The sequence below is a fragment of the Chiloscyllium plagiosum genome, unplaced genomic scaffold (assembly GCF_037043375.1).
Source record: "Chiloscyllium plagiosum isolate Xiang-an unplaced genomic scaffold, Cpla_swu_hap1 HiC_scaffold_27, whole genome shotgun sequence".
Lineage (NCBI taxonomy): Eukaryota > Metazoa > Chordata > Chondrichthyes > Orectolobiformes > Hemiscylliidae > Chiloscyllium > Chiloscyllium plagiosum.
In genome coordinates this window covers 42,419,486-42,707,843 of record NW_028270165.1, presented here as the reverse complement: position 1 = coordinate 42,707,843, position 288,358 = coordinate 42,419,486, and the positions used below count along the sequence as shown (strand labels likewise).

The 288,358-nt window shown below is 46.1% G+C and overlaps 1 protein-coding gene, 2 long non-coding RNA genes and 7 other non-coding genes across 12 annotated transcripts; 7 read left to right on the top strand and 3 right to left on the bottom strand.

Moving 5' to 3' along the window:
- The first annotated feature begins 23,064 nt into the window (after window positions 1–23,064).
- Window positions 23,065–23,136, top strand: trnaw-cca (transfer RNA tryptophan (anticodon CCA)). Its single transcript has one exon. It is a non-coding gene; the product is annotated as a tRNA-Trp (tRNA).
- Window positions 23,137–87,038: 63,902 nt separating this feature from the next.
- Window positions 87,039–87,110, bottom strand: trnae-cuc (transfer RNA glutamic acid (anticodon CUC)). The gene has a single exon. It is a non-coding gene; the product is annotated as a tRNA-Glu (tRNA).
- Window positions 87,111–100,537: 13,427 nt separating this feature from the next.
- LOC148143774 (uncharacterized) lies at window positions 100,538–268,113 on the top strand. Its single transcript, XM_087975265.1, has 6 exons — window positions 100,538–100,631; window positions 141,711–141,789; window positions 145,609–146,073; window positions 203,096–203,615; window positions 203,700–204,238; window positions 266,771–268,113. Exons 1-6 carry the CDS (start codon window positions 100,538–100,540, stop codon window positions 267,627–267,629), a joined length of 2,556 nt encoding a protein of 851 aa, XP_087831391.1. The 3' UTR covers window positions 267,630–268,113.
- On the bottom strand, window positions 106,541–106,612 carry trnae-uuc (transfer RNA glutamic acid (anticodon UUC)). Its single transcript has one exon. It is a non-coding gene; the product is annotated as a tRNA-Glu (tRNA).
- On the top strand, window positions 165,486–165,557 carry trnae-cuc (transfer RNA glutamic acid (anticodon CUC)). Its single transcript has one exon. It is a non-coding gene; the product is annotated as a tRNA-Glu (tRNA).
- On the top strand, window positions 176,572–176,644 carry trnae-uuc (transfer RNA glutamic acid (anticodon UUC)). Its single transcript has one exon. It is a non-coding gene; the product is annotated as a tRNA-Glu (tRNA).
- trnan-guu (transfer RNA asparagine (anticodon GUU)) lies at window positions 179,088–179,161 on the top strand. The gene has a single exon. It is a non-coding gene; the product is annotated as a tRNA-Asn (tRNA).
- On the top strand, window positions 181,623–181,694 carry trnae-uuc (transfer RNA glutamic acid (anticodon UUC)). The gene has a single exon. It is a non-coding gene; the product is annotated as a tRNA-Glu (tRNA).
- Window positions 208,733–238,484, bottom strand: LOC148143775 (uncharacterized). The gene is made up of 3 exons (XR_015751315.1): window positions 238,218–238,484; window positions 229,593–229,697; window positions 208,733–209,999 (listed from the first exon to the last, which is right to left on the bottom strand). It is a non-coding gene; the product is annotated as an uncharacterized LOC148143775 (long non-coding RNA).
- A 2,723-nt stretch (window positions 268,114–270,836) lies between the features above and the next one.
- On the top strand, window positions 270,837–285,643 carry LOC148143773 (uncharacterized). 3 transcript variants are annotated; one of them, XR_015751314.1, is made up of 3 exons: window positions 270,837–271,064; window positions 277,327–277,431; window positions 284,852–285,643. It is a non-coding gene; the product is annotated as an uncharacterized LOC148143773 (long non-coding RNA). The 3 variants fall into 3 exon arrangements; XR_015751312.1 differs by lacking the exon at window positions 284,852–285,643 and adding an exon at window positions 280,944–281,048; XR_015751311.1 differs by lacking the exon at window positions 284,852–285,643 and adding an exon at window positions 278,910–279,036.
- Window positions 285,644–288,358: the final 2,715 nt, after the last annotated feature.

Genomic DNA, 288,358 nt, shown 5'->3' with positions numbered 1-288,358 from the left:
CACCGCGGTCAGATGGATTCCCAAGTGAATTCTATAAGGAATTCATAAATGTGTTGGTGGAGCCACCTCTGGGGATGTATAGCTATTCATTTGTACAGGATTAGGGAGGCTAGTATCTCCCTCATTTTAAAGAAGGGGAAAGAGCCCGAAGAATGTGCTTCATACAGACCCATTTCACTGTTGAATGTAGATTGTAAAATTCTACCCAAGACGCTGGCCCTGAGGTTGTCAAAGGTGTTGTCCTGTATTGTGAAAGAAAATCAGATGGGTTTTGTTAAAGGCCGTAGCTCCTCCAACAATATCAGGAGGGTACTGAACATGGTGCCAGCAAAGGTTGATCCTGGGTTCGGTGGCCTCCCTTGATGCAGAAAAGGCATTTGACCAGATAGAATGGCTGTACCTGTTTGTGATCCTCAAGCGCTTTGGTCTGGGGGCAACCTTTGCTAGATGGGTGGTGGTGTTGTATAATGATCCTAAGGCAGCAGTCATCACAAATGGCACTAAGGCAGATAACTTTAATACTGGGAGAGGTAGTCGACAGGGATGTCCTCTTTCACCGCCGGTATTTACCTTGGCAATTGAGCCATTAGCTGAGGCTATCAGGAGGGATCCTGAAATAGTGGCGCCAGGAGTGGGAATGGGGGAACATAAGATTATCCCATATGCTGATGACGTCCTTTTGTTCTTGGCCAACCTGGAGGAGCTCGTTCCTCGATTGATTCAAACAATTAATTTGGCAGTTTTTCGGGCTGCACAATCAACTTTACAAACTCAGAAGCCATACTGATGGTGGGTGGCGGGTGGGAGAATTAGTGGAGGTGCCTGATCTGAAGGATGGAATGCAGTTCCTGTTTCGATGGTCGTCAAAAGGGTTTTTGTATTTGGGAATTTATATTACCACTGCCTTCCACCAGCTGTATAAAGCTAACTATGTACAATTACTGGAGAGGATAAAGCAGGATTTGCAGCAGTGGGACGGATTACCATTATCATGGTTAGGCCGAATAGCTCTGATTAAAATGAATGTTCTTCCTCGCCTGTTGTACCCCATGAGAATGCTCCTGTTGTTGCGACCCAGATGAGTATTACTGAGGCTCAATGGTTGGCTAGGTTCTTTTATTTGGTGTCGCAGCCGCCCCCTAATTAAGTTTACCAAATTGCAGCTCTCACAGGGTGAGGAGGAGTGGACCTTTTGGACTTGAAGAGATATCAAATAAGCGCTTTCTTAGCATATGTGTGTGAATGGGCACGAGAGGACTCGGGTCGATTTTGCTTGACGTTGAAGCATTGCAGTCGAGATGTCCCCTAGTTAATCTATTATTTATTCATAAGATGAAATCTGAGACTGAGCAGTGTAAGAGTACAATCATTCAAAATCCAGTGAAAGCCTGGAGGATAATGAGGCAAGACAAGGGCAATTGGCTGATGACCTCACTGATTACCCCACTGGTGGCAGCCCAAGGATTTGAACCTGGGGCAATGGACTCCGGCTTTAAGTCATGGGAGAATAAGGGAATCTCCTGTTCGGGAGATTTATTCGAGGGTTAGGTCTTGATATCATTTAGCCGGCTAAGTCAGAAATATGCATTGTCTAATCGGAACCTTTTCCGGTACTTTCAGCCAAGGGATTATATACAGAGGAATACCACGCTCCTGGCTCAGCATTACAGGTCAAATGTGGAGTAAAGAGTACTCTGGTGTACAGGTGCTCTTTCAGTTAGTACGTTGTATCATTTACAGAAGGGACGTACCTTAGGGGATGTGGAGGGACTCTCTAGGATGTGGAATCGGGAGCTAGGATAGGTTATTTCATTAGAAGCATGGCAAGATATATGGGAAAATGTAAGGAAAATTTCAATATGTAACAAAGCACAGGGCATGCAATTGAAGATTTTACATAGGGCTCACGTGATGCCAGAGAGACTAGCTAAGTTCAAGATAGGCTCATCACCAGGATGTCCCAAATGTAAAATTAGTATAGGCACTCACACACTGCTATTGGTCATGTTGTAAGATCCAGAGATACTGGAGTGCTATAGTAAGGGAACTGAAGGACATCCTGGGAGATTAAAGTCAAAGTGAATCCGGTATTTCTTCTTCTGGGGTTGCCAAATTTGCCTTCTCTCGGAGAACACAGGAACAGACTGTAACATTCTTATGCACTGTGCAAGGAAGAACACTTTAATTAATTGGACGTTGGAAAACCCCCCAGGGCTTATGGGGTGGCATATGCTGGTGATGGAGCATCCCCCCCAAGATGACCTCACAAATATGGTGCACCATAAAACAGTAGTTTTACAAGACGTGGCAGCCCTTTCTAAATTATATTGAAGCAGACTGATCAGCAATATTAATTCGAGCCGTGGTATAGCTGTGGGAATCAGTCTGGGCGCTCATGGGGCCCTGGGAGGGCAAGGCTGGGTGAAAAGAATACGGGTGCAATAACTGGTGCTCCCATGGATGGGAGCCTTAATGGAGGTGTGGTGAGTGAAATAGAATAAAGTAATGTGATAGAATTCAAATTAACTTAAGTTATGTTTAATTTTATTTTTATTCAAATTGATTGTAGTTTAGTTTAAGCTAAGTTTATTCCAGTAGAATAATAGGTAGCTCATTATTAATAGTATCATAATATGACATTGTTGTACTGCTATGTTTTTGTATTTTGGTATTGTTCTTTTTTGTATATGGAGGTGTTGTGAGAGATTTGAAAAAGTTTCTAATAAAAATATATATTTTTTTAATTTCTTGCCTTCCCCCATAACTATTTTTGACATTCAAAAGTCAGATGAACTCAGCTTTGAATATATTCAATATCTCCCTAACTGCAGGAAGGCATCCCCACTTTGAACTCAATTCCTCTTGCTAATATACCACTTGCCTTGCTGATTGCTTGCTGCACCTATGTGACAACTGGCATTGACTGGAGTAGAAAGAGCAGAAGGTAGCTGAGGCACGTTTGTACATCCACACATCATTCCTGGTGAAGGGCTTTTGCTCAAAACGTGAACTGTTCTGCACCTCGGATGCTGTCTGACCAGCTGTGCTTTTCCAGCGCCACATTTTTCGACTCTGATTTCCGTTGTCTGCAGTCCTCACTTTCTCCACATCCCAATATATCACCATTTAAACAATGTACCTCCTTTTTGTTTTTATTTCAGAGGAAAGGCTATAATTTCACACTGCGTTACTACATTTACCATGTGCTTGCCAATTAAGACACATACCTGAACCAACTTTGCTGCAAGTCAAGAACTGAACACCAGAGTGAAAAAATAAAATGGAAAAGGGGGTGAGAAGAGCGTGTTGTACTCACAGACGTTGGACAGAGGAAAGAAGTTGCAGTCTGGGATGAAGTCCAATCTTCATTCATAGAAAGAGGAGCAGCAACACCTTCAAAAGCGCATGGTCCAACTTCCGCATTCCGACAATAGTGGGGAGGCTCTCAATGGCAGGAGGACCACACTCCTTCCGGTCCTTCAGGGCTTCCCATTGGTCGATCAAGAATGTTGCGTGCCGTTTCCGCTGACAGCAAAGAGCATGCGTAGTATTTTGCTGACACCAGCGTACATGTGCAATGCTTCCTGACATCGAGAAGCATGCGCAGTATGCCCAGTGGAGATGCTGGTCCAACTGCCAATCAGAGAGAGAAAAAAGCTGGAGTCAGACTTGTTTGTTTTCCGGGGGCTCAACAGTTTATTCCTTTTGCTTTTTGTCTGGCTGCTCAATTTTTGAATGTGTTTTCCCCAGGGTAGAGGAAAGCCAAAACTGGAGGGGCATAGGTTTAGGGTGAGAGGGGGTTTAAATGGGACCGAACTGGTAACATTTTCATGCAGAGCGTGGTATATGTATGGAATGAGCTGCCAGAGACAGTGGTCGAGGCTGGAACAATTACGACATTTAAAAGGCATCTGGATGGGTATATGAATAGGAAGGGTTGAGAGAGATATGGGCCAAATGGTGGCAAATGGATCACCAGATTAATTTAGAATATGTGGCTGGCATGCACCGAAAGGTTTGTTTCCCTGCTCTGCAACTCTATGACTCTATTTCTAATTAATCTAAACCAACTTCGCAAGACGAGGAATTGACCATTCCATCCTTACTGCCTGTCCTCAACTGGGGGCTAATTGCACAGATTTCAATGCAAGTTTCAGAAAAATGCAGCTTTTAAAAAAAATTGAATTTGCTTTCAAACTTTACTTATGTTTTTGAAAATATGATTTTAGCGATTCTCAATGTTAAAGATCAGCCTTTCTCACACCACACCCTCCCATCTCCCAGGTAGAGTCATCACCATCCACGCTCTCTCTATCCTTAGAAGGGCTGATACAGTGATCAAAGAGGGCTCGACGCACAAGAAAGGATGAGAATGGAGTGCAGGTAGAAACATTGGACGGGAAACAGAGGCTGGGGGTAGAGAGAGAGAGAAATCGACCCGGGGACAGAGCATTGGAGTTAGAGAAACACAGGGGGTGCATAGGGTGGGGGCAGAGCGTTTGACAGAGAGAGAGAATGGGGGTGCAGAGTGTGGGGAGAGAGAATGGACGTGGGTCAGTGCGTGGGGAAAGAATGCAAGGGGGCAGAGGGTGGGGGAGAAAGAGAGCAACAATGAATGTTAGGAGAGGGTGGGGGAAGAGAGAGGGAATGGATGGAGAGCAGAGGGTGGGGAAAGAGAGAGAATGGAGGGGAGCAGAGAGTGGGAGGAGAGAGAGAATTAGTGTGGGGAGAGGGACTGGATGGAGGATGGCAGAGGGTGGACGAGAGACTGGACTAGACAGGGGGAAGAGGGTATGGAGATTGAATGGACGGAGAGGATGGCATGTGTGTGAGAGGGGGGAAGCTAGGGATAGCGAGAGAGAATAGACAGGGGGCGCTGTGGGCATGATTGGATCTTGATTGAAAGGGGAGTTGGTGAATGCGTCCCACCCACTCCCAGAATCCCCTTCTTTGCACATGTGCAGTGCAGATTTTTGTGAATGACGCAAGAGAGAATCTGGAGCGTGAGTGCAATTACCCTCAGATCCTGGCGTCAGCAAATCACTGCCTTTCTGTTTTAAAAACAAAATAACGATGTGGGCAATATACTGGGAATGGCAAGAAGTGACTAAGAAACTGAACCGAGAGTCAACGCTTTCCGATGAGGGGAGCTGGGGAAAAACAGGAGGATGGATGGATGAATTCGAGTTGGAATCCATTGAAAGGTGGAGGAAATGGGAGACATAGATTTCGGATAGGAGATAGGGAAGGCTGTTCGGTACAAACTAGAATTCTCTTATCCTATCTCCTGCCCTGCACTGACAGCAATGATCTGTTTTCTCAAGGTATTAGCAGAGGAGGATTTGCTGTTCAGGCGTGCACAAGAAATTTACTCAGGGCCTGAATGTCAGCAGCGTTTAAATCCAGGAGGTGAAGTTATTTCAAACATCAACGTGACTTGAGAAGCCCCGTGATTACACGCAGCCTGCGTGGGAGTGTTCCAGGGTTCTGACTGTGCAGAGAACTTTAACTCTGTAGCGAAATGTGGACTAGTGTTCTCGCTGTAGACGAGCCCTTCTTTGGATCGTCGAAGCTGCTGAGACGCAATGACCCCTGCACCGTGGAAACTGTGTGGAAGCAAATTCAATTCCCCAAACGGGCTGGAGTGTCACCAGGACTGGAATGAAGCCAATCGATTCCTTCAATCCTGGAATGAAGTCAATCGATTCCTTCAATCCAAGACTGTGGGCGGTGTGGCAGCAGCTCAGTGGTTAGTGCCGCTGCCTCACAGTGCCAGGGACTTGAGTTCGATCCCACCCTCATGGTGATTGTGTGGAGTTTGCACTTTTCTACCCTCCCCCCTCCCATCTCTGGGTGCTCTGGTTTCCTCCCAAGGTCCCAAGATGTGCAGCTTAGAGTGGATTGGGCGTTCTAAATTCAGGGATTAGCTGTGGAGGTTATTGGGTGGGATGCTCCAACGGGGGTCAGTGTGGATTGTTGGGCCAAAGGGCCTGTTTCCACAGTGTAGGGGGTTTGATGATTCCCCCAACGTGTCTGCAGCCTGGCTTCCAGCTGCATCTCTTTGAGCCGAAGGTCCTCCAGCATGTGTTTTCCCTAGTTTCCAGCACCCAGAACCTCCCACCTTCTGCAAATCGAAAGACAAATCCCACCCTGCCCTCTCCAATGTGTGCTATGTAACTGCTTATTCAGTTTTAGTGGCCCAGCAGAGGCTGGTAAAAAAAGTTCAGAACACATGAGGATGGCCTCAACCAGGATCTTGGGTTCATGTCACATGACAGGTAACCCCACTTCACTGTCACGCTCTCTCACACCCACACAAAGCATACACTCTCACACACGCTCACATTCACACAGATCACTCTCTCAGACACACACACATATACACCCTCTCACAGGCTGATACTCTATCACTCACACACTTACATATAAGTCTTTTGTGTGATTTTGAATTTGCAGAATTATATTTGCAGATACATTGTGCGCTTTTTGAGCAAAATACAATCTACAGGCAGTCAATCTATGTGAGATTTTATAAATTCCTACTTTGGAAATAGAACCAGTCTCAATCAAGATTGGGATCCAGACCTTAAGTTGTCTCGAGAATGTGTCTTCAAACAAGTTCTGGGATTTACATATTAATGAACCAAAACCTGCAACCCATTCTAAAAGACGAAAGACTTCATAACAATCTATGTTTGTTCTATATCATTTCTGTTGCATGAAACTGCGATCTTTTGCTATAAATTCTCCTATGACCCTGCTCCACAAACACCTGATGAAGGAGCAGTGTTCCGAAAGTTAGTGCTTCCAAATTAACATGTTGGACTATAACCTGGTGTTGTATGATTTTTAACTTTGTTTCTCATGAATACATCCCACACCTCCCGGTGCTGCCAGTAAACGTTACAATGTCGATGAAATGATGCAATACCTGCAGAGATGAAAAATTTACAATTTCTAACGATATTCGCTACTCATTCACTGCTCCTTCTGATACATGATATTGGAAACTTAGTCCAAGAGGTTGAAAGGAATGAGCAGCTTTAAAACAAAAGCCTATTGGATCTCATAGCTTTCATTGACAGTCTGAGACTGGGGTTAAGTTCAAGTAACCTTAATTGCAACCCAACTTTGTTACAGCTTCAGATCTCCCCAGCAAAAAAAAGTGTATGAAAAGAAGCTTTTTTTTAAAACAGCTCAAAGCTCACACACTCCTCCCAACTCCACTTCCTTTACTGTTGGTCAGCGCCGAGTTGTCTCTTTATAATTGGATCCTTGGTACAGCCTTAAGCTAAAGGAAGTATTGCCTCACTCAGCAATTTCAACCCGCACACTGTATCCATTTAAGTTACTCCCACTCATTTCACATGGGTAGAGCAGTCAAGAGTCAACCATGCTGCTGTGGGTCTAGAGTCAGGTGTAGGTCAGACCGGATAAAGAATGCAGTTGAGATGACTGAGTGAACCCTTTCCCACAATGACAGTTTCCTTTCCTAAAAGGGACATGAGTGAATTAGATGGCAGTTTGTCCCGCCAAAAATGGTTTCATTATTAGATTCAGAACTCCAAATTTCTGACCGAATTCCAATCCCACCAACTGCCTCGGCGGGATTCAAACCCCGGGAATCCCCCGAACTGGGTTGATAGTCCAGTCGATAATGGCACTCGGCCCTCGCTCCTTCAATCCCCCTGCAATGGCACATGAACTCAATAGACAATAGGTGCAGGAGTAGTCCTCTCTGCCCTTCGAGCCTGCACCACCATTCGTTATGATCATGGCTAATCATCCTCAATCAGTATCCTGTTCCTGCCTTATCTCCATACCCCTTGATTCCACTATCCTTGAGAGCTCTATCCAACTCTTTCTTAAACGAATCCAGAGACTGGGCCTCCACTGCCTTCTGGAACACAGCATTCCACACACCCACCACTCTCTGGATGAAGAAATTTCTCCTCATCTCTGTCCTAAATGGTCTCCCCCTTATTTTTAAGCTGCGTCATCTGGTTCGGGACTCACCCATCAGCGGAAACATGTTTCCTGCCTCCATAGTGTCCAATCCTTTCATAATCGTATATGTCTCAATCAGATCTCCTCTCGGTCTTCTAAACTCAAGGATATACAAGCCCAGTCGCTCCAATCTTTCAACATAAGATAGTCCTGCCATTCAAGGAATTGACCTCGTGAACCTACGCTGCACTCCCTCAATAGGCAGAATCTCTTTCCTCAAATTTGGAGACCAGATCTGCACACAATATTCCAGTTGCGGTCTCACCAGGGCCCTGTTCAGCTGCAGAAGAAACTCTGCTTCTATACTCAATCCCTCTTGTTATGAAGGCCAGCATGCTATTAGCTTTCTTGTACCTGCTGTACCTGCATGCTTGCCTTCATTGACTGGTGTACAAGAACACCCAGATTTCTTTGTACTGTCCCTTTACCTAACTTGACTCCATTTAGGTAGTAATCTGCCTTCCTGTTCTTGCCACCAAAGTGGATAACCATACATTAAACTGCATCTGCCATGCATCTGTCCACTCACCTAACCTGTCCAGGTCACCCTGTAATCTCCTAACATCCTCCTGACATTTCACCCTGCCACCCAGCTTTGTATCATCAGCAAATTTGCTAATGTGACTATTAATACCATTTTCTATATCATTAATATATATTGTAAAAAGCTGCAGTCCCAGCACTGATCCCTGCAGTAGCCCACTGGTCACCGCCTGCCGTTCTGAAAGGGAGCCGTTTATCACTAGTTTTTGTTTCCTGTCAGCCAACTAATTTTCAATCCAAGTCAGTAGTTTGCCCCCAATACCATGCGCCCTAATTTTGCTCACTAACCTCCTATGTGGGAGTTTATCAAAGGCTTTCTGAAAGTCCAGGTACACTACATCCACTGGATCTCCCTTGTCCATCTTCAGAGTTACATCCTCAAAAAATTCCAGAACTCGCTGGTGGCTCTGCAGGTGGGAGGAGCGGGTGAAGCCCTTTCCACACTGAGAGCAGATTAACGCCCTCTCCAAGAGATGGACCCTTTGGTAGATTACAGTATAGATGTCTGAGTGAACCCCTTCCCGCACACAGAGCATGTGAACGGCCTCTCCGATGTGGACCTGCTGGTGGGTCAGCAGGGTGTAAGAATCGACAAATCCCTTCCTGCACTCAGAGCAGGTGAACGGTCTCTCCCTCAGGTGAACCCGCTGGTGTTTCAGGACGTGGGATGCATCGATGAATCGCTGCCCACACAGAGAGCAGGAGATCCACCTCTCCCTACTGTGAACCTGCTGGTGTGTCTGCAGGTGGGACGACTGAATGAATCATCTCCCACAATGGTGGCAGATGAACGGCCTCTCCCTGGTGTGAACTCGCTGGTGTGTCTGCAGGCTGCACAGCCAACTGAATCCCTTCCCACACACTGAGCAGGAGAACGGCGTCTCCCCAGTGAGAACGCGTCTGTAGCCCCAATGGGGAAGGGAACCCTTTCCCACAGTCCCCACATTTCTATGGTTTCACCATGAGGGGAGCATTCTTTGTGTCGCGCTGAGTTTGAAATTCAAAACAGAATGGATACATATTCTCTCCCCACTGTGAGGGGTGAGATTTTGATCCCCCAAGCTGAGTAAATTGTTTGACGCATTTTTCACAGACAGCATACTGAATCTCCCTCACTCGGGTGTCTCAGTATTATTCCTGCCATACCAGTGTTCAAAATCTCTCACACAGACAAAAGCAAACATTTCTTCTCGAATTGAATGGCTGCTGATATTCAAGGCCCATTGATTCAAGTGGCTCTGTCAGAAGATGATGTATCATTTGTTTTCAGATTTCTTTCTGCATGTCTTCCTTCAAAAAAAATCACAAATTGAGTGATCACTGTCAGTACTGTTAAATGAACATAACATCGGTGGCAATTCCTATAGATTTCTAGATGAGTGCCGACCATATATTATGCAGAAAACCCTCATGCAACAAGATAGCCTTTAGTGTGTATGGAGGAAAACGTAATTTAGATCGCAATAACCTGGAACAAGCTGTTGACAAAGGTGCTGGAAATGGAGCTGAATCACGAATATGATAATGAAATGTCAAGACTGCTTCGGAAACTAAAGCCAGCGAAGTTACTGCATGATTTCCTGCTGTCCTAGTAAATAAAAAAGAGACAAGAGATACAGAACGTAACTCTATTACTGCATTAGAAGGTGAAAAATCATAGCCACAAAGTTTTTATAACAGCCAACAATATCAGATATACACCATATGAAGCAACAGATGTCTACATTTGAAATCAATGTGCCAATCCCTTAAATACTGCTCAGTTCCATGAGAAACTACCCTTATAATTCTGAACATGAGGAAAGAAGTAAACCTTTTCCAGGGTGCAAACTCTATACGTGCCAAACTGAGGGAATACACAAGGAAAATATCTTTGAGAGGGACAAAGAGCATCTGAGCACCTTTGGAGAGCCTGCTCCCTCCATGGAGTCACTCCAGTTGCGACAAGTGAACAGTGTCCACCCCCAGCACACCCCGCCACGCCTCTCTCTCCCCCCTCCCAGGATGAGGAATGGAAAGGGGGAGACATTGCTTTGCTCCCAGATGTTACCCAGAGGGAGGGAGTTTCACTCTGAAATTGACAGGGCTACCTCCACATTGTGACATCTACAATGGGGTGGGGGAGCGCACTGCGCCTGCGCTGCCCTGCAGCTGAGGCACATGGGGAGGGGAGGACACTTTGCAAACTCCTTTCACTCTTCTCCACGTCAATGCGGTTTGAGTTCAAGCAAAGCATGGGGTTAAATTTTAGCTTTACAGTCTCAGAAGACGCCCACCTCTGTGAATCCAACACTTTACTCCCCCCTCCACTCCATGGAAATACCAATTTGAGAGACTCCAGAGTTGGAGTTGCTACCATACCTGCTGTAGGGGGTTTGGTAGAAGCTGTTTGTTTTAATGAACCATTTCAATTCAACCTCATGCTTACCATTCAAATACTAATTTTACACAGAGGGTGGTTGATGTGTGGAATGAACCACCTCAGGAAGCTGTGGATGCGGGTACAATAAAAAGACATTTGTTTTGGTACATAAATAGGAAAGGTTTGGAGGGATACAGGCCAACAGCAGGCAGGAGAGACTGATTTAGTTTGGGATTATGGTTGGCATGGACTGGTTGGATCAAAGGTCCATGACCATGCTGTATGACTCGATGAAAAGTTCATAGTTCCTTGAAAGGGGAAACTATGTTCATAGACAGCATATTGAAGAAGGTGTTTGATATGCCTGCCTTTATTGGTCAGTGCACTGAGTGCAGGAGTCGGGAAGTCATGTTGGGACTGTAGAAGACATTGGTTAGGCTACGTTTGGATTATTGCATGCAATTCTGGTACCAGCAATCCCACCCTGACACACCATAAACCAGAGATAGTGACTGAAATTGACTCTGATACAAAATCAAATCATTAAATTGCTGCCGTGCAGAAAGAGGCCATTTGTCTCATTGAATGCATTGGGTATAGCAGTTGGGAGGTCATGTTGTAGCTGTACAGCACATTGGTTCGGCCACTTTTGGATTATTGCATTCGATTCTGGTCTCCCTACTATAGGATAGGAACGATGTTGTGAAACTTGAAAGTGTGCAGAAAAGATTGATAAGGATGTCGCCAGGGTTGGAGGGTTTGTGGTATAAGGAGAGCCTGAATAGGATGGGGCTGCTTCCCTGGAGTGTCGGAGGCTGAGGGGTGATCTTATGGACATTTATAAAATCATGAGGGGCACGGATAGAGTAAATAGGCTAGAGGAAGTGGTGGAGGCTGGTACAATTCCAACATTTAAAAGGCATCTGGATGGATGTGTGAATAGGAAAGGTTTGGAGGGATATGGGCTAAATGCTGGCAAATGGGACACTAGATTTATATCGGACATCTTGTCAGCATGGATGTGTTGGATCAAAAAGTCTATTTCCGTGCTATATATCTCTATGTCTATTTGATAACCGATGCTTTATTGCTGTTGATGTAAATATTGTTAGGGAGAGAGAATTCCTCAAGTAGGGGATGATAAGAATCCTGGGACACCCCTAATTCTGGTTTACTATCTAATGAACACACTTTAAGCACCAAATGTGCATTTATGTCTAATTTTGTTTCATTTTTCTTGTTTTATTCCCTGCTCCGATGACTCTCTCAGTCTGGATGGTTGTCAGGCTGAGAATATTGTGGATTGGGCCTTGATCGACTGAATGTTTTATTGCTCTGGAAGGTGTAAAAGGGGCTCAAAGTTTCAGCAGAAAACCAGCTGAGCTGAGAACAAACAACATCTTTCTCTGGGAACAGGGAGAAGAGGACAGAGAAATCAGGACCTGAAATTCGAGCTGACACCAGAGTACCATGTTATTAGTGCTTTGATTAGCAGAGCCCACCCTCTACCTTTACCTCGCTTCCTATTCAACTTGAATGCCACGTACCCCCTCAATATTCAGATCCAATCCTTGTCATCCTGAAGCCATGTCCCTGTAAGCAGTCTCAGATTATAATTATTCTCTTCAATGTGTGCAGCCAATTCATTCAGTTTTGTTACATTGCAGCACACTTTCAGCCATACAGTCTTCAGTTTCAATTCTTGTGTTCTGTAGAATCCAGTTTTGATTGATTAGATTCGATTCCCTACAGTGTGGAAACAGGCCCTTCGGCCCAACAAGTCCACATCGACACCCTGAAGAGTAACCCACCCAGACCCATTTCTTTCTGATTAATGAACCTAACACTAGGGAAAAATTAGCATGGTCATTTGACCTGACCTGCACATCTTTGGACTTTTACTTTCCGTGTCCCTTTCTATCATTCTCTGATGTTCATTTCCACATCACTACATTGCTCACCTGCCTTGATACGGATTGGCCATGAAAAATGCATGTTCATACATTCGCAGTAATAGAAGCAGGAGTAGGCCATTTGGTCCATTGAGCTACTCCACCATTCATTAAGATCATGGCTCATCTATCCATCGTCTCAGCTCCTCTTACCTGCATTATTCTGACTATCCTAAATTCACCTACCATACAAAATCTCATCGAACTATGTCTTGAATATGGCTGCTTCTACTGCTTCCTTGGGCAGAGAATTCCATAGATTCACCACTCTCTGGGAAAAGCAGTTCCTTCTCCTCTGTCTTAAACCTACGCCACCAAATCTTGTGACCTAGTCTCACTCACCGGCAGAAACGACTAGATAGGGTGGGTCTGGGTGGCATGCTCATTGGATGGGTCAGTGTGGACTTGATGGGATCAATGGCCTGCTTCCACGCTGTAGTGATTCTATGATTTACCGCAGTTGTGTTTGCCATGGACCGCAGCACCAGTACCTCCCACCTTCTGCAAATCGAAAGACAAGTCCCACCCTGCCCTCTTGTACGTGTGTTATCTAACTGCTTAATCATTTCTAGTGAATCCCAGCCCACAACTCCCGCTGCTGCCAGTAACCTTTACAAAGCTAATGAGACAATGCTATACCTGCAGTACTGAAAATCGTAAGGCTTCTAACGATACCAGTTACTGATTCACCACTCCCACTGATGGACAGCATTGGAAATACAATGTTGGAGGCTGAAAGAAATGAGCAGTTTAAAACAAAAACTCATCTAACCCTTCACTAGGCTCCCTGCTCAGCACACTTTACTTAAATCACTTCAACTCCACATTGCAACAAATTCCCACTTTCCACCAATATCCTGAATGTCCTCACTCACTCAGTCGCTGTCTCACAAATGAAATATTTCATTGTAGCTGCTGCTCCCAGTAAGGACAAAACTGCTTTGAAAACTGCTCTGAAAGTCCAGTCTTCACAATGACACTTCTGCTTTCCTTCAGTCCAAATTGTCCATGCTGACCAGATGTCTCAAATTAACATAGTCTCATTTGTCAGCACATAACCCATACCCCTCTCAATTCTCCCTATTACCAGATGCCTTTTAAAATGCTTTAATTATACCAGCCTCCACCACTTTCTCTGGCAGCTCATTCCATACACACAACACCCTCTGCGTGAGAAAGGTGCCTGTAAAGTTTCTTTTAAATATTTCCCCTCTCACCTCAGACCTATGACCACTAGTTTTTGACTCCCCTACTCTGGGGAAAAGATTTTGGCTATTCACCCTATCCATGCTCCTTATGAATTTGTATAAAGTCACCCCTCAGCCCCCAATGATCCAGAGAAAACAGCCGCAGCCTATTCAGCCTCTCCAGAAAGATCAAACCCTCCAACTCTGGCAATAGCCTTGTAAATCTTTTCCAAATCCTTACAAAGGTTTGTAACACTTTTCCTGTAGCAGGGAAACCAGAACCGAATACAGTATTCCAAAAGTGGCCTAATCAATGTCCGGTACAGCCGCAACATGACCTCCCAACATCTGTATTGAAATGCACTGACCGATAAAAGCAAATATACCAAACACCTTCTTTGCTATCCTGTCAACCCGCGACTCCACTATGAACCAGCACTCAATGGTATGTTTATTCAACAACACTCCCCATTAAATGTGCAGATCCTTCCCTGATCTGCCTTTCAAAAATCCATATTTCAAAATGGGGTCAAGAAACGTATAAGCCGTGATTGAATGGTGGAGCAGATCTGATGGGCTAAATGGCTTAATTTCTGCGCCTATGTCGTTTGGTCTCTTGCTGTCCTGGACACAGTGAGAGAATTTGAAGCAGGAATAGGTCATTTGTCTTTCCAGCTGGCACCAGTATTGAACAGTTCATAACTGGATATAAATATACCTGCATCTAGATGGATAGCTAGGATTTTTTTCACTGGAGCATCAGAGGTTGAGAGGTGACCTTAGAGAGGATTATAAAATCATGAGAGGTATAGATGAGGTGAACGGCAGGTATTCTTTCCCTAGTGTGGGTGGTTCAAGATGAGGGAGCAAATTTTGAAGGTGAAGAAAGAAATATTTTAAAAAGACATGAGGGGCACCTTTTTTTTTAAGATAAAGAGTAGTTTGTGTGAGGAATCAATGTCCAGAGGAGTTGCTGGATGCAGGTACAGTTACAATGTTTAAAAGACATTTGGATAAGTACATGAATAGGAAAGGTTCGGAGGGATATAGGCCAATCATTGGCAGGTGGGACCAGTTTACTTTCAGAACACCGCCAGCATGGACTAGTTCGACTGAATGGTCTGTTTCTGTGCTGTACGACTCTGTAACTGTTCTGTACTGGTTTTAAAACCATTTTCTTGCCTTCTCCCATAACTTATTTGTTCTTCAAAGTCACATGAACTCAGCCTTGAATACATTCAATAACCGACCTAACTGCAGGAAGACATCCCCACTTCTGAACTTAATTCCTCTTGCTGATATACCATTTGCTTTGTTCATTGCTTGCTGCACTTTCTGACAACTGGCAGTGACTGGTGTAGAAGGACACTGAGGGCCTTTGTCTATCCACACATCACTCCTGATGAAGTGCTCGTGCCCGAAACGTCGACTCTCCTCCTCCTCAGTTGCTGCCTGACCGATTGTGGTTTTCCAGCGCCACAATATTCAACTCTGAACTCCAGCATCTCACTTTCGCCACATCTCAACATATCACCATTTAAATAATGCACCTCCTTTCTGCTATTTTGTTTACACTGCAAAGGCTAGAACTTCACATTGTGGTACTGCATTTGCCATGTGTTTGCAAGTTGACACACAGACCTGGATCAACTTTTCCAGAGTCTGGCCCCTCCCTCGGTTCACTCTTGAACCCCAGAATGAAAACGTGGTGAGAAAAACACTGTTGTGCTCACAAATGTTAGACAGAGGAAGGAAGTTACAGTCTGGGGTGAAGTTTAACCTTTTGCAGGGAGAAAAGAGCAGCAGCAGCTTCAGAGCTCATGGTCCAACCTCTGCATTTCCACAATGGCCGGCTCTGATTGGCAGGAGGACCAGACTCCTTCCGGTCCTCCAAGGTTCTCCACTGCTCCATGGAAAGCAGCTCGCGCGCCATTTCTGCAGACACCCAAGAGTATGCGCAGTGCTTTGCTGACACTGGCGGTTATGCACAGTGCTTGCTGACACCGCGGAGCATGCTCAGTGTGCAGGAATTTGTAACAAATTTTAAAGTTAAAAATCACAAAGCACCTGGTGATAGTCCAACAGACTTATTTGGAAGAACTAGCTTTCGGAGCCCTGCTCCTTCATCAGCTGATTGTAGAGTATAACATCGTAAGACACAGAATTTATGATCTTACGATCTGATATTCCACAACCACCTGATGAAGGAGCGGCGCTCCGAAAGCGAGTGCTTCCAAACAAGACTATTGGACTGTAACCTGGTGTTGTGTGATTTTTAACTTCGTACACCTTAGTCCAACACGGGCACCTCCCGATCATGACAAATATTAAGCGTCCAAATGCGAATACGAGAGAAAAATGCCGAAGCTATTTTATTTTGCCGATTTTTTCCCCCTGTGCCTCCACATTTTATTTCTTTTGCATTTTGTCAGGCTGCTCAACGTTTCTGTCTTTTCCCCAGGGTAGAGGTATTCCAAAACTAGATGATAAAGGTTTAGGATGTGGGGGAAAGATTTTAAAAGATATAAAAGACTAGGAATAGAACATTCACCCTTTACTGGGCGGAAGTGAGGACTGCAGATGCTGGAGATTAGGGTCGAGAGTGTGGTGCTGGAAAAGCACAGCAGGTCAGGGAGCATCCGAGGAGCAGGAGACTCGACGTTTCGGACAAAACCCTTCGTCAGGAAATAGCCATGGGGAACTGCAGGGCTGGAGCGTAAACGAGTGAGTCTAAGTGGAATGCTGTTGAGAAAGTCGGTGTGAATGGCCTGTAGGGATGATATGGTTCCACTGCCTTAGCCACGCGTATATTGAGAAATGTGAGAGGAGTGGGTTCCAGTTCGTTGGACACTGACACGAGTCCTGGAGAAGGTGGCATTTGTGCTGTCTCTCTCTTCACATTCTGGCCCCCTATCCATTTTCTCCCCATCCACTGCCCCCTGCCTATTCTCTCTCCTCACACTGCACCCTCTATTCTCTCCCCCAACCCTCTGAAGCCCAGTCTGTTCCCCTGTCCATTTCCCTCCCTTCTCCACCACCACCAGCGACCCCTTCACCCCCTCCACCCCCACAATCGTCCTTTCTCGTGCCTCAGCCCTCTTTGATCGCTGTATGAAGTCTTTCTCAGGGAAGAGAGAGAATGGATGGTGATGTCTTTACCTGGGAAACACGGCATGTGAGAAATAGCTGATTTTTAAAATTGAGAATAACTAAAATCAAATATTCAGAAACTTCGTTACAGTCGGGAAGAATGTTATTTTTTTCAAAACAAAAGCTGCACAAATCTTTCTGAAACTTGCATTGATGTATGTGCAGTTAGGCCACAACAAAGGACAGGCTGTAAGGAGTGAATGAGTGAATAAAAGACAAGTCCAACCTTGCCCTCGAGGAGAAAATGAAAAATGCAGATGCTGGAAATCAGAGTCGAGAGTGTGGTGTTGGAAAAGCACAGCAGGTCCGGCAGCATCCAAGGAGCAGGAGAATCGACGTTTCGTGCATCGACACTTGGCACTCGGCCATCGCTCCTTCAATCCTCCTGTGATGGCGCGTGAACTCGCTGGTGCCTCCGCAGGTGTGAGGAGCAGGTGAATCCCTTCCGGCACATACAGCAGGTGAATGGCCTCTCTCCAGGGTGGACCCGCTGGTGGGTCAGCAGTGCAGCTGACTGAGTGAGACCCCTCCCGCACATGGGGCACGTGAATGGCTTCTCTCCCTTGTGGACTCACTCATGCGTCTGCAGATGGCTGATCCGACTGAAGCCCTTCCCACACACTGAGCAGGTGAATGGCCTCTCCCGGTGTGAATGCGTCTGTGGGTTTCCAGCAGGGATGGGGAAGGGAATCCTTTCCCAAAGACCCCACATTTCCAAGGCTTCTCCTTTGGAGGGAGCTTTCCTTGTGTTGTTCTGGGATTGAAATTACAAACAGAACGGGTACATAGCCTTTCCCACCTTGAGGGATGAGACTTTGTTTCCCCCAAGCTGAGTAAATGGTTTGAAGCACTTTTCACAGTCAGCGCACTGAATCTCCCTCACTCGATGTCTCAGTATTCTTCCTGCCACAGGACTGTCCAAAATCTCTCAAACAAACAAAAGCAAACAGACCTTCTTGATTGGAATGGCTGCTGATATTCAAGTCCCAATGAATCAAGTGGCTCTGTCAGAAGTTGATGTATCATTTGTTTTCAGATTTCTTTCTGCACGTCTTCTTGCAAAGAAAAATCACAAAACTGTCAGTACAGTTAATGAACATAACATTGGTGGCAATTCCTGTAGGTTGCGAGATGTCTGCTGATCACATATTATCCAGGCCACAGAAACCTGACAACCCTCATGCAGCCAGATAGGCTTAGCTGTGCATGGAGGAAAACTTCATTTCAGTGACAATAACATGGAACAAACTGCTTACAAAGATGCTGGAAATGGAGCTGAATCAAGGATATGAAAATGAAATGTTAAGGCTGCTTGAGAAAAGGAAGGCAGTAAAATTGCTGAATGACTTCCTGCTGACCTATTAAATAAAAAATTATGACAAAAAAAGGACGTAACTCCATTACTACATCAGAAGGTGAATAATAATTACGAAGAAACTTTTACAACAGTCAACAATATCAGATATACACCATATAGAACAAAGAAAGTTTACAGCTCAGGAACAGGCCCTTCAAGCTTGAGCCGATCCAAATATACTGTCTAAACCTGTCGGTCAATTCCTAAGCATCTGTATCCCTCTACTCCCCACCCACTCATGCATTTACCCAGACGCATTTTAAATGAATCTACCGTGCCTGCCACGACTACGTCTGCTGGCAACGCGTTCCAAACGCCCACCACCCTCTGTGTGAAGTAAAGCACGTATTCTCTTTGAATAAGTGCTGCCCTTGCCGCGTTCATAAGCTGCGTTTTGAGAGTATTGACTGGCCATTTTTGCACAAGGCAGAGTAAGAAGCAAGGGCTCGTCCGGGATTTAAACCCGGGATCTCTCGCATGCCCACGCACCAGAAGGCCCGAAGCGAGAATCATACCCCTAGACCAATGAGCCACTGGCCCAGGGCGTCCTCCATTTTTTGAGCAATGTGCCAATCCCTTAAATGCTGCTCAGTTCCTTGAGAATCTAACCTTTTAGTTGTGAACATGAGGAAAGGAGCAATCCTTTTCTAGGGTGCAAACTGTATACGTGCCAAACTGAGGGAATACACAAGGAAAATAGCTTTAAGAGAGATAGAAAGTATTTGAGCACCTTTGGAGTGTCTGCTCCCTCCCAGGATTCACTCCAGTTGCTACAAGTGAACAGTGTTTCACCCACCCCTACCTCCCCTTCCCCCTCGCTGCTGGAGGATGGTATATGGAAAGGGGGAGACATTGCTTTACTCCCAGATGTTGCCCAGAGGGAGGGAGTTTCACTCTGAAACTGACAGGGCTGCATCCGCATTGTGACGTCAACAATGGAGGGCGGGCCGGACAGCTGTCCTGCAGTTAAGGCACGTGTGGAGGGGCGGGCACTTTGCAAATCCCACTCTCCTCCAAGTCTATGCAGATTGAGTTCAAGCAAAGCAAGGGGTTTAAATATACTATAGAAAACCTCCTTGTGCCGTGGGAAAACTCCGGCCGCGGGAAATGCAGTGTTACAGATTCAAAGTAACAGAAGCAGGAGTAGACCATTTGGTCAAGCCTGCTCCGTCATTCATTAAGATCACAGCTCCACCAACCTGGATTATCCCGACTACCCTTAATTCCCCTACCATGCAAAAACCCATCCAACTGCGTCTTCAATAAACTTCATGAAGCTGTCTCAACTGCTCTCTTGGGCAGAGAATCCCATGGAGTCTCACAGAGTGACACAGATGTACAGCACGGAAACAGACCCTTCGGTCCAGCTCATCCATGCAGCCCAGATATCCTAACCTAATCTAGTCCCATTTGCTAGCACTTGGCCCAAATCCCCATAAAACCTTCCTACCCTCCAATCTCCAACCCTGGCAACATCCCTGTAAATCTTTTCTACACCTTTTCTAGTGTCACAACATCTTTCCGATAGGAAGCAGACCAAAATTACATGCAATATTCCAAACGTGGCCTGACCAATGTTCTGTACATTGGCAACATGAGCTCCCAACATCTATCCTCGATGCTCTGACCAACAAAGGAAAGCACACCAAACGCCTTCTTTACTATCCAATCTGCCTGCGTCTCTACTTCTAAGGAACTATCAACCTGAACTCCAAGGTCTCTTTGTTCAGCAACACTTCCAAGGAACTTACCATTAAGTGTAAAAGTCCTGCTCTGATTTGATTTTCCAAAATGCAGCACCTCATATTTATCTACATTAACCTCCAACTGCCATTCCTCAGCCCATTGGACTAACTGATCAAGGTCCCGTTGTGATCTGAGGTAACCTTCTTTACTGTCCACTCCACCTCCAATTTTGGTGTCATCTACAAACTTGCTAACTATACCTCCTCCATTTACATACAAATAATTTATATAAATGACAAAAAGTAGCGGGCCCAGCATCAATCCTTGTGACACACCATTGGTCACAGGCCTTCAGTCTGAAAAGCAACCTCCATCACCACCCTCTGTCTTCTGCCTTCTAGCCAGTTCTGTATCCAAATGGCTAGTTGTCCCTGCATGCCATGAGATTAAACCTTGCTCACCAGTCTCCCATGAGGAACCTTGATGATCGCCTTTCTGAAGTCCATATAGATCACGTCCATCGCTCTGCCCTCATCAATCCACTTTGTTACTTCTTCAAAAAACCCAATCATGTTCATGAGACATGATTTCCCAAGCATAAAGCCATGCTGACTATCCCTAATCAATTCTTGCCTTTCCAAATACATGTAAATCCTGTCTCTTAGGATTCTCTCCAAAACCTTGCCCATCACGGATGTCAGGTTCACTGGTCTATAGTTCCCTGGCTTTTCCTTACCACCTTTCTTAAATAGTGGCACCATGTTAGCCACCCTCTAGCCTTCCGGCACCTCGCCTGTGACTATTGATGATACAAATATCTCAGTAAGAGGCCCAGCAATCACTTCCCCAGTTTCCCATAGAGTTCTAGGGTACTCCTGATCAGGTCCTTGGGATTTATCCACTTTTATGCATTTCAAGATATCCAGCAATTTCTCATCTGTAATATGGGCATTTTTTCAACATGTCACCATCTACTTTCTCACATTCTAGATCTTCCATGCCCTTCGCCACAGTAAACACTGATGCACAATATCCGTTCAGTATCTCGCCACCCCCCCCCCCCCCCCCCCACCCGCCCCCCATCTACTGCAGTTCCACACAAAGGCCGCCTTGCTGATCTTTGAGGGGCCCTATTCTCTCCCTTGTTATCCTTTTGTCCTTAATGTATTTATAAAAATCCTTTGGGTTATCCATGACTATTTGCCAAAGCTATCTCATGTCCCCTTTTTTGCCCTCATGATTTCCCTCTTAAGTGTGCTCGTACTGCCTTTATACTCTAAGGATTCACTCGATCTCTCTGCCGATACCTGATATATACATCCTTCTTTATCTTAACCAAAATCTCATTTTCTCTAGTCATCCAGCATTCCCCAACCTACCAGCCTTTCCTTTCACCCGAACAGGAATATACTCAGATGAAGGAGCGTCGCTCAGAAAGCTAGTGTGCTTCCAAGTAAACCTGTTGGACTATAACCTGGTGTGGTGTGATTTTTTAACTTTGTACTCCCCAGTCCAACACCGGCATTTCCGAATCAGGAATATACTGTGTCTGAACTCTTGTTATCTCATATTTGAAGGCTTCCCATTTTCCAGCAGTCCTTTAACCTGCGAACATCTGCCCCCAATCAGCTTTTGAAAGATCTTGCCTAATACCTGAGTCTTCCTCCAATTTAGAACTACAACTTTTAGATCTGATACATTATTTTCAATCACTGTTCTAAAGTTAATAGAATTATGGTTTACCCTTAGGTTTTGCACCCTCGCCAGTATGTACATCCACATTGTGAATTAGAAAATGTCCTTGTACACACTTAACAAATTCCTCTATTTGGCAGATAGGAAAATGGGCAGGAGTTATACCTTGGGTCCACTCTTCCTTCATTCCCACCAAGCCTAACCCCATTCCCACCCCAATAGTCCAACGGCACTTTCCCCTGCAACTGCCGAATGTGTGACACCAGCCCATTTACCTGCTCCCTCCTCTCTATCCAAGGGTCCAAACTTACCTTCCAGGTGAAGCAGCACTTGACCTGCACTTCCCACAACCCAGTCGACTGCAGTTGCTGCTCATAATGTGGTCTCATCTACATTGGGGAAAACGAAGCATAAACTGGGTGACTGCTGTACAGAACATCTACGTTCTACCTGCAAAAAAGACCCTGAGCTTCCAGTTGCCTGCCAATTCCACACCTCACCCTGTTCCCTGGCCAACATCTCTGTCTCAGGTTTGCTGTAGGGTTCCAGCGAAGCTCAGCACCAGCAGAACGAAAAGCACCGAATATTACACTTGGGAGCATACATCCCGGTCCCAATATCGAATTCAATAATTCTCGGGCCTGAAATGCATAGTATCCTCGTCCCTTCCACACACACCAAGCCTTGTTATCACAGAGTCTGTCATTACACACTACCTATTCTTAGCCACGAACAGTCTCCATTCACCCTCCCACGCAGATCGTTATCAACTCCCTTTCCTGTCTAACAGTTCTTCCCTCGCTTTGGGCTCTGCCCTGATCTATCATTTACTGCATCCGCCTTCCTCCCACAATATCTCCTGCATATAAACCAACGTTTTCCCAATCACCATCAGTTCTGTGGAAGGGTCACCGGCAACTCCTGTTTTTTGTTTCAGATATGCAGCATCCACAGTTCTTTCAGCTTTTTATTGAGGTAGAGTTGGAAATTACTTCGAGAGACAGAAGGAGAGGGGGCAGAGACAGAACAGACATGAACTGTTGATCTCCGTTGTTACTCATAACGTAAAATCATTGCACTGCGATCACTTCCCTTAAGCATGAATAGACGTCACTGGTGATCTGTGAGTTTGTGGCGCAACGGTAGCGCGTCTGACTCCAGATCAGAAGGTTGCGTGTTCGAATCACGTCAGGCTCACTGACGTCATCTTCTTACATTTCAAATCAAGAAAGGAGTAATTCTCTCCGGATATCTGTTGAGCCAAATCTTCTTTACGGAAATTTTCGATCACACGTGAAGCTTCGCTGTCAGTTTGATTTGTGAACACTGTGTCAGGGAGGTGGTGTGCCCATTGTTTGGGTAAATGCTCAGCTCCCCCAGTTCATCACGGGATTTAAACACAACCGTCTCCCTCTGGTCTTCGTTCAGTTGGTGACAGCGCGGTGTGAATAACGTAATACCGATATTTTTACAACATAATCCAGAGACTCCCAGCTTTATGTTTCAATCTATCAGGAGAGTGTTAGCGAGTTCAGATAGAAATGTTTCCCACCAACAGCAAATCCTTTCCTCTCACTGGACACAGTTAAAATTATCTTTATTCAACAGGAGAAGCAGAAACTCTAGTCTGACGGCCTCTCTCCACATTAACGGTGAGCCTGAATTTTATAAACGGTGTCAGTAAAATCCAGTGGCGGACACTGATTTGGTTCAATCGATTTTTTTGCCAAGAGTAATTCACCGAGAGGATGCTGCTGTGTGAAACAGCGTGGGGAATTACTGCAGGGCCTCCTGCACATGGAACACACCGCAACTGATGTGTTTCACCTTCACCAGGCTCAACACAATATGTAAATAAGTGTCTCATTTTGTCGCCTTCTCCCTGTAAATCTGCATATTGTCACATTGAACATGCCCCACCGAATTCCCTTTTGTGTCCATTGAATCTGCCTCTTTGTCACTGTCAGACTGCGACTTTCTGACCCCACTCCCTGTGCGAAAACGGTCTTCCTAATGTCACTTTTACTTATTTTCCTGATGACTTTAAATCCCTGCCAAATCATTCTCGATCCTTTCAGGCCTGGGAGCATTTTCACTGCATTATTTCCTCTGTCTAAAACCCTCATGACGTGGAAAACTTCAATCAGACCAGCTTTCAGCCCTCTGTTCTCCAAAGAGAGCTGCCCCAAACTTTCCAATCTCCCTTCATTGCTGACATTCCTCAGGACGGTAACTTGTTCAGAGCTGTCTGTAATCACTTCACTTCCCCGCTTCCTGAAGTGTCGCCCTCAGAATTGAGCGTAATACAGGTGGAGGATTCATTCAGACTCGGATTGCGCGGGCGAAAAATCTGCAATACTTGTTTTCACTTTGAACAAGTGTTTCCCTTCGCCGTGTTCACTGCAATGGCAGCTCTGCGCCGTCCCTAATTCCGGCAGTCCGATCTTATTTAACGAAGCGGCTTTTTGAGAAAAATCATCAGGTATTTTTGCTCAGGTCAATTTAAGGAATGATGGTTCGCCTGGGATTGGAACCCGGGAATTCTCACACGGCTGCATATGCTCGAAGACCCAAAGCTAGAATCATATCCCAGACTAACGAGCCACCAGCCATGGGTGCAGCCACCTCCGGAAGCAGCTGAGACTTGCTCAGTACGAAATACATTGTGCATTGCTCACAGAATTGCAAGTAAGGAAGAGTTTCAAGAACATCTGCTTCTCAATCTGTCTCCCTGCTCCTAGGACGCTGCTGTTTGTCCCGTCCCCAGGGACCGGGCTCTCTCCACTGGTGGATAATTGAACCATTTCGTTTCTACTTGCAAGCTGTGCTGGTGGAAGGCAGAGCCCATTCACTCTTCTGCTCTCTCTCACTATTACGTGATGCAGGATAAGTCAGTTACAGATATGCATAGGAAATGGGCAACTTTGAACTTGTTCCAAAGGCCTTGTTAACGGAGAGATAGAAAGATGCTATGCTGTCGGGACAGAGAGAAATGGACACCGGAGACTCTTCCCTCAGGTAAATTGATATGAGTGCATTTTTGTGCAGCCTGCTTGGTGTTCAGAATTTGTCTTGACACAGCAATCCTGCAGAAAGTCTTTTATTACACGGCTGTTGGTTTCTTTACTGCAGGAAATGGACAAAAACAGCAAGTCATGTGTTTCAACTTCAACGGTTCATTGCCATCTGAGAGAAGAGGTTTCACACGAGATCAGGACACACCGACAGAGAACACGACAAGAGAACTCAGAGCTCCACAAGGGTGCCAGCGCAACTGTGTTTGACTTGTGTTTCGATGTGACATATCCAGCTCAGATACTCTAAGTTTTGGGAAGCAAATGACATGGCAAGGAAAAGAATAGAGCGCCAGGAGAGACATACAGGAAGTCGTTTGAAAGGAAAGATGCTGGACAGGATACCATCACAAATGAAAGTCGCTCCAGGAGACACTGAACAATAGCAGAGGATGGCTTCGATCCATCGACCTCGGAGTTATGGGCCCAGCACGCTCCCGCTGCATGACTCGGCTCCCAAGCACAGCATCGTTTTCCACAGCCCCCCTCAGCCTTTCGTTTGGCGCGTGGCATGCACGTTCGAGACTGATGTCAAAGATCTCCACTGCTGTCGCCTTATATGGTGTTGCGCAGACGTATGGAGGCTGTGTAAATATAAACTTTTTCTAACTTCCAACATTCTGTTGGCCGAACTGTGATTTCACTCTGAACAGACGCCGTGCGGCCCAGCTTCGCTCTGCTTGGGTCGACACAGTAAGTAAACGTGGGTCTCTATTCGTATCATTATCTTGCTTTCCCCATGTAATTCTGCACATTGTTACTTTAGACATGACCACCGAATTCCCGTTCGCGTCTAATGAATCTGCCTCTTTGTCAGTTAGGGATTTACTGACCCCAACCGCGTTCTTCCTAATGTCACTTTTGGTTTATTTCCTCATGACTTTAAAACTCTGCCGAAACTTTCAGGCGTGGGAGCATTTTGACTACATTACTTTCTCTGTCTCGACTTCGCAAGCTTCAATCGGGCCAGATTTCAAACTTCTGTTCTCCGAAGAGAGCTGTCCCAAATTTCCAATCGACCCTCATCGCTGACAGCCCTCAAACACCGCACCACTCACGTCAACCTATTCAACGGTATCTCCAATCATTTCACTTCGCTGCTTTCTGTCCCATTGGTACGCCAGGGAGCTCAACCTCGTTTAACGAAGGTGCTTTTTGAGAAAATTAAGCGGCCACTTTTCCACGAACCACGAAACGCGGGCTCGTCCGGGATTTGAACGCGGGATCTCTCGCACGTCTGCGTCGACGAAGACCCAAAGCGAGAATCATACCCCTAGACCAACGAGCCACACCGCCGAGCTACCTGCGGCCCCGCTCTACCTCTTGAACCAGCTGAGTCTTGCTCAGAGTGAAGTATAGTTGACATTGAACAGGCTGGGGCTGTTTTCTGCAACGTCGGAGGCTGAAGGGTGACTTTATGGAGGTTTACAAAATTATGAGGGGTATGGATAGGATAAATAGGCAAAGTATTTTCCCTGGGGTCGGAGAGTCAAGAACTAGAGGGCATCGATTTCGGGTGAGAGGGAAAAGATATAAAAGAGACCTAAGGAGCAACTTTTTCACGCAGAGGGTGGTGCGTGCATGGAATGAGCTGCCAGAGAACGTGGCGGAGGCTGGTACAATTGCAACATTTAAGAGGTGTTTGGATGGATATATGAATAGGAAGGGTTTGGAGGGATATGGGTGCTGGCTGGCGGGACTAGATTGGGGTGGGATATCTGATCGGCATGGATGGGTTGGACCGAAGGGTCTGTTTCCATGCTGTACATCTCTATGACTCTATGAACAGCTGCTTCTCATTCTGTCTCTCTGCTGCCGTTTGCCAGTCCCCAGGAACCGGGCCCTCTCTACTGGCAGAAAATTAAACCGTTTTCTTTCTAAACTTTTCTCTGACACCGGAGTGACCAGTGACAAGCATTGCCCTCCTCAACATAGGGTACAGAGAACAGGAGACGACCCTGCAGACCTCCACGAGTGTGTCATCTCAACTGTGCACATTGGGCCTGTGCATCAATGTGAAATATTTACGTCGAAGTTTTTTGGGAAGCAGATGAGAATGCGAGATGCACAACAGTGCGCCGTTATACGGGAAAGCTGCTAAAGACGACATTGAGTGAATAGGAAAGATGGTTTCCCTTCTGGGTTATGCTCCCATCACGCACCGGCAGACATATCGCCGACAAGCAAATATCAACTCTGTCTGAATTGCCACATTCTGTTTTTACGAACCGTGACTTCACTCAGAAGCACAATTTACCCGCTCCCTCCTGAATATCCTTCCAGGCTCGAACATACCTTCCAGGTGAAGCAGCACTTTATCTGCACATTTGCCGCAACCTCGTCTACTGCATTCGCTCGTCCTCGTGACTTTAAAGCTCTGCCGAATCACTATAGATCCTTTCAGGCATGGGAGCATTTTCACAGCATTATTTCCTGTTTCTAGGCCCCTACTGACTTGGAAAAGTTCGGTTCTCCGAGGAGAGCTCGCCCAATTTTTCAATCTGCCTTTATTGCTGACATTCCTCAAACACCGCACCACTTACGTCAACCTGTTCAACGCGATCTCCAACCATTTCACTTCCCTGTTTTCTGCCCCATTCGTACTCCAGGCAGCCCAACCTCGTTTCACGAAGGTACTTTTTGAGAAAGTTGTGCGTCTCTTAACTTGCACAAATCAAGTTAAGAGACGCAGCCTCGTCTGGGATTTGAATCCAGGACCACGCACAAGTCTGCACAGTTAAAGACTCTACCTGAGAGTCACGCGCCTCGACCAACAAGCCAAACAGCGGCTATTGCCCCACCCACCACACACCTCTTGAGCCAGCTGAGACTTGCTTAGTGTGAAATACATTTGACATTGCTCTCAGAATTGCAAGTGACGAAGAGTTTCCAGAACAGCTGCTTCTCATTCTGTCTCCCTGCTGCTGTTTGTCCCGTCCACTGTTTCGAAACTTATCTCTGACAGCCGAGTGGCCACTGACACGCATTGCCTTCCTCAACATAGGATACAGAGAACAGGAGACCACTCAGAGGTTATACGGGAAGGCTGCGAAAGACGACATTGAGTGAATAGGAAAGATGGTTTCCCTTCTGGGTTATGCTCCCATCATGCACCGGCAGACATATCGCCGACAAGCAAATATTAACTGGGCCTGTGTATCAATGTGAAATATTTACGTCGAAGTTTTTTGGGAAGCAGATGAGAAGGCGAGGTGCACAACAGTGCGCGGTTATACGGGAAAGCTGCTAAAGACGACATTGAGTGAATAGGAGACAATGGTTTCTCTTTTGGGTTATGGTCCCAACACGCACGCGTTGTGCCATTCTCCCGCATTGCTCGGCAGTTTTTCCAGAGAAGTATTCAGCTTTTCATCTGGCGTGTGGCAGGCACGTTTGAGAATGACGTCAAAAGACCTTCACTGCTGTCGTGTCATATGCTGTTGTGCAGACATATCGTCTATGTGCAAAAATAAACTCTGTCTAAATTCCCACATTCTGTTTTTCGATCTGTGATTTCGCTCAGAATCACTAATTTTCAAAACTCGCAATATTCAAACTTTAACAAAGTGCTCATAGAAATGATTAGTGAACACCTGGAAGAAATTCTTCCAAACTTACCTGGGGAATTTAGTTTTGAGGGGTCTTGAACTTTAAGTGGAAGGAAGGAAAGTTTGCCTCGAGGCTGTTTAATGTAGAGATGTATTCTCCATGTAAACTGGTCGTAGTTGACCATCCCAGTGCTTCCCGATGCAGGGCTGCCTGACCCCCAGGGAGGTTTACTTGTAGCAACTGGAGTGAATCCAGAGAGGGAACAGATTCTGCAAAGGTGCTCAAATACTTTCTATCTCTCTTTTAGGTATTTTCCTTGTGTATTCCCTCAGTTTGGCACGTATGCAGTTTGCACCCTGGAAAATGATTGCCTTTTTCCTCATGTTCACAATTAAAAGTATAGTTTCTCATGGAACTGAGCCGCATTGAAAGGATTGGCATATTGATTTAAATGTGTACACGTATTTAGTTTTAGATTAGATTAGATTAGATTTGAATGAAGTTTTCCTCTAAACACACCTAAGCCTATCTGGCTGCATGAGGGATTTCAGGTTTCTGTGTGCTGGGTATTATGTGATCAGCAGGCATCTGGCAAACTACGGGAACTGCCACCTATGTTATGTTCGTTTAGGTGTACTGCCAATGATCACTTATTTTGTGAGGTTTTTTTTTGCAGGAAGACGTGCCGAAAGAAATCTGAAAACAAATGATACATCAACTTCTGACAGATCCACTTGATTCACTGGGACTTGAATATCAGCAGCCATTCCAATCAAGAAGACAATGTTTGCTTTTGTTTGCTTGAAAGATTTTGGACACTGGTGCGGCAGGAAGAATACTGAGACACCGAGTGAGGGAGATTCAGTGCGCTGACTGTGAAAAGTGCTTCATACCATTTACTCAGCTTGGGGGAATCAAAGTCTCATTCCTCACGGTGGGGATAGACAATGTCCCCGTTCTGATTGTAATTTCAAACCCAGGCCAACACAAGGAAAGCTCTCCCAATGGGGAAACTGTGGAAATGTGGGGACTGAGGGAAAGGATTCCCTTCCCCATCCCTGCTGGAAACCCACAGACGCATTCACACCGGGAGAGGCCATTCACCTGCTCGGTGTGCAGGAAGGTCTTCAGTCGGATCAGCCATCTGTAGACGCACGAGTGGGTCCACAAGGGAGAGAAGCCATTCACTGCCCCATGTACGGGAGGGCGTTCACTCAGTCAGCTGCACTGCTGATCCACCAGTGGGTCCACACCGGAGAGAGGCCATTCACCTGCTGTCAGTGCCGGAAGGGCTTCACCTGCTCCTCCCACCTGGGGAGGCACCAGCGCGTTCACGTGCCATCGCAGGGGGGTGGAAGGAGCGATGGCCGGGCGCCGCTAACAACCCCGCTCTGGGGACTCTCAGGTTCGAATCGCGTCGCGGCAGATGGCAGAATTGGGATTCGGTCAGTAGTCTGGACTTCAGAATCTAAGGATGAAACCATTTTCAGAGGGCAAAAACCCATCTGATTCACTCATGTCCTTTTCAGTGATGGAAACTGCCGTTGCGGGTAAGGATTCACTCAGTCGTCCCAGCTGCATGCTTTACCCGGCTGTACGAAGGATCCAATTACAAAGGGACAACTCAACTGACCAATAATAAAGAAAGTGTGGTGGGTGGAGTGGGGGGGGGGGGGGGGGGGGGGGAGTGCGTGCACTTTGAGCTTGAGGTGTTTTTTTTAAAGAAAAGCTACTTTTTGTACGCCTTGTGATGTGGAGATCTGAAGCTGTAACAAAGTTGGGTCGCAGTAAAGGTTACCTGAACTCACCGTCAGGCTTAAACTCTCATTGAAAGCTGTGAGATCCAACAGCTTCTCATTTCTTTCAGCCACCAGCACCGAGTTTCCAATGTCATGTCTCAGAAGGAGCAGTGAATGAGTAGCTAGTATTGTTCGAAATTGTAATTTTTTCAGGACTGCAGGTTTATTGTTTCATTGGAATTGCAAAGTTTACTGGCAACAGTGGGAGGTGTGGGCTGTATTCACTGGAAACAAAGTTTTAAAATGACACAAACACCAGGGTATAGTCTAACAGGTTTATTTGGAAGCACTAGGTTTTGGAGCGCTGTTCCTTCATCAGGTAGCTGTTGAGTAGGATGGTAAGACACAGAATGTATAGCAAAAGATTATAGTGTCATGCAACATAAATGATATATTGAAGAAACCTGTTAAGTCTTTCATCTTTTAAAATGGGTTGCAGATTTCGGTTCATTAATCTGTAAATCCCAGAACTTTTTTTTAGTAAAATTCTCCAGGTAACTTTATGTTTTATAAAGGGAGGTGACACCTCAGGTCAGACAACGCATGAGAGCTGTGAGGTTAGAGTCTTTCTGTATCCCAGTCCTGAGTCAGACTGGTTCAATTTCCAAATATATAATCATGCAAATGCAATTCACCCCAAAGACTTCTATGTGCGAGTGAATGCATGAGACAGAGCGTCTGTGTGTGTGCGTGTGCATGCTGGGTAAAGTGTGCGTGTGATGGAGTATAATTGTGTGAGAAGGTGTGTGCATGGATGTGAGTGTGAGGAGTGTATCAATGTGTGTCTGAGAGAGAGCCTATCAGAGAGAGTCTGCACGACCGTGTGAGTACTTGAGTATGTGTGTGTGTGTGTGTGTGTGTGTGTGTGTGTGTATGTGTGTGTGTGTGTGTGTATGTGAGAGAGAGAGAGAGAGAGAGAGAGAGAGTTTGTGTGTGTATTGTGTAGCTGGGTCTCCTGTAGTGAGACATGAATCCAAGGTCTCAGTTGAGGTCATTCTCGTGTGTTTCAACCTTGTTATCAGCCTCTGCTCGGCCACTAGAAATGATTAAGCAGTTTCACAACACACACTGGAGAGGACAAGGTGAAGGGCTTATGTCTGAAACGTTGATTCTCCTGCTCCTTGGATGCTGCCTGACCTGCTGTGCTTTTTCAACACCACACTCTCGACTCTGATCTCCAGCATCTGCAGTTCTCACTTTCTCCTCATGGGCGAGGTGGGACTTGTCTTTTATTCACTCATTCACTCCTACAGCCTGTCCTTGGTTGTGGCCGAACTGTGCATATATCAATGCAAGTTTCAGAAAGGTTTCTACAGCTTGTTTTTTTTTAAGAAAAGAACATTCTTCCAGACTTTAACAACGTTTCTGAATATACGATTTTAGCTATTCTCAATTTTAAAAATCAGTCATTTCTCGCACACCCTGTTTCCCAGGTAGAATCGTCACCACCCATTCTCTCTCTCTCCTTAAAAGGGTTTGATACAGCGATCAAAGAGGGCTGAGGCACCAGAAAGGAGGGGGAGGGGCGCTGGTGGGTGTGGAGAAGGGAGAGAAATGGAGAGGGGGACAGAGGTTGGGGGGTAGAGAAGGACTGGTGTTCAGAGGGTTATGTGGAGAGAATGGGGGTGCAGTGTGGGGAGAGAGAATGGTCAGGGGGCAGTGGGTGGGGAGAAAATGGACGGGGGGGGGGCGCAGAGTGTGAAGAGAGAGACAGCACAATCCTACCTTCCCCAGAACTGGTATCAGTGTCCCACGAACGAACCCATTCCTCCCACAGCAGACTCGGGGCAATCATTTCTCAATATACGCGTGGCTAAGGCAGAGGAATCATATCATCCCTACAGGCCATTCACACCGACCTTCCCAGCAGCATCCCATGCAGACCCACTCGATTATGCTCCAGCTGTGCAATTCCACATAGCTATTTCCTGATGAAGAGTTTTGCCGGAAACGTCGATTCTCCTGCACCTCGCACGCTGCCTGACCTGCTGTGGTTTTTCAGCACACACTCTCGACCCTAATCTCCAGCATCTACAGTCGTCACTTTCGCCCTGTCGGGGGTGAATGTTCTATGAGGAGAAAGTGAGGTCTGCAGATGCTGGAGCAGAGCTGAAAACGTGTTGCTGGAAAAGCGCAGCAGGTCAGGCAGCATCCAGGGAACAGGAGAATCGACGTTTCGGGCATAAGCCCTTCTTCAGGAATGAGGAAAGTTTGTCCAGAAGGCTAAGATAAAAGGTAGGGAGAAGGGACTTGGGGGAGGGGCGTCGGAAATGTGATAGGTGGAAAGAGGTCAAGGTGAGGGTGAATGTTCTATGCCGAGTCTTTTGAATCTCTTCAAATCTTTCCTCCTCACCCTAAACCTATACCCTCTAGTTTTGGAATACCTCTACCCTGGGGTAAAGGCAGGAACGTTGAGCAGCCAGACAAAATGCAAAAGGAACAAAACGTTGAGGCACAGGGAAAAAATGGTGTTGGCATTTTTCTCTCGTATTCGCATTTGGACACTTGAAATTTGTCATGATCTGGAGGTGCCCGTGTTGGACTGGGGTGTACAAAGTTAAAAATCACACAACACCAGGTTACAGTCCAATCGGCTTGTTTAGAAACACTTAGCTTTCGGAGCGTGGCTCCTTCATCAGGCGGTTGTGGAGTATAAGATCAGACGATCATAAATTCTGTGTTACCATGTTATACTCCACAACCACCTGATGAAGGAGCAGCGCTCCAAAAGCCCGTGCTTCCAAATAAGCCAGATGTTTTGTGATTTTTAACTCTAAAATTTATCAGTAATACCAGCATCGTGACAGAGCATACTGAGCATGGGTGTCAGAAAGCACTGCGCATGGCTGCCGGTGTCAGCACTGTACTGCGCATACTCCTGGGTGTCCGCAGAAAAGGCGCACGAGCTCCTTTCCATTGACCAATGGAGAACCTTAGAAGATCCGAAGGAGTCTGGTCCTTCTGCCAATCAGAGTCGGCCGTTGTCGAAATGCGGATGTTGGACCGTGAGCTCTTTTGTCACTGAATGAAGATTAAATCTCACCCCAGACTATAAATTCCTTCCTCTGTCTAAAATTTGTGAGTACAATAGTGTTTTTGTCACCACGTTTTCCATTTTCTTTTCATTCTGGGATTCAATTATTGATTTGTAGCAACTGAAAGGAAAGAGTGAATCGAGGGAGGGGACAGACTCTGGAAAATTTGATCCAGGTCTGTGTCTCACTTTGCAAACGGAGTGCCACAGTGTGAAGGTATAGCCTTTGATGTATGTAAAATAAAAAGCAGAAAGGAGGTGCATTGTTTATGTAGTGATATATTGAGATGTGGCGAAAGTGAGATGCTGGAGATCAGAGTTGAAAAGTGTGGCGCTGGCAAACCACAGCAGGTAAGGCAGCAACTGAGGAGGAGAGTCGACGTTTCGGGCACGAGCTCTTCATCAGGAAAGATGTGTGGATGGACAAAGGGGCCTCGGCGTCCTTCGAAACCAGATACTGCCAGTTGTCAGACAGGTGCAGCAAGCAATGAGCAAAGCAAGTGATATATTAGTAAGAGGAATTGAGTTCAGAAGTGTAGATGTCTTTCAGCAGTTAGGCCGGTCATTGAATGTATTTAAGGCTGAGTTCATTTGACTTTGATGAACAAAGAAGTGGATGGTTTATGGGGAAGGCAAGAAAATGGTTTTAAGACCAGTACAGAACATTTACAGAGTCGGACAGCACAGAAACAGACCCTTCAGTCCAACTAGTCCATGCTGACTATATTCACAAACTAAACTAGTCCCACCTGTCAATGTTTGGCCCATATCTTTCTGAAACTTTTCTATTTGTGCACTTATTCAAATTTATTTTAAATGTTGTTACTGTACCTGCATTCACTACTTCCTCTGGGCATTCATTTGACACACACTCCACGCTCTTAAACGAAAAATGTGCTCCTCATGTCTTTTTAAAATTTTTCTCCTCTCACCTTAAAAAGATTGCTCCCTATTCTTGAAACAATAGCTGATATTGACCTCATCTATGCCCCTCGTGATTTTATAAACCTCAATAAGGTCACCTCCTATGTTCCAGTGAAAAAGTTCCAGCCTATTCACCTAGATGTAAGTAGATCCATATTCAGTTATGATCTGTGCAATGCTTGTGCAGGCTCGAAAGACCAAATGGCCAACTCCTGCTCCCAATTCTCTCACTGTTACCAGGACAGCAAGAGACCATAAGACATAGGAGCAAAAATTAGGCCATTCAGCCCATCAGGTCTGTTCATACCATTCAATCATGGCTGATAGATTTCTCAACCCCGCTCTCCCTGGAACTCTCCATCCCCATGATACTCAGGAACCTATCTACCTCAGTCTTTAAATATCCTCTGTGACCTGGCCTCTACAACCTTCTGTAGAAATGAATTCCACAGATTCACCACTCTTTCACTGAAGACGTATCTCCTTACCTGCGTTCTAAAACACCCTCCCTTTTCTCGAAGGCTGTGCCCTCTGGTCCTAGTCTCTCCTACCAATGGAAACATCCTCTGAAACTCAACTCTGTCCAGGCCATTCAGTATTCTGTATATTTCCATTAGATCCCCCTGAGTGTGGGCCTGTTAATCAGCATGAAACAGACCCTTCAGGATGAGGTACAGCAGGGATTAGGTTCAGCAATGAGAGAATGGAGGGAGAGTATGTGGGACAGAGATTTTCAGCTTCGAGGGAATAAGAGAGGAAAGAGAGTTTAGCATAAATTAGAATTGATCGGATGGGCCAAGGAGTGGCAGATGGGGTTTAATTCAGAGAAATGTGAGATGTTGCATTTTGGTCCAGCAATCCAGGCTGGACTGACAGTTAAGGGGAGTGTCGCAGAACAAAGAGACCGTGGAGTGCAGGTTCATAGTTACTTGAAGGTGGAGTCTTACATGGACAGTATAGTGAACAAGGTGTTTGGTATGCTTTCCTTTATTGGCCAGAGCATTCAGTATAGGAACTGGGAGATCATTTTGCTGCTGTACAGGACATTGGTTAGGCCACTTTTGGAATACTGCATTCAATTCTGGTCTCTCTGATGTAGGAAAGATGTTATGAAACTTTGAGAGGGGTCAGAAAATATTAAGAAGTCTGTTGCCAGATTTGGAGGGTTTGAGCTGCAGGAAGAGGCTGAATAGGCCAGGGAGATATTTTCTTTGGAGCATCAGAGGCTGAGTGGTAACCTTTAAAGAAGTTGATAAGGGGCATGGATAGGGTGAATACCCAAGGTCTTTTCTCCATGGTCAGGGAGTCCAGAACTAAAGAGGCAGAAGTTTAAGGTGAGCAGGGAAAGGGACCTGAGGGGCAACATATTTTCAGACAGAGGATGGAACGTGTATAGAACGAACTGCCAGAGGAAGTGGTAAGGCTGGTACAACGACAACATTTAAAAGCCAGTGGATGGGTACTTGAATAGGAAGGATTTAGAGGGATGAGTCAAATGCTGGCAAATGGGACTAGATTAGTTTGTGATATATAGTTGGCACGGATAAGTTGGGCCAAAGGGTCTGTTTCTGTGCTGTATGACTTTAATCATCTTCAGTGAAAGCAGAAGTGATGTTGTGAAGACTGGACTTTCAGAGCAGCTTTCAAAAATGTTTTGCCCTTACTCAGAGCAGAAGAAGTTACAATGAAATCTTTCATTTGTGAGACAGCAACTGAGTGAGTGAGTACATCTGGGATTTGGTGGAAAGTGGGAATTCATTGCACTGTGGGGATGAAACCCTACCCTATCCAGTCATTTCTGCTGGTAGATGAGACTAGGCCCCAAGATTAAGGGAAGTAGATTTAGGACAGAGATGATGAGGAACTGCTTTTCCTGGAGAGTAGTGAAACTATGGAAGTCTCTGCCCAAGGAAGCAGAGAAGGCAGCTTCGTTAAGTATATTCAAGACACAATTAGATGGGTTTCTGCATAATTGGGGAATTAAGGATAGTTGGGACACTGCAGGGAGGAGGAGCTGAGATGATGGATAGATCAGCCATAACCTTAATGAATGGCAGAGCAGGCAGGACAGGCCAAATGGCTGACTCCTGCTTCTATTACTGTGAACCTATAACCCTGCATTTCCCAAGGCTAACCCAAATAACCTGCACATCCCTGAACACTATGGGCAATTTAGCCTGGCAAATCCAAATCAAGGCTGGTGAGCAATGTCGTGATGTGGAAATGAACATCAGAGAATGATAGAAAGGGACAAGGAGAGTAAATATACCAGCAATCAAAACTGGATTCAGAAGATCACAAAAACTGAAACTATAAACTGAATGTGTGCTGCATTGTAACAGAAGTGAATGAATTGACTGAACACATTGAAGAGAATAATTATGATCTGAGACTCCTTACAGGGACATGGCTTCAGGATCGCAAGGACTGGATCCTGAATATTGAGGGGGTAGTCAAATGGGAAGCTCAGTAAAGGTAGAGGGTTGGTGCTGCTCATCAAAGCACTGATCACAGGGTAGTCTGGTGTCAGCTTGGATTTCAGGTCCGGATTTCTCTGTCCTCTGTTGATCTCCCTGTTCCCACAGAGTAAGATGTTGGTCTGTTCTCAGCTCTGCTGGATTTCTGCTGAAGCTCTTATACCCCTTTTACGTTTTCGGGAAAAATAAAATATTTAGTCAATCGAGACCCAATCCATAATCTCCCAGACTGTCAACCAGTCCAAATTAAATCTGAAGTAGGGGTCTCCCAGGATTCTGATAGTGCTCTCCCTGAGGAATTCTTTCTCCCTTACATCTAACTATTAATATCCAGCTATGATTTACAACCATACTTGCACCAACAGAAATAAAGCATCTGTTATCAAATAGACAGATAGATATACAGCATGGAAACAGGGTTTCTCTATTACACACATAGAACCACACTCTCCATGGGGATGAATTTGTATTTGCATCATTATATTTGCAGATACATTCTATTTTGCTCAAAAATTCTAAATTGGAGGAAGGACAAATTTGACGGTATTAGGCAAGAACTTTCAAAAGCTGATTGTGCACCAATGTTTGCAGGTAAAGGGATGGCTGGAAAATGGGAAGCCTTCAGAACTGTGATAACTAGAATCCAGAGAAAGTATATTATTGTTTGGGTGAAAGGAAATGCTGGTAGGTATAGGGAATGCTGGATGACTGGAGACATTGAGGCTTTGGTTCAGAAAATGAAGGAAGCATATGTCAGGTATAGACAGGATAGATCGAGTGAAGCCTTACAGTATAAAGGCAGTAGGAGTATACTTAAGAGAGAAATCAGGAGGGGAAAACAGTGGACATGAGATAGCTTTGGCAACTAGAGTTAAGGAGAATCCAAAGGGTTTTTACAAATACATTAAGGACAAAAGAATAAGTAGGGAGAGAATAGGGCCCCTCAAAGATCAGCAAGGTGGCCTTTGTGTGGAACCACTGGAGATGGGGGAAGATACTAAACTGGTATTTTCCATCAGAGTTTACTGTGGAAAAGGACATGGAAGATATAGAATGTAGAGAAATAGATAGTGACATCTTGAAAAATGTCCATATTACAGAGGAGCAAGTGCTGGCTGCCTTGTAATGAATAAAGGTGGATAAATCCCCAGGACCTGAAAAAGTGTACCCTAGAACTCTGTGGGAATCTAGAGAAGTGATTGCTGGGCCTCTTGCTGAGATATTTGTATCATTGATAGTCACAGGTTAGGTGTCGGAAGACTGGAGGTTGATTAACGTTGTGCCACTGTTAAAGAAAGTTGGTAAAGACAAGTCACAGAACTATAGCCAGATGTCGGTGTTGTTGGAGAGAATCCAACTGAGGGAGAAGATGTACCTGTATTGGAAAGGCTAGGACTGATTAGGGATAGTCAACATGGCTTTACGCGTGGGAAATCATGTCTCACAAACTTGAATGAGTTTTTTTGAAGAACTAACGAAGGGAACTGATGAGGGCAGAGAATACATGTGATCTATATGGACTTCAGTAAGGTGTTCAACAAGGTTCCCCATGGGAGACTGGTGAGCAAGGTTAGATCTCATGGAATACAGGGAGAACTTGCCATTTGGATACAGAACTGGCTCAAAGATAGAAGGTGGTGGTGGAGGGTTGTTTTTCTGACAGGAGGCCTGTGACCAGTGGAGTGCCACAAGGATCTGTGCTGAGTCCACTACTTTTCATCATTTATATAAATGATTTGGATGTGAGCATAAGAGGTATAGCTATAAGTTTGCTAATGACACTAAAATTGGAGGTGTAGTGGACAGCGAAGAAGGTTACCTCAGATTACAACGAGATCTTGATCAGATGGGCCAATGGGCTGGGAAGTGGCAGATGGAGTTTAATTCAAATAAATGTGAGGTGCTGCATTTTGGGAAAGCAAATCTAGGCAGTACTTATACACTTAATGGTAAGGTCCTAGAGAGTGTTGCTGAACAAAGAGGTCTTGGAGTGCAGTTTCATAGCTACTTGAAAGTGGACTCGCAGGTAGTGAAGAAAAGGATAGTGATTGGATAGTGAAGAAGGCATTTGGTCTGCTTTCCTTGAATGGTCAGAGTATTGAGTACAGGAATTGGGAGGTCATGGTGTGGCTGCACAGGACATTGGTTAGGCCAATGTTGGAATATTACGTGCAATTCTGGTCTCCTTCCTATCGGAAAGATGTTGTGAAACCTGAAAGGGTTCAGAAAATATTTACAAGGATGTTACTATGATTGGAAGATTTGAACTATAGGGAGAGGTTGAATAGGCTAGGGCTGTTTTCCCTGGAGCGTCAGAGGCTAAGGGGTGATCTTACAGAGATTTATAAAATGATGAGGGGCTTGGATAGGATAAATGGACAAAGTCTTTCCCCTGGGGTGGGGGAGTCCAGAACTAGAGGGCATTGGTTTCGGGTGAAAGGGACCTAAAGAGGCAACTTCTTCACTCAGGGGGTGGTATGTGTATGGAATGAGCCGCCAGAGGAAGTGGTGGAGGCTAGTCTGGATGGGCATGTGAATAAGAAGAGTTTGGAGGGATATGGGCAAGTTGCTGGCAGGTGGGACTTGACTGGGTTGGGATATCTGGTCGTCATGGATGAGTTGGACTGAAGGGTCTGTTTCCATGCTGTCCATCTATGACTGTATAACTCTAAGTGCACAATGTGCTGGCAGTCAATGCAGGCAGCCAATTCATGTAATATTTTGTAAATTCCACTTTGCAAATCGAAGCGGGCTGACTCAAGATTGGGATACAGACAGACTCTGACCTCACTCCTTTCATGCATTATCTGAGCTGAGATGTCACCTTTTCTTATAAAACCTGAAGTTATCTCGAGAAGGAGTCTGACAGGAAGTTCTGGGACTTGCATATTATTGATACCTGCAACCCATTCTAAAAGATGAAAGACTTAACAATCCAGGTTTGTTCAGTATATAATTTCAGTGGCAGGACACTGTAATGTTTTTCCATAAATTCTGTGTCTTATGATATTGTACTCCACAACCAACTGAATAAGATGCAGCACTCCGAAAGCCGGTGCTTCGAAATAACTTGTTAGACTATAACCTGGTATTGTGTTATATGTAACTTTGTCCATGTTGGGGTGGATTCGCCATGTTAAATGACCCATAGTGTTCTGTTTTGGACGGGTTCAGGTGGATTGGCAATGTTCTGTTCCCCATATCGTCGAGGAATGCGCAGGTTAGAGTGGATTGGCTGTGCTAACTTAACCTACACACCCCTGGGCACTGTGGGTAAGATGGATTCACTGTGGTAAATTCACTCTGTCATTAAGAGAGTGGTGCGTGTAAGGAATGAGCTGCCAGAGGAAATGGTGGATGCTTGTACAATTATGACATTTGAAAGGCATCTGGATGGAAATATAAAATGGAAGGGTTTAGACGGATGTGGGCCAAATGCTGGCAAATGGGTCTAGATTAATTTAGAATATCTGGTTGGTATCGACGAGTTGGACTGTTTCCATGTTGTATATCTCTGACTCTGGCATGCCACATCTGTATGTTCAGCTTCTTTCTGGTGTCGGTATTAATGCTTTTGATGTCTCATTTTGCTCTCTCCTTTCCAGGGATGTTAACCACTTCATGTCTGGTTGTTCCTCAAGAACTTGCATTGCAGGTTCACCCTGAACTGACACTATTTTTTGAGCTTCCCAAAATCAGACCTGCTCACTCTCAGCAGTGGAGTTATCGAAAATTCAGAAAGATGTCAGCCTTGAAGTTTTTGCTGTTCTGCCCCTGTAAGATACTGAATCAACACCTTGAGGAGAATTAGTTAGAGCGGTGTGAGAACAGAGGGGAAGAGAGAGTGGGATGGTGCTTTCAATTTTCAGTGTGGAATAACAAAAGAAAAGAATGTTCTGCAGAAAGTAGAATTGCTTGTTCTGAATTTCTACCTTGCACTGACAGTCATGACTTTTGTAATCTCTTTTTACAAAGCATTTGATGATCTGAAGATGGAAGTTTCAAAATCAACAGATGAAGGGCTGATGCCCGAAACATTAACTTTCCTGCTCCTCGGATGCTGCCGGACCTGTTAAAATATTGAGACCCAGGTTACCTCCGGATTGGAGAGGGATATGTGCAATTGTATAATTGGCAATTCCATTTACCCTGGCATTTGAGAAGGAAAAGATAGTAGGGAATAAGAGAAGGGGTAAGAGATTACTGTTCGACACTGCTTTTGATGACAGGATTTATCTCGATTCGATAGGAGTCCCTAGGGAAGTACCTGATGAATTCAAGGCTCGTAACCAGATTGCAGCAGGCTTTGAGTCACTCTCTTTTGGTGGGTAACAATTAATAAAAATGTAGATTGGATAAATTACATTTTCTATAATCAACAGCGATTTATAAATTATACAAGAAATGCAGTTAAAGGAATATCAGAACAGCTTGATGCGACAAGTAGGATGGCATGGGAAAACAGAATGGCCTTTGATATGATTTTAGCAGAAAAAGGATGTGTGTGTGTGATGTTAGGAGGAATCTGTTGTACTTTTATTCCCAATAACACTGTACCTGATGGTTCAATTACTCAGGCCTTAAGGGGATTGACTACCTTAGCAGAGGAACTGGCGGAGAATTCAGGAGGAGACACATCTCTCACGGGATGGCTTGAATCATGGTTTGGAAAATGGAAGGGGGTGGTGGTTTCTATTCTTACTTCCTTGATAGTAGTAGTCGGGGTATTGGTGGCCATTGGCTGTTGTATCATACCCTGTATACAAGGGCTCACCCAAAGACTGATTGAAACAGCCTTGATGAAACAGATGCCCCTAAAAGGGAATCAGGCAGAGGAACTTTATCGACTAAATAATGAGGGGATGAGTGAGACCAAGATGGATGAAATCTCCGGAATGATGCTTGCGAATTTCGGGGGCATGCTTAAAAGAAAAATTGCAGAAGATAACAAATGGTAATTAAAGAAAAAGGGGAAACTGTGGGATGTGGGAAAAATAGTGTTACTTCTGCAATTCCATTTACTTATACAAAGTAAATGAACTCACACCAGTGTGTAATTGTTTTGGCCAAGAGCTGAGTCAACAAGAATGGAAACTATGTGGAGGAAATACATAATTGTTTTTGTATTAGCTAAAATTGTATGCCAGAATGAAACGTGACTGCAAAACAATGGTAGATATTACAGGCGAATAGATAAGATGCTGTGAGGGGAGAAAGTTAAGCTGGATACGCCTGTAAAAACAGTAGGTATAAACATCTGTTTCCCACTTTTACAGAAAGACAGGAACAAACCCCAATTAAAAGGGTCATAAGGATCAGGGGAAGGTACAGATGAAGGGAGTAGATAATGGTGAAGAAAGAACATGCCTAACAATGACCTACAGCGGGATGAAGTCAAACGGCCTTGTGAGGCCATAAATAAGCATTTTGTCACAGACAAGGCCGGATAAGGCAAGAGATAAACAGGGGTTTAAAATGGGGTCAGTCTTAGGGAAGTGGAAGATGTAAACAGGGGAGGAGCAATGTAAAACAAAAGAAATCAAATTATATAAATGTTGTGTATTAATTGAATTTGGGGTGTGTATGTCCCTTGCCTTATAGAAATTATGTTTGTTTTAGGAATGGGAGTGATTGTGGCTCCAGGCTAATGGCGATCCGCCTTATCCCCCGGGTTCCCCCTCAGCCCAGCCCGGTACCTGGTAGAGTGAAGCCGCGGGTAGCTCCAGGCTCACGGTCCAGCACAGCACCGAGTGCAGCCTCTCCTCCAGCTTGTGTTCCGCCGGACTTTACCCCCCGCCGCCGCTCCTCCACCTCCCGCCGCCGAAGAAGCCGCGGGCGCCGGCTCTCTCTCCTCCACCGCCGACATTTTTAATTTGTTTTCTCGTTCACCCGGTAACCGTCACCTTCCCCTTCCCGGGCCCCGGGAATTATACACAAATAAACAATAAACCCCACCGGGGACTGTCTCCTTTTCTTCACAACTTTTCTTTGAAAAGTTCCGGCTTTAATTTGAAATGTATTTTCTGAGGTAAACGGTGCCTGTCTGCCGCCCTCCCTCCGTCAGAAACCGCCCACTGAGTCGATGAGCAAACCGCAGCCTCGCGCCGCCATCTTTGTTTTTTTCTTCTTTCCGTCTCCTCCTTCAGTGACGCGCGTCATCCACGCCCCGCCCAATCAGAGCGCACCTTACTCCACCTGCCAATGGCGACCCGCGCTGGTTGTTACTGACAGAGTTTGTGTCCAATTGCCAATGTGGGATAAAAAAGGCGGGAGCAACAATTTGTTTCCCTGCGACTGCACATTTCATTCCTTTTGCCTGTCTCTCCCGCAGGGAAGGGGGAATCCCAAACTAGAGGGCAAAGGTTTAAGGTGAGAGGGGAAAAATTTAAAAGGAACCCGAGGATTAAAAAAAAGTGTGAAAGTTAATTCGCCTCAAGAAAAGCCCCCTCTTACAACCTGAACAAAATAGATTCTTCACAGCCTATTACTCACTAAACAAGAAGGATGTTGTGAGACTTAAAAGAGTTCAGCAATTGTTTATAAGAATGTTGCTAAGGTTGGAGGTTTTGAGCTTCAGGGAGAGGCTGAATTGGCTGGGACTATTTTCCCTGGAGCATTGGAGGCTGAGGGGTGATCTTATGGAGGTTTATAAGATCTTGACAGGTATGGATATGAGAAAAAGATAAGGTGTTCCCTGGGGTGGGGGAGTGCAGTACAAGAGGGCATTAGTTTTTGGGTGAAAGGGGAAAGATTTAAAACGGCCCCATGGGCAATTTTTTCACATATAGGTTGGTGCGTGAACTGAATGAACTGCCAGGAAAAATGGTGGAGGCTGGTACAAATACAACATTTAAAAGGCAGCTGGATAAGTACATGAATAGGACGTTTTAAAGGGATCTGGACAAAGTACTGGCAAATGGGACGAGATTAATTTAAGCTATCTAGTCGGCACATACCGAAGGATTGTTTTTTGTGCTCCACAACTGAATGCTCTATTTCCACAGAGCCAGAACCAATTTCAAAAGGCTAGGAATAGGCCATTCGCCCCTTACACACCGTCCTCAACTGTGGCCTAACTGAGCATATTTCAATTCTTAGTGCTGTGTAATGAGCCAAACTTTATCAAATCTTAAAGCAAATGAACATTTAGGAGGCAGCGATTATAATATGGTAGAGATCCGTGTGCAGTTTGAAAGAAAGAAGGCAAAATTAGATGTAATGGTGTTACAATTAAATAAAGGGCAATAAGAGAGGAACTGTCAAAAATTGAATGGAAGCAGAGCCTAGTGGGGAAGACAGTAGAGTAACACTGGCAGGAATTTCTGGGTGGAATTGAGGACACAGTGCAGAGGTTCATCCCCCCAAAAAAGAAAGATTATCGGGGGGCGGTGAAAGGAGGAGAAGACTGCCATGGCTGACAAAGGAAGTCAGGAAATGTATCAATGAGAAAGAGAGCCTATAAAGTGGCCAAGACCACTGGGAAATCAGAAACTTGGGAAGACTACAAAAACAAACAGAAGATAACAAAGAGAGAAATAAGGAAGGAGAGGATCAAATATGAAGCTAAGCGGACCAGTAATGTTAGAAATGATAGTAAAAGTTTTTTGCAATACATAAGAAACAAACGAGAGGCAAAAGTAGAAATTGGGCTGCTCCAAATTGATGCAGGAAGGTTAGTGATGGGAGATAAGAAAATAGCTGAAGAACTTAATAAATACTTTGTGTCAGTTTTCACAGTGGAAGACATGAGTAATATCCTAACAATTAAGGAGAGTTAAGGGGCAGAGATAAGTATGGTAGCCATTACAAAAAAGAAATTGCTAGAAAAGCTAATAGGTCTAAAGATTGAGAACTCACCTGGCCCTGATGGCTACAGCCTAGCGTTCTGAGGGAGGTAGTTGAAGAATTAGCAGAGATGTTGGTTGTAATCTTTCAAAAATCACTGGAGTCAGGGAAAGTCCCAGATGATTGGAAATTCACTGTTGGAAGTCCTTTGTTCAAGAAAGGATCAAGACAAAAGCTGGAAAATTATATGCCGATTAGCCTAACCTTAATTGGAGATAAAATTCTAAAATCTATCGTTAAGGATGAGATTTCTAAGTTCTTGGAAGTGCATGGTTGGATTAAAATAAGTCAGCATGGATTTAGTAAGGGGAAGAGTTAACAAGTAGGTTAGACTTGGGAAACCCAGAGGATGTCATCTATCTAGATTTCCAAAAGGTCTTTGATAAGGTGCCTCATAGGAGGCTGCTGAGTAAAGCGAGGGTCCATGGTATTCGAGTTGAGCTACTGGCATGGATTGAGGATAGGCTGCCTGAGAGAAGGCAGAGAGTTGGGATAAAGGGTTCTTTTTCGGAATGGCAGCTGGTGACAAGTGGTGTCCCGCAGGGCTGAGTGTTGGGGCTGCAGCTGTTCACTTTATATATTAATGATCTGGATCAAGGGACTGGGGGCATTCCCACGAAGTTCGCTGATGATACAAAGTTAGGCAGACAGGCAGGTAGTTCTGAGGAGGTGGGGAAGCTGCAGAAATATTTGGACAGTTTAGGAATGTGGTCCAGGAATTGGCTGATGAAATTCAATGTAAGCAAATGTGAGGTCTTGCACTTTGGAAAAAAGAATACAGGCATGGACTATTTTCTAAACAGTGAGAAAATTCATAAAGCCAAAGTACAAAAGGGATCTGGGACTGGTTGTCCAGGATTCTCTAAAGGTTGACTTGCAGGTTGAATCCGTGCTTAAGAAAGCAAATATAATGTTGTTATTTATCTCAAGAGAGTTGGAATGTAAAAGCAGTGATGTGCTACTGAGACTTTATAAAGCTCTGGTTAGGCTCCATTTAGAATATTCTGTCCATATTTGGGCCCCACACGTCAGTAAGGATATAGTGGCACTGGAGCGTGTCCAGCGGAGATTCACGCGATGATCGCTGGTATCATAGGCCTAACAGACGATGAACAGCTGAGGATCCTGGAATTATATTCATTAGAGTTTAGAAGGTTGAGGGGAGATCTAATAGAAACTTATAAGATAGTGCATGGCTTAAAAAGCGTGGATGCAGATAAGTGTTTTGCATTAGGCAGGGAGACTAGGACCCATGGGCACAGCCTGATAATTAGAGGGGGTCAATTTAGAATGGAAATGAGGAGACATTACTTAAGCCAGAGAGTGGTGGGCCTGTGCATTTCATTGCCATGGAGCGCAGTGGAGACTGGGACATTAAATGTCTTCAAGGCAGAGATTGATAAATTCTTGGTATCGCAAGGAATTAAGAGCTATGGGTGGAGTATGGGTAAGTGGAGTTGAAATGCCCGTCAGCCATGATTAAATGGCGGAGTGGACTTATGACCTTACTTCCACTCCTATGTCTAATGGTCCGAAGGAAGAGCTCTTTGCTATTCACTTTACCTCCACTTCTAATGATTTTATAAATCTTAGTAAGGTCACCACTCAATCCCCTACACTCCAATGAAGACAGTCCCAACCTTTCCTTATAACCTAATCCCTCCAGTCCTGGCAACATCCTGGTAAATCTTTCCGGAACCCTCTCTAATAGTATTCTTCCTATTACAGAGCCACCAAAACTGTACTCAGTACCCAGAAAGTGGCCTCACCAACATCCTGTACAACCTCACATGATGTCCCAACTTCTACACTCAATGGGGTGGACAGTGAAGGCAATGGTGCGAAATGCCTCCTTTACCACCTGTCTACCAGTGATGCAACTTTCAAAGAACTGTATACCTGAACCCCGTAACTACCCCCCGCTCCACCCCCCCCCGACCCTGCCGAAGTGTCTCCGTTCTACAATACAACACAGGGACATACCATTAACTGTACATAGCAATGCTGAAAATTCCTGCATTCTTCACCTGAAGCCCACTGAAGACGTTACCTAGTAGGTAACAAAACGTCTGGAAATGAACCTTGCAGCTCAGCAAGCAAATCTACATCCAAAACCTCAACCTGAGCTACAAATCTTCTCAAAACTCACTATGTCCAGCCCTTCCTTGTTTAGCAAAATGCAACCTCTCACTTTTATTCATACCTCTCTCATAGACACACACACACACACCCCACAACACACTCACAGGCTTAAACTCCATCACACTCAGACTTCACTCTTGCGCACGCACTCAAACACAAACTCTCTCACACACGCACACAAAACTCTATGGGGTGAATTTGTATTGGCAGAATTATATTTGCAGATACTTTCAATTTTGCTCAAAAAGCACACAATTTGCAGGCAGTCAATCCATGCAATATTTTATACATTCCTACTTTGGAAATAGAACCAGTCTGATTCAAGATCTTTAATGCATTGTCTGAGCTGAGATGTCACTTTTCTTTTTGAAAAACATTAAGTCATCTCAAGAACGTGACTTTAAAGATGTTCTGGGATTTACATATTAATGAATCAAAACCTGCAACCCATTCTAAAAGATGAAACACATAACAACAATCTAGGTTTGTTCAATATATGACATTGTGATCTTTTGTATTATTCCCCGGCCAACAGCTACCCGATGAAGGAGCAGCACTCTGAAAGCTAGTGCTTCCGAATAAACCTGTTGGATTATAACCTGCTGTTGTATGATTTTTAACTTTATCTACCCCAGTCCAACACCGGCACCTCTACACCGTTTCCAGTGAACGCAGCCCACATCTCCCGCTGCTGCCAATAAACTTTACAATGCTGATGAAACGGTGCAGTACCTGCACTTCTGAAAAACTTCTAACGATATTAGCTACTCATTCACTGCTCCATCTGATACATGACATTGGAAACTTAGTGCAGGAGGCTAAAATGAAATGAGCAGCTTTAAAACAAAAACCTCTTGGGGCTCAAAGCCTTCAATGAGAGTCTGAGCCCGGCGATAAGTTCAAGTAACCTTTATTGTGACCTAACATTTTACAGCTTCAGATGCCCCCCCCAGCAAAAAGGTGTAGAAAAAGTAGCTGCTTTTTAAATAGCTTAAGGTCAAAGCGTGCACCCCCACCCCACACCGCCCACCTGCTTTACTATGGTCGCCACCGAGTTGTAGTTTGTAATTGGATCCTTGGTACAGCCTTAACTATAGGAAGTATTGCTTCACTCAGCAATTTCAACCCATACCCTGTAAACAAGTAAGTCTTTCCCCACTCAATGACTGGTGACAGTGGTGGGCAATGAAGAGTCAATCATGCTATTGTGGGTCTGGAGTTACGTGTAGGCAAGACCGGGTAAAGGATGCAGCTGGGACAACTGAGTGAATCCTTCCCCACAACAGCAGTTTCCTTCCCTAAAAAGGGATGTGAGTGAATCAGATGGGTGATGTCCCCCAAACAATCATTTCTTCATGAGGTTCTGAACTCCAGATTTCTGACCGAAATCCAATTCCACCATCTGCCACGGCGGGATTCAAACCTGGCAGTCCCCGGAACTGGGTTGATAGTCCAGTCAATAAGGCAATTGGCTATCCCTCCTTTAATCCCCCTGCGATGGCACATGAACTCGCTGGTGCCTCCGCAGATGGGAAGTGCGAGTAAAGCCCTTCTCACACTGAGAGCAGGTGAACTGCCTCTCCCCAGTGTGCACCTGCCGGTGGGCCAGCAGGATGGAAGAATTGCTGAAGGCCTTCCCACACTCAGTACAGAAGAACGGCCTCTCTCCGGTGTGACCCTGCCTGTGCGCCAGCAGGGTGGAGGCCTGGGTAAAGCCCTTCACACACTCGACGCAGCTGAAGGGCCTCTCCCCTGAGTGGACCTGCTGGTGCCTCACCAGGTCAGAGAATTTGCTGAAGGCCTTCCCGCATTCGGGGCAGCTGAAGGGCCTCTCTCTGGTGTGGACCCGCTGGTGCCTCACCAGGTCAGAGGCATAGCTGAAGCCCTTTCCGCACTCAGAGCAGGTGAATGGCCTCTCCCCGGTATGACTGCGCTGATGAGTCTGATGAGGTTAGAAGGGACACGGAAGCCTTTTCCGCAGTCGCCACACTTCCACGGTTTCTGCACGGGATGGGATCCATTGGGTTTCTCCATGGCTGAAGTTTCAGCTGCACACAAACGCATGTACAGCCCCTCCCTGCCGTGAATTCCTCTTTCCAGGCCATATAACTGCTTCAGGTTCCACAATCAGTGCGCTGCAACAGTAGGGTCTCTCATTCAGTCCCATTGATGCTGAAGACGTGCTCCAACAGGAACCAAAAGGCTTTGCTCCTTCTCACAGAATCACAGTCAGAAATTGTTGCAGTCCTGATGGATTGAGTGACTGTCGGACATTGACGTCGAAGTGAGGACAGCAGAAGCTGGAGAGTCAGAGTTGAACAGTGCGGCGCTGGAAAAGTACAACTGGTCCGGCAGCATCCGAGGAGCAGGAAAGTTGATGTTTCGGGCATCAGCCCTCCATCTGTTGATTTTGAAACTTCCATCTTCAGATCTTCAAATGCTTTGTAAAAAGAGATTACAAAAGTCATGACTGTCAGTGCAAGGTAGAAATTCAGAACAAGCAATTCTACTTTCTGCAGAACATTCTTTTCTTTTGTTATTCCACACTGAAAATTGAAAGCACCATCCCACTCTCTCTCTCCCCCTCTGTTCTCACTCCGCTCTAACTAATTCTCCTGAAGGTGTTGATTCAGGATCTTACAGGGCAGAACAGCAAAAACTTCAAGACTGACATCTCTCTTAAATTTTGGATAACTCCACTGCTGAGAGTAAGCAGGTCTGATTTTGGGAAGCTCAAAAAATAGTGTCAGTTCAGGGTGAACCTGCAATGCAAGTTCTTGAGGAACAACCAGACATGAAGTGGTTAACATCCCTGGAAAGGAGAGAGCAAAATGAGACATCAAAGGCATTAACACCGACACCAGGGAGAAACTGAACATACAGATGTGGCAAGCCAGAGTCAGAGATATACAGCATTGAAACAGTCCAACTCGTCGATGCCAACCAGATATTCTAAATTAATCTAGACCCATTTGCCAGCATTTGGCCCATATCCCTCTAAACCCTTCCATTTTATATTTCTATCCAGATGCCTTTCAAATGTCATAATTGTACAAGCATCCACCATTTCCTCTGGCAGCTCATTCCTGACACGCACCACTCTCTTAATGACAGAGTGAATTTAGCACAGTGAATCCATCTTACCCATAGTGCCCAGGGGTGTGTAGGTTAAGTTAGCACGGCCAATCCATGCTAATCTGCACATCCCTAGGCGCTATGGGTAAGTTAGCACAGCCAATCCACCCTAACCTGCACATCCCTCGACGATATGGGTAACTGAATATTGCCAATCCACCTGAACCCATCCAAAATAGAACACTATGGGTCATTTAACACGGTGAATCCACCCCAACCTGGACAAAGTTACATATAACACAATACCAGGTTACAGTTCAACAAGTTTATTTCAAAGCACCGGCTTTCGGAGTGCTGCATCTTATTCAGTTGGTTGTGGAGTACAAGATCATAAGACACAGAATTTATGAAAAAACATTGCAGTGTCCTGCCACTGAAATTATATACTGAACAAACCTGGATTGTTAAGTCTTTCATCTTTTAGAATGGGTTGCAGGTATCAATAATATGCATGTCCCAGAACTTCCTGTCAGGCTCCTTCAAGATAACTTAAGGTTTTATAAGAAAAGGTGACATCTCAGTCAGATAATGCATGAAAGGAATGAGGTCAGAGTCTGTCTGTATCCCAATCTTGAGTCAGCCCGCTTCGATTTGCAAAGTGGAATTTACAAAATATTACATGCATTGACTGGCAGCACATTGACTGTATAACACTAAATGCACATAGATGGACAGCATGGAAACAGACCCTTCAGTCCAATTCATCCATGACGACCAGATATCCCAACCCAAACAAGTCTCTCATGCTAGCAACTTGCCCATATCCTTCCAAACTCTTCCTATTCATATGCCCATCCAGACTACTCTCCACCACTTCCTCTGGCGGCTCTTTCCATACACATACCACCCCCGAGTGAAGAAGTTGCCTCTTCGGTCCCTTTCACACTAAACCTATGCCCTCTAGTTCTGGACTTCCCCACCCCAGGGGAAAGACTTTGTCCATTTATCCTATCCAAGCCCCTCATGATTTTATAAATCTCTGTAAGATCACCCCTTAGCCTCTGACGCTCCAGGGAAAACAGCCCTAGCCTATTCAACCTCTCCCTATAGCTCAAATCTTCCAATCCTAGCAACATCCTTGTAAATCATTTCTGAACCCTTTCAAGTTTCACAATATCTTTCCGATAGGAGGGAGACCAGAATTGCATGTAATATTCCAACAGAGGCCTAACCAATGTCCTGTGCAGCCACAACATGACCTCCCAATTCCTGTACTCAATACTCTGACTATTAAAGGAAAGCAGACCAAATGCCTTCTTCACTATCCAATCACTATCCTATTCTTCACTACCTGCGACTCCACTTTCAAGGAGCTATGAAACTGCACTCCAAGACCTCTTTGTTCAGCAACACTCTCTAGGACCTTACCATTAAGTGTATAAGTACTGCTAAGATTTGCTTTCCCAAAATGCTGCACCTCACATTTATCTGAATTAAACTCCATCTGCCACTTCTCAGCCAATTGGCCATCTGATCAAGATTTCGTTGTAATCTGAGGTAACCTTCTTCGCTGTCCACTATACCTCCAATTTTAGTGTCATCAGCAAACTTACAGCTATACCTCTTGTGCTCACATCCAAATCATTTATATAAATGATGAAAAGTAGTGGAACCCAGCACAGATCCTTGTGGCACGCCACTGGTCACAGGCCTCCTGTCTGAAAAAACAACCCTCCACCACCACCACCTTCTACCTTTGAGCCAGTCCTGTATCCAAATGGCAAATTCTCCCTGTATTCCATGAGATCTATCCTTGCTCACCAGTCTCCCATGAGGAACCTTGTCGAACACCTTACTGAAGTCCATACAGATCACATCTATTCTCTGCTCTCATCAGTTCCCTTCATTAGTTCTACAAAAAAACTCATTCAAGTTTGTGAGACATGATTTCCCCACACGTAAAGCCACGTTGACTATGCCTAATCAGTCCTTGCTTTTTCAATACATGTACATCTTGTCCCTCAGTTGGATTCCCTCCAACAACACCGACGTCTGGCTCACTGGTCTATAGTTCCGTGGCTTGTCTTTACCACCTTTCTTTAACAGTGGCACAACATTAATCAACCTCCAGTCTTCCGACACCTCACCTGGGACTATCAATGATCCAAATATTTCAGCAAGAGGCCCAGCAATCACTTCTCTAGATTCCCACAGAGTTCTAGGTTACACTTGATCAGGTCCTGGGGATTTATCCACTTCTATTCATTTCATGGCATCCAGCACTTGCTCCTCTGTAATATGGGCATTTTTCAAGATGTCACCATCTATTTCCCTACATTCTATATCTTCCATGTCCTTTTCCACAGTCAACTCTGATGCAAAATACCCGTTTAGTATCTCCCCCATCTCCAGCAGTTCCACACAAAGACCACCTTGCTGATCTTTGAGGGGCCCTATTCTCTCCCTACTTATTCTTTTGTCCTTAATGTATTTGTAAAAACCGTTTGGATTCTCCTTAACTCTAGTTGCCAAAGCTATCTCATGTCCCCTGTTTTCACCTCCTGATTTCTCTCTTAAGTATACTCCTACTGCCTTTATACTGTAAGGCTTCACTCGATCTATCCTGTCTATACATGACATATGCTTCCTTCATTTTCTGAACCAAACCCTCAATTTCTCCAGTCATCCAGCATTCCCTATACCTACCAGCCTTTCCTTTCACCCTAACAAGAATATACTTTCTCTGGACTCTAGTTATCACAGTTCTGAAGGGTTCCCATTTTCCAGCCGTCCCTTTACTTGCAAACATTGGTTCACAATCAGCTTTTAAAAGTTCTTGCCTAATATTGTCCTTCCTCCAATTTAGAATTTTTGAGCAATATAGAATGCATCTGCAAATGTAATGATGCAAATAATAATTCATACCCATGGAGAGTGTGGTTCTATGTGTGTAATAGAGAAACCCTGTTTCCATGCTGTATATATATATGTCTATTTGATAACAGATGCTTTATTTCTGTTGGTGCAAGTATGGTTGTAAATCATAGCTGGATATTAATAGTTAGATGTAGGGGAGAGAGAGAATTCCTTAGGTAGAGCACTATCAGAATCCTGGGAGACCCCTACTTCAGATTTACTTGGACTGGTTGACAGTCTGGGAGATTATGGATTGGGTCTCGAATGAATAAATGTTTTATTTTTCCAGAACGTGTAAAAGGGGGCGTTAAAGCTTCAGCAGAAATCCAGCACAGCTGAGAACAGATCAACATCTTACTCCGTGGGAACAGGAAGATCAACGAGGACAGAGAAATCCGGACCTGAAATGCAAGCTGACACCAGACTACCCTGTGATCAGTGCTTTGATGAGCAGCACCAACCCTCTCCCTTTACTGAGCTTCCCATTTGACTACCCCATCGATATTCAGGATCCAGTCCTTGCCATCCTGAAGCCATGTCCCTGTAAGGAGTCTCAGATCATAATTATTCTCTTCAATGTGTTCAGTCAATTCATTCACTTCTGTTACAATGCAGCTCACATTCAGTTTTTAGTTTCAGTTTTTGTGATCTTCTGAATCCAGTTTTGATTGCTGGTATATTTACTCTCCTTGTCCCTTTCTATCATTCTCTGATGTTTATTTCCACATTACGACATTGCTCACCATCCTTGATTTGGATGGCCAGGCTAAATTGCCCACAGTGTCCAGGGATGTGCAGGTTAGTTAGGTTAGCCATGGGAAATGCAGGGTTATAGGTTCATCGTAATAGAAGCAGGAGTCAACCATTTGGCCCGTCCTGCCTGCTCTGCCATTCATTAAGATTATGGCTGATCTATCCATCACCTCAGCTCCTCCTCTCTGCAGTGTCCCAACTATCCTTAATTCCCCAATTATGCAGAAACCCATCTAATTGTGTCTTGAATATACTTAACGAAGCTGCCTTCTCTGCTTCCTTGGCCAGAGACTTCCATCGTTACACTACTCTCCAGGAAAAGCAGTTCCTCCTCATCTCTCTCTCCTAAATCTACTTCCCTAATCTTGGGGCCTAGTTTCATCTATCAGCAGAAATGACTGGATAGGGTAGGGTTTCATCCCCACAGTGCAATGAATTCCCACTTTTCACCAAATCCCAGATGTACTTACTCACTCAGTTGCTGTCTCACAAATGATAGATTTCATTGTAACTTCTTCTGCTCTGAGTAAGGGCAAAACATTTTTGAAAGCTGCTTTGAAAGTCCAGTCTTCACAACAACACCACTTCTGCTTTCACTGATGATTAAAGTCATACAGCACAGAAACAGACCCTTTGGCCCAACTCATCCATGCCAACTATATATCACAAACTAGTCTAGTCCCATTTGCCAACATTTGACTCATCCCTCTAAATCCTTCCTGTTCAAGTACCCATCCAGTAGCATTTAAATGTTGTCATTGTACCAGCCTCCCCACTTTCTCTGGCAGTTCTTTCCATACACGTTCCACCCTCTGTCTGAAAGTATATTGCCCCTCAGGTCCCTTTCCCTACTCACCTTAAACTTCTGCCCCTTTAGTTCTGGACTCCCCTACCATGGAGAGAAGACCTTGGGTATTCACCCTATCCATGCCCCTTATAAACTTCTTTAAAGGTTACCACTCAGCCTCTGATGCTCCAAAGAAAATATCTCCCTGGCCTATTCAGCCTCTTCCTGCAGCTCAAACCCTCCAAATCTGGCAACAGCCTTCTCAATATTTTCTGACCCCTCTCAAAGTTTCATAACATCTTTCCTACATCAGAGAGACCAGAATTGAATGCAGTATTCCAAAAGTGGCCTAACCAATGTCCTGTACAGCCGCAAAATGATCTCCCAGTTCCTATACTGAATGCTCTGGCCAATAAAGGAAAGCATACCCAACACCTTGTTCACTATACTGTCTATGTAAGACTCCACCTTCAAGGAACTATGAACCTGCACTCCAAGGTCTCTTTGTTCTGCGACACTCCCCTTAATTGTGTCAGTCCTGCCTGGATTGCTGGTCCAAAATGCAACATCTCACATTTCTCTGAATTAAACCCCATCTGCCACTCCTTAGCTCATCCGATCAATTCTAATTTATGCTAAACTGTCTTTCCTCTCTTATTCCCTAGAAGCTGAAAATCTCTGTCCCTCCATTCTCTCTTTGCTGAACCTAACCCCTGCTGTACCTCATCCGGAAGGGTCTGTTTCATGCTGATTAACAGGCCCACACTCAGGGGGATCTAATGGAAACATACAGAATACTGAATGGCCTGGACAGAGTCAACTTTCAGAGGATGTTTCCATTGGTAGGAGAGACTAGGACCTGAGGGCACAGCCTTCGAGTAAAGGGAAGGCGTTTTAGAACACAGATAAGGAGATACGTCTTCAGTGAAAGAGTGGTGAATCTATGGAATTCATGTCTACAGAAGGTTGTAGAGGCCAGGTCACTGAGGATATTTAAGACTGAGGTAGATCGGTTCCTGAGTATCATGGGGATGGAGAGTTCCAGGGAGAACACGGGAGAATGGGGTTGAGAAACCTATCAGCCGCGATTGAATGGTATGAACAGACCTGATGGGCTGAATGGCCTAATTTCTGCTCCTATGTCTTGTGGTCTCTTGCTGTCCTGGCCACAGTGAGAGAATTGGGAGCAGGAGTTGGCCATTTGGTCTTTCGAGCCTGCACAATCATTGAACAGATCATAACTGAATATGGATCGACTTACATCCAGGTGAATAGGCTGGAACGTTTTCACTGGAACATAGGAGGTTGAGAGGTGACCTTATTGTGGTGTATAAAATCACGAGGGACATAGATGAGGTCAACATCAGCTGTTGTTTCAAGAATAGGGAGCAATCTTTTTAAGGAGAGAGGAGAAAAATTTTAAAAAGACATGAGGAGCACATTTTTCGTTTAAGAGAGTGGAGTGTGTGTCAAATGAATGTCCAGAGGAAGTAGTGAATGCAGGTACAGTAACAACATTTAAAATAAATTTAAATAAGTGCACAAATAGAAAAGTTTCAGAACGATATGGGCCAAACATTGGCAGGTGGGACTAGTTTAGTTTGTGAATATAGTCAGCATGGACTAGTTGGACTGAAGGGTCTGTTTCTGTGCTGTATGACTCTGTAACTGTTCTATACTGGTCTTAAAACCATTTTCTTGCCTTCCTCCAAAACCATCCACTTCTTTGTTCATCAAAGTCAAATTAACTCAGCCTTGAATACATTCAATGACCTGCCTAACTGCTGAAAGACATCCACACTTCTGAACTCAATTCCTCTTACTAATATATCACTTGCTTTGCTCATTGCTTGCTGCACCTGTCTGACAACTGGCAGTAACTGGTTTCGAAGGACGCTGAGGCCCCTTTGTCCATCCACACATCTTTCCTGATGAAGAGCTCCTGCCCGAAACGTCGACTCTCCTCCTCAGTTGCTGCCTTACCTGCTGTGGTTTGCCAGCGCCACACTTTTCAACTCTGATCTCCAGCATCTCACTTTCGCCACATCTCAACATATCACTTCATAAACAATGCATCTCCTTTCTGCTTTTTTTTTACATACATCAAAGGCTATACCTTCACATTGTGGCACTGCGTTTGCAAAGTGAGACACAGACCTGGATCAACTTTTCCAGAGTCTGCCCCCTCCTTCGATTCACTCTTTCCTTTCAGTTGCTACAAATCAATAATTGAACCCCAGAATGAAAAGAAAATGGAAAACGTGGTGGCAAAAACTGTATTATACTCACAAATTTTAGACAGAGGAAGGAATTTATAGTCTGGGGTGATGTTTAATCTTCATTCAGTGACAAAAGAGCAGCATCAGCTGCTTCAGAGCTCACGGTCCAACTTCCGCATTTCGACAACGGCCGACTCTGATTGGCAGGAGGACCAGCCTCCTTCGGATTCTCCATTGGTCGATGGAAAGGAGCTCGTGCGCCTTTTCTGCGGACACCCAGGTGGATGCGCAGTACTTTGCTGACACCGGCAGACATGCGCAGTGCTTACTGACACCGCGGAGCATGCTCAGTATGCTCTGTCACGATGCTGGTGTGACTGACAAATTTTAGAGTTAAAAATCACAAAACATCTGGTTATAGTCCAACAGACTTATTTGGAAGCACGGGCTTTTGGAGCGCTGCTCCTTCATCAGGTGGTTGTGGAGTATAACATGGTAACACTGAATTTATGATCTTCTGATCTTATACTCCACAACCGCCTGATGAAGGAGCAGCGCTCCGAAAGCCAAGTGTTTCTAAACAAGCCGATTGGACTGTTACCTGGTGTTGTGTGATTTTTAACTTTGTACACCCCAGTCCAACACGGGCACCTCCAGATCATGACAAATTTCAAGTGTCCAAATGCGAATATGAGAGAAAAATGCCAACGCCTTTTCTTTTTGCCGAAATGTTTTTTCCCATGTGCCTCGAAGTTTTATTCCTTTTGCATTTTGTCTGGCTGCTCAACGTTCCTGCCTTTACCCCAGGGTAGAGGTATTCCAAAACTAGAGGGTATAGGTTTAGGATGAGGAGGAAAGATTTGAAGAGATTCAAAAGACTCGGCATAGAACATTCACCCCCTACAGGGCGAAAGTGACGACTGCTGGATATTAGGGTCGAGAGTGTGGAGCTGGAAAAGCACAGCAGGTCAGGCAGCGTGCGAGGAGCAGGAGAATCGACGTTTCCGGCAAAACCCTTCATCAGGATATAGCTATGTGGAATTGCAGAGCTGAAGCATATTCTGGATTAGTGGTGCTGGAAGAGCACAGCAGTTCAGGCAGCATCCGAGGACAGGCAAAATCGACGTTTCAGGCAAAAGCCCTTCATCAGGAATAAAGGCAGAGAGCCTGAAGCGTGGAGAGATAAGCTAGAGGAGGGTGGGGATGGGGAGACAGTAGCATAGAGTACAATAGGTCAGTGGGGGAGGAGATGAAGGTGATAGGTGAGGGAGGAGAGGGTGGAGTGGATAGGTGGAAAAGGAGCTGGGCAGGTCGGACAAGACAGGGGACAGTGTTGAGCTGGAGGTTAGAAACTAGGATGAGGTGGGGGAAGGGGAAATGAAGAAGCTGTTGAAGTCCACATTGATGCCCTGGGGTTGAAGCGTTCCGAGATCAATGTGGACTTCAACAGCTTCATCATTTCCCCCACCTCATCCTAGTTTCAAACCTCCAGTTCAACACTGTCCCCTTGTCTTGTTCGGACTTATGCTACTCTCTCCCCACCCCCACCCTCCTCTAGCTTATCTCTCCACGCTTCAGGCTCTCTGCCTTTATTCCTGATGAAGGGCTTTTGCCCGAAACGTCGATTTTGCCTGTCCTCGGATGCTGCCTGAACTGCTGTGCTCTTCCAGCACCACTAATCCAGAATCTAGTTTCCAGCATCTGCAGTCATTGTTTTTACCAGAGCTGAAGCATAGTCGAGTGGGTGTGGATGGGATGCTGTTGGGAAGGTCGGTGTGAATGGCCTGTAGGGATGATATGATTCCACTGCCTTAGCCACGCGTATATTGAGAAATGATTGCCCCAAGTCTGCTGTGGGAGGAGTGTGTTCGTTCGTGGGACATTGATATCAGTTCTGGGGAAGGGAGGATTGTGCTGTCTCTCTCTTCACACTCTCCCGCCCCCCCGTCCATTTTCTCCCCACCTACTGCACCCTGCCCATTCTCTCTCCTCACACTACACCATTCTCTCCCCATAACCCTCTGAACCCCAGTCCTTCTCTACCCCCCAACCTCTGTCCCCCCCTCCATTTCTCTCCCTTCCCCGCCCCCACCAGCGATCCTCCCCGTCCTTTCTGGTTCCTCAGCCATCTTTGATCGCTGTATCATGCCCTTTTAAGGAGAGAGAGAGAATGGGTGGTGACGATTCTACCTGGGAAACAGGGTGTGCGAGAAATGACTGATTTTTAAAATTGAGAATAGCTAAAATCATATATTCAGAAACGTTGTTAAAGTCTGGAAGAATGTTCCTCTTTTAAAAAAACAAGCTGTAGAAATCTTTCTGAAAATTGCATTGATATATGCATAGTTCGGCCACAACCAAGAACAGGCTGTAAGAGTGAATGAGTGAATAAAAGACAAGTCCCACCTCGCCCATGGGGAGAAAGTAAGAACTGCAGATGCTGGAGATCAGAATCGAGAGTGTGGTGTTGAAAAAGCACAGCAGGTCAGGCAGCATCAAAGGAGCAGGAGAATCAACGTTTCAGACATAAGCCCTTCACCTTGCCCTCTCCAGTGTGTGTTGTGAAACTGCTTAACTGCTTCATCATTTCTAGTGGCCGAGCAGAGGCTGATAACAAGTTTGGAACACACGAGAATGACCTCAGCTGAGACCTTGGATTCATGTCTCACGACAGGAGACCCAGCAACACAATACACACACAAACTCTCTCTCTCTCTCTCTCTCTCTCTCTCACACACACACACACACACACACTCAAGTAATCACACGGTCGTGCAGACCCTCTCTGATAGACAAGCTCTCTCTCAGACACACATTAATACACCCCTCACACTCACATCCATGCACACACCTTCTCACACAATTATACTCCAGCACGCGCACACTTTACCCAGCATGCACACGCGCACACACAGACACACTGTCTCATGCATGCACTCACACATAGAAGTCTTTGGGGTGAATTGCATTTGCAGGATTATATATTTGGAAATAGAACCAGTCTGACTCAAGACTCGGATACAGAAAGACTAACCTCACAGCTCTCATGCGTTGTCTAACCTGAGGTGTCACCTCCCTTTATAAAATATTAAGTTACCTGGAGAATGTTACTAAAATGAAATTCTGGGTTTTATAGATTAATGAACCGAAATCTGCAACCCATTTTAAAAGATGAAAGACTTAACAGGTTTCTTCAATATATCATTTATGTTACATGACACTATAATCTTTTGTTATATATTCTGTGTCTTACCATCCTACTCAACAGATACCTGATGAAGGAACAGCGCTCCAAAACCTAGTGCTTCCAAATAAACCTGTTGGACTATACCCTGGTGTTTGTGTCATTTTAAAACTTTGTTTCCAGTGAATACAGCCTACACCTCCCACTGTTGCCAGTAAACTTTGCAATGCCAATGAAACAATAAACCTGCAGTCCTAAAAAATTTACAATTTCGAACAATACTAGCTACTCATTCACTGCTCCTTCTGAGACACGACATTGGAAGCTCGGTGCTGGTGGCTGAAAGAAATGAGAAGCTGTTGGATATCACAGCTTTCAATGAGAGTTCAAGCCTGACGGTAAGTTCAGGTAACCTTTACTGCGACCCAACTTTGTTGCAGCTTCAGATCTCCACATCACAAGGCGTATAAAAAGTAGCTTTTCTTCAAAAAAAGCACCTCAACCTCAAGGTGCACACACTCCCCCCCCAATCCCCCCACCACACTTTCTTTATTATTGGTCAGTTGAGTTGTCCCTTTGTAACTGGATCCTTCGTACAGCCTGGTAAAGCATACAGCTGGGACGACTGAGTGAATCCTTTCCCGTAACGGCAGTTTCCATCACTGAAAAGGACATGAGTGAATCAGATGGGTTTTTGCCATCTGAAAATGGTTTCATCCTTAGATTCTGAAGTTCAGATTACTGACCGAATCCCAATTCTGCCATCTGCCGCGACGGGATTCGAACCTGAGAGTCCCCAGAGCGGGGTTGTTAGCGGCGCTCGGCCATCGCTGCTTCCCTCCCCCTGCGATGGCACGTGAACGCGCTGGTGCCTCCCCAGGTGGGAGGAGCAGGTGAAGTCCTTCCGGCACTGACAGCAGGTGAACGGCCTCTCTCCGGTGTGGACCCACTGGTGGGTCAGCAGTGCAGCTGACTGAGTGAACCCTCTCCCGTACATGGGGCACGTGAATGGCTTCTCTCCCTTGTGGACCCACTCGTGCGTCTCCAGATGGCTGATCCGACTGAACCCCTTCCTGCACAACGAGCAGGTGAATGGCCTCTCCCCGCTGTGAATACGTCTGTGGGTTTCCAGCACGGATGGGGAAGGGAATCCTTTCCACGGTTTCCCCATTGGGGGAGCTTTCCTTGTGTTGGTCTGGGTTTGAAATTACAACCAGAACGGGGACATAGTCTACCCCACCGTGAGGGGTGAGATTTTGATTCCTCCAAGCTGAGTAAATGGTGTGAAGCACTTTTCACAGTAAGCGCACTGAATCTCCCACACTCGGTGTCTCAGTATTCTTCCTGCCGCACCAGTTTCCAAAATCTTTCAAGCAATCAAAAGCAAACATGCCTTCTTGATTGGAATGGCTGCTGATATTCAAGTCCGAATGAATCAAGTGGCTCTGTCAGAAGTTGATGTATCATTTGTTTTCAGATTTCTTTCGGCACGTCTTCCTGCAAAAAAAAATCACAAAATAAGTGATCACTGGCAGTACACTTAAACGAACATAACATAGGTGGCAGTTCCTGTAGTTTGCCAGATGCCTGCTGATCAAATAATACCCCGCACACAGAAACCTGAAATCCCTCATGCAGCCAGATAGGCTTAGGTGTGTTCAGAGGAAAACTTCATTCAAATCTAATCTACTCTAATCTTAAACTAAATGCGTGTACATATATATATATATATATATATATATATATATATATATATCAATATGCCAATCCTTTCAATGCGGCTCAGTTCCATGAGAAACTATACTTTTAATTGTGAACATGAGGAAAAAAGCAATCATTTTCCAGGGGGCAAACTGCATACGTGCCAAACTGAGGGAATACACGAGGAAAATACTCAAAAGAGAGATAGAAAGTATTTGAGCACCTTTGCAGAATCTGCTTCCTCTCTGGATTCACTCCAGTTGCTACAAGTAAACCTCCCTGGGGGTCAGGCAGCCCTGCATCGGGAAGCATTGGGATGGTCAACTACGACCAGTTTACATGGAGAACACATCTCCACATTAAACAGCCTCGAGGCAAACTTCCCTTTCTTCCACTTAAAGTTCAAGACCCCTCAAAGCGAAATTCCCCAGGTAAGTTCGGAAGACTTTCTTCCAGGTGTTCACTAATCATTTCTATGAGCACTTTGTTAAAGTTTGAATATTGCGAGTTTTGAAAATTAGTGATTCTGAGCGAAATCACAGTTCGAAAAACAGAATGTGGGAATTTAGACAGAGTTCATTTTTGCACATATGACACGACAGCAGTGAAGATCTTTTGACGTCATTCTCAAACATGCCTGCCACACGCCACATGAAAAGCGGAATACGTCTCTGGAAAAACAGCCGAGCAATGCGGGAGAATGGCACAACGCGTGCGTGTTGGGACCATAACCCAAAAGAGAAACCATTGTCTCCTATTCATTCAACGTCGTCTTTAGCAGCTTTCCTGTATACCGGCGCTCTGTTCTGCACCTTGCCTTCTCTTCCGCTCCCAAAAAAGCTTCGACATAAATATTTCACAATGATATACTAGCCCAATGTGCACAGTTGAGGTGACAACCTCTGAGTGGTCTCCTGTTCTCTGTATCCTATGTTGAGGAGGGCAATGCTTGTCACTGTCCACTCGGGTGTCAGAGAAAAGTTTCGAAACAGTGGAGGGAGCCCGGTTCCTGGGGACGGGACAAACAGCAGCAGGGAGACAGAATGAGAAGCAGCTGTTTAGATTACATTACAGTGTGGAAACAGTCCACACCGACCCGCCGAAGCGAAACCCACCCATACATTTACCCCTTACCTAACACTACGGGCAATTTAGCATGGCCAATTCACCTGGCCCTGCACATCTTTGTGACTGTGGGAGGAAACCGGAGCACCCGGAGGAAACCCACGCAGACACGGGGAGAACGTGCAAACTCCACACAGTCAGTCGCCTGAGGTGGGAATAGAACCCAGGTCTCTGGCGCTGTGAGGCAGCAGTGCTAACCACTGTGCCACCGTGCCGTCCGTGTTCTGGAAACTCTTCGTCACTTGCAATTCTTAGAGCAATGTCAAATGTATTTCACACTAAGCAAGTCTCAGCTGGCTCAAGAGGTGTGTGGTGGGTGGGGAAATAGCCGCTGTTTGGCTTTTTGGTCTCATGGCATGACTCTCTAGGTAGAGTGTTTAACTGTGCAGACTTGTGCGCGGTCCTGGATTCAAATCCGAGACCAGACTGCGTCTCTTAACTTGATTTGAGTAAAAATGCCCCATTAATTTTCTCAAAAAGCACCTTCGGGAAATGAGGTTGGGCTGCCTGGAGTACGAATGAGGCAGAAAACAGGGAAGTGAAATGATTGAAGATCGCGTTGAACAGGTTGACGTGAGTGGTGCGGTGTTTGAGGAATGTCAGCGAGAAAGGTAGATTGAAAAATTGGGACAATTCTCTTCGGAGAACAGAAGTTTGAAATCTGGCCCGATTGAAGCTTTCCAAGTCATGCGAAGTCTAGACAGAGAAAGTAATGTCATCAAAATGCTCCCACGCCTGAAAGGATCGGCAACGATTCTGCAGACTTTTAAAGTCATGAGGAAAAGAACCAAAAGTGACATTAGGAAGAATGCTTTCGTACAGGGAGTGGTTGGGATCAGTAAATCCCTAACTGACACTGACAAAGAAGCAGATTCATGAGATGCAAACGGGAATGGTGGTCATGTTTAAGGTTACAATGTGCAGAATTACATGGAGAAGGCAAGAGAATGATACGAATAGAGACCCACGTTCACTTACTGTGTCGACCCAGCAGAGTGAAGGTGGGCCGCATGGCGTCTATTCAGTGTGAAATCACAGTTCGACCAACAGAATGTGGGAAGTTAGAAAACGTTTATATTTACACAGCCTCCATACGTCTGCGCAACACCATATAAGACGACAGCAGTGGAGATCTTTGACAACAGTCTCGAACGTGCATGCCACGCGCCAGACGAAAGACTGAAGGGACCTGTGGGAAAAGTTGCTGCGCATAGAAGCATTGTGGCGCAGCGGGAGCGTGCTGGGTCCATAACCCAGAGGTCGATGGATCGAAATCGTTCTCTGCTATTGCTCAATGTCGCCTTGAGCGACTTTACTTTGTGATGGTACTCTGTTCAGCCTATTCCCTTTCAAACGACTTCCTGAGTGTCTAAGTGCCCCGTATCTCAGACCAATACTCTCGAGAAACGCACACAGTTCAAGCAGCTTGATTTTCGAGGTCTGAGTGGTCTTCTCCTGTTCTTCGTCGGTTTCCTATGAACTGAATTGCAGAACCATTTCTCTGAGATGCCAATGAGCCGATAAAGTTGAAACGCATACCTTGTGGTTTCGTGCATTCCCTGCAGTAATTCGCCACGCCGACGTGAATGACAAGACGATCCGCATGTCAGAAACCGCATCCCAGGGACAGAATGACAAGCAGATGTTTTGGAAACTCTTTGCTGCTGGCAATTCTTGGAGCAAAGTGGAATGTATTTCACACTGAGCAAGTTTCAGCTGGCTCAGAGTCTCCAGTGTACATTGCTCTGTTTCCTACCAGCTCAGAGAGAGAACAATAGGAGGGACAAAGGAGTGAATAACGATCCGTGAGGGAGGGTGAATAACTGTTAATGGAGACCGTTAGTGGCTAACAATAAGTAGTCTGTCGTAGCAGACTATGTGATAACAAGGGCTCGTATGTGTGTGGTGGGGGTCAAGGACATGGGGGATTTCAGGCCCTAAAGTCATGCAACTCGATCTTGAAGACCGGAGGGCTGTAGGGTTTTGAAGTGGAATATGAGGCGTTGTTCTTCCATCTGGAGCTGAGCTTTGCTCGAACACTGCTGCAAGCCTGAGACAGAGATGTTGGCCAGGGAACAGGGTGGCGTGTTAAAGTGGCAGGAAAACAGAAGCTCAGGGCCTTTTTTTGCGGGCAGAACTGAGATGTTCTGCGAAGCAGTCATCCAGTTTATACTTCATGCTCCGTTGGGGAAACGACACTGAGCAGCGAATGCAGTAGACGAGGCTGCGGCAAATGTGCAGGTAAAGTGCTGCTTCACCTGGAAGGTATGTTCGAGCCTGGAAGGATATTCAGGAGGGAGCACGTCAATTGTGCGTCTGTGTGAAGTCACGGATCATAAAAACAGAATGTGGCAATTTAGACAGAGTTAATATTTGCTTGCCGGCGATATGTCTGCCGGGGCGTGATGGGAGCATAACCCAGAAGGGAAACCATCTTTCCTATTCACTCAATGTCGTCTTTAGCAGCTTTCCCGTACAACGGCGCACTGTTGTGCACCTCGCCTTCTCATTTGCTTCCCAAAAAACTTCGACGTAAATATTTCACATTGATGCACAGGCCCAATGTGCACAGTTGAGATGACACACTCGTGGAGGTCTGCGGGGTCTTCTCCTGTTCTCTGTACCCTATGTTGAGGAGGGCAATGCTTGTCACTGGTCACTCCGGTGTCAGAGAAAAGTTTAGAAAGAAAACGGTTTAATTTTCTGCCAATAGAGAGGGCCCGGTTCCTGGGGACGGGCAAATGGCAGCAGAGATACAGAATGAGAAGCAGCTGTTCATAGAGTCATAGAGATGTCCAGCGTGGAAACAGACCCTTCGGTCCAACCCGTCCATGCTGATCAGATATCCCACCCCAATCTAGTCCCACCTGCCAGCACCCGGCCCATATCCCTCCAAACCCTTCCTATTCATATATCCATCCAAAAGCCTCTGAAATGTTGCAATTGTACCAGCTTCCGCCACTTTCTCTGGCAGCTCATTCCATGCACGCACCACCCTCTGCGTGAAAATGTTGCCCCTTAGGTCTCTTTTATATCTTTCCCCTCTCACCCTAAATCTATGCCCTCTAGTTCTTGACTCCCCGACCCCAGGGAAAAGACTTTGCCTATTTATCCTATCCATGCCCCTCATAATTTTGGAAACCTCCTTAAAGTCACCCTTCAGCCTCCGACGTTCCCGAGAAAATAGCCCAAGCCTGTTCAATGTCAACTATACTTCACTCTGAGCAAGACTCAGCTGGTTCAAGAGGAAGAGCGGGGGCGCAGGAAGGCATTCTGTTTGGCTTGTTGGTCTAGGGGTGTGATTCAACCTTTGGGTTTGCATCGACGCAGACATGCGAGACCTCCGGGTTTAAATGCCCGACGGGCCCGCGTTTCATGACTTGTGCAAAAGTGCCTGTTTAATTTTCTCAGAAAAGCACCTTCGTTAAACGAGGTTGGGTTCCCTGGCGTACCAATGGGACAGAAAGCAGCGAAGCGAAATGATTGGAGATAGCGTTGAAGAGGTTGAATGGTGCGGTGTTTGATGGATGTCAGCGATGAGGGTCGATTGGAAATTTAGAACAGCTCTCCTGGGAGAACAGAAGTTTGAAATCTGGCCCGATTGAAGCTTTCCAAGTCATGCGAAGTCGAGACAGAGAAAGTAATGTAGTCAAAATGTCCCACGCCTGAAAGCATCGGCAACGATTCGGCAGAGTTTTAAAGTCATGGGGAAAAGAACCAAAAGTGACATTAGGAAGAATGCTTTCGTACAGGGAGTGGTTGGGGTCAGTCAATCCCTAACTGACACTGACAAAGAGGCAGATTCATTAGACGCAAACGGGAATCCGGTGGTCATGCTTAAAGTAACAATGTGCAGAACTACATGGAGAAGGCAAGAGAATGAAACGAATAGAGACCCACATTTTCTTACTGTGTCGACCCAGCAGAGCGAAGGTGGGCCGCATGGCATCTATTCAGAGTGAAATCACAGTTCGACCAACACAATGTGGGAAGTTAGAAAAAGTTTATATTTGCACAGCCTCCATACGTCTGCGCAACACCATATAAGACGACAGCAGTGGAGATCTTTGACATCAGTCTCGAACGTGCATGCCACGCGCCAGACGAACGGCTGAAGGGACCTGTGGAAAACGGCACTGTATGCAGGAGCAGGGTGGCGCAGCGGGAGCGTGCTGTGCCCATAACCCAGAGGTCGTTGGTTCGGAACCATCCTCTCTTTTTGTTCAATGTCTCCTGGAGCGACTTTCCAGAGTGATGGTACTCCGTTCAGCATCTTGCCTTTCAACGACTTCCTGTGTGTCTGAATGCCCCGAATCATACCGATACTCTCGCGAAACTCACACCGTTCAAGTAACTTGCTTTTGGAGGCCTGAGTGGTCTTCTCCTGTTCTTCGTCGGTTTCCTCTGAATTGAATCGCAAAACCACTTCTCTGAGATGCCAATGAGCTGAGACGCATACCTTGTGCTTTCGTGCCTTGCCTGCCATAATTCGCCTCGCCGGTTCGGACGTGGATGACAAGACGATCAGCATGTCAGAAACTGTATCACCACTCAGACACAGTCCCTTAGTATTCGGACAGATATCACCGATTGTGAATCATTTCAGAGAGAGCAAAGTGGCAGAGAGTCGTCGTGGACACGATGGACTGGACCGCCTCTCTCGGCGGGAGAATGATGCTACGTGTTTATGCCGTCCCACTGCCTGTCTCTGGGACAGAGAGGCTGAGGGAGCAACAATGGTTCATTTTTAATCATCCCTTCCGTGTTGAACTGTCTGCAGTTCCGCAGCTCAAGGCCGTGGGATGACTCTCAGTGAGTGAAGGTTTCACTCGGATTCTTTTCATCTGAGGCACTTGGGGCTCAGATGTTAAATGCTGCGTGGTCGCAGCGATGAAAGCGATGTCCACTTTGCAATAGACTTTCCGTAAGATTGCTGCTTGAAGACAAATTCTGAACACCAAGCAGGCTGCACAACAATGTGCTCATATGAATTTACTTCAGGGAAGAGTCTTCGATGTCCATTTCTCTCTGCCCCGTCAGCACAGCATCTTTGGAGGAAATTCACAATCAAAGTTACTCACTTCCCACGCATTAGTGTAAGTGACACCTCTCACCCTAAAGGATTGGGAGATAAAGAGCAGAAGTGCGAATGGACTCTACCCTCCCTCCAGAAAAGCGTACGAGTAGAAACAAATTGGTTTAATTATCCGCCAGCGGAGACATATCACTTCCTGGGGATGAGACAAACATCAGCGCCCCGGGGACAGAATGACAAGCAGATGCTCTGGAAACTCTTTGCTGCTTGAAATTCTTGGAGAAAACTGGAATGTATTTCGCACTGAGCAAGTTTCAGCTGGCTCAGAGTCTCCAGTGTACATTACTCTCTGAGTTTATATTTGCCGTGTGAGAGTTCCCGTGTTCCCAACCCAGGCGAACCATCATTCCTTAAATTGACCTGAGCAAAAATGCCCGACGAATTTTCTCAAAAAGCCGCTTCGTTAAATAAGATCGGACTGCCTGGATTAGGGACGGCGCAGAGCTGCCATTGCAGTGAACATGGCGAAGGGAAACATTTGTTGAAAGTGAAAACAAGTATTGCAGATTTTTCGCCCGCGCAATCCGAGTCTGAATGAATCCTCCACCTGTATTACACTCAATTCTGAGGGTGATACTTCAGGAAGCGCTGAACAGGTTAACGTGAATGTTACCGTCCTGAGGAATGTCAGCAATGAAGGGAGATTGGAAAGTTTGTGGCAGCTCTCTTTGGAGAACAGAGGGCTGAAAGCTGGCCTGATTGAAGTTTTCCACGTCATGAGGGTTTTAGACAGAGGAAATAATGCAGTGAAAATGCTCCCAGGCCTGAAAGGATCGAGAATGATTTGGCAGAGATTTAAAGTCATCAGGAAAATAAGTAAAAGTGACATTAGGAAGACCGTTTTCACACAGGGAGTGGGGTCAGTAAGTCTTTGTCTGACAGTTACGAAGAGGCAGATTCAATGGACACAAAAGGGAATTCGGTGGGCATGTTCAATGCAACAATATGCAGATTTACAGGGAGAAGGCGACAGAATGAGACACTTAATTACATATTGTTTTAAACCAGCAGAGCAAAGGTGGGCTGCGTAGCCTCAGTCTGCGCTGTCCCACATTTCATGATTCTCAGTGAAATCAGAATTGGACCAACAGAACGTAGGAAATTTGACAACAGATATATTCTGCCCAACAGGATACTCCATCACAGCAATGAAGGTGTGTTGACGTCATTCTCGAAGGTCCATTCCACAATGCAGATTCAAAACCGAGTATTCCTTTGAATCACTGAGTAATTTGTTTACAGTTATTCAGTTGAGGTGAGCGGAGTTGCGCATTGTGAGCCACTCCAGTTGATAGGTCGAAGCCGTTTTCTCCTGCGTGATAGTCCCACCAGCACTCCAATTTGCTGTGCTTCCTGTCAGTAGATGCAGATTACTATCCCATACTGATACACGGGCCACGATGACCCAGCTGTGGAGACAAGCTTGTGAAGGTCTGCGTGCTCTTCTCCTGTTTTCTGTCGGCCTGCTATGATCCGAATCATCAAACCTCTCTTCTCCGAGATAGGAATAAACTGGTGAAGGTGAAACACATCAGTTGCGGTGTGTCCCATGCGCAGGAGCCCCTGCATTAATTCCCCACGCTGTTTCACACAGCAGCATCCTCTCGGTGAATTACGCTTGGGAAAAAAACAGATTGAACCAAATCAGTGTCCGCCACTGGATTTTACTGACACCGTTTATGAAATTCAGGCTCACCGTTAATATGGAGAGGGGCCGTCAGACTGTAGTTTCCGCTCCTTCTGTTGAATAAAGATAATTTTAACTGTGTCCAGTGAGAGGAAAGGTTTTGCTGTTGGTGGGAAACATTTCTATCTGAACTCGCTGTCACTCTGCTATGACAGAAGGAGCTGGGACCTCCTGATAGATGGAAACACAAAGTTAGCAATTTCTAGATTTTATTGTAAAAATATCGGTATAATGTTATTCACACCGCGCGGTCACCAACTGAGCGAAGCGGCTGTGTGTTTAAATCCCGTGATGAACAGTTTGTGTTTTATTTCTCACATTGGGGGAGCTGAGCATTTACCCAAACAATGGGCACACCACCTCCCTGACACAGTGTTCACAAATCAAACTGACAGCAAAGCTTCACGTGTGATCGAAAGTTTCCGCAAAGAAGATTTGGCTGAAGAGATGCACGGAGTGAAAGTGTTCCTTTCTTGATTTGGAATGTAAGAAGTTGATTTAAGTGAGCCTGCCGTGATTTGAACAAGGAACCTTCTGATCTGGTGTCAGACGTGTTACTGCTGCGCAACCAGCTCACGGATGCGCCGTGACCTCCATTCATGCTGAAGGGAAGTGATAGCACTACAATGATTTTCCGTTATGAGTAAGAATGGAGATCAACAGTTCATATCTGGTCTGTCTCTCACCCCTCTCTTTCTGTCTCTCGAAAAAATTTCCAACTCTCTCTCAATAAAAAGCTGAAAGAACTGTGGATGCTGTATATCAGAAACAAAAAACAGGAGTTGCCGGTGACCCTTCCACAGAACTGATGGTGATTGGGAAAATGTCGGTTTATATGCAGGAGATATTGTGGGAGGAAGGCGGAGATCAGGACAGAGCCCAAAGCGAGGGAAGAACTGTTGGACAGAAAAAGGAGTTGATAACGATCTGCGTGGGAGGGTGAATGACTGTTAATGGTGACTGTTCGTGGCTAAGTAGTGTGGAATGACAGACTGTGTGATAACAAGGCTTGGTGTGTGTGGTAGGGACGAGGATACTATGGGGTTCAGGCCCTAGAATTATTGAATTCGATATTGGGACCGGAGGGATGTATGGTACCCAAGTGTCATATTCGGTGCTCTTCGTTCTACTGCTGAGCATCGCTGGGACAATACAGCAAACCTGAGACAGAGATGTTGGCCAGGGACAGGGTGGGGTGTGGAATTGGAAGGTCAGGGTCTTTTTTGCGGGCAGAACGTAGATGTTCTGCGAAGTAGTCACCCAGTTTATGCTTGGTTTTCCCCAATGTCGATGAGCCCATATTGTGAGCAGCAAATGCAGTACACTGGGTTGTGGGTAGTGCAGGTAAAGTGCCGCTTCACCTGGAAGGTAAGTTTGGCCCCTTGTATAGCGAGGAGGGAATAGATAAATGGACTGGTGTCACACATTCGCCAGTTGCAGGGGTAAATGCCATTGGACTATTGGGGTGGGATTGGGGGTTGGGTGATGGGAATGAAGGAAGAGTGGACCCAAGGCATAACTCCTGCCCATTTACCTATCTGCCAAATAGAGGAATTTGTTAAGTGTGTACAAGGAATTTTTCTAATTCACAATGAGGATGTACATACTGGAGAGGGTGCAAAACCTAAGGGCCAACAACCCCAATTCTATTAACATTAAAATAGTGATTGAAAATAATATATCAGACCTAAAAGTTGAAGTTCTAAATTGGAGGAAGATTCAGGTATTAAGCAAAATCTTTCAAAAGCTGATTGGCGGCAGATGTTCGCAGGTTAAGGGACTGCTGGAAAATGGGAAGCCTTCAGACATGAGATAACAAGAGTCCAGACACAGTTTATTCCAATTAGGGTGAAAGGAAAAGCGAGTAGGTTGGGGAATGCTGGATGACTAGAGAAAATAAGATTTTGGTTAAGAAAAACAAGGAAGCATACGTCAGAGAGATTGAGTGAATCCTTAGAGTATATAGGCAGTACGAGCATACTTAAGAGAGAAATCATGAGGGCAAAAAAGGGACATGAGATAGCTTTGGCAAATAGAGTTAAGGAGAATCCAGTGTTCTTAAAAATACATTAAGGACAAAAAGGTAATAAGGGAGAGAATATTGTCCCTTAAAGATCAGCAAGGCGGCTTATATGTGGAACTGCAGTAGATGGAGGAGATGCTGAATGATTATTTTGCATTTGTGTTTACCGTGGAGAAGGGCATGGAAGATATAGACTGTGGGGAAATAGACTGTGACATGTTGGAAAATGTTCATATTACAGAGGAGGAGGTCTTGAAATGCATAAAAATGGATAAATCCCCAGGACCTGATCAGGTGTACCCTAGAACTCTGTGGGAAGCCAGGGAAATCATTGCTCGGCCTCTTACTGAGATATTTGTATCATCGATAGTAACAGGTGAGGTGTCAGAGGACTGGAGGGTGGCTAATGTGGTGCCACTATTTAAGAAAGTGGTAATGAAAAGCCAGGGAACGCAAGACCAGAAAGCCTAACATCCGTGGGAGACAAGTTGTTGGAGAGAATCCTGGCAGATAGGATTACATGCATTTGGAAAAGCAAGAATTGATTAGCGATTGTCAGCATGGTTTTGTCCGTGGGAAATCATGTCTGACAAACTTGATTGAGTTTTCTGAAGAAGGAGTTTGATTCAGATAAATGCGAGGTGCTGCATGTTGGGATAGCAAATCTTAGCAGAACTTATACACTTAATGGTAAGGTCCTAAGGAGTGTTGCTGAACAAAGAGAGCTTGGAGTGCAGGTTCATAGCTCCTTGAAAGTGGAGTCACAGGTTGATAGGATAGTGAAGAAGGCGTTTGGTATGCTTTCGTTTATTGGTCAGAGTATTGAGTACAGGAGTTGGGCGGTCATGTTGCGGCTGTACAGGACATTGGTTAGGCCACTGTTGGAATATTGCGTGCAATTCTGGTCTCCTTCCTATCGGAAAGATGTGAAACTTGAAAGGGTTCAGAAAAGATTTACAAGGATGTGCCAGGGTTGGAGGATCTGAGCTACAGGAAGATGCTGAACAGGCTGGGGCTGTTTTCCCTGGAGCGTCGGAGGCTGAGGGGTGACCTTATAGAGGTTTAACATAATTATGAGGGGCATGGATCGGACAAATAGACAAAGGCTTTTCTCTGGGATGGTGGAGTCCAGGACTAGAGGGCATAGGTTTAGAGTGAGAGAGGCAAGATATAAAAGGGCTCTAAGGAGCATCTTTTTCACGCAGAGGATGATATGTGTATGGAATGAGCTGCTAGAAGAAGTGGTGGAGGCTGGTACAATTGCAACATTTAAGAAGCATTTGGATGGGTATATGAATAGGAAGGATTTGGAGGAATATGGGCTGGGTGCTGGCAGGTGGGATTAGATTGGATTGGGACATCAGTACGGCATGGACGGGTTGGACAGAAGGGTCTGTTTACATGCTCTACATCTCTATGACTCTCAGTAAGAAAGTGGATTGATGAAGGCAGAGCGGTGGACGTGATCTATATTAACTTCAGGAAGGCAGTCAACAAGGTTCCTCATGGGAGACAGGTGAGCAAGGTTTTATCTCATGGAATATAGGGAGAACTAGCCATTTGGATACAGAACTGGCTCGAAGGCAGAAGACAGAGGGTGGTGATGAAGGGTTGCTTATCAGACTGGAGGCCTGTGACCAGTGGTGCATAATACGGATCGGTGCTGGGTCCACTACTTTTTGTCATTTATACAAATGATTTGGATCTAAACATTGGAGGTATAGTTACCAAGTTTGTAGATGACACCAAAATTGGAGGTGTAGTGGATGCAAAGAAGATTACCTCAGATTACAACGGGATTTTGATCAGATGGGCCAATGAGCTGAGTGGCAGATTGAGGTTAATGTAGATAAATGTGGGGTGCTGCATTTTGGAAAAGCAAATCAGTACAGGTCTTTTACACTTATTGGTAAAGTCACTTACTGAGAGTCATAGAGATGCAGATAGGATAGTGAAGTAGGAGTTTGTTATGCTTTGCTTTATTGTTCAGAGTATCGAGTAAAAACATTGAGAGCTCATGTTGCCACTGTACAGAACATTGGTCAGGCCACTTTTGGAATATTGCATGTAATTTTGGTCTGCTTCCTATCGGAAAGATGTTGTGAAACTGGAAATGGTTCCAAAATGATTTACAAGGATGTTGCCAGGGTTGGAGGATTTGGCCTAAATGGCCGACTCCTCCTGTTACTATGAATCTGTAAACCTGCATTCCCCATGGGAGGAGGGTTCCCATGGCACAGAGGAGGTTTTCTAGCCTAAAATTAAAGCCATTGCTTGAACTCAAACTGCTTGACTTCGAGGAGAGTAGGAGTTTGCAAAGTTTACTACCCTCCACACGTGCCTCAACTGCAGGGCAGCTGTCCGGCACGCCCTCCATTGTTGACGTCACAACGGGGATCAGCCCTGTCAGTTTCAGAGTGAAACTCCCTCTCTCTGGGCAACATCTTGGAGCAAAGCAATGTCACCCCCTTTCCATTCCCCATCCTCCGAGAGTGGGACAGGGGGAGGGAGGGGGAGATGGGGTGGATGAAACACTGTTCACTTGTAGCAACTGGATTGAATCCAGGGAGGGAGCAGAGTCTCCAAAGGTGCTCAGCTACTCTTTTTTTCTCGTAAGAGCGTTTTCCTAGTGTATTCCTTCAGTTTGGCAGGTTTACAGTTTGCACCCGAGAAAAGGATTGCTTCTTTCCTCATGTTCACAGTTAAAAGGGTAATTTCTTATGGAACTGAGCAGCCTTTAAGGGATGAGGGCATTGATATAAAATGTAGACGTATGATGCTTCATTTGGTGTATATCTGATATTGTTGGCTGTTGTAAAAGTTTCTTTGCAATTATTATTCACCTTCTAATGTAGTAATGGGGTCACGTCCTTTTTTGTCATCATTTTTTTATTTACTCCGACAGCAGGAAGTCATTCAGTAACTAACTGGCTTTCTTTTCTCAAGCAGCCTTGACATTTCATTTTCATATCCTTGATTCAGCTCCATTTCCAGCACCTTTTTAGGCACTTTATTCCATGCTATTGTCACTGAAATGAAGTTTTCCTCCAAACACACTTAAGGCTATCTGGTTGCATAAGTGTTTTCAGGTTTCTGTGTGCTGGATAATGTGTGATCAGCAGGCATCTGGAAATCGACCGAAATTGCCACCTTTGTTATGTTCATTTAACTGTACTGACCATGATCACTTATTTTGTGATTTATTTTGCAGGAAGATGTGCAGAAAGAAATCTGAAAGCAAATGATCCATCAACTTCTGACAGAGCCATTTGATTGATTGGGACTTGAATATCAGCAGCCATTCAAATCAAGAAGGCATGATTGCTTTTGTTTGCTTGAAAGATTTTGGACACTGGTGCGGCAGGAAGAATACTGAGACACCGAATAAGGGAGATTCAGTGCGCTGACTGTGAAAAGTGCTTCAAACCATTTACTCAGCTTGGAGGAATCAAAATCTCACCCCTCACGGTGGGAAAGACTATGTCCCCGTTCTGTTTGTAATTTCAAATCCAAAGCAACACAAGGAAAGCTCCCCCAACGGGGAAACCGTGGAAATGTGGGGACAGTGTGAAGGGATTCCCTTCCCCATCCCTGCTGGAAACCCACAGATGCATTCACACCGGGGAGAGGCCATTCACCTGCTCAGTGTGCAGGAAGGGGTTCAGTCGGATCTGCCATCTGCAGACGCACGAGTGGGTCCACAAGGGAGAGAAGCTATTTACGTGCCCCATGTGCAGGAGAGGGTTCACTCAGTCAGTTGCATTGCTGACCCACCAGCGGGTCCACACTGGAGAGAGGCCATTCACCTGCTGTAAATGCCAGAAGGGCTTCACCTGCTCCTCCCACCTGCGGAGGCACCAGTGAGTTCACGTGCCATCGCAGGGGGAATTGAACGAGTCATGGCTGAATGCCACTGGGGGCTCCCAGGTTCGAATCCTGCCGCGGCAGATGGCAGAATTGGAATTCAGTGAGTAATCTGGACTTCAGATTCTAAGGATGAAACCAGTTTCAGGGGAAAACTCCCCATCTGATTCACTCATGTCCTTTTTAGGGAAGGAGCCTGCTGTTGTGGGAAAGGGTTCACTCAGTCGTCCCAGCTGCATGCTTTACCCGGCTGTACCAGGGATCCAGTTCCAAAGCAACATCTCAGCTGACCAATAATAAAGAGAGTGGGGGTGGGGGGAGTTGGGGGAGTGTGTGCACTTTGAGCTTGATCTTTTTTTTAAAAACTACTTTTTGTGCACCTTTTTGCTGGGAGATTTGAAGCTGTAACAAAATTGGGGAGATGTAGAAATTACCTGAACTTACTGCTAGGCTTAAATGCTTGTTGAAAGCCGTGAGATCCAACAGGTTTTTGTTTTAAAGTTGCTCATTGATTTCAGCTTCCAGCACTAAGTTTCCAATGCCATATCTCAGAAGGAGCAGTGAATGAGTAGCTAATAATGTTAGAAATTGTCAAATTTTCAGTACTGCAGGTTCATTGTTTCCTTGGCATTGCAACGTTTACTGGCAACAGTGGGAAGTGTGGGCTGTATTCACTGGAAACAAAGTTTAAAAATCACACAAACACCAGGGTATAGTTCAACAGGTCTATTTGGAAGCACTGGGTTTCGGAACGCTGCTGCTTCATCAGGTAGCTGCGGAATAGGATCATAAGACACAGAATATATCGCAAAAATTATAGTGCCATGCAACATAAATGATATATTGAAGAAATCTAGATTGCTGTTAAGTCTTTCACCTTTTAAAATCGGTTACAGATTTCGGTTCATTAATATGTAAATTCCAGAACTTCTTTTCAGTCACATTCTCCAGGTAACATAATGTTTTATAAAAGGAGGTGACACCTCAGGTCAGACAACACATGAAAGCTGAGAGGTTATAGTATGTCTGTAACCCAATCTTGAGTCAGACGGGTTCTACTTCCAAATATATAATCCTGCAAATGCAAATTCACCCCAAAGACCGCTGTGTGTAAGTGCATGCATAAGAGAGAGCGTGTGTGCGCGCGTGTGTGTGCTGGGTAAAGTGTGTGTGTGATGGAATATAACATGTGAGAGGGTGTATGCGTGGCCGTGAGTGTGTGGGGTGTATTTGTGTATGTCTAAGGGAGAGCGTGTCTGTTAGGGAGGGTGTGCGCGAGCGTGCCAGTGTGTAAGAGTGTGTGTGTGAGAGAGAGTGTGTGTGTATCGTGTAGCTGGGTCTCCTGTCGTGTGACATGAAATCAAGGTCTCGGCTGAGGCCATCCTCATGTGTTCCAAACTTGCCTATAAGCCTCTGCTCAGCCACTAGAAATGATTAAGCAGTTACACAACCCACATTGGAGAGGACAAGGTGAAGGGCTTATGCCGGAAACGTCGATTCTCCTGCTCCTCGGATGCTTCCTGACCTGCTGTGCTTTACCAGCACCGCGCTCTAATCTCCAGCATCTGCAGTCATTACTTTCGCCCTGGAAGCGGCGAATATTCTATTCCTAGTATTTTAAATATTTTCAAATCTTCCCACTCCCCTCACCCTAAACCTATTACCTCCAGCTTTGGAATACCTCTACCCTGGGGTAAATACAGAAACGTTGAGCAGCCAGACAAAATCCAAAAAGAATAAAATGCACAGGCACAGGGAAAAGACATTTCAGCAAAAAAAAAATGGCTTCGGCAATTTTCTCTCGTTTTCGCATTTGGACACTTAAAAGTTTGTCATGATTTAGAGGTGTCAGTGTTGGGCTGGAGTGTATAAAGTTAATAATCACACAATACCAGGTTGTACTCCAAAAGACTTGTTCGGAAGCTCGAGCTTTCTCCTTAAGGTCATAAATTCTGTCTTGTGATCTTATACTCCACAACTGCCTGACACAGGAGCAGCACTCCGACAGCTAGCGCTTTCAAAAAAGTTTGTTGGACTAGAACCAGGTATTGTGAGATTTTTAACTTTAAAATTTGTCATTAACAGCAGCATCGCGACAGAGCATACTGAGCATGCTCCGCAGTGTCAGCAAGCACTGCGCATGTCCGCTGGTGTCAGCAAAGCATTGCGCATACTCCTGGTTGACTGCAGAAATGGTGCGCGAGCTCCTTTCCATGGACCAATGGAGAATCTTGGAGGACCGGAAGGAGTTTGGTCGTCCAGGCAATTAGTCATTGTCGAAATGTGGAAGTTGGACCGTGAGCTCTGAAGCTGCTGCTGTTCCTTTCTCTCTTAATAATATTAAACCTCACCACAGACTGTAACTTCCTTCCTCTGTCTAACATTTGTGAGTATAACTGTCGTTCTCACCACTTTTCCCATTTCTTTTTCATTCTGGTGTTCGATAGTTGACTTGCAGCAACTGAAAGGAATGAGTGAATCGAGGGAGGAGGCGGACTGTGGAAAGGTTGATCCAGGTCTGTTTCTCAATTTGCAAACACATGGCAAATGCAGTGCCACAATGTGAAGTTACGGCCTTCGATGTGTAAAAAAAAAACAGATATGAGGTGCATTATTTAAATGGTGATATTTTGAGATGTGGTGAAATGAGGAATGTAGATGCGAGAGATCAGAGTTGAAACGTGTGGCGCTAAAAAACACAGCAGGTCAAGCAGCAACTGATGAGGAGAGTCGACGTTTTGTGCACGAGCTCTTCATCAGGAATGATGTGTGGATGGATAAAGGGGCCTCAGCGTCCTTCGAAACAAGTCAATGCCAGTTGTTACGGGCGCAGCAAGCAATGAGCAAAGCAAGTGATATATTAGCCAGAGGAATTGAGTGCAGAAGTGGGGATGTCTTCTTGCAGTTCTGTCGGTCGTTGAATGTACTCAAGGCTGAGATCATTTGACTTTGAAGAACAATGAAGTGGATGGTTATGGGGGAAGGCAAGAAAATGGTTGTAAGACCAGTATAGAACAGTTACAGAGTCATACAGCACAGAAACAGACCATTCAGTGCAACTAGTCCATGCTGACTGTGTTCTGAAACTAAACTAGTCTCACCTTCCAGTGATTGGTACATATCCTTCCGAACCTTTCCTATTCATGTGCTTATCCAAATGACTTTTAAACATTGTAATTTTAACGACATCCACCAGCTCCTCTGGGCATGATTCCACACACGAACCACTGTTTGTCTTAAAATAAAATGATGCCCGTCATGTTTTTTAAAAATATTTCTCCTCTCATCTTCAAAATTTGTTCCCTATTCTTGAAACGCCCGCCCTAGGGAAAGAATACGTGCCGTTCACCTCATCTATACCCCTCATGATTCTATAATCCTCTCCAAGGTCACCTCTCAACCTCTGATGCTCCAGTGGTAAAAAGTTCCAGCTTATCTACCGAGATTCGGGCATATTCATATCCAGCTATGAACTGCTCAGTGCTGGTGCCAGCTGGAAAGACCAAATGACCTATTCCACTCCCAACTCTCACACTCTGTGTGTCGGACAGCAAGAGAACATACGACATTGGTGCAGAAAGTCGGCAATTCAGCCCATCAGGTCTGTCCCACTATTCAATTACGGCTGATACATTTCTCAACCCCATTTTGAAATTTGGGTTTTGGAAAGGCAAATCAAGGCAGTATCTGCAGTTCATGGGAATTGTTCAATAAAGATACCTTGGAGTGCAAGTTCACAGTTTCCTCAAAATGGAGTTGCAGGTAGACAGGATAGCGAAGAAGGTGTTTGGTATGCTTGCCTTTATAGGTCAGTGCATTTCAGTACAGAAATTGGGAGGTCATGTTGAGGCTGTAAAGGACATTGATTAGGCCACTTTTGGAATATTGCGTTCAGTTCTGGTTTCGCTGCTACAGGAAAAGTGTTGTGAACCTCTGAAAGATTTTGGAAAAGATTTACAAAGCTATTGCCAGAGTTGGAGGGTTTGAGCGATTATGGAGAGGCTGAATAGGCTGGGGCTGTTTTCCCTGGAACATTGGAGGCTGAGGAGTGACTTTATAGAAGTTCATAAGGAGCATGGATAGGGTGAATAGCCAAAATCTTTTCCAGAGAGTAGGGGAGTCCAAAACTGGAGGGTATAGGTTTGAGGTGAGAGGGGAAAGATTTAAAAGGAACCTTATGGGCAACTTTCTCACGTAGAGTGTGCTGAGTGTATGGAATGAGCTGCCAGATAATAGTGGAGGCTGGTGTAATTACAGCATTTTAAAAGGCATCTGGTAGTAGGGAGAATTGAGAGGGATATGGGCGAAGTGCTGGCAAATGGGACTGTGTTAATTTAGGATATCTGGTCAGCACAGACAATTTGGACTGAAGGAAAGCAGTGAGTGTCAGAAAGTGTCATTGTGAAGACTGGACTTTCAGAACAGCTTTCAAAGATGTTCTATCCTTACTGGGATCATGATGGGATTTTAATTTGTGTTCTCATAAGACCTCGATCTCTGGGTTACTTAACCATTATCACTAAATCACAATCTTCACTTCATTGACAATTTTCTGCTGAATATTTTCCTTTATTCATTCATGGGATGTGGCACTTTATCTCCCAGAAAAACCAAGTGCCATTTCAGAGGGCAGTTACGAGTTAACCACATTATTGTGGATCAAGAGTGACACAATCGCCAAACTGGGTAAGGACTAAAGATTTCCTTCCTTAACAAGATAGGTCCTTATATCAATTGCTAAGATCACCAAAGCTGCGATAAGCTTTATATTCCAGATATATTAATTGATTTCAAAGTGCATCGGGGACATAGCTGTATCATTTGAAACTCCAGATGTTAAATCCAGTAATAATGCCAAAATGCCACCAACTCCGTACAATCTCTAATTTTCCAACACTGACTGGCCTGTAGTTGCCAGTTGTACCCTTTTCCCCTTTATTACTTACTATTCAATTCAACCCATTGAATCAATTCTGCCATTTATTCACATCACGTTTGCTCTGGTAAACATCAACTCCAATTCCCTGCATTTCCCCATAATCCTCAATTCCCTCACTGGTTTAAAAAATCTGACAGCCTTGAATGTACTTAACGACCAAAGCTCAACAACACTCTGTAGTAACATGTTCCACAGATTTGCTGCCCTCTGGAACAATTCCTATCTGTCTTCAACATGCAATCCCTCATTTGCAGGTTATTCCCTCTTGTGCTAGACTCACCCACAAAGGTAAACTTTTCCACATCAACCCCGTCAAGTATCCTCAGAATCTTGTATGTGAAAATAAGGTTACCTCTAAACCTTCTAACTTCGAATAAGTACAGGCCCAACCTATTCACTTCTCTTCATATGATATTCTTTCCATCCCTGATATCATCCTGGTCAACCTTCTCTGGACTGCCTCCAAAGCCAGTATATCTTTCCTCCCAGTGCTCAGTTGTGGCTTGACTGGTGCCTGACATAGGTTCACTATAACCTCCCTACGTTTATACTCTATTTAAAGGCCAACCTCCCATTTGCCTTCCCTATTATTCACTGAACTTGGCTGAAGAGATGCATGGATATGGGCTTCCAAATCCCTCTCTTCAACAGCTTTCTCCATTTAACATTCAACACTTTTCCTCCTGCCAAAGTGCACAACCTCATTTCCCCACATTCTATTCCATCTGCTAAGGGTTTGCTCATTTGCTTAACTTGTCTATATCCCTCTCCAGATATTTCATGTCATTCTCACCACCTGCCTTCCCATCAACCATCTTTTCTGCAATCTTGGCAATAGTGCATTCACTTTACTTCTCCAAGGAATTCATTTACATTTTGTAAATAATTTTGGCCCCAGCACTAATTCCTGTGGCAGACTACTAGTTACAATTTGCTATCCTGAACATGCCCCTTATCCCAATTGAATCATTGATTAGCCAATCCTCTGTCCATGCCTCTTTGCTTATTATTTCATGAGATGTGAATATCATTGGCTCTGCCAACAACCCTTCCCAAACTGTCCTTGAAAAAGTGATGCTGAACTGCCTCTTAAATTGCTTCACAATTATGATTTGGTCTGCAATAATGTTCAGGAGCGAATTCCAGGATTTTTATCAATAACAAAGAAGCAATGCGATATATTTCACAGTTGGAATGCTGTGTTCACACTTACCTGCTCTTGGTGGTTAAGGTGGTGGTTGGAAGGTGCTTTTGAAGAGCCACCACTTAATCAAGCCAGACTGATAGATTGTGGCCAGAGATTCTGCTTTTTGACTTTCTTCATCAATCTACATTCTTTCCAGGCACGTTTTTAGTCTCAAACTGCCACAGACTGCCTCCTGTTATAGCTTCAGTCAACTATAATAATATGACGATTCTTGGGTTGATTTTTCACACCTGAGTGCAACATAAATACAGATCATTGTTTCCAGCTTTGGTGGAACAAAAAACAGCAAATTGGTGCATAATTACAGTTAGTGCAAACAAAGCTAGCGATCGATAAAGGTTAACCCTGTTCACATCAATGGCCAAATTACATTTTGAAAACCACGCACACTCTGACAACATGTCAAAGTGGTGCATAGGAGGAGAAATGGGGCATTGAAGAGGAGTGAAATGATTGCTTTTGGTCACTGCCACCATTATCCGAAAATCAGGTTGAAAGGATTCTTAAAAGGTGGGCAAAGAAGTGGAGTGGTATAACACTTCAGACACCGCAAAGTGTAAGACCACTTTCTAGTGGAAGAAAAGGACATTTCTTATTTCTAGAAGAACGGGGAAACAAACGGGGAATACATCTGAATTTGGAGCTCTTTCTTATTAAGGATGTTCCTTCACCACAGTCTTGGTTTAGAGCATAAGTTCTTCATCAGGAATGAAGGTTGGTCCAAGGGGGCTGAGAGATAATTGGGAAGGGGATGGGGATGGAGGGGAGGTAGCTGTGAATGAAATAGGTCGATGGAGGTGGGGAGAGATCAGGAGAGGTAAGACAGGAGGGTGGAGCGAATAGGTGTGAAGCAAGATAAAAACGTAGGACAGATCAAGAGGCCAATGCCGAGTTGGAAGGTTGGATCTGGGACAAGGCGCGTGGTGTGGGAGTCAGGGTGTGGGGAAATATGGAAGCTGATGAAATCAACATTGATCCCATGTAGTTGATGGGTCCCAAGGCGGAAGATGAAGTGTTCTTCCTACAAGCGTCAGTTAGCTAGATCTTGGAGGGGGATGCGGCCTAGGACTTGCATGTCGTTGATGGATTGGGAGGGGGAGTTAAAGTATTCAGCCACAGGGCGGTGGGGTCGTTTAGTTTTGGAGTCCTCGAGCTGCTCCCTGAAATGTTCTGCAAATTGGCATCCAGTCTCCCCAATGTGGCAGAGCAATGGACATATAAATAAGTCTTATAAACAAATTGTGTAAATTTTAGCATGCCAGAGTTATTATCTTCAATTAAGTTAAAGAAAAATTTAATTAAATTGGGTGACTGCATGAAACGGTTTGTTGGTCAGGCTCAACTCATCACCTTCACATGAGACAATGCCATTTATTGCGGTGAACTGCTCTTTTTGCTATAAAATCACAAGTTATTGATTTATTTTCACAACTTACTGGCATTCACACCTGCACATTCAATGTCAAACTCAGACAACATAAATGAAATTACACCATTAATTTTGTTTTACAACAATCCAACAGATTAATCAATAATACACAGTGAATACCAAGGCTGATGAATGTGAAATTAAATTTGACCAAAAAAATATAAAATCAAGATGGGAGATAACAAATGGGGGAAGGGCAGAAGGCAAGAAATGCAGCAGCATAGAAGGCGCACCTCCAGGGAGTGTATTTTACGAACAACAACTGCTAAATTTAAACAAACACTCTGACATGATTCTCCGTTTTTAACGTAAACCATACCCCCATACAGTAGATACCATTTAAATAAGTTAATAATTACAAGCCTTGAGCAAATTCAGCCTCCAGCTTCTTTGAGCTCGGACCTTCCTCCAGCTCCAGTGGGTTGTTGAACTCCTGGGCTCCAGCTGCCACTCCTCCACTGAAGAAGCTTTGGGAAGCAGATGCAAAGGCAAGATACAGAACAGAGCAACTTGCCAAGGAAAGCTGCTTATGGAGACATTGAGCAATAGCATCATATGGTTTTGACCCATCGACCTCTGGGTCATCTGCCCAGCACACTCATGCTGTACTACTCTGCTTCAGTCTCCCAGCAGCTGGATTGTGGATCAGTTTAAAGTAGATCCTATATCTCTGATAACATCGCTACACAAGGCAGTGAAGAAAGGTTTCAGTACACTAACCTTCATCAGTTAGGGAATTGAGTATAGATGTAGGGAAGTTATAGTGTAGTTATACAGGACGTTGATGAGGCTGCACCTGGAATATTGTAATCAGTTTTGGTCCCCATGGTATCATTTGACTTCTGACTTCTTCAACTCTGGGTTTGTGTTGAACTTGATGGGATACCTTGTCCAACTCAGCATGTTTAAACAGGATTGCTCGGAGGGATTCAATTGAAACATTTGAGGAGGTGAGCTCAACAAGATTGGACTATTCAAAGTTACTTGGACTATATTTTAAACTTACATCAGGACCAGTAGTCAGAGACACGTACAGCATGGAAACAGACCCTTCAGTCCAACTTGTCCATGCTGACCTGATACCCTAAATTAATCTAGTCCCATTTGACAGCACCTGACCGATATCCTGTGGCAGTTCATTTCATATATGTACCACCCTCTGCATGAAGACGTTGTCCCTTTAATATATTTCGCCTCTTACCCTAAACCTGTGCCCTCTCGTTCTGGACTGCCACATCCCAGGGAAAATACCTTCTCTATTACCCTGTCCATGCCTCTCATGAATTTGTAACCTCTATTAGGTCACTCCTCTGCCTCCGATGCTGCAGTGAAAACAGCCCCAGCCTATTCAGCCTCTCCCTGTAGCTCAAACCCTCCAAACCCCAGCAACATTCCGTAAGTCGTTTCTCATAGAGAAGTCAACTTTTCAGTCCTGAAGAAGGGTTAATACCCAAAACGCCGACTACTCCACATCCTGGTGCTGCCTGGCTTGCTGTATTCTCCCAACCTCCTGCGTGTCTCCTTCAGGTTGCAACATGTAGTGGCTCATTGGTTACCACTGCAGCCTCACAGCGCCGGGGACCCAGGTTTAATTCCAGCCTTGGGTGGCTGTCTGTGAGGAGTTTGCATATTCTCCCAGTGTCTGCATGGGTTTTCTCTGGGTGATCCTGTTTTCTTCCATAAACCAAAGATGTGCAGGTCATGTGGATTGGCCATGCTTAATTGCCCATAGAGTTAGGTACTTTAGTCAGAGGGAAATGGGTCTGGGTGCGTTACTCTTCAGAGGGTCGGTGTGGACCTGTGGGACAAATGGCCTGTTTCCACACTGAAGCTAATCGCACCTGCCATTTTTTTGACTCTAACGAATTTCAGAGTAGACTCGACGGGCCGAATGGCCTAACTTCTGCTCCGATGATCTTGCGGTCTTAGGTTTCTCTGGATCATTTCATTGCCAATGTGCAGTCCCGGGCCCAATGAGCAGCAGTGTCCACTGAAAGCAAAGCTCATAGGATCGTAGAACTCCTACAGTGTGGAAACAAGTCCTTCAGCCCAACACATCTGCACTGAGCCTCCGAAGAGTAACCCAGTCAGATCCATTTTCCTACCCTCCAGAAATTGCACACATACCCCCAAGGGTGGAATTCATCCTGGGTTCCTGGTGCCATGAGGCAACAGTGCTAAGCACTGAGTCACCGTGACGCCCATGAGCCACTGTGAGGTTGTGGTTGTTGGGGCTGGGGGAGGCAATTGCAGTCCAGCAGAAAAGAAAATCAGCTCACCTACTCTCCCACTGCACCCACTGTCAGAACTGGCATGAGATTCAGTCCATTGGGTGACCCAAGGCAGAACACCGGTGGGATCTGATGCTGGGAGCGTTGGTGCCCCCGCTGGTGCTTCCACAAGTTGCAGGAAACATGAACCACTTCCCACACTCGTGCCCGCTGAAGGGCCTCTCCCCTCCGTGGACACACTGGTGCTTCAGCAGGGCGGATGAGCAGGTAAAGCCCTTCCCGCACTCGGGGCAGGAAAATGGCTTCTCCACGGTGTGAACGGATTGGTGGCTCAGCAGGGCTAAAGAATTGCTAAAGGTCTTCCTGCACTTAGGACAACTGAACGACCTCTCGCCCATGTGGACCCACCAGTTGGCCAGCAGGTCAGAGGAAAGAGCAAATCCCTTTCTGCACTCGGGACAGAAGAACGGCCTCTCCTCGGTGTTGACCCACTGGTGTCTCAGCAGGTGGGAAGAACTTCTGAAAGCCATCTCGCACTCAGGGCAGGAGAACAGCCGTCCCTGGCGTGGACCAACTGGCCCATCAGCAGGGCAGGGGAATCACTGAAGGCCTTCCCACACTCAGGGCAGCAGAAGTGCCTCTTCCCCTCTGTGGACCCATTGGTGCTTCAGAACCCTTTCAAATTTCACAATATCCTTCCGGTAGGAGGGAGACCAGAATTGCACACAATATTCCAAAAGTATTCCACAATATTCCAATGTCCTGTACAGCCACAACATAACTTCCCAACTCCAACACTCAGTCAGAGGATTGGGAAAGTTTTCAAAACCCACAAAATAACATAGGAAAGAATGGAAGGACAAACCGAATTTTTGAGAGTCAGCTTGGAATCATCAATGAGAAATCGGCGGACTGGGTTTATTGGGGACCCGTTCTCCTTAACTACATTATATACGTATTTCTCTTGTGCTCTTCGTAGTTTCTCTGTGCTGCAGTGTGTAGTGGCTCGTTGAAATAATGTCCTGATGCAGCTTCGTTTGTGGGTGTTGGGATGATTGCTTCTGTGGTTAAGTGCTTGGTTTGTGTGTGTTGTTTTTCTGTCGACTCTAGTTTGAAGTTCCCCATTGACTGTTCGCTCTACTGTGACATCTAGGAATGGCACTTTGCTGTTGTTCTCCTCCTCTTCAAACCAGGAGCCCCCTCAGACCATAGTCTCATTACTTGGAGCACCAATACACAGACTAGTCAAAGGCCTCCACTGAAGACTAAAACACCAAGTCGAAGATTCACGCCACACCATTTATTCCATCCAAGAATTCCTGAACACCAAAGACACTAAGTTAGAAGAGGATGGAATAATGATGTCCTTTGACATACAGCCCTTTCACATCCATTAACATCAACGTGGCCAAAGAAAACTGAAGACACTACTCGAAGAACCAAAGACACAAACACCAAACAGCACCAAGTTCATCAGCAAAGATAACACTGGAGCTGTGGAGCTGTGCCTTACCACCCACTTCATATTCAGTAACAAGACTAACAAACAGATCAACGGAACATCCATGAAACCACCAGTATCAGGATTCCTAGTAGAAGCAATAATGCAGAGACTCGAACAAACAGCCCTTCCAACGATCCAACCCAAACTTTGGTTCCGCTACAGTGATGACACTTTTGTCAGCACAAGATGAAACAAATTAGAGGAAACCTACAACACCATCAACAATCTCCTTACTGGCATAAAATTCGCAAAAGAGGAGAACAGTAACAAAGTGCCATTTATAGATGTCTCAGTAGAGCGAACAGTGAATGGTAAATTCAAAACAGCCTCTACAGGAAAACAACGCACGCGAACAAAGAACTTAACTACAAAAGCAATCACCCCGAGATATACAAACAAATCCGAATCAGGACACTATTCCAACGAGCCACTACACACTGCAGCACCCAGGAACAATGAAGGTCAATACAGCGCATTTAGGAAGAATGGTTAGCCAATAATCACGCTGAAAATGGCTTCCCTGGCCGGGAATTGAACCCGGGCCGCAACGGTGAGAGCGCTGAATCCTAACCACTAGACCACCATGGAGACACGGATGCCCCTTCGTCTGCTCTACTGAAAATTGCTTCGCTGCCCGGGAATCGAACACGGGCCGTGGTCGTCAGAAGACTTCCATCTGTACATCCACCAATGTAATTTTTTTTATCCATTGTTCCCGATGCGATCTCTACAACATTGGGGAGACTGGAGGGTCAAGTCACATCTCCGGGACACCCGGACCAATCAACCGCAAAGCCCCGTGGTTCAACATTTCAACCCCACTCCCACTCTGCCGAGGACATGCAGGTCCTGGGCCTGCTTCACCGCCGCTCCCTCCCTACCCGACGCCTGGAGGAAGAACGCCTCATCTTCCGCCTCGGAGCATTTCAACCCCAGGGCATCAATGTGGACTTCACCAATTTCCTCATTTCCCCTCCCCCCACCTTACCTCAGTTCCAACCTTCCAGCTCAGCACTGACCTCATGACCTGTCCTACCTGCCAATCTCCCTTCCCACTTATCCGCTAAACCCTCCTCTCTGACCTGTCACCTCCATCCCCACCACCACTCACTCTTTGCTACCTTCGCCCCAGCACACCCCCCACCCACAATTTATCTCTCCACCCTGGAGGCGTCCTGCCTCTATTCCTGATGGAGGGCTTTTGCCCGAAACGTCTATTTTCCTGCTGTCTATCCTGCTGTGCTTTTCCAGCACCACTCTGATCTAAACTCTGGCTTCCAGCATCTCCAGTCCTCACTTTTGCAGACCCAATAAACCCAGTCTGCCGATTTTTCATCAACAAATTGACACAATCAGCAACAACGTGTGCAGAGACCCTAGCCACATTACCTTACATTAAATACATCTGGTAAATGATGTCCAGACAACTCAACCCTCTCACCATCATGGTAGCCCACAAACCTACCAACACACTTGAACAGAGGCGAATGAACCTGAAACACCCGATACAAACAACCAGCAAACGAATGTTATTTACAAAATACCATCCAAGGAAATATATACATGAACTCTGCCGCACAGTTCACTGTGGCAAGAAATGCTGGGATGAGATAAGGAAGATATTTTCAGCCAAAAAATTCGACACTGACTGGACAGCAATTTAAAATCACCCCTGTCAGCCCAGGATGGAAAATCCGAAGGGATGAACAGTTTTCTTATTTTTGGAAGATTTACAAATATGAGACTGGGTTTTGGTGTTTGTTCCCTTTCCACTCCCAGGAGCCGCAGTGGTTGGGGCGGTGAGTTGGGGAAAGTGAAATGTGCCCGTGAGCCCGTGTGGGGCTCTTTCAGCTTCCCCTCCTCTGATAGTGCTTGTGACGTGATTCTGATGTTCTCAGGGACACTTACAGACGCGAGACAGTGAAAAGAGTCTCGTTCCTGCAGATCAGGAATTCAAACCGGCTGCAGGACAATGAGAAAGATTAATTGGGGTGTGTGAAGAAGCTGTGAGCTGCATTTCAAACAGGTAGCTGGAGTCAGATACGTCATCCATTGCGCCCCCGGCCCTGTGCGTACCTGATACCGCCATGCTGCAGAATTCTGACATTAACACGTACATGCGCAGCAATGGGAACATTCACAAGGTGAACAGCCAAAGATAATCACCGTCACTGCTTCCCTTCCATAGTCCCAACTTTGTGAAGCAGTATCTTTCACTGGCAAATAAAACACCTTCGTCCTCAGGTGCCTGCTTCATTTCGATCACGACTTCACGCCCCTCACTGTTCTAGTCTCATTTCCAAATACTTGGCTCATAGCCTCAAAAGCAGCTCTGTGGGTATCTGCTTGTTCCACCCTGACAGGCAGTGGGTTGCAGATTCCCGACCAGTTCAAATGTGAGTGAAGCCGGGGAACAGTCTCCCTTTCATTTTGACGACATTTTTCATTTTGTCGTCGGCAGGGTTCACACCTGCATGGGGAAACCGCAATGGATTTCATGTCCATCGCATTAACCACTCGGACGACGAATAAAGAACCACATTGACAGCTTCACTTCCCAGGTCTCTCTGCCTGTGGAGCTGAGAAAGAGTGAATTATTGCTGGGTTTGTTTGAATCCAATCACTTCACAGGTTTAGAAAGGGTTAAATATGTGCACATGGCGTATCTGGTTGTTTCATCCAGAAAGATGAAATGAACTTTCAGTTAAAAGCAAAAACAGAAATTGCAGGAGCAACTCAGCAGGTCAGGCACCATCGGTGGAAAGAGAATCAGAGACAATATTTCAGAACTCTGTTTTCTCCCACAGGTAATGCCGAACCTGCTGAGTTTCTCCAGCAGTTTCTCTTTCTGATTCGGATTCTCAGCATCCGCAGTCCTTTACGTTAGAAATTAAATCAATTCTGCCTCATGTGCAGGAATGAGAATCCTTTCAATTACCCAAAAAATCGGCAGAGATTTCAAGGCATTGGAAAAAAAAGTAAAAGTGACATTAGTAAGAACATTTTCGCACAGGGAGTGGTTCAGAACCGTAAATCCCTGTCTGACCGCGACAAAGAGGCAGATTCAATAACACAAAAGGGAATTCGGTGGTCATGTTCAAAGTAACAATGTGGAGATTTACAGGGAGAAGGCAAGAGAATGATACGCATAGAGTCTATCATTTACTTGCTGTGAAGAACCAGCAGAGCTCAGGTGGGCCTCCAAGTGCGCTGTGACACGTGTTGCGATTCAGAGTGAACTCACAGTTTGACCAACGGAAGGTGGGGATTTAGAAAAGTTTATATTTACACAATCTCCTCACGTCAGCGTAACAGAAAAATGGTTTAATTATCCACCAGTGGAGAGAACCCTGTTCCTGGAGATGGGACAAACAGCTGGCTCAGGGATATCAGTCCACGTTGCTCTCTTTGCCACCAATTCAGAGGGAGAACATTAAAGGGACAAAGGAGTGAATAACGATCTGTGTAGGAGGGTGACTAACTGTTAATGGAGACTATTCCTGGCTAACAATAAGTCGTGTGTAACAGCAGTCGATGTGATAACAAGGCCTCGTGTGGGTGTGGTAGGGGTCAAGGGCATGGGGGAGTTCGCGTCCAAACAATATTGATGTTGAAACTGGAGGGCTATAGGATCTCCAAGTGGAAAATGAGGCGTTGGTCTTCCATCAGGAGCTGGGCTTTGCTGGAACACTGCTGCAAGCCTGAGACAGAGATGTTGGCCAGAGAACAGGTTGGCGTGTTAAAGTGACAGGCAACCAGAAGCTCAAGGCCTTTTTTTGCGGGCAGAACCGAGATGTTCTGCGAAGCAGTCACCCAGTTTCTGCTTCATGCTACTTTGGGGAAACCACACTGTGAGCAACGAATGCAGTAGACTAGGTTGTGGCAAATGTGCAGGTAAAGTGCTGCGTTACCTGGAAGGTATGTTCGAGCCCTTGGATATTCAGGATAGAGAAGGTAAATGGGCAGGTGTTCCACATTCAGCGGTTGCAGCGGAAAGTGCCTTGGGACAATGGGAGGTGGGTGTGGGGTGTTGAGAGTGAAGGAAGAGTGGACCCGAGGGGTAACCCTGCCCACTTACCTCCTCTCATATATAAATCCGTGAAGTTGAAAGAACATTCCATAGAATGATTCAGTACCACGTGACTCATGAACTAATTCGCATTCATGTTCCGGGGTCAGCATCGTTATTGTGTCACAACAGCTGCAGGCCATCACCGGGGGTTCGCCCTATGACGTCACGGTACGGCTGGAAGCTCCCGGGACAGTTTATCAAAGAAACCTCCCCCTGGGTCAGGACAGCCCTGCATCGGGAAGCAGTGAGATGGTCAACCACTATCAGTTTACATGGGGAACACATCACATTGCACAGCCTCGAGGCAAATTTCCCTTTCTTTTACTTAAAGTTCAAGAGCACTGAAACCGAAATTTCCCAAGTAAGTTTGGAAGAAGTTCTTCCAGGTGTTCGCTAAATATATCTATGAGCACTTTGTTAAAGTTTGAATCTTGCGAGTGTTGAAATTGTGCTTTTGAGCGAAATCACGGTTCGAAAAAAACAGAATGTGGGAATTTAGACAGAGTTTATACTTGCACGACGCGATATGTCTGCGGGTGCGTGATGGGAGCATCACTCAGAAGGGAAACCATCTCTCCTATTCACTCAATGTCGTCTTTAGCAGCTTTCCTGTTTCACGGCGCACTGTTCTGCACCTCGCCTTCTCATCTCTTTCCCAAAAACTTCGACATAAATATTTCACATTGATATACTGGCCCAATGTGCACAGTTGAGATGACAACATCGTGGAGGTCTGAGTGGTCTTCTGTTGTTCTCTGTATCCTGTGTTGAGGAGGGCAATGCTTGTCACTAGTCACTCCGGTGTTAGAGAAAAGTTTAGAAACAAAATGGTTCAGCTTTCTGCCAGTAGAGAGGGCCCGGGACAAAGAGCAGCAGGGAGACAGAATAAGAAGCAGCTGTTCTGGAAACTCTTTGCCGCTTGCAATTCTTAGAGCAATCTCAAATGTATTTCACACTGAGCAAGACTCAACTGGTTGAAGAGGTGGAGCGGGGGTGGTTGCAGGACGTTTGTGTTGCTCGTTGGTTGTTGGGTATGATTCTCGCTTTGAGTTCTTCTACTGCGCAGGTGCCAGCGATCCCGGGTTCAAATCTCGGACTAGCCCGCGCTTCCTGGTTTGTGTAAAAGTGCCCGGTTAGTTTTCTCAAAAAGCACCTTCGCTAAACCAGGTTGGGCTGCTTGGAATACACATTGAGCAGAAAACAAGGAAGTAAAATGATGGAATATTGCGTTGGCGCCAGTGGTGCCGTATTTAAGGAATGTCAGCGATGAGGGTAGATTGGAAAATTAGGACAGCTCTCCTCGGAGAACAGAAGTTTGAAATCTGGCCTGATTGAAGCTTTCCAAGTCATGCGGGGTCCAGACAGAGAAAGTAATGCAGTTAAAATGCTCCCACGCCCGAAAGGATCGGCAATGATTCGGCAATTGTAAAGTCATGAGGAAAAGAACTAAAAGTGACATTAGGAAGGGTGTGGTTAGGGTCAGCAAATCCCCTGACATTGAAAAAGAGGCAGATTCAATAGAAGCATAAGGAAATGCGGTGGTCATGTTTATGGTAACAATATGCAGAAATGCACGGAGAAGGCAAGCGAATGATATGAATGGAGACGCACGTTTACTTACTGGGTCGAACCAGCACAGTGAAGGTGGGCCGAATGGCGTCCATCTGCGCTGTGACACATGCTGGGATTCAGAATGAAATCACAGTTCGACCAACAGAATGTGGGAAGTGAGAAAAAAGGTTATATTTACACAGTCTCCATACATCTGCGCACCAGCATATTACAAGACAGCAGTGGAGATCTTTGACATCAGGCTCGAACGTGCCTGCCGCGTGTTAGACGAAAGGCTGAAGGGACCTGTGGAAAACGGGAGCGTGCTGGGCCCATAACGCAGAGGTCGATGGATTGAAACCATCTTCTGCTGTTGGTCGATGTCTCCTTGAGCAGCTTCCTTTTGTAATGGTGCTGTGCTCTGTTCTGTATCTTGCCTTTGCACCTACTTCCTGAGTGTCTGAATGCCCTGTATCATACCGATACACTCGTGTACCTCACACTGTTCAAGTAACATGCTTTTTGGAGGTCTGAGTGGTCTTCTCCTGTTCTTCGTCGGTTTCCAATGAACTGATTCGCAAAACCACTTCTCTGAGATGCCGATGAGCTGATAAAGTTGAAACGTATGCCTTGCGGTTTCGTGCCTTCCCTGCAGTAATTCGCCACGCCGGTTCCGGCGTGAATGACAAGACGATCAGCATGTCAGAAACCGTATCACCACACAGACACAGTCCCTTAGTATTAGGACAGATATCACCGATTGAGAATCACCTCAGAAAGAGAGACCAGAGACAGACAGTTGCCGTGGACACGAAGGGCTGGACTGCCTCTGTCGGCGGGAGAATGATGCTCCGCGTTTATGCCGTCCCGCTGCCTGTTTCTGGGACAGAGAGGCTGAGGGAGCGACAATGGTTCATTTTTAACCGTCCCTTCCGTGTTGGACTGCCTGCAGTCCCTCAGCTCAGGGCCGTAGGATGACTCTCAGTGAGTGAAGTTTCACACGGATTCTCTTCGTCTGGGACAGTTGGGGCTGAGATGTTAACTGCTGAGTGGTCGCAGCAAAGAAAGCGATGCCCACTTTGCAATAGACTTTCCGTAATATTGCTGCGTGTGAGGAATTCTGAACAGCAAGCATGCTGTACAACAATGTATTCACATGGATTTACCTGAGGGAAGAGTCTTCGGTGTCCATTTCTCTCTGATCCGCCAGCACAGCATCTTTCTATCTCTCCGATAACAGGCGTTTGGAGAAAGTTCACAATCAAAGTTGCTCACTTCCTACGCATTAGTGTAACTGATACCTCTCACCCCAAGGGATTGAGAGAGAGAGAGCAGAAGAGCGAATGGACTCATCCATCCTCCCCCCTCTCCGGCCCCTAGAACAGCTTGCAAGTAGGACGAAATTGGTTTAATTATCCGCCAGTGGAGAGAGTCCAGTTCCTGGGGATGAGACAAATATCAGCGCCCCGGGGACAGAATGACAAGCAGATGTTCTGGAAACTCTGCTGCTTGCAATTCTTGGAGCAATGTGGAATGTATTTCACACTGAGCAAGTTTCAGCTGGCTCAGAGTCTCCAGTGTACATTTCTCTCTGAGTTTATATTTGCACATCGACGATATGTCTGCACAACAGCACATGACACTACAAGCAGTGAAGATCTTTTGACGTCATACTCGAACATGCAAGTCACACGCCAGATGAAAAGCTGAATACTTCTCTGGAAAAGCTGCCATGCAATGCAGGAGAATGGCACAGCTGGTGCATGTTGGGATCACAACCCAGAAGCGAAACCATTTTCTCTTCTTCACTCAATGTTGTCTTTAGCAGCTTTCCCGTATAATGGCACTCTGTTCTTTTCCTTGCCTTGTCATCTGCTTCCCAAAACTTCGGGTATCTGAGTTAATTATGTCAGATCGATAGACAACTCAAACTTATACAGTTGCGCTGGCACACTTGTGGAGCTCTGAGTTGTCTAGTCCAGTTTTCTGTTGGTGTGTACTGATCTCAAGTGTTAAACCTCTTCTCTCAGATGGCAATGAACCAGTGAAGTTGTAAAACATGACATGCTGGTTGGTCCATTCCTGCTGTAAAGAAGCCAACGCCCGTGTAAGAAAAGACTCTCTGTCGGATTGTTGTGTCAAGACAAATTCTGAACACCAAGCAGGCTGCACAAAAATGCACTCATATCAATTTACTTGAGGAAAGTGTCTCCGGTGTCCATTTCTCTCTGTCCCGGCAGCACAGCATCTTTCTATCTCTCCGTTAACAGGACCTATGGAACAAGTTCAAAATTGCCCATTTCCTATGCATGACTGTGACTGACTTCTCCTGCCTCACGTAATCGTGAGAGGGAGAACAGAAGAGCGAATGGGCTCTGCCTTCCACCAGCACAGCTTTTAAGTAGAAACAAAATGGTTCAATTATCTTCTAGTGGAGACCGCAAGGACCGCAATTCAAGGACCGCAATTCCCCCCCCCCGACGTGGTCGACGATGCCCTCCACCGCATCTCTTCCACTTCCCGCTCCTCCGCCCATGAGCCCCGCCCCGCCAACCGCCACCAGGACAGAACCCCACTGGTCCTCACCTACCACCCCACCAATCTCCATGTACAGCCCATCATCCGCCGTCATTTCCGCCACCTCCAGACAGACCCCACCACCGCGATATATTTCCCTCCCCTCCCCGATCAGCATTCCGTAAAGACCACTCCCTCCGTGACTCCCTCGTCAGATCCACACCACCCACCAACCCAACCTCCACTCCCGGCACCTTCCCCTGCAACCACAGGAGGTGCAAGACTTGCACCCACACCTCCCCCCTCACCTCCCTCCAAGGCCCCAAAGGAAGCTTCCATATCCACCAGAGATTCACCTGCACCTCCTCACACATCATCTATTGCATTCTCTGCACCCGATGTGGCCTCCTCTATATTGGGGAGACAGGCCGCCTACTTGCGGAGCGTTTCAGAGAACACCTCTGGGACACCCGGACCAACCAACCCAACCACCCTGTGGCTCAACACTTCAACTCCCCCTCCCACAACACCAAGGATATGCAGGTCTTTGGACTCCTCCATCGCCAGACCACAACAACACGACGGTTGGAGGAAGAGCGCCTCATCTTCCACCTAGGAACCCTCCAACCACAAGGGATGAACTCGGATTTCACCAGTTTCCTCATTTCCCTTCCCCCCAACATGTCTCAGTCAAATCCATCGAACTCAGCACCGCCTTCCTAACCTGCAATCTTCTTCCTGACCTCTCCACCCCCACTCCAGTCTGACCTATCACCCTCACCTTGACATCTTTCCTGCTGGACAAACTTTCCTCATTCCTGAAGAAGGGTTTATGCCCGAAACGTCGATTCTCCTGTTCCCTGGATGCTGCCTGAACTACTGCGCTTTTCCAGCAACACATTTTCAGCTCTGATGTCCAGCATCTGCAGACCTCATTTTCTCCTGCTAGTGGAGACAGCCCGGTTCCTGGGGACGGGGCAAACAGCAGCGTCCTGGGAGCAAGGAGACAGATTGAGAAGCAGATGATCTTGAAACTCTTTGCTGCGTTTAAATCTAGGAACAATGTACAATGCATTTCGTACTGAGCAACTCCCAGTTGCTTCAGGCGCTACCTGTGCCCATGGTTGGTGGCTCGTTGGTCTCGGGGTATTATGCTAGCTTTGGTTTTGCTAGCTTTGGGTTTTCTAGCTTATACAGACGTGTGGGAGTGCCAATCCCAGGCTAACCCTCATTTCTTAAATTGACCTGAACAAAACTGCCGGATTACTTTTCTCAAAAACCGCTTCATTAAATAAGATCGGACTGCCTGAATTAGGTGTGGGACAGAGGTTTACCTTCTCTAAAGTTAAACATGCAGGTTGAATCCGTGATTAAGAAAACGAATGCAATGTTGTCATTTATCTCAAGAGGGTTGGAATATAAAAGCAGCGATGTGCTACTGAGCCTTTATAAAGCTCTGGTTAGGCCCCATTTGCAGTAATGTGTCCAGTTTTGGTCCCCACTACCTCTGGAAGGACATACTGGCACGGAGCATGTCCAGCGGAGATTCACACGGATGATCCCTGGAATGGCAGGTCGAACATACGAGGAACGGCTGAGGATCCTGGGATTGTATTCATTGGAGTTTAGAAGGTTAAGGGGAGATCTAATAGAAACTTACAAAATAATGCATGGTTTGGAAAGGGTGGATGCTAAGAAATTGTTTCCATGAGGCGAAGAGACTAGGACCCGTGGGCACAGCCTTAGAATTAGAGGGGGTAAATTCAGAACAGAAATGCGGAGACATTTCTTCAGCCAGAGAGTGGTGAGCCTGTGGAATTTATTGCCGCGGAGTGCAGTGGAGGCCGGGACGCTAAATGGCTTCAAGGCCGAGATTGATAAATTCTTGATGTCACAAGAAATTAAGGGCTACGGGGAGAATGCGCGTAAGTGGAGTTGAAATGCCCATCAGCCATGATTAAATGGTGGAGTGGAGTCGATGGGCCGAATGGCCTTACTTCCACTACTATGCCTTATGGTCTTATGGTATCATTGCAGAGAACCCGGTGAAGAGAAACACTTGTTCACAGTGAAAACAAGTATTGCAGATTTTCGTCCGCGCAATCCGAGCCTGAATGAATCCTCCACCTGTATTACACTCAATTCTGAGGATGATACTTCAGGAAGCGGGGAAGGGAAGTGACTGCAGACAGCGCTTAACAAGTTGAAGTGAATGGTGCCGTGTATGAGGAATGTCGGTCATGAAGGTAGATTACAAAGTTGGGGCAGTTCTCTTTGGTGAACACCATGCTGAAAGCTGGTCTGATTGAAGTGTTCCACGTCATGAGGGTTTTAGACAGAGGAAATAATGTCGTGAAAACGCTCCCAGGCCTGAAAGGACATTAGGAAGACCGTTTTCTCACAGGGAGTGGGGTCAGTAAGTTCCTGTCTGACAGTGACCAAGAGGTAGATTCAATGGACACAAAATGGAATTCGGTGGGCATGTTCAATGTGACAATGTACAGATTTACAGGGAGAAGGCGACAGAATGAGACACTTATTTACATATTGTGTTGAGCCAGCAGAGCTAAGGTGGGCTGCATGGCCTCAGTCTGCGCTGTCACACATTTTGTGATTCTGAGTGAAATCGGAGTTGGACCAACAGAACGTGGAAAATTTGACAACGGGTATATTCTGCCCACAGGATACTCCATCACAGCAATGAAGGTGTTTTGACATCATTCTCGAAGGTACATGACACAATGCAGATTCAAAACCGAGTATTGCTTTGCATCACTGAGTAATTTGTTTACAGTTATTCAGTTGAGGTGAGCGGAGTTGCGCATTGGGAACCACTCCAGTTGATAGGTCGAAGCCGTTTTCTCCTGTGTGATAGTCCCACCAGCACTCCAATTTGCTGTGCTTCCAGTCAGTCGATGCAGATTACTATCCCATACTGACACACGGGCCACGATGACCCAGCTGTGGTGACAAGCTTGTGAAGGGCTGAGTGCTCTTCTCCTGTCCTCTGTCTGGCTGCTATGATCCGAATCATCAAACCTCTCTTCTCTGAGATCGGAATAAACTGGTGAAGGTGAAACACATCAGTTGCGGTGTGTCCCATGCGCAGGAGGCCCTTCAGTAATTCCACACGCTGTTTCACACAGCAGCATCCTCTTGGTGAATTACGCTTGGCAAAAAAATCGACTGGACCAAATCAGTGTCCGCCACTGGATTTTACTGACACCGTTTATAAAACTCAGGCTCACCGTTAATGTGGAGAGAGGATGCCAGACTGTAGTTTCCGCACCTTCTGTTGAGAAAGGATAATTTTAACTGTGTCCAGTGAAAGGAAAGAAATTGCTGTTGGTGGGAAACATTTCTATCTAAACTCACTGTCACACTCCTGATAGATTGAAACATAGACCTGGGAGTCTCTGGACTATGTTGTAAAAGTATCGGTATTATGTTATTCACACCGCGCTGTCACCAACTGAACGAAGCGGCTGCCCAGAGGGAGACGGCTGTGTTTAAATCCCGTGATGAACTGGGGGAGCTGAGCATTTCCCCAAACAAGGGGCACACCACCTCCCTGACACAGTGTTCACAAATCAAACTGACAGCAAAGCTTCACGTGTGATCGAAAGTTTCCGTAAAGAAGACTTGGCTCAACAGATATCCCGAGTGAACGTACTCCTTTCTTGATTTGAAGAGTAAGAAGTTGGTTACAGGGAGCCTGACGGGATTAGAACACGCAAACTCCTGCATTGGAGTCAGACGCGCGACCGGCGCGTCACAAACTCACGGACGGCCACTGACCTCTATTCATGCTTAAGGGAAGTGATCGCACGACAATGATTTTAAGTTTTGAGTGACAACGGAGATCAACAGTTCATGGGTGTTCTGTTTCTCCCCCCCTCTCCTTCTGTCTCTCGAAACAATCTCCAACTCTACCTCAATAAAAAGCTGAAAGAACTGCGGACGCTGCATATCAGAAACAAAAATAACAGTAATTGCCGGTGATCTTTCCACAGAACTGATGGTGATCGGGAGAACGTTTATACGCAGGAGATATCGTGGGAGCAAGGCGGATGCAGTAAATGATAGATCAGGACAGAGCCCAAAGCGAGGGAAGAACTGTTGGACAGGAAAGGGAGTTGATAACGATCCGCGTGGGAGGGTGAATGGAGACTGTTCGTGGCTAAGAATAGGTAGTGTGTAATGACAGACTATGTGATAACAAGGCTTGGTGTGTGTGGAATGGACGAGGATACTATGGATTTCAGGCCCGAGAATTATTGAATTCGATATTGGGACCAGAGGGATGTATGGTCCCCAAGTGAAATATTCGGTGCTCTTCGTTCTGCTGGTGCTGAGCTTCGCTGGAACACTACAGCAAACCTGAGACAGAGATGTTGGCCAGGGAACAGAGTGGGGTGTGGAATATGCAGGCAACTAGAAGCTCAGGATCTTTTTGCGGGCAGAACGTAGATGTTCTATGCAGCAGTCACCCAGTTTATGCTTCGTTTTCCCCAATGTAGATGAGACCACATTGTGAGCAGCAAATGCAGTAGACTGGGATGTGGGAAGAGCAGGTAAAGTGCCGCTTCGCCTGGAAGGTAAGTTTGGGCCCTTGGATAGTGAGGAGGGAGCAGGTGAATGGGCTGGTGTCACACATTCGGCAGTTGCAAGGTAAAGTGCCGTCGGACTATTGGGGTGGGAAGGGGTTAGGGTTGATGGGAATGAAGGAAGAGTTGACCCAAGGTATAACTCCTGCCCATTTACCTATCCGCCAAATAGAGAAATTTGTTAAGTGTGTACAAGGAAATTTTCTAATTCACAATGTGGATGTACATTCTGGCGAGGGTGCAAAACCTAAGGGCCAGCAACCATAATTCTATTAATATTAGAATAGTGATTGAGAATAATATATCAGATCTAAAAGTTGAAGTTCTAAATTGGAGGAAGACTCAGGTATTAGGCAAGATCTTTCAAAAGCTAAAGGACTGCTGCAAAATGGGAAGCCTTCAAATATGAGATAACAAGAGTCCAGACACAGTATATTCCTGTTAGGGTGAAAGGAAAGGCTGGTAGGTGTAGGCAATGCTGAATGACCAGAGAAATTGAGATTTTGGTGAAGATAAAGAAGGATGCATACGTCAGGTATCGACAGAGAGATCGAGTGAATCCTTAGAGTATAAAGGCGGTAGCATACTAAAGAGGGAAATCATGAGGGCAAAAAGGGGACATGAGATAGCTTTGGCAAATAGAATCATGGATAACCCAAAGGGTTTTTATAAATACGTTCTGGACAAAAGGATAACAAGGGGGAGAATAGGGCCCCTCAAAGATCAGCAAGGCGGCCTTTGTGTGGAGCTGCAGTAGATCGGCGGGGAGGGGGCGGGGGGGGGGGGTGGAGGGGGATACTGAACGGATATTATGCATCAGTGTTTACGATGGAGAAGGGCATGGAAGATATAGAATGTGAGAAAGTAGATGGTGACATGTTGAAAAAAATGCCCATATTACAGATGAGAAATTGCTGGATATCTTGAAATGCATAAAAGTGGATAAATCCCAAGGACATGATCAGGAGTACCCTAGAACTCTGTGGGAAACTGGGGAAGTGATTGCTGGGCCTTTCACTGAGATTTTTGTCTCATCAATAGTCACAGGTGAGGTGCCGGAAGGCTAGAGGGTGGCCAATGTGTTGCCACTATTTAAGAAAGGTGGTAAGGAAAAGCCAGGGAACTATAGACCGGAGAGCCAGACATCCGTGACGGGCAAGTTTTTGGAGAGAATCCTGAGAGACAGGATTTACATGTATTTGGAAAGGCAAGAATTGATTAGGGATAGTCAGCATGGTTTTATGCTTGGGAAATCATGTCTCACGAACATGAGTGACTTTTTTGAAGAAGTACAAAGTGGATTGGAGAGGGCAGAGCGGTGGACTTCAGTAAGGCGTTCATCAAGGTTCCGCATGGAGACTGGTGAGCAATGTTTCATCTCATGGCATGCAGGGACAACTAGCCATTTGGATACAGAACTGGCTAGAAGGCAGAAGACAGAGGGTGGTGATGAAGGGTTGCTTTTCAGACTGAAGGCCTGTGACCAATGGGGTATCACAAGGATCGATGCTGGGTCCGCTACTTTTTGTCATTTAAATAAATGATTTGTATGTGAACGGAGGAGGTATAGTTAGTAAGTTTGTAGATGACACCAAAATTGAAGGTGTAGTGGACAGCAAAGAAGGTTACCTCAGATTACAACGGCACCTTGATCAGATGGGCCAATGGGCTGAGAAGTGGCAAATGGAGGTTAATGTAGATAAATATGAGGTGCTGCATTTTGAAAAACAAATCAGAGCAGGTCTTTTACACTTAATGGTAAGTTCCTTGGAAGTGTTGCTGAGCAGACATCTTGGAGTTCAGGTTGATAGTTCCTTAAAAGTAGAGACGCAGGCAGATTGGATAGTAAAGAAGGCGTTTGTTGTGCTTTCCTTGTTGGTCAGAGCATCGATGATAGATGTTGGGAGCTCATGTTGCCACTGTACAGAACATTGGTCAGGCCACGTTTTGAATATTGCATGTAATTTTGGTCTGCTTCCTATCGGAAAGATGTTGTGAAACTAGAAAAGGTGCAGAAAAGATTTACAAGGATGTTGCCAGAGTTGGAGGGTTGAGCTATAGGGCGAGGCTGAATAGACTGTTTTCTCTGGAGCGTCGGAGTCTAAGGGATGACCTTATAGAGGTTTATAAAATCATGAGGGATATGGATAGAGCAAATAGACAAATCCTTTTCGCTGGGGTGGGGGAGTCCAGAACTAGAGGGCATGGTTTTAGGGAGGGGAGGGGAAAGATATAGAAGGGACTTAAGGGGCAAACCTTTCACGCAGAGGGTGATGCATGTATGGCATGAGCTGCTGGAGTAAATGATGGAGGCTGCATAATTACAGCATTTAAAATGCATCTGGATGTGTATATGAATAGGAAGGTTTTATGGGGATTTGGGCCAAGTGCTGGCATATGGGACTAGATTCGGTTAGGATATCTGGGCTGCATGGATGAGTTGGACTGAAGGGTCTGTTTCCGTGCTGTACATCTGTGTCACTCTGTAAAACTCCATGGGATTCTCTAGGAGAAAGTGAGGACTGCCATGCTGGAGATCAGAGCTGAAAATGTGTTGCTGGAAAAGCCCAGCAGGTCAGGCAGCATCCAAGGAGCAGGAGAATCGACGTTTCGGGCATGAGCCCTTCTTCAGGAATTTTTAACTATAAACAATAAACATTCCCTTAGTTAAATATTGTGAAGTGTGAAGCCATTGTTTTAGTCCCCAAGATCGACCTTAGCTCCCCCCTCTCCCATTCAAGTAACAGCCTTCATGTTACATTTAAAACTAGGATCGATAGATTCGTGATCAGTCGGGGGATGAACAGTTACAGTAAAAGGGCAGGAAAGTGCATGTGGGGAATGTCCGATCAGCCACAATCCTATTAAAAGGAGAAGCAGGCTCATGGGGTTGATTGGCATTTTCCTGTTCCTATTTCTTATGGTTCCCGAGCCCTTACCTCTGATACAGGGCCCTGGCTTCAGTATGTGCCATTACTGAGAGTGCTGATGCTCCCTTGTGTAATATCAACAACTTAACAGCTGCTGAAACCTCTTGCTCCTCTGTTACCGCGAAAGACAATAAGCCAATGTGTTCAGGGGAGGTGATGGCCGACTTTATTGTCACCAGACTATTCACCCAGGTAATGTTCTGTGGACCTGGGTTCAAAATCTACCACGGCAGATGGTGGAATCTGAATTCAATATAAATCTGTAATTAAGAGTCTAATGATGAAACCTTTGAGGTTTGTTGTAAAAACTTCTCTGGTTTCCTATGTCCGAACCTGGTCTGATCTTCATGTGATTTCAGATCCACTGTCAGCTGGTTGAATCGTCATTGCCCTTTCAGCCAATTCTTAAAGCTCACCTTTTTTAACTATGATGTTGCCAGAATGATTTATAGACGGCATAGGCTGGGACTTTTTTTCACTGGAGTGTCGAAGTTTGAGGGTGGAGGTTATGGAGGTTTATGAAGTCATGAGGGACAAAGATAAGTTGAATAACCTTGGTTTTTTTTTCCCTCAGGATAGGGGATTTCAAAATTTGGGAGTATATTTTTAAGATAAGAGGGAGAAGATTTAAAAAGGACGGGGGTGGGGGCAACTTTTTTTAAATTGAAGGTTGTTCGTGTATGGAATGAACTGTCAGAGGAAGTGGTGGATGCAGGTAATGTTACAATGTTTAAAATTATTTGGATAAGTACATATGAGCCAAACTCAGGCAGGTGGGTTGAATCTTCCCCCAGATATTCAAAGGGACAGCCAGTCAGAGGGGGGCAGGGCCACGTCTATCGTTGTTGTGTGGCATGCGTGACAGCTGCAACAAGACGTCCCAACTCTGTGCTCAATGCTCTGACCAATGAAAGCAAGCTTGCCAAAAGCCTTCTTCACCACCCTGTCTACCCACGACTCCATTTTCTAGGAGCTAATAGCCCGCAACCCTAGATCTCTCTCAGTTTTGGTCCCCTTGGTGTTCTGACTTCTGACTTTTTGAACTCTGGGTTTGTGTTGAACTTGATGGGATACGTTGTCCAACTCAGCATTGTTTAAACAGTATCTCTCAGCGGGATTCATTTGAAACTTTTCAGGAGGTGAGCTCAACAAGATTGAACTATTCAAAGTTACTTGGACTTTATTTTAAACTTACATCAGGACCAGTAGTCAAAGACACGTACAGCATGGAAAGAGACCTTTCGGTCCAACTTGTCCATGCTGACCTGATACCCTAAATTAATGTAGTCTCATTTGACAGCACCTGACCCATATACTCTGGCAGCTCATTTCATATATATATACAACCCTCTACATGAAGAAGTTGTCCGTTTAATATACTTTACCTCTTACCCTAAACCTCTGCCCTCTAGTTCTGGACTCCCCCATCCCAGGGAAAAGATCTTGTCTATTATCCTGTCCATGCCACTCATGATTTTGTAACCTCTATTAGGTCACTCCTCTGCCTCCAATGCTCCAGTGAAAACAGCCCCAGCCGATTCAGCCTCTCCCTTTAGCTCAAATCCTCCAAACCCCTGCAACATTCCCGTAAATCGTTTCTCATAGACAAGTCAACATTTCAGTCCTGAAGAAGGGTTAATACTCAAAACGCTGAAGACTCCACATCCTGGTGCTGCCTGGCTTGCTGAATTCTCACAACCTCCTGCTTGCCTACTTCGGGCTACATGTAGTGGCTCAGTGTTACCACTGCAGCCTCACAGTACCAGGGACCCAGGTTTGATTCCAGCCTCGGTGGCTGTCTGTGAGGAGATTGCACTTTCTCCCAATGTCTGCGTGGGTTTTCTGTGGGTGATCCTGCTTTCTTCCATAAACCAAAGATGTGCAGGTCATGTGGATTGGCCATGCTTAATTGCCCACAGAGTTAGATACATTAGTCAGAGGGAAATGGGTCTAGATGAGTTACTCTTCAGAGGGTCGGTGTGGACTTGTTGGGACAAATGGCCTGTTTCCACACTGAAGCTAATCTCATCTGCACTACTTTTGTCACTAACGAATTTCAGAGTAGACTCGACGGGCCGAATGGCCTAACTTCTGCTCTGATGGTCTTGCGGTCTTAGGTTTCTCTGGATCATTTCATTGGCAATGTGCAGTCCCGGGCTCAATGATCAGCAGTCTCCCCTGAAAGCAAAGCTCATAGGATCGTAGAACACCTACAATGTGGAAACAGGTCCTTCAGCCCAACACATCTGCACTGATATTCCGACGAGTAACCTACTCAGATCCATTTTCCTACCCTCCCTAAACTGCACACAGACCCCCGAGGGTGGAATTGATCCTGGGTTTCTGGTGCCATGAGGAAGCAGTGCTAACCCTGAGGCACCATGGGGTTGTGGTTGTGGGGGGTGGAGAAGACAATTGCAGTCCAGCAGAAAACAAGAAACATCCCACCTACTCTCCCACTGCACCCAATGTCAGAACTGGCAGGAGGTTCAGTCCTGGGTTGTGACCGAAGGCAGCATCACCGGTGGGATCTGTTTGCTGGGAGCGCTGGTGTCCCCGCTGGTGCTTCCGCAAGTTACAGGAAAACATGAACCTCTTCCCACAGTCGTGCCAGCTGAAGAGCCTCTCCACAGTGTGGACGGACTGGTGCCTCAGCAGGGCTGAGGAATTGCTGAAGGTCTTCCTGCACTTAGGGCAACTGAACGACATCTCCCCCATGTGGACCCACCAAAGGGCCAGCAGGTCGGAGGAAAGAGCAAAGCCCCTCCTGCACTCGGGGCAGAAGAACGGCCTCTCCTCAGTGTGGACCCACTGGTGTCTCAGCAGGTGGGAAGAACTGCTGAAGGCCATCTCGCACTCAGGGCAGGCGAACAGCCGTCCCTGGAGTGGACCAACTAGTGCGTCAGCAGGGCAGAGGAATCACTGAAGGCCTTCCCACACTCAGGGCAGCAGAAGGGCCTCTTCCCCTCTGTGGACCCATTGGTGCTTCAGAACCCTTTCAAATTTCACAATATCCTTCTGAAACGAGAGAGACCAGCATTGCACACAATATTCCAAAAGTGGTCTAACCAATGTCCTATACAGCCACAACATAACTTCCCAACTCCAATACTCAGTCAGAGGATTACGAAGGTTTTCAAAACCCGCAAAAAACAAACAGGAAAGAATGGAAGGACAAACCGAATTTTTGAGAGTCAGCTTGGAAGCATCAATGAGAAATCGGCGGACTGGGTTTATTGGGTACCCGTTCTCCTTAAATACACTATATACGTATTTCTCTTCTGTTCTTCGTAGTTTCTCTGTGCTGCAGTGTGTAGTGGCTCGTTGAAATAATGTCCTGCTGCAGCTTCGTTTGTGGGTGTTGGGATGATTGCTTCTGTGGTTAAGTATTTGGTTTGTGTGTGTTGTTTTTCTGTAGATGCTAGTGTGAAGTTCCCCCATTGACTGTTCGCTCTACTGTGACATCTAAGAATGGCACTTTGTTGTTGTTCTCCTCCTCCTCCTCAAACCCTCAGGCCCACAGTCTCACTGCTTGGAACACCAATATACAGACTCGTCAAAGAACTCGACAGAAGACGAAAACACCAAGTCGAAGATTCACGCCACTCCATTTACTCCATCCAAGAATTCCTGAACACCAAAGACACCAAAATAGAAGAGGATGGAATATTGCTGTCCTTTGACATAACAGCCCTGTTCACATCCATTAACATCAACGTGGCCAAAGAAAACTGGAGACACTACTCGAAGAACCAAAGACACAAACACAGCACCAACTTCATCAGCAAAGAAAACACTGTCAACCTCGTGGAGCTGTGCATTACCACCCACTTCATATTCAGTAACAAGACTAACAAACAAATCAACGAAACACCCATGAAACCACCAGTATCAGGATTCCTCGCAGAAGCAATAATGCAGAGACTCGAACCAACTGCCCTTCCAACGATCCAACCCAAACTTTGGGTCCGCTACAGTGATGACACTTTTGTCAGCACAAAATGAAACAAATTAGAAGAATCCTACAACACCATCAACAATCTCCTTACTGGCATAAAATTCGCAAAAGAGGAGAACAACAACAAAGTGCCATTTCTAGATGTCACAGGAGAACGAACAGTCAATGGTAAATTCAAAACAGCCTCGACAGGAAAACAACGCACATGAACCAAGAACTTAACTACAGAAGCAATCATCCCGACACATGCAAACAAATCTCAATCAGGGCATTATTTCAACAAGCCACGACACACTGCAGCATCCAGGAACTGCGTAGATCAATAAATAACTGCACAGCACATTTAAGAAGAACGGGCAACCTATAAACGCCCAGAAAGTTGCTTCCCTGACCGGGAATCGAACCCGGGCCCCCGCAGTGAAAGCGCCGAATCCTAACCACTAGACTACCAGGGAGACGGGGATGCAGGCTGACAACTCCTCTGAAAATTTCTTCCCTGCCCGGAAATCGAATCTGTGGAAAGGTGAACAGAGCCGACGTTTTGAGTGTGCTACGGTTTTTGTTCAGAACTCGAGTTTCCTGCATGGCAATAAATTCCCAGACGTGAGAAAACGTGGCTTTATTGGGACGGGTTTTGTGAAGTTTGAGCATAATGCAACCAACAGGAAGTCATTTAAAATCGCCGGCGAAGAAAGCACATTCAGCAGGATTCCAACATGGGCGGGAGAGCCCGCAAAGGATGTGTAAGGCGGCAACGTAAATGTTCGGCCACAACTCGAGGCCCCAAGTTGTGGTCTAATATTTCTCATGGAATGGGTCCAACAGGAAAGGTGAGTATTGGGCTTGTCATGGCCGCATCATAACCCCAATGTTTCCTGTTCCCCTGGATTTGATCAGAACAGAGGAGGCTGATGGAAAATTGAACTGAACTCCACACATTGATGAGAGATAGAGCGGGTGAGAAAGATCCATTTCCACGTAGAGAGAGATTAATAATTTTGGCCGAAAATAAGGAGCCACTTCAAGAAATTTGGGGTCCATTCAGCAAAGCTAATATAGAACTGTTCACAGAAAATTGTGATGAAAGTCTCTCGAGTTATTTTGATGAGAAGTGTTGATGATGCTAATACAATCGATAGGATGAATGTAGATTGGTAAATGTATTTGGTGACAGTTCTGTTCTAGCCCTGTGAGCGAAACCTGGATCTGAAGGAATAAAAGAAACATTAACAACATCGATCTGAAATTGGTTACGTGACAGAAAACAGAGCCATCATTAACATTTGGCTTTTGAACTGGAGGAGGTTTCCAGTGAAATTGGCTTGCTGCTTGACATATGCAAGATCAAGATAATTTAGGTAAAACAAAGAAATGCTGTGCTGATTAGCTGATAGTGAAAGGATTACACGGCGCAGAAAAAACATTTTCAGCAAGTGATACAGGGGACTGGGAAGATAAACATTATAAACTGTGAACAACAAAGTTCTTGAGCACAACACACACATTCAAAGGCCGATAACATCCAGGTCCCGATTAATCAAGTGTCAATGTCAGATTGTATTTTGGGGCTTTTCTGCAAAACATCCACTTGCAATGTTCTCCTAAAAGAGTGATAAACCTCATTCCTGTCAGTCCAGGATAGAAAATCCGAAGGGATGAACAAATTTCTTATTTTCTGAAGATTCATAAAGCTGAGACTGGATTTTGGTATTTGTTTCCTTTCCACTCCAAGGAGCCGCAGTGGTTGGGGCGATGAGTTGGAAAAAGTGAAATGTGTCCATGAGCAGCGTGTGGGGCTATTTCAGCTTCCCCTCCTCTGACAGCGCTGTGACCTGACTCTGATGTTCTCAGGGACACTTCCTGACGCGAGACAGTGAAAAGAGTCTCGTTCCCGCAGATCGGGAATTCAAACCGTATGCCGGCTTCAGGACAATGAGAAAGATTAATTGGGGTGTGTGAAGAAGCTGTGAGCTGCATTTCAAACAGGTAGGTGGAGTCAGATGCGTCATCCATTGCGCCCCCGGCCCTGTGCGTATCTAACGCCGCCATGCTGCAGAGTTCTGACGTTAACACGGACATGCGCAGCAATGGGAACCTTCACAAGGTGAATAACCAAAGATAATCACCGTCACTGATTCCCTTCCACAGGCCCAACTTTGTGAAGCAGTATCTTTCACTGGCAAATAAAACATATTAATCCTCAGGTGCCTGCTTCATTTCGATCACGACTTCACGCCTCTCACTGTTCGAGTCTCATTTCTAAACACTTGGCTCATAGCCTCAAAAGCAGCTCTGTGGGTATCTGCTTGTTCCACCCTGACAGGCAGTGGGTTGCAGATTCCCGAACAGTCCCAATGTGATTGAAATATTTCAACCCCTCCACTGATTTGCATCTTTAAAAAAACCGTGGAGCAATCTCCCTTTCTTTCTGACGACAGTTCTAAACTGTAGTCGGCAGGGTTCACACCTGCGTGGGGAAACCGCAATAGATCTCAAGTCCGTCGCATTAACCACTCGGCCCACCAATACAGAACCACCCTGACAGCTTCATTTCCCAGGTCTCTCTGTCTGTGGAGCTGAGAAAGAGTGAATTATTGCTGAGTTTGTTTGAATCCAATCACTTCACAGGTTTCGAAAGGGTTAAATACTTGCACATGGCGAGTCTGGCTGTTTCATCCCGAAAGATGAAATGAACTTTCAGTTCAAAGCAAAAACAGAAGTTGCAGGAGCAACTCAGCAGCTTAGGCACCATCGGTGGAAAGAGAATCAATGACAATATTTCAGAACTCTGTTTTCTCCCATAGGTACTGCCAAATCTGCTGAGTTTCTCCAGCACTTCCTCTTTCTGTCTCGAATTCTCAGCATCCGCAGTCCTTTACGTTAGAAATTTAATCAATTCAGCCTCATGTGCAGGATTGAGAATCCATTCAATTTCCCAAAAAATTGGCAGAGATTTCAAGGCATTTGGAAAAAAAGTAAAAGTGACATTAGGAAGAACATTTTCGCACAGGGATTGGTTCGGATCCGTAAATCCCTGTCTGACCGCGACAAAGAGGCAGATTCAAGAACACAAAAGGGAATTCGGTGGTCATGTTCAAAGTAACAATGTGGGGATTTACAGGGAGAAGGCAATGATACGAACAGAGACTCTCGTTTACTTTCTGTGTAGAAGCAGGTGGGCCTCCAAGTGCGCTGTGACACGTGTTCTGATTCAGAGTGACTTCACTGTTCGACCAACGGAAGATGGGAATTCAGAAAAAGTTTATATTTACACAATGTCCTCACAGCGCAACAGCAAAATAGTTTAATTATCCACCAGTGGAGGGAGCCATATTCCTGGAGATGGGACAAACAGCTGGCTCAGGGATATCAGTCCACATTGCTCTCTTTGCCAACAGTTCAGAGGGAGAACAATGGAGGGCCAAAGGAGTGAATAACAATCTGTGTAGGAGGGTGACTAACTGTTAATGGAGACTGTTCCTGGGTAACAATAAGTCGTGTGTAACAGCAGACTATGTGATAACAAGGCCTCGTGTGGGTGTGGTAGGGGTCAAGGGCATGGGGGAGTTCGCGTCCAAGCAATATTGAACTCGATGTTGAAGACTGGAGGGCTATAGGATCTCCAAGAGGAAAATGAGGCTTTGGTCTTCCATCAGGAGCTGAGCTTTGCTGGAACACTGCTACATGCCTGAGACAGAGATGTTGGCCAGGGAACAGGGTGGCGTGTTAAAATGACAGGCAACCAGAAGCTCAAGGCCTTTTTTCCGCGGGCAGAACCGAGATCTTCTGCGAAGCAGTCACCCAGTTTATGCTTCATGTTACTTTGGGGAAACCACACTGTGAGCAACGAATGCAGTCGACTAGTTTGTGACAAATGTGCAGGTAAAGTGCTGCTTTACCTGGAAGGTATGTTCGAGCCCTTGGATATTCAGGAGGGAGCAGGTAAATGCCAGGTGTTACACATTTGGCGGTTGCAGCGGAAAGTGCCGTGGGACAATGGGACGTGGGTGTGGGGTGTTGAGAGTGAAGGAAGAGTGGACCCGAGGTGTAAGCCCTGCCCACTTGCCTCCTCTCATATATAAATCCGTGATGTTGAAAGAATATTCCATAGAATGATTCAGTACCACGTGACTCATGAACTAATTCGTATTCATGTTCCGGGGCCAGCATCGTTATTGTATCACAGCAGTTGCAGGCCATCACCGGGAACTCGCCCTATGACGTCACGGTACGGCTGGAAGCCCCCGGGACAGTTTACCAAAGAAACCTCCCGGTGGGTCAGGACAACCCTGCATCGGGAAGCACTGGGATGGTTAACAACTATCAGTTAACTTGGGGAACACATCTCCACATTACGCAGCCTCGAGGCAAACTTCCCGTCCTTCCACTTAAAGTTCAAGAGCCCTCAAACCGAAATTCCCCAGTTAAGTTTGGAAGAATTTCTTCCAGGTGTTCGCTAAATATATCTATGACAAGTTTGTAAAGTTTGAACGTTGCGAGTGTTGAAATTATGTGCTTTTGAGCGAAAGCACAGTTCGTAAAAACAGAATGTGGGAATTTAGACAGAGTTTATACTTGCACGACGGCGATATGTCTGCGGGTGCGTGATGAGAGCATCACACAGAAGGGAAACCATCTTTCCTATTCAGTCAATGTCGTCTTCAGCAGCTTTCCCGTATAACGGCGCTCTGTTCTACACCTCGCCTTCTCATCTCTTTCTCAAAAAACGTCGACATAAATATTTCACATTGATATACTGGCCCAATGTGCACAATTGAGATGACACACTCGTGGAGGTCTGAGTGGTCTTCTCCTGTTCTCTGTACCCTATGTTGAGGAGGGCAATGCTTGTCACGGGTCACTCCGGTGCCAGAGAAAAGTTTAGAATAAAAACGGTTTAATTTTCTGCCAGTAGAGGGAGGCCGGTTCCAGGGTCCCGGACAAACAGCAGCAGGGAGACAGAATGAGAAGCAATTGTTCTGGAAACTCTTTGCCGTTTGCAATTCTCAGAGCAATGTCAAATGTATTTCACACTGAGCAAGACTCAGCTGGTTAAAAAGGTGGAGCGGGGGTGCTTGTGTGCTCTCGGTGTGGCTCGTGGGTCTCGAGGTATCATTCTCGCTTGGGGTCTTCTACGACATAGACTTGCGCGAAATCCCGGACGAGTCCGCGTTTCCTGACATGTGCAAGAGTGCCCGGTTAACCTTCTCAAAAAGCACCTTCGCTAAAGTCGGGGCTTTTGCCCGAAACGTCGATTTTACTACTCCTCGGATGCTGCCTCAACTACTGTACTTTTCCAGGACCACTAATCCAGAATCTGGTTTCCAGCATCTGCAGTCATTGATTTTACCTGCTTGGAGTACGAATTGGGCAGAAAGCAAGGAAGTGAAATGATGGAATATTGCGCTGACGTGAGTGGTGTCGTGTTTAAGGAATATCAGCAATGAAGCAAGATTGGAAAATTAGGATAGCTCTCCTCGGAGAAAAAAGTTTGAAATCTGGCCTGATTGAAGCTTTCCAAGTCATGCGAAGTCTAGACAGAGAAAGTAATGTAGTCAAAATGCTCCCACGCCTGAAAGGGTCGGCAACGATTCGGCAGAGTTTTAAAGTCATGAGGAAAAGAACTAAAAGTGACATTAGGAAGAACGCTTTCGTACAGGGAGTGGTTGGGGTCAGTAAATCCCTAATTGACACTGACAAAGAGGCAGATTCAATAGACGCAAACGGGAATTCGGTGGTCATGTTTAAAGTAACAATGTGCAGAATTACACGGAGAAGGCAAGAGACACACGTTTACTTACTGTGTCAACCCAGCAGAGCGAAGGTGGGCCGCATGACCTCCGGCTGCGCTGTGATACAAGCTGTGATTCAGAGTGAAATCACAGTTCGACCAACAGAATGTGGGAGTTCAGAAAAAAGTTTATATTTACACAGCCTCAATACGTCTGCGTAACAGCATACGATACGACAGCAGTGGAGATCTTCGACATCAGTCTCGAAGGGACCTGTGGAAAACACAAGGCGCGCGGGAGCAGAGTGGCGTAGCGGTAGTGTGCGAGGCTCATATCCCAGAGGTTGATGGATCACCATCCTCCGCTGTTGCGCAATGTCTCCTTGAGCAGATTTCATTTGTAATGGTGCTGTGCTCTATTCTGTATCTTGCCTTTGCACAAACTGCCTGAATATCGTGTATCATATCGATACACTCGGGAAACTCACACGGTTCAAGTAACATGCTTTTTGGAGGTCTGAGTGGTCTTCTCCTGTTCCTCGTCGGTTTCCTATGAATTAATTCGTAAAACCACTTCTCCGAGATGCCAATGAGCTGATAAAGTTGAAACACATGCCTTACAGTTTCGTCCATTCCCTGCAGTAATTCGGCACGCCGGTTCGGACGTGAATGACAAGACGATCAGCATCTCAGAAACTGTATCACCACTCAGACACAGTCCTTTACTATTAGGACAGGTATCACTGATTGTGAATCACCTCAGAGAGAGACAAGTGGCAGAGAGTCGCCGTGGATTCAATGGGCTGAACCGCCTCTGTCGGCGGGAGAATGATGCTCCGCATATATGCCGTCCCACTGCCTGTCTCTGGGACAGAGAGGCTGAGGGAGCAACAGTGGTTCATTTTTAACCGTCCCTTCCGTGTTGAACTGCCTGCAGTCCCTCAGCTCAGGGCCGTGGGGATGACTCTCAGTGAGTGAAGGTTTCACTCGGATTCTCTTCATCTGGGACACTTGAAGCTCAGATGTTAACTGCTGCGCGGTCGCAGCAAAGAAAGCGATGCTGACTTTGCAATAAACTTCCTGTAAGATTGTTGCGTGTGAGGAATTCTGAACACCAAGCAGGCTGCACAACAATGTACTCATGTGAATTTACTTGAGTGAAGAGTCCTCGGTCTCCATTTCTCTCTGCCCCGCCAGCAGAGCATCTTTCTATCTCTCTGATAACAGACGTTTGGAGGAAATTCACGATCAAAGTTACTCACTTCCCACGCATTAGTGTAGGTGATACCTCTCACCCTAAGGGATTGAGAGCGAAAGCAGAAGAGCGAATGGACTCTTCTCTCTCCCCAGAACAACGTGCAAGTAGAAATAAAATGGTTTAATTATCCGCCAGTGGATATAGTCCAGTTCCTGGGGATGAGACAAATATCAGCGCCCCGGGGACAGAATGACAAGCAGATGTTCTGGAAACTCTGGTGCCTGCAATTCTTGGAGCAATGTGGAATGTATTTCACACTGAGCAAGTTTCAGCTGGCTCAGAGTCTCCAATGTAGATTGCTCTCTGAGTTTATATTTGCACATCGACAATATGTCTGCACAACAGCACATGACACTACAGCAGTGAAGATCTTTTGATGTCATTCTCGAACGTGCAAGTCACACGCCAGATGAAAAGCTGAATACTTCTCTGGAAAAGCTGCCGTGCAATGCAGGAGAATGGCACAGCGGGTGCATGTTGGGATCACAACTCAGAAGTGAAACCATTTTCTCCTATTCACTCAATGTGGTCTTTCGCAGCTTTCCCGTATAACGGCGCTCTGCTCTCTCCTTTACCTTGTCATCTGCTTCCCAAAACTTCGGGTATCTGAGTTAAATATGTCACATCGATACACAAGTCAAATTTATACAGTTGCGCTGGCACACTTGTGGAGTTCTGAGTTGTCTGGTCCTGTTCTCTGTCGGTGTGTCCTGATCTCAAGTGTTAAATCTCTTCTCTCAGATGGCAATGAACCGGTGAAGTTGTAACACATGACTTGCTGGTTTGGTCCATTCCTGCTGTAAAGAAACCGACGCCCGTGTAAGAAAAGACTCTCTGCAGGATTGCTGTGTCTAGACAAATTCTGAACACCAAGCAGGCTGCACAAAAATGTACTCATATCAATTTACTTGAGGGAAGAGTCTCCGGTCTCCATTTCTCTCTGTCTCGACTGCACAGCATCTTTCTGTGTCTCCGTTAACAGGACCTTTGGAACAAGTTCAAAGTTGCCCATTTCCTACGCATGACTGTAACTGACTTCTCCTGCCTCACGTAATAGTGAGAGAGAGAGCAGAAGAGTGAATGGGCTCTGCCTTCCACCAACACAGCTTGCAAGTGGAAACAAAAGGTTCAATTATCCACCAGTGGAGAGAGCCCGGTTCCTGGGGACGGGGCAAACAGCAGCGTCCTGGGAGCAGGGAGACAGATTGAGAAGCAGATGTTCTTGAAAATCTTCCCTGCTTGCAATTCTGGGAACAATGTACAATGCATTTCGTACTGAGCAAGTCTCAGTTGCTTCAGGAGCTGGCTGCGCCCATGGTTGGTGGCTCGTTGGTCTCGGGGTATTATGCTAGCTTTGGTTATGCTAGCTTTGGGTTTTCTAGCTTATACAGACGTGTGGGAGATACCGGGTTCCAATCCCAGGCGAACCCTCATTTCTTAATTTGACCTGAGCAAAAATGCCGGATTACTTTTCTCAAAAACCGCTTCATTAAATCAGATCGGACTGCCTGAATTAGGTATGGGACAGAGGTTTACCTTCTCTAAAGGTAAACATGCAGGCTGAATCCGTGATTAAGAAAGCGAATGCAATGTTGTCATTTATCTCAAGAGGGTTGGAATACAAAAGCAGCGATGTGCTACTGAGCCTTTATAAAGCTCTGGTTATGCCCCATTTGGAGTACTGTGTCCAGTTTTGGTCCCCACACCTCAGGAGGCACATACTGGCACTGGAGCGTGTCCAGCCGAGATTCACACGGATGATCCCTGGAATGGTAGGTCGAACATAAGAGTAACGGCTGAAGATCCTGGGATTGTACTCATTAGAGTTTAGAAGGTTAAGGGGAGATCTAATAGAAACTTACAAGATAATGCATGGCTTGGAAAGGGTGGACGCTAAGAAATTGATTCCGTTACGCGAAGAGACTAGGACCCGTGGGCACAGCCTTAGAATTAGAAGGGGTAAATTCAGAACCGAAATGCGGAGACATTTCTTCAGCCAGAGAGTGGTGAGCCTGTGGAATTCATTGCCGTGGAGTGCAGGGAGGCCGGGACGCTAAATGGCTTCAAGGCCGAGATTGATAAATTCTTGATGTCACAAGAAATTAAGGGCTACGGGAGAATGCTGATAAGTGGAGTTGAAATGCCCATCAGCCATGATTAAATGGTGGAGTGGACTAGATGAGCCGAATGGCTACTTCCACTCCTATGCCTTATGGTCTTATGGTGCCATTGCAGAGAACACGGCGAAGGGAAACAATTGTTCAAAGTGAAAACAAGTATTGCAGATTTTCGCCTGCGCAATCCGACTCTGAATGGAAACTCCAGCTGCATTACTGCTCAATTCTGACGGTGATACTTCAGGAAGCGGGGAAGTGAAGTGATTGCAGACGGCGCTGAACAGTTTGAACTGAATGGTGTCGTGTATGAGGAATGTCAGCAATGAAGGTAGATTGGAAATTTGGGGCAGCTCTCTTTGGTGAACAGAAGACTGAAAGCTGGCCTGATTGAAGTGTTCCACGTCATGAGGGTTTTAGACAGAGGAAATAATGTAATGAAAATGCTCCCAGGCCTGAAAAGATCGAGAACGATTTGGCAGAGATTGAAAGTCATCACGAAAATAAGCAAAAGTGACATTAGGAAGACCGTTTTCGCACAGGGAGTGGGGTCAGTAAGTTCCTGTATGGCAGTGACAAAGAGGTAGATTCAATGGACACAAAAGGGAATTCGGTGGGCATGTTCAATGTGACACTGTGCAGATTTACAGGGAGAAGGCGACAGAATGAGACACTTATTTACATATTGTGTTGAGCCAGCAGAGCTAAGGTGGGCTGCATGGCCTCAGTCTGCGCTGTCACACATTCCGTGATTCTGAGTGAAATCGGAGTTGGACCAACAGAACGTAGGAAATTTGACAACGGATATATTCTGCCCAACAGGATACTCCATCACAGCAATGAAGGTGTTTTGACGTCATTCTCGAAGGTACATGACACAATGCAGATTCAAAACCGAGTATTCCTTTGAATCACGGAGTAATTTGTTTACAGTTATTCAGTTGAGGTGAGCGGAGTTGCGCATTGGGAGCCACTCCAGTTGATAGGTCGAAGCCGTTGTCTCCTGTGCGATAGTCCCACCAGCACTCCAATTTGCTGTGCTTCCAGTCAGTAGATGCAGATTACTATCCTATACTGATACACGGGCCACGATGACCCAACTGTTGTGACAAGCTTGTGAAGGTCTGAGTGCTCTTCTCCTGTCCTCTGTCTGGCTGCTATGATCCGAATCATCAAACCTCTCTTCTCTGAGATGGGAATAAACTGGTGAAGGTGAAACACATCAGTTGCGGTGTGTCCCATGCGCAGGAGGCCCTGCAGTAATTCCCCTTTCGCTGTTTCACACAGCAGCATCGTCTCGGTGAATTACGCTTGGCAAAAAAATCGATTGAACCAAATCAGTGTTCGGCATTGGATTTTACTGACACCGTTTATAAAATTCAGGCTCACCGTTAATGTGGAGAGAGGCCGTCAGACGAGAGTTTCCGCTTCTCCTATTGAATAAAGATAATTTTAACTGTGTCCAGTGAGAGGAAAGGATTTGCTGTTGGTGGGAAACATTTCTATCTGAACTCGTTATCACTCTCCTGATAGATTGAAACATAAAGCTGGGAGTCTCTGGATTATGTTGTAAAAGTATTGGTATTATGTTATTGACACCACACTGTCACCAACTGAACGAAGTGGCTGCCCAGAGGGAGGCGGCTGTGTTTAAATCCCGTGATGAACGGGGGGAGCTGAGCATTTACCCAAACAATGGGCACACCACCTCCCTGACACAGTGTTCACAAATCAAACTGACAGCAAAGCTTCACTTGTGATTGAAAGTTACCGGAAAGAAGACTTGGCTCAACAGTTATTTGGAGTGAACCTATTCCTTTCTTAATTTGAAATATAAGCAGTTGATTCCAGTGAGCCTGACGTGGCTTGAACACGCCACTTTCTGATCTGAAGTCAGACGCGCGACTGTTGCGCCACAAGCTCACGCATAGCCATCGACCTCTATTGATGCTGAAGGGAAGTGATCGCACTGCAATGATTTTACGTTATGATTAACAACGGAGATCAACCGTTCATGTCTGTTCTGTCTCTCCCTCCTCTCCTTCTGTCTCTCGAAACAATTTCCTACTCTACCTCAATAAAAAGGTGAAAGAACTGTGGACGCTGTATATCAGAAACAAAAAACAGGAGTTGCCGGTGACCCTTCCACAGAACTGATGGTGATTGGGAAAACGTTGGTTTATATGCAGGAGATATTGTGGGAGGAAGGCGGATGCGGTAAATCATAGATCAGGACAGAGCCCAAAGCGAGGGAAGAACTGTGGACAGGAAAGGGAGTTGATAACGATCTGCGTGGGAGGGTGAGTGGAGACTGTTCTGGCTAAGAATAGGTAGTGTGTAATGACAGACTATGCGATAACAAGGCTTGGTGTTTGTGAAAGGGACGAGGATACTATGGATTTCAGGCCCTAGTAATATTGAATTCGATATTGGGACCAGAGGGATGTACGGACTCCAAGTGTAATATTCAGTGCTCTTCGTTCTGCTGGTGCTGAGCTTCGCTGGGACACTACAGCAAACCTGAGACAGAGATGTTGGCCAGCGAACAGGGTGGGGTGTGGAATTAGAAGGCAACTGGAAGCTCAGGGTCTTTTTTGCAGGCAGACGTAGATGTTCGGTGCAGCAGTCACCCAGTTTATGCTTCGTTTTCCCCAATGTCGATGAACCCATATTGTGAGCAGCAAATGCAGTACACTGGGTTGTGGGTAGTGCAGGTAAAGTGCTGCCTCACCTGGAAGGTAAGTTTGGGCCCTTGGATAGTGAGGAGGGAGCAGGTAAATGGGCTGGTGTCACACATTCGGCAGTTGCAGTGGTAAGTGCCAGTGGACTGTTGGGGTGGGAATGGGGTTAGGGTTGATGGGAATGAAGGAAGAGTGGACCCAAGGTATAACTCCTGCCCATTTACCTATCTGCCAAAGAGAGAAATTTGTTTAGTGTGTACAAGGACATTTTCTAATTCACAATGTGGATGTACATACTGGCGAGAGTGCAAAACCTAAGGGCCATCAACCATAATTCTATTAACATTTGAATAGTGATTGAAAATAATATATCAGATCTAAAAGTTGAAGTTCTAAATTGGAAGAAGACTCAGGTATTAGGCAAGATCTTTCAAAAGCTGATTTGGGGCAGATGTTCGCAAGTTAAAGGACTGCTGAAAAATGGGAAGCCTTCAAATATGAGATAACAAGAGTCCAGAGACAGTTTTGGGTGAAAGGAAAGGCTGGTAGGTTGGGGAATGCTGAATGATTAGAGAAAATGAGATAAAGAAGGATGCATATATCAGGTATCGACAGAGAGATCGAGTGAATCCTTACAGTATAAAGGCAGTACGAGCATACTTAAGAGGGAAATCATGAGGGCAAAAAGGGGACATGAGATAGCTTTGGCAAATAGAGTCATGGATAACCCAAAGGGTTTTTATAAATACATTAAGGACAAAAGGATGTCAAGGGAGAGAATACGGTCCCTCAAAGATCAGCAAGGCGGCCTTTGAGTGGAGCTGAAGTAGATGGGGGTGTGGGGCGGAATACTGAACGGATATTGTGCATCAGTGTTTCCTGTGGAGAAGGGCATGGGAGATATAGAATGTGAGAAAGTGGATGGTGACATGTTGAAAAAATGCCCATATTACAGATGAGAAATTGCTGGATATCTTGATATGCACAAAAGTGGATAAATCCCAAGGACCTGATCAGGAGTACCCAAGAACTCTATGGGAAACTGGGGAAGTGATTGCTAGGCCTCTCACTGAGATATTTGTATCATTATTAGTCACAGGTGAGGTGCCTGAAGGCGAGAGGGTGGCTAACGTGATGCCACTATTTACGAAAGGTGGTAAGGAAAAGCCAGGGAACTATAAACCAGTGAACCTGACATCCGTGATGGGCAAATTTTTGGAGAGAATCCTGAGAGACAGGATTTACATGTATTTGGAAAGGCAAGAATTGATTAGGCATAGTCAGCCTGGCTTTATGCTTGGGAAATCATGTCTCATGAACATGATTGAGTTTTTTTGAAGAAGTAACAAAGTGGATTGATGACGGCAGAGCGATGGATGTGATCTATATGGACTTCAGGAAGGCGTTCATCAAGGTTCCTCATGGGAGACTGGTGAGCAAGGTTTAATCTCATGGCATGCAGGGACAGCTAGCCATTTGGATACAGAACTGGCTAGAAGGCAGAAGACAGAGGGTGGTGATGAAGGGTTGCTTTTCAGACTGAAGGCCTGTGACCAATGGTGTGTCACAAGGATTGATGCTGGGTCCGCTGCTTTTTCTCATTTATATAAATGATTCATATGTAAACGGAGGAGGAATAGTTAGCAAGTTTGTAGATGACACCAAAATTGGAGGTGTAGTGGATCGTAAAGAAGGTTAACTCAGATCACAACGGGACCTTGATCGGATGGGCGAATGGGCTGAGGAATGGCTGTTGGAGGTTAATGTAGATAAATATGAGGTGCTGCATTTTGGAAAAACAAATCAGAGCAGGACTTTTACACTTAATGGTAAGTTCCTTGAAAGTGTGGCTGAACAAAGAGACCTTGGAGTTCAGGTTGATAGTTCCTTAAAATTAGAGACGCAGGCAGATTGGATAGTAAATAAGGCGTTTGTGTGCTTTCCTTTGTTGGTCAGAGCATCGAGGATAGATGTTGGGAGCTCATGTTGCCACTGCACAGAACATTGGTCAGGCCACGTTTGGAATATTGCATGTAATTTTGTTCTGCTTCGTATCGGAAAGATGTGGTGAAAAAGGTGCAGAAAAGGTTTACAAGGATGTTGCCAGGGTTGGAGGTTGGAGGGTAGGAAGGTTTTATGGGTATTTGGACCAAGTGCTGGCAAATGGGACTAGATTAGGTTAGGATATCTGGGCTGCATGGATGAGTTGGACCGAAGGGTCTGTTTCCGTGCTGTACATCTGTGTCACTCTTTGAGACTCCATGGGATTCTCTGCCCAAGAGAGCAGTTGAGACAGCTTCATGAAGTATATTGAAGACACAGTTTGTTTAATTTTTGCATGGTAGGGGAATTAAAGGTAGTCGGGATAGTGCAGGTTGGTGGAGCTGTGATCTTAATGAATGACGGAGCAGGCTTGACCAAATGCTCTACTCCTGCTTCTGTTACTATGAATCTGTAATTCTGCATTTCCGGCGGCAGGAGTTCTCCCACGGCACAAAGGAGGTTTTCTAAAGTATATTTAAACCCCTTGCTTTGCTTGAACTCAAGCTGCGTTGACTTGGAGGTGAGTGGGATTTGCAAAGTGCCCTCCCCTCCACACGTGCCTCAATTGCAGGGCAGCTGTCCGGCCCGTCCTCAACTGTTGACGTCACAATGCTGATGTCGCCCGATTAGTTTCAGAGTGAAACTCCCTCCCTCTGGGCAGGATCTGGGAGCAAAGCAATGTCTCCCCCTTTCCATATACAATCCTCCAGCAGCGAGGGGGAAGGGGAGGGAGGGGTGGGTGAAACACTGTTCACTTGCAGCAACTGGAGTGAATCCAGGGAGGGAGCAGACACTCCAAAGGTGCTCAAATACTTTCTATCTCTCTTAAAGCTATTTTCCTTGTGTATTCCCTCAGTTTGGCACGTATACAGTTTGCACCCTCGAAAAGGATTGCTCCTTTCCTCATGTTCACAACTAAAAGGTTAGATTCTCAAGGAACTGAGCAGCATTTAAGGGATTGGCACATTGCTCAAAAAAGGTAGGACACTTGGGGCCTGTGGCTCGTTGGTCTAGGGGTATGATTCTCGTTTCGGGCCTTCTGGTGCGTGGACATGCGAGAGATCCCGGGTTCAAATCCCGGACGAGCCCTTGTTTCTTATACTGCCTTGTGCAAAAACGGCCAGTCAAGACTCTCAAAAAGCAGCTTCATGAAACGAGATCCGACTGCCTGAATAACGGATGGGGCAGAGCTCCCGTTACAATGAACGCGGCATGGGCAGCACTTATTCAAAGCGAAAACGCGTTTTACATCACACAGAGGTTGGTGGGCGTTTGGAACGCGTTGCCAGCAGAGGTGGTGGAGGCAGGCACGGTCGATTCATTAAACATGTGTCTGGATAAATGCATGAGTGGGTGGGGAGCAGAGGGATACAGATGCTTAGGAATTGACCGACAGGTTCAGACAGTACATTTGGATCGGCTCAGGCTTGAAGGGCCTGTTCCTGGGCTGTAAACTTTCTTTGTTCTTTGTTCTATATGGTGTATATCTGATATTGTTGGCAGTTGTAAAAGTTTCTTTGTAATTATTATTCACCTTCTAATGTAGTAATGGAGTTACGTCCTTTTTTTGTCATAATGTTTTATTTAATAGGTCAGCAGGAAGTCATTCAGCAATTTTACTGCCTTTCTTTTCTCAAGCAGCCTTAACATTTCATTTTCATTTCCTTGATTCAGCTCCATTTCTAGCATCTTTGTAGGCAGTTTGCTCCATGTTATTGTCACTGAAATGAAGTTTTCCTCCATGCACAGCTAAGGCTATCTGGCTGCATGAGGGTTTTCAGGTTTCTGTGGCCTGGCTAATATGTGATCAGCAGACATCCCGCAATCTACAGGAATTGCCACCAATGTTATGTTCATTAACTGTACTGACAGTGATCACTTATTTTGTGATTTTTCTTTGTAGGAAGACGTGCAGAAAGAAATCTTATAGCAAATGATACATCAACTTCTGACAGAGCCACTTGATTCATTGGGACTTGAATATCAGCAGCCATTCCAATCAAGAAGGCATGTTTGCTTTTGTTTGTTTGAGAGATTTTGGACAGTCCTGTGGCAGGAAGAATACTGAGACACCGAGTGAGGGAGATTCAGTGCGCTGACTGTGAAAAGTGCTTCAAACCATTTACTCAGCTTGGAGGAATCAAAGTCTCACCCCTCAAGGTGGGAAAGGCTATGTACCCGTTCTGTTTGTAATTTCAATCCCAGAGCAACACAAGGAAAGCTCCCTCAAAAGGGGAAACCTTGGAAATGTGGGGTCTGTCCCTTCCCCATCCCTGCTGGAAACTCACAGACGCATTCACACCGGGAGAGGCCATTCACCTGCTCAGTGTGTAGGAAGGGCTTCAGTCGGATCAGCCATCTGCAGACGCATGAGTGAATTCACAAGGGAGAGAAGCCATTCACGTGCCCCAGGTACGGGAGGGGTTTCACTCAGTCAGCTGCACTGCTGACCCACCAGCGGGTCCACCATGGAGAGAGGCCGTTCACCTGCTCTAAGTGCCGGAAGGGATTCACCTGCTCCTCCCACCTGCGGAGGCACCAGCGAGTTCACGCGCCATCACAGGGGGGTTGAAGTAGCGATGGCCGAATGCCAAGTGTCGATGCACGAAACTTCGATTCTCCTGCCTCTTGGATGCTGCCGGACCTGTGCTTTTCCAACACCACACTCTCGACTCTGATCTCCAGAATCTGCATTTTTCACCTTCTCCGCGAGAGCAAGGTTGGACTTGTCTTTTATTCACTCATTCACTCCTTACAGCCTGTCCTTTGTTGTGGCCTAACTGCACATACATCAATGCAAGTTTCAGAAAGTTTTGTGCAGCTTTTTTTTTGAAAAAAAATAACATTTTTCCCGACTTTAACGAAGTTTCTGAATATATGGTTTTAGTTAATCTCAATTTTAAAAATCAGCTATTTCTCACATGCCGTGTTTCCCAGGTAAAGTCATCACCACCCATTCTCTCTCTTCCCTGAGAAAGACTTCATACAGCGATCAAAGAGGGCTGAGGCACGAGAAAGGACGATTGTGGGGGTCGGGGGGAGGTGGCGGTGAGGGGGTCGCTGATGGTGGTGGAGAAGGGAGGGAAATGGACAGGGGTTCAGAGGGTTGGGGGAGAAAATAGAAGGTGCAGTGTAAGGAGAGAGAATGGGCAGGGGGCAGTGGATGGGGAGAAAATAGACAGGGGGCAGAATGTAAAGAGAGAGACAGCACAAATGCCACCTTCTCCAGGAGTCGTGTCAATGTCCCACGAACTGGAACCCACTCTTCCCACATTTCTCAAAATACGCGTGGCTAAGGCAGTGGAACCATATCATCCCTACAGGCCATTCACACCGACCTTCCCAAGAGCAGGAGAAAGTGAGGTCTGCAGATGCTGGAGATCAGAGCTGAAAATGTGTTGCTGGAAAAGCGCAGCAGGTCAGGCAGCATCCAGGGAACAGGAGAATCGACATTTCGGGCATAAGCCCTTCTTCAGCCCTTGTTGAAACTTTATTGCTGGAACAGCGCAGCAGGTCAGGCAGCATCCAGGGAACAGGAGATTCGACGTTTCGGGCACAGGCCCTTCTTCAGCCCTTCCCAACAGCATCCCACTATGACTCACTCGTTTACGCTACAGCCCTGCAGTTCCCCATGGCTATTTCCTGACGAAGGGTTTTGCCCGAAACGTCGAGTCTCCTGCTTCTCGGATGCTGCCTGACCTGCTGTGCTTTTCCAGCTCCACAATCTCGATCCTAATCTCCAGCATCTGCAGTCCTCACTTTCCCCCAGTGAGGGGTGAATGTTCTCGTCCTAGTCTTTTAGATCTTTTAAAATCTTTCCCCACACCCTAAACCTTTACCCTCTAGTTTTGGAATACCTCTATCCAGGGGAAAAGACAGAAACGTTGAGCAGCCAGACAAAATGCAAAAGAAATAAAATGTCGAGGCACAGGGAAAATAAATCAGCAAAATAAAATAGCTTCGGCATTTTTCTCTCGTATTCGCATTTGGTCGCTTATTATTTGTCATGATCGGGAGGTCCCCGTGTTGGACTAATGTGTACGAAGTTAAAAATCACACAACACCAGGTTACAATCCAATAGGCTTGTTTGGAAGCACTAGCTTTCGGAGCGCTGCTACTTCATCAGGTCGTTGTGGAATATAAGATCATAAGATCATAAATTCTGTGTCTTACGATGTTATACTCCACAATCAGCCGATGAAGGAGCAGGGCTCCGAAAGCTAGTGCTTCCAAATAAGTCTGTTGGACGATCACCAGGTGCTTTGTGATTTTTAACTTTAAAATTTGTAACAAATTCCTGCACACTGAGCATGCTCCGCGGTGTCAGCAAGCACTGCGCATGACCGCCAGTGTCAGCAAGCACTGCGGAAACTCTTGGGAGTACGCAGAAACAGCACGCGAGCGCCTTTCCGTGGAGCAGTGGACAATCTTGGAGGACCGGAAGGAGTCTGGTCCTCCTGCCAATCAGAGCAGGCCATTGTGGAAATGCGGAGGTTGGACCATGAGCTCTGAAGTTGCTGCTGCTCTTTTCTCTCTGCATAAGGTTAAACTTCACCCCAGACTGTAACTTCCTTCCTCTGTCTAACATTTGTGAGTACAACAGTGTTTTTCTCACCACCTTTTCATTCTGGGGTTCAAGAGTGAACCGAGGGAGGGGCCAGACTCTGGAAAAGTTGATCCTGGTCTGTGTGTCAACTTGCAAACACATGGAAAATGCAGTACCACAATGTGAAGTTCTAGCCTTTGCAGTATAAATAAAAGCTGAAAGGAGGTGCATTGTTTAAATGGTGATCTGTTGAGATGTGGCGAAAGTGAGATGCTGGAGATCAGAGTTGAATATTGTGGCGCTGGAAAATCACAGTAGGTCAGGCAGCAACTGAGGATGAGGAGAGTCGACGTTTCGGGCACGAGACCTTCATCAGGAGTGATGTGTGGATAGACCAAGGGGCCTCAGTGTCCTTCTTCACCAGTCACTGCCAGTTGTCAGAAAGTGCAGCAAGCAATGAGCAAAGCAAGTGGTATAACAGCAAGAGGAATTGAGTTCAGAAGTGGGGATATCTTCCTGCAGTTAGGTCGGTTAGTGAATGTATTCAAGGCTGAATTCATGTGACTTTGAAGAACAAAGAAGTTATGGGAGAAGGCAAGAAAATGGTTTTAAAACCAGTACAGAACAGTTACAGAGTCATACAGCACAGAAACAGACCATTTAGTTGAACTAGTCCATGCTGGCGGTGTTCTGAAACTAAACTGGTCCCACCTGCCAATGATTGGCCTATTCATGTACTTATCCAAATGTCTTTTAAACATTGTAACTGTACCTGCATCCAGCAACTCCTCTGGACATTGATTACTCAAACGAACTACTCTTTATCTTTTTAAAAAAAGGTGCCCCTCATGTCTTTATAAAATATTTCTTTCTTCACCTTCAAAATTTGCTCCCTCATCTTGAACCACCCACACTAGGGAAAGAATACCTGCCGTTCACCTCATCTATACCTCTCATAATTTTATAATCCTCTCTAAGGTCACCTCTCAACCTCTGATGCTCCAGTGAAAAAAGTCCTAGCCTATCCATCTAGATGCAGGTATATTTATATCCAGTTATGAACTGTTCAATACTGGCGAAAGCTGGAAAGACAAATGACCTATTCCTGCGTCCAATTCTCTCACTGTGTCCAGGACAGCAAGAGACCATACGACATAGGCACAGAAATTAAGCCATTTATTCCATCAGATCTGCTCCACCATTCAATCACGGCTTATACGTTTCTCGACCCCATTTTGAAATATGGATTTTGGAAAGGCAGATCAGGGCAGGATCTACACATTTAATGAGGAGTGTTGTTGAATAAACATACCATGGAGTGCTGGTTCATAGTGGAGTCGCAGGTAGACAGGGTAGCAAAGAAGGTGTTTGGGATATTTGCCTTAATAGGTCAATGCATTTTAATACAGATGTTGGGAGCTCATGTTGTGGCTGTACAGGACATTGATTAGGCCACTTTTGGAATACTGTATTTGGTTCTGGTTTCCCTGCTACAGGAAAAGTGTTACGAACCTTTGTAAGGATTTGGAAAAGATTTACAAGGCTATTGCCAGAGTTGGAGGGTTTGATCTATATGGTGAGGCTGAATAGACTGCGATGTTTTCTCTGGATCATTGGGGGCTGAGGGTTGACTTGAGAGAAGTTCATATTGAGCATGGATAGGGTGAATAGCGAAAAGTTTTTCTCCAGAGTAGGGGAGTCCAAAACTAGAGGTCATAGGTCTGAGGTGAGAGGGGAAATATTTAAAAGGAACTTTGCAGGCACCTTTCTCACGCAGAGGGTGTTGTGTGTATAGAATGAGCTGCCAGAGGAAGTGGTGGAGGCTGGTATAATTAAAGCATTTCAAAAGGCATCTGGTAATAGGGAGAATTGAGAGGGGTATGGGTTATGTGCTGACAAATGAGACTATGTTAATTTGGGATATCTGGTCAGCACAGACAATTTGGACTGAAGGAAAGCAGAAGTGTCATTGTGAAGACTGGACTTTCAGAGCAGCTTTCAAAGATGTTTTGTCCTGACTGGGAGCAGAAGCTACAATGAAATCTTTCATTTGTGAGACAGCAACTGATTGAGTGAGGACATTCAGGATATTGGTGGAAAGTGGGAATTTGTTGCAATGTGGAGTTGAAGTGATTTAAGTAAAGTGTGCTGAGCAGGGAGCCTGGTGAAGGGTTATGTGAGTTTTTGTTTTAAACTGCTCATTTCTTTCAGCCTCCAACATTGTATTTCCAATGCTGTCCATCAGTGGGAGTGGTGAATCAGCAACTGGTATCGTTAGAAGCCTTATGATTTTCAGTACTGCAGGTATAGCATTGTCTCATCAGCTTTGTAAAGATTACTGGCAGCAGCGGGAGGCGTGGGCTGGATTCACTAGAAATGATTAAGCAGTTAGATAACACATGTACAAGAGGGCAGGGTGGGACTTGTCTTTCGATTTGCAGAAGGTGGGAGGCTCTGGTGCTGTGGTCCATTGCAAACACAACTGCGGTAAATCATAGAATCACTACAGTGTGGAAGCAGGCCATTCATCCCATCACGTCCACACTGACCCATCCGACGAGCATGCCACCCAGACCCACCCTACCTAGTTGTTTCTATGGTGGGTGAGACTAGGTCACAAGATTAGGAGGAGTAGGTTTAAGACAGAGGAGAAGGAACTGCTTTTCCCAGAGAGTGGTGAATCATTGGAATTCTCTGCCCAAGGAAGCAGTAGAAGCAGCCATATTCAAGACATAGTTCGATGGGATTTTGTATGGTAGGTGAATTTAGAATAGTCAGGATAATGCAGGTCAGAGGAGCTGAGACGATGGATAGATAAGCCATGATCTTAATGAATGGTGGAGTAGCTCGATGGACCAAATGGCCTCCTCCTGCTTCTATTACTGGGAATGTATGAACATGCATTTTTTATGGCCAATCCGTATCAAGGCAGGTGAGCAATGTAGTGATGTGGAAATGAACATCAGAGAATGATAGAAAGGGACTCGGAAAGTAAATGTCCTAGTCCAAAGATGTGCAGGTCAGGTCAAATGACCATGCTAAATTGTCCATAGTGTTAGGTTCATTAATCAGAAAGAAATGGGTCTGGGAGGGTTACTCTTCAGGTGTCGGTGTGGACTTGTTGGGCCGAAGGGCCTGTTTCCACACTGTAGGGAATCTAATCTAATCAATCAAAACTGGATTCTACAGAACACAAGAATTGAAACTGAAGACTGTATGGCTGAATGTGTGCTGCAATGTAACAAAACTGAATGAATTGGCTGCACACATTGAAGAGAATAATTATGATCTGAGACTCCTTACAGGGACATGGCTTCAGGATGACAAGGATTGGATCTAAATATTGAGGGGGTACGTGGCATTCAAGTTGAATAAGAAGTGAGGTAAAGGTCGAGGGTTGGCACTGCTAATCAAAGCACTAATAACATGGTACTCTGGTGTCAGCTCCGATTTCAGGTCCTGATTTCTCTGTCCTCTTCTCCCTGTTCCCAGAGAAAGATGTTGTCTGTTCTCAGCTCAGCTGGCTTTCTGCTGAAACTTTGAGCCCCTTTTACACCTTCCAGAGCAATAAAACATTCAGTCGATCAAGGCCCAATCCACAATATTCTCAGCCTGAGAACCATCCAGACTGAGAGAATCATCGGAGCAGGGAATAAAACAAGAAAAATGAAACAAAATGAGACATAAATGCACATTTGGTGCTTAAAGTTTGTTCATTAGATAGTAAACCAGAATTAGGGGTGTCCCAGGATTCTTATCGTCCCCTACTAGAGGAATTCCCTCTCCCTAACAATATTTACATCAACAGAAATAAAGCATCTGTTATCAAATAGACATAGAGATATACAGCACGGAAATAGACTTTTTGATCCAACACATCCATGCTGATAAGATGTCCTATATAAATCTAGTGTCCCATTTGCCAGCATTTGGCCCATATCCCTCCAAACCTTTCCTATTCACACACCCATCCAGATGCCTTTTAAATGTTGTAATTGTACCAGCCTCCACCACTTCCTCTAGCCTATTTACCCTATCCATGCCCCTCATGATTTTATAAATGTCCATAAGATCACCCCTCAGCCTCTGACACTCCAGGGAAGCAGCCCCACCCTATTCAGGCTCTCTTTATACCACAAACGCTCCAACCCTGGCGACATCCTTATCAATCTTTTCTGCACACTTTCAAGTTTCACAACATCGTTCCTATCCTACAGTAGGGAGACCAGAATCGAATGCAAGAATCGAAAAGTAGGTGAACCAATGTCTTGTACAGCTACAACATGACCTCCCAACTCCTGTACACAATGCATTCAATGAGTCAAATGGCCTCTTTCTGCACTGCAGCGATTTAATGATTTGATTTTGTATCAGAGTCAATTTCAGTGACTATCTCTGGTTTATGGTGTGTCAGGGTGGGATCGCTGTTATCAGAATTGCTTGCAATAATCCAAACGTGGCCTAACCAATGTCTTCTACAGTCGCAACATGACCTCCCGACTCCTGCACTCAGTGCACTGACCAATAAAGGCAGGCATATCAAACACTTTCTTCACTATGCTGTCTATGTGCGACTCCCCTTTCAAGGAACTCTGAACTTACCATCGAGTCATACAGCATGGTCATGGACCTTTGGTCCAACCAGTCCATGCCAACCATAATCCCAAAATAAATCAGTCTCTCCTGTCTGCTGTTGGCCTGTATCCCTCCAAACCTTTCCTATTCATGTACTAAAACAAATGTCTTTTTATTGTACCCGCATCCACCGCTTCCTGAGGAGGTTCATTCCACACATCAACCACCCTCTGTGTAAAATTAGTATTTGAATGGCAAGCATGAGGTTGAAATGAAATGGTTCATTAAAATAAACAGCTTTTACTAAACCCCTACAGCAGGTATGGTATCAACTCCAACTCTGGAATCTCTCAAATCGATATTTCCATGGAGTGGAGGGGGGAGTAAAGCGTTGGATTCACAGAGGTGGAGGTTTTCTGAGAGTGTAAAGCTAAAATTAAACCCTGTGCTTTGCTTGAACTCAAACTGCATTGACGTGGAGGAGAGCGAAAGGAGTTTGCAAAGTGTCCTCCCCTCCCAATGTGCCCTCCCTCCCCCATTGTGGACGTCTCAACGTGGAGGTAGCCCTGTCAATTTCAGAGTGATACTCCCTCCCTCTGGGCAACATCTGGGAGCATAGCAACGTCTCCCCCTTTCTATTCCTCATCCTGGGAGGGGGAGAGAGAGAGGCGTGGGTGGGGGGTTGTGTTGGGTGGAGACTGTTCACTTCTAGCAACTGGAGTGACTCCATGGAGGGAGCAGGCTCTCCAAAGGTGCTCAGATGCTCTCTGTCCCTCTCAAATACATTTTCCTTGTGTATTCCCTCGGTTTGGCACGTATAGAGTTTGTACCCTGGAAAAGGTTTACTTCTTTCCTCGTGTTCAAAATTATAAGGGTCGTTTCTCATGGAACTGAGCAGTATTTAAGGGATTGGCACATTGGTTTCAAATGTAGACATCTGTTGCTTCATATGGTGTATATCTGATATTGTTGTCTGTTATAAAAACTTTGTGGCTCTGATTTTTCACCTTCTAATGCAGAAATAGAGTTACGTTCTATATCTCTTGTCTCTTTTGTATTTACTAGGACAGCAGGAAGTCATTCAGTAACTTCACTGGCTTTCTTTTCCCAAGCAGTCTTGACATTTCATTATCATATTCGTGATTCAGCTCCATTTCCAGCACCTTTGTCGACAGCTTGTTCCAGGTTATTGCGATCTAAATTAAGTTTTCCTCCAAACACACTGAAGGCTATCTTGTTGCATGAGGGTTTTCTGCGTCCTGCATAATATATGGTCAGCACTCATCTGGCAATATACAGGAATTGCCACCGATGTTATGTTCATTTAACAGTACTGACAGTGATCACTCAATTTGTGATTTTTTTTTTGGAGGAAGACATGCAGAAAGAAATCTGAAAACAAATGATACGTCATCTTCTGACAGAGCCACTTGAATCATTGGGGCTTGAATATCAGCAGCCATTCAATTCAAGAAGAAATGTTTGCTTTTGTCTGTGTGAGAGATTTTGAATACTCGTATGGCAGGAATAAGACTGAGACACCCGAGTGAGGGAGATTCAGTACGCTGTCTGTGAAAAATGCGTCAAACAATTTACTCAGCTTGGGGGATCAAAATCTCAACCCTCACAGTGGGGAGAGACTATGTATCCATTCTGTTTTGAATTTCAAACCCAGCGCGACACAAAGAATGCTTCTCTCATGGGGAAACCATGGAAATGTGGGGACTGTGGGAAAGGGTTCCCTTCCCCATTGGGGCGAGACACTCACAGACGCGTTCTCACTGGGGAGACGCTGTTCTCCTGCTCAGTGTGTGGGAAGGGATTCAGTTGGCTGTGCAGCCTGCAGACACACCAACGAGTTCACACCAGGGAGAGACCGTTCATCTGCCACCATTGTGGGAGATGATTCATTCAGTCGTCCCACCTGCAGACACACCAGCAGGTTCACACCAGGGAGAGGCCGTTCTCCTGCTCTCTGTGTGGGCAGCGATTCATCGATGCATCCCACGTCCTGAAACACCAGCGGGTTCACCTGGGGAAGAGGCCGTTCACCTGCTCTAAGTGCAGGAAAGGATTTGTCGATTCTTACACCCTGCTGACCCACCAGCAGGTCCACAGCAAAGAGGCGCCGTTCACCTGCCCTAAGTGCGAGAAGAGCTTCAGTCATGTGGGCAACTTGTGGAGGCACCTGCCGATCCACACCAGGGAGAGGCCGTTCACATGCTCTGTGTGCTGGAAGGCGTTCACTCAGACATCTACACTGTAATCTACCAAAGGGTCCATATCATGGAGAGGGCGTTCATCTGCTCTCAGTGTGGAAAGGGCTTCACCCGCTCCTCCCACCTGCGGAGCCACCAGCGAGTTCTGGAATTTTTTGAGGATGTAACTCTGAAGATGGACAAGGGAGATCCAAGTGGATGTAGTGTACCTGGACTTTCAGAAAGCCTTTGATAAAGTCCCACATAGGAGGTTAGTGAGCAAAATTAGGGCGCATAGTATTGGGGGCAAACTACTGACTTGGATTGAAAATTGGTTGGCTGACAGGAAACAAAGACTAGTGATAAATGTCTCCCTTACAGAATGGCAGGCGGTGACCAGTGGGCTACTGCAGGGATCAGTGCTGGGTCCGCAGCTTTTTACAATATATATTAATGATATGGAAGATGGTATTAATAGTCACATTAGCAAATTTGCTGATGATACAAAGCTGGGTGGCATGGTGAAATATGAGGAGGATGTTAGGAGATTACAAGGTGACCTTGACAGGTTAAGTGAGTGGACAGATGCATGGCAGATGCAGTTTAATGTATGGTTATCCACTTTGGTGGCAAGAACAGGAAGGCAGATTACTACCTAAATGGAGTCAAGTTAGGTAAAGGGGCAGTACAAAGAAATCTGGGTGTTCTTGTACACCAGTCAATGAAGGCAAGCATGCAGGTACAGCAGGTAGTGAAGAAAGCTAATAGCATGCTGGCCTTCATTACAAGAGGGATTGAGTATAGAAGCAAAAAGTTTCTTCTGCAGCTGTACAGGGCCCTGGTGAGACCGCACCGGGAATATTGTGTGCAGTTCTGGTCTCCAAATTTGAGGAAAGACATTCTGCCTATTGAGGGAGTGCAGCGTAGGTTCACGAGGTCAATTCCTGGAATGGCAGGACTATCTTATGTTGAAATATTGGAGCGACTGGGCTTGTATATCCTTGAGTTTAGAAGACTGAGAGGGGATCTGATTGAGACGTATAAGATTATTAAAGGATTGGACACTCTGGAGGCAGGAAAAATGTTTCTGCTGATGGGTGAGTCCCGAACCAAAGGACGCAGCTTAAAAATAAGGGGTAAGCCATTTAGGACAGAGATGAGGAGAAACTTCTTCACGCAGAGAGTGGTGGCTGTGTGGAATGCTGTGCCCCAGAAGGCAGTGGAGGCCCAGTCTCTGGAGTCGTTTAAGAAAGAGTTGGATAGAGCTCTCAAGGATAGTGGAATCAAGGGTTATGGAGGTAAGGCAGGAACAGGACACTGATTGAGGACGATCAGCAATGATCATAACGAATGGTGCAGGCTCGAAGGGCAGAGTGGCCTACTCCTGCACCTATTGTCTATTGAGTTCATGTGCCATTGCAGGGGGATTGAAGGAGCGATGGCTGAGTGACATTGTCGACTGGACTATCAACCCAGTTCCGGGGATTCCCGGGGTTTGAATCCCGCCGAGGCAGATGGTGAGATTGGAATTCGGTCAGAAATTTGGAGTTCTGAATCTAATAATGAATCCATTTTTGGGGGGAGAAACTGCCATCTAATTCACTTATGTCCCTTTTAGGAAAGGAAACTGCCATTGTGGGAAAGGATTCACTCAGTCATCTCGACTGCATCCTTTACCCGGTCTGACCTACACCTGACTCCAGACCCACATCAGCATGGTTGACTCTTGACTGCCCCCCCCCCCCCCCCCCATGGCAAATGAGTGGGAGTAACTTAAATGAATACAGTGTGCGGGTTTCAATTGCTGAGTGAGGCAATACTTCCTTTAGCTTAAGGCTGTACCAAGGATCCAATTATAAAGGGACAACTCGGCGCCGACCAACAGTAAAGGAAGTGGAGTTGGGAGGAGTGTGTGAGCTTTGAGATGTTTAAAAAAAAAAGCTTCTTTTCATATACTTTTTTTTGCTGGGGAGATCTGAAGCTGTAACCAAGTTGGGTGGCAATAAAGGTTACTTGAACTTAACCCCAGTCTCAGACTGTCAATGAAAGCTATGAGATCCAATAGATTTTTGTTTTCAAGTTGCTCATTCCTTTCAACCTCTTGCACTAAGTTTCCAATGTCATGTATCAGAAGGAGCAGTAAATGAGTAGCTAATATCGTTAGAAATTGTAAATTTTTCATCTCTGCAGGTATTGCATCATTTCATCGACATTGTAACGTTTACTGGCAGCACCAGCAGGTGTGCGATGTATTCATGAGAAACAAAGTTAAAAATCATACAACACCAGGTTATAGTCCAACATGTTTATTTGGAAGCACTAACTTTCGGAACACTGCTCCTTCATCAGGTGTTTGTGGCGCAGGATCATAGGAGAATTTATAGCAAAAGATCGCAGTTTCATGCAACAGAAATGATATAGAACAAACTAGATTGTTGTGAAGTCTTTCATCTTTTAGAATGGGTTGCAGGTTTTGGTTCATTAATATGTAAATCCAAGAACTTGTTTGAAGACACATTCTCGGGACAACTTAAGGTCTGTATCCCAATCTTGAGTGAGACTGGTTCTGTTTCCAAAGTAGGAATTTATAAAATCTCACATGGATTGACTGCCTGCAGATTGTATTTTGCTCAAAAAGCGCACAATGTATCTGCAAATATAATTCTGCAAATTCAAAATCACACAAAAGCCTTATATGTAAGTGTGCATGCATGAGAGTATGTGTGTCTGTGTTCGAGCTTGATAAAGTGTGTGAGTGATAGAGTATCAGCCTGTGAGAGGGTGTATATGTGTGTGTGTCTGAGAGAGTGATCTGTGTGAATGTGAGCGTGTGTGAGAGTGTATGCTTTGAGTGTGTGTGAGAGAGCGTGACAGTGAAGTGGGGTTACCTGTCATGTGACATGAACCCAAGGTCCTGTTTGAGGCCATCCTCATGTGTTCTGAACTTGGCTACCAGCCTCTGCTGGGCCACTAAAACTGAATAAGCAGTTACATAGCACACATTGGAGAGGGCAGGGTGGGATTTGTCTTTCGATTTGCAGAAGGTGGGAGGTTCTGGCTGCTGGAAACTAGGGAAAACACATGCTGGAGAACCTTCAGCTCAATGAGATGCAACTGGACGCCAGGCTGCAGACACGTTGGGGGAATCATCAAACCCCCTACACTGTGGAAACAGGCCCTTTGGCCCAACAATCCACACTGACCCCCGTTAGAGCATCCCACCCAATAACCTCCACAGCTAATCCCTGAATTTAGAATGCCCAATTCACTCTAAGCTGCACACCTTTGGAGGAAACCAGAGCACCCAGAGATGGGAGGGGGAGGGAGAGGGGGTAGAAAAGTACAAACTCCACACAATCACCCTGAGGGTGGGATCGAACTCAAGTCCCTGGCACTGTGATGCAGCGGTGCTAACCACTGAGCTACTGCCGCGCCGCCCACAGTCTTGGATTGAAGGAATCGATTGACTTCATTCCAGTCCTGGTGACACTCCAGCCCGTTTGGGGAATTGAATTTGCTTCCACAGAGTTTCCACGGTGCAGGGGTCATTGCGTCTCAGCAGCTTCAACGATCCAAAGAAGGGCTTGTCTACAGCGAGAACACTAGTCCACATTTCGCTACAGAGTTAAAGTTCTCTGCACAGTCAGAACCCTGGAACACTCCCATGCAGGATGCGTGTAAACTCGGGGCTTCTCAAGTCACGTTGATGTTCGAAATAATTTCCCCTTCTGGATTCAAATACTGCTGATATTCAGGCCCTGAGTAAATTTCTTGTGCACGCCTGAACAGCAAGTCCTTCTCTGCTGATACCTTGAGAAAACAGATCATTGCTATCAGTGCAGGGCAGGAAATAGGAGAAGAGAATTCTAGCTTGTACCGAGCCGCTTTCCCTATCTCCTACCCGAAATCTCTGTCTCCCATTTCCTCCACCTTTCAATGGATTCCAACTCGAATTCATCCTTCCATCCTCCTGTGTTTGCCTAGCTCCCCTCACCGGAAAGCGCTGACTCTCGGTTCAGTTTCTTGGTCACTTCTTGCCATTCCCAGTATATTGCCCACATCTTTATTTAGTATTTAAAACAGAAAGGCAGTGGTTTGCTGATGCCAGGAACTGAGGGGAATTGCGCTCACGCTCCAGATTCTCTCTCGCGTCATTCACAATAATCTGCACTTCACTTGTGCAAAGAAGGGGATGCTGGGAGTGGGTGGGACGCAATAATCAACTCCCCATTCAATCAAGACCCAATCATGCCCACAGCGCTCCCTGTCTATTCTCTCTCGCTATCCCTAGCGTCCCCCCTCTCACACACATGCCATCCTCTCCGTCCATTCTATCTCCATACCCTCTTCCCCCTGTCTAGTCCAGTCTCTCGTCCACCCTCTGCCTTCCTCCATCCAATCCCTCTCCCCACACTCATTCTCTCTCTCCTCCAACTCTCTGCTCCCCTCCATTCTCTCACTTCTCCCACCCTCTGCTCTCCATCCATTCCCGCTCTCTCCCCCCACCCTCTCCTAACATTCATTGTTGCTCTCTTTCTCCCCCATCCTCTGCCCCCTTCCATTCTCTCCCCACCCACTGACCCACGTCCATTCTCTCTCTCTCTCTCTGTCAAACGCTCTGCCCCCACCCTGTGCACCCCCAGTGTTTCTCCAACTCCAATGCTCTGTCCCCGGGTCCATTTCTCTCTCTCTCTTCCCCCGAGCCTCTGTTTCCCGTCCAATTTCTCTACCTGCACCCCCATCCTCATCCTTTCTTGTGCTTCGAGCCCTCTTCGATCACTGTATCAGCCCTTCTAAGGATAGAGAGAGCGTGGATGGTGATGACTCCACCTGGGAGATGGGAGGGTGTGGTGTGAGAAATGGCTGATCTTTAACATTGAGAATTGCTAAAATGATATTTTCAAAAACATCAGTAAAGTTTGAAAGCAAATTTAATTATTGTTTTAAAAAGCTGCATTTTTCTGAAACTTGCATTAAAATCTGTGCAATTAGGCCACAGTTGAGGACAGGCTGTCAGGATGGAATGGCCAATTCCTCGTCTTGTGAAGTTGGTTCAGATTAATTAGAAATAGAGTCATCGAGTTGCAGAGCAGGGAAACAAGCCTTTCCGTGCATGCCAACCACATATTCTAAATTAATCTGGTGATTCATTTGCCACCATTTGGCCCATATCTCTCTCAACCCTTCCTATTCATATACCCATCCAGATGCCTTTTAAATGTTGTAATTGTTCCAGCCTCGACCACTGTGTCTGGCAGCTCATTCCATACATATACCACGCTCTGCATGAAAATGTTACCAGTTCGGTCCTTTCCCCTCTCACCCTAAACCTATGCCCCTCCAGTTTTGGCTTTCCTCTACCCTGGGGAAACGACATTCAAAAGTTGAGCAGCCAGACAAAATGCAAAAGGAATAAACTGTTGAGCCTCAAGAAAACAAACAAGCCTGGCTCCAACCTTTTTTTCTCTCAGATTGGCAGTTGGACCAGCATCTCCACTGGGCATACTGCGCATGCTTCTCGATGTCAGGAAGCATTGCGCATGTACGCTGGTGTCAGCAAAATACTACGCATGCTCTTTGCTGTCAGCGGAAACGGCACGCAACATTCTTGATCGACCAATGGGAAGCCCTGAAGGACCGGAAGGAGTGTGGTCCTCCTGCCATTGAGAGCCTCCCCCCTATTGTCTGAATGCGGAAGTTGGACTATGCGCTTGTGAAGGTGTTGCTGCTCCTCTCTCTATGCATGAAGATTGAACTTCATCCCAGACTGCAACTTCTTTCCTCTGTCCAACATCTGTGAGTATAACACACTCTTCTCACCCCCTTTTCCATTTTATTTTTTCACTCTGGTGTTCAGTTCTTGACTTGCAGCAAAATTGGTTCAGGTATGTGTCTCAATTGGCAAACACATGGTAAATGTAGTAACGCAGTGTGAAATTATAGCCTTTCCTATGAAATAAAAACAGAAAGGAGGTACATTGTTTAAATGGTGATATATTGGGATGTGGAGTAAGTGAGGACTGCAGATACGGGAAATCAGAGTCGAAAATTGTGGCGCTGGAAAAGCACAGCTGATCAGACAGCATCCGAGGTGCAGAACAGTCAACGTTTTGGGCAAAAGCACTTCATCAGGAAAGATGTGTGGATGTACAAACGTGCCTCAGCTACCTTCTGCTCAGGCTTTCTACTCCAGTCAATGCCAGTTGTCACATAGGTGTAGCAAGCAATCAGCAAGGCAAGTGGTATATTAGCAAGAGGAATTGAGTTCAAAATGGGGATGCCTTTCTGTAGTTAGGGAGATATTGAATATATTCAAAGCTGAGTTCATCTGACTTTTGAATGTCAAAAATAGTTATGGGGGAAGGCAAGAAATTTAAAAAATAATAATATTTTTATTAGAAACTTTTTCAAATCTCTCACAACACCTCTATATACAAAAAAGAACAATACCAAAATACAGAAAAATAGCAGTACAACAATGTCATATTATGATACTATTAATAATGAGCTACCTATTATTCTACTAGAACAAACTTAGCTTAAACTAAACTACAATCAAATTGAATAAAAATAAAATTAAACATAATTTAAGTTAATTTGAATTCTATCACATTACTTTATTCTATTTCACTCACCACACCTCCATTAAGGCTCCCATCCATGGGAGCACCAGTTATTGCACCCATATTCCTTTCACCCAGCCTTGCCCTCCCAGGGCCCCATGAGCGCCCAGACTGATTCCCACAGCTATACCACGGCTCTAACTAATACTGCTGATCAGTCTGCATCAATATAATTTAGAAAGGGCTGCCACGTCTTGTAAAACTACTGTTTTGTGGTGCACCATATTTGTGCATCTTGGGGGGGGATGCTCCATCACCAGCATATGCCACCCCATAAGCCCTGGGGGTTTTTCCAACGTCCAATTCATTAAAATGTTCTTCCTTACACAGTCTGTTCCTGTGTTCTCCGAGAGAAGGCAAATTTGGCAACCCCAGAAGAAGAAATACTGGATTCATTTTAACTTTAATCCCCCAGGATGTCCTTCAGCTCACTTACTATAGCACTCCAGTATCTCTGGATCTTACAACATGACCAATAGCAGTGTGTGAGTGCCTATACTAATTTTACATTTGGGACACCCTGGTGATGCTCCTCTCTTGAACTTAGCTAGCCTCTCTGGCACCACATTAGCCCTGTGTAAAATCTTCAATTGCATGCCCTGTACTTTGTCACATATTGAAATTTTCCTTACATTTTCCCATATATCTTGCCATACTTCTAATGAAATATCCTATCCTAGCTCCCAATTCCACATCCCCTAAGGTACGTCCCTTCTGTAAATGATACAACGTACTAACTGAAAGAGTGCCTGTTCACCAGAGTACTCTTTATTCCACATTTGACCTGTAATGCTGAGCCAGGAGCGTGGTCTTCCTCTGTATATAACCCCTTGGCTGAAAGTACCGGAAAAGGTCCCTATTGGACAATGCATATTTCTGACTTAGCTGGCTAAATGACATCAAGACCTAACCCTCGAATAAATCTTCCCTACAGGAGATTCCCTTATTCTGCCATGACTTAAAACCGGAGTCTATTGCCTCAGGCTTAAATCCTTGGGCTGCCACCAATGGGGTAAACGGTGAGGTCTTCAGCCAACTACCCTTGACTTGCCTCATTATCCTCCAGGCTTTCACTGTATTTAAAATGATTGTACTCTTACACTGCTCAGTCTCAGATTTCATCTTATCAATGAATAATAGATTAACTGGGGACATCTCGACTGCAATGCTTCAATGTTAAGCAAAATAGACCCCGAGTCCCCTCATGCCCAGTCACACACACGTGCTAAGAAAGCGCTTATTTGATATCTCTTCAAGTCCAAAAGGTCCACTCCTCTTCACCCTGTGAGAACTGCAATTTGGTAAACTTAACTAGGGGGCGCCTGCGACACCAAATAAGAGAACCGAGCCAACCATTGAGTCTCAGTAATACTCATCTGGGTAGCAACAACAGGAGCATTCTCATGGGGTACAACAGGCGAGGAAGAACATTCATTTTAATCAGAGCTATTTGGCCTAACCATGATAACGGTAATCCGTCCCACCGCTGCAAATCCTGCTTTATCCTCTCCAGTAATTGTACATAGTTAGCTTTATACAGCTAGTGGAAGGCAGGGGTAATAAAAATTCAAATACAAAAACCCTTTTGACGACCATCTAAACAGGAACTGCATTCCATCCTTCAGATCAGGCACCTCCACTAATTCTCCACCCCCGCCCCCATTGGCATGGCTTCTGATTTTGTAAAGTTGATCCTGCAGCCCGAAAAACTGCCAAATAAATTAGTTGTTTGAATCAATCGAGGAACGGACTCCTCCTGATTGGCCAAGAACAAAAGGACATCATCAGCATATAGGGTAATCTTATGTTCCCCCCTTCCTACTCCTGGCGCCACTTTTATAGGATCCCTCCTGACAGCCTCAGCTAATGGCTCAATTGCCAAGTTAAATACCAGCGGTGAAAGAGGATACCTTGTCGACTACCTCTCCCAGGATTAAAGTTATCTGACAGAGTGCCGTTTGTGATGACTGCTGCCTTAGGATCATTATACAACACCACCACCCATCATGCAAAGGTTGTCCCCAGACCAAAGCGCTTGAGGACCCCAAACAGGTACAGCCATTCTATCTGGTCAAATGCCTTTTCTGCATCTAGGGAGGCCACCGAACCCAGGATCAACCTTTGCTGGCATACCTGCACCATGTTCAGTACCCTCCTGATATTGTTGGAAGAGCTACGGCCCTAAACAAAACCCATCTGATCTTCTTTCACAATACAGAACAACACCTTTTCCAACCGCTGGGCCAGCGTCTTGGGAAGAATTTTAAAATCTACAATCAACAGTGAAATGGGTCTGTATGAAATGGGCTCTTTCCACTTCTTTAAAATGAGGGAGATACTAGCCTCTCTAATCCTGTACATATGAATAGCTATACATCCCCAGAGGTGGCTCCACCAACACATTTATGAATTCCTTATAGAATTCACTTGGGAATCCATCTGACCCCAGTGCTTTGCCACCTTGGAGATGCTTTATTGCATCCTGCACCTCCTGTATCGTCAAAGGCGTATTCAACAGGAAACCTGTTCCGCGTTTATACTGGGGAGGTGCAGGATCTCAAAAAAGGCCTGCATTCTCGCTGCACTGTGTTCATCTCTCTCCGACCGATATAACTCTGCAAAGTACTCCCTAAATCTAACATTAATCTTCTTTAACTAATGGGTAACTGTGCCAACCTTCACTCCAACAGACATAATACATTGGGAAGCATTTTTCTTTCTAGCCAGATATCTACCTGGCTTATCTCCAAATTCAAACAATCTTTGTTGAGCAAAGCAGACCTTTATTTTTCCCAGTGTGTGCAATGAGTTGGGAGCAGCCCGGAGAGCTGCAGCTTGACCAGTGAAGACCTATTATAATATCTTTCCTCAGCTATCTGCAGCATCTGTTGTTGCTCCTTCCTCTGCGTCACTCGTCGTTGAATAAAATATAATCAGGCCTCATAAATATGCCTTAGTGTCCTCCTACAGTATTTCCGGATTACTGGCCGTACTCGAGTTGATATCCCAAATAGCTCTGAACTCTTGTAATGTACTCAACAAATTTGCTATCCCTTAACAGGAATGGGTCCATGCACCAGTGCTGTGCATCCATTCCACCACTCTTGATTTTACCATCTAAATACACTGGCACATGGTCCGAGACAGCTATATTGCCAATTTCACAAGCCAATGTTCTGTCCAAGCAATCCAATGGCATTAAAAAGTGTCAGTTCCCATGTGGTACTTGTGTGGGTTGGGAGAGAAAGTAAAGTCTCTTCCATTAGGGTGGAGATGCCTCCACACATCCACTAATCCCAACTCCTCGCACATGCCCACCAACTGCTTACCTGCCTGGCCCCTTGGCACCCTGTCTACCTCGGGATGCAATAGGCGATTAAAATCCCCTCCAGTGACCATGCGGCGAACCCCAAGGCTCATTAATTTAGCAACTGCATCAATTAGAAATTTAAGAGGGTGCACCGGGGGGACAATACACATTCAGGACGCCATACTCTTCTCCATGTATTAGAGCTTTAAGAATGACGGACAGTCCATGTTCGTCCTTAATTTGCTCAATTACCTGGAAAGGGAGGTTCCTTCTTACCAATATAGCCACTCCTCTACACTTGGAGCTAAAGGAGGAGAAGAATGCCCTATCATAACCTCCTTGCTGCAGTTTCAGATGTTCCTTATCAGTTAAATGTGCCTCTTGCAGCAGAGCGATGTCCACCCTTACATTCCTGAGGCTTGACAGCACCTTCTTTCTTTTTAATGGGGGAATGGCTCCCTTTTACATTCCAGGTGCACCACCTGAACGAATCAGTAGCCATGGTCATCCAGGGCAGCCCGTGGTTTCCCACGAGGAGGAAGCTTATCTGAGGTGCGGTGAACAACAAAGACATTAACTCTATAAAGTCTAAAAACTGCTCCTATTAAAAACTACTACAAAGAAAAATCTAACCACCACATATAACTTACGCAAACGCTCAAATAACCCCCAATTATGTAGAGATCGCTTCACCCCCGTCCCCAAACCCCACCATTGCCAACATCCTGGTTCCTTCCCACTGAGGCTGTGCCCCAAACTCCAGGCAATTCACAGATTGAAAAAAACATGTTATTGACATTCGGAGAGTTAACAATGGTTGCCCATCTCCCCACACCCCTTCTCCATACATCTTAAGCACAGGTATAGCCACCACCAATCCAAAAACAAAAGGACAGCAGTAAAAAAAAAAGGCCCCAGACAATACCTAACTGACCGATATACTAAATAATTCCAGTTTTACGTCAAGGCAGTACGTATAAAGCCAATAACCACAAGAAAAGGGGCAATAAAGTAGCATTGTCTGTAATGATGCCCCTCCCGCCTTCACCCCGAATCGATTTCTTTAATTCAGAGAATTCACAAAGTCCTTCACCTTTTCTGCTGAATCAAAATGATATACCGTCCCTCCGTGAGTGAAACGCAATACGGTCAGGGACCTCAAGGAACATTGTATGTTCAGATCCCTTAATTTTCTCTTAACTTCATCAAATGCCCTTTTCTAAAACCAGGCTCCTGAAAATATATTATTCTTGAGCCTTTGTGCATTAAAGCCTGTGGATCTCTTCCCAGTTTTCTTGCTGTTTCAATCACGAACTGTTTTACTTTATAATGCAGGAGGTGCACTAGGACCACGCGGGGCTGCGGGTCCGACCCGGACCTGCACATTGCGATCCGGTGGGTCCGCTCCACACTCAACAGGCCCGACTCCAACTCCAGCCCCAGGAATCCAATGAGGTCTTCGCCTTCCTCGCATTCCGGAAGACCCACCAGCTGTAAGATATTTCTTCTACTTTAGTTTTCCAGGTCGTCCACTTGCTCCTGAAGGGCCCGAACCTGGTCTTCCAGCGTTTAGATCCTTCCTCCTGAGACCTCCGCCACGGTCTTGATGCCACGGTCCTCTCCTCCGCTGCCTATTCTCTTCGGGCCAACATTTGAATTTCCTGCTCCATGCTTTTCCAGTGTGGCAGATAGCGGTTCCACCGCTGCTTCAATCTTATCTCAGAGTTTGGCAAACACCGAGAGTAACTGCTGCTGCCCCATTAAACCCAAAGGGTCTGCCCTGGGAGTTTGAGCAATGGCTCCAGGCGCCCCCGATGCAGTAGGGGAGTGCCCTACCTGCTGCACCCCTGTCGGCCCTTTTCCTTCATTTGCTTTCATTCTGGTCCTAAAGCTGTCAAACCACAATTATAGCAGCTCTAGACGTTCAGTAAGTTTATATTAGCGATTGTTTTCTCCTACGGATGGTTAATGAGGTGGGGGGAGGGGGTAAAAGTCCACCTTGCCGGGGGTATGGCACAGAGCCCAGCACAGCAGACCACTCAAACCACCGCCATCTTGGATTTCCAAGAAAATGGTTTTAAGACCAGTACAGAACAGCTGCACGGTCATACAGCACACAAACAGACCCTTCGGACCAACTAGTCTATGCTGACTATGTTCTCAAACCCAACTAGTCCCATCTGCCAGTGATTGGCCCATATCCCTCCGAACCTTTCCTGTTCATGTACATTTCCAAATGTCTTTTAAACATTGTCACTCTACATGCATCCACTACTCCCTTTGGACACCCATTCCACACACAAACCGGAGAATGAAATGGAGCTCTTCATATCTTTTTAAAATCTTTCTCCTCTCCCCTTCAAAATTTGCTCCCTAATCTTGAACGCCCCACCCTAGGGAAAGGACACCTGCCTTTCACCTCATCTGTACCCTTCATGATATTATAATCCTCTATAAGGTCACCTCTCAATCTCCTCTGCTCCAGTGAAAGAAAACCCAGTCTATCCACCTGGCTGTAGGTATATTCATATTCAGTTATGATGTGTTCAATGTTGGTGCAGGCTCAAATGGCCAACTCCTGCTCCCAATTCTCTCACTCTGTGTCCAGGACAGCATTAGGAGATTGGGAAAGGGGAGGGATAGATATCTTGTTTGTTTTTATTTTTAAAATGCACTTGATTCCCACAAATAAAATCAACAGGTACAAGTACAGCACATGCAGTGTTCCTCATTGCAGCTTCAAGGTTTTGTGTCCTCTTCTTACGCGTTGGCTCCAGCACATTCAGCATACTTCCCCCGCCTCCCCCCCCCCCCCCCCCGCCCCCCCCCCACCCTCCCCATCCCCGCCCTGAGCCGTTGATGCTTCCATTGTTTATAAAATCAAGAGAGGAATGGATTGGGTAAATAGACAAGGTCTTTTCTCTGGGAGTGTAGAACTATAGAGTAATAGGTTTAGGGTGAGGTGGCCCGGGGAGGGGGCGAGGAATTTAAAAGGAACCGAAGGGGCAATTCATGCAGAAGATGGCGCGTGTAAGGAAAGAGCTGCCAGAGGAAGTAGTAGATGCTGGTATAATTATGACACATTTAAAAGGCATCTGGATAGGTTTATGAATAGGAAGGGTTCAGAGGGATATGGGCCAAATGCTGGCAAATGAGACCAGATTCAGTGAGGATATCTGGTCAGCATAGACCATTGGACCAAAGGACCTGTTTCTGTGCTGTATATCTAGATGACTCTGGTTTGCCACGCCAGTCTGTTCAATTTCTCTCTGGTGTCATAGCCTTGATGTCTCATTCTAAAACTCCCCTGTGGGGGCACGTTTACCATTTTGTGTCTGATTGGTTGCCAAGAAGCTACATTGCCGGTTCATCCTGAATTTACACACTATATTTTTGCTTCCAAAAATCAGACCTGCTCACTCTCAACAGTATCCCAATGTCGTGGAAGATATTAATTTTCAGGTGCAGATATCCAAAATTCAGAGAGATGTCAGTTGTGACTGTTTTGCTCTTCTGTCCCTGTCAGATCCTGAATCAGCAATTTCAGGAGAATTAGAATGGAGTGAGAACAGAGGGGGAGAGAGAGAGAGAGGGATGGTGCTTTCAGTTTTGTGGAATAATAAAACAAAAGAATGTTCTGCAGAAAGTAGAATTGCATGTTCTGAATTTCTACCCTGGACTGACAGTGTTGACTTTTGTAATCTCTTTTCAGACTATTTGATCTGAAGATGAAGTTTCAAAATCAACACATGAAGGGCTGATGCCTGAACCATTGACTCTCCTGCTCCTCAGATGCTGCCTGACCTGCAGTTTTCTACTCTGATTCTCCAGCATTTGTGAGTCACTCAATCCACCGGGACTGCAACAATTTTCAACTATGATCCAATTGGTTCCTGTTTCAGTACATTTTCAGCATCAGTGGGACTGGAAGAGAGACCCTACTGTTGCAGCAACGCACTGAGTGTGGAGCCTGAAACAGTTATCTGGCCTGGAAAGAGGAATTCGAGGCAGGGAGGGGACATACACGCGTTTGTGTGCAACTGTAGCTTCGGCCATGGAGAAACCATGGAAGTGTGGCGACTGCGGGAAAGGCTTCCGTGTCCCGTCTGCCCTGGAGACACATCGGCGCAGTCACACCCGGGAGAAGCCATTCTCCTGTCCTAAGTGCAGGAAGGCCTTCAGTGATTCCTCCGCCCTGCTGAGGCACCGGCGGGTGCACACTGGGGAGAGGCCCTTCAGCTGCCCTTAGTGCAGGAAGAGCTTCAGCGATTCCTCCGCCCGGCTGAGGCACTTGCGGGTTCACACAGGGGCGTGGCCCTTCAGCTGCCTCAAGTGTGGGAAGGCCTTCAGCGATTCCTCCGCCCTGATCAGGCACCAGCGGGTGCACACAGGGGAGAGGCCCTTCCGCTGCCCCGATTGTGGGAATGTGTTCACTCGCTCCTCCCACCTCGTGATTCACCGGCGGGTCTACACCGGTGAGAAGCCCTTCCCCTGCCCCAAATGTGGGAAGGCCTTCAGCGATTCCTCTGACCTGCTGGCTCACCAGCGGGTCCACACCGGCGAGAGGCCATTCACCTGCTCTGTCTGCGGGAAGTGCTTTACACGCTCTTCCGACCTGTTGAAGCACCAGCGGGTCCACACTGGGGAAAGGCCCTTCAGCTGCTCTGTGTGCGGGAAGGGCTTTGCTGTCTCCTCCACTCTACTGACGCACCAGCGGGTCCACACTGGGGAGAGGCCGTTTGCCTGCCTCGAGTGCGGGAAGGGCTTTGCTGTCTCCTCCACTCTACTGACGCAACAGCGGGTCCACACTGGGGAGAGGCCGTTTGCCTGCCCCAAGTGTGGGCAGAGGTTCACAATGTCCTGCAGCTTGAACAAGCACCAGCGGAAGCACCAATGCTCCTAACAATCAGATTCTGCCGGTAACGCTGCTGAGGGTCACCCCCAGGACTGAACCTCCTGCCCTTTCTGACAGTGGGGGCAGTGGGAGAGTTGGTAGGCTTTTTTGTTTTCTACTGGGGGAGTGGGGGGGGAGGGGAGGGAGGGTGGTGGCTCAGTGGTTAGCACTGCTGCCTCATAGCGCCAGGGACCCAGATTTAATTCCATCCTCAGGGTGACTGTCTGTGTGGCGTTTGCATGTAATTCCCCGCTGTGTCTGCGTGGGTTTCCTCTGCGTGTTGCAGTGTCTTCCCAAAGTGCAAACGTGCGCATGTTTGGGCGAATTGGCCAAGCTAAATAGTCCCATAGTGTTCAAATATGTGTCGGTGTGGTGCATTAGTTAGGGGTAAGTGCAGAGTGATAGGGTAGGAAAATGTGTCTGGGTGAGTTACTCTTCAAAGGGTCGCTCTGAACTTGCTGGGCAGAAGGGCCCGTTTCCACACTGTAGTGCCTCTATGTTTCTATGAACCTTGCTTCCAGTGGGCGCTGCTGCTCATTGAGCCCAAGACCCGCACAAACCTACGACCGCAAGACCATTGGAGCAGAAGTTAGGATATTTTGACCCATCGAATCTGCTCCACCATTTATTAGAGACAAAATAAAAAACTGCAGATGCTGTAATCTAAAATAGACAAACAGGAGGCTGGGCACAATAAGGCAGGCAGCACCAGCAGGTGGAGAAGTCAGCATTTCAGGTATTATCCCTCAGGACTGAAGAAGGGTTCTACCCGAAACGTTGACATCTCCATCAGAAATGATTTATCAGTATGTTGTTAGAACTAGAGGGCATAGGTTTAGAGTGAGAGGGGAAGGATTTAAAAGGGACCGAAAGGGAAAACCTTTCATGCAGAGTGTGGTGCGTGCATGGAATAAGCTGCCAGAGGAAGTGGAGGAGACTGGTAGAATTACAGAATTTAAAAGACATTTGGTTGGGGACATGAATAGAAAGGTTTAGAGGGATTTGGGCCAAGTGCTGGCAAATGGGACTAGATTAATTAAGAATATCTGGTCCGCGTGGACGAGTTGGACTGAAGGATCTGTTTCCGTGCTGTACCTCTCTATGACTACCGGTCCTGATGTAAGTTTCGAATTTAGTAACTTTGAATAATTCAATCATGTTGAATTCACCTCCTGGAAGGTTTCAAATGAAACCCTCCAAGCGATATGATTTAACTACGCCGAGTTGGATAAAGTATCCCATCAAGTTCACATGAATGCGCAGTTGAAGAAGTTGAAGTCAGAAGTCACACAACACCAGGTTTCAGTCCAACAGGTTTATTTGAAATCCCAAGCTTTGGGAGCATTGCTCCTTCATCAGTGCTGCTCCTTCATCACTTCACCTGATGAAGGAACAGTGCTTCGAAAGCTCATGAGTTCAAATCAATCTATTGGGATTCTCATCTGGTGTTGTGTGACTTCTGACCTGTCCACCCCCAGCACCTCCACATCAGAGTTGACGAATGAGATCAGACTTTATTCAGCATGATTTAGTGAGATATTCATCTGGATGTCCTTATGCCTCAAACATCGATTCTCCTGCGCCTCGGGTGCTGCCTGACCTGCTGTGCTTTTCCAGCACCACACTCTCAACTCTGATCTCCAGCATTTGCAGTCCTCACTTTATCCTGGTTCATGTGGAAACTCAACACTGTCAGAGTTACAAAGAGATTCCAGTCATAGAGTACTATAGCACAGAGACAGGCCCTTCAGCCCAAACTGGTCCATGCTGACCAAAATGTTTGTCAACACTAACCTCATTTCCCTGCACTTGGCCCATATCTTTCTAAAGCTTTCCTACCCATGTATTTTTGAAACGCCTTTTCAATGTTGTTAATGTACCTGCTTCAACCACTTCCACTGGCAGCTGTTTCCCCAGGCGAACTACACTCTGTAAATATTTTGCCCCACATCTTTTCTTCCATCTTTCTCCTCTCACCATAAAACGCGTCCTTGCTCTTGAAATCCTTCCTCAAGGGAAGAGACAGCTACCATTTAGCCAACTCTACCCCTCATGGTTTGAAAATATTGCCTCTCAACTTCCTCTGCTCCAGTGGAAAAACATCCCAGCCTATCCAGCCTAAATTCTAATTTGATAATAATGGCAGTGATGATTTTGGCTGTGTGTGTGTCAAGGATCTCTCCTTTCTAAGCCAATGCTGTGCCTCTTAAGTTCACCTGATCTTAAAACGAATGGCACCCCATTCATTTAAAATGTCCATGTTTTCTGTGTAAAGTCGGTCCTGGTCGGCAAATAGGCAGTGGTGTCTTATATTCCCGTAGACTTCTTTTGACCGGGTTCATATGCTCTGTTTTGAGATGTATGAGTAAATCTTCAGAACAAAAGATTAATGCAGCCTTTATTCATGTCTCATTATTAAAAACACTTTCTCCATTTACAGATGTGATTGAGAAGCTTCTCCCAATGAATGTTTGACTGATAACAGCATTTGTCAGGCTTTTGAAAGTCACTGCAGCTCTGTCATAGCACAGGGGAGGGCTCTTTCAGACACAACGCGTCATGCAGAAAATTCTCCCACATTAGTCGAGCAAAGTAGACGTCTTTTTAAGACATTATGAAACTTGAAAGGGTTCAGAAAAGGTTTGGAAGGTTGTTGCCAGGTTTGCAAGGTTTGAGCTACAGGGAGAGGCTGAATACGCTGGTACTATTATCCCTGAAGCTTTAGAGTCAGCAAGAAACATCTGTTGAATCAGAAAACATGTCTTTCTGCAGCAGCTTTAGACAGACTGCTTGCCAAAACCAAAACCAGGGGAAAAGAATGGGACAACTGCCCTTTCATTGTAGAAGCGTTTTAGAAAAATAAAATGTCAAACCCTTTTCCCGGATTGTTGCCTTAGCCAGTATCTGTTAACCATTAGTGAAAACCTTAATCCTAGATGAATGGGAAGCCTTTTACAACTCCTCCTGAAAATAAACCAACAACGTAATCTTCTTAAAGGAGGAACATGATCACAACAAAAAGCACTTGAACTGAAACATTTGTAACAAAAGGCTGTACAGTTAGCAGGACAAGAAAACAGGTTTTCAATTTCACCAATCAATTTAAATCAGCCCCATTGGCTACCAAAAAATTATTAAATTTAAATCCTAAAGTTTTGACAACAGTCACCAATCCTATCATAAAGAATTGGCGGTCTCAGTCATCTGTGTATTAGATAAAGCATCATTTAGAAAAACAGAGAAGGACATTCCTGACGGAGGAATCGGAGGAGGCATCCCCGACAGAAAATGGCGCAGAATATTCCGGAAGACACATAACCTGGTTGTAATCTGAGAGATTAAATTCTATTTTGTGTCATCTGAGTGGGACATGTATTGATTGGAAAAGCATACCAGAAGAATCTTGATTTATTCCAGAATACTCAGTAGTTAGGAAGGATTTCTTCAGTTTGTTAGTAGTTTTGTTCATTTGTTCACCGTGAGAGTTGGTTAAATAAATTGCTGATTGTCGGTTGTAAAGTGTCAGGGATTTACTTTTAACACTACAGCAGGTTACACCACTTATCACACTGACTTTACAGATTAAAGGGCAACGTGCCACTCTTTGGACGTTTCAGTTTGAGATCTTGGTGAGGGGGGGGGGGGGGGGTTCAGCCTTCGCTTTGTAATAGTATTGATGACATTCTCTTGAATGCAATGGAGTCAATATTAATCCAAGCCTCTTGGTGTGGTTGTGGGTGAATCACCTTAATTTGGCTCCTGACTCAGAAACCGCACAGACAATCAACTGCTGAAACAATGATTTGCACTTTATTGCACGTCACAACCACAAATAAAACCTCTCAAGTTCATTCAGCTTCACTCCCCAAACTTGGCTATCACCCAGTTGATGTCTGAAGTTAACTGGTTTTCCACCGACGGTGCCCATCTCTGGAAGTTCCAGGGGTTTGATGCAGTATTATTCTTCTGAGTACTGCTGCGGCTGCATCATTCTGGAGTTGAAGTTTGGTGGCGTTTCCTCAATTTCCAATCTGTGGTGTGACTTTTGTTTTTAAGACTCTAACATCACCTCACATTGCTGGAGACCTCAGGTCTGCAGCTTACCTTCTTATCCTTGAGGGTTAGCTGTCTGTTGGAAACAGCCTGCCATGCAATTAACCCCTCTATGTCAGGGCTTTCCTTCTGCAGGCAGAATTAATTGTTCTTTTGTCACACCCTTATTAAACAACATTATCTTGCCTGTCCCAAGAAACAACTTATTGTGTTGCCTCCTTCTTCCCATGGATGTTCATTAGCAGAAATTAAGCCATTTATCGTATTGAATCTGCTCTGCCATTCAGTCATGGTTGATATTTTTCTTAACCCCATTCTCCATGTAACCTTTGAGCCCCTTGACACTCAAGAATGAGTGAATGGTGGAGCAGACTCAATGGGCTGAATGGCCTAATTTCACTTCCTGTGGTGTCACAGTTTCTCGTCGGCCCTTTCGTTTCTTGGTCCAGAAAGAGTTATTGTTGACTCGTGAAGTTTGGGAAGCTCTGGAGTTTACAGGTGCACACCACTCTCCTCTCTGCCTCCTCCCAGAATAACGATTCCTCCTGAGATACTGGCAGTTCTTGAGATCCCTGGATATCCAGGAATACAAATCAGTGTGTCTGGAAGTCTCTGCTGCTACCCTGGAACAGAAGGATTATGGGGAGAAAATTCAGAAATCCGAAGAGCAAAGAGACTTGGGACTTCTAGCCCAGGATTCTCTCAAGGTAAACTTACAGGCTGAGTCAGTAGTGAGGAAGGCAAATGCAACAATGGCATTTATTTTGACAGGACTTGAATATAAAAGCAGGGATGTACTTCTGAGGATCTTTCAGGTTCCAGTCAGGCCACAATTGGAGTACTGTACACAGTTTGGTCTCCATATCTCAGGAAGGATGTACTGGCCCTGGAACATGTTCAGAGGAGGTTGATGAGAAAGGTCCCAGGATTGAAAAGCTTAACATATGAAGAACATTTGAGGACTCTGGGTCTATACTCAATGGAGTTTAGAAGATGACAAGGGAACAAATTGAAACCTACAGCATACTGAACAGCTTAGACAGAGTGGATGTTGGGAAAATGTTTCCATAGGTAGGAGAAACGAGGACCCGAGGGCTCAGCCTTCAAGTAAAGGGAAGACCTATTGGAACGGAGATAAGGAAAACTTCTTCAGACAGACAGTGGTGTATCTATGGAATTCACTGCCCCAGAAGGCTGTGAAGGCCAGATCGTTGAATACATTTAAGCTGGGGATAACTAGTTTCTTGAGTATCAAGAGGATCAAAGGTTATGGGGAGAACGGGGTTGAGAAACTTATCAGCCATGATTGAATGATGGAGCAGACTCAATGGGCTGAATGGCATAATTTCTGCTCCTATAATCTTATCATATGCTGATGTGTGGAGGGGTGAGAATGGGGGAAAAGAGATAAAGAGGGGAACACAATTAAAGTGAAGCTGGGTACAGATACATAGGAAATACAATAATTGAACGATAAATTTCAGACCACATAGAAGCACTCGCATACAGAGGGATCTGGCCATATAGATCTCCAAAATTGGCAATACAGGCGGGTAACGTGATCAAGAAGGCACACAGCACGTTTGCCTTGAGTCTAAGAGTTGACGAGTTATGTTACAGCTATTTATTCCGGCCACATTCAGAATATTGCGTGCAGTTCTGGTCCCTACACTCCCAGAAGGACATGGATGCTCTGCGAGAGGGTATAGAGAAGGTTCACTAGGACACTGCCTGGTCTGGAGGTCTCATTATGAGCAGAGAATGGGATAAACCTGGATTATTTTCACTGTGAAGATGGGGCAGAGAGATAACCTCAACAAAATGATGAGACACACAGATTGACTGGACGGGGGTGGCATGGTGGCTCAATCATTAGCACTGATGCCTCACAGCACCAGGGAAACTGGTTCGATTTCAGTCCCAGGTCACTGTCTGTGTGGAGTTTGCACATTCTCCTTGTGTCGATATGGGTTTCCTCCGGATTCCTCTCACAATCCAAATGTGTGGATTCGGGTGGAGTGGCTATGCTAAATTACCCCAATGCCCAGGGATTGGCAGGTTAAGTTGGATTGTCCGTGCTTAAATTGCCCCACAGTGTTCAGGAATGTGAATGTTAGGTACATTAGTCAGGGGTAAATGTCGAGTAATAGGGGTAGGGAAATGGGTCTGTGTGGATTATTCTTTGGATGTTTGGGGTTGGGCCAGATAGTCTGTTAGATAGTCAGAGGCTTCCCCCACCCCACCCCCAGGGTGGAAAAGTCAACTACAAGAGGGCACAAGTTCAAGGCGAGAGGGGGACAGTCAGGGGGAGAATTGAAAGGGAAGATTTTTCACACAGTTGGATGGTGGATGCCTGGAATGCACTGCCAGTGGACGAAGTGGAAAGAGGCACCTTAGCAACACTTAAGGTGTATCTGGACAGACACATGAAGGGGAGGTGAATACAGGGACAGAAACCATGCATCGGCAATAAATAGCAGGTCTAAGTTAGGATTAAGAATTGGCACAGGCTTGGGCGGGGAGGGGGTAGGGGGTAAAGTCAACTTTCCAAAAGCAGGGGATACCTGTATGGTGATGAAGGGGTGGGTGGAGGCTCAGGTGGAGCATAAACACTGACAGAGCCCAATTGGATTGACTGTGGTGGAGACTCAATGGGACAGAGACAAATGTATCTATTTCAGATTTCCCTGCACTTCAGCCGCTTCTGTGGACTGTTTCCGTAGGGAAGGTGCAATCCAAGGCTCAGAGAGCATCAGCCCCCACTGGAAGTAAAGTGGGTGAGAGAGCGGCCATTCAGCATAAAGGAACCCCTTGCCCCTCCCACTTCACCCTCTAAACAGGGTTCAAGATGACACTCTCAGCAGCGGTAACAGCAGAGTCCAACCCGAATCCCTGCGCCATCTAACTTATGAAGTTGCTGGTGTCTCCACAAGTTGCACGACTGGGTGAAGCCCTTTCCATACATTGGACAGGTGAACGGCCGCTCCTTGGTGTGGATGCGCTGGTGTTTACGCAGGGTGGAGGAATCACAGAAGTCATTGCTCCACACGGGACAGGTGAACGGCCTCTCCTCAGTGTGGTAGCGGAAGCTGAGCAGCAGGTGATACGACTGGGTGTAGCCCTTCCCGTGCACAGAGCAGGAAAACGGTTTCTCCCCGGTGTGCATCCGCTGGTGCGGCAGTAGGTGGTGTGACTGAGTGAAGTCCTGCCCACACACGGGGCAGATGAACGGGTTCTTGCTGATGTGGACCCACTGGTGGGCCAGGAGGTGGTGTAACTGAGTGAAGCCTTTCCTGCACTGAGTGCTGGCGAACAGCCGCTGCCCGGTGTGCAAACGCCGATGAATCTCCAGTGTAGATGGCGAAGGGAAACCATTCCCACACTCCCCACATTTCCACGGTTTCTCCATGGTGCAGGTGCCCTCGTCTGTCTCAGACCATAACAATCAGTTGAAAACTCACTCACGCTTACAGCATGTGTGTGGTGTTACTGGTGAACCCTCTGATAATTGGAACACTCATTCAGTCTGTAAAGCTTGTTCCAGTCCCTACTCTGGTGTGAGGGTATGCGAGACTCTGAGTTTCCAGTCACACTTACGTTTAAAACCTAACTAAGCAGACAGGCCTTTTCCCCTTTGTTTTCACGGCCATCAATATCCACGTCCTCGTGAATCAAGTGACTGTCAGACTTTGATGTGATGTTTGGTCTGAGATTTATGCCGCCAAATTCTTCTCTTGTAATATTCCAGTGAAGTGATTGCAAGGGTCATCACAGTCAGTCCATGATAGAAAATCTGAACGTAATTCTAGCTACTGTGGAACATTCTTTCCTCTCAATCCCAAAGATCTTTGTGTCGATCTATATGTAACTGTAAACCGACAGGGTTATGGGGCAGACTGCATACCTCCACGAAGAGTTCACATGGACTCAAGTTGCTGAACGGATATCTTTAGTGCAGTGTTGACACTCTTACTGAAGATCTACAATATGCTGCAGTACGATATTACAAGCCCAGGAACAACTGCAAATCAGACAAGGTCTTTTCAGAAGTTGGACCCTGAACTTCTGAATCTGCTGCTGCTCTTCCTCTCTCTCTCTCTCTGAATGAAGATTGATCTTCACCCAGACTGCAACTTCCTTCCTCTGTCACAATATTTGTGAACAAATCCATTTTTTTGAAGGATGGCCTGTTTCCTGATCATCACAATTAAAAGGGTGTCCCCCCCTGATATGCAAAGTGACAGTCAGTCAGGGGAGGGCAGGGTCACGTCTTGTGTTGTGTGGAATCTGTGACAGCTTTAACAATTCATCCCAACTCCTGTACTCAGTGCTCCGACTGATGAAAACAAGCATGCCGAAAGTCTTCTTCACTGCCCTGTCTACCCATGACTCCACTTTCTAGGAGCTATGAACCTGCACCCTTACATCTCTTGGTTTGAAATACTGCATATGAAACAGATTTGGTGTTTGTTGGTATGTGTTATTATTTGGTGCTTATCTCGGCTCTAATTCGGTATTTTATACTGAATGCCATGACTGATGAAGGCCAGTGTGCCAAACGTTTCTACCTGTGACTCCACTTTCAGAGAACTGTGAACATGTACTCCAAGATCCCTCTGTTCCACTACACTCTTTAACGTCCTGCCATTCACCATGAAATTCCTACCTTGATTTGACTATACAAAATGTAAGACCTCACACTTATCTATATTAAACTCCATTTGCCATTAACCTTAAACCTATGCCCTCTAATTTTGGACTCCCCGAACCCCAAGGGAGAAGACCTTGCCTATTTACCCTACCCATGTCCCTCATGATTTTATAAATGTCTTTTATGTCACCCCTCAACCTCCAAAGCTCCAGAGAAAATAGCTCCAGTCTATTCAGCCTCTTCCTGTAGCTCAAACCCTCCAACCCTGGCAGCATCCTTGTAAATGTTTTCTGACCCTTTCAAGTTTCACAACACCCTTCCTGCAGCAGAAAGCACAGAATTGCATGCAGTATTGCAACAATGATGGCACCAATGTCCTCTCTGAAGAGGGTTTTAAAACAATATTTATGACTACAAGCAAATCAGGTTAGTTGGGCATGACTTTCCAATAGCAGTTGGTTTTGGTTGTCCTTCATTAACCTATGCTTTATAATATATAAGAAAATATTTTGAGGGATGGGATTGTTGCTAGCACGTCCAACATTTGCTCCCCATCCCTCATGGCCTTTGGACTGAGCAATTGGCTACATGCTAGAAGGCAGTTGAGAGTCAACCACATTGTAGTAGGTCTGGAGTCACGTGATGTGAGCGTGTGCACGCGTGTGTAGGGTTGTGAGTGGTAGATTTCCCTCCCTAAAAGAACACTTTCACAACACTCTATAATGATTGGACAAAAATAACAGTTCTGGTAGCATCTATGAGGAGACGACAGTGTTACTGTTTTGAGTCCGGTGGCCCTTCAAAATTAGGCTGGATTCAAAACATTAACTGTTTTCTTTCCACAGATGCTGCCAGACCTGCTGCATTTCCCCAGCAATTGTGCCTTTTGTTGCTGATCTCCAACATCTGCAATTCATTGTCTTAGCCAATAATGGTTTCCTGGTTGCCAGTACAGAGACAAACTCTCACTTCCAGATCTTTTTAATCGTTGAAAATAAAGTCCACTAGCATCCATGATGGGATTTTAATTTTTGTTCTCAGAAGACCGAGATCTCTGGGCTACTTAACCAGTATCACGAGATCACAATCTTCCCTTCATTGACAGTGACATTGACAATCTTGTCCTGAATATTTTTCTTTATTCATTCATGGAACGTGACACTTGGTCTCCCAAAAAATAACCAAGTGCCAATTCAGAGGGCAGTTAAGAGTCAACCACATGACTTTCGATTAAGGGTGACACATTCACCAAACTGGGACAGGACTGAAGATTTCCTTCCTTAAAAAAAAGGTTATTAGTGAACAAGATAGGTACATATGACAATTGATAAGATCACCAAAGCAGCGATAAGTTTATATTCCAGATACATAAATTGATTTCAAATTGCATCGGGGCCATAGCAGCATCAATTTGAAACTCCAGATGTTAAATCCAGGAACAATTCCCAAATGCCACCAACTCCCTACAATCTCTAGGCTTCCCAACACTGACTGGTCTGTAATTGCCAGTTGCATGCTTTTCCTCCTTACTATTTACTATTCAATTCAGCCCATTGAGTTGACTCTGCCATTTATTCAGATCACGATAATTCTGGGAAACATTTACTCCATTTTGCTGCCATTTCCCCATAATCCTCAATTCCCTTACTGGTTAAAAAAAATCTATCTCAGCCTTGAATGCACGTAACAACCCAGGCTCAACAGCCCTCTGTAGTATCAAGTTCCACAGATTTACTGCCCTCAGGAGAAATTCCTATCTGTCCTAAACATGCAATCTCTCATTTGGAGGTTACTTCCTCTGGTCCCAGACTCACCCACTTTTCCACGTCTAGCCTGTCAAGTCGCCTCAGAATCTTGTACGTGACAATAAGGTTACCTCTAATTCTTCGAACTTCTAATAAGCACAGGCCCAACCTATTCAGTTCTCCTCATAAGACATTCTTTCCATCCCTGGTATCATCATGGTCAACATTCTCTGGACTGCCTCCAATGCCAATATATCTTTCCTCAGGTAAAAGGCCCTAAACTGTTCACAGTATTCAGTTGTGGCCTGACTAATGCCTTACATAGATTCACTATAACCTCCCTACATTTCTACTCTATTGAAAAGGCCAACCGCCAATTAGCCTCCCTATTACTCACTGAAAGTGGATGAAGAGATTCGTGGTTGTGATTCCAAATCCCTCTATCTAATGTCATCCTCACCACCTGCTTTCACATCAACTGTGTCTTCTGCAAATTTAGCAATAGTACCTTCACTTTACTTATCCAAGTAATTCGTATATATATTGTAAATAATGTTGGCCCCAGTGCTGATTCCTGTGGTACACCACTAGTTGCAAGTTGTCATCCTGAACATGTCCCTTACCACAACTGTGGTAGTTAGCCAATGTTCTATCCATGCTAACATACAGCCTCCCAACACTGTGGGCTCTTTGCTTACTATTTCATGAGATGTGAATATCATTGGCTGTGCCAACAACTCTTCCCAAACTGACTTTGAAAAGTTGGTGCCGAACTGCCTCTTAAATTGCTTCACAAATATGATGTGGTCTGCAACAATGTTCAGGAGTGATTTCCAGCATTTTGGTCAATAACAAAGAAACAATGCGATATATCTTGCAGTCGGAATCCTGTGTTCACACTTGTCTGTTCTTGGTGGTTGAGGTCATGACTTGGAAGGTGCTTTTGAAGAACCACCACTCATGCAATCAAGCCAGACTAATAGATTGTGGCCCGAGACTCTGCCATTTTGACTTCCCTCATCAATCTACATTCTTTCCAGCGAAGTTTCAGTCTCAACCCGCCACGCAATGCCATCCGTTACGGCTTAAAAGATAAGAATACACATGATTACCGACCGTATTTTGGGTTGTATAAATATTTGCCTGCCAGAATTATTTTCCAAAAGACTTTAATTAAACTGGGTGACTGCATGAAATGGTTCGTTGGTCAGACTATAATCATCATCATCCAAGGAGACAATGCCAGTAATACCATTGAACTCTTTTTGTTTAAAAAGCACAAGTTCTTGATTTATTTTTACAACTTACTAGCATTCACACCTGCATATTCAATGTCAAACTCAGACAACATAAATGAAATTACACCATTAATTTTGTTTTACAACAATCCAACAGATTAATTAATGATACACAGTGAATACCAAGGCTGATTAATGTGGAATGAAATTTGACTGAAAATGTAAAATCGAGATGAGAGATAACAAATGGGGGAAGGGCGGAAGGCAGGAAATGCAGCATCATAGAAGCTGCTCCTCCAGGGAGTGTATTTTATAAACTACAACTGCAAAATATAAACAAACACTCTGACATGATCCTCTGGTTTTCATGTAAACCATACTCCCTTCCAGTAGGTACCATTTAAATAAGTTAATAGATACAAGCCATGAGCAAATCCAGCCTCCAGCCGGGCCCGCCGCTTCTTGGAGCTCAGAGAGGGGTTCCCACTCATTCATTCAACAGGAGGCGGCTCAATTTATTGTAATGGGCACGGAGGGTACAGTGGTCGTGTATCATGTTGAGGAGGAAGCTGTTTCCTCTCATTCAACAGACGTGGACCTATTTACTAGAGTTTTTTTGTGGTGCAGCTGTAGTCTCCCATAGAGCCCTGAGGCTCAGGTTAAAATCCCACTGGTCCAGTGTGTGTAATAACATTACTGCCCAAGCCACGTGCCAATTGGCAGAGGGATAAGAAAATTAGGGAAGTAAACACGTCAACCTGTTCAATGCTATCTCCAATCATTTCACTTCCTGTCCAATTCGTACTACAGGGAGCCCAGCCTCGTTTCACGGAGGTTCTTTTTGAGAAGTTTAATCGGGTATTTTTGCACAAGTCAAGTTAAGAAAGCCGGGATCTCTCGCAAGACTGCGCGGGAGACAACAATTGTAATTCGAGGCGGGGTGTCTGAATTATGAATTCACTAATAGCCTCATCTAAGCGATGGTGCAGCCCTCGCCAGCCTCTGTCTCTGTGGCGCAATTGGTCAGCGCGTTCGGCTGTTAACTGAAAGGTTGGTGGTTCGAGCCCACCCAGGAGCGGTGTGTTCGCTGTTCTTCACTGGCTTCGAAGCTGAGCGCTTTTAATGGGGTCAGGAAAATGTTCCCCAAACGGAAATCCTCTCCACAAAGGGGTTTCTGAATTTAATTAATGTCTAACGGAAGGGACTGCGGATGCTGAGAAGCCGAGACAAAAAGAGAAACTCGGCAGGTTTGACAGTACCTGTCGGAGAAAACAGAATTTTGAAATGTTGTCTCTGATTCTCTTCCCACAGATGTTGCCTGACCTGCTGAGTTCCTCCTGCAATTTCTCGTGTTGTTTTTAACGGAAAGTACATTTCACCTTTTGGGATGAAACACCTAGACTCGCCATGTGCAGATATTTATTCCTTTCGAATCACTGTGAAGTGATTGGATTCAAACAAACTCTGCGATGATTCACTCTTTCTCAGCTCCACAGGCAGACAGACCTGGGAAGTGAAGTTGTCAGTGTGGTTCTGTATTCGTGGGCCGAGTGGTTCATGCGATGGACTTGAAATCCATTGCGGTTTCCCCACGCAGGTGTGAGCCCTGCCGAGTACAAAATGAGAAATGTCGTCGAAAAGAAAGGGAGCTTGCTCCCCGGCTTCTTCTTTAAGATTCAAATCAGTGGAGGGGGAAAAGTATTTCACTCACATTGGGACTGGTGGGTATCTGCAACCCACTGCCTGTTCGGGTGGAACAAGCAGATACCCGCAGAGCTTCTTTTGAGGCGATGAGCCAAGTGTTTGGAAATGAGACTAGAACAGTGAAAGGCTTGAAATCGTGATCGAAATGAAGCAGGCACCTGAGGACAAGGGTATTTCCTTTGCCAGTGAAAGATACTGCTTCACAAAGTTGGGCCTGTGGAAGGGAATCAGTGACGGTGATTATCTTTGGTTGTTCACCTTGTGAAGGTTCCCATTGCTGCGCATGTCCGTGTTAACGTCAGAACTCTGCAGCATGGTGGCGTCAGGTACGCACAGGGCCGGGGCGCAATGGATGACGCATCTGACTCCACCGACCTGTTTGAAGTGCAGCTCACAGTTTCTTCACACACCCCAATTAATCTTTCTCATTGTCCTGAAGCCGGCATACGGTTTGAATTCCCGATCTGCGGGAATGAGAATCTTTTCACTGTCTCGCGTCAGTAAATGTCCCTGAGAACATCGGAGTCACGTCACAGCGCTGTCAGATGAGGGGAAGCTGAAATAGCCCCACACGCTGCTCACGGGCACACTTTCCTTTCCCCAACTCACCGCCTCAACCACTGCGGCTCCTGGGAGTGGAAAGGAAACAATCACCAAAACCCAGTCTTAGCTTTGTGTATCTTCAGAAAATAAGCAAAGGTTCATCCCTTCGGATTTTCTATCCTGGGATGACAGGGATGGGTTTTGTCACTCTTTTGTAGGACATTGCAAGTGGATGTTTTGCAGAAAAGCACCACAATGCCATCTGATTAATCAGGACCTGGATGTTTTCGGTCTTTGAATGAAAGCGTTGTGCTCCAGAACTTTGTTGTTCACAGTTTATAATACTTATCTTCCCAGTCCCCTGTATCACTTATCGAAAATGTTTAATTTGCATCTTGTAATCCTTTCACTGTCTGCTAATGAGGATAGCGTTTCCGTGTTTTACCTAAATTATCTTGACCTTGCATACCTCAAGCCACAAGCTAATTTCACGAGAATACTTTTCCAGTTCAAAAGCCAACTGTTAATGATGGCTCTGTTTCTTGTCACGTATCCAATTTCAGATCGATGTTGTTAATGTCCCTTTTATTCCTTCAGATCCAGGTTTCGCTCACAGGGCTAGAACAGAACTGTCACCAAATACATTTACCAATCTACGTTCATCCTATCGATTGTATTAGCATCATCAACACTTCTCATCAAAATAACTCGAGAGACTTTCACCACAATTTTCTGTGAACAGTTCCACATTAGCTTTGCTGAATGAACCCCAAATTTCTTGAAGTGGCTCCTTATTTTCGGCCCTGATTATTAATCTCTCTATGCATGGGAATGGATCCTTCCCACCCGTTCTATCACTCATCAATGTGTGTAGTTCAGTTCGATCTCCCATCAGCCTCCTCTGTCCTGATCAAATCCAGGGGAACAGGATACGTTGGGACTATGGCGCGGACAGGAAAAGCCCAATACTCACCTTTCCTGTTAGAACCATTCCATGAGAAATTTTAGACCACAACTTTGGGCGTGTAGTTGTCGCCGAACACTTAAGGTGCTGGCGTAGAGATCCTTTGGGGCTCCCCCGCTCAGGGTGGTAACCTGCTGACTATGCTTTCTTCACTGGCGATTTTAAATGACTTCCTGTTGGCTGCATTATCGCTCAAACTTCACAAAACCCGTCTCGATAAAATCCAGTTTTCTCATGTCTGGGAATTGATTGCCATGCAGGAAAATCGGGTTGTGAACAAACAACGTACCAGCCTCACAACGTCAGCTCTGTTTACCTTTCCACAGATGCTGCTCGCCCTGTTGGCTTTCTGCAGTATTCTCTATGTTTATTAGGCACAAGTGCTGCTTTTCATTCAAGAACTTCAATCCCTGTCCTCTGGTAACTGACTCTGGTCAGTGGCAATTGATTCTTCTGATCATTAATCTGCCCATTCCCACCGCTTCTTCTCCCATCATGATCAACAGCTCCAGGAAATCTCCAGTTAACCTTCTTTGCTCCAAAGCGAACATTCCCAACCTTGGGAATGTCTCTCCAAAATGGAAATTCCTCATCCCTGGAAATGAATCATGGCGTACAATTGGGAAGATGTTTTGGAAAAATATTGTCAGTTACGAAATGGAAAAATGTTCATGAAGCAAAACAGAAATCCCAGTCTCCAGCTTTGTGAACCTTGAGAAACTCTTTGGGAAGCGGATTTCGAGGAGAATGAAAGATGAACTGTCCGACTGAGTAGAGACAGTCCAGACACCGTCCCCTTGTTGAAGATTGCGGGAGATTGACTCTGATGTTCTCGGGACATGAACTGATCTGAGACATTGAAAGAATTGTCGTTCCTGCACATCAGGAATTCAAACCCCTTCTCGCCTCCGAGCCAATGAGAGAACTCGGGAACAGGCAAAACACGGAAAGGCTCGAAGGGTGACGGCCCGGAGTAAGAAAGCTAGTTCCTCCTGACATGGATGTGTCTCCAGCCTGTCCCCGGTGTCTCCACAATGAATGTCCCAGGCTTTATTATGGAAAAGTAAAAGTGATAGACGACAACTGGAAATCGAGGCCGGGAGGCTGAATTATGAATTCACTAATAGCCTCCCCTAAGCGATGGCGCAGCCCACGTCCTCGCCTGTCTCTGTGGCGCAATTGGTCAGCGCGTTCGGCTGTTAATCGAAAAGTTGGTGGATCGAGCCCACCCAGAGGCGATGAGCTTCTGGTTGCCTGTCACTTTAACACGCCACCCTGTTCCCTGGCCCACATCTCTGTCTCAGACATGCAGCAGTGTTCCAACAAAGCTCCGCTCCAGTTGGAAGACCAGCGCCTCATTTTCCGTTTGGAATCCTCCAGTCTTCAAGATCGAGTTCAATATTATTTGGATCCGAACACCCCCATGCCCTTGATCCCTACCACACCCACACGAGGCCGTGTTATCACATCGTCTGCTGTTACACACGACTTATTGTTAGCCAGGAATAGTCTCCATGAACAGTTCGTCACCCTCCGACACAGATCGTTCTTCTCTCCTTTGTCCCTCCAATGTTCTCCCTCTGAACTCGTGGCAAAGAGAGCAATGTGGATTAATATCCCTGAGCCAGCTCTTTGTCCCATCTCCAGGAACCAGGTTCTCTCCACTGGCGGATAATTAAATCACTTTGTTGTTGCGTTGACGTGAGGAGATTATATAAATATAAACTTTTCTAAATCCCCACCTTCCGTTGATTGAACTGTGAGTTCACTCTGAATCACAACACGTGTCACAGCGCAATTTGAGGCCCACATTAGCTCTGCTGGTTCTACACAGCAAGTAAATGAGAGTCTCTATTCGTATCATTCTCTTGCCTTCGCCCTGTAAATCTCCACATTGTTACTTTGGACATGACCACCGAATTCCCTTTTTTTGTTCTTGAATCTGCCTCCTTGTCACGGTCAGACAGGGACAAGAAAGTGTTCTTCCTAATGTCACTTTTACTTTTTTTTCCAAATGCCTTGAAATCTCTGCCAATTTTTGGGAAATTGAAAGGATTCTCATTCCTGCACATGAGGCTGAATTGATTTAATTTCTAACGTAAAGGACTGCGGATGCTGAGAATCAGAGACACAAAGAGGAGCTGCTGGAGAAACTCAGCCGGTTTGGCAGTACCTGTGGGAGAAAACAGAGTTCTGAAATATTGTCTCTGATTCTCTTTCCACCGATGGTGCCTGACCTGCTGAGTTGCTCCTGCAATTTCTGTTTTTGCTTTTAACTGAAAGTTTATTTCATCTTTCGTGATGAAACAACCAGACTCGCCATGTGCAGATATGTAACCCTTTCGAAACCTGTGAAGTGATTGTATTCAAACAAACCCAGCAATAACTCACTATTTCTCAACTCCACAGGCAGAGAGACCTGGGAAATGAAGCTGTCAGTGTGGTTCTTTATTCCTGGGTCGAGTGGTTAATACGATGGATTTGAGATCGATTGCGGTTTCCCCACGCAGGTGTGAACCTTGCCGACTATAGTTGAGAAATGTCGTCAAAAAGAAAGGAAGACTGTTCCCCGGTTTCTTCTTTAAGATTCACATCATTGGAGCGGTTGGAAATCTGCAACCCATTGCCTGTCAGGGTGGAACAAGCAGATACGCACAGAGCTACTTTTGAGGCTATGAGCCAAGTGTTTGGAAATGAGACGAGAACAGTGAGGGGCGTGAAGTCGTGATCGAAATGAAGCAGGCAGCTGAGGACGAATGTGTTTTATTTGCCAGTGAAAGATACTGCTTCACCAAGTTGGGACAATGGAAGGGAAGCAGTGACGGTGATTATCTTTGGCTGTTCCTCTTGTGAATGTTCCCATTGCTGCGCATGTCCGTGTTAACGTCAGAACTCTGCAGCATGGCGGCGTCAGGTACGCACAGTGCCGGGGCGCAATGGATGACGCATCTGACTCCACCTACCTCTTTGAAATGCAGCTCACAGCTTCTTCACACACTCCAATTAATCTTTCTCATTGTCCTGAAGCCGGCATACGGTTTGAATTCCTGATTTGCGGGAATGGGAATCTTTTTACTGTCTCGCGTCAGTAAATGTCCCTGAGAACATCAGAGTCACGTCACAGCGCTGTCAGAGGAGGGGAAGCTGAAATAGCCCCACACGCTGCTCATGGACATATTTCACTTTCTCCAACTCACCTCCCCAACCACTGCAGCTCCTGGGAGTGGAAAGGGAACAAACACCAAAACCCAGTCTCAGCTTTGTAAATCTTCAGGAAATTAGAAATCTGTTCATCCTGTTGGATCTTCCATCCTGGCCTGACAGCGTTGATTTTAAATGGCTGTCCAGTCAGTGCCGATTCGTTTTGGCTGAAAAACATCTTCCTTATCTCATCCCAGCATTTCTTGCCACAGAGAACTGTGCGGCAGAGTTCATGTATATATTTCCTTGTATGGTATTTTGTAAATAACATTCGTTTGCGGGTTGTTTGTATAGGCTATTCTAGGTTCATTAGCCGCTGTTTAAGTGTGTTGGTAGGTTTGTGGGCTACCATGATGCTGAGAGCGTTGAGTTGTCTGGACATCATTTCCCAGATCTCTTTTATGTAAAGTAATGTGGCTAGGGTTTCTGCACACGTTGTGTCTGCTTGTGTCAGTTTGTTGATGTGAAATCGACATACTGGGTTTATTGGGTAGGCAAAAGTGCGGATTGCAGATGCTGGAAACCAGAGTTTAGATCAGAGTGGTGCTGGAAAAGCACAGCAGGTCAGACAGCTTCCGAGGAGCAGGAAAATCGACTTTTCGGTCAAAAGCCCTTCATCAGGAATGGAAGCAGGACGCCTCCAGGGCGGAGAGATAAATTGGGGGGTGGGGGTGTGCTGGGCCGAAGGTAGCAAAGAGTACAATAGGTGAATGGGGGTGGGGATGGAGGTGAAAAGTCAGAGAGGAGGGTGGAGCGGATAGGTGGGAAGGGAGATTGGCAGGTAGGACAGGTCATGAGGATAGCACTGTGCTGGAAGTTTGGAACTGAAGTAAGGTGTGGGGAGGGGAAATGAGGAAATTGGTGAAGTCTACATTAATGTTCTGGGTTTGAATTTATCCGAGGCGGAAGATGGGGCGTTCTTCCTCCAGGCATCGGGTGTGGAGGGAGCGGCGATGGAGGAGGCCCAGGACTTGCATGTCCTCGGCAGAGTGGGAGGGGGTGTTGAAATGTTGGGCCAGAGGGCGATGGGGTTGATTGTTGCGGTTGTCCTGGAAATATCCCCTCAAGTGCCGTGACTGGACTCTGCGAGGAGTCTCCAGCCTCCCCAATGTAGAGGAGACCGCATCGGGAGCAATGGATACAAGAAATGACATTGTTGGATGCACAGGTGAAAGCTTGCTGACGACCGCGGCCCAGGTTCGATTTCCGGGCAGGAAAGTAATTTTTAGGAGAGCTGACAAGAGGAATCCGCATCTTCCTGGTGGTCTAGTGGTTAGGATTTGGCGCTCTCACCGCCGCAGCCCGGGATCGATTCCCGGTCAGGGAAACCATTTTCAGGGGTGCAGGCTACCCATTCTTCTTAAATGCGCTGTGTAATTATTTACAGTCGTTCCTGGGTGCTGCAGTGTGTCGTGGCTCGTTGAAATAGTGTCCTGATTCAGATTTGTTTGTATGTGGAGGGATGATTGCTTCTGTAGTTAAGTACTTGGTTCGTGTGTGTTGTTTTCCTGTAGAGGCTGTTTTGAATTTACCATTGACTGTTTGCTCTACTGTGACATCTAGAAATGGCACTTTGTTGTTGTTCTCCTGTTTTGTGAATTTTATGTCAGCGAGGATATTGTTGATGGTGTTGTAGGTTTCCTCTAATTTGTTTCATTTTTTGATGACAAAAGTGTCATCACTGTCGTGGACCCAAAGTTTGGGTGGATCGTTGGAAGGGCTGTTTGTTCGAGTCTCTGCATTATTGCTTCTGCGAGGAATCCTGATACTGGTGGTTTCATGGGTATTTCGTTGATTTGTTTGGAGGGCTTGTTACTGAATACGAAGTGGGTGGTAAGACACAGTTCTACGAGGTTGACAGTGCTATCTTTGCTGATGAAGTTGGTGCTGTGTTTGTGTCTCTGGTTCTTCGAGTAGTGTCTCCAGTTTTCTTTGGCCAAGTTGATGTTAATGGATGTGAACAGGGCTGTTATGTCAAAGAACAGCATTATTCCATCCTCTTCTATCTTAGTGTCTTTGGTGTTCAGGAATTCTTGGATGGAGTAAATGGAGTGGCGTGAATCTTCGACTTGGTGTTTTCAGTGGAGGCCTTTGACTAGTCTGCATATTGGTGTTCCAAATGGTGAAGCTTTGGGCCTGAGGGGGGCTCCTGGTTTGAAGAGGAGAACAACAACATAGTACCATTCTTAGATGTCACAGTAGAGCGAACAGTCAATGGGGAACTTCAAACTAGCGTCTACAGAAAAACAACACACACAAACCAAATACTTAACCACAGAAACAATCATCCCAACAACCACAAACGTTGCTGCATCAGGACATTATTTCAACGAGCCACTACACACTGCAGCACAGAGAAACTACGAAGAGCAGAAGAGGAATTCGTATATAGTGTATTTAAGGAGAACGTGTACCCAATAAACCCAGTCCGCCGATTTCTCATTGATGCTTCCAAGCTGACTTTCAAAAATTCGTTTGGCCGTCCATTCTTTCCTGTTTGTTTTTGGCGGGTTTTGAAAGCTTTCGCAATCCTTTGACTGAGTATTGGAGTTGGGAAGTTATGTTGTGGCTGTACAGGACATTGGTTAGACCAGTTTTGGAATATTGTGTGCAATTCTGGTCTCCTATCAGAAGGATACTGTGAAATTTGAAAGGGTTCTGAAGCACCAGTGGGTCCACAGAGGGGAAGAGGCCCTTCTGCTGCCCTGAGTGTGGGAAGGCCTTCAGTGATTCCTCTGCCTGCTGCCGCACCAGTTGGTCCACACCGGGGAAGGCTGTTCTCCGGCCCCAAGTGCGAGATGGCCTTCAGCAGTTCTTCCCACCTGCTGAGACACCAATGGGTCCACACTGAGGAGAGGCCGTTCTTCTGCCCTGAGTGCAGGAAGGGCTTTGCTCTTTCCTCCGACCTGCTGGCCCATTGGTGAGTCCACATGGGGGAGTGGTCGTTCAGTTGCCCTAAGTGCAGGAAGTCCTTCAGCAATTCCTCAGTCCTGCTGAGGCACCAGTCCGTCCACACCGGGGAGAAGCCGTTCTCCTGCCCCGAGTGTGGGAAGGGCTTTATCCGCTCCTCCACACTGCGGAAGCACCAGCTGGTCCACACGGGGGCGGGGGGGGGGGGGGGTGGGGGGGGTTGGGGGGAGGCCATTCTGCTGACCTGAGTGCGGGAAGGCCTTCATAAATTCCTCCACCCTGCTGAAACACCTGTGTGTCCTTCAGCAGTGGGAGGCCCTTCAGCTGGCCCGAGTGTGGGAAGAGGTTCATGTTTGCTTGCAACTTGCGGAAGCACCAGCGGGGGCACTGCTGCTCATTGAGCCAGGGACTGCACATTGCCAATGAAATGATCCAAATAAACCTCAGACCGCAAGACCATCGGAGCAGAAGTTAGGCCATTGGGCCCGTCGAGTCTACTCTGCCATTCGTTAGAGACAAAATTAGTGCAGATGAGATTAGCTACAGGAAATAGGCCATTTGTCCCAACAGGTCCACACAAACCCTCCGAAGAGTAACCCATCCACACCCATTTCCCTCTAACTAATGTACCTAACTCTATGGGCAATTAAGCATGACCAATCACCATGACCTACACATCTTTGGTTTATGTAAGAAGACAGGATCGCCCAGAGAAAACACATGCAGACACTGGGAGATTGTGCAAACTCCTCACAGACAGCTATCCAAGGCTGGAATCAAACCTGGGTCCCGTGCGCTGTCAGGCTGCAGTGGTAACCACTGAGCCACTACATATTGCAACCCGAAGTTGCAAGCAGGAGGTTGGGAGAATACAGCCTCAGAATGTAGAGTAGTCAGCGTTTTGGGTATTAACCCTTCTTCAGGACTGAAACGTTAACTTCTCCATGAGAAACGATTTATGGGAATGATGCTGGGGGTTGTAGGGTTTGAGCTCCAGGGAGAGGCTGAATAGGCTGGAGCTGTTTTCCCTGGAGCATCGGAGGCAGAGGAGTGACCTAATAGAGGTTACAAAATCATGAGGGGCATGGACAGGGTAATAGACAAGGTCTTTTCTCAGGGGTGGGGGAGTCCAGAACTAGAGGGCATAGGTTTAGGGTGAGAGGCGAAATATATTAAAGAGACAACGTCTTCATGCAGGGGGTGGTACATATATGAAATGAGCTGCCAGAATATATGGGTCAGGTGCTGTCAAATGGGACTAGATTAATTTAGGATATCAGGTCAGCATGGACAAGTTGGACTGAAGGGTCTGTTTCCATGCTGTACGTGTCTCTGACTACTGGTCCTCATGTAATTTTAAAATAGGGTCCAAGTAACTTTGAATAGTTCAATCTTATTGAGCTCACTTCCTGAAAAGTTTCAAATCAATCATCTGAGCGATACTGTTTAAACATGCTAAGTTGGACAAAGTATCCCATCAAGTTCAACACAAACCCAGAGTTGAAGAAGTCAGAAGTCAGAACACCAAGGGGACCAAACTGATCACAATATTCCAGGTGCAACCTTATCAACGTCCTGTATAACTACAACATAACTTGCCAACATCTATACTCAATTCCCTAACTGATGAAGGCCAGTGTGCTGAAACCTTTCTTCACTGCCTTGTGTACCAATGTAATCAGAGATATAGGACCTACTTTAAACTGATCCACAATCCAGCTTCTGGGAGCCCAGAATCAGAGTAGTGCTGCGTGAGTGTGCTGGGCACATAACCCAGAGGTCGATGGGTAAAAACCATGTGATGCTATTGCCCAATATCTCCGTAAGCTGCTTTCATTTACAATGGTGCTCTGTTCTGTATGTTGCCTTTGCATCTGCTTCCCAAAGCTTCTTCAGTGGAGGAGTGGCAGCTGGAGCCCAGGAGTTCAACGACCCGCCGGAGCTTGAGGAAGGTCCAAGCTCCAAGAAGCGGGGGGTAAGGCTGGAGGCTGGATTTGCTCAAGGCTTGTATTTTTAACTCATTTAAATGGTACCTCCTGTATGGGGCTATGGTTTACATTAAAACCGGAGGATCATATCAGAGTGTTTATATTTAGCAGCAGTAGTTGGTAAAATACACTCCCTGGAGGACCACCCTCTATGATGCTGCATTTCTTGCTTTATGCCCTTCCCCCATTTCTTATCTCCCAGCTTGGTTTTATGTTTTTTTGGTAAAATTTAATTTCATATTAATCAGACTGGGTATTGACTGTGTGCTATTAATTTGCTTCTTCGAATATTGAAAGTCAAAATTAATGGTGTAATTTCATTTCTGATGTCAGAGTTTGACATTGAATGTGCAGATGTGAATACCAGTAAGTTGTGAAAATACATCAAGAACTTGTGGTTTTTAACAAAAAGAGCAGTTCACTGATATTCATGGCATTGTCTTATTTGGGAGTGATGATTTAAATCTGACCAACAAACCGTTTCATGCAGTCACCCAATTTAGTTAAAATTTTCATTAAGTTAATTAAAGAAAAGAACTCTGGCAGGCTAAGATTTATGCAATCTATTTATAAGATTATGTCCATTGCTTGCAATATGGTCTCATCCACATTGGGGAAACTGGACGCCAACTCGCGGAACGTTTCAGGGAACAGCTCTGGGACACTAAAACTAAACGACCGACGCCCTGTGGCTGAACGCTTTAACTCGCTCTCCCATTCCGCCAAGGACATGCAAGTCCTGGGCTGCCTCCACTGCCAAACTCTTGCTACCCGACGCTTGTAAGAAAAACACCTCACCTTCTGACTTGGGACCCTCCAACCACATGGTATCAATGTAGATTTCATCAGTTTCCTCATTTCCTCTCCCCCACCTTGTCCCAGATCCAACCTTCCAATTCGACACCAACCTCTTGACCTGTCATACCTGTCCACCTTGCTTCTCACCTATTTGCTCCACCCTCATCTCTGACCTATTACCATCAATCCCTACCTCCATCTACCTATTGCATTCCCAGCTGCCATTCATCCAGCCCCACTTCCTTCCCATTTACCTCTCAGCCCCCTTGGGCCACCCTTTATTCCTGATGAAGAGCTTATGCTCTAAACCAAGACTGTTATGAAACAACATTCTCAACAAATAGGAAATAGCTCCCAAGTCAGATTTCATTCCCTCTTCTGTTTCCCAGTTCTTTCAGAAATAAGAGATATCTTTTTCTTCCACTAGAAAGTGATCTTCCACTTTGCGCTGTCTGAAGTGTTATGCCACATTATTACTTCAGCCACCTTTTAAGAATCGTTTCAACCTGTTTTTCTAACAATTGTGGAGGTGACCAAAAGCAAACATTTCACTCCTCCTCAATGCCCCATTTCTCCTCCTATGAGCCACTTTGTCATGTTGTCTATGTTACAAGCAGCCGAGTGCACTTGGTTTCTGAATTGAAATTTGGCCATTGAAGTGATCAGAATTAATATATATCGATGGATAGCTGTGTCTGCACTAACTGTAATTATCCACCAATACGATGTCGTTTGTTCCACCAAAACTGGAAACAATGATTTGTGATTATATTGCAGTCGGATGTAGAAAATCATCCCAGCGATCTTCACGTTATTATAGTTTACTGTGGCCATACAGCATTGCGAGGCAGTTTGATGTGACTAAAACTTGGATGGAAAGAATGTAGATTGATCAGAAGTCAAAATGGCAGTGTCTCTGGCCACAATCGATCTGTCTGGCTTGATTATATGAGTGGCGGCTGTTCAAGAGCAACTTCCACTCCATCACTTCAACCAGCAAGAGGAGATAAGTGTGAACACAACATTCCAACTGTGACATATACGCATTGCTTCGATGTTATTGATCAAAATCCTGGAACTCGCTCCTGAACCTTTATTATAGACCACATCATATTTGTGAAGCAATTTAAGAGGCAGCTCACCACCACTCTTTCAAGGACGGTTTGGGAAGACTTGCTGGCAGAGCCAATGATATGCACATGATATTGGAAACAGTCTAATCGTATGGATAGATGATTGGCTAACCAATGATACAGGAGGGATAAGGGGCATGCTCAGGATCGCAACTTACAACTAGCAACGTTCCACAGGGATCAGTGCTGGGGCACAAAATTATTTACTACATGTATATGAATTACTTGGATAAGTGAAGTGAATGTACTATTGCCAAGACTGCAGTAGAGACAGTTGATTAGAATGCAGGTGGTAAGGATGACATGAACTCTTCATCCAAGTTCAGTGAGTAATCGGGAAGGCAAAAGGGAGATTGGCCTTTAAATGGAATATAAAAGTAGGGAGGTTATAGTGAACCTCCGCCTGGAGGTTTTGATTGAAAGTGCAGTGAAGATTCAACCAGCTGACATTGGATCTGAATCACATGTAGATCAGACCAGGTTTGGACAGCAGGAAACCAGATAAGTTTTTACAACAAACCACAACGATTTCATCATTTGACTCTTAATTCCAGATTTATATTGAATTCAATTCCACCATCTGCCGTGCCAGGTTCTGAACCCAAGTCCCGTGAACATTACCTGGGTGAATGGTCTGGTGACAATAAAGTGGCCATCGCCTCCCCTGAACACATTAGCATATTGTGTTCAGAGGTAACAAAGGAGCAAGAGGTTTCAGCAGCTGCTAAGTTGTTGATATTACACAAGGGAACATCAACACTCTCAGTAATGGCACATACTGAAGCCAGGGCCCTTTATCAGAGGTAAGGGCTCGGGATCCACAAGAAATAGGAACAGCAATACGCCATTCAGCCTCTTGAGCCTGCTCCTCCATTCAGTAGGATCGTGGCTGATCTGGCATTCCCCACATCCACTTTCCTGCCCTTTTCCTGTAACTGTTCATCCCCCGACTGATCACGAATCTATCGATCCTAGTTTAAATGTGTCAAGAAGGATGTCAACAGAGTTACTGGGGTTGGGGGAGGGGCGGGGGGTGCTCAGGTCGAACTTGGGGACTAAAACAATGGCTTCACACTTCACAATATTTAACTAAGGGAATGTTTATGGTTATCCAATGCTGGAAATTGGGCAGGCATTCAGATGAAATTATTGGTAAATTATGAATGACAGAGGAATCGGGAGAGAAGTGGTGTTCAGGCACAGTTGGATATCATCAGTATAGATGCCAACACCAGCAGCTACGGTTAAATAAATAAGAACGGAAGACACTGAAAGCAGACCCTCCCAGAGGATACAGCGATATTAGAGAGGGTCAGTACTGTCATTAACTCTGATCAAGGCTGTCCGCAGGTCGACGAGGGAATGTTCATCCCTGTCACCGTTACAAAGGATGTCAAATATGACCTTGCTAAGAACTGTTTCAGGGGTAGAAACCAGACTCGAGGGCTTTCAACACAGAATTCTGGAAAAGCTGGGAATGGCTTATTCAACAATGTTGCATCCAAACCAACACTTCCATTGGTGCGATAATTATAGAAGTGTTTTGGTTTTTATTTAGATGATTCTCAGCAATACTGAGTAAGAAGCAACAAAATTAACACAAGAAATATTGCAATTGCTACAATATGCCTGCTCCCAATAGGAGGCCACCTGGTGTTCACTTAACTGTCTGCAAGGCGCAATATTGGAAAGGAATTATCCAGTTCATAGCTATAAGAGGGGAGACACAGACTGCTTGATACAAAGGGCGGGAGTCGGCCACTCGGCCCTACGAGCCTGCTGCAACATTCAATAAGATCATGGCTGATCTGAATACAACCTCAGCTCTACATTCCTCCACATCCCCGACAATCTGTCACCCACTTGGTTAGCAAGAACCTGTCTACCTCTGCCTTAAAGACTTTGAATTCACTGCCTTTTGAGGAAGACACATAACCATCAGAAAGAAAAAAAATCATCCTCATTTTTGTCTTCTACTTTTAAAATATGACCCTCTATTTTCAGATATTAAGATAGGGATACAAGCTGCATTCAAATAATACCTGTGGTACAGTAAACTATCTCAAAGTGCTTCACGTGAACATAATGAGAATTCCTCATCCTGCTCCTGTGTATTATGGTCTTAAAGCGGAGCAGTAGTCTTAAGAGGTTCTCACAAATTATTTCAGAATCCTGAAGAGGAGTTGTTGGATTGGAAACCTTAACTCTGCTTTTTCTCCACATATGCTTCCAGTCCTGCTGAGTTTTTCCAGTGTTGTCAGTTTTTGTTTCAGTTTTCCAGCATCCACAGTTCTTTGTCTTATTTATCACAGTCATTTCTTGCCTTTCCCAAGTGTCTGGAACTTCATCTCCCTGATCTACAAACTGTTCAGTTACCCTAGAAATGACCACTACCTCCTTATCAGAGTAGATCCCTTTGTTGCAAAATGATTGTTCAATTCTGTGACCAAAATAATTGCATTCGTAATTACTTACAACAGGGACTCTCAATATCTCAGGCAAGAACACAGCCAGATTTTTTCAGACAGTACATTTATGTGATTTGATACAAATCCCTATTCCCTACTTTACCAGCGTGCTGCTGGGAATGGAGGGTTTGAGTTAAGAAGAAGCTGGGACATTTTTCCAACGAAGCCTAGCAAGTTGACAGATAACTTTATAGAGATTTTTAAAATCAGGAGGGGGACAACATAAGGTGTCATTTCCTGGAGGCTCAGAATATTTTATTGCTCCAGAAGGTGTAAAAGGGGGTCAAAGATTCAGCAGAAATCGAGTAGAGCTGAGAACAGACAACATTTTCCTCTGTGGGAACAGGGGGACCAGAGGACAGAGAAATCAGGACCTGAAATCGAGCTGACACCAGACTACCATGTTATCAGTGCTTTGACAATGGAACTTCTGTGCGGGGCAGGTTGAATTATGAATTGAATAGTAACTTCCTCAAGGAGACTGTGCAAGAAGCCCAGGGCTTGTCTCTGTGGCGCAACTGGTCAGCGCGTTCGGCTGTTAACCGGAAGGTTGGTGGTTCGAGACCACCCGGAGACGGGGCGTTTGCTGTTCACGCTCCTACTGCTTTCTTGGCTGCAAAGATGCGCGTTTTTAATGGTGTCAGGAAAATGTTTCCCAAACGGAAATCTTTTCCACTGAGGAAGCACAAAGGGGTTTCTGAATTGATTGAATTTCTAACGTAAAGGAATGCGGATGCTGACAGTCCGAGACAGAAAGTGAAACTGCTGGAGCAACTCAGTAGTTTTGATGTTCCTGGATGAGGTAAAAAAAGTTCTGAAATGTCTCTGATTCTCTTTCTACAGATGCTGCCTGACCTGCTGAGTTGCTCCTGCAATTTCTGGTTTTGCTTTTAACTGAACGTCCATTTCATCTTTCGGGATGAAGCACCCAGAATCGCCATTTGCAGATATTTAACCCTTTCGAAAACTGTGAAGTGATTGGATTCAAACAAACTCTGCAATGATTTACTCTTTCTCAGCTCCACGGGCAGAGAGACCTGCGAAATGAAGCTGTCAGTATGGTTCTGTATTGGTGGGCAGAGTGGTGAATGCGATGGACATGAAATCCATTGCGGGTTCCCCACGCAGGTGTGAACCCTGCCGACTACAGTTGAGAACTGTCGTCAGAAAGAAAGGGAGATTGTTTCACGGATTTTTAAAGATGCAAATCAGTGGAGGGGTTGAAATATTTCAATCACGTTGGGACTGATCGGGAATCTGCAACCCACTGCCTGTCAGGGTGGAACAAGCAGATATCCCCAGAGCTGCTTTTGAGGATATGAGCCAAGTGTTTGGAAATGAGACTAGAACAGTGAGGGGCGTGAAGTCGTGGTCGAAATGAGGCAGGCACCTGAGGACAAAGGTGTTTTATTTGCCAGTGAAAGATACTGCTTCACAAAGTTGGGTCGATGGAAGGGAAGCAGTGATGGTGATTATCTTTGGCTGTTCACCTTGTGAATGTTCCCATTGCTGTGCATGTCCGTATAACGTCAGAACTCTGCAGCATGGCGGCGTCAGGTCCGCACAGTGCCAGGGGCGCAATGGATGACGCATGTGACTCCACCTACATGTTTGAAATGCAGCTCACAGCTTCTTCACACACCCCAATTAATCTTTCTCATTGTCCTGAAGCCGGCATACGGTTTGAATTCCTGATCTGCAGGAACGAGACTCTTTTCACTGTCTCGCGTCAGTAAGTGTCCCTGAGAACATCAGAGTCACGTCACAGCGCTGTCAGAGGAGGGGAAACTGAAAGAGCCCCACACGCTGGTCACGGGCACATTTCACTTTCCCCAACTCACCGCCCCAACCACTGCGGCTCCTGGGAGTGGAAAGGGAAGAAACGCCAAAACCCAGTCTCAGCTTTGTAAATCTTCAGGAAATAAGAAAACTGATTATCCCTTCCGGTCTTCCATCCTGGCCTGACAGCGTTGATTTTAAATGGCTGTCCAGTTAGTGCCGATTCGTTTTGGCTGAAAAAATCTTCCTTATCTCATCCCAGCATTTCTTGCCACAGAGAACTGTGCGGCAGAGTTCATGTATTTCCTTGTATGGTATTTTGTAAATAACATTCGTTTGCGGGTTGTTTGTATAGGGTATTTAAGGTTCACTAGCCGTTGTTTAATGCTGAGAGGGTTGAGTTATCTGGAAATCATTTCACAGATGTCTTTAATGTAAAGTAATGTGGCTAGGGTTTCTGCAGACGTTGTGTCTGCTAGTGTCAGTTTGTTGATGTGAAATCGTCACACTGGGTTTATTGGGTAGGCAAAAGTGGGGACTGCAGATGCTGGAAACCAGAGTTTAGAGCAGAGTGGTACTGGAAAGGCACAGCAGGTCAGACAGCTTCCGAGGAGCAGGAAAATCGACATTTCGGGCTTAAGCCCTTCATCAGGAATAGAGGCAGGACCCTTCCAGGGATGGCGAGATAAATTGGGGGGTGCTGGGCCGAAGGTAGCAAAGAGTACAATAGGTGAATGGGGGTGGGGATGGAGGTGACAGGTCAGAGAGGAGGGTGGAGCGAACAGTTGAGAAGGGAGATTGGCAGGTAGGACAGGTGATGAGGACAGCGCTGAGCTGGAAGGTTGGAACTGAGGTAAGGTGGGGGGAGGGGAAATGAGGAAACTGGTGAAGTCCACATTGATGTCCTGGGGTTGAATTTATCCGAGGCGAAAGGTGGGCGTGCTTCCTTCAGGCATCGGGTGGGGAGTGAGCGGCGATGGAGGAGGCCCAGGACCTGCATGTTCTCGGCAGAGTGGGAGGGGGGTTGAAATGTTGGGCCAGAGGGTGATGGGGTTGATTGCTGCGGGTGTCGTGGAGATGTTCCCTCAAGCGCTGTGACTTGACACTGCGAGGAGTCTCCAGTCTCCCCAATGTAGAGGAGACCGCATCGGGAGCAATGGATACAAGCAATGACATTGGTGGAAGCCTTCTCACGATCGTGGCCCAGGTTCGATTTCCGGGCAGGGAAGCAATTTACATTAGAGCTGTGAGGTGGCACTGCTGTCTCCCTGGTGGTCTAGTGGTTAGGATTCGGCGCTTTCACCGCTGCGGCCCGGGTTCGATTCCCGGTTCAGGGAAGTGTTTCTCTGTGAATCGTTTGCCTACCCATTCTCCTTAAATGTGCTGTACAGTTCCTTATTGGCCTTCGTCGTTACTGGCTCCTGCAGTGTGTCGTGCCTCGTTGAAATAGTGTCCTGATTCAGCTTGGTTTTATGTGTAGGGATCATTGCTTCTGTAGCTAAGTACTTGATTCGTGTGTGTTGTTTTCCTGTCGACGCTGTTTTGAATTTACCATTGACTGCTCGCTCTACTGTGACATCTAGGAATGGCACTTTGTTGTTGTTCTCCTCTTTTGTGAATTTTATGCCAGTAAGGATATTGTTGATGGTGTTGCAGGTTTCCTCTAATTTACTTCATTTTTTGATGACAAAAGTGTCATCACTGTGGCGGACACAAAGTTTGGTTTGGATCGTTGGAAGGGCTGTTGGTTTGAGACTGCATTATTGCTTCTGCTACGAATCCTGATACTTGTGGTTTCATGGGTGTTTCGTTGATTTGTTTGAGGCTTGTTACTGAATATGAAGTGGGTGGTTAAGGCACAGTTCCACGAGCTGGATAGTGCTATCTTTGCTGATGAAGTTGGTGCTGTATTTGTGTCTTTGGTTCTTCGAGTAGTGTCTCCAGTTTTCTTTGGCCACGTTGATGTTAATGGATGTGAACAGGGCTGTTATGTCAAAGGACATCATTATTCCATCCTCTTCTAACTTAGTGTCTTTGGTGTTCAGGAATTCTTGGATGGAATAAATGGAGTGGCGTGAATCTTCGACTTGGTGTTCTAGTCTTCAGTGGAGGCCTTTGACTAGTCTGTATATTGGTATTCCAAGTAGTGAGACTATGGCCTGAGGGGGGCTCCTGGTTTGAAGAGGAGGAGAACAACAACAAAGTGCCATTGTTAGATGTCACAAGAGAGCGAACACTCAACAGTGAACTTCAAACTAGCGTCTACAGAAAAACAACACACGCAAACCAAGTGCTTAACCACAGAAGCAATCATCCCAACACCCACAAACGAAGCTGCATCAGGACATTATTTCAATGAGCCACTACACACTGCATATAGAGGATTATAAAATCATGAGGGATACGGATGAGGTGAACAGCAGGTGTCCTTTCCCTCAGCTGGGGTTTTCAGGATCAGGGAGCAAATATTTTGAGGTGAGTAGAGAAAGATTTTATAAAGACAGGACAAGGATCGTTTTTTAAGAGAGTGGCCTGAGTGCAGAATGAATGTCCAGAAGAAGTCATAGAGTCATAGAGATGTACAGCACAGAAACAGACTGTTTGGTCCAACTTGTCCATGCCGACCAACTATCCCAAAACAATCTAGTCCCACCTGACAGCGCACGGCCCCATATCCCTCCAAACCCTTCCTATTCATACACCTAACCAAATGCCTTTTAAATGTTGCAATCGTACTAGACTTCACCACTTCCTCTGGCAGTTCATTCAATAAACGTACAATCCTCTGCGTGAAAACGTTGCCCCTTAGATCTCTTTTGTATCTTTCCCCTCTAATGCTAAACCCATGCCCTCTCGTACTGGACTCCCCCACCCCAGGGAAAAAGACTTTGTCTATTTATCCTATCCATACCCCTCATGATTTTATACACGCACAGTTACAACGTTTGGATAAGTACATGAATATGAAAGGTTCGAAGGTTTATGGGCAAACACTGGTAGGTGGGACGAGTTTAGTTTGAGAACATACTCAGCATGGACGAGTTGGATGAAGGGTCTGTTCAGTGCTGTCATACTCTGTGACTGACCTGTACTGGTCTTAAAACCATTTTCTTACCTCCCCCCATAACAATCCACTTCTTTGTTGTTCAAAACTCAGATGAATTTACCCTTGAATATGTTCAATGACCCCACTTCTGAACTGAATTCCTCTTCGTAATATACCAGTTGCCTCGCTCATTGCCTGCTGCATCTGCCCGACAACTGGCATTGACTGGAATGGAGGGACTCTGACACCCCTTTATACATCCACACATCATTCCTGATGAAGGGCTTGTGCCCGAAACGTTCACTGTCCTGCTCCTCAGATGCTACCTGACCTGTTCTGCTTTTCCAGTGCCACATTTTTCGACTTTCACCTCTAGTCCTCACTTTCTCCACATTCCAATATATCACCATTTAAACAATGCACTGCTTTTTTTTAAACAGCCAAGGCTATAACAACACATTGCGGCACTGCACTTGCCATGTGTTTGCCAATTGAGATACAGACCTGGACCAACTTCGGGAAGAGGCAAAACACTGAGTTCTGAACAAAAACGGTAGCACACTCAAAACGTCGGCTCTGTTTACCTTTCCACGGATGCAGCTCGACCCGTTGGCTTTCTGCAGTATTCGCCGTGTTTGAACTGATAGAAGACAATGGTAATTCTGGGCGGGAAGGTTAAATTGTTAATTGAATAGTAGCTTCCTCAACGAGACTGTGCAGGCGCTGGGCGGACCTGTCTCTGTGGCGCAATTGGTCAGCGCGTTCGGCTGTTAACCGGAAGGTTGGTGGTTCGAGACCACCCGGAGACGGGGCGTTTGCTATTCACGCTCCTACTGCTTTCTTGGCTGCAAAGATGCGCGTTTTTAATGGTGTCAGGAAAATGTTTCCCAAACGGAAATCTTTTCCACTGAGGAAGCACAAAGGGGTTTCTGAATTGATTGAATTTCTAACGTAAAGGAATGCGGATGCTGACAGTCCGAGACAGAAAGCGAAACTGCTGGAGCAACTCAGTAGTTTTGATGTTCCTGGATGAGGTAAAAAAAGTTCTGAAATGTCTCTGATTCTCTTTCTACAGATGCTGCCTGACCTGCTGAGTTGCTCCTGCAATTTCTGGTTTTGCTTTTAACTGAACGTCCATTTCATCTTTCGGGATGAAGCACCCAGAATCGCCATTTGCAGATATTTAACCCTTTCGAAAACTGTGAAGTGATTGGATTTAAACAAACTCTGCAATGATTTACTCTTTCTCAGCTCCACAGACAGAGAGACCTGGGAAATGAAGCTGTCAGTGTGGTTCTGTATTGGTGGGCAGAGTGGTGAATGCGATGGACATGAAATCCATTGCGGGTTCCCCACGCAGGTGTGAACCATGCCGACTACAGTTGAGAACTACCGTCAGAAAGAAAGGGAGATTGTTCCACGGTTTTTTAAAGATGCAAATCAGTGGAGGGGTTGAAATATTTCAATCACATTGGGACTGATCGGGAATCTGCAACCCACTGCCTGTCAGGGTGGAACAAGCAGATATCCCCAGAGCTGCTTTTGAGGATATGAGCCAAGTGTTTGGAAATGAGACGAGAACAGTGAGGGGCGTGAAGTCGTGGTCGAAATGAAGCAGGCACCTGAGGACAAAGGTGTTTTATTTGCCAGTGAAAGATACTGCTTCACAAAGTTGGGTCGATGGAAGGGAAGCAGTGACGGTGATTATCTTTGGCTGTTCACCTTGTGAATGTTCCCATTGCTGCGCATGTCCGTATAACGTCAGAAGTCTGCAGCATGGCGGCGTCAGGTACGCACAGTGCCAGGGGCGCAATGGATGACGCATGTGACTCCACCTACATGTTTGAAATGCAGCTCACAGCTTCTTCACACACCCCAATTAATCTTTCTCATTGTCCTGAAGCCGGCATACGGTTTGAATTCCTGATCTGCAGGAACGAGACTCTTTTCACTGTCTCGCGTCAGTAAGTGGCCCTGAGAACATCAAAGTCACGTCACAGCGCTGTCAGAGGAGGGGAAGCTGAAAGAGCCCCACACGCTGCTCACGGGCACATTTCACTTTCCCCAACTCACCGCCCCAACAACTGCGGCTTCTGGGAGTGGAAAGGGAACAAACACCAAAACCCAGTCTCAGCTTTGTAAATCTTCAGGAAATAAGAAAACTGATTATCCTTTCCGGTCTTCCATCCTGGCCTGACAGCGTTGATTTTCAATGGCTGTCCAGTTAGTGCCGATTCGTTTTGGCTGAAAAAAATCTTCCTTATCTCATCCCAGCATTTCTTGCCACAGAGAACTGTGCGGCAGAGTTCATGGATTTCCTTGTATGGTATTTTGTAAATAACATTCGTTTGCGGGTTGTTTGTATAGGGTATTTAAGGTTCACTAGCCGTTGTTTAATGCTGAAGGGTTGAGTTATCTGGAAATCATTTCACAGATGTCTTTAATGTAAAGTAATGTGGCTAGGGTTTCTGCAGACGTTGTGTCTGCTAGTGTCAGTTTGTTGATGTGAAATCGTCACACTGGGTTTATTGGGTAGGCAAAAGTGGGGACTGCAGATGCTGGAAACCAGAGTTTTGATCAGAGTGGTACTGGAAAGGCACAGCAGGTCAGACAGCTTCCGAGGAGCAGGAAAATCGACATTTCGGGCTTAAGCCCTTCATCAGGAATAGAGGCAGGACGCTTCCAGGGATGGCGAGATAAATTGGGGGGTGCTGGGCCGAAGGTAGCAAAGAGTACAATAGGTGAATGGGGGTGGGGATGGAGGTGACAGGTCAGAGAGGAGGGTGGAGCGAACAGTTGAGAAGGGAGATTGGCAGGTAGGACAGGTGATGAGGACAGCGCTGAGCTGGAAGGTTGGAACTGAGGTAAGGTGGGGGGAGGGGTAATGAGGAAACTGGTGAAGTCCACATTGATGTCCTGGGGTTGAATTTATCCGAGGCGAAAGGTGGGGCGTTCTTCCTTCAGGCATCGGGTGGGGAGTGAGCGGCGATGGAGGAGGCCCAGGACCTGCATGTTCTCGGCAGAGTGGGAGGGGGGTTGAAATGTTGGGACAGAGGGTGATGGGGTTGATTGCTGCGGGTGTCGTGGAGATGTTCCCTCAAGCGCTGTGACTTGACTCTGCGAGGAGTCTCCAGTCTCCCCAATGTAGAGGAGACCGCATCGGGAGCAATGGCATTGACATTGGTAGAAGCCTTCTCATGATCGTGGCCCAGGTTCGATTTCCGGGCAGGGAAGCAATTTACATTAGAGCTGTGAGAACGCGCTGCTGTCTCCCTGGTGGTCTAGTGGTTAGGAGTCGGCGCTTTCACCGCTGCGGCCCGGGTTCGATTCCCGGTCAGGGAAGTATTTTTCAGTGGTTCTTTTGCCTACCCATTCTCCTCAAATGCGCTGTACAGTTACTTATTGATCTTCGTCGTTACTGGCTACTGCAGTGTGTATTGCCTCGTTGAAATAGTGTCCTTATTGAGGCTTGTTTGTATGTGTAGGGATCATTGCTTCTGTAGCTAAGTACTTGGTTCGTGTGTGTTGTTTTCCTGTAGACGCTGTTTTGAATTTACCATTGACTGTTCGCTCGACTGTGACATCTCGAAATGGCACTTTGTTGTTGTTCTCCTCTTTTGTGAATTTTATGCCAGTAAGGATATTGTTGATGGTGTTGTAGGTTTCCTCTAATTTACTTCATGTTTTGATGACAAAAGTGTCATCACTGTGGTGGACACAAAGTTTGGTTTGGATCTTTGGAAGGGCTGTTGGTTTGAGACTCTGCATTATTGCTTCTGCTAGGAATCCTGATACTTGTGGTTTCATGGGTGTTTCGTTTATTTGTTTGTAGGGCTTGTTACTGAATATGAAGTGGGTGGTTAAGGCACAGTTCCACGAGCTGGATAGTGCTATCTTTGCTGATGAAGTTGGTGCTGTGTTTGTGTCTTTGGTTCTTCGAGTAGTGTCTCCAGTTTTCTTTGGCCACGTTGATGTTAATGGATGTGAACAGGGCTGTTATGTCAAAGGACAGCATTATTCCATCCTCTTCTAACTTAGTGTCTTTGGTGTTCAGGAATTCTTCGATGGAGAAAATGGAGTGGCGTGAATCTTCGACTTGGTGTTCTAGTCTTCAGTGGAGGCCTTTGACTAGTCTGTATATTGGTGTTCCAAGTAGTGAGACTATGGCCTGAGGGGGGCTCCTGGTTTGAGGAGGAGGAGAACAACAATAAAGTGCCATTATTAGATGTCACAGAAGAGCGAACAGTCAATAGGGAACTTCACACTAGCGTCTACAGAAAAACAACACACGCAAACCAAGTGCTTAACCACAGAAGCAATCATCCCAACACCCACAAACGAAGCTGCATCAGGACATTATTTCAATGAGCCACTACGCACTGCATATAGAGGATTATAAAATCATGAGGGATACGGATGAGGTGAACAGCAGCTGTCCTTTCCCTCAGCTGGGGGTTTCAGGATCAGGGAGCAAATATTTTGAGGTGAGTAGAGAAAGATTTTATAAAGACAGAACAAGGATCGTTTTTAAGAGAGTGGTCTGAGTGCAGAATGAATGTCCAGAAGAAGTCATAGAGTCACAGAGATGTACAGCACAGAAACAGACTGTTTGGTCCAACTTGTCCATGCTGACCAACTGTCCCAACCCAATCTCGTCCCACCTGACAGCACACGGCCCCATATCCCTCCAAACCCTTCCTATTCATATACCTAACCAAATGCCTTTTAAATGTTGCAATCGTACTAGACTTCACCACTTCCTCTGGCAGTTCATGCAATAAACGTACAATCCTCTGCGTGAAAACGTTGCCCCTTAGATCTCTTTTGTATCTTTCCCCTCTAATGCTAAACCCATGCCCTCTCGTTCTGGGCTCCCCCACCCCTGGGAAAAGAGTTTGCCTATTTATCCTATCCATACCCCTCATGATTTTATACACGTACAGTTACAACGTTTAAAAGACATTTGGATAAGTACATGAATATGAAAGGTTCGAAGGTTTATGGGCCAAACACTGGTAGGTGGGACGAGTTTAGTTTGAGAACATACTCAGCATGGACGAGTTGGATGAAGGGTCTGTTCAGTGCTGTCTGACTCTGTGACTGACCTGTACTGGTCTTAAAACCATTTTCTTACCTCCACCCCATAACCATCCACTTCTTTGTTGTTCAAAACTCAGATGAATTTAGCCTTGAATATGTTTAATGACCCCACTTCTGAACTGAATTCCTCTTCGTAATATACCACTTGCCTCGCTCAATGCCTGCTGCATCTGCCCGACAACTGGCATTGACTGGTGTGAAGGGACTCTGAGACCCCTTTGTACATTCATACATCATTCCTGATGAAGGGCTTGTGTCCGAAACGTTCACTGTCCTGCTCCTCAGATGCTACCTGACCTGTTCTGCTTTTCCAGTGCCACATTTTTCGACTTTCACCTCTAGTCCTCACTTTCTCCACATTCCAATATATCTCCATTTAAACAATGCACTGCTTTTTTTTAAACAGCCAAGGCGATAACTTCACATTGCGGCACTGCACTTGCCATGTGTTTGCCAATTGAGACACAGACCTGGACCAACTTCGGGAAGAGGCAAAACACTGAGTTCTGAACAAAAACCGTAACACACTCAAAACGTCGGCTCTGTTTACCTTTCCACAGATGCAGTTCGACCCGTTGGCTTTCTGCAGTATTCGCTGTGTTTGAACTGATAGAAGACAATGGTAATTGTGGGCGGGGCAGGTTGAATTATGAATTGAATAGTAGCTTCCTCAACGAGACTGTGCTCGTGATGCTCGGGCCTGTGTCTGTGGCGCAATTGGTCAGCGCGTTCGGCTCGTAAACGGATGGTTCGTGGTTCGAGGCTACGCAGGGCCGGCGTGTTTTTTGTTCACGCTCCTGCTGCTTTCTTGGCTGCAAAGTTGCGCGTTTTTATTGGTGTCAGGAAAATGTTTCCCAAACGGAAATCTTTTCCACTGAGGAAGCACAAAGGGGTTTCTGAATTGATTGAATTTCTAAAGTAAATGACTGCGGATGCTAACAGTCCGAGACAGAAAGCGAAACTACTGGAGCAACTCAGTGGGTTTGGCTGCACCTGGATGAGGAAAAAAAAAGTTCTGAAATGTTGTCTCTGATTCTCTTTCTACAGATGCTGCCTGACCTGCTGAGTTGCTCCTGCAATTTCTGTATTTCTTTTTAACTGAACGTCCATTTCATCTTTCTGACTCGCCATGAGCAGATATTTAACCCTTTCGAAACCTGTGAAATGATTGGATTCAAACAAACTCTGCAATGATTCACTCTTTCTCAGCTCCACAGGCAGAGAGACCTGGGAAATGAAGCTGTCAGTGTGGTTCTGTATTGGTGGGCCGAGAGGTGAATGCGATAGACATGAAATCCATTGCGGTTTCACCACGCAGGTGTGAACCCTGCCGACTACAGTTGAGAACTGTCGTCAAAAGGAAAGGGAGATTGTTCCACGGCTTTTTTAAAGATGCAAACCAGTGGAGGGGTTGAAATATTTCAATCACATTGGGACTGGTCGGGAATCTGCAACCCACTGCCTGTCAGGGTGGAACAAGAGATACCCGCAGAGCTGCTTTTGAGGCGATGAGCCAAGTGTTTGGAAATGAGACTCGAACAGTGAGAGGCGTGATTTGCCAGTGAAAGATACTGTTTCACAAAGTTGAGTCGATTGAAGGGAAGCAGTGACGGTGATTATCTTTGGCTGTTTACCTCTACCTCAAAAATTCGGCAGAATTTTAAAGTCATAATGAAAAGAAGTAAAAGTAACATTAGGAAAAACGTTTTCGTACAGGGAGTGGTTAGGGTCAGTAAGTCCCTGTCTGTCATTGACAAAGAGTAAGATTCAATGGACACAAAAGGGAATTCGGTGGTCACGTTCAGATGTGCAGATTTACGCTGAGAAGGCGAGAGAATGAAACGAACAGAGACACACGTTTACTTAAGTGTAGAACCAGCAGAGCGAAGGTGGGCCGCATGGCCTCCGTCTGCGCTGTGACACATGTTGTGATTCAGTGTGAAATCACAGTTCGACCAACAGAATGTGGGAATTTAGAAATAAGTTTATATTTACACAGCCTCCATACGTCTGCGAAACAGCATATTACACGGCAGCAGTGGAGGTCTTTGACATCAGACTCGAACGTGCCTGCCGCGTGCCAGACGAAAACCTGAAGTGTTCTGTGGAAAGGATGCTGCGTGCGGCAGCGGAGTGCCGCAGCGGGAGCGTGCTGGGCCCATAACCCAGAGGTCGATGGATCGAAACCATTCTCTGCTATTGTTCTACGTCACCTCGAGTAAGATCACCTTAAGAGCGGTCCTCTCTTCTGCAAGTTGCATTCACTTACCAAATATTGCATATCGATGCACTTGTCAAATCAAGTGGCCTGATTTTAGAGGTCTCAGTGGCATTCTGGTATTCGTCTGTTTCCTCTGAACCGAATCGCAAACCCAGTTCTCTGCGATGCCAATCAGCTGGTAAAGTTGAATCACATGCCTTGCGGTTTTGTCCATTCCTTGCAGTAATTCGCCACCCTGGTTCAGACGAGAATGACAAGCATGTCAGAAACCGCATCACGACTCAGACATAGCCCCCTACTATTAGGACGGATACCACCGATTGTGAATAACCTCAGAGAGAGAGAGAAGTGACAGACAGTCGCCGTGGACGCGATGGGCTGAACGGCTTCTGTCTGCGCGAGAATGATGCTACGTGTTTATGCCGTCCCACTGCCTGTCTCTGGGACAGAGAGGCTGAGGGAGCAAAACTGCTTCATTTTTAACCGTCCCTTCCGTGTTGGACTGCCTGCAGTCCCTCAGCTCAGGGCCGTGGGGATGACTCTCAGTGAGTGAAGGTTTCACTCGGATTCTCTTCATCTGGGATACTTGGGGCTCAGATGTTAACTGCTGCGCAGTCGCAGCAAAGAAAGCGATGCCCACTTTGCAATAGACTTTCCGTAAGATTACTGCGTGAAGACGATTTCTGAACACCAAGAAGGCTGCACAACAATGTGAATTTACCTGAGCGAAGAGTCCTCGGTGTCCATTTCTTTCTGTCCTGCCAGCACAGCATCTTTCTATCTCTCCGATAACAGACCCTTGGAGAAAGTTCACAATCAAAGTTGTTCATGTTCCCCGCATTAATGTAACTGACACCTCTCACCCCAAGGGTTTCAGAGAGAGAGAGAGAGAGAGCAGAAGAGCGAATGGACTCTACCCGCCCCCCACTCTACACCCAGTCCCACCCCCCAGAACAACGTGCAAGTAGAAATAAAATGGTTTAATTATCCACCAGTGGAGATAGTCCAGTTCCTGGGGATGAGACAAAGTGGCCATTCTGCCCCGGGGACAGAATGACAAGCAGATGTTCTGGAAACGCTTTGCTGCTTGCAATTCTTGGAGCAATGTGGAATGTACTTCAACTGAGCAAGTTTCAGCTGGCTCAGAGTCTCCAATGTACATTGCTGTGTTTGCCGCCAGCTCACAGAGAGAACAATAGGAAGGACGTGGGAGTGAATAACGATCCGCGTGGGAGGGCGAATAACTGTTAATGGAGACTGTTGGCGGCTAACAATACGTAGTGTGTCATAGCAGACGAGGTGATAACAAGGAGTCGTTTGTGTGGTAGGGGTCAAGGACATGGGGGAGTTCAGGCCCTAAAGTTATGGAACTCGATATTGAAGACCGGAGGGCTGTAAGGTCTCCAAGTGGAACATGAGGTGTTGTTCTTTCATCTGGAGCTAGAGCACAGCTGCAAGCCTGAGACAGAGATGTTGGCCAGGGAACAGGGTGATGTGTTAAAGTGGCAGGCAACCGCAAGGTCAGGGCCTTTTTTCCGTGGGCAGAACCGGGATGTTCTGCGAAGCAGTCACCCAGTTTATGCTTCATGCTACATTGGGGAAACGACATTGTGAGCAGCGAATGCAGTGGACTAGGTTGTGACAAAAGTGCTGCTTCACCTGGCAGGTATGTTTGAGCCCTTGGATATTCAGGAGGGAGCAGGTAAATGGGCAGGTGTTACACATTCGGCGGTTGCAGGGGAAAGTGCCTTGGCACCACGGGAGGTGGGTGTGGGGTGTTGCGAGTGAAGGAAGAGTGGAACCGAGGTGGAACCCCTGGCACAACGGGTGCGTGTTGGGACCATAACCCAGCTGAGAAAGCATTCTCTCCTATTCACTCAATGTCGTCTTTAGCAGCTTTCCGGTATAACAGCCCTCTGTTCTGCACCTAGCCTTCTAATATGCTTCCGAAAAAAGCTTGGACATAAATATTTCCCAGTGATATACTGGCCCAATGTTGAATTATCTGCCAGTGGAGAGAGCCCGGTTCCTGGGGACGGGACAAACAGCAGCAGGGAGACTGAATGAGAAGCAGTTGTTCAGGAAACTCTTTGCCGCTTGCAATTCTCAGAGCAATCTCAAATGTATTTCATACTGAGCAAGTCTCAGGTCGCTCAAGCGGTGTGGGGCGCTAGCGGCGTGCCGGCTCTCTGGCTCGTTGGTCTAGGCGTATGTTTCTCGCTTAGGGTCCTTTACTATGCCGAATTGCGAGAGGTCCCGGGTTCAAATCGCAGGCGAGTCCGCGTTTTTTAACTTGACTTGTGCAAAACTCCCTGATAAATTTTCTCAAAAAACGCCTTCGTGAAACGAGGTTGGGCTGTCTGGAGTACGAATGAGGCGGAAAACAGGGAAGTGAAATGGTTGGAGATAGTGTTCAACAGGTTGACGTGAGTGGTGCAGTGTTTGAGGAATGTCAGCAATCAAGGTAGATTGGAAAATTGGGACAGCTCTCCTCGGAGAACCGAACTTTTCCAAGTCATGAGGGACCCAGAAACAGGAAATAATGTTGTGAAAATGCTCCCACACCTGAAAGGATCCTCAACGATTCGGCAAGTGGAAAATGAGGTGTTGTTCTTTCATCTGGAGCTAGAACACTGCTCCAAGCCTGAAACAGAGATGTTGGCCAGGGAACAGGGTGATGTATTAAGTGTCAGGCAACCGCATGGTCAGGGCCTTTTTAGTGAAACTGACACCTCTTACCCAAGTGATTCAGAGAGAGGGAGACAGCAGAAGAGCAGGTGATTGGAGACAGCGCTGAACAGGTTGTCGTGAATTGTGCCGTGTATGAGGAATGTCAATAATGAAGGCAGATTGGAAAGTTGGGACAGCTCTCCTTGGAGACAGAAGTTTGAAATCTGGCCCAGTTGACGTTTTACAAGACATGAGGGGTTTAGACAGAGAAAATAATATAGTGAAAATGGTACCACGCCTGAAATGATCGCTAACAATTAGGCAGTGTCTCGAGGAGAGGAAGTAAAAATAACATTATGAAGAACGTTTTCGTGCAGAGAGTGGTTAGGGTCAGATTTACACAGTTGCGCTGGCACCATGTGGAGCTCTGAGTTGTCTTGTCCTGTTCTGTCGGTGTGTTCTGATCTCAAGTGTGAAACCTCTTCCCTCAGGTGGTGAAGTTGAAACACATGACTTGCTTTTCTTCGTCCATTTCCTGTGGTAAAGAAACAGACGCCCGTGTAACAAAAGACTTTCTGCAGGATTGCTGTGTCAAGACAAATTCTGAACACCAAGCAGGCTGCACAAGCAGGCACTCATATCAATTTACCTGAGGGAAGAGTCTCCGGTGTCCATTTCTGTCTGTCCCGATAGCACATCACCTTGCCATTTCTCCGATAACAGACGTTTGGAACAAGTTCAAAGTTGCCATTTGATGCATTCGTGTCAATGACGTCTCCTACCCCAAGTGATAGTGAGAGAGAGCAGAAGAGCGAATGGGCTCTGCCTTCCACCAGCACAGCTTGCAAATAGAAACAAAATGGTTCAATTATCCGCTACTGGAGAGAGCCCGGTCCCTGGGGACGGGACAAACAGCAGTGTCCTGGGAGCAGGAGACAGACTGAGAAGCAGATGTTCTTGAAACTCGTTGCGGCTTGAAATTCTGGGAGCAATGTACAATGTATTTCGTACTGAGCAAGTCTCAGCTGCTTATGGAGCTGACTGCGTCCATGGCATGTGGCTCGTTGGTCTCAGGGTATCAACAGGTTGACGTGAATGGTGCCGTGCCTGAGGTGTGTCAGTTCTGAAGGTAGATTGGAAAGTTGGGACAGATTGGAAAGTTGGGACAGATCTCCTTGGAGCTGTAGTTGCTGTGGAGGAGGATCATAAGACACAGAATATAGAATAAAAGATTATAGTGTCATGTAACATAAATGTTATATTGAAGAAACCTAGATTGCTGTTGAGTCTTTCATCTTTTAAAACGGGTTGTAGATTTCGGTTCATTAATCTGTAAATCCCAGAACTTTTTAAAAGTCACATTCTCCAGGTAACTTAAGGTTCTATAAAAGGAGGTGACACCTCAGGTCAGACAATGCATGAAAGCTGTGAGGGTAGGGTCTATCTGTATCCTAATCTTGAGTGAGACTGGTTCTATATCCAAATATATAATACTGCAAACGCAGATTCACCCCAAAGACTTCTATATGTGAGTGCATGCATGAGAGAGAGAGCGTGTGTGTGCGTGTGCATGCTGGGTACAGTGTGTGTGTGATGGAGTATAAGCATGTGAGATGGTGTATGCGTAGGGTTGAGTGTGGGGATGTATTACTGTGTGTCTGAGAGAAAGCATGTCTATCAGAGAGGGTCTGCACGAGCGTGTGAGTATGTAAGAGAGTTTGCTTGTGTGTGAGAGTGTATTGTGTAGCTGGGTCTCCTGTAGTGTGATGTGAACCCAGGGTCTCGGCTGAGGCCATTATCATGTGTTCTAAACATGGCTATCAGCCTCTGCTCGGCCACCAGATCAAAGAGGGCTGACGCACGAGAAAGGACGGACGGGGGCACTGGTGGTGGTGAAGAAGGGAGAGAAATGGAGAGGAGACAGAGGTTGGGGAGTAGAGAATGACTGGGGTTCAGAGGATTGGGGAGAGAATCGGGGTGCAGTGTGAAGAAGGGAGAAAGGGCGGGGGCAGTGGGTGGGGAGAAAATGGACTAGGGGCAGAATGGGAAGCGAAAGACAGCACAAATCCAGGACTGGTGTCAGTGACCCACCAACTGGAACACACTCGTCCCACAGCAAATTTGGGGTAACCATTTCTCAATATAAGCATGGCTAAGGCATATCATCCCTGCAGGCCATTCACACCGACCTTCCCAACAGCATCCCACCCAGACACACTCGATTACGCTACAGCCCTGCAGTTCCCCATGGCTATTTTCTGATGAAGGGTTTTGCCCAAAACGTCGATTCTCCTGCTCCTCAGATGCTGCCTGACCTGTTGTGCTTTTCCAGCACACACTCTCGACCCTAATTTCCAGCATCTGCAGTCCTCACTTTCGCCCAGTAAGGGGTGAATGTTATATTCCGAGTCTTGTAAATCTTTTAAACTCTTTTCCCCTCACCCTAAACCTATACCCTGTAGTTTTGCAATACCTCTACCCTGGGGAAACGACAGAAACGTTGAGCAGCCAGACAAAATGCAAAAGGAATACCATGTCTAGGCACAGGGGAAAAACATTTCGACAAAATTTGCTTTGGTATTTTTCTCTCGTATTCGCATTTGGACACTTAAAATTTGTCATGATGTGGAGGTGCCCCTGTTGGACTGGGGTGTACGAAGTTAAAAATCACACACCAGGTTACAGTCCAATCGGCTTGTTTGGAAGCACTAGCTTTCGGAGCGCCGCTCCTTCATCAGGCGGTTGTGGAGTATACGATCATAAATTCTGTGTCTTACGGTCTTATACTCCACAACCACCTGATGGAGGAGCAGCGCTGTGAAAGCTAGTGCTTCCAAATAAGTCTGTTGGACTATAACCAGGTGTATTGTGATTTTTAACTTTAAAATTTGTAACAAATTCCTGCACACTGAGCATGCTCCGCGGTGTCAGCAAGCACTGCGCATGACCGCCAGTGTCAGCAAAGCACTGCGCATATTCCTTGGTGCCCGCAGAAACTGCGCATCAGCTCCTTTCCATGGACCAATGGAGAACCTTGGAGGACCGGAAGGAGACTGGTCCTCCTGCCAACCAGAGCCGGCCATTGTCGAAATGTGGAGGTTGGACCGTGAGCTCTGAAGCTGCTGCTGCTCCTCTCTCTGTGAACTTCACCCCAGACTGTAACTTCCTTCCTCTGTCTAACTTTTGTGAGTACAACAGTCTGTTTCTCACCACTTTTTGCATTTTTTGTTTCATTCTGGGGTTCAATTGTTAACTTGCAGCAACTGAAAGGAAAGAGTGAATCGTGGGGCGGCGGGGGGACGGACTCTGGAAAAGTTGATCCAGGTCTGTGTCTCAATTTGCAAACACATGGCAAATGCAGTGACACAATCTATAGCTCTTGATGTTTAAAAAAAAACGCAGAGAGGAGGCGCATTGCTTAAATGGTGATATGTTGAGATGTGATGAAAGTGAGATGATGGAGATCAGAGTTGAATATTGTGGCGCTGAAAAAGCACAGCAGGTTAGGCAGCAACTGAGGAGGAGGAGAGTCAATGTTTTGGGCATGAGCCCTTCATCAGGAATGATGTGTGGATGGACAAAGGGGCCTCAGCGTCCTTCTACGTCAGTCACTGCCAGTTGTCAGACAGGAGCAGCAAGCAATCAGCAAGGCAAGTGGTATATTAGCAAGAGAAGCTTCGAAATCCTCATTTCCCCTTCCCCCACCTCATCCTAGTTTCTAACCTCCAGCAACACTGTCCAGACTTGTCCGACCTGCCTTGCTCCTTTTCCACCTATCCACTCCACCCTCTCCTCCCTGACCTATCACCTTCATCCCCTCCCCCACTGACCTATTGTACTCTATGCTACTCTATCCCCACCCCCACCCTCCTCTAGCTTATCTCTCCACGCTTCAGGCTCTCTGCCTTTATTCCTGATGAAGGGCTTTTGCCCGAAATGTCGATTTCGAAGCTCCTCGGATGCTGCCTGAATTGCTGCGCTCTTCCAGCACCACTGATCCAGAATCTGGTTTCCAGCATCTGCAGTCATTGTTTTTACCCTATTAGCAAGAAAAGTTGAGTTCAGAAGTGGGGATGTCTTCCTGCAGTTCGGTCAATCATTGAATCTATTCAAGGCTGAGTTCATTTGACTTTGAAGAACAAAGAAGTGGGGGAAGGTAAGAAAATGGTTTTAAGACCAATATAGAACAGTTACAGTCATACAGCACAGAAACAGATCGTTAAGTCCAACTAGTCCATGCTGACTGTGTTCTGAAACTAAACTAGTCCCACCTGCCAGTGTTTGGCCCAGACTCTCTGAACCTTTCCTATTGCAATTGCAACATTTAAGAGGCATTTGGATGGATATATGAATAGGAAGGGTTTGGAGGGATATGCTGGCAGGTGGGACGAGATTGGTTTGGGATATCTGGTCAGCATGGACGGGTTGGACCGAAGGGTCTGTTTCCATGCTGTACATCTCTATGTACTTATCCAAATGTCTTTTAAACACTGTTACTGTACCTGCATCCATCACCTCCTCTGGACATTAATACCACATGAGAACTATTCTCTGTCTTAAAATAAAAAGGTGCCCCTCATGTCTTTTTAAAATATTTCTCCTCTCATCTTCAAAGTTTGCTCTCTAACCTTGAAACACCCATCCCAGAGAAAGAATACCTGCTATTCACTTCATCGATACCCCTGAAGATTTTATAATCCTCTCTAAGGTCATCTCTCAACCTCCAATGCTGCAGTGAAAAAAATCCCACCCTGTCCACCTAGATGCCGGTACATTTATATCCAGTTATGAACTGTTCAATGCTGGTGCCGACTGAAAGACCAAATGACCTATTCCTGCTCCAAATTCTCTCACCCTGTGTCCAGGACAGCAAGAGACCATATGACAAACGTGCAGAAATTAGGCGATTCAGCCCATCAGATCTACTCCACCATTTAATGACAACTGATACGTTTCTCAACCCCATTTTGAAATTTTGATTTTGGAAAGGCAGATCAGGAAAGTATCTGCAAAGTTAATGGGGAGTGTTGTTGACCAAAGATACCTTGGAGAGCCGGTTCATAGTTTCTTGAAAGTGGAGTCACAGGTAGACAGGATTGCGAAGGAGGTGTTTGGTATGCTTGCCTTTATAGGTCAGTGCATTTCAGTACAGATGTTGGGAGGTCATGTTGCCCCTGTACTGGACATTGATTCAGCCACTTTTGGAATACTGCGTTCAGTTCTGGTTACCCTGCTACAGGAAAAGTGTTGTGAACCTTTGACAGGGTTTGGCAAAGATTTACAAGGTTGGAGGTTTGAGCGATAGGGAGAGGCTGAATAAGCCGGGGCTATTTTCCCTGGAGCATTGAAGGCTGAGGGGTGACTTTATAGAGGTTCATATGGAACATGGATAGGGTGAATAGCCAAAAACATTTCCACATAGTAGGGAAGTCCAAAACTAGAGGGCATAGATTTGAGGTGAGAGGGGAAAGATTTAAATGGAACCACATGGACAACTTTCTCACACAGAGAGTGATGCAAGCATGGAATGAGCTGCCAGAGGACGTGGTGGAGGCTGGTATAATTACAGCATTTTAAATGGCATCTGGTAACAGGGTGAATTGAGAGGGATATAGGCTAAGTGCTGACAAATGTGACTATGCTAATTTGGGATATCTGGTCAGCACAGACAATTTGGACTGAAGGAAAGCAGAAGTATTATTGTGAAGACTGGACTTTCAGAGCAGCTTCCAAAGATATTTTGTCCTTACGCTGGGAGTAGAGCTAAAATGAAATCTTTCATTTGCGAGATGGCAACTGAGTAAGTGAGGATATCCAGGATTTTGATGGAATGTGGGAATTTGTTGCAATGTGGGGTTGAAGTGTTTTAAGTAAAGTGTCCTGAGTGGGAAGCCTAGTGAAGGGTTTCAGTGGGTTTTTGTTTTAAACTGCTCATTTCTTTCAGCCCTCAACAATGTACTTCCAATGCTGTCCATCAGAAGGAGTGGTGAATCAGTAACTGGTATCATCAGAAGCCTTACGGTTTTCAGTACTGCAGGTATTGCATTGTTGCATCAGCATTGTAAAGGTTATCGGCAGCAGTGGGAGGTGTGGGCTGTATTCACTGGAAGCGATGAAGCAGTTAGATAACACACATATGAGAGGGCAGGGTGGGACTTGTCTTTCAATTTGCAGAAGTTGGGAGGTTCTGGGCAAACACAACTGCAGTAAATCATAGAAGCCCTACAGTGTGGAAGGAGGCCATTCAACCCATCAAGTCCACACTGACTCATCGAACAGCATGCCACCCAGACTCACCCTATCTCGTCGTTTCTGCTTGTGGGTTAGACTAGGTAACAAGATTAGGGGTAGGTTTAAGGCAGAGGAGGAGGGACTACATTTCCTGGAGAGTGGTGAATCTATGGAATTCTTTGCCCAAGGAAGCAATAGAAGCAGGCATATTCAAGGCACAGTTCGATGGGATTTTGGATGGTAGGTGAATTTAGGGTAGTCAGGATAATGTAGGTAAGTGGAGCTGAGATGATGGATAGATCAGCCATGATCTTAAAGAATGGCGGAGTAGGCTCGATGGGCCAAATGGCCTCTTTCTGCACTGAAGGGATTTTATGATTGCTTCATATGGTGTATATCTGATATTCGCTGTTGTACAAGCTGCATGGCTATGATTTTTCACCTTCAAATATAGTAATGGAATTACATCCTGTATTTCTTGTATTCATTTTATTTTAACAGGTCAGCAGGAAGTCTTTCGGCAACTTTGCTGGCTTTCTTTCCTGAAGCAGCCTTGACATTTCATTTTTATATCCTTCATTCAGCTCCATTTCCAGCACCTTTGTAGGAAAATTGTTCCAGGTGATTGTCACCTAAATGAAGTTTTCCTCTTTATATACTAAATGCTATCTGGCTGAATGAGGGTTTTCAGGTTTCTGTGTCATGGATAATATATGATCAGCAGGTATCTGGCAATCTAAGTAATTTTCACCGAAGTTATGTTCATTTGACTGTACTGACCGTGACTTATTTCATGGTTTCTTTTGCAGGAAGACATAGGGAAATAAATCTGAAACCAAAAGATACATCAGTTTCTGACAGAGTCACTTGATTCATTGGGACTTGAATATCAGCAGCCATTCCAGTCGAGAAGAAATGTTTGCTTTTGTCTGCTTGGACACTGGTGTGGCAGGAAGAATACTGATACACCCAAATGAGGGAGATTCAATGCGGTGACTGTGAAAAGTACAGGACTTCACACCATTTACTCAGCTTGGAGGATCAAAGAGGCCGTTCACTTGCTCTCTGTGTGGGAAGGGCTTCACCTGCTCCTCCCACCTGCAGAGACATCAGTGAGTTCACCTCCATCGCAGGGGGATTGAAGGAGCTTCGGCCGAGTGCCATTCTCGACTGCATTAATAACCCAGTTCTGGGGGCTCCCGGGTTTGAATCTCACCATAGCAAATGGCGGATTTGGAATTCAGTCAGAAATCTGGAGTTCAGAATCTCATTATGAAACCATTTTCGGGGAACAAACACCCCAATCTGATTCACTTATGCTTTAGGGAGGAAACTGCCGTTGTGGCAAAGGATTCACTCAGTCGTCCCAGCTGCATCCTTTCCCTGGCCTATATGTGACTCCAGACCCACAGCAGCGTGGTTGATTCTTGACAGCCCATCTGCAAATGCGCGGGGCGAATCTTACTTGCATACAGGCTATGAGTTGCAATTTCTGGATCAGTGGTGCTGGAAGAGCACAGCAATTCAGGCAGCATCCGAAGACAGGCAAAATCGACGTTTCGGGCAAAAGCCCTTCCCGAAACGTCGATTTTGCCTGTCTTCGGATGCTGCCTGAATTGCTGTGCTCTTCCAGCACCACTGATCAAGAATCTGGTTTCCAGCATCTGCAGTCATTGTTTTTACCTCTATGAGTTGCAATTGCTGAGTGAAGCAATACTTCCTCCAGGCTAAGGCTGCACCATGGATCGAATTACAAAGGAACAACTCAGCTGACCAATAATGAAGGAAGCGGGATGCAGGAGAGTGTGTGTGTATATGTGTGTGTGTATGTGAGAGTTTCAATAAAAAGCTACTTTTTGTGCACTTTTTTGCTGGGACGATCTGAAGCTGCAACAAAGTTAGGTCCCAACAAAAGTTACCTGAACTTACTGTCGGACTCAAACATTGAAGGCTATGAGATCCAACAGGCTTTTCTTTTAAAGCTGCTAATTTCTTTCAATCTCCGACGCGAGGTTTCCAATGTCTTATATCAGAAGGAGCAGTCAATGTGTAGCTCGTATTATTAGAATTGTACATTTTTCAGGCTGATGGTTCATTGTTTCCTCAGCATTGTAAAGTTTACTGGCAGCAATGGGAGGGGTGGGCTGTTTTCACTGGAAACAAAGTTAAAATCCAGTTACAGTCCAACAGGTTTATTTGGAAGCACTAGCTTTCGGAGTGTTGCTCCTTCGTCAGGTAACTGTACAGCAGGATCATAAGACACAGAATTTGTAGCAAAATGATATATTGAACAAACCTCGACTGCTTTTAAGTGTTTCATCTTTAGAATGGGTTGCAGGTTTCAGTTCATTAGTATGTAAATCCCAAAACTTCTTTTAAGTCACAGTCTCGAGATAACTTAAGGTTTTACAAAGAGGTGCCATTTCAGCTCAGACAATGCATGAAAGATGTGAGGTTCGAGTCTGTCTTGAGTCAAAGTAGGAATTTATAAAATATTACATGGATTGACTGTCTGCAGGTTGTGCACTTTTTGAGCAAATGCAAATTCATCCCATGGTCTTATCTATGTGTGCATGCATGAGAGTGAGTGAGTGTGTGCTTCCCCGTGAGTCTGGCTGAGAGAGTATGTGTTTGCGTGTGTGCATGCTTGGTAAAGTGAGAGTGTGCAGGAGTATAAGTCTGTGAGAGCATGTGTGTGTGGGTGAGAGTGTGGGTGGGTACATGTGTTGTGCATCTGAAAGAGCGCGTATATCTGAGAGAGTGGCTGCATGAGTATGTGAGAATGTATGGCTGTGTGTGAGAGACAGAGAGACAGAATGTGTACAGTGTAGTGGGGTCACCTGTAATGTAACATAAACCCAAGGTCCTGGTGAAGGCCGTCCTCATGGGTTCCAAACTTGGCTATCAGTCTCGCCCGGCCACTAAAAATGATTAAGCAGTTACACAATAGACACGGGAGAGGGCAGGGTGAGACTTGTCTTTCGATTTGCAAAAGGTGGAAGGCTCTGAATGATGTGATCCAGGGCAACCACAACTTGGAGGACCTTCGGCTCAGAGAGGTGGAGCTGGAAGCCAGTTTGCTGACATGCTGGGAGGGCAAGGCGGAAAGTTAATTAGATGTTTTTTTATTCTGGGAGATGGTCTTTCCCTCCATACAGAGTCTTCTGATGGGGTCAGTGGACAGGGTCAGGAGGGTGTGAGCCCAGGTCAGGCAGGCAAAGGGGATCTGGGAGAGGGCTGCAGGGGGGAGGAGCTAACTGTGGGGTGGTGGGAGTAAGAACAACGTTAGGGAGGGGGAGGTAAGGGACAGAATAGTGACAGGGATTGCCTCTTGTTCTCTGCAGTTGGCAGCAGAAGCACAGATGGTATCGGAATCTGGTGCCGGGATTCAGGAACCGATGCGTTCAGGGCTGGAGAAGTGGGAAAGGGAGGTGCAATGGGTGTGGTCCAACGATGTCAGGAGGACACAGCCTCTGCTGAGGGCGCATGAGAAGGTAAAAGCTGCAAAGACAAAGCAGAACCTCAAAGCACTGGGTGGGATGGTGGCTCAGTGGTTAGCAATGCTGCTTAATAACGCCAGGAGCCTGGGTTTGATTCCACCCTTGGGTGACTGTCTGTGTGAAGTTTGGCATGTTCTCCCCCTTGTGTCTGTGTTGGTTACCTCTGGGTGTTCTGGCTTCCTCCCACAGTCCAAAGATCTGCACTTTAGGGTGGATCCGGTGTGCTAAAGTGTGCAGGTGAGCTTGCATCTTTTAGGATGACCATGTTAGTTTTGGTTCCTTCATTTGTAAATCCCAGAACTTTTTTTAAACTTACATTCTCAAGATAGCTTTTAACAATAGGTGTCATCTCAGCTCAGATAATGCATTGAAGGTGAGACATTAAAGTCTGTCTGTATCCCAATGTTAGGTCAGACTGATTCTATTTCTAAAGTGGGAGCTACAGAATCTTACATGGATTTATGCAGTTTTTGAGTAATTCGGAATAGAATGGACTTCTGCAAGGAAGTGTATAAACAACTGACCAGGAACACGACAGGCAACTACCAGCTGATCTGGGGCCTTGGAGGGAGGTGAGGGGTAAAGCCCCAAAGGAAACTTGCATATCCGCCACAGATTCACCTGCACCTCCACACACATCATCTATTGCATCCTCTGCACCCGATGTGGCCTCCTCTATATTGGGGAGACAGGCCGCCTACTTGCGGAGCGTTTCAGAGAACATCTCTGGGACACCCGGACCAACCAACCCAACCACCCTGTGGCTCAACACTTCAACTCCCCCTCCCACTCCACCAAGGATATGCAGGTCTTTGGACTCCTCCATCGCCAGACCACAACAACACGACGGTTGGAGGAAGAGCGCCTCATCTTCCGCCTAGGAACCCTCCAACCACAAGGGATGAACTCGGATTTCACCAGTTTCCTCATTTCCCCTCCCCCCACCTTGTCTCAGTCAAATCCATCGAACTCAGCACCGCCTTCCTAACCTGCAATCTTCTTCCTGACCTCGCCACCCCCACCCCAGTCTGACCTATCACCCTCACCTTGACCTCTTTGACCTCTTTCCACCTATCGCATTTCCGACACCCCTCCCACAAGTCCCTCCTCCCTACCTTTTATCTTAGCCTGCTGGACAAACTTTCCTCATTCCTGAAGAAGGGCTTATGCCCGAAACGTCGATTCTCCTGTTCCCTGGATGCTGGCTGACCTGCTGCGCTTTTCCAGCAACACATTTTCAGCTCTGATCTCCAGCATCTGCAGACCTCACTTTCTCCTCAAATGATTTGATGCTTTGGAGTACAAAATCAAAAAAAAATGTTGAACAGTTACAGGAGAACTGCCAAAAGACCAACAAATGTAGGCTGCTAGTGAAAACTCAGAAGCACCTGTCCAGAGAAGGAGTCTGCACAGAGAAAAAACATCGACACCGACCTGGAGAGCAAATCTACAGAGGAAGATACAAAGAGAAGATTTAACAGCTGGCTGGTTTTGAAGTTTGAGTCTTTCGGTAAATCTTAATCAAGGGTTTTTTATTGGACTGGTATCATACAGGGGAAGGTAGAAGATAGGTTAGAGACAGGAGTTGTAAATAGTTGTTAATTAATTATTTTCCGTTAGACTTTAATAAATGAAGTTGTTAATTTTAACTTTAAATACTGACCTTTGGGAATAGTTTCTTGGTTCTTGAATTTTCACAGATTACCACATGGGTTAAACCTTCTCTATGTTGCTGGTTTAAATTAGGTAGGGGAGGTTGCACCCAGTGTTGTAAAATTTGGGGGCTTTCGTCCAAGATTTGAACTGGTTCAGACAGATTTTAATAGATTTGGCGGTACGAAAAATCCCAGCAGATTTAAACACTTGCAAGTAAGTGTCCTAGATCATTAAATAAAACTTTAAATAGTGACTTTTCGAAACAGTTCCTTACCTCTTGAATTTTCACATTACCACCTGGGGTAAATCTTTTTTGGGTTTAAATTAGTGGGGGGTGCAGTCCGTGTCATAACAGTTCTGATGATGTAGAAATAGAGTAGTGGAGCATGGAAACAATTTGTTTGTTCCGTGCCAATCGGATATCCTAAATTAATCTAGGCCCATTTGCCAGCTCTTGGCCCATATCCCTCCAAACCTTCCTGTTCATATACCCATCTAGATGCCTTTTGAATATTGTCATTGTACCAGCCTCCACCACTTCCTCTGGGAGCTCATTCAATCCACACACCACCCGCTGCCTGAAATAGTTGCCCTTTAGGTCCCTTTTACTCCTTTCCCCTCTCACTCTAATATAAATTAATTGCTGCTTTTTCTGAACAAGCTCAGTGGTTAGCACTGCTGCCTTATAGCGCTAGGCACCCGGGTTTGATCCCAGTCTCGGGCAACTGTCTGAGTGGAGTTTGCACCTTCTCTGCGTGGGATTCCTTTGGTGCTCCGGTTTCTTCCCACAATCCAAAGATGTGCAGGTTTGGAGAGGGCACTTGAGGGGAATTAACTTTCACACTTTTTTTCTACTCCTTAGGTCCCTTTTAAATCTTTCCCCTCTCACCCTCAACCTATACCCTCCAGTTTGGGAGTCCCCTACCCTGAGGAAAAGATGAGTAGTCAAATAAAATGCAAAAGGAATAAAATGTCGAGCCGCAGGATAAATATAAAATGTCGCTCCAGCCTTTCTTGTCTCCGAGTGTCATTTGGCCACAAAATCTGTCAGTGACACCAGCAACTTCACAGAGCATCTTGCGCATGCTCCTCGGTGACAACACACACTGCGCATGTTCGCCAGTGTCAGCAAAACCTGCGCGTGCTCCTGGTTGTCCGCGAAATCTGCGCATGCTCTTCTTTTGTTGGGCCAATAGGAAGCCCTGGAGGACCGGAAGGAGCGTGGTCCTCCTACTAATCAGAGACAACCCGATTGTGTTTCTCTCTCTCGCCTTCAATCTCAATTTATGGAGGGGGCAGATTCTGGAAAAATTGGGCCAGGTCTGTGTCTCAGTTGGCAAACTCATGGAAAATGCAGTACCACGATGTGAAGTGATAGCATTCCCTGTGGGGGGTGGGGAGGGAAAGCAGAAAGGAGATGCATTGTTTTAATGTTGACATATTGGGATGTGGAGAAAGTGAGGACTGCAAATGTTGGAGTTCAGAGTCAAAAAGTGTGGTGCTCGAAAAGCACAGCAGATGAGGCAGCATCCGAGGAACAGGAGAGTCAGCGTTACTGACACGAGCCCTTCATCAGGAATGTGTATAAAGGGGCCTCAGCGTCCTTCCATACCAGTTAATGCCAGTTGTGAGATAGGTGCAGCAAGCAATGAGCAAAGCAGGTGTTATCTTAGCAAGAGGAATTGAGTCCAGAAGTGGGGATGTCTTCCTGCAGTTATGGGATCATTGAATATATTCAAGGCTGAGTTCATCTGATTTGGAACAACAAAGAAGTGGATGTTTATGGGGGAAGGCAAGAAAATGGTTTTCAGACCATTGCAGAACAATTACCGAGTCAAACAGCACAGAAACAGTCCCTTCAGTCCAACTACTCCATACTATGTTCTCAAACTAATCTAATCCCACCTGCCAGTGTTTGGCCTATATCCCTCTGTCACAAAGCTGGTCCTTTTACTAAAAGCTGGTCCTTCTTCTCAAGGATGCTGTGTCCTTGGTTTTTTTTTCAGAAGGGTGGTTAAAAAAACCTGGGCTCTGAAGCGACTCGTTTAGTACAGAGATGAAAAATGGTATTGGGAGGCATTTTTGGTTATATGTGAACAGATGAGACTTGAGGCCAAAGCTTTTATGTTTTAGAAGTGACCTGTACAATGAAAGGGGAGTGGTCAGTCCTGAAAGCTGAAGTCCCGTTTGGGTGAGTTAATCAGTGGACTATGTGGAGAAAGGCTGCTAACACTGTCTCCTTCTGCCCTTCTAACTTCAATTGTAAGCCTCTGTTTCAGTTTTACTTTGTTTAAGCGGTTTGTTTTTTTTTTGGAAATGTTGTGTTCAAGCATTGCGAAGAGTGTTCAGAGTTTCTCCACAGCTTGTACTGTACTTAATAAAGTTTGGTTGTTCACAGAAGTTGGCGTATTGCAGTGTAAGAAGCTCAAGCAAAAGAACTTAACAAAGGAACCTAAGGGATAAGTCTTTCATGCAGAAAGTGGCATGTTTAAGGAAAGAGCTGTCAGAGGAAGTGGTGGGTGCTGGTGCAGTGGCATCTGGATGGGTATACGATTAGGAAGGGTTTAGACAATATGGGCAAAAATGCTGGCAAATCGGCCGAGATTAGGTTAGGTTATCTGGAAGGGTGCTCCATATCTCTATCACTCTGGCTAGCCACTAACATTTGCCACATCTATATGTACAGTTTCTCTCTGGTGTCAGTGTCAATGCCTTGATATTCTTAACCGGACTGGCAGTGATGACTTTTATAATCTTTTCTTACAGACTATCTGAAGACAGAAGTTCAAAGTCAACAGATAAAGGGCTTATGTCCAAAATGTTGATTCTCCTGCTTCTCTGTTGCTACTTGCCATGCTGCGCTTTTCCAGTGACGCAGTTTTTGACTCTGACTCTCCAGTGTCTCCAGTCCTCACTTTCACGTCAATGTCTGACAGTTACTCAATCCATCAGGACAGCAACAATTTTCAACTATGATTCTGTGAGAAGGAGCAAAGCTTTCTTTTTGGTTCCTGTTTGAGTACGGGGGCACTGGTTGAAAGACCCTACTGTTGCAGCGCACTGAGTGTGGAGCCTGAAACAACTCTACTGCCTGGAAAGAAGAATTCATGGCAGGGTTGTACACGTGTGTGTGCAGCTGAAGCTTCGGCCATGGAGAAACCCGAGGAAACACGCCCTGTTGAGAAACCATGGAATTGTGGCGACTGCGGGAAGAGCTTCCGTGTCCCATCTGTCCTGGCGGCTCATCAGTGCAATCACACTGGGAAGAGGCCGTTCTCCTGCCCCGAGCGGGAGAAGGGCTTTACTAGCTCCTGTGTCTTGCTGGCCCACCAGCATATACACACTGGTGAGAGGCTCTTCAGTAGCCACGAATGCGGGAAAGCCTTCAGCAATTCCTCCAACCTGCTGAAGCACTGGCGAGTCCACACGGGGGAGAGGCCATTCAGCTGCCCCGAATGCGGGAAGGCCTTCAGCAATTCCTCCAACCTGCTGGCCCATCAGTGGGTCCACACGGGGGAGAGGCCCTTCAGCTGCCCAGAGTGCGGGAAGGCCTTCAGCAATTCCTCCCACCTGCTGAGACACCAGCAAATCCACACGGGGGAGAGACCCTTCAGCTGCCCAGAGTGTGGGAAGGCCTTCGCTAAATCCTCCGACCTGCTGGCTCATCAGCGGGTCCACACGGGGGAAAGGCCCTTCAGCTGCCCAGAGTGTGAGAAGGCCTTCAGCAATTCCTCCAACCTGCTGAAGCACCGGCGAGTCCACACGGGGGAGAGGCCATTCAGCTGCCCCGAATGCGGGAAGGCCTTCAGCGACGACTCCAACCTGCTGAAGCACCGGCGGGTCCACACGGGGGAGAGGCCCTTCAGCTGCCCAGAGTGTGGGAAGGCCTTCAGCAATTTCTCCAACGTGCTGACCTATCAGTGGGTCCACACGGGGGAGAGGCCCTTCAGCTCCCCAGAGTGTGGGAAGGCCTTCAGTAAATCGTCCGACCTGCTGGCCCATCAGCGGGTCCACACGGGGGAGAGACCCTTCAGCTGCCCAGAGTGTGGGAAGTCCTTCAGTAAGTCCTCCAACCTGCTGGCCCATCAGCAGGTCCACACCGGGGAGAGGCCCTTCAGCTGCACAGAGTGTGGGAAGGCCTTCAGTAAGTCCTCCAACCTGCTGGCCCATCAGCGGGTCCACACGGGGGAGAGGCCCTTCAGCTGCCCAGAGTGCAGGAAGGCCTTCAGCAAGTCCTTCAACCTGCTGAGACACCGGCAAATCCACATGGGGGAGAGGCCTTTCGCCTGCTCTGAGTGTGCTAAGGCCTTCAGCAATTCCTCTGACCTGTTGTCCCACCAGCGGGTCCACACCAGGGAAAGGCCATTCAGCTGCCCCGAGTGTGGGAAGGGGTTCACCTGCTCCTCCAAACTGCTGGCCCACCAATGGGTCCACACCGGGGAGAGGCCGTTTGCCTGCCCTGACTGCGGGCGGAGGTTCACATCCTCCTGCAACTTGCGGAGGCACCAGTGCATCCAACAATCAGATTCCACCAGTGACACTGCAATGGGTCACCCCCAGGGCTGAACCTCCTGCCCATTCTGACAGTGGGTACAGTGAGCTTTTTTTGTTTTGTGCTGGACTTACCTCCCCCCAACCCACACAAGCCCACCTACGTGGCTCAGGGGTGGCATGGTGACTCAGTGGTTAGTACCACTGCCTCACGATGCTGACCTGGGTTCAGTTCCACCCTCGGGATGACAGTCTGTGTGTAGCTTTCACGATGCCCCCCCCCCCCCCCCACGTCTGTATGGGTTTCCTCTGAGTGCTCTGGTTTCCTTCCCCTAGTCTAAAGGTGTGCAGGTTAGGATGGATTGGCCCATCTAAATTGCCCCAAAGTGATCAGGGATGTGTAGGTGTGATGCATTAGTTGGGGTAAATGTAGAGGAATAGGGATAGGGGAATGGGTCTGGCTGGGTTACTCTGCGGAGGGCCAGTGTGGACTTGTTGGGCCAAAGGACCTGTTTCCATACTGTAGGGAATCTAATCTTAAAAAAAATTCCTCCAAGCAATATTGATAAAATATGCCGAGTTGGACAAAGTACCCTGTCAAGTTTGAGACAAACCCAGATTTGAAGAAGTCGGAAGTCACATGACACCATGTTACAGTGCAACAAGTTTATTTGAAATCACAAGCTTTAGGAGCATTGCTCTTTCATGAGTGCTGCTCCTTCATCACTTCATCTGGTGCCGTGTGACTTCTGACTTTGTCCACCCCAATTCAACACCAGCACCTCCGCATCAGAGTTGACAAATGAGATTGGATTTTATTTGGCCTGATTGTGAGATGTTCATTTGGAAACTCAAAACTGTCGTACCGATAAAGAGATGCGAATCATAGAGTCCTACAGCAGGAGACAGGCTCTTCGGTCCAACATGTCCATCAACACTAAGCCCATTTCCCTGCACTTGGTCCATTTCCTTCCATACCTTTCCTCTCCACGTATTTCTCCAAATGCCTTTTAAATGTTGTTAATTGACCCACCTCAACCACTTCCGCTGGCATTTCATTCCATATGTGTACCACCGTCTGCGTAAAAAGAAACATTGCCCCTCACATTCCCTTTTATTCTTTTTCCTCTAATCTTAAACTGATGCCCTCTAGCCCTCACTTCCCCAACCCCAGGGTAAAAGTCTGAGAGCATTCACCCTCTACGATCTCTTCACTTCTCTAAGGGCCTCTCTCAGTCTCTAATGCTCTAAATAAAAATATCTTAGCTTGTCCAACCTCTCCCTTTTACACAGACCCTTGAATCCTGGTAACATCCTTGTATATGTCTTCAGCACGCTTCCAAGTTTAATAACATATTTGTTATAGACACTGCCCTGTTGACCTATTTTGTTGGAAATATAGGACCTAATCCAACTGGATAATCTGGCTGATGGGGCAGGAAACCACTTCCTTTCTTGAGAGACAAGTCTCCTGGAGAGAACTGGCTGGCTGACTGATCTACTGACCCTCACAGTGCCCCACTGCCTTCAGTTATCTGGAAGGAGTCTACAGATGGTGCTTGAAACCTTTATCATCTTTGGGATGGATCCCCATTCATTCCGTGCTATGGAGTCATGCTGCCTGGAAACAGACCCTTCAGACCAACCAGTCCATGATCCCCAACGAAACTAGTGCCACCCATCTGCTCCTGGCCTGTATCCAGTTTGTTAATAGTTTTGTTCATTTGTTCACCGTGAGAGTTGGATAAATAAATTGCTGATTGTTGATTTTAAAGCATTGGGGATTTATTCTTCTCACTAGAGCAGGTTACACCACTTTTAATGCTAATTTTACAGATTATTGGGCGACACGGTCCTCTGGGTGTTTCTGTTTGAGAAAGGTGGTGCTGTCAGCCTTCGCTTTATAAGAGTATTGACGTGATGTACTGCTGAATGCAATGGAGTCAACATGAATCCCAGCCTCTCACTGTGGTTGTGGGTGAATCGCCTTAATTTGGCTCTTAACTCAGAAACTGCACACAATTAACTGCTGAAACAATGATTAACACTTTATTGTATGTAGCAACCAAAAATAAAACTCAAGTAACCAAGTTCAACCTCACTCACAACTTGGCTATCACCCAATTGATGGCAGAATTTAACTGAGTTTCCCCCAACAGTATCTGTCTCTGGAAGTGTCCAGGGATTCAGTGCAGCATTCTTCTTCCAAGTACTGCTACTGCATCTTTCTGAGGTTGAATTCTGGTGGAGATTCCTCGCTTTCAAATCTGTGGTGTGATGCTTCTTTAGATTCTAACACCACATCCCCACACTTCTGGAGATCTCCGGTCTGTAGCTTACCTTCTTATCCTCGAGGGTTAGTGGTTTGTTTGATACAGCCTTTCCTGCAAAAAAACCCTTTACGTCAGGGCCTTCCTTCCACAGACAAACTTAATTGCCCTTTTGTCATGAGCTTATTAAACACTTAGCTCATCTGTCCCAAGAAGCAGCTAGTTATTTTGCGTACTTCTTCCCAGGGATGGTTAACTATCAGAAATTAGGCCATTCAGCCCATTGAGTCTGCTCCACTATTTAATCATGGCTGATACGTTTCTCAACCCAATTCTCCCCGTAACCCTTGATACTTAAGAATGATTGAGTCAGCTCCGCCATTCAATGGGCTGAATGGCCTAATTTCTGCCTCTGAGGTCTTCTGATGTAGCAGTTTCTCAGTGGACCTTTTGTTTCTTGGTCCAGAAAGAATTCCTGCTGACTCAGGGAATTTGGAAAGTTCTGCAGTTTACAGGACCGAGATACTGGCAATTCCCAAGATCCTTTGGTATCCCTGAAAACAATCGAGGTGTCTGGAAATCTCTGCTGCTTCTCTGGAACAGAAGAATTATGGGGAGAAAATTCAGAAATCTGATGTGCAAAGAGACTATGGAGTTCTACTCCAGGATTCTCTCAAGGTAAACTTGCAGGTTGAGTCAGTAGTTGGGGAGGCAAATCCAATGAAGGCATTTATTTTGATCAGACTTGAATATAAATGCACGGATGTACTTCTGAGGCTCTGTAAGGCTCCGGTCAGCCCACAATTAGAGTACTGTAGGTAGATTTGGTCCCCACATCTCAGGAAGGATGTACTGGCCCTGGAACATGTTCAGAGGAGGTTCACAAGAATGATCCAGGAATGAAAAATTTAACATATGAAGAACATTAGAGGATTCTAGGTTTATACATCATGTAGTTCAGAAGGATGAGAGGGGATCTAATTGAAACCTACAGAATAATGAACGGCGTGGATGTTGGGAAGATGTTTCCATTCGGAGGAGAGACGAGAACCTGAGGGCTCAGCCTTCACGTCAAGGGAAGACCCTTTAGAACAGAGGGAAGAGAAACTTCTTAAGCCAGAGTGTAGTGAGTCTATGGAATTTACCGCCACAGAAGGCTGCAGAGGCCAAGTTACTGAATATATTTAAGACTGAGATAGATAGGTTCTTGAGTATCAAGGGATTCAAGGGTTACGGGGAGAATGGGGTTGAGAAACGTATCAGCCATGATTGAATGGCGAAGCAGACTCAATGGGCTGAATGGCCTAATTTCTACTCCTATGGTCTTATGATATGCTGATGTGTGGAAGGGTGAGGAGGGGGGAAAAAAGGGATGAAGAGAGAAAGACAGTCAAGGTGAAGCTCGATAGAGACAAAGGAAAGATAAGAATTGTATGATAAATGGCAGAACACATAGGAGCACTGGCATACAGAGGGACCTGGGCATATAGATCCGTGGAAGTGGTAATGCAGGTGGCTACGGTGATCAAGAAGGCACACAGCACGCTTCCTTGAGTGTAAGAGTTACGTTACAGCTGTTTATTCTGGCCACATTCGTAATATTGTGTGCAGTTCTGGTCACGGTGCTTCTGGAAGGATGTGGGTGCTCTGGTAGAGGGTACAGGCAAGGTTCACCAGGACATTGCCTAGTCTGGAGGGCTCTCGTTACGAGCAGAGGAGGCATAAACCTGGATTGTTTTCTTTGGAAAAACAGAGGCTGAGAGGAGACCTCGACAAAATGCTGAGATACACAGATTGGCTGGACAGGGGTGGCAGGGTAGCTCAGTGGTTCGCACTGACGCCTCACAGTGCCAGAGACCTGCGTTCGATTTTAGTCTCAGGCAACTATCTGTGTGGAGTTGGCACATTGTCCCTGCACCCCACCTCCCGTGTCTGTGTGGGCTTCCTCCGGGTGCTCGGGCTTCCTCCTACAATCCAAACTTGTATAGGTTAGGGTGGATTAGCAATGCTAAATTACCCATAGCGTCCAGGGAGAGGCAGGATAAGTTGGATTGTCTGTGTGTAAATTGCCCCAATGTTCAGGGATGTGTAAGTTCGGTGCATTAGTCAGGAGTAAATGTAGATAATGGGGGTAAGAAAACGAGTCTCTATGTGTTAATCTTTAGAGGGCCAGTGTTGACTTGTTGGGCGAAATGGTCTGTTTCCACGCTGGAGGGATTCTATGATAGTCAGAGGCGTTTTTTTCCCTCCAAAGTAGAAAGTTCAACTAAAAGAGGTTCAAGGACTGTTTGGGGGGAAAGTGGTGGGGGTGGGGAATTTACACAGAGGGGTGGTGGGTTTCTGGAACGCACTGCCAGTGGAGGTAATGGAAGCAGGCACCTTAACAACGTTTAAGGTGTATCTTGATAGACGCATGAAGGGGAGGTGAATAGAGGAACAGAAGCCACACATGGGCAATAAATAGCAGGTCTAAGTAAGAATTAAGAATTAGCACAGGCTTGAGGGGGTCTGTGTGCCTAAAGCAAGTGAGAAGGGCCTGTGACTGTGCTGTATTGTATTGATACAGCTTTCCCCCACTATTTGAAAGTAGAGTGTTCCTTTCATAAGCCGAAATGGCCTAAAGCGAAGAAGCAATTACCATGAATTAATTTATATTATGCCTTTCTTTGTAAAAGCGACAATCCTCTTCGGATTTCTTTCGGTTTGTGAGAACAGGTATTAATGTAGGTCTTTTGTAAAAGTGAAGTAGTGTAAAGTGAACTTTCGAAAAGTGGGGGATACCTTTATGCTGATGGAGGGGAGATGGGGGAGCAATGAAGAGGGGTGGATGTAGGCTCAGGTGCAGAATAAACACTGAGACACCAATTGAGAATCCCAGACTGGCCCTGTGCTGGAGACTCAATGGGATAGAGACAAATGTATCTATTTCAGGTATACCTGCAGTATGCTCCATTCAGGATAAAAAAAAATGTCCTTCATCTGCTTCAGCATACAGGGCAGATGAGCAGTTTCTCCCCAATGTGGACCAGGAGGTGATGTGACTGAGTGAAGCCTTTCCTGTGCTGAATGCAGGTGAATGGCCGCTGCCCGGTATATAAATGCTGATGAATATCGGGCAGGCGGGGAAGGGAAACCGTTCCTACACTCCCTGCATTTTCATGATTTCTCCATGGTGCAGGTGTCCTCGTATTTCTCCAGGTTCAACAATCAGTTGAAACTCGCTCACACTTACAGCATAGGTGTGGTGTTACTGGTGAAGCCTCTGATAATTGGAGGACTCTCATTCAGTCTGTAAAACATGTTCCAGTCACTACTCTGATGTGTGGGTATGTGAGATTCTGAGTTTCCAGTCACACTGACGTTTAAAACCTAACTAAGCAGACAGACCTTCTCCCCTTTGTTTTCAAGGCCATCTATATCCAAGTCCTGGTGAATCAAGCGGTTGTCAGACTTCGATGTGATGTTTGGTCTGAGATTTCTGCCTCCAAATTCTTCTCTTGTAATATTCCTGTGGAAAGAGATTGCAAAGGTCATTGCTGTCAGTCCATAATAGAAAATCAGAACACACATTTCTAGTTTCTGTGGATCATTCTTTCCTCTCTTAATACCCAAGATCTTTGTGCTGATCTATACGTAAATGTATACAGCAGGGTAATGTGGTGGATTGCATACTCCACGAAGAGTTCACTCAAGTTGCTGAATGGACATCTATTATGCGGTATTGACGTTCTTACTGAAGATATACAATATTCTGCAGTGCAATATTATGAGCCCAGAAACATTGCAAATCAGGCTTTTAGAGCCATAAACATTCCATTAAATATGTAATATATACCCCAGACTTAGCTGTCTTATATTAACGCACGGTTGTCTTACATTTCCAGAAGACTCAGATTTAAGTTTTAAGTGTGACTTTTTGTAAAAGAAGCCGTCGTTTTGAACTCCTTCCATGCCATACTGACTCTATTACTGGAAATACATCCATACTACACCAGGATTCATGGATCAATGACGTGAGGCTTATCTTTACCCTCTTATAATTTTCTGTTGCATAAATGTTTCGACGAATGCCAACGCTTTTCACCAATCGTACAGTCAGAGACATAAAGCACAGAAACAGATCCTTCAATCTAACTTGTCCATGCCGACCGGATATCCAAAATTAGTCTAGTTCCATTTGCCATCACTTGGTCCATATCCCTCTAAACCCTTCCTTTGCATATAACCATCCAGATGCCTCCACCACTTCCTCCGCAGCTCATTCCATACACGCTTCACCCTCTGCAAAAAAAAGGTTGACTGCAAGGTCCCTTTTAAATTTTCCCCCTCTCGCCCTAAACCTATGCCCTCTAGTTCCGCACTCCCCCTATCCCAGGGAAAAGACCTTGTCTATTCACCCCATCCACACTCAAGTTTTTATAAACCTCTTTAAAAAACACACACTCAGCCTGCGATGCTCTAGGGAAAACAGCCCCATCTTATTCAGCCTCTCCTTGTGGTTCAAACCCTCCTACCCTGGCAACAGCCTTGTGACTCTTCTCTGAATCCTTTCAAGTTTCACAACATCCTGCCTATAGGAGGGAGACCAGGATTGCACACAATATTTCAGAAGAAGCCGACTGAAACTGACTTTTGCAGAGTCTGCTCCCTGCTTGTATTCATACTGCCTCCCGTTGTTGCAAGTGAACAGTGCTTCCCCCTTTCTCTCTCCCTCCCAGGATAAGGAATGGAAAGGGGGAGACATTGCTTCATTCCCAGATTTTGCCCAGAAGAGCACCCCTATTGTCTGAATGCGCAAGTTGGACGGTGAGCTTCTGAAGCTACTGCTGCTCCTCTCTTTCTGAATGAAGGTTGAGCTTCACTCCAGACTGCAACTCCCTTTCTCTGTCCAAACATCTGTGAGCACAGCACATTTTTGTTGAAATAAGGCATATTTCCTGAATGTTACAATTAAAGGGGTGTCTTCCCCCCGATATTCCAAGGGATGGTAAGTCAGAGAAGGACCACGCCTTGTGTTGTGTGGTTCGTGTGACAGTTGCAACAGGATGTCCCAACTCCTATGCTCAATTCAAAGTTTGAGAGAAGATTTGTAGCTCGGGTGCTCATTGTTGTGGTTCTGTTCGCCGAGCTGGGAATTTTTGTTGCAGACGTTTCATCTCCTGTCTAGGGGACATCCTGAGTGCTTGGGAGCCTCTTGTGAAGCGCTTCTGTGATGTTTCCTCCAGCATTTATAGTGGTTTGACTCTGCCGCTTCCGGTTGTCAGTTCCAACTGTCCGCTGCAGTGGCCGGTATATTGGGTCCAGGTAAATGTGTTTGTTGATAGAATCTGTGGATGAGTGCCATGCCAGAGAACAGCCAGGGAATTCCTATAGGCATGGCCTCGAGGCATTTTTCCAGCACCACATTTTTCAACTCTGGATCTGGGACAAGGTGTGTGGTGTGGGGGGAGGGGAGGGGAAATAAGGAAACTGGTGAAATCTACATTGATCCTATGTAGTTGGTGGGTCCCAAGGCAGAAGACAAGATGTTCTTCCTCCAAGCGTCAGGTAGCTGGAGCATGGAGGGGAAGGCAGCAGTGTACTTGCGTGTCCTTGACGGATTGGGAGGGTGAGTTAAAGCGTTCAGCCACAAGGCGGTGGGGTCGTTTCGTTTTGGCGTCCCAGAGCTGTTCCCTGAAATGTTCTGCAAGTTGGCGTCCAGTCTCCCCAATGTGGCAGAGACCACATCGAGAGCAAGGGACATATAAATAAATCTTATAAACAAATTGTACAAATTTTAGCCTGCCAGGGTTATTTTCTTTAATTAAGTTAAAGAAAATTTTAATTAAATTGGGTGACTACATGAAACGGTTTGTTGGTCAGATTCAAATCATCATCCTCAAATGAGACAATGCCATTAATATCAGTGAACTGCTTTTTTTGTTAGAACCACAAGTTCTTGATTTATTTTCACAACTTATTGGTATTCACATCTGCACATTCAATGTCAAACTCTGACATCAGAAATGACATGACACCATTATTTTTTTTCTTACAGTAATTCAACAAACAAATTAATAACACACAGTGAACACCAACTCTCATTAATATGAAATTAAATTTGACCAAATAAAAAGTAAAATCAAGATGAGAGATAACAAATGGGGGAAGGGCAGAAGGCAAGAAATGCAACATCATAGAAGGTGCTCCTCCAGGGAGTGTATTTTACCAACTACAACTGCTTAATATAAACAAACACTCTGACATGATCCTCCGGTTTTAATGTAAACCATAGCCCCATACAGTAGGTACCATTTAAATAAGTTAATAGATACAAGCCTTGAGCAAATCCAGCCTCCAGCCGGACCCCCCGCTTCTTGGAGCTCGGACCTTCCTCCAGCTCCGGGGGGTTGTTGAGCTCCTGGGCTCCGGCCGCCGCCGAAGAAGCCGCGGGCGCCGGCTCTCTCTCCTCCACCGCTGACATTTTTAATTTGTTTTCTCGTTCACCCGATAACTGTCACCTCCCCCTTCCCGGGCCCCGGGAATTATACAAAAATAAACAATAAACCCCACCGGGGACTGTCTCCTTTTCTTCACAACTTTTGTTTGAAAAGTTCTGGCTTTAATTTGAAATGTATTTTAAAGGTATTTTCTGAGGTAAACGATGCCTGTCTGCCCCCCTCCCTCCGTCAGAAACCGCCCGCTGAGTCGATGAGAAAACCGCAGCCTCGCGCCGCCATCTTTGTTTTTCTTCTTCATTCCGTCTCCTCCTTCAGTGACGCGCGTCATTCGCGTCCCCTCCAATCAGAGCGCACCTTACTCCACCTGACCAATGGCGGCTGGCTTTGCGCGTCGTGTTGGTCCCACCCTCTGCAATATCTCTCTCCGATTAGTCGGTACCGACCACAAGCTTTGGGATTGGTGGAGAATTTCACAATCACGTCAGTGTATCCACCCTTTTCATTCCCATTCATTCATTCAACAGCAGATGACCCAATTTACTGCAACGGACTGTGGGGCTATAGCGGTAGTGTCACATATTCAGGGGAAAGATGTGATTTTTAACGTTATCAACCAATTCAACTGTGGCACCTCCACATCCATTCATTCAACTGAAGAGGGCTCAATTTAGTGTAAAGGGCTCTGAGGGTATAATATTTGTATCCCATGTTGAGAAGAAACCTCTCCCCATTCATTCACTAGAAGAAGGCCTATTTGCTGCAGAGGTTTTTTTTTAAGGCGCAGTGGTAGTGTCCCTATCTTCGAGCCCTGAAATCCCACTGCTATGAGGATGCGTAATAACAAATTTTTTAGTCATAAGTCACATGACACCAGGTTATAGTCCAGCAGGTTTGTTTGGAGGGGATCTTACAGAAATATATTAAATTATGAAAGAAATAGAAGTATGATGTTGCATTGGTAGGTGAGACTAGGATAAAAGCCTCAAGATTAGAGGAAGCAGGTTTAAAACTGAACTGAGAAGAAACTTCTTCACCCAGAGCGTTGTTAATCTATGGAATTCCTTGCCCAGGGAAGGATTTGACATTACTTCAGCAATCACTCGAAGCAGTAGATACGTTTTTGAAAAATAAAATAATTAAGGGATATGGTGAAAACGCAGGTAAGTGCAGCATAGTCCACAAAAAGATTAGTCATGATCTTATTGAGTGGTGGAGCAGACTCGAAGGGCTGGAAGGCCGACTCTTGCTCTTAGTTCTTATGCTCTTATGTTGAAATCACAAGCTTTTGGAGTGTAGTCACTTCAGCAGGTGAAGTCATGAAAAAACAAGTGCAGGAAAGAGAATTTAGATAAATGAAAGACAGAGCATCTCAACGGTCAATTACTTACTCCCATTCCTATTTCTGATGATCTTACTACACAGCAAGTTGTGTTTTCCAAACATTAATTTTATTTCCATTGTTTAAAATCAAATATTTAAGATGAACAGTTTGTTTTTCCACACTTGGACACACTGTGACCCACAACACTGTAAATATCATAAACCCGCTCATGAGATATCATAGGAACAATTCATAAACTAGATTTGTCACTGAGATACTAGAAAGGAGAAAAATTCCCAACATGTGCAGGATGCTAACGAAAAGTTAGCAACCTGAAATGGTAACAGGAGCAAGTGAACAGTCCCAATCAGGAAACTCATATTCTGACATCCACTACAGTACCTTGCTTTCCTTTTCAGTTTAATGATCCATAATTGAATCTGACTCCAACATCCTCTCTGGCAGACAGTTCCAGAGGTCAAAGTATTTTCAATCATTAACGAAGTAAGTTTTGGATCCATCCCAAAGACATTGAACGTAGAAAAATACAGTGCAGTACAGGCCCTTTGGCCCTCGATGTTGCGCCGATCCAACCCCTCCTAACCTACACTAGCCCACTATCCTCCATATGCCTATCCAATGCCCGTTTAAATGCCCATAAAGAGGGAGAGTCCACCACTGCTACTAGCAGGGCATTCCATGAACTCACGACTCACTGAGTAAAGAACCTACCCCTAACATCTGTCCTATACCTACCACCCCTTAATTTAAAGCTATGCCCCCTCGTAATAGCTGACTCCATACGTGGAACAAGGTTCTCATGGTCAACCCTATCTAAACCCCTAATCATCTTGTACACCTCTATCAAGTCACTCCTAAACCTTCTTTTCTGCAATGAAAACAGCCCCAAGTGCCTCAGCCTTTCCTCATACGAACTTCCTACCATACCAGGCAACATCCTGGTAAACCTCCTTTGCACCCGTTCCAGTGCCTCCACATCCTTCCTATAGTATGGCGACCAAAACTGCACACAATACTCCAGATGCGGCCGCACCAGAGTCTTATACATCTGCAACATGACCTCAGGACTCCGGAACTCAATTCCTCTACCAATAAAAGCCAGTACGCCATATGCCTTCTTCACAGCACTATTTACCTGGATGGCAACTTTCAGAGATCTGTGTACATGGACACCAAGATCCCTCTGCTCATCCACACTACCAAGTATCCAACCATTAGCCCAGTACCCCATCTTCTTGTTACTCTTACTAAAGTGAATCACTTCACACTTACCCACATTGAACTCCATTTGCCACTTTTCTTCCCAGCTCTGCAGCTTATCGATATCCCGCTGCAACCTGCCACATCCTTCCTCACTGTCAACAACTCCACCAACTTTCGTATCATCCGCAAACTTGCTCACCCAACCTTCTAGCCCCTCCTCCAGGTCATTTATAAAAATGACAAACAGCAATGGTCCCAAAACAGATCCTTGCGGAACACCGCTAGTAACTGCACTCCAAGATGAACCTTTTCCATCAACTACTACCCTCTGTCTTCTTCGAGCCAGCCAATTCCTAATCCAAACCTCCAACTCACCCTCAATGCCATACCTCCGTATTTTTTGCAGTAGCCTAGCATGGGGAACCTTATCAAACGCCTTACTAAAATCCATATACACCACATCTACGGCTTTAGCCTCGTCCACCTCCTTATTCACCTTCTCAAAGAATCCAATAAGGTTTGTGAGGCACGACCTACCCTTCACAAAACCATGCTGACTATCCTTGATCACATTATTCCTATCCAGATGTTCATAAATCCTATCCCTTACAATTCTCTCTAAGACTTTTGCCCACAACAGAAGTGAGACTCGCCGGCCTATAGTTACTAGGGTTATCCCTACTCCCCTTCTTGAACAAGGGAACCACATTTGCTATCCTCCAGTCTTCTGGCACTATTCCTGTAGACACTGAGGACATAAAAATCAAGGCCAATGGCTCTGCAATCTCCTCCCTTGCTTCCCAGAGAATCCTAGGATAAATGCCATCAGGCCCAGGGGACTTATCTAATTTCACCCTTTCCAGGATTTCCAACACCTCTTCCCTACATACCTCAAAGCCATCCATTCTAATTAATTGTGACTCAGTATTCACATCGGCAATAATGTCCTGTTCCTGAGTGAATACTGACGAAAAGTATTCATTCAGTGTCTTCCCCAATCTCTTCAGCCTCCACACGCAACTTCCCACTACTATCCTTGACTGGACCTATTCCTACTCTAGTCATTCTTTTATTCCTGACATACCTATAGAAAGACTTTGGGTTTTCCCTAATCCTACCAACTAAGAACTTTTCATGTCCCCTCCTTGCTGCTTTTAGCTCTCTCTTCAGATCCTTCCTGGCTACCTTATAACTATCAATCGCCCCAACTAAACCTTCACACCTCATCTTTACATAGGCCGCCCTCTTCCCTTTAACAAGGGATTCCAATTCCTTATTAAACCACGGTTCCCTCACACGACCCTTTCCTCTCTGCCTGACAGGTACATACTTATCAAGAACACTCAATAGTTGCTCCTTGAACAAGCTCCACATATCAATTGCGCCCTTCCCTTGAAGCCTACTTTTCCAAGCCACGCATCCTAAGTCGTGCCTCACCATATCATAATTTCTCTGCCCTCAGCTAAAACTCTTGCCCTGCAGTGCACACTTATCCCTCTCCATCACTAGAGTAAAAGTCACCGAATTGTGGTCACTGTCCCCAAAGTGCTCACCTACCTCCAATTCTAACACCTGGCCTGGTTCGTTACCCAGAACCAAATCCAGTATGGCCTCACCTCTTGTTGGCCTGTCTACATATTGTGTCAGGAAACCCTCCTGCACACATTGGACAAACACCAACCCATCTAACGAACTCGAGCTATAGCTTTCCCAGTCAATATCTGGAAAGTTAAAGTCCCCCATAACAACCACCCTATTACTTTCACTCTTCTCCTGAATCAATCCTTTCTTCTACGTCTCTAGGACTATTAGGAGGCCTGTAGAAAACTCCTAACAGGGTGACCTCACCTTTCCTATTCCTAACCTCAGCCCAAACTACCTCAGATGGCGAGTCTTCATCCATCGTCCTTTCCACCGCTGTAATACTATCTTTGACAAGCAATGCCACACCTCCCCCTCTTTTACCCCCACCTCTGACCCTACTAAAACATTTAAACCCTGGAACCTGCAACAGCCAATCCTGTCCCTGTTCTACCCATGTCTCCGTAATAGCCACAACATCGAAATCCCAGGTACCAATCCATGCTGCAAGTTCACCTACCTTATTTCATATACTTCTTGCATTGAAGTATACACACTTCAAGCCACTTTCCTGTTTACAGGCACCCTCCTTTGAGATTGATGCCATGTTCCTAACCTCCCTACACTCCAGGTCCTGCACCCTAAAGCTACAGTCTAGGTTCCCATGCCCCTGTAGAATTAGTTTAAACCCCCCTGAAGAGCACTAGCAAACCTTCCCCCAAGGATACTGGTGCCCCTCAGGTTCAGGTGTAGACCATCCTGTTTATAGAGGTCCCACCTTCCCCAGAAAGAACCCCAGTTATCCAGATACCGGAATCCCTCCCTCCTGCACCATCCCTGTAGCCACGCATTTAACTGTTCTCTCTTCTTATTCCTCGACTCTCTATCACGTGGCACGGGTAACAAACCAGAGACAACAACTCTGTTTGTTCTAACTCTGAGCTTCCAACCTAGCTCCCTGAAAGCCTGCCTAACATCCTCAACCCTCTTCCTACCTATGTCGTTTGTGCCAATGTGGACCACGACTTCAGGCTGCTCCCCCTCCCCCTGAAGGACCCGGAAAACACGATCAGAGACGTCACGTACCCTTGCACCTGGGAGGCAACATACCAAACGTGAGTCTCTCTCGCCCCCACAGAACCGCCTATCTGTGCCCCGAACTATTGCTCTGCTCTTCTCCACCCTTCCCTTCTGAGCAACGGGGACAGGCTCTATGCCAGAGGCCTGAACCCCATTGCTTACCCCTGGTAAGTCGCCCCCCCCCACAAGTATCCAAAATGGTATACTTGTTCTTGAGGGGAACGGCCGCAGGGGTCCCTGCACTGGCTGCTTCTTCCCTGTCCCCCTCACTGTCACCCATCTGTTTGCAATCTTTGGAGTTACTACTTCCCTAAAGCTCCGATCTATGACCCCCTCTGCCTCCCGAATGATCCTAAGTTCATCCAACTCCAGCTCCAGTTCCCTAACATGGTCTTGGAGGAGCTGGAGATGGGTGCACTTCCTGCAAGAGTAATCAGCAGGGACGACCATGGCATCCCTCACCTCAAACATGTTGCAAGAGGAACATTGCACTGCCTTCACTGCCATCCCTCTAAAAGTAACCTTTTAAAAACAAACTAGGTCCAAGAATAGAACAAGCAAAATGCAGCACTTACCTACTTACCACAACGGTTCTTATTATTAGGTTAGGCACCTCTGTAGTGCCTCGGGTTCCTCTCCTGCATGCTTTTATAGGGAAAGAAACCTACCCAGGTAAGCTTACGCTACACCAACTTCCAGATCCGCTTCGCGCTTTTTAAAAAAAACTTTCAAATTTAAACCGTTAAACAAACGTCACCGAGCCTTCAAGCAGCCCCTGCCAAACAGCCCTTACCTGCTCCGCTGACACTTCTATAAGAGGTGTTGGCTGGACCCAGACACTACGGCGGGCAGTGTTCATTACTCATGTGTATTCTCTCCCCCACCCGCCTTAAACTAATCACCTGGGTTGTGAGTCGATTGTGCTGGCATTCTGATGGCCCCAGGCAGTGTCTGTATCTGCTCTGCTGTTTCTCTCCATATTGTGATCCAGCGGCCATCTTGTGTGTCAAGTTGGCCAACTGATGGCTCAGTTGCCATCTTATGTATCTGTGTGCCTAGTAACACCCTGCCCTTCCCCACCTCTCCGCTACGCCCACTCTCTCTTCCCCACTCAATCTATCAACCCCACTCATTCTCTCTCTCTACCCCCACCCTCTGACTGCCATTTTCTCTCTCTCTCTGTCCCCCATCCTTTTGGTCTCTATTCTCCCCAGCCCCCATCACACCCGTCCTTTCTCAAGCCTCGAACCATCTTTGACCGCTGTATCAAGCCCTTCAAAGAACAGAGAGAGAGAGAGAGAGATAATGGATAGTAATGACTCTACCTGGGAGTTGGGAGGGGTGAGAAATGGCTGATCTTCAAAATTGAGAATACCTAAAATGATTTTTGCAAGGTTTGTAGTCAGGTTGAGGTTTAGGGTGTAGGTTTGCTCGCTGGGCTGTAGGTTTGATATCCAGACGTTTCATCACCTGGCTAGGTAACATCATCAGTGGCGACCTCCAAGTGAAGCGAAGCTGTGTCTCCTGCTTTCTATTTATATCTTTCTCCTGGATGGGGTTCCTGGGGTATGTGGTGATGTCATTTCCTGTTCGTTTTCTGAGGGGTTGATAGATGGCATGTAGATCTATGTGTTTGTTTATGGTGTTGTGCTTGGAGTGCCAGGCCTCGTAGCCCATACATGGATGAAAAAAAACATCATTTCGACTGGGACAACACATCTATCCTGGGGCAGGCTAAGCAAAGACTTGCCAGAGAATTCCTAGAGGCCTGGCACTCCAACCTCAACGCCATAAACAAACACATAGACTGAGATACCATCTATCAGCCTCTCAGAAAACGAACAGGAAATGACATCACCACAAACCCCAGGAACCCCATCCAGGAGAAAGAAATAAATAGAAAGCAGGAGACAACAGCTTCGCTTCACTTGGCGTCGCCACTGAAGATGTTACCTAGCCAGGTGATGAAACGTCTGGATATCAAACCTACACCCTAAACCTAAAATGATATCTTCAGAAACATCGTTAAAGCCAGAAAGCGTGTTCAAGTTTTTTAAAAGAGCTGCTGAAATCTGTCTGATTCTTTCACTGAAATAAACGCAGTCAGGCCACCGCTCAGGACAGGCTGGAAGGGGTGAATGGGCGAAAATGAGCACTGCAGATGCAGGAGATTAGAGTCAAGATTAGAGTGGTGCTGGAAAAGCACAGCCGGTCAAGCAGCATTCGAGGCTTTTGCCTGAAACATCGATTTTCCTGCTCCTTGGATGCTGCCTGACCTGCTGTGATTTTCAACACCACTCTGATCTTGACTGTAAGGGGTGAATGGCCTAGTCCTAGTCTTGTGAAGTTGGTTCCAACTACCTAGAAATAGCGTCACAGAGCACAGAAACATACCCTTCGGTCTATGCCGACCAGATATCCTGAATTAATCTAGTGACCCATTTGCCAGCATTTGGCCCCTTATCCCTCTGAATCTGTCCTATTCATATCCCCATCCAGATGCATTTTAAATATTATCATTGTACTGGCCTCCACCACTTCCTCTGGCTGACCCCCACCAGCGTTCTGTGCAAAAAGGTTGCCCCTCAGAAATCTTTCCCCTCTCACCCTAAACCCACGCCCTCCAGTTCTGGACTCGCGCAACGTGGGGAAAAGACATACAAAAGTTGAGCAGCCAGACAGAATGCAAAAACAATACAATGTCGAATCACAGGGAAAAACAAATTGTAGCTCGACCCCTTTTTTGTCGTATTGGCATTTGGACTCTTAAAATCTGACAGGAACACCAGCATCCCTAGTGAGCATACTGCGCATGTTTCCCGGTGTCAGTAACGCAGTGCACATGCCCACCGGTGTCAGCTAAACACTGGGCATGCTCATCGCTTTCCGCAAAAAATGGCGCACGACCTTCCTTTGATGGTCCAATAGGGAACCGTGGAGGACCAAAACAAAACTGGTCCTCCTGCCAATCAGAGCCACCCCATTGTCTGAATGTGGAAGTTGGACCATGAATTTCTGAAGCTGCTACTCCTGCTCCTCTTTCTGAATCAACATTGAGCTTCACCCAGACTGCAAATTCTTTCCTCTGTCTAAGATCTGTGAGTACAGCACTCTCTTTTCTCGCCACCTTTGCCATTTCTATTTCTTTCCGGAGTTCAATTGTTGACTTACAGCAACTGAAAGGAAAGGGATTGAACCCAGGGAGGGGATGGACTATGGAAAAGTGATCGAGGTCTGGGTCTCAATTGGCAAAATAGACAGACAGGAGGCTGGAAGGGCACAGCAAATCAGGCAGCATCACGAGGTGTAGAAGTCGATATTTCGGGTGTAACCCTTCTTCAGGACTGGGGATGGGTGCCGGGACCGGGGGCTAAAGTGGGGATAGGTGAAGAATCGGTCAGATTAATCATTGGGTGGAAGAAATCAGGTTGGTGGCAGGAAGGAGTGGTAGTGAGGGGCATGGGGCTGAGAAGGGAGTCGGGTGATAGAAAGGGAGGTTATTTGAAATTGGAGAACTCGATGTTGGGTCCTGCAGGCTGTAGTCTGCCCGGGCGGAAGATGGGATGTTGTTCCCTAATTTGCGGTTTGGTTCGTTGTGGCAATAGAGGAAGCCTATGATGTTCTTGTCAGAAAGGGAGTGGGAAGGGGAATTAAAATCGATGGTGACTGGGAGGTCTTGTCAGCCTCTGCGGACCCAGCTGTGATGCTCGCCAATCCGTTCCCCAAGTTTATGCTCAGTCTCCCGGAAGTCGAGAAGACCACAATTTACAAACACGTGGCAAATGCAGTATCTCAATGTGAAGTTATAGTCTTTGCTATGAAACAAAAAAGCAGGAAGGAGATGTATTGTTTAAATGGTGATACTTTGGGATGTGGAGAAAGTGAGAACTGCAGATGTTGGAGATTAGAGTCAAAGTGTGGTGCTGAAAAAGGTGGTAAGTCAGGCAGCATCTGAGGACCAGGAGAGTCGACATTTCAGTCCCGAGCACTTCATCAGGAATGATGTGTGGATGGACAAAGGGTCTGATTCGGTTCTATATAACTCTAATCATCTTCAGTGAGAGCAGAAGTGTGATTGTCAAGGCTGGAGTTTCAGAGCAGCTTTCAAAGATGCTTTGCCCTTAATGTGGATGGACGAAGGGTCTGTTTCTGTGCTGTATGACTCTAATCATCTTCGGTGAGAGCAGAAGTGTTTCTGAGGACTTTTCAAAGATGTTTTGCCCTTAATGGGAGTAGAAGGTACAATGAAATCTTGCATTTGTGAGACAGCAACTGAGTGAGTGAGTAAATCCGAGGTTTTGGTGCAAAGTGGGAATTCATTGCACTGTGAGGATGAAACTCTACTTATTGAGTCATTTCTGCTGGTGAATGAAACCAGGCTCAAGATTAGGAGGAGTAAATTTAGGACAGAGATGAGGAGGAACTGCTTTTCCTGGAGTGTAGTGTATCTATGGAATTCTCTGCCCCAGGAAGCAGTAGAGGCAGCTTCATTAAGTATATTCAAGACACAATTGGATGGGTTTTTGAAATGGTAGGGGAATTAAGGGTAGTTGGGACAATGCAGGGAGGAGGATCTCAGATGGTGAATAGATTAGCCATGATCTTAATTGGATTTTTGAACAAGAGGAAGGCATGAAAATGGTTTCAAGACCAGTTTAGAACAGTTACAGAGCCAGAGAGCACAAACAGACCCTTCAATCCAACTAGACCATGCTGACTGTGTTCACAAACTAAACTAGTCCCACCTGCCCCATTCTCCCCGTAACCTTTGATCCCCTTGATACTCAAGAACCTATCTGTCTCAGTTTTAAATATCCTCAGTGACCTGGCCTGCACAGCCTTCTGTGGAAATAGATTCCACAGATTCACCGCTCTCTGGCTGAAGAAGTTTCTCTGTTCTAAAAGGTCTTCCCTTTACTCGAAGGCTGTGCCCTCTGGCCCGAGTCTGTCCTACCAATGGAAACATCTTCGCAATGTCCACTCTGTCCGGGCTTTGAAGATTATGTATGTTTCAATTAGACACCCCCCCCCCCCCCCCCCCCACCGAGTGCGGGCCTGTTAATCAGCATGAACCAGACCCTTCAGGATGAGGTACAGCAGGGATTAGGGTCAGCAAAGTGAGAATGGAGGGAGTGTGTGTGGGATGGAGATTTTCAGCTTCTAGGGAATGAGAGAGAAAAGTGAGTTCGCTATAAATTAGAATTGATCGGATGGGCCAAAGAGTGGTAGATGGAATTTAATTTGGAGAAATGTGAGTTGTTGCATTTTGGTCAAGCAATCCAGGCAGGACTGACACAGTTAAGGGGAATGTTGCAGAACAAAGAGTCCTTGGAGTGCAGGTTCCATAGTTCTCAGGTAGACAGGATAGCCTTTGTTGGTCAGAGCATTGAGTAGATGAGTTGGGAGGTCATGTTGTGGCTGTCCAGGATGTTGGTTAAGCCACTTTTGGAATACTGCAGTTAGTTCTGGTCTCCCTGCTGTAGGAAAGATGTTATGAAACTTTGAAAGGGGTCAGAAAAGAATAGGCCAGGGGCATTTTCCATGGAGCATCAGAGGCTGAGGGGTAAACTTATAGACCTTTGTAAGGGCCATGGATAGAGGGGAAACCCTAAGGTCTTTTCCCCAGGGTATGGCAGTCCAAAACTAGAAGGCATATGTTTGAGGTGAGAGTGGAATGATTTAAGAGATTGGAGGGGGAACCACTTCAGAGGGTGGTGCATGTATGGAACGAACTGCCAGAGGAAGTGGTAGAGGCTGGCACAATTACAACATTTAAAAGGCATGTGGATGTCTGTCTGTTCTCAGCTCTGCTGGATGTCTGTTGAAGCTCTGAAACCCCCTTCTACACCTTCTGGGTTAAACAAACATTCAGTCAATCAAGCCTCAATCCACAATCTCCCAGCCAGTCAACAATCCAGGCACAGTGTAGTCACAGCAGGGAATCAGCTGCCCTGAGTGCGGGAAGGCCTTTACCCAGGCCTCGGCACCAGTGGGTCCACACGGGGGAGAGGCCCTTCAGCTGCCCCGAGTGCAGAAAGACATTCCGTGAATCCTCCAACCTGTTGAGGCACCAACGGGTCCACACAGGGGAAGAGGCCCTTCAGCTGCCCAGAGTGCGGGTAGGCCTTTACCCAGGCTTCCTTCTTGCTGATCCACCAGCGGGTCCACACGGGGAAAGAGGCCGTTCCCCTACACAGTGTGGGGGTAGGCCTTTTTCCAGGCCTCTGCCCTGCTGAGGCACCGGTGAGTCCACGCAGGGGAGAGGCCTTCAACTGCTCCTCCCACCTGCGGAGCCACCAGCGGGATCATGTGGCATTGCAGGGGGATTGAAAGAATGACGGCCGAGTGCCTTTATTAACTGGACTATCAACCCAGTTCCAGTGGCTCCCGAGTTCGATTCCCACCGCGACAGATGGTGGAATTCGAATTTGGCCAGAAATCTGGAGTTCAGAAACTAACGGTGAAACCATTGTCGGTGGGGTGGGGGTGGAAGAAAACCCCCATCTGATTCACTCAGTTCTTTTTTAGGGAAGACTTGAGCAGTTATTAGAGCAGTCGTCCCAGCTGCATCCTTTACCCGGTCTGGCCTACACATGACTCCAGCCCCACAACAGTCTGGTGGACTCTACGCTGCTCATCCAACTTGATTGGAATACAGGTTGAAATTGCAGAGTGAGGCAATACTTCCTCCAGGTGAAGGCTGTACCAAGGATGCAGCTACAAAGGGACGACTCAGTGGTGACCAATAATGAAGAAAGTGAGGGGTTGCACTTTGACCTTGAGCTATTTTTTAAAAATTGCTACTTTTTCTACGCCTTTCTGCTGGGAGATTCTGAAGCTGTAACAAAGTTGGGTCACAATAAAGATTACCTGAACTTCACACTGAGCTCAGACTCTCACTGAGAGCTTTAAACTGCAACAGGTTTTTGTTTCAAAACTGCTCATTTTACATGTGAAAGTGAGAACTGCTGATGCTGGAGATCAGAGTCAAGATTAGAGTGGTGCTAGCAAAGCACTGCAGGTCAGGCAGCATGCGAGGACCAGGGAAATTGACATTTCGGGCAAAAGCCCTTCCTCAGGTTTTTGCCAGAAACATTGATGTTCCTGCTCCTCAGATGCTGCCTGACCTGCTGTGCTCATTTCTGACAGTCTCCTGTACTATGTTTCCAATCTTGTGTATCGGTTGCAGCAGTGAATGAGTAGCCAGCATTGTAAGAAATTGTAAAATTTTCAGGAGCGCAATGTCATCAGCATTGTAGTTTCCTGGCAGCGCTGAGAAGTGTGTGCTTGGTTCACGAGACATGATGTGGAGGTGCCGGTGTTGGACTGGGGTGGATAAAGTTAAAACTCAACACCAGGTTATCGTCCAACTGGCTTATTTGAGAGCACGAGCTTCTTCATTGGGTGTTTGTGGAACAGGATCATAAGACACAACCACCTGATGAAAGAGCAGTGCTCCAAATGCTAATGCTTACAAATGAGCCTGTTAGAGTATCACCTGGTATTGTGTGAAATTTAACTTCGCACACCCCAGTCCAACAGCGGCATCTCCAAATCAGGTACATAGTTCTTTGAAAGTTGCATCATTGGGAAACAGGGTAGTGAAAGAGGCCAGTCAGGAGCCCTGGAGGACCGGAAGGTGACTGGTCCTCCTGCCAATCAGAGCCTTCCTATTGTCTGAATGCAGACGTTGGAACATGAGCTTCGGAAGCTGCTGCTGCTCTCTCTGAATGAAGATTGAGTTTGCTCCAGACTGTAACCTCCTTATTCTGTCAACCATCTGAGTGTATGGTACTCTCTTCACAACTCCTTTTCCATGTTTTTCATTCTGGGCTTCAATTTACGACTTGCAGCAACCGAAAGGAAAGGGAATGAATTCACGGAGCGGACAGAATCAGGAAAAGTTTGTTTCTAAACAGAGTGTTTCATGTGTGGAGTGAATGTAAAGAGGAAGTGGTGGATCCACATTCAGATGCAACGTTTAAAAGACATTTGGATAAGTATATGAAGAGGCACGGTGCGGAGGGATATGGGCCAAACACTGGCAAGTGGCACCAGTTTAGTTTGAGAACGTAGGCAGCATGGAATAGTTGGACTGAAGGGTCCGTTACTGTGCTGTCTAACGTAACTGTTCTGTCGTGGTCTTAAAACCATTTTCTTGCCTTCCACCTTCAACGTGGATACTGTACCTGCATCCAACACATAAACCATTCAAAATAAAAAAACACCTCCTGCGCACAAAGAAATCCACACTTTATTGTTCAAAAAATCAGATGAACTCAGCCTTGAATATATTCAATGACCCCCTAACTGCAGGAAGACATCCCCACTTCTAATCTCAGTTCAGCTTGCCAATATACCACTTGCCTTGCTGCACCTGTCTGACAACTGGCATTGACTGATGTAAAAGGATGCTGCTAATCAAAGCACTGATCACACGGTGGTCTGGTGTCAGCTCGGGTTTGAGGCCCTGATTTCTCTGTCCTGTGTTGATCCTCCTGTTCCCACAGACTAAGATGTCGGTCTGTTCTCAGCTCTGCTGGATTTCTGTTAAAGCTTTGACCCCGCCTTTTATAACTTCTGGAACGATAAAATATTCAATCAAGACCCAACCCACAATCTCCCAGCCTGTCAACCATCCTGATACAAAGCAGGGAATCAAACAAGAAAAAATGAAACAAAAAGCATAAATAGGCGCATGTGCTTAATGTTTGTTCATGAGGAAATAAACCAGGAATAGGGGTCTCTCAGGAATCTTACAGTGCCCTACTTGAGGAATTCTGTCACCCTTACATCTATTAGTACCCAGCTATGAATTACAACATTTACACCAACAGGAATAAAGCATCTGCTATCAAATAGACAGAGATATACAGCACGGACATAGACTTTTTCCTCTATCTCATGCACACATGATAGATCATCCATGGTGGGAGTTTGTCTTTGTAGCATGATGTTTGCAAATACATTCTACTTTGCTCAAAGACTGCACAATCTGCAGGCAGTCAATACATGTAATATATTGTAAATTCCACTTTGAAAATAGATAATGGGCCCACTACCTTTTGGATGTGAGCATAAGTGGTGTAGTAAGTAAGTTTGCTGATGACACCAAAATTGGAGGTGTAGTGGACAACAAAGGAGGTTACCTCAGATTACAATGGGATCTTGATCAGATGGGCCAATGGGCTGAGAAGTGGCAAGTGGAATCTAATTTAGGTAAATGTGAGGTGCTGCATTTTGGGAAAGCAAATCTTAGAAGGACTTGTACACTTAATGGTAAGGTCCGAGGGAGTGTTGCTGAACAAAAAGACCTTGGAGTGCAGGTTCACAGCTCTATGAAAGTGGAGTCGCAGGTCAATAGGATAGTGCAGATGGCATTTGGTATGCTTTCCTTTATTGGTCAGAGTATTGAGTACAGGAGTTGGGAGGTCATGTTACAGCTGTACAGTTGGAATATTGCATGCAATTCTGGTTTCCTTCCTATCAGAAAGCCCTATGCAATGTTTGTTTTTGTTTAGCGGGCGGCACGGTGGCATAGTGGTTAGCACTGCTGCCTCACAGCTCCAGAGACCTGGGTTCAATTCCCACCTCAGGCGACTGACTGTGTGGAGTTTGCACGTTCTCCCCGTGTCTGCGTGGGTTTCCTCCGGGTGCTCTGGTTTCCTCCCACAGTCCAAAGATGTGCAGGTCAGGTGAATTGGCCATGCTAAATTGCCCGTAGTGTTAGGTAAAGGGTAAATGTAGGGGGTATGGGTGGGTTGCGCTTCGGCGGGGCGGTGTGGACTTGTTGGACCAAAGGGCCTGTTTCCACATTGTAAGTAATCTAATTAATGATTGCTGCAACCTATTCTAAAATATGAAAGACTTAACAATCCAAGTTTGTTCAATATATCAGTTCAGTGGCAGGGCACTGTAATGTTTTCCTATCAATTCTGTGCCATATGATCTTATTGTCCACAATCACCTGATGAAGAAGCAGTGCTCCGAAGCTCGTGTTCCAAATAAACTGTCGGACTTAGCCTGGTGTTGTGAGATTTTTAACTTTGTCCAGGTTCAGATAGTGCCCAGGGATGTGCAGGTTAGGTGCATTAGTCAGGGGTAAATGTTGAGCAATAGGGGAATTATGTGGGTGGGTTACCTTTCGGAGGATCGGTGTGTAGTCTTTGGGCCAGTTGGCATGCTCCCACACTGTGGGGAGTCTCGGAAGGGGAAGGGATTTTTGTAAACTGTGCAAGGCAATGCAGGCTTAGTGTGGGGGCCTGCTGTTGGCCTTGTCCCGCCCTTTGCTCCTCTCCCCTGTTGTGGAGTTGTCTAAAAAACAGCTACTCTTTCTCTGCCCTTTTTGCTGGGGAGGGGGGAGGGGGATCTGAAGCTGTAACCATGTTGGGACACAAAATAAAAGGTAACCAGAACGTACTGCTGGGCTCAGGCTCTCATCGAAAGCTCCAAGCGGTTTTTGTTTTAAAGCTGCTCATTTCTTGCAGCCTTCTGCACTAAGTTTCCAATGTTGTGTATTAGATGGAGCAGTGAATGAGTAGCTGGTTTCGTTAGATACTATCAATTTTTCAGGAGTGCATCGTTTCATCGGCAGTTTACTGGCAGCACTGGGAAGTATGGGCTGTGTTCACTAGAAACGAGGTGGAGGTGCTGCTGTTGGACTAGGTTGGACACGGTTTAAAAATCACAACACCAGGTTATAGTCCAACAGGTTTATTCGGAAGCACCAGCTTTCGGAGTACTGCTCCTTCATCGGGTAACTGTGGAGCAGGATCATAAGACACAGAGTTAAGAGCAAAAGATCAATGTCATGCAACTGATGATATATTGACAAACGTAGATTGCTGTTAAATCTTTTAGAATGGGTTGCAGGTTTTAGTTCATTAATGTGTACATCGCAGTACTACTATTAAGTCATATTCTCAAGATCACTTAAGGTCTTTTTAAAAAACAGGTGACATCTCAGTCCAGACAATGCATGAAAGGTGTGAGAGTATCCCAATCTTAAATCGGACTGGTTCTATTTCCAAACTAGGAATTTATAAAATATTACATGGATTGACTACCTGCATATTGTGCGTTTTGTGCAAAATTGAATATATCTGCAAATATAATTCTGCAAATGCACCACATTGTTATATGTATGTGTGCAGCATGAGAGTGCGTGTAAGAGAGTATGTGTGCACATGCTTGGTAAAGTGAGTGTGATGGAGGAGAAGCCTGTGAAAGGGTGTGTGTGTTTTGGGGGGGGGGGGGCGTGTATGTGTGTATGTCTGAGAGAGAACAGGTGTATAGATAAAAGGTGAGGGGTTGCATTTTGCCAAAATAAGGAAGGGCAGGGCTTGTACAGAGGGATATGGTGGGGGGCGGGGGGGGGGGGGGTTCAGATATATACTTCTTTGAAAGTTGCATCACTGGTTGGAAGGAAGCTTCAGAAGGCATTCAGCACACTTACCTTAATTGTTCACACCATTGAATAAAGGAGCTGGGACATAATGTTGAAGTTGTACAGGATGTTGGTGAAGCCACTTGTAGAGTACTGAGAACGCTTCTGGTGGCCCTGTAATAGGAAGAATTCTATTAGAAAGGGTTCAGTAAAGATTTACCAGGATGTTGCCAGGACTGGAGGGTTTGAGTTGTAAGGAGAGGCTGAGACACTCTTCACTGGAGCACAGGAGGTTGAGGGGTGACCTCATTTGAGATTTATAAAATCATGAGGGTTCTTGGGAAGATGAACATCAAACACAGCGAGCAGCGTGCGTGGTTATGTCGAGTGACAGGGGAAGAAATTGTGGCATTTGGACACTTTAAATCCATCAGGAACAGCATCTCCATCGAGCATATTGCGCATGTCAGGTGAGGTGCCGGAAGACTGGAGGTTGGCTAACGTGGTGCCACTGTTTAAGAAGGGTGGTAAGGACAAGCTAGGGAACTATAGACCAGTGAGCCTGACATCGGTGGCGGGCACGTTGTTGAAGGGAGTCCTGAGGGACAGGTGGTACATGTGTTTGGAAAGGCAAGGACTGATTAGGGATAGTCAACATGGCTTTTTGTGTGGGAAATCATGTCTCAAATTTTGAGTTTTTTGAGGAAGTAAAGAGGATTGAGGAGGGCAGAGCAGTAGATGTGATCCATATAGACTTCAGTAAGGCGTTCAACAAGGTTCCCCATGGGAGACTGATTAGCAAGATTAGATCTCATGGAATACAGGGAGAACTAGCCATTTGGATACAGAACTGGCTGAAAGGTAGAAGACAGAGGGTGGTGATGGAGGGTTGTTTTTCAGACTGGAGGCCTGTGACCAGTGGAGTGCCAGAAGGATCGGTGCTGGGCCCTCTACATTTTGTCATTTACATTAATGATTTGGATGCGAGCATAAGAGGTACAGTTAGTAAGTTTGCAGATGATACCAAAATTGGAGGTGCAGTGGACAGTGAAGAGGGTTACCTCAGATTACAACAGGATCTTGACCAGATTGGCCAATGGGCTGAGAAGTGGCAGATGGAGTTTAATTCAGATAAATGTGAAGTGCTGCATTTTGGGAAAGCAAATCTTAGCAGGACTTATACACTTAATGGTAAGGTCCTAGGGAGTGTTGCTGAACGAAGACACCTCAGAGTGCAGGTTCATATCTCCTTGAAACTGGCGTCGCAGATAGATAGAACTGTAAAGGTGGTGTTTGGTATGCTTTCCTTTATTGGTCAGAGTATTGAGTACAGAAGTTGGGAGGTCATGTGGCGGTTGTACAGGACATTGGTTAGGCCACTGTTGCAATATTGTGTGTAATTCTGGTCTCCTTCCTATTGGAAAGATTTTGTGAAACTTGAAAGAGTTCAGAAAAGATTCACAAGGATGTTGCCAGGGTTGGAGGATTTGAGGTATAGGGAGAGGCTAAACAGATTGGGGCTATTTTCCCTGGAGCGTCGGAAGCTGAGATCTACAAAGCGGCATGGATAGGATAGATAGACAAAGTCTTTTCCCTGGGGTGGGGGAGTCCAGAAGTCAAGGGTATAGGTTTAGGGTGAGAGGGGAAAGATATAAAAGAGACCTACTGGGAAACTTTTTCACACAGAAAGTGGTACGTGTATGGAATGAGCTGCCAGAGGAAGTGGTGGAGGCTGGTACAATTGTAACATTTAAGAGGCATTTGGATGGGTACATGAATAGGAAGGGTTTGGAGGGATATGGGCCAAATGCTGGCAGGTGGGACTAGATTGGGATGGGATATCTGGTCGGCATGGACGGGTTGGACCGAAGGGTCTGTTTCCATGCTGGTTCAGCAAAAGCCATTCATGTTCTTCGCTGTCTGCAAAAATGGCGCAAATCCTTCTTCAAATGGACCAATGAGAAGCCAATTGTTGACTTGCAGCAACTGAAGAAAGTGAGTGAATCCAGGGAGGGGACAGAGTCGGGAAACGTTGGTCCAGGTCTGTATCTCAATTGGCAAACACATGGCAAATGCAGTCCCACAGTGTGAAGTTAGAGCCTCAGTTACGAACAAATAACTGCTGAAAGGAGGTACGTTGTTTAAATGGTGACATATTGGGATGCGGAGAAAGTGAGGACTGCAGATGCTGGAGATGACAGTTGAAAAGTGTGGCACTGGAAAAGCACAGCAGATCAGACAGCATCCGAGAAGCAGGAGAATCAACGTTTCAGGCATGAGCCCTTCCTCAGGAATGATGTGTGGATGTAAAAAGTGGCCTCAGCATCCTTCCACACCAGTCACTGCCAGTTGTCAGACGGGTGCAGCAAGCAATCAGCAAGGCAAGTGGTATATTAGCAAGAGGAAATGAGTTCAGAAGTCTCTGCAGTTAGGGGGTCATTGAATATATTCAAGGCTGAGTTCGTCTGATTTTAGAACAAGAAAGAAGTGGATGTTTCTGGGGGAAGGCAAGTAAAATGATTTTAAGGCCAGTACAGAATAGTTAAAGGGTCATACAGCACAGAAACAGACCCTTCAGCCCAACTAGTCCATGCTGACTATATTCACAAACTAAACTAGTCCCACCTACCTGTGTTTGGCCCATATCCCCCTGAACCTTTCCTATTCATGTACTTATCCAAATGTCTTTTAAATGTTGTTACACAACCAGCATCCACTATTTCCTCTGGACATTTATTCCACACACAAACCACTCTGTTTACAAAAAAGGTGCTCCTCATCTCTTATTAAAATCTTTCTCCTCTCACCTTAATTTGCGGCCTAATCTTGAAATGACACATGCCGTTCACCTTATCTATGCCCCTCATGGTTTGGAAACCTCTATAAAGAGAACAAAGAACCCTACAGCACAGGAACAGGCCCTTCAGCCCTCCAAGGCTATGCTGATCGAGATTCTCTATCTAAACCTGCCGCCTATTTTCTAAGGATCTGTATCCCTTTGCTCCCTGCCGATTCATGTATCTGTCTAGATACATCTTAAATGACGCTATCGATCCCAGCCCTACTGACTCCACTGCATGAGGCACCCACCACCCTCTGCGTAAAGAACTTTCCATGTAGATCTCCCTCAAACCTTTCCCCTCTCTCTTTGAACTCGTGACTCCTAGTAATTAAGTCTTCCCCTATGGGGGAAAAAAAAATTCTTCCTATCCACCCCTGTCTACATGCCTCATGGTTTTATAGGCCTCAATCAAGACCCCTCCTCAACCTCCTTATTTCCAATGAAAATAATCCTAATCTACTCAACCTCTCCTCATAGTTAGCGCTCTCCATAACAGGCAACATCCTGGTGAACCTCCTCTGCACCCTCTCCAAAGCATCCACATCCTTTGGGAAATCTGGCGACCGGAATTGTACAGCAGTATTCCAAATGTGGCCGAACCAAAATCTTATATAACTTTAACATGACCTGCCAGCTCTTGTACTCAATACTCCGTCCGATGATGGAAAGCATGTTGTATGCTGCCTTAACCACTCTACTGACAGACATTGCCATCTTCAGAGAACAATAGATCTGAAAACCCAGATCTCTCTGTACATCAATTTCCCCCAGGACCTTCCCATTTAATGTATAGTTTGCTCTCGAATTGCACCTTCCAAAATGCATCACCTCGCATTTGTCTGGATTAAACTCAATTTCTCTTCCCAACTCTCCAATCTATATTCTACTGTATCATCTGACAGTCCCCTTCACTATCTGATATTCCATCAATCTGAGCGTCATCTGCAAACTTGCTAACGAGGCACCCGACACCTTCACCTTTCAACCTCCTGTGCTCCAGTGAAAAAAGTCCCAGCCTAACCTTCAATCGGTGTGAATTCTGTCTGGGTCCCAATGTCGAGTCAGCCTGACATTTTGGATAGAAAAGCTCTGCATTTAAATTACGTTCTTGAGAAAGTTACTGAAAACAGGTCCTGGGATTAACATACCAAAGAACAGAACCCCATTCTAAAAGATGGAAGATTTAATCTAAATTGTTTTATGTATCACATCTCCATGACACTGGACTCCATTGGCTATAAATTCTGTGATCATGATCTTATTCTCCACAATCACCTGATAAAAGAGCAGAACTCCAAAAGCTAGTGCTTTCATGTTATGGCAGTAGCGGGAGGTGTGGGCTGTATTCACTAGAAACAATGAAGCAGTTAGATACCACACATTTGAGGGGGAAGGGTGTATTACATGACCTCCCAACTCCTATACTGAATGCTCTGAGCAATGAAGGAAAGCAAACCAAACGCCTTCTTCACTATTCTATCCACCTGAAACTCCACTTTCAAGGAACTATGAACCTGCACTCCAAGGTCTCTTTATTCTGCAACATTCCCCTAACTGCATCAGTCCTGCCTGGATTGCTTGACCGAAATGCAAACCTCAGACTTCTCTAAATTAAACTCCAACTGACACTCCTCGGCTCATCAGCCGATCCCAAAAATTCTAATTTATAGTGAACTCTCTTTCCTCTATTATTCCCTAGAAGCGGAAAATCTCCATCCCACACTCTCTCCGTCCGTTTTCACTTTGTTGAAAGTGGAAGAATGGGATTGAGAAACTGATCAGCGATGATTGAATGGAATGAGCAGACCTGGTGGTCTAATTTCTGCTCCTATGTCTTGTGGTCTCTTGCTGTCCTGGACACCGAGAGAGAGAATTGGGACCAGCATTGATCCGATCATGACTGGATATGGATCTACCTGCATCTAGGTGGATGGGCTGGGACTTTTTCACTGGAGCATAGGAGGTGGAGATGTGACCTTATCAAGGTTTATAAAATCATGAGGGGAGAGATGAGGTGAATGACAGGTGTCCTTCCCCTAGGCTGGGGGTTTCAAGATGAGGGAGCAAATTTTGAATGTGAGAGGAGAAAGAGATTTTAAAAAGACTTGAAGGGCACAATATTTTTTATATACAGAGTGTGGTTCACGTGTGGACTGAATATCCAGAGGAAGTGGTGGGTGCAGGTACAGTTACAAGGTTTAAAAGACATTTGGATAATTACATGATTAGGAAATGTTCAGAAGGGTATGGGACAAAACACTGGCAGGTGGGACTGGTTTAGCTGGTGAACATAGTCAGCATGGACTAGTTGGACTGAAGGGTCTGTTTCTGTGTTGTATGGTTCTGTAACTCGGTTCTGTACTTGTCTCAAGACCATTTTCTTGCCTTCCCCTCTCACATAAAAATCAGATGAACTCAGCCTTGAATATATTCAATGACCTGAAAATGTGTTGCTGGAACAGCGCAGCAGGTCAGGCAGCATCCAGGGAACAGGAGAATCGACATTTCAGGCATAAGCCCTTCTTTAGGAATCAAACGTCAATTCTCCTGTTCCCTGGATGCTGCCTGACCTGCTGCGCTGTTCCAGCAACACATTTTCAGCTCTGATCTCCAGCATCGGCAGACCTCACTATCTCCTCGAATATTCAATGATCCCCCAACTCCAGGAAGACATCCCCGCTTCTGAACTTAATTCCTCTTGCTAATACACCACTTGCCTTGCTCATTGCCTGCTGCACCTGTCTGACAACTGGCACAGATGGACACTGATGCCCCCTGAACATCCACGTATCATTCTTGATGAAGGGCTTGCGCCCAAAACCTTGACTGTCCTACTGCTCGGATGCTGCTTGACCTACTGTGCTTTTCCAGCACCACACTTTTTGACTCTAATCTCCAGCATTTCCAGTCCTCACTTTCTCCACATCCCAATATATCACCATTTAAACAATATACCTTTCTACTTTTTTTCACAGCAAAGGCTGTAACTTTACGTTGGGGTACTGTATTTGCCAACTGTGGCCTTCTCTACATCGGGGAGCACGAGCATAAACTTGGGGAACGGTTCGCCGAGCATCGCAGCAAGGTCTGCAGAGGCCGACCGGACCTCCCAGTCACCACCCATTTTCATTCCCCTTCCCACTCCCTTTCTGACATGACCATTTTTGGCCCTATCCATTGCCACAACAAACTAAAGTGCAAATTGGAGGAACAACATCTCATCTTCCACCTGAGCAGTCCACAGCCCGAAGGACTCAACAGTGAGTTCTCCAATTTCAAATAACCTCCCTTCCGAGCCCCTGCCCCTCCACCTCCTTGCCACCAACTAGGTTCCTTCCTCACATTCACCAACCAGGTCGTACCCTCTACCTATTTACACCTATCCCCACTTCATCACCCTGCCCTCAGCATACCCTTGTTCTGCAGCTCTCCCTATACTCACCCCCAGTCCTGAACAAGGGTTACACCCGAAACGTCGACTTCTCCACCTCCTGATACTGCCTGGCTTGCTGCATTCTTCCAGACTCCTGCTTGTCTGATTTGCCAATTGAGACACAGGCATAGACTTAACTTTTCCAGAGTCTATCCCCTCGCTGGATTCATTCCCATTCCTTTCAGTTGCTCCAAGTCAACAATTGAACCCCAGAATGAAACGTAAATGGAAAAGGGGGTGAGAAAAGAGAGTACTGTACTCACAGATGTTGGACAGAGGAAGGAAGTTGCAGTCTGAGGTGAAGCTCAATCTTCATTCAGTGTGAGAGGAGGAGCAGGACCTTAAGAAGCTCATGGTCCACCTTCCGCATTCAGACAATAGGGGAGCTCCAATTGGCATGAGGACAACTCTCCTTCTGGTCCTCCAGTGCTCCTTATTTGTCCATCAAAAGTAGGTCTCGCCCCTTTTCTGCCGACAGTGAGGAACATGCCCAATGTTTTGGTGACACCGGCAAACATGTGCCCTGCTTGTTGACACTGAGGAGTGTACACAATATGCTCTGTAGCAATGCTGATGTTATTGACAAATTTTAAGTGTCCATATGCCTCAGAAAACAAAAAGGATTAGAGCCATAATTTGTTTTACACTATGTGCCTCGATATTTTATTGCTTTTGCATTTGTCTGGCTGCTCAATGTTTTTATGTCTTTTCCTCAGTGTTGGGGTGAAGTTCACAACTAGAGGGCATAGGTTTAGGGCGAGAGCAGAAAGATATAAAAGGTACCTAAGGGGCAACGTTTCCATGCAGAGGGTGGTGCGTGTATGGAATGAACTGCCAGAGGAAGTCGTGGAAGCCGGTATAATTACAGCATTTAAAAGGCATCTGGATGGGTCTATGAATAGGAAAGGTTTAGAGGGATATGAGCCAAGTGCTGACAAATGTGACTAGATTAATTTAGGATATTTGGCTGGCATGGACAGGTTGGACCAAATGGGTCTGTTTCCGTGCTGTACATCTCTATGACTCTAAATAATAAAAAGTATATTTTCCAAGTAACAAACTATACCCAGTTAAAAATCAAACACCAGGTTATAGTCCAACAGGTTTAATTGGAAGCACACTAGCTTTCGGAGCGATGCTACTTCATCAGCTGATTAAACCTGTTGGACTATAACCTGGTGTTGTGTGATTTTTAACTTTGTACATCCCTGTCCAACACTGGCATCTCCAAATCATAACTATACCCATATTAACAAGGTTTAGTACACCACACACTTGCATTCTCAACAGATCCTGCCCCTTCAATGCCTGAGGAACATATACATGCTGGTGCATAATCTCCTTCACTAGTATTTACACACTACCCTCAGCAATTGCACAAGTAACAGCAAAGGGCAAACAGCACAAGGATTAAACACACAGTGAGGGGCAAACAGCACAAGGATTAAACACACAGTGAGGGGGCAAACAGCACAAGGATTAAACACACACAGAGGGGGAAACAGCACAAGGATTAAACACACACAGAGGGGGAAACAGCACAAGGATTAAACACACACAGATTGGGAAACAGCACAAGGATTAAACACACACAGAGGGGGAAACAGCACAAGGATTAAACACACAGTGAGGGGGAAACAGCACAAGGATTAAACACACAGTGAGGGGGAAACAGCACAAGGATTAAACACACAGTGAGGGGGAAACAGCACAAGGATTAAACACACAGTGAGGGGGAAACAGCACAAGGATTAAACACACAGTGAGGGGGAAACAGCACAAGGATTAAACACACAGTGAGGGGGAAACAGCACAAGGATTAAACACACAGAGGGGTAAACAGCACAAGGATTAAACACACACAGTGGGGGAAACAGCACAAGGATTAAACACACACAGTGGGGGAAACAGCACAAGGATTAAACACACACAGAGGGGTAAACAGCACAAGGATTAAACACACAGTGAGGGGGAAACAGGACAAGGATTAAACACACAGTGAGGGGTAAACAGCACAAGGATTAAACACACAGAGGGGTAAACAGCACAAGGATTAAACACACAGTGAGGGGCAAACAGCACAAGGATTAAACACACAGTGAGGGGCAAACAGCACAAGGATTAAACACACAGTGAGGGGGAAACAGCACAAGGATTAAACACACAGTGAGGGGGAAACAGCACAAGGATTAAACACACAGTGAGGGGGAAACAGCACAAGGATTAAACACACACAGAGGGGGAAACAGCACAAGGATTAAACACACAGTGAGGGGGAAACAGCACAAGGATTAAACACACAGTGAGGGGGAAATAGCACAAGCGCCAGTAAAAGCAGATGGAAAGTGAGTGTAAAATGTCACTATGACAGGACAGGCCCCACATTCCTTCCCCTCCGTCCCCCCACAACCTGCCTCACCTTTCACCTCCCGGGCCCAGTACCTTCCAGGTGGCCCCATAGTTGACACAGGGGCCGCCCCACGACCAGTAGAACTCCACCACCCAGGCGGCCGACGAGTTCCCAAACAGGCCCTTAACCCCATCCGCCTCCAGAATGCTCACCGGCTCCTGCCTGCTGTACAGCCAGCCGGTGTGGCCGTGACACAGCAGCTGCACCAGGAAGGCGGCGGTGCCCAGTGACGGGTGTCTGCCCCGGGCCGCACGGCGCCATTTTCCTAACGGCCGCCCTCCCGCCGCTTCCCCGCTCGAGCGACTTCTCCTCCCAACCGCCTTCGCCCCGCGTGACGTCTGCACGGGGGGGGATGGGCGGGGCCGGGGGAGCCTCACCGTCACCAAGCAACAGCCACCTCGCGCTACAACTGCTCATTCACAAAAACAAACTCTCCTGTCTCGCTCTGCAGCTGCAGGGGGGACACTGCCACGTTTCCAGGAGCCCTGTCTACATTGGGAAAGCTCACGGCTCAATTTAAACAGATATTCCGACATCTAACGGAACGGCGTCATATCTAAAGGGGGCAATCTGCATTTTAAAGGGACATGGACATTTTAACGGGTATTTCTGCAAATAAAGAGGTTTAAATGGACGAGATTACATTTCAAAGGGATGTGGGCACATTCAAAGGGATATCATAATATGTAAAGTGATGCAGTTATATCTATACGAATCTACATTTCTAAGAGACGTTGCCCTATTTATAAGTAGAGACAATAGGTGTGAATTCTGTCTGTGTCCCAATGTTGAGTCAGACTGACATTTTTCTTAGAAAAGCTCTGCATTTAAATTACATTCTTGAGAAGCTAAGTTTTAGATTCGGGTGTAGGCTAGGGAGAATTGGCTGTGCTAAGTTATCCATAGTGACCAGGGATGTACAGGTTAGGGTGGCTTGGCCAAGGGAAATACGCAGTAAGTGGTTGGGTATGGGTGGGATACTGTTCAGAGGGCCAGATTGAAATAGATGGGCTGAATGGTCTGCTTCCACATTGTCGGAATTCGATGACCCTCCCCACCAAAGGAGCATTTTATCTGCATCTATCCTGTCAAGCCCCTTTCAGAATTCTACTGGTTTCAAGAAAGGTATACAGCACAGAACCAGACACTTCGGTCCAATTCGTCCATGCCGACCAGGATTCCAAACTAAACCAGTCCCACTTGCCTGCATTTGGCCCATATCCCTCTAAACCTTTCTATTCATGTACCCATCCAAATGCTGTTTCAATGTTGTCACTGTACCTGCATCTACCACATCCTCAGCAAGTTCATTCCACATGCAAATCACCCTCTTTCAAAATGTTGCCCCTCCGGTTCCTTTTAAATCTCTCTCCTCACATTTAAAAAAAATGCCCCCTAGCTTTGAGCACGCCGACGCTAATCAAGAGCCCTTTGTTATTCACCTTACCTCCAATCCTCATGATTTTATCAATCTCAATGAGGTCACCCCTCCAACTTCCTGTGCTCCAGTGAATAAAGTCCCAGCCTCTCCTTCTAACTCAAACCCTCCAGTCCTAACAACATCCTGGTAAATCTTTATTAAACCCTCTCTAATAGTATTCTTCCTATTACAGGGCCAACAGAACTGTACTGAGTACTCTGAAAGTGGCCTCACCAACATCCCTGTACAACCTCAACATGATGTCCCAACCCCTATACTCAATGGTGTGAACAATGAAGGCAATGTTGCGAAATGCCACCTTAACCACCCTGTCTAGCAGTGATGCAACTTCCAAAGAACTATGTACCTGAACACCATCCCCGCCCCCCCCCCCATGTCTGCCTGTTCTATAGCACGACTCATGGCCCGACCATTATTTGTACAACCCCTTGCTTTTATTAAGCCTCTCTCTCACACACATACTCTATCTCTCAGACAGACAGATACACACCCCTCAACACTCTATCACACTCACAGGCTCATACTCCATCACACTCTCACTTTCCCAAGCATGCACACACACACATGGACAAACTCAGATACACACACACTACTCTTTGGGGTGAAATTGTATTGGCAGAATTATATTTGCAGATACATTCAATTTTGTTCAAAAAGCACACAATCTTCAGGCAGTCAATGCATCTAATATTTTACAAATTCCGACTTTGGAAACAGAACCTGTCTGATTCAAGATTGGAATACCAACAGACTCAAATTTCACACCTTTAATTCATTGTCTGAGCGGAGATGTCTTTTTTTAAAAAAAACCTTAAGTCATCTCAAGAACATTGTTACATATTAATGAACCAAAGCCCGCACCCATTCTAAGAGATGAAGACTATCTAAGTTTATTCAATCTATTCTTTCAGTTGCATGACACTGATCTTTTGACATAAGTTCTGTGTCTTATGATGCTGTTCCATGAGGCTTTTGTGTTTGTGTAGATGAGGCAAGATGGAACAGATGAGGCGATGGAGAATTACAAATCACCTCGGAAGGATTTAAAGAGAGAGTTAAGAAGAGCAAAGAGAGGACACGAGCAGTCTTTAGCAAATAGAATAAAGGAGAACGCTCAAGCTTTCTATAGATATGTGAGGAATAAAAGGATGATTAGGGTAGGAATAGGGCCAGTCAGAGGCAGAAGTGAGAAGTTGAGCATGCACCCTGTAGAGTTTGGAGAGGTGCTAAATGAACATTTCTTATCGGAGTTAACTCAGGAAAAGAATGAGGTACGAGATATTAGACTCGAAAGGATCGAGGTTAGTTCCACACAGGTGTTATCAATTTGAGAAGGAGTGAAAGTAGACAAGTCCCCTGGGCTGGATGGGATTTATCTGAGGATTCTCTGGGAAGCTAGGGAGGAGATAGCAGAACCTTTGGCCTTGATCTTTGAGTCGTCATTGTCTACAGGTTTAGTACCAGAGGACTGGAGGATTGCAAATATTGTGCCCTTGTTCAAGTAGGGCAGCAGAGATGACCCAGGTAATTATAGACCAGTGAGCCTTACATCTATTGTGGAAGCATTGGAAAAGCAGAGGAGATTTACCAGGATATTGCCTGGTCTGGAGGGAAGGTCTTATGACGAAAGGCTGAGAGACTTGGGCCTTTTCTTATTGGAAAGAAGGCGGCTAAGGGGGGGATTTGATAGAGACATACAAGATGATCAGAGGATTAGATCGGGTAGACAGAGAAAGACGTTTTCCTAGGATGATCACGTCAGCGTGTACAAGGGGGCATAACTACAAATTGAGGGATGATAGCTTTAAGACAGATGTCAGAGACAAGTTCTTTACACAGAGTGGTAAGGGAGCGGAATGCCCTACCTGCTAAGGTAGTCAACTCAGCCACATTAGGGAGATTTAAACAATCCTTAGATAAGTGCATGGATGATTTTGGGATAGTGTAGGGGGACGAGAATAGTTCACAGGTCGACGCAACATTGAGGGCCGAAGGGCCTGTTCTGCGCTCGATTGTTCTATGTTCTTTGTTCTAAACTTAGTGCAGGAGGCTGAAAGAAATGAGCAGCTTTAAAACAAAAACTTCTTGGAGCTCAAAGCTTTCAATGAGAGTCTGAGCCCGGCGGTAAGTTCAGGTAACCTTTATTGTGACTCAACTTTGTTACAGCTTCAGATCCCCATGCAAAAAGGCAGAGAAAAAGTAGCTGCTTTTTAAACAGCTCAAGGTCAAAGTACATACATTTCCCCACCACCACCTCACATTCTTTACTATTGGTTAGCACCCAGTTGTCCCTTTGTAATTGGATCCTTGGTACAGCTGAAACCCAGAGGAAGTATTGCCTCACTCAACAATTTCAACCCATACTCTGTGTCCAAGTAAGTTTCTGCCCGCTCATTTGCCAGGAAGGGACAGTGTAGAGTCAACCAGACTGCTGTGGGTCTGGAGTCACGTGTAGGCCAGACCGGGTAAAGGATGCAACTTCTGGATCAGTGGTGCTGGAAGAGCACAGCAATTCAGGCAGCATCCGAGGACAGGCAAAATCGACGTTTCGGGCAAAAGCCCTTCATCAGGAATAAAGCCCGAAACGTCGATTTTGCCTGTCCTCGGATGCTGCCTGAATTGCTGTGCTCTTCCAGCACCACTGATCCAGAATCTGGTTTCCAGCATCTGCAGTCATTGTTTTTACCAAAGGATGCAACTTGGCCATCACTGTTTCAATTCCCCTACAGGTGAACTCGCTGGTGCCTCCGCAGGGCGGAGGAGCAGGTGTAAGCCTTCCTGCACTGACAGCAGGTGAACGGCCTCTCACCTGTGTGGACCCGCCGGGGGGTCAGCATGGTGGAGACCTGGGTAAAGCACTTCCCGCATTCTGGGCAGCTGAAGGGCCTCTCCCCTGTGTGAACCCGTTGGTGGGTCAGCAGGGCGGAGGAATTGCTGAAGGCCTTTCTGCACTTGGGGAAGCTGAAGGGCCTCTCCCTCGTGTGGACCTGCTGATGCCTCAGCAGGTTGGAGGAATTGCTGAAGGCCTTCCCGCACTCGGGGCAGGGGAACGGCCTCTTCCCGGCGTGGCTGCGCCGATGAGAGTCCAGGGAAGATGGGAAACAGAAGCTTTTCCCGCAGTTGTCACACTTCCATCCTTTCTCCAAAAGGTGGGATTCCTCGGGTTTCTCCATGGCCGACGCTTCAGTTACACGCAAACACACATACAGCCCCTCCCTGCCATCAATACCTCTTTCCAGGCCGTATAGCGGTTACACGCTCCACATTCAGTGCGCTGCAACAGTAGGGTCTCTCATCCAGTCCCACTGATGCTGAAAACATACTCAAACAGGAACCAAAAAGCTTTGCTCCTTCTCACAGAATCATAGTTGAAAATTGTTGCGGTCCGAATGGATTGTGTGACTGTCAGACATTGACGTCAAAGTGAGGACTGCAGATGCTGGAGAGTCAGTGTCGAAATGTGTGGCATTGGAAAATCACAGCAGGTCAGGCAGCATCTGAGGAACAGGAGAGTCAATGTTTCGGGCATAAGCCCTTCATCTGTTGATTTTGAATCGGACTTCAGATTTTCAAATACTCTGCAAAAAGGGATGACAAAAGTCATCACTATCAGTGCAGGGTAGAAATTCAGAACAAGCAATTCTACTTTCTGTGGAATATTCTTTTGTTGTTCCACAAAATTAAAAGCACCATCCCACTCTCTCTCCCCCTCTGTTCCCACTCCGCTCTAACTAATTTCCCTGAAGGTGCTGATTCAGGATCTTACAGGGGCAGAAAAAGTAAAAAACATCAAGACTGACATCTCTCTGAATTTTGGATACCTCCACCTGAAAGTTAATATCTTTCACAACACTGGGATCCTGCTGAGAGGTCTGATTTTGGGAAGCAAATAAAATGTGTGTCAATTCAGGGTGAACCTGCAATGCAGCTTCTTGAGGAAGGACCAGACACAAAATGGTTAATGATCCCGAGAAGGTGAGAGCAAAATGAGACATTAAGGCATTAACACCGACACACTTCAGTCAAACTCTTCTGCTCCCAGTCAGGGCAAAACATACTCTGAAAGTCCAGTCTTCGCAACCACAATTCTGCTTCCATTGAAGACAATTAGAGACACATAGCGCAGAAACAGACCTTTTGGCCCAATCAGCCCAGATATCCTTAATTAATCTAGTCACGTTTGCCATCACTTGGCCCCTATATGGGCCGGGTGCTGGCAGCTGGGACTATCTTGTCAACAAGGACAAGTTGGATCGAAGGGCCTGTCTCTGTGCTGTACATCTCTATGACTCCAGTCGCATTTGCCATCACTTGGCCCCGATCCACTGAACCCTTTGTATTCATACACCCATCCAGATGCCTTTTAACTGTTGGAATTCTCGCAGCCCCCACAACTTCCTCTGGCAGCTCATTCCATAAAAGCACCACCCTTTTCATGAAAACGTCGCCCCTGAGGTCTCTTTTACATTTCCCCACTGCCCTCAGCCTGAACCTATGACCCTCCAGTTCGGGACTTTGCCATCGCAAGGGAAAGACCTTGTCTATTTCCCCTATCCATACCCCTCATGATTTTATAAAAGTCTCAATCTCTGGCGCGATGGGGAAAACAGCGCCACCCTATCCTTCTGTCCCTCCTCACCCGGGTAATTAAGACACATACTGAGTTTGCGGAGTCTGCTCCCTCCCTGGATTCACTCCAGTTGCCACAAGTGAACAGATTCCCGCCACACACTCCCAGGATGAAGAATTGACGAGAGGGAGGGAGTTTCATGCAAACTGACAGGGCCACTTCCACGTTGTGACGCCTTCAATGGGTCAGGGGTGGGGTAGGGAATGGGAAAATGGGCGAGAGGAAGGGGTGGGGCGCGGCTAGTTATTTGCTCAAAGTAGTCTCCTGACTACTTTGCTTTAAATGATTTGACACACGAGTTACTTTGCCCCAACAATACTAATAGTTACATCGAAGGGAGAGAGAATTCATCAAGTAGGGCACTATCAGAATCCTGGGAGAGCCCTATTTCTGGTAAATTGTGGGTTGGCTTTCAATTGACTGAATGCTTTCTTGTTCTGGAAGATGTAAAAGAGGCGTGAAAGCTTCAGCAGAAGTCCAGCAAAGCTGAGAACAAACCGACATCTTACTCTGTGGGAACAGGGAGATCAGAGGACAGAGAAACCAGGCCCTGAAACCCGAGCTGACACCAGACTACCGTGTGATCAGTGCTTTGATTAGCAGTGCCAACCCTCTACCTTTACCAAGCTTCCCATTAGACAACACCCTCAATATACAGAATCTAATCCTTGCCCTCCTAAAGCCATGTGTCTGTAAGGAGTCTCAGACCATAATTATTCACTTCAATGTGTGCAGTCAATTCATTCAATTTTGTTACAATGCGGCACACATTCAGACTCACCGTTTCAATGTTTGTGATCTTTAGAATCCAGTTTTGATTGCTGGTACATTTACTCTCCTTGTCCCTTTCTCTAATGTTCATTTCCCACATCACCTCACTGCTCACCGGCCTTGATTTGAATTGGCCATGCTAAATTGCCTATATTGATGACGGATGTGCAGGTTAGGTGGGTTAGCCATGGGAAATGCAGAGTTACACAGTTACATAGTAATAGAAGCAGGAGAAGGCCATTTGGCCCATCCAGCCTGCTCCACCATTCATTAAGATCATGGCTGATCTATCCATTGTCTCAGCTCCTCCTCCCTGTATTGTCCCAACTACCCTTAATTCCCCTACCATTGCAAAAACCCATCCAACTGTGTCTTGAATATACTTAATGAAGCTGCCTCTACTGCTCCCTTGGGCAGAGAATTCCATAGATTCACTACACTCCAGGAAAATTAGTTCCTCCTCAACTCTGTCCTAAATTTACTCCCCCTAATCTTGAGCCTGGTTTCATTCACCAGTAGAAATGACTCATTAAGTAGAGTTTCATCCTCACAGTGCAATGAATTCCCACTTTGCACCAAAATCTCGGATTTACTCACTCACTCAGTTGCTGTCTCACAAATGCAAGATTTCATTGTAACTTCTTCTGCTCCCATTAAGGGCAAACATCTTTGAAAGCTCCTCTTAAACTCCAGCCTTCACAATCACACTTCTGCTTTCACCAAAGATGATTAGAGTCATACAGCACAGAATCAGACCCTTTGTCCATTCACACATCATTCCTGATGAAGTGCTCGGGACCGAAATGTCGACTCTCATGGTCCTCAGATGCTGCCTGACCTACTGCCTTTTTCTAGCACCACACTTTGCCTCTGATCTCCAGCATCTGCAGTTCTCACTTTCTCCACATCCCAATATATCACCATTTAAATAATACACTGTCTTTCTGCTTTTTTTCCATAGCAAAGGCTATAACTTCACATTGTGGGACTGCATTTGCCACGTGTTTGCAAATTGTGGTCTTCTCTACTTCGGGGAGACTGAGCGTAAACTTGGGGAATAGTTTGGCGAGCATCACAGCTGGGTCCTCAGAGGCTGACCAGACCTCCCAGTCACCACCCATTTTAATTCTCCTTCCCACTCCCTTTCTGACAAGAACATCTTAGCCTTCCTCTATTGCCACAACGAACCAAACCGCAAATTAGGGAACAACATCCCATCTTCTGCCCAGGCAGCCTACAACCTGCAGAACCCAACATCGAGTTCTCCAATTTCAAATAACCTCACTTTCCATCCCCCGACTCCCTTCTCAGCCCCGTGCCCCTCACCACCACTCCTTCCTGCCACCAACCTGATTTCTTCCACCCACTGACTAATCAGGCCGTACCCTCTCCCTATCTTCACCTATCCCCACTTTAGCCCCAGCCCTATCCCCAGTCCTGAAGAAGGGTTACACCCGAAACATCGACTTCTTCAATTCCTGATGCCGCCTGGTTTGCTGTGTCCTTCCAGCCTCCTGCCTGTCTATTTTGCCAATTGAGACACAGACCTGGACCACGTTTCCAGAGTCTGTTCCCTCCCTGGGTTCACCCCCTTTCCTTTCAGTTGCTGTAAGTCAACAATTGGACTCCGGAAAGAAATAGAAATGGAAAAGGAGGCGAGAAAAAAATGTGCCGTACTCACAAATCTCAGACAGAGGAAGGAGTTTGCAGTCTGGGTGAAGCTCAATGTTGATTCAGAAAGAGAGGAGCAAGAGTAGCAGCTTCAGAAACTCATGGTCCAACTTCCGCATCCAGACAATGGGGTGGCTCTGATCAGCAGGAGGGCCAATTTCGTTCCGGTCCTCCACGGTTCCCTATTGGGCCATCAAAAGAAGGTCGCGTGCCTTTTTTTTTTGCGGAGAGCAATGAGCATGTCCAGAGTTTTGCTGACACCGGTGGGCATGTGCACTGCGTTGCTGACACCGGATAACATGCACAGTATGTTCACTGGGGATGCTGGTGTTTCTTGGAGAACGTGAGGACTGCAGATGCTGGAGACCAGAGTTGAAAAGTGTGGTGCTGGAAAAAGACAGCAGGCCAGGCAGCATCCGAGGAGCAGGAGAATCGACGTTTCGGGCATAAGATTCCTGAAGAAGGGCTTATGCCCGAAACGTCGATTCTCCTGCTCCTCGGATGCTGCCTGGCCTGCTGTGTTTTTCCAGCACTACACTTTTCAATGCTGGTGTTTCTGTCAGATGTTAAGAGTCCAAATGCCAGAGGAAAAAAGGGGTAGAGCCACAATTTGTTTTTCCCTGTGATTCGACATTGTATTACTTTTGCATTCTGTCTGGCTGCTCAACTTTGGTATGTCTTTTCCCCAGGTTTACCCCGAGTCCAGAAGTGGAGGCCATGGGTTTAGGGTGAGAGGGGGAAGATTTCTGAGGGGCAACCTTTTTGCACAGACGCTGGTGCGTGTCAGCCAGATGAAGTGGTGGAGGCTAGTACAATGATAATATTTAAAATGCATCTGGATGGGGATATGAATAGGACAGATTCAGAGGGAGAAGGGGTTAAATACTGGCAAATGGGTCACTAGATTAATTTAGGATATCTGGTAAGCATAGACTGAAGGGTATGTTTCTGTGCTCTGTGACGCTATTTCTAGATAGTTGGAACCAACTTCACAAGACTAGGACTAGGCCATTCACCCCTTACAGTCAAGATCAGAGTGGTGCTGGAAATGCACAGCAGGTCAGGCAGCATCCAAGGAGCAGGAACATCAACGTTTCAGGCAAAGACCTCAAATGCTGCCTGACCGGCTGTGCTTTTCCAGCACCACTCTAATCTTGACTCTAATCTCCAGCATCCGCAGTGCTCACCTTCGCCCATTCACCCCTTCCAGCCTGTCCTGAGCAGTGGAGAAAGTGAGGTCTGCAGATGCTGGAGATCAGAGCTGAAAATGTGTTGCTGGAAAAGCGCAGCAGGTCAGGCAGCATCCAGGGAACAGGAGAATCGACGTTTCGGGCATAAGCCCTTCTTCAGGAAAGATTCTTTTTTCCTCTCCTGAGCAGTGGCCTGACTGCGCTTATTTCAGTGAAAGTTTCAGAAAGATTTCAGCAGCTCTTTTAAAAAACTTGAACGTGCTTTCTGACTTTAATGATGTTTCTGAATATATCATTTTAGGTATTCTCAATTTTGAGGATCAGCCATTTCTCACCCCTCCCGACTCCCAGGTAGAGTCATTACTATCCATTATCTCTCTCTCTCTCTCTCTCTCTGTCCTTTGAAGGGTTTGATACAGTGGTCAAAGATGGTTCGAGGCTCGAGAAAGGACGGGTGTGGTGGGGGCTGGGGAGAAAAGAGACCGAATGGATGGGGGACAGAGAGAGAGAAAATGGACAGGGGGGCAAAGGGTGGGGGTAGAGAGAGACTAGGGGGTACAGAGAGAGAGAATGAGTGGGGTTGATAGAGAAATTGGGCGGGGGAGAGAGAGTGGGCGTGACGGAGAAGTGGGAGATGGCACAGGGCAGGGAGACACTAGGCACACGGATACACAAGATGATCACTGAGCAGGGTGATACTAGGCACACTGACACACAAGATGGCCGCCGGATCACAATATGGAGAGAAACAGCAGAGTTTATACAGACACTGCCTGGGGCCACCAGAATACCAGCACAATGGACTCACAACCCAGGTGATTAGTTTAAGGCGGGTGGGGGAGATAATACACACGAGTAATGAACACTGCCCGCCGAAGTGTCTGGGTCCGGCCAACACCTCTTATAGGAGTGCTAACAGCTTGATACAGACTCAATATCAAATGCTAATAGCCAGGGCTGCAGGAATCCCCCTTCTCAGGAAGAGCAATTAGCGCCCATTACTTCAACAATGGATTTCCACGCAGACATTGAAATGGACAATAGATTAGATTAGATTAGATTAGATTAGATTACTTACAGTGTGGAAACAGGCCCTTCGGCCCAACAAGTCCACACCGCCCCGCCGAAGCGCAACCCACCCATACCCTTACATTTACCCCTTACCTAACACTACGGGCAATTTAGCATGGCCAATTCACCTAACCTACACATCTTTTGGACTGTGGGAGGAAACCGGAGCACCCGGAGGAAACCCACGCAGACACGGGGAGAACGTGCAAACTCCACACAGTCAGTCGTCTGAGGCGGGAATTGAACCCGGGTCTCTGACGCTGTGAGGCAGCAGTGCTAACCACTGTGCCACCGTGCCGCCCAGCACTGAGCGGTGCTGGGCGGCACACACAAAGCTCCGAGTAGTTGGACCGTTCCGTATCACCTGTCCTTCGTGGAGAAGTTTGTGAAGAAAAACACCTTTGACCACAAGTCCATCAGGAAGTGGTCAGCACGTAGTGTCCTTGAAACCCTTTGGGAAAAGGAGAGGGCGAATTCTATCGAGCGGTTCCCTGAGCAGACTGTCAAAGCCATTTGGCAGAATGCCTCATCGCCAGAACTTTCCAACAAGCACCAAGACATGGCTTGGCTGGTGGTGAGAAGGGCTCTGCCTGAGAGATCCTTTATGCACGCCCAGACTCTCAGCTGCACCACACGCTGCCCTCGAAGCGGCTGCGGGGTGGGGGGGGGGGGGGGGGGGACGAGACTGTCACACACCTCCTTCTGGAATGTGCCTACGCAGAAGAAGTCTGGAGAGGAATGCAGTGGTGTTTGTCGAGGTTCGTCCCAAGCAGCACTGTGACGCGGGATTCCGTGCTCTACGGCCTGTTCCCAGGGACACACACCGAGACGAACATCAACTGTGCCTGGAGGATCATCAACTCGGTGAAGGACGCTCTCTGGGCGGTCCGAAACCTGATCTTCCAGCTGAAGGAGTTGACCCCGACTGAGTGTTGCAGACTGGCTGCCAAGGCGCTGCTGCCAAGGCGCGGTGGGGAAAGACCACCGTGTAACACCTGCCTGCCTAAAGAAGAACAGGAGGCCCACACAGTCATTTGGACTCTGCTGATACCTCAGCTAAAAATGTAATCGTACAGACCTGTAAATAGGAATGATTACTCTGTTTTCGGAATGCAAACAAATGGAATGTTTACATATATATGGCATGTCCAGTTGTACAGATCACCAAAGTATTTTATGAACAAAGTATATTTTTGAAATAAAAAAAATTCTGTTCTTAACAGGGCACCCACTCAATAGGTGGGTTCTGCTGAAGCCACAGCTAAATACTAAGAGACTGGATGGTTAATAAAGGGAACTGTAAATAGGATAACTGTAAATTCGATTAATTCAATCTGTTCTTTGTAATGTGAAGACATGCAATGTATATATCTATGAACGACATGACAAATTGTACAAGTACCAAAGATTTATTTCTATGAATAAAGTATATTTTTAAATTTAAAAAAAGTCTTTCTCTCCCCGGAGCCCCGGTCTTTCCTTGTGCAATAAACTCTGTCATTGAACCCCAATTCTGACTCCGAGCCTGGTGTATTTCAGGGGAGAGAGAATGGGTAGGGTGGCAGATGGTGGGGGGAGCGAGAGAGAGAGAATGGATGGTGGGGGCTGGAAGAATGGACATGGGTCAGAGGGTGGGATGAGAGAGAACAGATGGGTGTAGAAGGTGGAGAGATGGACTGGACAGGGGCTGAGGAATGAAACGATAGGGGTACAGAGGGTTGCGTGAGAGAGAATGGACAGGGTGTTTGGAGTATAGAGGGAGAATGGGCAAGAACCTGGGGATGGAGAGAGAATGGACAAGGGGCGCTGTGGCTGGTGGTGGGAATGGACAGGGGGAACTCTGGGTGGTGGGAGGAAAGAACGGGGGTGCTGTTTATGGCGGGGGCTAATGGACAGGGGGCGCTGTGTGTGGCCAAGATCAAAAAGGTTGATGACAGTCAACACTTATCAGATTGTTTCCCGAACAGAAAAACTTGCACTGGAGACTCCCAGAAGAGGGGTGTTGCATCTGTATTCCTTCAATTAGTTTTGAAATATTGTTGTGTATCTGAATTGTTCAGGGATACCTGGTACATAGAGAGATGGTTTTGGTTGTTGGAGGTCAGTCATCTCAGTTCCAGAACGTCTCTGCAGGAATTCATAGGGTAGTGTCTTCTTCGGCTCAACCATCTTCATCAATGACCGTCCTCCATCATAAGGTCAGAGGTGGAGATATTCGCCAATAATTGCACAATGTTCAGCACGATTCACAACTCCTCACAAACTGAAGCAGTTCAGTTTGAAATGCAACAAGATCTTAACAATATCCAATGGGCTCAGGAGTGGCAAGTAACATGTATGCCATGCCAATGCCAAACAATGACTCATCCCCAAAAGAGAGAATCTGACAACTGCCCCGTGATATTCAACAGTGTTACTGTCACTAAACACCCCACTATCAACATCCTTGGGGTTTACCATTGACCAGAAACTCAACTAGACTAATCACAGACACAATGGCAACAAGAGCAGGCAACAGGTCAGGCATACTGTGACTCCCCAAACCTTGCCCATCTTCTACAAATCACAAGTCTGCAGTGTAATGGAATACTCTCCCACCAGCTTGGATGGGTGCAGCTTCAACAACATTCAAAAAGCTTGATACCATCCAGGACAAAGTCGCCTGCTTGATTGGCACCATCTCCACATACATCCACTCCCTCTGCCCCACTGTTCAGAAGCAGGAGTGTGTACGATCTACAAGACACAACACAGAAATTCACCAAAGATCCTTAGAAAATACCTTCCAAACCAACAACCACTTCCTCTAGAACGACCAGGGCAACAGATACTTGGGAACACAACTCTTGCAAGTACCCCTCCAAGCCACTCACCATCTTGACTTGGAAATATATTGCTGTTCCTTCAGTGTTGCTGGGTCTAAATCCTGGAATACCCTCCGAAAGGACATTATAGGTCACCGTACAGCGTGTGGACCACAGCAGTTGAAGAAGGCAGTTCACCATCACCTTCTCAAGGGGAACTAAATGCTGGCCAGCCAGCAATGCTCATGTACCACGAGTAACTTTTAATAAATGATTGAAACGGAGGATTGGAAACTGCAAACTAAAAAAAACAACCTTTAGGTGGAACAGACGTCGGGCTTTGATTCGGTCCTTATTTGAGGACAGATAAGAGTGTTATACTGACACTGAACTGGAAATAGAGAGTTAAACACCTGTAGTGTTTCACTCAGTGTATCAATCGAAAATCGATTAAAGATTAGCTCTTGCCGTGTTCGTCATTAACACATAAAAAAGGACGGTTAAGAAGGCATATGGGACTCTTGATTTCATCTCTTTAATGGCTGTTGCAGTACCCACAATCCTATGCGATCCAGACACCACTCTATGGGCCGTGAGCAGTGTTCATAGTGCGCATGTGTGAGCTTGGAATGGGGCCCCGCCCCTCGTCGTTCAGATGAAGGGGAGACCAATCTTTTGGAAATCCTGGAGGACCAGAAGGGGCCTGGTCCTCCTGCCAATCAGAGTCCCCCCCCGCCATTGTTTGAATGCGGAAGTTCGACCATGAGCTTCTGAAGTTGTTGTTGCTCCTCTCTCTCTGAATGAAGATTGAGCTTCAGCCCAGACTGGAACTTCCTTCCTCTGTTTTATATCTGGGAGTACCGCACTCTCTTTTCTCGCCCTCTTTCCCATTTCTTTTCTCATCCTTGGGTTCAGCTGTTGGTTTGTAGGAGCTGAGGGAAAAAGAAAGTCAATCAAGTTGAAGGGACAGACTCTGGAAAAGGTTGGTTTCGATCTGTGTCTATTAATGTTTGACAGGCTTTGTTTCCTGAGCTTGACACATTTACTTGTCTGGCAAAAAAGGATGGCGTCTTGATCCATGTTGGGGATGGAAGTGGATGATGCTGTGGGTGACTTACTCGTAGTAGACCAATAATTATTAGATAAGTAATCATGACACACAAGCCTTGGGTTATTGACTGTCTATTTGGGAGCTCACAAGTCACTCTGACGAGTAACAGAGAGTTGTATATAGGTTACAATCATTTAACAATTAACAAACTGTTAATTGCAGGAATTTGAGCAACCTAAGTCACTTTGCCCAGCGACACAGTGTCTGGATAGTGTTGGTTAGTAGCTGATAAGTGTACAATAGGTCCTTGCAAAGAGAAGGATATTCCCACGCAAGGAAAGAATTTGTTTATCAGGTAGCAATACAGCTGCAAGGCTCAGTGTCTCTGTTAAGTCAGGGAATTAAAGGTAGTTGGGACAATGCAGGGAAGAGGAGCTTAGACAATGGATGCATCAGCCCTGATCTTAATGTAGGCTGGAAGGGCCAAATGGCCTACTCCTGCTTCTATTACTATGAAATATAACCCTGCATTTCCCATGGTTAACCCACTTAACCTGCATATCCCTGGGCACTATGGGCAATTTAGCATGGCCAATCCAAATCAAGGCCGGTGAGTAATGTAGTGATGTGGAAAATGAACATCAGAACAACAGAAAGGGACAAGGAGAGGAAATGTATCAGCAATCGAAACTGGATACTAATGTCACAAAAACTGAAATGATACATGGTGAGTCTGAACATGTGCCACATTGTAACAAAAGTGAATGAATTAACTGCACTCATTGAAATGAATAATTATGATCTGAGACTCCTTACAGACACATGGCTTCAGGATGGCAAGGATTGGATCCTGAATATTGAGGGGGGGAGTCAGATGGGAAGCTAGGTAAAGGCAGAGGGTTGGCACTGCTCACCAAAGCACTGAGCACACGGTAGTCTGGTGTCAGCTCGGGTTTCACGGCCTGATTTCTCTGTCCTCTGATCTCCCTGTTCCCACTGAGTAAGATGTTGGTCTGTTCTCAGCTTTGCTGGACTTCTGCTGAAGCTTTCACGCCTCTTTTACAGCTTCCAGAACAAGAAAACATTCAGAGCTGAAAATGTGTTGCTGGAACAGCACAGCAGGTCAGGCAGCATCCAGGGAACAGGAGAATCAACGTTTCGGGCATAAGCCCTTCTTCAATAAAACATTCAGTCAATCGAAAGCCAACCCACAATCTCAGCCTGTCAACCATCCAGACGCAGAGTGTAGTCACAGCAGGGAATCAAACAAGAAAAATGAAACAAAATCAGAAATAAATAAAGGCTTAATGTTTGTTCATTAGGAAGTAAACCAGAAATAGGGCTCTCCCAGGATTCTGATAGTGCCCGACTTGAGGAATTCTCTCTACATTCGATGTAACTATTAGTACTGTTGGGACAAAGTAACTCGTGTGCCAAATCGTTTAAAGCAAGGTAGTCAGGAGAGGAGACCTTGAGCAATTAACTAGCTTTATTCGTTGCCATTGGGGAATACCTCTTAGTTCAAAATAAAGTCCGACGTATTCCAATAAAATATAGAATGTTACAAGTTTTATGGTAAAACACAAGCCCCACTCTCCAATAATAATGCAACTGAGGGGCAGTCGTAAGGTTCACATACATTGTCCAGACCTACGTTTCTTAATTTCTACAAAACTGAATGTTATCTTATACTGCAGGTTCAGCTCAGCTCGAATTACCACTAAGGGACAGAGAGAACCAATCCATCATTCTCTGAAGCAGCACAGTCTAATGGCCTGAGGAGCAGAGACAGCCTGCAGCTGCAAGGTCAGGCTATCAAAACAGAATTCCTTAGCCAGGGCTCAGACAGCATTATGTGAACAGGCTACATTTTACTGCAAACATTGCTTTGTGACAAAATGGCTTCCATGCAGTTTTGTCAATTTTGATCACATTCTCCCACAATCCCTCCTTTTTTATTAAAAAGAGGAGATTGGGGGTGTCAGCAAAAGGGGGATTATACCCAGATCCAGGGGTCGGTGCTTGGAGATCGGACTGATAGTCCTCGGGTTCAGTAAGGACAGGGGCAGAAGGCTCCAGGGATTGGGAATCATCATCAGGGGTTTTATCAGGAATGGAAAATCTCGGTATCTGGGAGATCGCTGGAGGGGAGGGCCACAACAGTGAACTGAGCCGAGCACAGGATTGTCTGCAGGGTGACTTTAATTTCCAATCGAGCAGTTCCAAAGGCAGGGGGAAAGAAAGCTGCAAGTTACTCAAACTCCATAAGGGCTCGCTTGGTACGAGTTCGGGACGGATGGGGATATGGGCACATACCTAGCAGCTAGAGTGGTTGACCTTCTGTGCATAAAAAAAGTATTAAACTGTAATTCCTGTTTACAAGAGGTTATCCGGCCCAATCAAACATATTTAGTGAAAGAAAGATAAGAAAGAGTGCAGTGAAAGGCAGAATGATTAGGCTGAGCCATTCACGGATGAAGGCTGAAGATGTGTCTCTGACGGGGTCTTCTGGTGTTCCTCCAGGAGGTGGCGCTCGTTTGCATTGTGTTGTGTGTGTCCATGCGGCCTCCCCTTGACCCTGACTGCTGACCGGGTAACCCAGCAGGACGAGGAACGGGCCTTTCCATCTCAGCTCCAATATGTCCCGGTCCTAATGCTGAGGCTTGGCGTACCCATGAATGTCAACTCTGAAGAGTTTTGGTTAACTGATGCAAATATTTCCCACTTGACCAACACTAGAGTGTCAGCTGTTTCAGCCATTGGGATGGTTTTGATTCATCTACTAAATACATCTACTCATATTAGACAATATTCATAACAATGTACGCGAGGTGATTCTATAAAAGCAAGTTGTAGACAGGGAAAAAGGCCGACCAGGCAAGGAGGTGGTTAACAAACACACTCTCTCTGGATCAATGATGCTGGAAGAGCACAGCAGTTCAGGCAGCATCCGAGGAGCAGCAGCAAAATCGACGTTTCGGGCAAAAGCCCTTCATCAGGAATAAAGCTCTCTATGTCTGCCTGCCTGCGGCTCTCTTTTTTCTCTCTCTCTCTCTGCCTGCCTGCGCCGCCCTCTCTCTATCTGCCTGCCTGCACCTCTCTCTCTCTCTCTGCCTGCCTGCACCTCTCTCTGCCTGCCTGCACCTCTCTCTCTCTCTCTGCCCGCTTATGCCCCCCTCTGCCTGTGCGCCTCTCTCTCTGTAACACTCTTCAACTTTCTACATGTCTCAGTTAATAGTTGTCCAATGTGTCCTGTGTGCCAAATTCATTCAAGTCTGGACGTCCTGAAGCGAGCAATTATACTTCAGATTTCTACTCGCCAATTAAAACTAATGTTAGGCACTCGAACAGATTGGTGGCATCCTGAAGCATGCCACGGACCTCAGTGTGGGTCCAGGGCTTATCAAATAGGGTTTCACCTCTCGTAATCCTGGGGTAAGCAAATTCATTATTACTAACTTTGTAAACACAAGTGCTCTCAGCAACATTACGTCCAGACCTTGTTGAGTTCTCTCACTAGTATCTTGTGGCTGAGTAGGAAGAATTGTATCAACATTTCTAACAGCACTTTTGTCCCTGGCCAGCTTTCCCCTTTATTTTGGACCCAACAAAAGCAGCAACCACCCTCTATATTTCATCTCTCAAAGGATATCAGCCGGTGACCTGGCAGGACCCGGGTATCTCCTGCCTGACTCGCCAACTGTGGGGGATGGACATAAAGCCCCATGTCAGGAAAGAATTTGTTTATCAGGAAGCAGTACAGCTGCAAGGCCAACCATTTCCGCTGAGCCTGGGAAACACAAACTTTAGCAAGCAGACACTAAGATGAGATTCAAAATGGTTTCCAGGCTTTAATATGTGACAAAATGGCTGACCCAAATCTAACAATTCTCCCACATCATCGCAGGGAATAAAACAAGAAAAATGAGACAAAATGAGAAATAAATAGGGGATCGTGCTTAATGTTTGTTCATTACGAAGTAAACAAGAAATAGCAGTCTCCCAGGACTCGAATGGTGCCCTACTTGAGAAATTCTGTCCAACAAGTTTAATTGGAAGCAGTAGCTTTCGGAGTGCAGCTCCTTCATCAGGGGATTGTGGAATATAAAATTGTAAGACACAGAATTTATAGCAACAGTTTATAGTGTGATGTAACTGAAACTATATATTGAAAAAGACCCGGATTGTTTGTTAAGTCTCTCATCTTTTCGAATGACCATGATAGTTTCAGTTCTTTCAAATGTAAATCACAAAACCTTTTAAAATAGTTAAATCCTCAAGTGAACTTTACCAATTGGTGTCGCGTCAGCCCAGATAATGTACTGAAGGTGTGAGTTCCCCTGTGTGAGACTGTCTGTGCCACAATGGTTAAACCGATTTACAGAATCTTACATGGATTCATGCAGTTTTTGAGCAAAGTAAGACATAATTCTGCAAGTACGAATTCACCCAACAAACTTGTGCGTATGTGTGTGTGTGTGTGGGGGGGGGGGGGGGGGGGGGAGGTGAGGTAGATGTATATTTGCAGATACATTCTATGTGCATTTTTTTAAGGAACTGCAGGCAGTCAATACATGTAATAGTTTGTAAATTCGACTTTGGAAACAGGACCAGTCTGACTCAAGATTAGGATACAGGCAGACTCTGACCTCACATCTTTAATGCATTGTCTGAGCTGAGATGTGAGCTTTTGCTATAAAACCTTGTTATCTCGAGAAGGTGACAACAAGAAATTCTGGGATTTACATTGCAATGAGACCTGCAACCGATTTGAAAAGGTGGAAGACTTAACAATCCTGGTTTGTTCAATATACCATTTCAGTGGCAGGACACTGGAATGTTTTGCTCTAAATTGTGTCTGAGGATCTTATCCTCCACAACCACCTGATGAAGAGGCAGCACTCCAAAAGTTACTGCTTCCAAAGAAGCTTGTTGGACTACAACCTGGAGTTATGTGATTCTAGAATCTGGTTTCTAGTATCTGCAGTCCTTGTTTTTACCTAGTTGATTTTAACCCTACAGTGAATCCTCTTGCAAGGATGCCTGCCTTGAAGAAGTTTTCCTCCTCTCTCTACAAGAATCTCAAGGAATCCCTCTCCCACTGCAACTCCCAGGTCATTTCCTCTGCCCTGAAGCTCTTCAATCATGTCCTGAAACAGACTCGCTACCACAGCCACATTTGCTTCCTCAGTGCCGCCTCCGTAACCAACTCATCCTACACGGACTCCGGACCACCTTTAAGCAAGCAGAGTTCGGATCCGAACAGGCCACTCCACCCTCCTGTGTGACCTATCACCTTCATTCCCACCCCCATTCACCCATTGTACTCTTTGCTACCTTCCCCCACCCTCCTCTCTGACCTATCCCCTCCATCCCCACCCCCATTCACCTATTGTACTCTATGCTACTTTCTCCTCACCCCCACCCTCCTCTCATTTATCTCTCCACCCTGCAGGCTCTATTCCTGATAAAGGGCTTTTGCCCGAAACGTCGATTTTCCTGCTCCTCGGATGCTGCCTGAACTGCTGTGCTTTTCCAGCACCAGTCTAATCAAAAGTGGATTTGCCATGTTGAATTACCCATAGTGCCCAGGGATGTGCAGGTTAGGGTGGATTGGCCATGCTGAAATACCCATCGTGCCCAGGAATGTGCAGGTTAGGGTGGATTGGCCGTGCTAAATTACCCATGGTGCCTAGGGATGTACAGGTGAGGGTGGATTGGCCATGCTAAATTACCCATAGTCCCCAGGGATGTGCAGGTTAGGGTGGATTGGCCATGCTAAATTACCCATAGTGCCCAGGGATGTGCAGGTGAGGGTGGATTGGCCATGCTAAATTACCCATAATGCCCAGGGATGTGCAGGTTAGGGTGGATTGGCTATGCTTTATTCCTGATGTTGGGCTTTTGCCCGAAACGTCGATTTTGCTGCTCCTCGGATGCTGCCTGAACTGCTGTGTTCTTCCAGCACCACTAATCCAAAATCTGCTTTCCAGCATCTGCAGTCATTGTTTTTACCCATGCTAAATTAGGCATAATATGCAGGTAAGGTGCATGACTCAGGGAGAAATGAAGAGCAATGGGGGCAGGGGAATAGGTGTGGGTGGGTGACCCTTGGGAGGGTCGGTGAGGCCGAGTGGCCTGCTTCCACACTGTGGGGATTCTCTGAAGGGAGGGGTTTTTGGAAAGTGTGTTCTCCCCCCCGCCCGCGGCAGGGGCAGCGCATGCGCAGTGCGGCGTCCCGCTGTTGGTTTCGTTCCGCCCCTCGGTCCTTTATGACGTCACAACGCGGAAGTGACCCTGTCAGTTTCAAAGTGAATCTCCCGCCCTCAGGACGACTCTTCATCCTGGGTTGGAGACAGAGATGGGAGGAGGGGAAATTGGTCACTTGTAGCAACTGGAGTGAATGCAGGGAGGGCGCAGACTCTGCAAACTCAGGTATGTGTCTTAGTTAGCCAGGCGAGGAGGGGCTGAAGGATAGAGATTGGGAAGGGGGAGGGCTGGATATCTTTTCTGTTTTGATGTTTAAAATGCACCCGATTCCCACCAGTAACTGCAACAGGTACAAGTACAGCACATGCAATATTCCTCATTGCAGCTTCAAGCCGGTTTTGCATCCTCTGTTCTTCCGCCTTGCTCCAGCACATTCAGCTTCTTTCCCTCATTCCCATTCCCCCCTGTCCTGATGTTCCAAGCTGACCCGCAAAAGATCGGTTTGTCCCTCCATTCTTTCCCGGTGGCGCCCATTACTCTTGTCTATTTCTTGCCTTATCCGGCCTTGTGCGTGAACAAAGTGTTAGCGTATATCCTCTTTCACTGCCAGCTGCTTCCTTGTTTGCGAAAGCAACATTTCCTCCCATTTTTCGCCGACACTGAGCCTTCTGACCTCCTTGATTGTGTTTTTTTTTTGTTTTTGCAGAAGCAGGAAACAGATGGTTATAACTGTACGAGCATATCTAGCTTAACCTACACCCCCTCCCCTCACAGCTCCTTTATCTGTTTGTCTGTAACATCCACCATTGTTTACAGGCACATTTCATGTATGCACATTTTAGCTAATACAAAAGCAATTATATATTTCCTTCACATAGCTTTCATTCTTGTTAACTCCACTCTTGGCTGAAACAATTATACCCTGGCGTTAGTTCATTTACCTTGCAGAAGCAATTATGGTTGCAGAAGTAACACTGCTTTACCTATATCCCACAGGGGAGACCCTACAACCTTGTATAAAATAATGTGAGGCATGGCGAGGGTAAATAGACAAGATCTTTGATCTGGGATTGCTCATAGGTTTAGGGTGAGGCTGAGATTTAAAAGAAACCTAAGGGGCAACTCCCAGATACAGAGGGTGGTGTGTGTAAAGAATGAGCTGCCAGAGGAAGTGGTGACTGCTGGTACAATTACAACCTTTAAAAGGTATCTGGATGGGTATATGTTGGGAAACATTTAGAGGGACATGGGCCAAGTGCTGGCAAATGGGGCTAGATTGATTTAGGATATCTGGTCAGCATGGACTGAAGGGACTGTTTCTGTGCTGTACATCTGTGATTCTGGCTTGCCACAAATGTTTGTCACGTCTGTATGTTCAGTTTCTCCCCGGTGTTGGTGTTAACACCTTGGTGTCTTATTTTGCTCCCCACATTCTGGAGACATTAACCGTTTCCTATCTGGTCGTTCTGATGATCTGGACTGCTGCCCGGATCTTCGGATTTCTGGGATTGGTCAATAAACACACCTGGAAATGACTCTTTTGTCAATCATACAAGCAATAGTTTATTCTTTGATACAGCCGGGTCAGTAGACTCTGATCAGCCCAGAAGGATTAGATTCCAACAGTGTGGAAACAGGCCCATCGGCCCAACCAGTCCACTGAAGAGTAGCTCACCCAGACCCATCTCCCTATAATTAATGCACCTAACATTATGGGCAATTTAGCATGGCCAATTCACCAAACTGTACATCTTTGGATTGTGGGAGGAAACCAGAGCACCTGGAGGAAACCCATGCAGACATGGGGAGAATGTGCAAACTCCACACAGCCAGCCCCCGGAGGCTGGAATCGAACCTGGGACACCTGGTGCTGTGAGGCAGCAGTGCGAACCACTGGGCCACCGATGAGTACTCCTAGAGTGCCAAAAGAATCCGCCAACTTTTACAGAGTTTGTATAGAACTTATGTACATTGTTTAGAGTCAGACATTGAGCATGGTCACATAGTAACAACCAATCAGATCCCGCAAGGTCCTCATGCATTTTTGACTTAGCCTAGGGCGGCACGGTGGCTCAATGGTTAGCACTGCTGCCTCACAGTCCCAGGTTCGATTCCAGCCTTGGGTGACCGTCTGTATGGAGTTTGCACATTCTCCCCCTGTCTGCGTGGGTTTCCTCCGGGTGATCCGGTTTCCTCCCAGAGTCCAAAGATGTGCAGGTCAGGTGGATTGGCCATGCTAAATTGCCCATGGTGTTAGGTGCAATAGTCAGAGGGAAAATGGTTCTGGCTGGGTTACTCTTTGGAGGGTCAGTGTGGACTGGTTGGGCCGAAGGGCCTGTTTCCAAACTGTCGGGAATATAATCTAATCTATCATAATTTCTTGTAGACAACCTGTTCTTGGAATCGTATTTGTCATGTCTGGCGGTTAGGATTAAACCGTTACTTCTGCGATTGATGATTAGGTTCACATTTGCAGTTTTTTTCACTGGATTTATATCAGTCTGTGGTATCTTGTTTGTTCTGAGTCGTGAGTATCTGCCTGACTCAGTCCCAACGAGTTAGCCAAGCAGAAGCCATTTTGTCCTACCTCCCATGTTAAAGTGGAGATTTGAGGTGGCCCAGGGAATCCTTTGAGAACTCAGACCTGTAAAGCTCTCTCTTGGTTTGTCCTGGAGATCATACTCTTTGGAATCCTTCCAGTTGGAGCAAGGTTGGCTGAGACCAACCGCTGCATCCTCCTCAGATGGAGGTTCCATCGACTTGTCCACTGGCCAGGACAAGGTACTGTTGTGGGAACAACGGCTCCGACAGTGACCTTCTGAGGGACATCTTTGCCATCCAGGACAAGGAAATTGGTAGCTTTACCTTAGCTGAAGAAATAATAGTCTGGTTTGGTGTATATTACGGAGAGTTTGTCAAAATAGGTTACTGAAATGTTACAGCAGTGGGTCTGGTCAGGTTGACAGGAGGAAAGGGTTGACGTTTTGCAAGAGGGGTTGCTTGAGCTCTGTAAAAAAAAAAAATGGGCCAAGTGACTCGAGCACTCGCACTGTATGGGAGACAATGGTCCTCAGAATGCTGTTCCCATTGGGCTCTCCCTTAGCTCTATTGTACATGGTCTTGGTGACAGTATCAGATTCTGAAAAGAGAAAAGGCCTATAAATGTGCAAGGGAAGGGTTCCGTTCCAGGTCCATGTGCAGCATAAGGCCTGCTGTACCCCAGCCAGTGTTACACCAGCTGTTTGTATACACAGACCGGAGCTATTGGAAAGTGATATTTCTCTTCACAGGGTCAGCAGGAGGAAGTCTGATGAATAGAATGGAATCGGGGACTGGGGATGGGTCAAGTAAGTCACCTTCTGATAGAGAGGAATAACATACTACTGCCTCTGGGGTGAATAGCGTTCTGTGCGCCTGTATAAATAAGTTGTTTGTGGATTGAGGAGTTTCCCTTATCAGGCTTCCCTTTTCTCAAGTTGGCCCGACCTGCAAAAAGTGATGGTGTTCCTGAGTTGATCATTTTTATCCTCACTAGGCTTGCGTCTGCAGGTAAAATTAAAAAAAATGGTAACGACATGGTAACTCCCACTGATTTCTACTGTCCAGATGGACCATCTGGTCTTTCTGATGTAAGGGTCCATTGCAATAATCAATCTTCATCACATTCCACACGTCAAAGGCGTCTGGTCCGGTGCACTGGACGACATCTCCTCAGCATGGGCGGTGGATAATCTCTGATCATTCCTGGTTGCATCCATACTTAGTGGCGTTCCCCATCAGGATGTTGTATGTGATCAGAAAGGTGAGGAGATAAGCGATCCCCCACATGTCCCTCCTCTTAGTTCAAGTATCTGTAATAAGATCAACATGAGAAAAACAGCAAAATTCAAAAACCCAACTGGACAGGGTCCACTCCTTTTGTTGGGATTCCAGGATTCTCTCCTCCTCTTCCCCACTTTTGATTGGTGCGGTCAATCAATTTACAACGGTGCAGTTGCACCCAAGCTGAGCGCCCAGCGACTGGGACCGCCGTAGGGGTGGGAAGTAAAACCTGGAAGGGGCCATCCCAACGAGGTTGGAGACCTTTGCCAGTCCAGTTCTTGATGAGCACCAACAAACCAGGCTCTACCCGTGACAAGGCTGAAAGGGAGGGAACATCGCTGTAGGCCGCACGCTCCTGGGAGTGAAAGGCACGCATAACATTAATTAGAGCAAGAACACAACCAATCGTTGCTTCGGTCATGTGGTGGACGTGGACTGAGAAGGGAGCCGAATCGTTCCAAGGGGTACGGAGGCGGTGACCAGAGCGACTCTCAGTTGGAGTCAGTCGTGTCTTGCCTGCAGATATGGATCGCATCTGGAATAAGGCCACAGGGATTAGCATAACCAGCACAGAAACAGACTCTTCGCTCCAACTCATCCATGCCGACCAGATATTCCAATCCAATCTAATTCCCCCTGGCAGCACCCAGGCCATATCCCTCCAAACCCTTCCTATTCATATACCCAACCAAATGCCTCTTAAACATTGCAATTGTGCCCACCTCCACCACTTCCTCTGGCAGTTCATTCCATACATGCACAACCCTCTGCATGAAAAGTTGTCCCTTAGGTCCCTTTCAAATCTTTCCCTTCTCACCTTAAACCTATGCCTTCTAGTTTTCGACTCCCCCACCCTGGGCGGAAAAGACCTAGGCTATTTGCCCTATCTATGCCCCTCATGATTTTATAAACCTCTCTACGGTCACCCCTCAGGCTCTGATGCTCCAGGGGTAAAATAAATGCCCCAGCCCCTCTGTCTGTGTAACTGGTTAAAGCTCCTTCCCATTGTCAGTTCACTGGGACTCATACACTTATTCTGTGTAACCAGTTAAAGCTCAGTTCACTGGTAGTTCCTCTTTGAAGCAGGTCGAATGGATTTCTCTTTCCAGATTCAACCCCCCAATGATATTGAGTGACCCTGTCAGATCTTGTTATGGAATTTCTTCCAAGATTTCTGTCTGCAGATCCTCCACTTCTGATACCTGTTGGCAAGTTGAAATAAATCATCACTGTCTCTACCGAGTAGAAACTCTGATTATATTGTATGTGTCTGTGTATTTAAAGTACTAACCCAGGAACATACAAATGGTATTTTTGACTTAAAATACATAGGAGACATGAGGAAGGAGATGTCAGGACCTGGCACTCTCTGAACCCTAACAGGATGTTCCAAGTGGTAGTGCAAACATTTCAAAATGAAGTGGATGGCCATAGAGCTGTACAGCACAGAAACAGTCCATCTCGTCCATGCTGACTAGATATCTGAAATTAATCTATCTTATTTATCAGCACTTGGCCCATATCCCTTTAAACCCCACCTATTCACATACCCATCCATCTGCCTTCCTCATTCCCCGTTTTACTTGTACTGATACCTTTGGGGATCTCTGAACTTGGACAGTAAGGTCCCTTTTTTCCTCAGCACTCTGTAGGGGTCTATTATTTATTGCTTACTTCCTTCTCTATTAAGATGTTGTCCCTCCAGTTTGCGGTTTGATTCGTTGTGGCAATAGAGGAGGCCAAAGATGGTAATGTCAGAAAGGGGGTGGGAAGGGGAATTGAAATGGGTGGTGACTGGGAACTCTGGTCGGCTCTGTGGACCCAGATATGATGCTCAGTGAACCATTCCCCAAGTTTGCGCTCGCTCTCCCCGATATAGAGAAGACCACAACTGGCAAACACATGGCAAATGCAGTACCACAATATGAAGTTATAGCCTTTGCTGTGGGAAACAAAAAGTAGAAAGGAAGTGCATTGTTTAAATGGAGATGTAATTGGATGTGGAGAAAGTGAGAACTGCAGATGCTGGAGATCAGGGTCAAAAAGTGTGGTACAGAAAGAGCAGTAGGTTAGGCAGCATCTGAGGAGCAGGACAGTTGGCTTTTTGGGTACGAGGCCTTCATCAGGAACGATGTGTGGATGGACAAAGGAGCCTCAGCGTCCTTCTGCATCAGTCGCTGCCAGTTGTCATACAGTACAGAAACAGACCCTTAAGTCCAACTAGTCATAGAGATATACAGCATGGAAACAGACCCTTCGGTCCAACTTGTCCATGCCGACCAGATATCCCATCGCAATCTAGTCCCATCTGCCAGCACCTAGCCCATATCCCTCCAAACTCTTCCCATTCATATATACCCATCCAGGTGCCTTTTAAATGTTGCAATTGTACCAGCCTCCACCACTTCCTCCTGCAGCTCATTCTATACATTTACTACCCTCTGTGTGAAAAGGTTGCCCCTCAGATCTCTTTTGTTTCTTTCCCCCCCTCACCTTAAACCTATGCCCTCTTGTTCTGGACCTCCCCTTCCCCCCACTGCAGGGAAAAGATTTTGCCTATTTATCCTATCCATGCCATTCATGATTTTATAAACCTCTATAAGGTCACCCCTTAGCCTCCAACGCTCCAGGGAAAACAGCCCTAGCCTCCCTTTAGCTCAAATCCTCCAACCCTGGCAATATCCTTGTAAATGTTTCTGAGCCCTTTCAAGTTTCACAACATCTTACTGATAGGAAGGAAACCAGAATTGTGTGCAATGTTCCAAATGTGGCCTAACCAATGTCCTGTACTGCGACAACACAACTGCCCAAATCCTGTACTCAGAGGATTGGGAAAGTTTTCAAAACTTACAAAAGACAACCGGGAAAGAATGAAGGGAAAAACCAAACCTTTGAAGGTCAGCTTGGAGGCATCAAGGTCTCAGGACAGGGGGGTGGGGATGACCCCAGCTATGGGCCACGTGTGAGCAAACGGTTCCAGATTGATTTACGATATCTGGTCGGTACAGACGAGTTGGATCGAAGGGTCTGTTTCTGTACTGTATACCTCTATGACTCTGGCTTTCCACTAATGTTTGCCATGTCAGTATATTCAATTTCTCTCTGGTGTCAGTGTTAAGACGTTGATGTCTCATTTCGCTTCACCTTCCCAGGGATGTTAACCATTTTGTGTCTGGTTGTTCCTCAAGAAGCTGCGTGGCAGGTTCATCCTGAATTGACACACATTGTATTTGCTTCCCAAAATCAGACCTGCTCACCCTCAGCAGGATCCCAATGTTGTGAAAGATATTAACTTTCAGGTGGTGGTATCAAAATTCAGAGTGATGTCAGTCTTGATGTTTTTGCTTTTTCTGCCCCTGTAAGATCCTGAATCAGCGCCTGCAGGGGAATTAGTTAGAGCGGAGTGAGAACAGAGGGGGAGAGAGAGTGGGATGGTGCTTTCCATTTTGTGGAATAATAAAAGAAAAGAATATTCCACAGAAAGTAGAATTGCTTGTTCAGAATTTCTACCCTGCACTGACAGTGATGGCTTTTGTAATCTCTTTTTACAGCGTATTTGAAGATCTGATGGCGGAAGTTTCTCAATCAACAGATGAAGGGCTTATGCCCAAAACATTGACCCTCCTGCTCCTCGGATGCTGTCTGACATCCCTGTGCTTTTCCAGTGCCACATTTTTCGGCTGACTCTCCAGCATTTGCGATCCTCACTTCGCCGTCAATGTCTGACAGTCACTCAGTCCACCAGGACCGCAACGATTTTCGACTGATTTCTCTGAGAGGGATCAAAGCTTTTTGGTTCCTGACTGAGTGAGTATGTTTTCAGCATCACTGGGACTGGACGAGAGACCCCACTGTTGCAGCGCACTGCGTGGAGCGTGTAGCAGCTATTCAACCTGGAAAGAGGAATTCACGACAGGAAGGGGCTGGAAGTTCGATTGTGTGTGGCTGAAGCTTCATCCATGGAGAAACCTGAGGAATCCCGCCCCGTGGCGAAACCGTGGAAGTGTGGTGACTGTGGGAAAGGCTTCCGTTTCCCGTCTGCCCTGGAGATTCATCGGCGCAGTCACACCGGGGAGAGGCCATTCCCCTGCACCGACTGCGGGAAGGCCTTCAGACATTACTCCCACCTGCTGGCCCACCAGCGGGACCACACGGGGGAAAGGCCCTTCAACTGCCCAGATTGTGGGAAGGCCTTCATGTTTTTCTCTGCCCTGTTGGCCCACCGGCGGGTCCACACGGGGGAGAGGCCGTTCACCTGCCCTGAGTGCGGGAAGGCCTTCAGCACTTCCTCCACCCTGCTGATCCACCAGCGCATCCACACGAGGGAGAGGCCATTCACCTGCTCTCAGTGCGGGAAGGGCTTCATCTGCTCCTCCCACCTGCGGAGCCACGAGCGGGTCCACACGGGGGAGAGGACCTTCAGCTGCCCCGAGTGCGGGAAGGCCTTCAGCACATCTTTCACCCTGTTGGCCCACCAGCGGGTCCACACGGGGGAGAGGCCCTTCAGCTGCCCCGAGTGCGGGAAGGCCTTCAGCACATCTTTCACCCTGTTGGCCCACCAGCGGGTCCACACGGGGGAGAGGCCCTTCAGCTGCCCCGAGTGTGGGAAGGCCTTCAGCACATCTTTCACCCTGCTGAGGCACCAGTGGATCCACACCGGGGAGAGGCCGTTCACCTGCTCTCAGTGCGGGAAGGGCTTCGCCCGCTCCTCCCACCTGCGGAAGCACCAGCGAGTTCATGTGCCATCACAGGGGGATTGAAGGAGTGACGGTCAAGTGCCATTATCGATTGGACTATCAATCCGGTTCCGGGGACTCCCGGGTTTGAATCCCACCACAACAGATGGCAGAGGGAGTGGGTGGTGCGGGGGAGAAAGCCCCCAGCTGATTCACTCTCTCCCTTGTTAGGAAAGGGAACCGCCATTGTGGGAGAGTATTCATTCAGTCGTTCCATCTTCATCCTTCACTCGGTCTGGCCTACACATGACTCCAGACCCACAGCAGTCTGGTTGACTCTACACTGCCCTCTCCCCACTGGCAAATGAGCAGGGAGAAACTTACCAGGATACAGGGTATGGGTTGAAATTGCTGAGTGAGGCAATACTTCCTCCGGATTACGGCTGTAACAAGGATCCAATTACAACCTGGTGCTGCCCAATAGTAAAGACAGTGGGGTGTGTGTGGGCTTTGATCTTGAGCTGTTTAAAAAGCAGCTACTTTGTCTATGCCTTTTTGCAGGGGGGAATCTGAAGATGTAACTAAGTTGAATCACAATAAAGGTTACCTGAACTTACCGCCGGGCTCAGACTCTTATTGAAAGCTTTGAGCTCCAAGAGATTTTTAGTTTAAAGCTGCTCCTTCATTTCAGCCTCCTGCAGAGTTTCCAATGTCATGTATCAGATGGAGCAGTGAATGAGAAGCTAGTATCTTGAGAAATTGTAAATCTTTCAGGTACTGTGTTGTTTCATCAGCATTGTAAAGTTTACTGACAGCACCAGGACGTTTGGGCTGTGTTCACTAGAAATGATGTGGAGGTGTCGGTATTAGTCTGGGTTGATAAAGTTAAAAAGAAATCACCCAATACCAGGTTGTTGTCCAACAGGTTTATTTGGAAGCACTAGCTTTCTGAGTGCTGCTCCTTCATCGGGTAGCTGTGGAGCAGCATTGTAAGACACAGAACGTATATCAAAAGATTAGTATCATGCAACTGATGGAATATATTGAACAAGCCTAGATTGCTGTCAAGTCTTTCATCTCTTAGAATGGGTGCAGGTATTGGTTCATTAATGTGTAACTGCCAGAACATCTTTTAAGTCATCTCAAGAATGTGACTTAAGGTTTTATAAAAAAGATGACATCTCAGCTCAGACAATGCATTTAAAGGTGTGAGAATTGAGTCTGAAAATGTGTTGCTGGAAAAGCACACAGGTCAGGCAGCATCCAAGGAGCAGGAGAATTGACATTTCGGGCATGAGCCCTTCTTCAGGAAAGGGCTGAAGAAGGGCTCATGCCCAAAACGTCGATTCTCCTGCTCTTTGGATGCTGCCTGACCTGCTGCGCTTTTCCAGCAACACCTTTTCAGCTCTGATCTCCAGCATCTCCAGTCCTCACTTTCTTCCTGAGAATTGAGTCTGACAGTTTTCCAATCGTGAGTCAGACTGGTTCTATTTCCAAATTCATAAAATATTACATGGATTGACTGCCTGGAAATTGTGTGCTTTTTTAGCAAAATTGAATACATCTGCAAATATAATTCTGCCAATACAAATTCACCCCATAGAATTGTGTGTGGGTGCATGTGAGTTTGTGCGTGAGAGTGTGTACATGCTTGGTAAAGTGTGAGTGTGATGGAGTATAAGCCTGAGAGAGTATTGGGGGGTATATATGTGTGTGTGTGTCTGAGGGGGAGCATGTGTGAGAGAGGTATTAATACAAGCAAGGGGTTGCAGTTTGCTAAAACAAGAAAGGGCAGGACTTGTACTGATAATGGTAGGGCCCTGGGTCATGTTATAGAACAGACAGACATGGGGTGGTGGTGTTCAGGTACATAGTTCGTTAGAAGTTGCATCACTGGTAGACAGGGCAGTTAAGAAGGCATTTAGCAGCATAGCATTCATTGTTCACACCATTGAGTACAGGGGTTGGGACATCATGTTGAGGTTGTACAGGATGTTGGTGAGGCCACTTTCAGAGTACTGAGTACAGTTCTGATGGCCCTGTAATCTGAAGTATTCTTATCACAGAGGGTTCGGTAAAGATTTACCAGGAAGCTGCCAGGACTGGAGGTAAGCTGAATAGCAAAGGGCTCTAGCTTAGCATCGGGGAGCTCAAAACTTGAGGGCATATTACTTAAGGTGAGGAGAGAGATTTAAAAGGAACCGGAGGGGCAACATTTTGAAAGAGGGTGGCTTTGTATGTGGAATGAACTTACTGACGATGTGGTAGTTGCTGGTACATTTACAACGTTTAAACAGCATTTGGATGGGTACATGAATAGAAAGGTTTAGAGGGATATGGGCCAAATGCAGGTAAGTGGGACTGGTTTAGTTTGGAATCCTGGTCGGCATGGACGAATTGGACCGAAGTGTCTGTTTCTGTGCTGCATACGTTTACTGAAACCAGTAGAATTCTGAAAGGGGCTTGACAGGATAGATGTAGATAAAATGGATACTTTATGGGGAGGGTCATACAATCCCAACAATGTGGATGCAGGCCATTCAGCCCATCTATTCCTCTCTGGCCCTCTGAACCTTACTCCATATTTCCATGGCCAAGCCATCCTAACCTGTACATCCCTGGTCACTATGGGTAACTTAGCACGGCCAATCCTCCCTAACCTACACCCGAATCTATAACTTACCTTCTCAAGAATGTAATTTAAATGCAGAGCTTTTCTAAGAAAAATGTCAGTCTGATTCAACATTGGGACACAGACAGAATTCACACCTATTGTCTCTACTTATAAATAGGGCAACGTCTCTTCGAAATGTAGATTCATTGAGATATAACTGCGTCACTTTACATATAAAGATATCCCTTTGAATGTGCCCACATCCCTTTGAAATGTAATCTCGTCCATCTACATCTCTTCATTTTAACGGTATTTCCGCAAATATTCATGTCCCTTTAAAATGCAGATTGCCCCTTTCGATATGACGCCGTTCCGTTAGATGTCGGAATATCTGTTTAAATTGAGCCGCGAGCTTTCCCAATGTAGACAGGGCTCCTGGAAACGTGGCAGTGTCCCACCTGCAGCTGCAGAGCGAGACAGGAGAGTTTGTTTTTGTGAATGAGCAGTTGTAGCGCGAGGTGGCTGTTGCTTGGTGACGGTGAGGCTCCCCCGGCCCCGCCCATCCCCCCGTGCAGACGTCACGCGGGGGCGAAGGCGGTTGGGAGGAGAAGTCGCTCGAGCGGGGAAGCGGCGGGAGGGCGGCCGTTAGGAAAATGGCGCCGTGCGGACCGGGGCAGACACCCGTCACTGGGCACCGCCGCCTTCCTGGCGCAGCTGCTGTGTCACGGCCACACCGGCCGGCTGTACAGCAGGCAGGAGCCGGTGAGCATTCTGGAGGCGGATGGGGTTAAGGGCCTGCTTGGGAACTCGTCGGCCACCTGCGTGGTGGAGTTCTACTGGTCGTGGGGCGGCCCCTGTGTCAACTATGGGGCCACCTGGAAGGTACTGGGCCCGGGAGGTGAAAGGTGAGGCAGGTTGTGGGGGGGACGGAGGGGAAGGAATGTGGGGCCTGTCCTGTCATAGTGACATTTTACACTCACTTTCCATCTGCTTTTACTGGCACTTGTGCTGTTTGCCTTGTGCTGTTTACCCCCTCACTGTTTGGTTTAATCCTTGTGCTGTTTCCCCCTCACTGTGTGTTTAATCCTTGTGCTGTTTACCCCTCACTGTTTGGTTTAATCCTTGTGCTGTTTACCCTCACTGTTTCTTTAATCCTTGTGCTGTTTGCCCCTCACTGTTTGTTTTAATCCTTGTGCTGTTTTCCCCCTCACTGTTTGTTTTAATCCTTGCGCTGTTTCCCCCTCACTGTGTGTTGAATCCTTGTGCTGTTTGCCCCTCACTGTTTGGTTTAATCCTTGTGCTGTTTGCCCCTCACTGGTTTAATCCTTGTGCTGTTTACCCCCTCACTGTTTGGTTTAATCCTTGTGCTGTTTACCCCTCACTGTGTGTTTAATCCTTGTGCTGTTTCCCCCTCACTGTTTGTTTAATCCTTGTGCTGTTTGCACCTCGCTGTTTACCCCCTCACTGTTTGTTTAATCCTTGTGCTGTTTACCCCCTCATTGTTTGTTTAATCCTTGTGCTGTTTACCCCCTCACTGTTTGTTTAATCCTTGTGCTGTTTACCCCCTCACTGTTTGTTTAATCCTTGTGCTGTTTACCCCCTCACTGTTTGGTTTAATCCTTGTGCTGTTTGCCCTCAACCACACTGCTGTGGGTCTGGAGAACTCAGTGTTGAGTCCTCCGGGCTGTTGACTGCTCAGACAGAAGATGAGGTTTTGTTCCTCCAATTTGTGGTTTGGTTTGTTGTGGTAATGGAGGAAGCCAAAGATAGTCATGTCAGAAGGGGAGTGGGAAGGGGCATTAAAATGGGAAGTCCGCTCAGCCTCTGCGGACCCATCTGGGATGCTCAGTTCCCCAAGTTTACGCTCGCTTTCCCCGATGTAGAGAAGACCACAATTGGCAAAGCACAGCAGGTCAAGCAGCATCCGAGCAGTAGGACAGTCGAAGTTTTGGGCACGAGCCCTTCATCAGGAATGATGCGTGGATGTTCAGAGGGGCATCAGTGTCCTTCTGTGCCAGTTGTCAGACAGGTGCAGCAGGCAATGAGCAAGGCAAGTGGTGTATTAGCAAGAGGAATTAAGTTCAGAAGTGGGGATTTCTTCCTTCAGTTAGGGGGTCATTGAATATATTCAAGGCTGAGTTCATCTGATTTTTATGTGAATGTTTATGGGGAAGGCAAGAAAATGGTTTTAAGACTAGTATAGGACCGAGTTACAGAGCCATGCAGCACAGAAACAGACTCACAGACTAGTCCATGCTGACTATGTTCTCAAACTAAACCAGTCCCACCTGCCAGTGTTTTGGCCCATATCCCTCTAAACCTTTGATATTCATGAACTTATCCAAATGTCTTTTAAACGTCGTTACTGTACCTGCATCCATCACTTCCTCTAGACATTTAGTCCGCATGTGCACCACTTTGTATAAAAAAAATTGTGCCCTTCAAGTCTTTTTAAAATCTTTCTCCTGTCACCATCAAAATTTGCTCCCTAATCTTGAAACCCCAACCCTAGGGGAAGGACACCTGTCGTTCACCTCATCTCTCCCCTCATGATTTTATAAACCTTGATAAGGTCACATCTCCACCTCCTATGCGCCAGTGAAAACGTTCCAGCCCATCCACCTAGATGCAGGTAGATCCATATCCAGTCATGATCGGTTCAATGCTGGTCCCAATTCTCTTGGTGTCCAGGATAGCAAGAGACCACAAGACATAGGAGCAGAAATTAGGCCACCAGGTCTGCTCATTCCATTCAATCGTGGCTGATAAGTTTCTCAGTTACATTCTTCTGCTATAAGCAAAGTGAAAATGGAGGGAGTGAGTGTGGGATGGAGATTTTTAGCTTCCAGGGAATGAGAGGAAAGAGCTCACTATAAATTGGAATTTATGGGATCGGCTGATGAACCGAGGAGTGTCAGTTGGAGTTTAATTTAGAGAAATCAGAGATTTGCATTTTGGTCAAGCAATCCAGGCAGGACTGACACAGTTAAGGGGAGTGTTGCAGAATAAAGAGACCTTGGAGTGCTGGAGTCTCAGGTGGACAGAGTAGTGAAGGCGGCGTTTGGTTTGCTTTCCTTCATTGCTCATAGCATTGAGTATAGGAGTTGTGAGATCATGTTATACACACTTCCCACTCGAACGTGTTATCTAACTGCTTAACTGTTTTTAGTGAATATAATACACACCTCCCGCCGCTGCCATAATGTGGTTTGTTTGGAAGCCCTTGCTTTCGGAGCGATTAGATTTATTTTAGATTTTATTACTTAGTGTGGAAACAGGCCCTTCAGCCCAAACCGACCCTTCGAAGAGCAACCCACCCAGACCCATTCCCCAACATTTACCCCTTCACCTAACACTACAGGCAAATTAGCGTGGCCACGTCACCTAACCTGCACATCTTTGGACTGTGGGAGGAAACCCACGCAGACACTGGGAAAATGTGCAAACTCCACACTGACAGTTGCCCGAGGTGGGAATTGAACCCGGATCTCTGGCACTCTGAAGTGCTGCTGCTGCTTCAGGTGGTTGTGGGGAATAAGATCATGATTAGACTATTTATAGCCAATAGAGTCCAGTTCATGGAGATGTGATACATTAAACAATTTAGATTATTCTTCCATCTTTTAGAATGGGGTTCTGTTCTTTGGTATGTTAATCCCAGAACCTGTTTTCAGTAACTTTCTCAAGAACGTAATTTAAATGCAGAGCTTTTCTATCAAAAATGTCAGGCTGACTCGACATTGGGACCCAGACAGAATTCACACCTATTGGTGGGTAGGCTGGGACTTTTTTCACTGGAGCACAGGAGGTTGAAAGAGTGTCAGACGATACAGCAGAATGTAGATTGGAGTGTTGGGAAGAGAAATGGCAGATGGAGTTCAATCCAGACAAATGCGAGGTGATGCATTTTGGAAGATGCAATTCAAGAGTGAGCTATACAGTAAATGGAAAGGTCCTAGGGGAAATTGATGTACAGAGAGATCTGGGTGTTCGGGTCTATTGTTCTCTGAAGGTGGCAATGCATGTCAGTAGAGTGGTCAAGGCAGTATACAACACGCGTTCCATCATCGGACGGATTGAGTAAAAGAGCTGGCAGGTCATGTTAAAGTTATATAAGATTTTGGTTTGGCACATTTGGAATACTGCGTACAATTCCGGTTGCCAGATTTCCAAAAGGATGTGGATACTTTTGGAGAGAGTGCAGGGGAGGTTCACCAGGATGTTGCCTGTTATGGAGAGCGTGAGGTATAAGGAGAGATTGAGTAGATTAGGATTATTTTCATTGGAAATAAGGAGGTTGAGGGGGGGGGTCCTGATTGAGGCCTAAAAACCATGAGGGGTGTAAATAGGGGTGGATAGTAAGAATTATTTTCCCAGAGGGGAAGACTTAATTACTCAGGGTCAAGAGTTCAAAGTGAGGGGGGAAAGGTTTGAGGGAGATATACATGGAAAGTTCTTTACACAGGGTGGTGGGCGCCTCGAATGCATCGCCAGTGGAGGCAGTAGGGGTGGGATCGATAGCGTCATTTAAGATGTATCTAGACAGAGACATGAATGGGCAAGGAGCAGAGGGATACAGATCCTTAGAAAATAGGCGGCAGGTTTAGATAGAGTATCTCGATCAGCATAGCCTTTGAGGGCTAAAGGGCCTGTTCCTGTACTGTAAGGTTCGTTGCTCTCTTTATAGAGGTTTACAAAACCATGAGGGGCGTAGATAAGGTGATTGGCATGTGTCGATTCAAGATTAGGCTGCAAATTAAGGTGAGAGGAGAAAGATTTAAAAAACACATGAGGAGCACCTTTTTTTTTAAACAGTGGTTTGTGTGGAATGAATGTCCAGAGGAAATGGTGGATGCCGGTTGAGTAACAACGTTTAAAAGACATTTGGATAAGTACATGAATAGGAAAGGTTCAGAGGAATATGGGCCAAACACAGGCAGGTGGGACTAGTTTAGTTTGTGAATATAGTCAGCATGGACTAGTTGGGCTAAAGGGTCTGTTCTGTGCTGTATGACTCTAACTGTTCTATACTGGTCTTAAAACCATTTTGCTTGCCTTCCCCCATAAACATCCACTTCATGGTTGTTCCAAAATCAGATGAACTCAGCCTTGAATATATTCAATGACCCCCTAACTGCAGGAAGACATCCCTACTTCTGAAATCAATTCCTCTTGCTAATATACCTCTTGCCTTGCTGATTGCTTGCTGCATCCGTCTGACAACTGGCAGTGACTGGTGTGGAAGGATGCTGAGGCCACTATTTACATCCACACATCATTCCTGAGGAAGGGCTCGTGCCTGAAACATCGATTCTCCTGCTGCTCGGATGCTGTCTGACCTCCTGTGCTTTTCCAGTGCCACACTTTTCGACTCTCACCTCCAGCATCTGCAGTCCTCACTTTCTCCACATCCCAATATGTCACCATTTGAACAACGTACCTCCTTTTGGCAGTTATTTTTTCATAACCGAGGTTATAACTTCACACTGTGGGACTGCATTTGCTGTGCGTTTGCCAATTGAGACACAGACCTGGACCAACGTTTCCCGATTCTGTCCCCTCCCTGGATTCACTAGGTTTCTTTTCCGTTGCTGCAAGTCAACAATTTAACCCCAGAATGAAAAAATGAAATGGTAAAGACAGTGCCGTACTCACAGATGGCGGATAGAGGAAGGAAGTTGCAGTCTGAGGTGAAGCTCGATCTTCATTTGAAGAGAAGCAGCAGCTTCAGAACCTGATGGTCCATCTTCCGCATTCAGACAACTGGGGAGTTCTGATTGGCAGGAGGACCAGGCTCCTTGTCTGGCTTCTCATTGGTCCATTTGAAGAAGGGTTTGCACTGTTTCTGTAGACAGAGCATGCGCGGCTTTTGCTGAACCAGCATAGAGTCAGAAGTGTACAGCATGGAAACAGACCCTTCGGTCCAACCCGTCCATGCCGACCAGATATCCCAACCCAATCTAGTCCCGCCCCTCAACACCTGGCCCACATCCCTCCAAACCTTTCCTATTCATATACCCATTCAAATGCCTCTTAACTGTTGCATTCGTACCAGCCTCCACCACTTCCTCTGGCAGCTCATTGCATGCACGTACCACCCTCTGTGTGAAAAAATTGCCCCGTAGGTCTCTTTTATATCTTTCCCCTCTCACCCTAAACCTATGCCCTCTAGTTCTGGACTCCCCAACCCAAGGGAAAAAACTTTGTCTATTTATCTTGTCCATGCCCCTCATAATTTTGTAAATCTTTATAAGGTCACCCCTCAGACTCTGACACTCCAGGGAAAACAGCCCCAGCCTGTTCAGCCTCTCCCTCTAACTGTACCTCTTATGCTCGCATCCAAGTCATTTATGTAAATGACAAAAATAGAGGACCGAGCACCGATCCTTGTGGCACTCCACTGGTCGCAGACCTCCAGTCTGAAAAACAACCCTCCACCACCACCCTCTGTCTTCTACCTTTGAGCCAGTTCTGTATCCAAATGGCTAGTTCTCTCTGTATTCCTTGAGATCTCACCTTGCTAATCAGTTTCCCATGGAGAACCTTGTCAAACGCCTTACTGAAGTCCATATAGATCACATTACTGCTCTGCCTTCCTCAATCCTCTTTGTTGTTTCCTCAAAAAACTCAATCAAGTTTGTGAGACATGATTTCCCACACAAAAAGCCATGTTGACTATCCCTAATCAGTCCTTGCCTTTTCAAATACATGTACATCCTGTCCCTCAGGATTCCCTCCAACAATGTGCCCACCACTGATGTCAGGCTCACTGGTCTAAAGTTCCCTGGCTTGTCCTTACCACCCTTCTTAAACAGTGGCACCACATTAGCCAACCTCCAGTCTTCTGGCACCTCACCTGACATGCACAGTATGCTCTATGGAGATGCTGTTCCTGATGGATTTAAAGTGTCCAAATGTCACAATTTCAACCCCCCCCCCCCCCCCCCCCAGTCACTTGACATAACCGTGCAGGGTCCTCGCTATTTTTGATGCTCATGTTACCTAGAACCCTCATGATTATATCAATCTCAATGAGGTCACCCCTCAACCTCCTGTGCTCCAGTGAAGAGAGTCTCAGCCTCTCCTTATAACTCAAACCCTCCAGTCCTGGCAACATCCTGGTAAATCTTTACTGAACCCTCTGTAGTAGTTTTCTTCCTATTACAGGGCCACCAGAAGCGTTCTCAGTACTCTACAAGTGGCTTCACCAACATCCTGTATAACTTCTAAATGATGTCCCAACTCCTTTATTCAATGGTGTGAACAAATAAGGTAAGTGGGCTGAATGCCTTGTGAAGCACCCTTCCAACCAGTGATGCAACTTTCAATGAAGTATGTACCTGAACCCCTCCCTCTCTCCCCCCCATATCCCTCTGTACAAGTCCAGCCCTTATTTTAGGAAAATGCAACCCCTCACTTTTATCTATACCTCTCTCATATGTACACTCTCTCTCCGATGTACACACACCCTCTCACAGGCTTCTCCTCCATCACACTCCATTTACAAAGCATGTGCACACACACACGCGCGCACGCACATATAACGATGGGGTGCATTTGCAGAATAATATTTACAGATATATTCAATTTTGCACAAAAAGCGTACAACATGCAGGTAGTCAGTCCATATAATATTTTATAAATTCCTAGTTTGGAAATAGAACCAGTCTGATTTAAGATTGGGATACTGACTCACCTTTCATGCATTGTCTGGGCTGAGCTGTCACCTGTTTTTAAAAAAAACCTTAAGTGATCTTGAGAATACGACTTAATAATAGTTCTGCGATGTACACATTAATGAAATAAAACCTGCAACCCATTCTAAAAGATGAAAGACTTAACAGCAATATATCATATCAGTTGCATGACACTGATCTTTTGCTCTTAACTCTGTGTCTTATGATCCTGCTCCACAGCTACCCGATGAAGGAGCAGCACTCTGAAAGTTAGTGCTTCCAAATAAACCTGTTGGACTATAACCCGGTGTTGTGATTTTTAAACCTTGCCCCACCTAGTCTAACAGCAGTATTTCCACCTCCTTTCTAATGAACACAACCCATACTTCCCAGTGCTGCCAGTAAACTGCCGATGAAACGATGCAGTGCCTGCACTCCCGAAAAATTTAAACTTCTAACATTGGAAACTTAGTACAGGAGGCTGCAAGAAATGAACAGCTTTAAAACAAAAACCACTTTGAGCTCTAAGCTTTCAATGAGAGTCTGAGTCCGGCAGAACGTTCAGGTAACCTTTATTGTGTCCCAACATTGTTACAGCTTCAGATGCCCCCAGCAAAGATCACTTTTATCTAAGTCACAATGTTTAAACTCAAATGGAGCAATTAAGTGCAAAGTTACTTTCAACCATTTAATAAAACACTGCAAATTTTATTTCATATGAAAATACATTCATTTTATAATTTGGATAAGATCTTTACAAAGGAAATATACTAAACAAAATAGCTTTCCTGGGTATCAATATTGACAACAGTTATGCAGCTATTATTTGGCAATTGACCAACTAATTGAAATAATTTCAGAATAAATGAGCTGCTTCATTATTATACATTGAGATATTGCATATCTTGGCTCTCACCCAAGTATTCTTCGAAGAAAAAAATGCATCTGGATGGGGACATGAATAGGAAGAATTCAGAGGGATATGGGCCAAATGCTGGCAAATGGGTCACTAGATTAATTTAGCTTGTCTGGTTGGCCTGGACTGAAGGGTTTGTTTCTGTGTGCTCATTACAGACGCCCCTCTTCTGGGATCCCCATACCAGCTGTTATTTTCATGAAATAATCTGACAATTGTTGACTTCCATCAACCTATTCCATCCAGAGAAATTTCCTCTCCCTGCAAAGTGTGGTTCACGTTGGCAAGTTCAATCCTCCTCCAGTCCTCAGGAACACACTCTATAATGCGCAATGTTCTCAATACCTGTTTAACATTCAGTGGGGAAACTATTTTCAGTCCAACAGGTAAACAGAATTCCTCCGAAATGTTTTTGGCAAATGCACTGCTCCCACGAGAGCTCATGGGCCCACAGTTAAAAGCTTTCAACAGCTTTTTTTCTCATTTCCCCGCCTTCCCAGGATGCAGAATTTCTCCCACCAGAAATTGTTTGCCCTGAAAAAAATCCAGCAGGAACATGATTATGGAGCTATCAGTAAAAATGCTTCATTTGGCTCAACCAAGGTTGGAAATGGAAGAACATCTCTGTTCAAAGTTACTGTTCGTTTGCCCTTTCAAAATTCCTTGAATTTAAGGTGTTCCATTGTAGCATTTATTTATGATCCATTAAAAGCAGTATCCAGTCTCATCTGAGTGAGGAACCGACTCAACAAGCGAAATAACTTTTCTGTCTGCTCTTTAGATGTGACAACCTCTCCCTCTCTGTTGATGCAACAGGATTACCAGAGCTGGAAGTACCACTCTCGGAATATATTTGCTGATTGACAGTTTACTTGAACTGCTTAACATAAGGATTTAAAAGCTGCTAGCCCGATCTCGCACAAAGCACTAAAACAAACTGTTCACCCGTGCTTGTGCAGAGGAGAAATTTCACTTGGAATAGATCACAAAATAAGAACTCTTACCAGACCCACAACTCATGTGTTTCCCATGGACAAAGTTAAACATCACACAACACCAGGTTATAATCCAGCAGGTTTGTTTGGAAGCACTAGCTTTTGGAGCGCCGCTCCTTCATTAGGTAATTGTGGAGAATGAGATCATGATCACAATTTATATCCAAAGGAGTCTAGGGTCATGGAAATGTGACACATCAAACAATTTTAGATTAAATCCTTCATCTTTTAGAATAGGTTTCTGCTCTTTGGTTTGTTAATCCCAGAACTTCTTTTTTGTTACCTTCTCAAGAATGTCATTCAAATGCAGAGCTTTTCTAACAATGTGTGAATTCTGTCTGCGCCCGAATGTTGTCAGACTAACATTTTTCTTAGAGAAAAACTTGACATTTAAATTACATTTTTGAGAAGGTAATTTATAGATTAGGGTGTAGAGGTCAGGGTGGATAGGCTGTGCTAAATTACCCATAGTGACCAGGGATGTGAAACTGAGGGTGGATTGGCCATGGGAAATATGGAGTAAGGGGGTGGGTATGTGTGGGATGCTGTTCAGAGGGCCAGTGTGGAATAGATGGGCTGAATGGCCTGTTTCCACATTATTGGGATTCTATGACTCCCACCACAAAGGAGCGTTTTATCTGCATCTATCCTGTCAAGCCCCTTTCAGAATTCTACTGGTTTCAATAAGATCACTTCTGGTTCAGAGAGGTAGACAGCACAGAAATAGACTCTTTGGTCCAACTCATCCATGGCGACCAGGGTTCCCAAACTAAACTAGCCTCACTTGCCTGCGTTTGGCCCAAATCCCTCTAAACCTTACTATTCATGTACCCATCCAAATGTCGTTTAGACTTTGTAAACGTACCTGCATTGACCACGTCCTCAACAAGTTCATTCCACGTGTAAACCGCCCTCTGTCAAAACGTTGCTCCTCGGGTTCCTTTTAAATCTCTCTCCTCTCACTTTAAAGAAATATCCCCCCTAGTCTTGAGCTCCCCAAAGTTAAGGAAGAGCCTTTGCTATTCACCTTACCTCCACTCCTCATGATTTTATCAATCTCAATAATGTCACCCCCCAACCTCCTGTGCTCCAGTGAAAAAAGTCCCAGCCTCTCATTATAACTCAAACCCTCCAGTCCTGGCAACATCCTGGTAAATCTTTACCGAACCCCCTCTAATAGTATTCTTCCTATTACAGGGACACGAGAACCATACTCAGTACTCTGAAAGTGGCCTCACCAACATCCTGTACAACCTCAACATGATGTCCCAACTCCTATACTCAATGGGGTGAACAATGAAGGCAAGTATGCCAAATGCCTTCTTGACCACCCTGTCTCACAGTGAAGCAACTTTGAAAGAACTGTGTACCTGAACCCCACCATGTCTCTCTCGAACAGCATGACACAGGGCCCTACCATTAACTGTACAAGTCCTGACTGTCCTTGCTTTAGCAAAACGCAAGCCCTTGCTTTTATTCATACCTCACTCATACACACGTGCTCTCTCGCACACATACACAGGCATATACTCCATCACACTCTTATGTGCACTCATGCATAAACTCACATATCACTTTTTGGGCAAATTTGTATTGGCAGAATTATGTTTGCAGATACATTCAATTTTGCTCAAAAAGTGCACAGTCTGCAGGCAGTCAATCTATGTAATATTTTATAAATTCCTCCTTTGGAAATAGACCCAGTCTGATTAAAAATTGGGACATTGACAGACTCGAACCTCACACCTTTATCGGGGCTGTCTGGGCTGAATTGTCACTTTTTTTAAAAAAACTTAAGTCATCTTGAGAATGTGAATCAAAAGATGTCCTGGGATTTACATATTAATGAACTGAAACCTGCAACGCATTCTAAAAGGTGAAAGACTTAACAGGATATATTGAACAAACCAAGATTGCTATCAGTTGCATGACACTGTGATCTTTTGCTATAAAATCTGTGTCTTATGATCCTGCTCTACAGCTACCCGATGAAGCAGCAGTGCTCCAAAAGCTCACATTTCCAAATAAACCTGTTGGACTATAACCTGGTGTTGTGTGATTTTTAACTTCATCCAGGCAAGTCCACCACCGGCTCCTCCACATCATTTCTAGTGAGCACAGCCCACACCTCCCAATGCTGCCAGTAAACTTTACAACGCCGATGAAATGACACACTATGCACTCCTGAAAAATTCACAATTTCTAACGAAACTGGCTGCTCATTCACTGATCCATCTGATACGCCACATTGGAAGCTTAGTGCAGGAAGCTGAAAGAAATGAGCAGCTTTAAAACAAAAACCTTGGAGCTCAAAGCTTTCAATGAGAGTCTGAGCCGGGGGTAATTTCCGGTAACTTTTATTGAGATCCAACTTTAACAGGTTCAAACCCCTCAGCAAAAAGGCAGAGAAAAAGTAGCTGCTTTTTAAACAATTCAAGGTCAAAACGCACACGCTACCTCACCACCCCCCTACCTCACTTCTTTACTATTGGTCACCACCAAGTTGTCCCTTTGTAATTGGATCCTTGGTACAGCCTTAACCTGGAGGAAGTGTTGTCTCACTCGGCAATTTCAACCCATACCCTGTATCGCACCATCTGCTGCAGTGGGATTCAAACCCGGGAGCCCCTGGAACTGGGTTGGTAGTCCAGTCGATACTGGCACTCAACCATCGTGCCTTCAATCCCCCTGCGATGGTACATGAACTCCCTGGTGCCTTTGGAGGTTGGTAGAGCTGGTGAGGCCCTTCCCGCACAGGGGGCAGCTGAAGGGCCTCTCTCCTGTGTGGACCCGCTGGTGCCTCAGCAGGGTGGAGGAATCACTGAAGGCCTTCCTGCACACTCGGGGCAGCTGAAGGGCGTCTCCCCAGTGTGGATCCGCTGGTGGGTTAGCAGGGTGGAGGAAGTGCTGAAGCCCTTCCCGCAGACGGGACAGGGGAACGGGCTCTCCCTGGTGTGGCTGCACCGATGAGTCTCCAGGACAGACGGGACACAGAAGGTTTTCCTGCAGTCGCCACACTTCCATCGTTTCTCCACAGGGCTGGATTCCTCGGGTTTCTCCATGGCCGAAGCTTCAGTTACACACAAATGCGTGTGGAGCCCCTCCCCACCGTGAATTCCTCTTCCCAGGCCGTATAACTGCTTCAGGCTCAACACTCAGTGCGCTGCAACAGTAGGGTCTCTCATTCAGTCCCACTGATGCTGAAAACGTACTCAATCAGGAAACAAAACGCTTTGCTCCTTCTCACAGAAGCATAGTTGAAAATCATTGCGGTCCCGATGGATTGAGTGACTGTCAGACATTGACGTCAAAGTGAGGACTGCAGACGCTGGAGAGTCAGTGTCGAAAAGTGTGCCGCTGGAAAAGCACAACAGGTCAGGCAGCATCTGAGGAGCAGGAGAGTCAATGTTTCGGGCATCAGCCCTTCATCTGTTGATTTTGAAGCTTCAGTCTTCAGATCTTCAAATACACTGTTAAAAACAGATTACAAAAGTCATCGCTATCAGTGCAGGGTAGAAATTCAGAACAAGCAATTCTACTTTGTGGAATATTCTTTTCTTTTGGTTTTCCACAAAATTGAAAGCACTCCCATACCCTCTTCCCCCTCTGTTCTCACTCTGCTCTATCTAATTCTCCTGAAGGTGCTGATTCAGGATCTTACAGGGGCAGAAAAGCAAAAACGTCAAGACTGACATCTCTCTGAATTTTGGATACCTCCACCTGCAAGTTAATATCTTTCACAACACTGGGATCCTGCTGAGAGTGAGCAGGTCTGATTTTGGGAAGCAAAAAAAAAGTGTCAATTCAGGGTGAACCTGCAACGCAGCTTCTTGAGGAAGGACCAGACACAAAATGGTTAACGACCCTGGGAAGGTGGGAGCAAAATGAGACATCAAGGCATTAACACCGACACACTTCAGTCAAACTCTTCTGCTCCCAGTCATGGCAAAACATGCTCTGAAAGTCCAGCCTTCACATCCACACTTCTGCTTCCACTGAAGACAATTAGAGTCACACAGCACGGAAACTGACCCTTTGGCCCAACCTGCCCAGATATCCTAAATTAATCTAGTTACGTTTGCCATCACTTGGCCCCTATATGGGCCGGGTGCTGCCAGCTGGGACTAAATTGGGTTGGCTATCTTGTCAGCAAGGACGGGTTGGACCAAAGGGTCTGTTTCTGTGCTGTACATCTCTATGACTCCAGTCGCATTTGCCATCACTTGGCCCTGACCCAACTGAACCCTTCATATTCATATGCCCATCCAGGGGCCTTTTAACTTGTCATCGTATCAGCACCCACCACTTCCTCTGGCAGCTCACGCCATCGCTCAAGCGACTCCATGTTGAAAGCGTCTGATCTGGTGCACCAAATGACACCAGGATAATCTCAGATCATTCCAGATCGCATCGATACTCAGTCAGTGGCTTTCCCGATCAGGATGTTGTACGTGATCAAACAGGTCCATGGGTAGGCGATTCCCCTCCTCTTAGTTCAAGTATCTCTACGAGAACTCCCTTGCTGGAGGTCCCTTGGAGACACTTCAACTGGACTTCATTGAGTTGGAGAAATGAGTTGAGTTGCTATAAATGTGTTTTGCTTATTGTTGATGTCTTTTGTAAGTGGATTGAAGCCTTCCCTCCTCTTCATGCTACTGCTGAGACTGTGGTGAAGATTTTGTTTAAGGAAATAATTCCCTGCTTCAGTATACCTGTGTGCATTAGCTCGGACAATGGACCAACTTTGTAGGTAATATTAACGGAGAACTCTGTTCCCAGCTTTGTATTTGTCAGCAACTGCATGGAGCTTATCCTCAGGCGGCCGGCCTTGTTGAATGTTTTAACCAGACTCAAGACTAAACTTGCCAAATTAATGGCCGAGTCTGGCCTCTCCTGGTTATGCTAATCCCTGTGGCCTTATTCCAGGTGCGATCCATATCTGCGGGCAAGACATGACTGTCTCCAGCTGACAGTCTCTCTGGTCACCGCCTCCGTACCCTTGGAACGATTTGGCACCCGTCTCAGTCCACGTCCACCACATGACCGAAGCAATGATTGGTTATGTTCTTGCTCTAACTAATGTTATGCGTGCCTTTCACTCCCAGGAGCGTGTGGCCTACAGCGATGTTCCCTCCCTGTCAGCCTCGTCACGGGTAGAGCCTGGTTCGTTGGTGCTCGTCAAGAACTGGACTGGCAAAGGTCTCCAACCTCGTTGATGGCCCCTTCCATGTTTTACTTCCCACCCCTACGGCGGTCCCAGTCGCTGGGCGCTCAGCTTGGGTCCAACTGCACCGTTGTAAATTGATTGACCGCACCAATCAAAAGGGGGGAAGAGGAGGAGAGAATCCTGGATCTCAACAAAAGGAGTGGACCCTGTCCAGTTGGGTTTTTGAATCTTGCTGTTGTTCTAATGTTAATCTTATTACAGATACTTGAACTAAGAGGAGGGACATGTGGGGGATCGCTTATCTCCTCACCTTTCTGATCACGTACAACATCCTGATGGGGAAAGCCACTAAGTATGGATGCGACCAGGAATGATCAGAGATTATCCACCACCCATGCTGAGGAGATGTCGTCCAGTGCAACGGACCAGACGCCTTTGACGTGTGGAACGTGATGAAGATTGAATATTGCAATGGACTCTTACATCAGAAAGACCAGATGGTCCATCTGGACAGTAGAAATCAGTGAGAGTTATCATGTCGTTACCATGTTTTTTTGATTTTACCTGCAGACGCAAGCCTCATGAAAATAAAAATGATCAACCCTGTTATTATGGTAAATATGCCCAGGAACATTATCCCTTTTTGTAGGACGGGCCAACTCGAGAAAAGGGAAGCCTGATAGGGGAAACTCCTCAATCCACAAACAACTTATTTATATAGGCCCACAGAACGCTCTTCACCCCAGAGGCAGTAGTATGTTACTTCTCTCTATCGGGAGATGACTTACTTGCCCCGTCCCCAGTCCCCGATTCCAATCTATTCATCAGATTTCCTACTGTCGACCCCGTGAAGAGAAATATCACTTTCCAATATCTCGGGTCTGTGTATACAAACAGCTGGTGTAACACTGGCTGGGGTACAGCAGGCCTTATGCGGCACATGGACCTGGAACGGAACCCTTCCCTTGTGCATTTATAGGCCTTTTCTCTTTTCAGAATCTGATACTGTCACCAAGACCATGTACAATAGAGCTAAGGGAGAGCCCAATGTGAACAGCATTCTGAAGACCATTGTCTCCCATACAGTGCGAGTGCTCGAATCCCTTGGCCCATTTTTACAGCGCTCAAGCAACTCCTCTGTGCCACCGTGAGCGGCACGGTGGCACAGTGGTTAGCACTGCTGCCTCACAGTGCCAGAGACCCGGGTTCAATTCCCGCCTCAGGCGACTGACTGTGTGGAGTTTGCACATTTTCCCCGTGTCTGCGTGGGTTTCCTCCGGGTGCTCCGGTTTCCTCCCACGGTCCAAAGAAGTGCAGGTCAGGTGAATTGGCCATGGTAAATTGCCCGTAGTGTTCGGTAAGGGGTAGATGTGTAGGGGTATGGGTGGGTTGTGCTTCGGCAGGGCGGTGTGGACTGACAGGGGAAACTCCTCAATCCACAAACAACGTATTTATACAGGCCCACAGAACGCTATTCACCCCAGAGGCAGTAGTATGTTACTCCTCTCTATCGGGAGATGACTTACTTGCCTGTCCCCAGTCTCCAATTCCAATCTGTTCATCACTGTTTCCACACTGTAAGTAATCTAATCTAAAACGTCGACCCTTTACTCCTGTTGATCTGACCAGACCCCCTGCTGAAACATTTCAGGAACCTACTTTGACAAACTCTCCCTAATATACACCAAACCAGACTATTATTTCTTAAGGTAAAGGTAAAGCTACCAATTTCCTTGTCCTGGATGGCAAAGATGTCCCTCATAAGGTCACTATCGGAGCCCTTGTTCCCACAACAGTACCTTGTCCTGGCCGGTGGACAAGTCGATGGAACCTCCATCTGAGGAGGATGCAGCGGTTGGTGTCAGCCAACCTTGCTCCAACTGGAAGGATCCCAAGGGACTGGGTGACAATACAGGACACCCGATAGGCTGGGAAATCCAGAGTACCCTGAGGTTGGAAGGATCGGCAGTAGTGACAAGTTAAAAGAACCGCAATTCCCTCTTTTGCGGCCTGACCATTCGCGGAAATAAGACTAAAGAGGCTCTGGAACAGAGTAAACTGGGATTATCAGACCTGTGTCTTTACTCTGTGCAGAATCGGTATGCCTTAGACTATATACTCGCCCGGGAGGGTGAGGTCTGCACCATTGTCCAAGATAAATGCACTATGGGCATTCCCGATCTCACTGGCAATATTCCTCAGATACAAGAAGAGATCCAGGCATTCCTTGACAGAATGACTGAAGGGACCAGTTGGGGAAACTGCAGATTGGGCTCATGGTACAATTGGCTTATCAATTTAGCTATGTTTGTTTGTCGGTATTGGTATTGTTGGGTATTTAATTGCTAGGCATATGAGGTCCCTTAGTGATATAGATTTGCCCCAGAAGATGCTCCTTTTGCGATCTGATGGCTCACCCACACGTGTCGATGACGATGATAAATATGACCAGATGAGCTGCGAGGATGGTGGTATTGCTCTACAGGATGTTGATGGCTGGACCACCTTGAAGGGCATTCGTTTGGATTAGCCTTCTCTTTCAGTGATCGCAGTGCAATCAAAGGGAGGAATGAGGGTGTGGGCATCTGCGTGAGAAAGTATATAGTCTTCAAATTTGCCTTTAAACATTCAGGCTAAAATGTAATGCTGAATTGTTGAATACATTTACTGCACTAGAAAATAAACAGGCAGGAAGGCTCAGAAAGAGGAGAGAACTTAAAGATAGGGACACCTGGGCTCACCAAGTGATAACAGGATGCTGTGAGGCAATTAAGAACGTTTGCCTCAGCATCGGTGAATCTGTGTGAACAGGACACCAAGTGATAACATTCACAGCCGTTCCCTTGTGAGACCATTTTAGTGCTGAGGCTGTTGAATCCCGTAGAAAATTAACTCTTAGTGCTGATCTGCTATGGATTGAAATGAATTGCATTTTGCGACTTTATGATGATATTGAGTAGCCATTACTGGTTATTAAATACAAACTCTGTAAAAGGAAATATTGATAAAGCTTTACCTTACTTGCTGCAGCCGAAGCTCCAGCGGAGGAAACAGGCCGCGGGCACACTTCCGGCTTCAGGATGGCCACGCCCCCTGGTCCTGGTCCCGCCCCCTCCTCTGCCAAGGCGACGCGTAAGCCCCGCCCCTTCAGAACGCAGATCGTAAACCCCGCCCACCCAGGTGTATTTGGAAGCACTGGCTTCTGCAGCGCTGCTTCTTCTGCGGGTAGCTGTGCTGCAGGATCATAAGACACAGAATTAATACCAAAACATCACAGTGTCATGCAACCGATGCAATATTTGGAACAAACCTGGACCGCTGCTTTGCTTTTAGAATGGGTTGCAGGTTTCAGTTCCTCAATATATAAATTCCAGAACTTTAGATCAGATTCCCTCCAGTGTGGAAACAGGCCCTTCGGGCCAACAAGTCCACACCGACCCGCCGA

Excerpts from the sequence above, each read along its gene's own strand:
- LOC148143774 (XM_087975265.1), top strand. The coding sequence starts at position 100,538 with ATGAGTGACTTTTTTGAAGAAGTACAAAGTGGATTGGAGAGGGCAGAG. Across the intron at positions 141,790-145,608 it reads GAGGAGGAAGCTTATCTGAG|GCACCAGCGGGTGCACACAG; the intron begins GTGCGGTGAACA and ends CGCCCTGATCAG. Across the intron at positions 204,239-266,770 it reads TGCAACTTGCGGAGGCACCA|AGGAATTCACGACAGGAAGG; the intron begins GTGCATCCAACA and ends CAACCTGGAAAG.